This window comes from Acanthochromis polyacanthus, chromosome 12 (genome assembly GCF_021347895.1).
Source record: "Acanthochromis polyacanthus isolate Apoly-LR-REF ecotype Palm Island chromosome 12, KAUST_Apoly_ChrSc, whole genome shotgun sequence".
NCBI classification, from domain to species: domain Eukaryota; kingdom Metazoa; phylum Chordata; class Actinopteri; family Pomacentridae; genus Acanthochromis; species Acanthochromis polyacanthus.
This window is the reverse complement of record NC_067124.1, coordinates 30,331,048-30,619,405: the sequence shown is the minus strand read 5'-3', so window position 1 is coordinate 30,619,405 and position 288,358 is coordinate 30,331,048. Positions and strand designations below refer to the sequence as shown.

The following is a 288,358-nucleotide window of genomic DNA, read 5'->3' as shown; positions in this document are numbered from 1 at the left end:
GTCAACTGCGACTAACTTTAGAGTTAAATCTTCAGTGTTACTGTTGTTTTAAAAAAATATTTCAACTCATATTGTCTCCTCTCCTCTCGTCTCATGTTGTTTGTATCAGAAGCAAAAAATCCTCCACCACAGGACTCACAGCCTCCAGCCGACCAAGAACTTCAGATGGTTTATTCAGAGGTCACCGTCCTCAGCCGTGAGTTCTGTTTGTTCATTAATATAAGACGTTATGAAGCAAAGGATCTAAAACTATAGTAGCAAGTTACAGTGGAGGATGAAGCACTAAATCAGTAGAAGTTCTTAAACCAGACTGTAAGACTACTCAGTTACTAAAGGTCTTGCATTTAAGGTATAAGTTACTATTACTGCTGCATTTTCTTAAAGCTGCTGTCCGGAGTTTCCGTTTGTTTTCAATTTATGTATCATTTTTTAACAAAGCTTAAATGTGTTAGTCTAGTTCGATACTATAATATAAAGTTAGTATAACGCGATATGAAAATTTATTCCTGAGCTCCGCCTTCCTCTCATAGACCCCCATGTTATTCCAAAAAGCGCCGGTTGCTGCCGACCAATCAAGTTCGAGCTTCAGCTTTGTCATGCTGTCAATCAACGGTTACGCGCACAGCAAGCAAGCCCATGCAGAGGTGGGCGAGCTACGCACTACGCAACCGCGCGCACATTTGTTTTGCTTGTGGAGGAGAGAGCATCAGGGATCAGCAACTTCCAGAAAAGTTACCAATCCCACGGCTTGTCAGGCCAAGAGACTGCAGGACGTTTTTTGGCCGTGGTCGCGTCGCTCCCCGACCACGGCCTCCATAGCCCGCCTGCGGGCTTCGTTTAGATGCTGTGGTCGGGGTGCTCGCCTCGCTCCCCGACCATGGCCCTCCATAGCCCGCCTGACGGCTTCGTTTAGATGCCCGACCTCTGGAGGAAGATGTTGGGGCGTCTGGGACATACTCTTCGTCAGAGGAGTCATGCAATTCTGAACTCTAGATAGAAATAAATAAACAATCTAACACATATACACGCGTAAATGCACTAAGTTTGATAAACAACGTCATCGAGAGGGATACACGAGTGTAATCACATATTGAAACTTTACTCGTTCGTCCTAGCAGATTCATGTTATTTTGGTATTAGGACAAGTTAGACTCAATACAGCATTCTAACGTAATTCCTTTATTATTTACTAAATGTACTAAATGCAGAAGAGGGGAAAACAGCAAAACAGGCAAGATGCTGCAGCACTCCGGGCACTTCTCTCATGTACTGCGCGCGTGCACAAATAAAGGGACGAAATCAGAGGGACGGACCAACAGCGTTTTGGGAGACGCTGCGATTCAAACTCCGGACAGCAGCTTTAATGAAACTGGGTTTTTGGAGCTGCTTTTACATTAGATCAGATTTTACTTTACTGTCATTGCACAAGTGCTCAGACAATGAAATGTAGTCTAGCATCTGAGCAGAAATGCAAACATTTAGAGTAATTCACAGTAGAGGATGTTGTAATGCACCCTAGACGGAACATTTTGGAGTATATTTGTCATTCTTAAGGGGAAGTGGTGACTCAGAGGTTAAGGCTCTGTGCTGGTGATCAGAAGGTGTGAAAACTGCTTCATAGTAAACTGTGACATGTAAAAAGAAAGTGCAATGAAAGTAAAATCTTAAGCTCTTAATTCAGCATAGATATATAAGTAATGTATGTGCTATCTGCAGAAACTTAACTATGCTATAATTAAATTCAGATGTCTACACAGACTTTAACTAGTGATTATTTTTCATTTTATTTCTCTGTGAAGCGATTGATTGGTCAGTAAAAATTCAGAATACGGTTACCCAGACTTCCAAGAGTCACATTTACAACAGTCCAGACCTTAAAACAACTAAACAATAACTGAAATTCTAATCAGAAAGAAAAGAAAAAAAAGAAAGCTGAAAATATTAATTTTTTTAGGCATAAATCATCCATTGATTGAAAGTCATCTTGAATGGTCTTGTGCATAATTTTAAGTTGAATTAAAGACTTGCATTTTTTCTGATAAAGATTATATCAGTGAGGTAATTGAAGCTGTCAGATAATCGTAGTGCAGTTGAATATTTAACACCAAATGAAAAAAATAAATCATGTCAGCAGAGTAATGAGATGTGTGTTTGTTTCAGTTTCACGGGGGAATTTCGTGCAGAAAAGTGAGGAACCAGGTGAGTGTGAAGCTCAAACTGCAGTAACAGTAACAGGAAGCCACAAGATGGCGCACAAATCCTTCCCATAGACTGTGTATATAGACTGTATATATATATTTATATACAGTATCTATCTATCTATCTATCTATATATGTATATATATATATATATATATATATATATATATATATCTTTATATACAGTCTATGATCCTTACCCGTGTTCACATGCGCAGCAACAGGAAATGTGTCTGAGGGTCACTCGTATCACTTAATTATCCAATCAACAAGACGCCAACAACTGATGCAAACAAGTCTTCTGCTGAACAACACAAGCTAGTTTTATTAACCCATTTCTGTCTGTTCATATTATTGCAATCTGAAGGTTGATTTATGGAAATAAATCTTTTGGCTAAAACCGAAACATTAGCAGCCAAGATGATGATTATGCACATAATTTAGTAAAATAACATCTTCACTGTACCTGTTTCGTCTGACCAACACCCTAAACATTTTAATAAATTGAATTTAATGTTGTAAATGATGAAGAAAAGCAGCAAACATTCACATTTGAGGAGCTGGAATCAGAAAGTATTTAACATTTTCATTAACAGCTTAGTGGATAAACAAAAATATGACACAGTCCTTTAGCTGAGCAACACATTGGGTTCATTGTACTGATGTTTTTTGTGTTTAGTGTTCAAGAGAAATGAAGTGACTGAAAACAACCCCCTCATTTCAGAAAACTGCATGTGTAAATATCTCCAGGAAAAATATGAAATAGTTAAATTTTAACTATTATACTGCAAAATTAGAACTTTAGATTTTGGTACTTGAATTGTATTTTGAGTCTAGATATTTAGAAAGTGAGAAGGTGAGGACTTTAACCCAAAGAACACTAAACCTACCGTTCAAGCGTGGTGGTGGCAGTATTATGCTCTGGACCTGTTTTGGTACAAGCACAATTGCTTCTTTACACAAAGTAAATGGAATAACAAAGATGGAGGATCACCTCCACATTCTTCGGGAAAATATGAAATCATCAGTCAGAAGGTTGGGTCTTGGATGCAGTTGGGTGTTCCAATGAGACAATGACTCCAAACACACATCAGAAGTCGTAAAGAAAATGATTAAATCAGCCTAGGATTAGAGACTTGCCTTCCCAAAACTCTGACTTCTCCTTCAAGAACCTGATGATGAAGAAACAAAATTATGTCAGAAAACCAACAAATTTAGTTGAACTGTCTGTTAAGAAGGCTGCACAGTGCTGTGGCGGTTAGCACTTTCGCCTTGCAGCAAGAAGATTCCCGGTTCAAATCCTGGGGTGGGCCTGGGATCTTTCTGCATGGAGTTTGCATGTTCTCCCTGTGCATGCGTGGGTTTTCTCCGGGCACTCTGGCTTCCTCTCACAGTCCAAAAATATGCTGAGGTTAATTGGTTACTCTAAATTGCCCGTAGGTGTGAATGTGAGTGATTGTTTGTCTGTATATGTAGCCCTGTGACAGACTGGTGACCTGTCCAGGGTGTCCCCTGCCTTCGCCCGAGTCAGCTGGGATAGGCTCCAGCACCCCCCGCGACCCTAGTGAGGATAAAGCGGTGTATAGAGAATGGATGGATGGATGTCTGTCAAGAGGAGTAAAGACACAACCGAAGCTACCGACAGCTACCAGAAGCTACTAGTTGAGGTGAAAATGGCTAAAGGATGTTTACCCAAATAGTTGTGTGTATATTTTTGACTCAGCATATTTTGTCAAATTTCCAGTCAATCTATAATAAATCTATGAAAGAACCCAAAGGCATGATTATTTCATGTGTGACAAAGACCCATGAGTTTCAATAATTCCTTCACATAAAATTTATAGATCTAGGAGTCATTGCCAACTTCAGACTGCCATGATGCATACGGTCATTGATAATGTGTTTTAACAGCCAAACTGTTGTCATTTCAGGTGTTGTTTACTCTACAAACGTCTATCACTGATGCAGGTATGAAAACTGACAGCCCAAATAATACCCTTATGCATTAAAAAAGAAATCATGAAGATTATACCACATTTATGAGTGTTTTCTTTATTTTCAGAAACAACATGGCGTCCTCTGACAATTGAGCTGTTTTTCTCAGAAAACTGAAATCCTTCCCCGCCCATTGGAAGATGTTCTTTCAGAGTTGTGTGTCCACGTTTGACACTGCTGTGTGTTGTGTTAATAGTAAAATAAGCAGCAAAATTACACTTTTTGTGTCATAAAAGTTTTCATTTAAAGCAGTATTGAAGCAACACAATGTGCAAATACATGTAATACATATCTCGTCCAGCAGGGGGAGCTACTGGTTTGTTCCCAGTTTGTCCACCATGTGTGGCTAAAAGGGAGCCGAGCCGCGCTAGACAACCCACGGCGGCGAATTTAATTCTCTGCCAGGGTGGGTCTAGTTACCCTCCATAAGGCTCGAGGTTGGATGCTCCTAAAACTGGCCGGACGAATCACCATGAAGTGTAGAGTCAGAAGGCGGGCGGAACTAAGTGACCACAGAGGCGCGACGATTCTGACAGAAACAACCAGCGCACAATAAACAGTTATCTTTCGACTTGGCTTTGGACACAGCCCCTAAAGATTTGAAGCTAAAATTCAACTTGAAAGATAAACAAAGGACGGCACTGAAGTGTTTCATTGAGAAGAAAGACGTATTTGGACTTATGCCGACGGGATATGGCAAATCCTTAATATACCAGTTGGCTCCGCTGGTTGGGAAGCTAACGGGACTTAGCCACAATCCGGCGCTCTAGGAACTACGTCAGCCTATTCGTTGTGCTGATTGGTTGTACACCTACCCAATTGCTGCAGAGTGATTTCATAGACAACCTTTTAGTCCACCTCCCTCCCTGTCCAGCGTTCCTAGACCCTTGTGTCTTAATAGCTGGGTCTAGCGTGGCTAAGCTAGCAAAAAGGAGGAATTTGATCCATTAAAACAAGTGTGTTTATTACACGTAACTGCCGAAAGTGTGTCGTGCTACTTTTCTATTGCTTTGTGTTTGTTTGTGGCCATCTTGTGTCATTTTGCTGCTTATTTTGTTAGTTTAGCACCATTTTGTAGTGCTTTTCAATCATTTTTAGTCCATTCTTTAACTTCGTTTGTGTCTGTGTTTTCTTTTGGTCCTTTATAATCTGCATGATCACTTTATGTCTAGTTTGGGTCATTTTGTGTCACATTTAGTTCATTTTGCATCTCTTTCAGGTTATCTTGCATCTAATTTTGATCCTTTTGTGTCTCTTTTTAGTCATTTTAGCATTTTAGTTTGGGAATTTTGCATTTCATTTCGGTTTTCATATATTTGTGGTTATTTTGTGTCATTTTAGTTTGTATTCTAATTGTTTACCATCAATCTATATCTGTTTTGTCCATTTGTACCTCTTTTTGCTTGAATTGCATCACATTTTGGTAGTTCTGCATCTCTTTGTGGTCACTTTGTTCACTCTGTGTATATTTTGAGGTTTCTTTTGTATCTCGGTTGGATTGTTTTGCATCTATTTGTGTGAATAATTATCAGCTTGGTCATTTTTACATCATTTTGATAGTTCATTTTGCTCATATTTGATTGCTTTGTATTGCATTTTGGTCATTGTGGATCACTTTGAGGTCATTCTGTGCCTCATTTTGGTCATTTAGTGTTTCATTTGCATCTCATTTAGTTTGTTTTCCATATGTTTGCAGCTATTTTATGTAATTTTAGTTCTTATCGTAGTTGTTTAGATCATTCTGCATTTGTTTTTGGCTGATTATATCTAATTTTTGCCCATATTGCATCAAATTTAGGTAATTTTGCATCTGTTTGTTGAAACTTTTGACCATTTTATATCTCTTGATTTTTTTTTTTTTTTGCCATGTGATTACGGTATGTATCTTAGTTTGATCATTTCCATCACTTTGAAGTCATTTTGTGTTTAATGTTGATAATTTAACAACTCATTTTGGTGATTTGGTGTGTCTTTGTGGTCATTTTGTACTATTTTGCTTGTTATTTTAATAATTTAGTGTCATCTTCTGTCTTTTTGAGGTTGTTTTGCATTTCATTTTGAGAAGTTCCTTATTGAACTTGTTGTTTATTTGAAACTGTACCATAAAAGCTCATTTGACCCTCTGTGGTTTGGTGAGCGGCTGCAGCTGTGGTGCCAATGAGGCTTCACCTGTGGCCTGAAAATGTAATGAGGAAGTTTTAGAGTCTGCTGCAGGTTTCAGCTTCACTTCATGCTGTGTGGCTGTGTGGGGATGCATTTCCACTGGTGTGTGTTTAACCACAGGATGTGGTTCAAAGTGTGAAGAACATGTTGTTGCGTCTCCATGGTGACATACTAAAATGCTGAAGAAATAGCTCCTGTGTTGGACTGAAGGTGTTTCGACTGCTCGGAAGCATTTTTACACCTTTTGCTGCTGCAGCTTCAACAGCAGCTTCTCTCATGTTTGCTTCTTTGCTATCAGGGCATGTAACATAACCAGGAACCAACACAGAAATCATTTCTAAAACGATCCACAGTCCATTCATTGAATGCATCTGAACGTGGAGTTGCTCTACAGAAGTTGGTGCTTTTTGAAATTAGTGGACTAAATGCTCATTAAGGCTCCACACTGACATTAACCTCCAGCTGTGGATGTGTTGTCTCTGTGCAGTGGGCCACATTACACCAAAATCCTCTTTAGGGATGCTTTGTTTCAGTTTGCACCCTATTTCAGTTGTATTGCATCATTTTTTACCTCTTTTGGTTATTTCGGGTCTTTTGTTGGTTGTTTTGTGTCATTTTACATCTTATTTTTGAAATGATGCATCATTTTGTGTCTCATTTCAGTCAATTTCTGTTTTGTCTTTGCATCTCTATGGTAATGTTTTTACCTCATTTTAGTTGTTTCATTGTGGTTGCTTTGTATTTTTAAAAATCTTTTTCATTTTTGTAGTTTTGCATCATTCTGTGTGTTATTTTAATTAATTAGCATTCAGTTTTGGTTGTTTTGTGTCTTTAAGTTGTCATTTTGTGTAATTTTGCTTGTCATGTGGGTAATATATGTAACATTGCATTTACTGTGACCATTTTTTGTGCTGTTCTTGTCTTTTTTAAAAATTAATTTGGTTGTTTTGTGCCTCTGTAGTCATTTTGTGTCATTTTGTATCTTACTTTCAGAATTATGCATACTTTTGTGTCTCATTTCAGTCAATTTGCATATAATTCTACTGTTTTGAATGTCCTTGTGGTCAATTTTTATTATTTTTTTAAGAGTTTGACATCTTTTTGCTTCATATTGAGGTAATTTTACTTCTCTTTCTGGTAATTTTTTTGCCTAATTTTAGCAGTTTTGCAATTGCTAAAATGTGTTTTTGAGGTTGTTTCCTGTAATTTTGCATCATTTTGTATCTAATTTTAGTAAACTGGTGTTTAATGAAGGTATTTTTGCATCTCCTTGTTGTCATTTTTTGCTTGCCACATAGGTAATATTACACCTTCAGTGATAATTTTTTTGCTTCATTTCTGTAAATTAGTGTTTAATTTCAATACTTCTGAATATCCATGTGGTCATTTTGTGTTATTTTTTTCTGAATTTTGGTTGTTTTACGTGTCTTTGTGTTCATTTTGCAGCTGCTGGTGACGTTTGTGAGCAGGATTCAGGTGACGCAGCTTGTTATGTCTGTTAGGTGATCTGCACTTGAACGTATTTCTGTTTTCCTTCGTCCTGGATCTGCCGGCAGGTTTGGACGGCAGCTCTGCCCCGAGCTGTGCTGCTGTTTGAAGGTGTTTTGCGCCTGCAGCAGGCCTTTCCTCCTCTTGGTCTACAGTTTCTGACGCTGCAGTCTGAATTATTAATGAGTTTTGAGAGCGTTTTAGTCAAAAATTCAGGAGACTCATCCAGCTGCTCAGCACTGAGCCAACAGATCATTCTGCAAGATTTAATAAATGTACAACACGTATCAGCAGACTTGTTGGTTCCTCTTTTGGTCACATGTTCCTCCTCCACTGAAACTTTGAGTAAAAATCTCAAGGCACATTTCCAATAAAATGTTTACAAAAAATTGAAATAATTGTTTCCATATTGATTTTTTTTTCTGATCATGGTTTTTGTCCTCATTATTTTTTTTACATTTTAATTCTATTTTATTTTGTTTTACAATTTGATTTTCCATGTTTTTATCATGTTTTCTGTCTTGATTTTTCTTAAATTTCAAATTTATGTTTAGTTTTTAAAATTGGTTTAATTCATTTTTGTCTATTTTACATTCTGATTTTTTAAAAATATACTTTCTTTTGATTATCAATATAACATTTCTGCTTTTATCATGTTTCCTGTCTTGATTTTTTTTATTTTTACATGTACTTTATTTAGTTTTTTAAACTATTATTATACCACTTTAGTTTTCTGCCTTTTTATGACATATTTAGATCTTTAAAAAAAAAACAAGCTACTATCATTGACAATCTTTAATTTAGAAAGAAAATCAGCCAATGATCAAGTCTAATTATAGTCATTTTGTACTATTTTTGTCCTTTTGTGTCTCCTGGTTGTTTGTGTCATTCAAATGAAGCAGATGAAATAATGACTTTGATAGTGCTTATTTTTAGTCAGTGTATGTATGTGTGTGTGTGTGTGTGTGTGTGTGTGTGTGTGTGTGTGTGTGTGTGTGTGTGTGCGTGTGCTGGAACAGTCTGCAGTGTATCCAGTGTGTATTGATGTGTTGTCACTGAAGTACAATGTGTGTTGAGTCTGCTGCTGCTGCTGCAGTGTTTCCTGACACAGACCACACCTCCATCAGCACTTAGAGCTCAAACTGACTGTCTGCCTCCCACAAAGCTGCACACACGCCGCCTACCCTTCAAAATAAAAGCCCCACTTCATCTCTAAACAGAGAAGTTATTCAGTGCTCTACAGGAGAATGCAGAATTCAGCAGAGTAAAATGAAACTCCCAAAATGAAACTCATCAGGAAGAGTTGATTGAAGCGCACATACATTTTGCAGATTAATTAAAAGTAATAAAAAAGACAAAATAAGTTAAAATACAAGCATATAAGAGATAAAACATTCAATAAATCTAACAAAAGGTGAGTTAAAGTATATTCTATTGACTTAAAGTCATTGGGAAAAGATCTGTCTTCAGCTTATTTTTATATTATAGCCACAATTATGGCAAAGTTAATTAAGATTTAGAGACAATGAACAATAAAAGAACAGTTTTTGCCTGTTCCAAGATCTCAGTTAGATCTCAGTTAGATTTGATTTCATCCTAAGTAGACAAGTGTTCCTCTTATTGTGCTAATTGTATTATGTGTGATGTGTTCTCTGTTAGTGGATGGTATTTCACATGACTTTTAATCTGATTATGAATCTCAGTGAGGCCCAGTGAAAGATATTTTACTGACTCAGTAACATCAGCGTTTGACTTTCTGTCAGAACTCACAGAAAAAAAATTCTCCAGGTACATTTGTTTAGGATGTGCTCCATTAAAAAGTTCTGCCAATACGATCAGAGATGGAAATTAACTGCATTTAAGGGCTAAAGACCCCAAGCAGAATGCATTATATAGTGGACATCACTTTCTGTAGCATCTGAATCCTGTCACAGAGCTCAGATAAAAAATTCAAAACGACCACAAAGAGACACAAAATGACAGTGGAAGCACAAAACCATCAAAAAAATGCAAAATTGCAACCAAATGACCCACAGCCACCACAAAAGTTCCATGTATTGTAATTTTATGCCATGAAAAGCAACTATTCTGATAATAAATTTTAAGTTTCAGCCATTTTGAAAGAAAAAAACTACAAAAAAAAAACAACAACAAATATTTGCATATAGGGTATGTTGGTTTTCTTGATTATGCAATTAAATATCTGGGTTTTGGTTGAGCAAAACAAGAATATTTATGAGGTCAATTTCACCTCTATTGATTATTTGTCAACCAAACATTTTTTTCATTTAATTAGAATATTAAAGTATAATATAATGAATTTTAATACAATAAAATCTAAACAAAATCAATAAAATTACATGACTATAATAAAATATAATGAATTTTAATGCAAAGAATAATATAATATAATGCAATATAATGCAATATAATATAATATAATATAATATAATATAATATAATATAATATAATATAATATAATAATATAATATAATATGTGATCCGGGTACTTTACGGTGAACCGGGTCCCAGAAACAGTCGTGTTTCTCAGTGTAACTTGACAGTGAGGACGGAGACGGGCGGTACCTGCTGATACAGTCGATGCTGTTACCGTTTCCAGTCGGTGATTGACGTTTAACTAGTTCACACGTTCGTTTACCGGCCGTTTACCGTCAGCATGTCGCACACCGTCATCACCACAACGACCACGACGGTTCGGTCCGGTGGAAGCATCCTGAACACCGGCTACCTCGGCACCATCCCGGGAATGCTCAAAATAGGACAGACGGTGAGTCGGTCCCGCCCAGATTCTCGCGGGTTGAACGGGGAGTTTGACCCGGAATGACCGAGTCCGGCTCGGACTGAGCTGAGCGGACACACCGGGACTAGCTGCTGTTAGCGGAGCCGTTAGCTAATTTGTTAGCATAACAGGAGTTTAACGTGGAGTTTAGAGATGCTGCTGTTGATGGTTTATTTTAGTTTTCTGTCTTAATGTGAACCGGTCGATGGGAAATACCCGTCAGTGTGGATCAATACAGGTGAATATTAGTGATATTGATCAGTGTGATGGCCACACATGACGCCAATCAACTCTTAACAGACAACTATTGATTTTAGAACTAACGTCCATCAGTCTGCTGCCGCTGCCCAGTCTGGGCCTGGACGGACGGTCAGACAGCCGGGAGTCCGCGGGCCCCTGGAGCCCCATCCGGGCCCCTGGACAGAGCTAGAAACAGACCCCCACATTGAAAGAGACACTGAATGATTTGTAGTGTGGTGGAGGCTCCTTGTGGTTGGATTTGTCTCTGTTTTTTGTAGTTGTTTTGTGTTTCAATGTCTCTTTGTGGCGTATTTGCATCTCTTTGCGGTTTGTTTTTTTGTGTAATTTTGGGTCTCTTTGTGGTTGTTTTGTGCCTCATTTGTCTGTGTGGTTGATTTGTATTTCTTTGTGGTCACTTTGTGTCTTTGGTGCTTGTTATGGGTCTCTTTGGTGGTTGTTTTGTGTCTTTGTGGTTGTTTTGTCTCTTCAGTGGTTGTTTTGTGTCTATTTGTGGTTGTTTTGTGTCTCTTTGGTGGTTATTTTGTGTCTCTTTGTGGTTGTTTTGTGTCTCTGTGGTTGTTTTGTGTCTCTTTGTGGTTGTTTTGTGTCTCTTCGGTGGTTGTTTGTGTCTATTTTGTCTTTGTGGTTGTTTTGTGTCTCCTTGTGGTTGTTTTGTGTCTCTTCGGTGGTTGTTTTGTGTCTCTTCGGTGGTTGTTTGTGTCTATTTTGTCTTTGTGGTTGTTTTGTGTCTCTTTGGTGGTTGTTTTGTGTCTCCTTTGTCTTTGTGGTTGTTTTGTGTCTCTTTGTGGTTGTTTTGTGTCTCTTTGTGGTTGTTTTGTGTCTCTTCGTGGTTGTTTTGTGTCTCCTTTATGTTTGTGGTTGATTTGTCTTTCTTTGTGGTCATTTTGTATCTTTGTTGTTTGTTTTGTGTCTGTAGTTGTTTTGCGTCCCCATGTGGCTGTGTTGTGTGTGTTTATGGTTGTTTTGTGTCTCTTTAGTGGTTGTTTGGTGTATGTTTCTTGTATTTATGTTTCTTTTTGGTTGTTACGCATATTTGTGTAGTTGTTATCTGTAGTTGTTCTGTGTCTATTTTTCATCATTTTGTGTCTTCATGTAATCATTTTGCATGTCTCTGTCGTCATTTTGTGTGTCTTGTTTTCATTGGTGTGAGTCTCTATGGTTGTTTTCTATCTCCTTGTGGTTGTTTTATGTCTGTGATGGTTTTTGTGCCTGTTTTTGGTAACTCTGAGTATCTTCATAACTTCTCTTCTGATTTTTTTCATCTTCTGTGGGAATTTTTGTGTTTTTTAAGCTACGTATCATTTTGTGTTCCTATAAAGGAATGTTAAAGTGAAGAAATATTTAGACCAACTAATGCTTTGTTGGTTTGATTTGCACGACATAGCAAGATGTAGAATGTAAGCTGACTGACATGTTAAACTGCAGCCTCACATACAGCTTTATTAAGTTAATGGTTTTGTTGTGTTTTTGTTTTGTTGCAGCTCTCCTTGCTCATCGCCTTCCTGTGCGTCTACTGTGTTAATGGCTGGCCCAACTGGCACGCCTCCTGTTTCTTTGTGGTGGTGGCGCTCTGGTTCCTCCTCGCCTTCTCAATCTTCCTCCTCATGCACCTGTTCAGGCTGCAGGGCAAAATGCCATGCATCAACTGGCCTCTGACGGTGAGTCTAGAATAAAAGTCTCCATCAACTGGCCTCTGACTGTAAATCTAGAATAAAAACCTGCAACAACAGTCCTCTAATAGTGAGTCTCTATTAAAAACCCTCAAAAAAATGGCCTCTGATGGTGAGTCTAGAATAAAAAAATGCATCATCTAGCTCCTCAGAATACTAATCTCAGCTTAACCTCTCTGCATTAGAAGTTCAGCAGTGAAGACACGACAGATTCTAAGTGTGATTTAACCATAGACTGTATATAAAGATGGACGTAGCATCTGGCTCCAGAATTGAAGCCAACCCGGAAGTGTCAAAAACTTGCAATATCACGCCGTCCGCTAGGGTTGGCTCCAAAAAGCTTTTGCTCCATAGACCCCAATTCATTTTTGGAAAAAATAAAATTTGATAGACTGATGTTCTACAGCTCAGGATTTTTTTCCTGTTAGTTTTCATGGTCAAAATGAGAGATCAGGTGGCCGATCTTAAAATAAATCAATACTGAATTTTAAATAAATCGTTAAAGTTGGCGGAGCCAGGGGGCGTGGCTATACTTGATAGACAGCAACAGAAGCCTCTGCGGTAAAATGTGGGCGGGATAAGAGAGTCCTCAGCCAATCCTGCCCCCAGTTGCTCTCCGGTCCAGCCTGTTTGATGAAGCTTTTTACGTCACTGGCTCCAATAAATCCAAAACGGCGACCAGGAAGTAGCAAAATCTGGGCTTCATTTTCTCGGCGTTGAAACCAACGGGTGATGTCACGGTTAGTTTACGCCTGGATTTAACGGGAACTTGTGTTATGTTTACCCATAATGTAAATTTAACGGGTTTAGAAAGGGAAATCTGCAGGTGTCGGTTCAGTTTATATAAAAGCACCACTTCCTTATTTGTATTTTCACACCCACATGCTCAGGTTTCCTTTGAGTTTGCTGTCAGCTGTGGACTGAGTCGAGTTAGTCATTCAAGTGTGAAAGTTATGGTTTTAAAGGTTTCTAACTTGCACACTGTTTTCAAGGTTTTAGTCTGCTCAAGATACTATTTTCCAACAAATAAGTTGTGCTTTTCAAAATTGTACTTTTAAACAAATTAGTTATGCTTTTAAAGGTTTATTCCAACCAAAATATTGTACTCTATCTCACAAATTATGGTTTTAAAGGTTCATTCCACCCACTTTCTGTCCAAGTGCTTGTAGTTTTTAACCAGCAAAATACTACTTTCTATCTAGCAAGTTATTTTTTAAAGGCTAATTCCACCCAAAATTCTGGTTTCTAGCAACTGAGTTATGCTTGAAAGATTTATTTCACCCCAAATAGAAATACTTTAAGTTTTTCAGGTTTATTCCACCAAAATGTCACCTTCTAACTTGTAAGTTTTGGTTTTAAAGGTTGGATCAATCCAGAATTCTACTTTCTAACAACTGAGTTATGGTTTTAAAGATTTTATTCTACACAAATTCCTAATTTCTTTCCAAGCACGTGAAGTTTAGAAGGTTTATTCCATCAAAATAATACTTTTTAGCTAACAAATTATCGTTTTAAGTGTTTTTTCCATCCCAAATTCTACTTTCTAATAAACAAGGTTTGGTTCTAAAAGTTATGAAACTTTTAGTTCACCACAAAATCTGCTTTGTAACTCATTTTAAAGGTTCATTCCTCTAAAAATTCAAGCACTTGTAGTTTTAAAGGTTCTATCTGCTAAAATACAACTTTTGAACTAGCAAGTTATTTGTTTAAAGGCTAATTCATTCCAGATTATACTTTCTAACAAATGAGTTATGGTTCTGAAAGTTTATTCCACTCAAAACAGTTTTTTTTTTTTTTTTTTGTGGCCAGTGTCTGTGAACCAGAAAAGTTAGCTTGCCTTTGGAGTAAACAAATGGTCGCGATGCTATCTGGACCAACATGATGAAAAACAAAGGTTCAACAGCTGCGACTCTGAAACTACAGCTTCCTCTGCTGCAGACACGTGTTACCCAATCAGAATGAAGCTGTTTGAAATAAAGGAATGTCCAGAGGAGCTGGCAGCTCAACACAGAAACACTCCTGACGCTCTGTGAGAGGCTCATTAGAAATCTTCTGCCTCTCCGGCTGTCAGATAAATGCCTGTTGTTTCTTCTTTTTCAGGAGTTCTTCCATTACTCCGTGGGGTGCGTCCTCCTCTTCATTGCCTCCATCGTCGCCGCGGTGAACAACGGAAGAGCTTCAGCGCTGGTGGCCGGATCGGTACGTAAACCAGACGGACTCTGGGATAACCAGGGAGCTCTGAGGACTGTCAGGCTGCATGGTTATGGCCAAAATACGTACCCAAAAATGTGTCTGAAAAGAGTGAAATAACTTCAGACTGACACAAATTGTGGTATTTCATCTACATGGCATCTTTTATGGAGTTTTTTGTTGTGTTGTTGTTGCTGACTTTATTCCATTCATCAGTAAGCAGTTTGTGTAACATTAAATTTGTGTGAAAAGTTCTGTTTAAATATAGTCTGATTAATTAAGTAAGTGAATAAGTGTTGACCTGAAGGCTGTTCTGTGTGTGTCTGCAGGTGTTTGGCTTCATAGCGACATTCCTGATGGCTGTTAATCTGTGGACGTCCTACAGCATGGCTTGTGGCCGTCAGGCTGGTAGGTCCCTCCTGTGTCCGCTGCTTCGTGTCCTGTGTGTTAGAAAAAGGCAGTGCAAAGTCCTCATCTCCTTCTGGACACAACAAGCTGTACGTTCATGAAAATATCAGAAAATTAACCAGCAGAAGCGGCTTTAACACGGACTAGTCTGTCAATTTCAACAAGACGTTTAAGTAGCAGCACAGAATGCAGGAGTTCAGTGTCTGGGCTTCACTGTGTAGGTCAGCACATACGGAATGAAGAATGAAATGACATCATAGCTGCTGCGTACAGCTTTTGGTCCGACAGTAGAAACAGAAAGAATCTGCTAACGGCACAAGACTTTTTCTCTGTATCTGAAAATAGTTATTACATCACACCTAAACCGGGGTTCAGCCCACATAGACTTACGTAACAGTGAACAGCTGCAACTGTTACACATTTGTCAAACTTTTTCCATCACTTTATATAGAAAGATTCACACAAATGCATCGACTTTAGCTTCCAGAACAGATGCTCATGGCCAATGTGAAATCTCAGCACGTGTTTGCTGTTTTGCACCTCTCTTTTTATTGTTTTGTGTCTCTTTGTGGTTGTTTTGTTTCTCTTTACATCAATTTTGTAGAAGTAGTCCTTCTGTTTGTCTTTGTGGACAATTTTCATCTATCTGTTATTTTTTTTGCGCATCTTTGTACTTTGCTGTCATAATTTCGTGGCTGTCTGTATTGTACCCTTTTTTGTTTTATGTGTCAATTTTTGAGCATCTTTATGACTCTTGGCAATTGTTTTGACAAATTTTGTGCATCTTTGTGTTTGTATTGTCTCTGCATTGATTTTACATGTGTTTGTGTTCATTTTGTTTCAGTTTTAGTCTCTTTCTGGTCTTTTTTGTTATCAGGTTAAACACATGAAACAAGAAGAAAGAGGCAATGCAAGAGTCACAAAATGATGACCGAGACACAAATAACGCCAAAGATGCACAAAAAAGAACAGGAACAGCTGAAATTTGACTACAAAGACACAACTAGATGTAAAATGGATGAAAATAGACACAAAACAGCCACAAAGAGATGCAAGTCAAGACCAAAAGTGATGCAAAATCAAAGCAAATGAATGTAAAAGATCAACGGTTACTTTTTGTCTCTCTTAGCTTTGTTTCTGTTTCAGTGCTTTTTGAGTGTCTTTATTACTCTTGGTATTTTGTTTTGAGTCATTTTGCGTATCTTTGTCGCTCTGTTGCTTCTGTTTGCTTTGGTTTTGCATATGTTTGTTTTCATTTTGTGTCTGCTAGTCAGTTTTAATCTCTTTCTGGTCATTTTGTAGGCCTTTTGCATTTGTTTGTGATCACTTAGCTTCAGTTTCTTTCTTGGCTTGCATCTGTTTGTGGTTGTTTTGTGTTTCCTTGTGGTTATTGTGCATCTAGTAGTCCTTTTGTGTGACTTAGAAGTGGTTTTATCTGACTTTGCATTGAATCGGCATCAGCTTGTATTGTTTGTATTTGGTTCTGTTTCTTTGTGTGCTGTTTGTGCGTCTTTGTAGTTGTGTGTCTTGGTGTTGTTTTTGAATAATTTTATGTATCTTTGTGGTTGTGTTGTCTCTGTTTCAGAATCAGAAATACTGTTTTGATGTTTGCTTAAGTTCCAGTTGCTCCCAGTCATTGCTCTGGACGTTTGCTTTAGTTTGAATTAACTTGTGTCTCTTTTAGTCAGTTTTAATCTCTCTGGTCATTTTGTGTATTTTTGCATCTTCAGCATTTATTTGTGTTAGTTTTGCATCTCTTATTTCCCTGACTTGTGTCTGTGTTTGGTTGTTTTGTGTCTCTTTGTGGCCAGTGTGCATCTAGGGATATTTTTATGTGTCTAAGAGGTGACTTTATTGCATTTGATTCTGCGTCTCTGTGCTCTATTTAGGAGTTTTTCTGCTCTCTTTTAGTCTTTTTAGTTTTCTCTTTTTGTGTCTCTTTTCTCTTGTTTTGTCTATTTGACATGCTGTCAGTTTGAAACGGACTGTTTTTTGTCTCTCTGCGGTCCATTTCATACTCTTTCTGGTCTTTTTTGTTTCTTTGGTGCCATTTCCTGGCTCTTCGTATTTATTTTGAGTATTTTTGTGTGTCATTTTGCCTCTTTTTTAAATTATTTTGTGTCTCTTTGCGGCCATTGTGCATACAGTCGTCTTTTTATGTGTCTAAGATGTGGTTTAAACTCTCTTTGCATAGAGTCAGCATCAGCTTGTGTTCATTTTGCATCTCTTTGTGGTTGTTTATACCTCTTTGTGATCATTTTGCATCCAGCGTTTTGTGTCTCCTTTTGAGTGTTATTAGTCAGTTATGTCAGATACTTTGTGGGTGATTTCCGGTAGATGTTGATTAAATGAAACATTTTTCTTGGATGTTGTGAAAATGTGGCGGTGCTCACATCGTCTGCTCCTCCTGCTGCTGAAAAAGAATGAATCCTGGAACTTCTGCTGATCTTTTCAGTAACACCTGAGACTGATGAGAACATCTCAAGTACCGTGTGATGAATTTCCTTCTTTTTATGTCTCTGTTGAACTCTGATCTTTTATTAGCTGATAGCTTTTTAGCAGAACTCTCTGAATTCTTATCCACTCTCATCTGAAGCTCTCTTTGTGGTGATTTAAATATCCATCATTCTACCGCTACTGATATTTTAAAACATTGCTGCTTCTTTTATCTTCAGTCATTATGGATGAGGTCCCAACACGATGGGACCTTGTTATCACTGTGGGTGTAAAAATACTCTCCGATTTCATAAATATAGTTTATAACTGTGACTCAGCCGTTGTTAACTGTCACACTCCTCGTGCACTCACTGCTATGATAAACAAAGAACCTCGTTTTCTGCGCTCTATAAATAAACGAGCAAAATTCAGCTTTTATCCATCCAGAAGAAATCGGGAAATCTGGGATGTTTTACCCTTAAGTTCTTGTATCATAACTTCAGGGAGTCATTTAAGCTGCATCTCTACATCTGGTGGTGATGAAGCTAAACGCAGCCTCAGATCTGTAATCACTGGAGCACCTGTATTTGTGCTGAGCATCATGAATGAGACACTGTGGTCTGTTTGGAAAATAAAAATAGAATCAGTCATGCATGATAAGAGTTTCACAGTTCAACATTTTATTTTGCTTTTCATATTATTTCACAAGTCTGCTCTAATATTGCATAAACTCACATTTGTTGCAGATGTTTTTATTTCCTGCAAAATGCAGCAGGGACGTCATGGTACCAGGATTGTGGTAGTCTGCACTGACGCTGCTGAAATTCCTCGATTCTTGACATAACAAAAAAAAAAAAAATCTATCTGTGTTAGCCCAAACTGGCTAATGTTAGCCTTTGTGAATGTTGTGTGTGGAGAGCAGCTAGGACTCATGCAGCAGTTTTTCAGTCAGTCTATGTAAAGGATCTGCATTAACTGAATGCCACAGCAGACAGCTGATCCTCCTCACGTCCGTCCTGACACACAGTCTGTAACACAAAGCACATAAAGACCAGTAACATACATACAATTACATCAGGTATAAAAAATTCAAAGCTTAGTATGTGGATACTTTCAGGTAGAATTCTAGTACAGTTTTAAAAAATACATAATTGGGGGATGCTTACTGAGAGATTGACTTTCTAAGTTTCTATATTATTCCCAGTATTATGAGAACCAGCAGCAGCATAGCATCAATGTAATTATCAGTTTTTGTGACGTCTCTGTATGAAGTTCATGCACCAGCATCGTTTCCTAAATCCAAGGTGTTCAGACTGGGGCCTCGACAGGGAGTCAAAAGTTGAAGCTAAAAGCCAGGAATGTTGTCAGTAAATGGAACTTTATTTACTTAATGTTCATGCAAAACTGTGAGATTTTTCCAAGTTGAACTGGAAGACCATCTTGGGTTAGGGTTAGGAACCTTCGTGAATTAATGTGCATTAAAATGAAGCAAAACTTGAGCGATTTGCAGTGAAACAACACCTCAAAAACAAAAAGCTTATATGGATCCTAACTGTGGTTTGGCACTGACAAATTCACAACTTTCTAATCTGCATTTCTGCATGTGTGTCTCACAAAACACATAAAATCATACATTGACTTTTCCGTTTACGTGAAATATTGAGTATAAATTTAGCAAGTTGCTCTTATCAATCTAAATGTTCCTCTCTGCTGATCTGAAATTGTGTTCTAAGTGTTTATTTTATGAGTCAAATCTGTGAATAATGTCCTGCTGGGTCTACATAGTGGAATTTGAAAGACAGAATAAAAGCAGCATTATGTGTCTCATGTCCTGTATAACATAAAAACGGAAACGGTGCATCATCTGTTTTTTTCTGAGGAATGCTATCAATGCTAACAGTGCTAATCAGCAGTTAAAGTGGAACTGTGATGATTTTTTCCCCCTCTTTGAAGCACATGTGAGTCAGATGATATGAATTACCTCTGCTGGCCTGACAGTCTAACTTTCTCTCCACTCTCTCATCCCTATCTCCTGCAACGTCCTGCTCTCCTTCCTCTCCAGGTGCTTCAGTGTAGAAAAACATCCGTCATGAAGGAACCAGACGGCTGAGTCGGCAGTTTGCGGTGTCCATTTTTCTGCCTGGCAACCACCCTGATAATCAGCTCGATTGGATGATAGCTGCAGAGGTAACAGAAGCGCTGATCCAGGACCAGTTTTCAACAAGCTGAAACAAAACCATCCCTGATTATCATGGTGAAACGCTGAAGCAGTAGAGTAGTTAAAATATTACTTTTTATATTCCTCATTGAATCCTGTCAAACCTCTATAGTCATGTTTTCATGTTAAAGGTGCTCAGTGTCACATTTTACCCAAACACATCACGAGTGGATGACACTGCGGTGCAAACAATCAGTCACATGCTGTTGTTGTCTTATTAACATTTCCCATCATCGCTGCTGCTTCTCACCTTATAAGCTTTTTATCTGCCACCAGAAGCTTTTTAGAAAACTTTAAGCTGCTTTAGTTTTAAAATGACAGCGCCTTCCTGCTCATGTGTGCCATAAATCAAACCAGGCGAATTCCCTCTCGCAGGTCTGACAGCAGCCTCGTTGTCTCTTTGTTCTTCTCTTCAGTGGTTTACAGCTTAATTTGCTCAATTTGTTAACAAAAGTCTTATCCATTCCGACTTTTTTTATTCTCCTTTGAAAATTCCTCAAATTCAGCAAAAACAGTTTGGACCACGGATGTAATACAAACTCTTCTTTTTTTTAACCCTCTGAACTCTGAGCAGCTTCTGGGTGTATTTTTTATTTTATTTTATTTTATTTTATTTTAATGCAGTATCAAGTCCTGCATCTCTATTGAAACAGCACAGCCAAGACAAGAACTAGAGAGAGAGCTCAAAACTGTCTTCTGTGCAGTACGGTATAGTTAGAATGAAAAAAGTAAAATCAAACTAACAAAAAAAAAACGGAATCATGTTAAACATTTTTCTAAGTGTCCACAGCTAGAAAAAGTGGAGGCTCCATATATAATAGATATTTAACTATTTATATATTAATTGTTTCCTCTCTGCTCTGTGGAAACACAGCCTGCAGTTCAACCAAAAACACCATTTTTGTCTCTTGACTGTTGATCACATCTGAGTCAGTCATGGCTTCTCAGTTGTGCTGATGCTTGGAGATTTATGGTTTTACGGTTGAGTTTTGGTGAGTTTCTAAATGAGATGGGCAGAATAAAGAGATTTTAACCTCAGATTTAGTTATTTTTCCTGGTAAAATGTCAAACACAGTCTGAAGTTCAGCCAAATAGTTGCTGAATTTGCATTTTTAATTTATTTTTCGAGTGCAGACTCTGTTTTTTTGTTTTTGCAGCAAAGTTTATTTTTGTTGAATTTTAATTGAGACGTAAAGTTTCAAATTTAGCTTCATTTTAATTAAATTTCTCACCAAAATGTCACAGGTGATATCTTCATTCACTGTTAGCAGGTTTGAAATCTGGTAATTCTTTCAGTTTCGCAGTTTTGCCTGAAAAATTGTGTCATTTTAGTTATTTTTAAAAGAAAACATGCCTTTTAAACCTGCTGGCAGGTATTGGGGTTCAGAGGGTTTAATCTTTTTTTCAATGTCCAGCCATACGGCCCTGTTAGCTTCCAATGCTAACTCTAGCTAGCACACTAAAATGTCAATGAGCAGATATTCTGGTGTGTTAACAAACTTGAACAAGCTAATATTTGTCGGATTTAACAGAAAACAAACCTGCATGAAGCTAATGACGTTGTTAGCATGCTAAAACGTTACTCAGGGGCTAAAAAACAACAGCATGCTAAAAACAAATTAAGTGAAACAGTGAAAAACAAAATGTTAGCATGCTAACAATGCAAACCAACACAAAAACCAAGAATAAGTGCTGAATCTCTCTCCAGTTAAAAAACAAGTGTGGTGCTAAAGTGTATTTTTCTTATTGTCGGAAAACTCCATGTGTACTGTCAGTGGTCATTAAATGGCATTTAGTGTAGTTAGCAAAATGTGCGTCTTTCAAACTGAAAACCAAAAGTTATTCATGGATTTCTTTTTTTTGAAAAGTTACAGGATGCTTGAGCTTTCTGCCCCAGTGTATTCTATTTTTATTTCCCTGAATCTGTACGACGAAGGTGGACAAGACTGAAATAAATCTGAATTATTGCCTGAAACACTCACCAGTGCACCAAATATAGATTTAATATAGCCCCTAGAAAGCACATTTTCCTCCTGTTTCAGTAAAGGTCACTAAAAACAGCAATGAGCAGCTGTTAAAAGTTAAACTGCTTGTTTTTGAAGTGATTTTAAAAGTTAAAATCTCCAAGTTTGGAGCTGAAAGTCTTGAATTCATGAGAGACACATTGACGGGTTACATCTGGGAGTTTTTGACGATAAGAAAAATATAGAATAGCACAAACATTATCCTTCAAACAGTGATTTCACTGCTGTGTTAAAAAGACTGTGTCATTGTTTTATTATGTAAATGGTAAAGCTACCATTAAGTTTTGCTGAAGTGATTTTTTCCTTGTCTGGGTGTCTCAGTAACTCCCATGAAGCATCACATTAACTTCCACAGTTTAGAAAACAGCCTCACTGTCTGCTGGGAAATCAATTCGCTTTTCCCCTCAGCATTAAATCCTGCTTCACTACAAAATGCTGTTCAATTTTTCTAACAGACAGGACCAGTGCCGCTGTCTTTGGTGCTTTAAAGAAAAAAAAGACAAAACAAAAAAACAAACCGCGTGAATTTAAATTGAATTTTCTATCATTCATCCTGCACTCTAAAAGCACACTGGTTTTGAATGATGCCAAAAAAAAAAAAGAGAAAGAGACAAAGCAGTGTCCAAATTAAACCCAACAGGAGATCGGACAGAAAACAAATTACAGGTGTGGAAGTCTGTCTGCATGGATTAATAAAACATTTATAAACAAATTGATTGAAAACTGTATGTTGGAACTGATGAACACAAATAAAACACACATGCACAGATTTTTTCATGCAGATCTTTTGGAAAATATGCATCCCATTGTCAGAAACAAAACTGAAATATGTTAAAATAAAACCAGCATGTCTTTGTCATATCGACTAAATAAAGGCACATGATTACATAAAGTGAAAATACTCTAATATCCGCTTTGCTGCACTTTACAGAAAACAACAGTAGCTTACAGCATGTTTGTCATTATACAATTATCTTTGACTGTTAAAGCACAAAATACATTTAAGAACACGTCTCCCGGCCTGCACTGTATCCCTGCATGTCGTAGTGCTTGCATTTAGTGACTTTATTGATCTGTGCAGACTGGTTTCCTCATGTGGCCTGGTCAGTGTCAGCTGAGATGGATTCAAATGCATTTTTATTTCTACAAACATTTCTGACCCAAACATTCAGCTGTAGATGAAAGAAGAGAAAGAATTTTCTTGCTGCCAAGATGAGGTAATTTTTTTTGGTGTGTTTGACCTGAATTCCCTTTCTAGTGTTTGCCAACAGGAGTTAAGTGTTACCATACAGTTAAACTAGTGACAGTTTCAACAACAGAAACAACCATGCTAATGTATCAGAATCTAGCACCATTTATGATTTGATTTTGTTCTTTGTAATTTCACTTTAATGTTTCTTTGTTTTGAGGTTTAAATGTTTGACTTATTGAATTATTTCCCCTCTTCTTCGGAAAAATGTTTGCAGAACTAAAACTTACAGTAAAATCTGTCTCTGATTTCGTGGGAAATTTCCTGCCGTCTCTCTGTGATCTAAAACCTTTTGGTCAGAAGCGATGATCGGATTACTGCCTTACTGTCGATCAGATGCCAAAAAATCTTAGTGTGATGCTTCAGACTTTGCACTGAATGTGTCTTAATATTTACTGTGAAGGAGCACAGAGTGAAGGATTCACGTCTAATTGGTCACAAATTGAATGTTTCACGGTGGAAGCTGAAGTTTACTGGACGAATTCTAATTTAAATCGAGATTGTTGTCTTACTTCCTGGTGCATCTCTTGAAGCCCCGACACACTGTGTGACAACGGCGTCTCAACAGCTCACCTCTGTGAATGTTAGCTTCACAAACATGCAAACCAGAACCCAACAGGCAATTAGAAAATAACAGACTTGAGCTGAAAAATTAGAATTTACGTGAGTTTGTTTGAGCACAGGTGGAGTGAACGTGTTCATGGTGCCTCTGACGCCTCATTCAAGTGCTAAGCTTCATTTTCCATCCAGAATGCTTCCTTGTTATCTTCCAGGTCTGCAGCAGGACTGTGAGTTTAGTGCTAACAAAGAGAACAACAGTGTGGTTCTGTGGGAGGGCAGCAGCATCAATAGAACACACTGACGGTGCATTTTACTGGGAGAGAGCAGAGGCCTCACAGCAGCACGGTTCCATTCAGGGATTTTCTCTGGATGTTTCCAGCCACAGTTTACAGACTCACATTTAAGATTAAAATAGTCACTATAAATTGGATGTTGGACTTTTTGGGCAACAGGAAGCAGAATAGGTCTCAAATCTAAGAGAGGAAATGACAGAAATCTGTGAATGTTTCTGTAATTTCTCAGCGTTTGATGAACAAAAGTGTCTGTTATGTCGAGAAAATGAAACCCCAATGAACCAAACTGCAGTTTTTATTCTCATTTCTGATCTTTTTCCTTTGGAGCTGAATAAAAGCACCAAAAATGGGCATCAAAAATCCTCTGTGCACTGACACTAAAATGTCCTTCAGCTCTTTGCTATCTGCGCTTCTGCTGCAGTTTAAAGCGCTGAAGTTTAGACAGATTAGTCAGTGTTAGAAAGCTACAAAATTGCTTTCCGAGACCCTGAACAGAGACTGTTGGTGAGTTAAAACTATCCTGTGACAATGTGGCTGCACAAAACAAGACAGAACCCTGAAACCAAGTTACATCTGGTCCTAAATTTCCTCCACCAAGGCTTTTTACTGCTCAGTTGAGCTTTTTTCGGTGACTGTTCACAGTAACAGAAGTCAACGTGTCTGTGCTTCCTTATTTGACAGAAATCTCTGGATTAATCTGTTATTTTCTTCACACGTAATAACCAAAAACATCTATTAAGCTCGAGCAAATTAAACTCCAGTTAACCAATTCGGTCACTTGCAATTTTTATTCTCATTTCTTATCCTCTTGCTGCTGGTGGTTTTTCCTTGGAGTAGAAAAAAAACAGCAGAAATGAGCTTGAAAGATTCCTCTGTGCAGGAAAATAACTGTAATATGACAAACTAGCATGTCCTTCAGTTCTTTATCTGTGTTTCTGCCGCGGTTTGAAGATCAGGCAGATTAGTCAGTGTCAGGAAGCAACGGCAACATGACAGAATCACCTTGAAAGTTCAAAAAGCTTAAAACAATCCTGTGAAAATGCAGGTAAAAGAACTTAGTTTCCTCAAAAGTTCTTCGATCTCATATGATGTTCTGCAGATGCAGAGGAATCGGTTCGCCTCATTTGGACCTGAGTGGTTTCAGGTCTTGTCATTTAGGCACTAAGTGAACCCATAAAGACCCTCCTGGTTGTAGCAGCAGCACCGTTTCAAAACTCGGTCCTGAGTTTCTTCCACAAAGCGTTGAAGTTGCCGTTTTTGTCGACTTCAGACAGCCAAACATTCTCTCTCTGGATTGTCACTTTTTGCCTGAGACGTCCTAAAGTCGCACACTGTGTCGGGGTCTTTACACTTAGACACCGTTTTCACCACAACTATTAAAAAGCAGTTTTTTACAAAGTCAGACTTTGCTGCGTTTCTGTGACGGTCCAACATGTTCACAGTTGCTGTGTATTTGCTGCTTCACTTTGCTGTATTTGATTGTGCGTCTGGACCAGCTTTACATAGAACAGCTTTTATTTCTGTTTTTGATGCACTGATGAAACTTCCTAAATGCCATGCAGAGGTTTGGTTTTAGCCAACAGCTGAAGATCCAATCTGATGTTAATGAAGCACTTGTTGAATATGACTGGACAAAAAATTTAAATCTTTTAAGATTTATATTTGATTTAAGATTTTGTATTTCTATTGTTGAACTTTTAATATACCAAGTTTTCCATCAGTATCAGCCCGGTATCCAGTTTAAGAGTCTGATGTTTTTTATTGCTGCTTTCTTTATTTTTGGAGCTGTTTTTGTTTTTTTTTAATTGCTGCTTGGATGTCTGGTTTGGATCCAGAGTGAATCAGTCAGAGTTTGAGCCTCCAGAGATCCAAAAGTGAGACTGTTTCCTGTTTACAGTCCAAAATATCCCCAAAACACAAGCTGTGATCGACTCTGTGTCCAGACCAAACCAAACCAGGCTGTTTACACGATTTATTTTGCCGTGTTTGTATCTTCTGATGCCGAATGATGCTGTTCTCATCGACGCAAAGTGACCTGATGTAAGGCTGCGAGTCCACTGGCAGGTTTTCACTTTAAAGGCTGATCAGCTTTGATCCAGAACCGACTGCACATGTAGGCACACAGTTCAGTTTGCTGCTACTGGATTCTGTGAAATACTGAGTAGGAACTGTTTAAAGTAATGTCAGGAGAGTTTGAATGATCAAAAACACAATTTGTGGACAAGAAACCTACCAATATGAAATCAGAGATGACAGTATTATATTGACTATCTCATCAGGGTAACTCTAAAACATTTTTTTAACGGTTTCTGTGTAGTTTTCGATCAAATCAAGAAATCTCTCGGAGCACACAGCTTCACTGTTTGGACTCTAATCAGCAGCCAGGCATTAATTTTTAATGTTATGCTATGCAGCCTAGACAAGATCAGGTGATACGGTTATGAGGTCAAACTAAACGGAGCTTGAGGTGACATTTTTCTCGCCAACCGCTGACACCAAGGTTGAGAATAATGTAGAAACAGCGGACGGGGAGTCCAAAAGTGCCAAGAAAAGATCAGAAGATCAGGTGTCAGTAATAAATTACGTTAAAGTCAACAGAAATGTGTGGAAGCAGGAACAATTCTCCTTTTTTTTCCTTCTTTATACTCTACAGATAATGACCATTGTGGATGAATCAATCAGCAGTTTGGTCTCTAAATTACCAGAAAATGGTAAAAAAAAAAAAAAAAAAAAAGATCTAATTTTGCACAAATGTCTTGTTATTAGGTATTAATTTTACTGAAAATACTTTAACTGATAATTAAAACAGTTGATGACAAACTTAATAGCTGACAACTAATCAATTAATGGCTGCAGCTCGAAGCCTTTTAAAGATGTCACCATTGGCTTTAAGACACTGTAAATGGACATTTTGTCAATCTGGTGAGACAAAACAATAAAATAATCAGTAGATTAGTCACTGATGAATAGCATTGCCAGTTGCTGTTCTACAGAGCACAAAAATATAGATTTAATAGTAGTTTCTCCTGAATTCTTGCTAAAATTACAAACCACAATGAAAGTCCAACTGATGATCATCTTCACTGTTGATTTTCACATATTTTCTGGATTGTTCAGTCAAATTTGGTCTCTAAATGGTAACTCATGTCTATCATCTCCTCAAATGTCTTGTTTTGTCCAAACATATTCAATTTACTGTCATAGAGGAGGAAAAAACTAGAAATTATTCTCATTTAAGAAGCTGCAATGACATTATTTCAACTGTTTTTATTTTAAATTAACTCAAACTTTATCCGATTGTTTAAAGTAATGTAATAATGATTTAATAGTTGACAACTAATTGATTAATCATTACAGCTCTAGTCAGTACCGAGTAGAATATTAGGCTGGAGCTTCTTTTATGTAGTCACTTTCAAAATGAATGATCTGCAACTTAATCAGAACTTTAAAAAAAGACGAATATTTGCAGAACATTTTCTGTTGTTAACTGAATATTTGCAGGTTTTTTGAAGTTGTCACCCTCTACTCAGCAGGTTTTCTGCCATTTTATCGGCCATTTAATTGAAAACATCCAACTAGTGATTATTTTCAATGTCAATCTGTTGATTATTTGCTGTCTAAAATGTAAAAAAAACAACAATTGATGCTTTTTCTTGTCTTATAAAATTACTCAAAAATAGCTTTTTGAAATAGCTGGTGATTAATTTTCGGAGCTTGATTTTCAGTTCTGGATCAGAGCTGCTTACAGTGAACCCATGCAGAGGAAGAAGAGGCCCAGTGGACTCAGACACCCTGATAGTTTAGACGATTCTGTTTTTTCTCCAAAGTGCCTTAATGTTCTGTTTGTGTCGGTCGGTCACTCGGTTTCGGTGCAGAACAACGTGGAACCACCTTCAGCGAGAGGTCGGTCCCCGGTTGGTTCCAGCGAGATGAAGACATGAAGGGATTTTATTATATTTTAGACGAAAAGATGTCCGCAGTATTTTAAGTCATATCACCAAGAGCTCACATGACTTGTGTTGTTTTTCTACATTTTTTAAAGGTGTGTTTAAACTACAAGTTGTAATTTGTTGCATGTTGTGAATTAAAGGCTCATTGCACCATTTCTGTCTCATGCTAATTTCAGGTCTGCACAAAACACAAACGCTGGTGTCCAGGGATGCACAAAATCAGAAAAAAAACACAAGAACAGCACAAAAAGTGAACATTATTTTACAATTTACCTCCAAGTTCTTGCAGTGTTTTGAAGAAAATGTTTCAATCAAATGTTCAAAGAACGGTTTCAGAGTATTTTCTTTTCCAATAATGTTCATAAAAAGTAAATATAATTTTGCAGTGTCAATATTCAGAGCATGTTGTCAGGAACACAAATTGTTGTTCTACGATAACACAGGAGGAACGTTCTCAAACAAGACTTCAGAAAATGTTCTTCAGGTGTTATTGAGGCCTCAGATGATTTTAATGAGATGTTCTTGTAATGTTCTGAGAAATATTTTGAGAATATATATATGTCAGGGTAGAGACTGTGATTTGGTAGAGTTGGAGTTTCTCCCAGTAGAGATTGCGATTTGAGTCTCTACCAGTAGAAACTCCAATCCTACCAGTAGAGATGAAACTTTAAATCTGACCCCTGCTCTGACCCCTGACCCTAACCTTAAAAGTCTAACCTGAGCCCTGACAAATCTCTACTGGTAGGATTGGAGTTTCTACTAGTAGAGGTTGCGATCACAATGTCTACTGGTAGAGACTCCAATCGCAATCTCTACTGGTAGAAACTCCAACTCTACCAAATCGCAGTCTCTACCCTGACATATATATGTATTTAGAAAATGTTTTCCAGGTGATGGAATGAATGTTTGTTTTACAGAACGTTTTATGTTGTACATAATATGGTGCATTAAACGCAGAACATTTTACCTTTTTTTGCTGAGGACGCTCTATTTAAAGATTTTCCTTTTGAAAACGGAGAAAGAATGTTCTCAAAGCAACATTCAGAAAACATTTTCGAGATGTCAAGATAAAAGTTCTTTGGTGGTGTTGTTCAAGGAACAACTGTCAGAATCTGTACAACGTTCTCACAATGTTACATGAGAACAGCTGAAGAATGTGTTCAGTGCAGCTTTAAGTTTTGAGAACGTTAGGCCATAACATTATAAGAATGTCAGCACCAATCTGTTTTGGAACCTGTTTAGTTATCCTACCTTATAGAAGAAAATTCTAAGATCTGAAATAAAATGCCCCGTTGAAAACATTACGAGAACTGTGCAGAACTTTCCCATAATGTTTTTAGATGGAAAAATATTGCTGAGAACAAAGGAATTAGTTTCTCAATGCAACATTTAGAAAACGTTAAGACGTTTTTGAGGCCTAAGTTGACAGATCGTTCTTCATGCTACGTTCCTGTATATTAAGAAAAGTGGAACCGTTTTCCTATAATGTTCTGAGGATATTTTGGGGTGCTGTTGAAGAGGATGGTGTCAAATCTATGCAGCGTTCCCACAATGTGACATGAGAATAACGGAAGAACGTTCTTTTCACAATGTTTCCCAAAAACTTTTAGAACCTCTTTATGTTCTTATCTTAAAGAAGAACATTCTGGAAACTAAAATAAAACCTCTCATTGAAAACATGATGAGAACTTTGCACAACTTTCCCATAATATTCTTTGATTTTTTTTTTTTTTTTTAGCTGAGAACAAAGAAAGGATTTTCTCAATGCAACATTCAGACTGTTTTAACAATGTTATCACCAAAAGCTTTTATGTTATATGCTCTTTAAGCTCTTTAAGTTCCTTCTTTTAGGAAGAATGTTCTGGAAACTAAAAGAATATGCTGAAAATATTTGTAGAACGTTTATGGAACAAAAACATTTGGGTTAAAAACGACGTGCTCTCCTGTCCTAAGATCATTTTCTCTTCCCAATTATTGGTATTTTCTAATATTATGACTTTATTTACCTTTGCAGTCACAGCACTTGTTATAATTGTTCTACAATATCTTCTGTCCTGTTTAAATAATGTGATAAATACATGTTTGAAGCAATTTACAGAGCAGTTAATATACTGGTGGCAATAATCCATCACACGCTTTAATCTATCATACAGTAAATATTCAACTGAACCTTAAATAATTCAAAATCAAAACCCTACGTTGTAGACTGACATATAAATATGCAAAATATTTAAGTTTTTACACCAGTTTTTGAGGTCTTAAATGTGTCCTTCCTTGTGTTTCTGAAACGTGAAACCACACAGAGTCGGTCAGTAGAATAACATGATGCGTTTTTTGTGAGTGACCTGCTCTCCTTCGGTTGTTTGACCTTTTATTGCTGCTCAGCTGCAAGTGACATAATCAATACATTCAGTCTGAAACGAATGCAGCTTTCAACTTGAAAAACACATTTTAGACTCACCATTGACACACAACGATCTTGGTCACTTTCATGTAGAAATATAGAAAATTATTGTCATAATTTGAGACAGAATTCAGGAAATATGCTTTTCAGAGTTCACCAATCCCAAAAATCTAAAATATTTTGGCTGAATTTTGATAATTTCCACACTTAAAACCTTTGAAGCTATTTAAATGGTTCAGTCTCTCCAGAAGTGAAAGTCAGAATAGTTTCCAGCAGATCCAAATGATTGAAGTGGTCCAGTAGAGGACACACTTTAATTATCAGCCTTTTGGATGTAAAAATAATGAACAGTTATACCAGTAAGATCAGCTGTTTGTTTGTAGTTTCCACTGACAACCGCAGCGATACAGCGTCTCCTCTGCAGATCAAACTCAGATTTTTCTGAGAGTAAAAAGCTGAAAGTGTTCTCAGGTTTCTGCAGCTTGAATCTGCTTCTGTTTTCAGGATCAAATGTGAGGAAACGTCTCCACCTGCTGGATTTAAACAGTCGGCCTCATTCTACATCAACCAGCATTCAGTGACATCAGACGCTGCTGCAAAGCAACCGAGTACATTTACTCAGGTCCCATACTGGAGTGCAGTTTTGAGGTGCTTTACTTGAGTATTTCCATGTTGTGCTACCTTCTTCTTTCACTCCACCACATCTCAGAGGGAAATATTGTTCTTTCTGCTCCACTATGACTGCTTTTAAAGATGAAAATTAAGCACAATGGATAATTAAAGTGTCTAAAATACAAAACAATGATGTTTTGAAAAACATTTTAAGGTTTTTTTTTGCTTTTTCTGATACGTTTTTGATATTTTTTATGCTAACCACGCTAGCTACTGCTAGCGTTAGCTGATGAGCTCTCCTTTTCTTCTAAATCACTTCAGAAACAACAACAACAACAAAAAAAAACAACCGAAAAACTGTATGATTATGATCACATGTCAAATTACAGACTTTAAATCAATACTTTTAAAGTGGGAGGTCTGGGTATTGGGGGTTTAAATGTTGTTATTGTAGTTCATATTAGTGTTGCAGTGTATGCCTGGAGGCTTACCGAGGGTAACTAGACCCTTGCGTCGTCAGAGCTGGGTCTAGCGCGGCTAGGCTATATTTATTGTATAATACATTTGAAATATGTTATCAAGTAATGTGTTGTTAAGGGTGTTCAAAGCAAGGTCAGTGTAGGCGCGGTGTGTGTGTGTGTGTGTGTGTGTGTGTGTGTGTGTGTGTGTGTGTGTGTGTGTGTGTGTGTGTGTGTGTGTGTGTGTGTGTTGACTTTGGTGTCCATGGAAACGAGATCAAACGCGGAAGTGCTGCGTCCAGACCTGCTGCAGGTAAACAACACAAAAATCCACACGTCACTTTAGTTCATCTGACAGAAGCAGCTTCATTAAAAAATCTAAATAAATGAGGAGAAGCGTCGACTTCCCTGACTTTACTCAGCCGGTGAGTCCATTATCGGACACGGTCAATTTCAGCGCTTTAACGTCGAGTAACGGACTCATTAACGGACAGAAACAACTGATAACCGAGTAACGGGTGGTTCGTGTGACACTGATGTATGTTTGTTGAATGAACAACTAACTTTTTTTTTCTTTTTTTTTTAAAAAGACCGAACTCTCCAAGCTCCGAGTTGTCGGACAAATAGACTCGTTTACATTAAGGAACGTTTTTCAAAGTTCTACTCGCTTCAGTAGCTGCTCAAACTTCTGCATTACGTCTTGTTTTTACTAATGTAAGCTCAAGTATGGGACTTTTCCCGTGTTAGATTGTTACTAACTGATAAAAAATAGCAAGAGAAATCAGAGTTAACATTTCAAGTTTTTATGTGTAATAATTCCTGAGATAGTGCTGTTCAAACAGCCTCAAATTTCAATGCACGGAGAAAAAATTGCTGAAGGTGGGTTGAGGGACAATATAAGAAAATACATATACCACTGCCACCTCCTCACATATCCAACTTCATCAGTTCTTCTCCCATTGACACAGCAGAGAACCAAAAGGGGCCACAACTTAAACTTTTAGTCTAACTTTAAGTTTTAATTTTCCAGTGATTATGTATCAGTGTGTATCAGACCCATGTCAATATGAACAGATCATGAGACAAAAGGCAGGTCATGTAAACCCTCCAATAGAACACACCTAAATCAGCTGCTCTGAAGACATTTAGTGTCTCCTTGATCTTGTTTTGCCTCCTTGTTGTTTTTTTTGCTGTCAGCCTCTCTGAGTCCGCTGTCGTCTGACCACAGGTGTTTTTAGGTGAGTCCACAGGATGCCCAGGTTCCAGGAGGTGGAGGGAGGCCAGACTTCAACCCCTGGTGGTGGCAGTGGTGATCTGGTTGCTAAGCGATACATCATCCTGCAGAGTCTGGGCCGAGGGAGTTTTGGTTCAGTTTATCTGGTGCAGGATGTCAAAGCTACAGACGGAGAAGAGCTGTGAGTAGATTCAAATCAACGTGTTAACACAGCAAGTCTTAAACACCATGCAGTACTGAAAACGTTTTCTTCAGTATCTGCATTATTTGTACGTCTTGCGATGGCCGAAAACCCCCTGTTAACACAAACTGTTTTTAATGTGTCGATGGAAGTATTTGGCATCATCATACCAGCCTTTTCTGAGATCAGAGCAGCGTTGGGCTGTTGGTGTTCCTACACTGTTGTCATGTTGACTCCTGTTACATGTCTCTATCATGTCCATCTGTAATTTAGTATTTAGGACAGTTGGTTTGTGCAGGGTGGATCAATTTGCATGCTAATGCTGAACATCCATCCACCGCAGAGTGCAAGCTGTTACTGTCTCTACTTTCAGTCTGTTGCATTCGGTTTTAAGGGGAAGACGGGAGCTGTGGGACATTTACTGACGGTGCACTTGGGAGGAGTTGACTGTTTTGTGATCAAATCCACAGATAGAACATTTATAAAGCACTTGATTTAACTTGTATTGATTATTATTCCCATAAATAGGATCATGAAAAATAATAAGATGAAACATAGTTGTCGCTTTTGTTAATACTGATGACAAACATTATATATCTAACATAACTCTCTAAAATATTTTAAAGTAATATTCAAGTGTCAAGTCTAAACCTAAATGTACAAGTGTGTTTTCCAAAGCACTACTCTTTATTGAAAATGCTGTGCAAGAAGAAAGCACTTCCTCTAAATAGTGGCATCTGAATGAACAAAGAAATGGTATTCTGGAGGAAAATTCTGGCCACAGCATGCAGAAATATGTTTGGAGGAGGTCTTTAACCCCAAGAACATCAAACCTACCATCAAGCATGGTGGTGGCATTTTTTTGCTGTGGGCCTGTGTTGGTGCCAGTGGAACTAGTACTTTATACAAGTAAGTGGAAAAAAGAAGGAGGAGGATTAGGTTCACATTCTTCGAGTTAACTTAAAATCATTAACCAGAAGGTTGAGTCTCGGCCAAAGTTGGGTGTTCCAATAAGACAATGACCTTAAACACACATCAGTGTGGTAAAGAAATGGCTAAATCAGTCTAGAATTAAGGTTTTTTAATGACCACCCCAAAGTCCTGACTTCACAATTCTGTCAAGAGAAGTTGTCAAAGATACAACCAGAAGCTTGTAGACACCTAACAGTAGTGCCTACTTGAAGTAAAAAAAAAAAAAGGCTAAAGGACATTTAATGAAATATTTCAGTTCTTGTATGTATATTTTTGACCCAGCAGATTTTGTCACATTTCCAGAAGACCTACGATTAAATCTACGATAGAACCAAAATGCATCGTTGTTTATTGTGACAAAGATGCATGTATTCGAATCAGTCGATCATAGAAAATTTAGAGTTATCGGAGTCATTAGAAACTGGAGACTGCTGTGATATAAATGGTCTTTGCAAGTGTATGGAAACCTTGTTCACATCTGTATGAAGTTATCTTCCAGAGTTCAGCAGAGGAAACACAACACTATGAGCAGTGTGATGTGAAACTGAGTGATCTCAGGTTAAGCTCAAGTATCTCTTCTGATAGACATCAATGGTTCAAGTGGCTCAGGTTGAAGTCATGATCTCTGCTGCTCTCTGCTCACACGGATAGCCACTTTTCTCTGCATCTTCTAATGCAAAGTACAATAACAAAAATGCTGCTTTGACAGAATATCCTGTTACTCCATCAGCTGTATATCTAGCGGCTCCTCCTCTGGACTGCGGTGCATAATGGATGTAATTCAATCGATCTGCTGTACACTAAAATTTAGTGCTGTGATTTTGTAGTGCCTCTACAGTGGCTAAATATATAGAAGAGATACTGAACAGCATTTCAGAATGGCTGATTTACCATGTAGTGGGTGAGCTGGGCCTCTGTTTTCATCCAGTCTGAATTACAGAAGAATATAAACACAAATGTGATCTTTCTGCTTTCATAGGAGGCCGCTGGACTTCTTTTTGGAAAGATAGAAATATATCAATTTTAGATCAAAAAATAGACTGAATGTAGATGTTACGTAAAAGTGGCACATTGTTTAAAAACAGTGTAAAACAGAACAGTCTTATGCTGAGTTTCAACAGCTACAGTTGAGGTATATCTAGCTCCAATCAGTGGACAACACTATGTCAAATGCACATTTAATGTTTGGTTTGAAGTTGGTTCAGACCTGAGAACATGCACAATTTGTTGTCAGAAACAAGCAACTTGGACAGCTCTGATGCTGTAGAAGAGAGACAGTTCTGCTGACTGTCACTAGATGGCAGCATCGATCTGTAAATACCTGCTCTGTGTCCCAACCTGTCAGAGCTGATCACAGATCAATGAAGAAGAAGAAGAGGTCAGCATCGAGTTACTCCCTAAAACAAACAAACACTGAATGTAAACAGCAGCCTTATTGGTCAGAGATCAGACAGATCAGGGATTCACTGATCAGCTGTCTGCCTGCTTTAATAAAAATCAAATCATCCATTGAGACCCAGAGGGATTTAGTGATTATTATTAATGTTAATAATTTATAGATCTTATTTTTAGTTTTAATCTTGTAAATTGGAAAGCAAGAGAACCACAAAGAAACTCCTGCAGCTAGCACACATCAAAAGAGGATTCTTCCCTCAAATGTCGATGCCCTCCACTTCTTATTTAATGAATTCGTATTAGAAATACATGACTGAATGAACTGTAACTGTGTCTGTGACTGTGTGAAAGTCTTCAACATGTTGCTGGAGTAAAAGAACAGAGAGTTATTATGTATTAAATTATTGACGCCAGATTAACATGTAAGCAGAATTTTAATGTTGTCGGTGACTGAGGCAGAACTAATTCATCTGCTTTACTTAAAGAGTTGCATCATAATTCATGTGCTGATCATGTGTTTGCTCAGCTCCTTAGTCGCCAAAGTTATCAGATAGAGGAGAGTTTGAGTCTGAAATACTGAAGAGTAGAAATTTAAAGGAGCTTAAAATGGATAGGAAAATTGGACCAGTTGTTCCAAATCTCAGTGAGTTAACTAAACTCACTTTCTGAATAAAAAAGCTTCAAATGAGAAATTTCGACAGGGCTTTTGCCTCATTTTTCCTCACTGTGGACTCATTTAGCACCATAACAAAAGTCCTGTCCCTCTATGGAAACAGCACAATTGTGACTGGAAGGAGAGAGAATTCAGAGATGTCTTCTCTGCTGTAAGACACAGTTAGAATGGAACAAATCAGGGGGGAAAAGATGACTCAATTAGTTATTTGACCAAAATTTTAAAAATAGGAATCATCTCGTGACCGCCAGTAGAATAGGGGCTTTGTATACAATAGATATTTAGCTCTTTAAATGTTTACATAGACTTTGTGTACTCTGCAAGACTACTTTCTGTTGTTTTGTGTCTCATTTTTCTCATTTGTGTCTTGTTTAATCCATTTTGTGTGTCTCTGGGATTCTCAATCGTCGCCTTTTTGTGCCTCCTGTTGTTTTGTGTCTTCAGAACGTTTTTGTTCCTTAGTGGTAATTTTTTCTCGTCTTTGTCTCCCTTCTGGAGTTTTGCATTTTGAGCTTGTCCTTTAATGTCTCATTTTGTTTGTTTTATATGTCTCTTTGTGACAATTTTAAGATAAGAGGCCATCCTAACCTGCTGGTTGGTTCATAGGCTTAAATTTCTACATAATTAAGCTCATCTAACCATAGTCTGTGCGATACAAAATTTGAGACTCATCACAGTGCTCACTGAGCATGTGCAGAAAACTGGGTGCTTGGTTCTGTTGCTTCTCTTGTTTGTACTGTTTGCATTGTTTTGTTCTTGTTGTCAGGATCCAGTTTAGTGCTGTACATGTGTGGTGTGTGAGTTTACTGCATCTTCCGCTGCTGTGGACACTCCTTAGACCATGAATAGAGTCTTTGTGTTTGATGCTGCAATCAGATCTGTTCACATCTCTGTGAAAAGAGGCGAAGCACGTTATCGTAAGACTGTGAAATGAGCTGTGTGACTGAACTTTGACTCAGCGCTTTATAGCTGCAGAGAAACAATCCAGACAGATGAAGATGTTGTGTGGATCGTGTTGAAACATCAGAGCGTCCTCGTGGAGCAGTAAACCACCGAGTATGACAGTAGAAGCTACAGTCTGCTACTGTGCTGCTGAGTTCTTATCACATAGAAGCTTTCTGCACGATTTTATGAATCCATTGTGCAGATTTTTCTGTGTTAAATCGTTGGACAGTGCTGAGCTGTCTGTTGGTGACAGTGGATTATTCAAACATTTCATAATAATAGCGCAAAGTTTCTCTCGGCTCCCAAAACTCTGAAATCAGCAGCCCATGGATTTGTCCCACGAGTTGAAATGATGAGTTCTCATCAGTTGTTTCTGCATCCGAGTCATCTTCCTGAAAACTCCAACATGACTTCAACTTCTCTCATTTATTTTCATGCTGTAAACTCATCAGAGAAACTTGTGAGCCAGGCCTGAACGTGGGAGAGAAATGTGGGACTCTGTAACAGTCATTCATCGAACAGGATGCTACGTTCTGAGCTCTTCCACATCACTTTCACGTCAATCAGCTTGGAACTGATTCTTTCGTTCTGATATTAAAGATCTTCAGCTGAAAGTAATGTTTCATCCACATCACCTGATAATCTTCTATCAGCTTTCTATAAATGTCGGCTACTGCCTACACGTTCACAGTTTATCTCAGCTGCTTGTAGCTGATCTTGGTTGAGTTTAGTCATGTCAGATAACATCAGAAGCAAACATTACTGCATGGAAGGAGCTTCTTCTTACTAATAAACTAATTAATAAAGACATGAATGATGAAGAAATTAATGGTAAAGGTCATAAATCAGGATCTGCAGGGTGATATTCTGCCAAGTTTCATTTTATTCATTGACAAAAAAGCTAAATATTTTGCTATCACCTTGGTTCTTTCTGTTGTCTCTTAGTGTGGTTTTAATCGTGATAAAAAATGTCTCTGAATATTTTTTTGTCACTGATGAATTCCCCACTGAGGTTCCGAAGTGTGTTTTAAGCTCTGGGAAGAGTCTGGACCTGTGATAATGTGTGTCTACATACTTTTGGCGCTGCTGTATGATATTCCAGCTCGTGCGTCTCTTTCAGTTTCCTGCACTTTGACTCCTCGTCCTGCGGCTCAGTCTCAGGTGCACCCTCGTCTTCATCCTCCTCTCCGTCCTCCTGTTATCTCCTGGAAGTCTCTCTAATGAAGTCTTCAGCTGGAGCTACAATCCATCTTCTGCTTCCAGCTGCTGTCAGGCGTTTGTGGTTTTTTTAGAAAGAGGGATGAAGCTCATGGAGAGCGAGTGGGACGGAAGGTTTGGTGTTTTGGTGAACATTCAGGAGAGATTCTTGAAGAACAAATGAATTCTCTGTCGCATAGTAGTGAATTTCTCCTCATCAATAAAACCTTAAAACAGGTGGGTCGCTAAGAGATCGAAAAGCTGCCTGGGTTCTGTGAAGCCAAACTCCAGCTGCTCTTCATCACATCTCCCTGTTGTACAGCTGCATTGGTCAGTTTTTAAAGTGAATTTAGCCTCTTATGTTGTTAAATTTCACCATGGAAACAGCTTGTATCGTTGCACATGTAATGACAACATATAGACCACCAGTTTTAATGCTCTCCATCAGTGCACATCAATGTTTTATCAAAATATTTCAAAATAAAAAAACTGGAACCTTGTCTTGACAGATATGGCGTTCTGCTGGCCTCAAAACTTGGTGAAATTTGCTATAGAACGTATGTTTAGTAGGAAATATGGATACATCCTTCTATATGCACTTAAAGGAACTTTCTGGGTCAACGATGCCACCCTTGTTTAAACATTGTGCCCTTTTTTCCACTTTCAAGGGTCAGTAATTAGAAATACAGTCATTTTGATCTGATGTTAGAGGAGGTTAGAGGAACTGATATATATTAAATGTTATATTTTATAGCATGTCAGTTATTTATTGTGACGGAATAAAGTGATTTTAGTGAAATATCACGATTTAAAGCTTAGATTTGGTTCAGTAAAAAAGAAATAAACAGACGTCAGAAGGATGAAAATCTAACTTGTTTCTTCTTTTTTGACTTTTCTGGCTGTTGGTGTCATTTTTGGGATTTATTTTTCACAGATAATGAACATTTCAAACTTGCTGGCAGGTTTTGAGGCTCAGATGATTCATAAGTTTTTAACTACAGGGCCTGCTGTGATGAATTTATCACAATTAACAGTTTAGTTTTGGAGAATTTTAAATGACACATAGGGGTTCAGATGAAATGTCACTATTTTAGTCTGAGATTTGGTTATTTTTCTTGATAAAACTACATGCCACAGATATTTCAATGACCGTTGGAAAGATGGAAATCTGACAACTCATTTTATTTTTACAGCTGGTTGCTGATAAATGGTGTCATTTTGGAGATTTGGAGTTTTAGATTTAAAAAAGATAAAAAAAATTAAAACTGCTGGCAGTTTTTCTGCTTCGGAGGGTTGAACTTCTCAGGTACATTTTATGTTTAATGCAGAATAACTTCCCTAAAACAGTTTACTCATTTACAGTTACAGGCTGTAGTTCTCCTGAATACTTTCTGAATTGTTGTCAAATGCAAAAATGACTGTTCTGATATGAGTCAGGCTTGGTGAACCAGTTGTGCTGTGCAGCTCAGAATTAATTATTTTTTTAAAGTATCAGGTTTGTTTAAATGCCCGAGTGTTTTATTTTATTTTTTGCAGATGATGTAAATGAGAAGATTATAAACGTACAGTAGATTTGGTTGTTTTGCTGTTTTGTCATGATGGAACCACACATGACAAGTTCACTGACTGTTGGAAAGTTGAAGATTCTGTCTGTGGTTGCAGTTTCTTGTTGCTAGAAGGTGTCATTGCGGTGATGAAACATGTCGTTTATAGTGAGTTTTGGGGTTCAGATGTTTAATACAGACTGTAAAATTTAAAAACTGTCTCAACTGACTTTAATTTTCTCCCTTCACTCCTTTTCTTATCTTGTTCCAAGCTCCTCTATGGCTTTGTGTGTCCTGATTATCACAGAACACTTTGGTAAAAGGAACCAAGTTTCCATCCAGAACTTTTCCTACAAACTTTGCCACCAACTGAGCATGTGCAGCGCCAGTGTGTTGCTCAAGGGCACTTTGTCAGGATGAGCTGCAGACTCTGTGCAGTACCTCTGTGTTGTCAGAAAGCAGATGGTGAGTCGGTGTTTGGAGTCATCATCTCTGCCCTTTCACCATCTGACAGCCCTTCTCACCCCTCGTCCTCCCCCGTCTCTCCTGCCCTGATAAATTTAGACTCGGCGCCCTGATCGATGTGTCAGCGTTTCTTCATAAATCTCTGATGTCTCCGAGACAAACGTCGAACGGCGTCTCCTTTCTGTCGCTCGTCAGGTGTGAAGAAAAGAGCTGCAGCAGGTTACAGATGAGAAAGAAGGAGGTTTTAGAGGACAAAAAGAGCTTCATCCCCGGGCCTTCCATCTGGATGCGGTTTCCATGGCGACAGAAGTGCAGCGCCTGTTTGCCGTTATCCCGACTTTCACGGCTCAGTTTGTCTCAGTGAGACACTAAAAACCAGCAGACGAAGGCTTGTGGAGGTCTACTTCACTGAAAACACAAACTGTCCTTCTGAGAAACACTGAGAGGAGAATTTATCAATCAAACAGCAGACAGTCAGCAGCTCACAGTGGTTTTCAGCCACCAGAAAGTGTTTGTTTCATTCTAATCAGACTGAATGACTGTACGGGCTTAGTTCGTTTTGTCTGTGTATTCAGTTAGTCAGGCAACAAATTAGTTGTCTCAGACTTCAAGAATTTTTTTTTTTTTTTTTTAAATGGTGACACTTGGTTGCAAATGTGCCAGAAAAACCTTCCCAAAGCTGCAAAACCTGTGGAAAAATACCAGCAAATATTTTGTTCTTATGTAAATACATTTTAAGAAGTAATTTTATGGCCAACTCTTGTAAAATGATATTTTTTAACACATGTAGATACTTTTACTAGATAATATGTATCATTTAGCAAAACTGTAAAATGTCGAGTTAAAAACGTATTTACCATTTTTAACATTTTTAATAGACTTAATATTTCCTTTAAATAATACAGTAAGGATTCAGTAGTTTTACAGTTAAATTACTTTTTTTTAAATTAAGTCTTACAAATAATGACCAATATTTGTCAATTATTATAATAATGATGATTTTTAGCTGATTTAAATACAGAAAACTTCTACAGTTAAACACTGAAAATTTTCTGTAATTTTTTCCAAGTTTCGTATGATTGATGAATGACTCCAGCAGCAGAGGACAATTGTTTAAATATTGGTTCTTGAAAACAGAAACAAGTCCTAAACCTTCAAACAAGGGTGGTGCTGTTGCCTTAGAAAGTTCCTGTAAGTGTATATATGTGGATGTCTCCATATTTTCTACTTAAAATTCAGTCCTTGGTTGTCATTTTACCAACTTTGGCTTCCTCTGACATCAGAAGAATCTGATGTGTGGCAAGTTTGGCAGGACAAGGGTCCACTTTTTTGATATTTTGACAAAAAGGTAATGTGGACTCATTGGTCCACAACAATCGATGCTCATAGGGGTCCATACATTACTAGGTTACTAGCAGCTTCCATGTTGACTTAATGTTAATACACAAAAACTGGTGTTTTAAAAGGTTTCTGTTGTCATTTACATGTTTGTGGTGCTACATGAGTAAATAAAACAGATTTTCAAGGCCACAACGTTGATGAGATTCTTCTTCAGTGGTGCAAATTAAATACAATTCTAGTGAAAATGTGGTTCTGCGCAGTAAAAAAGTAAAGTCAAGCAAATCCTAGTAGGCTTAACAAATCAGCCAGACTCTTCATCATGTGACTGAAAATATAAAGAGTTGACTTATTTGTCATTTGTGAACATAAACTTTTTTTAAAAAGTTTTAAGTATCTGTATGGTAACATTCATTAAAGGCAAAATCTGCCTCATGTTGTTAAATTTCAGCATTAAGACAACATAGAAGCTGCTCGTAATTTAGTAATACATAGACCCCTAATGAGTCCACATTAACATTTTGTCAAAATAGCAAATAACTGACACAATAAGAAAAATGAGACACAAAACAATAGAAAGAGGACAGAAAATTAAAAAAAAACTAGACAGAATGACCACAAAGACATACAAAACTACGCTAATGATACCATTTCAACTGTGCAGCCGCAGCCAACATTTATTTTCACTGTATATTTATATTTAACTGTTATTTTCTTACTCTGGCTTCCTCCCACAGTCCAAAAATATGCTGAGGTTAACTGATTACTCTAAATTGTCCGTAGGTGTGAATGTGAGTGTGATTATTTGTCTGTATATGTAGCCCTGAGACAGACTGGTGACCTGTCCAGGGTGTCTCCTGCCTTCGCCTGAGTCAACTGGGATAGGCTCCAGCACCCCCGCGACCCTAGTGAGGATAAAGCGGTGTATAGAGGATGGATGGATGGATGTTATTTTTTTTAATATTCGATCGGTTGTTCGGAGTATAAAAAGCAGAACGTGTCGTATCCAGCAGCGTCCACATACTTCTAGCCGTGTTTTCCTGGACAAACTGAATCAATAAAAATGTTCTATCTCTGCCTGAGGTGATGCGTGTGAGTCTGTGTGGGTGAAGCGACTCCTCGGAGGCTTTCGGAGCAGCTGTGTGGCCTCGCTGATGAATGTTCCAGTCGACCTCCATCACTCCTGGAGTTTCTGACTGAACAAAGGAGCCGGCTGAGGCTCACAGCTCAAGTTCATTCAGGAAAGCTGTCATCAGCGGAGAGGAAGCGGTTAGTGTGACAGTTTCAATGTTAAGACAGCGATGAGTTCTACATGCCTCTGCTGTATCTACTTTCTGTCAACAGTTGGGTTTCTCTTTATTTTTGCTGTATTTTACTGTGCAGAATGTCTTTTTGTGTCTTTGTAGTCAGTTTGCATCTTTTTCAGGTCATTTTGTGGCTTTTTGTGTCCATATTGTGTCTTTCTAGTTGTTTAATGTCTTGTATTCATTCCTATTTGTATTGATTTGCATCTCTTTGTAGTCTTTTTAGTCTCCTTGTGACGGCTTTGTGTCACTTTGTGGTTGTTCTGGGTCTCTTTCTGGGGGTCTACATTTTTTAAAAATGTCATTTTGTGTCTTTTTTTCTATCATTTTGTGTCTCTGCAGTTTCATGTTTTGTAGGCTTGTATCTTCTTGGCCATTTTGTGTCCTTTTGTGGTCTTTTTGTGTCTTAATTAATGCCTTTGTGGTTGTTTTGTTTTCATTTATATTTGCTTTGTGTTTCTGTGGTTGCTTTTTGGTCACTGTGGTTGTTTTGCATCGCTTTGTGGTTGTTTTGTGTCTCTTCGTAGATATTTGGTGGTTGTTTTGTGTCTGTTTGCACACATCTTGTGTCTTTTTGTATTCATTTAGCATGTTTTTTAGTCATATTGTGTCTCTTTGTAATCTGTTTAGTCTCCTTGTGGCTGTTTTTGTGTCACTTTGTGGCTGATTTAGGTCTCTTTCTGGTGGTTTTGTGTGTTATTGAGGTTGTTTTGTGTATTTTTTCCGGTCATTCTGTGTATTTGCAGTTGTTTCATGTTTTGTGGGCTTGTATCTTCATGTCCGTTTTGTGTACTTTTGTGGTTGTTTTGTGTCTCTTCATACATGTTTTCTGACTCTTTGTGGATGTTTTGTGTCTGTTCGCAGACATCTTGTGCCTTTTTGTATTCACTTACCGTCTTTTTGTAGTCATTGTGTTTGTGGTCTTTTTCATCTCCTTGTGGCTGTTTTGTGTCACTTTATGGTTGATTTGGGTCTCTTTCTTGTGATTTTGTGTCTTTTTGTGGTCATTTTGTGTCTTTCTGGGGTCAGTTTGAGTCTGGTTATTTTGTGACTCTGTAGTCAATTTGTGTCCTTTAATAGTCAGTTTAAGTCTTTCTAAGGTATTTTTCAGTCTTTGTTGTCATTTTGTGTTTCTTTGTGGTTGTTTTTGTGTCCTTGTCGTTACTTTTTGTGTAGTGTTCCACCTGTTTAATGCTTTTTTTTAAATTTACATGTATCAGAAAACAGAAACAAAACAGTTCATACGTGAAGAAGTTTTCACTGTCATCTCTGAAATGGAAAATTCTATTTTTAATGCTAACTCAAGTTAATCAGGTAAAATTCTCTCTTACTAGTTTGATGTGCATAGAGGATTTAGTTACATTCAGCTCTTTAGTGCCTCTATATTTCAAGTACAGACATCTCTCTCTTTCATGCACTCGGACACCTACTGGCCGTCATCCCAGCACAAAAACACTTTCACAATAAGACTGACGTAGCAGCAAGCATCCTGTGCTCAGCCTGGACAGCAGATATCCACTAATCAGTGCTTCTTGTTTCCTGTGACACGAAGAAAGGTCAGGCTGAGGAAAAACACATTAATCATCCAAATCATCATTTCTTCTCTCAGCTGAGGTGGAAAAGTTATCGATGAAAGCAAAATGTCAGATTTCCATCATGATTTCTGGAGCTCTTGTCATTATCCGTTATTTTTCTGACTTCGTTGCATAATTTACCTGCGACTTTCCTAAATATCTTGCTGTCAGTTCATGAAGTGGGAGTTTTAAGATGGTTTTGATGTGCAACAGGTTAATAGTTTGATGTTGGTGTGGCTCGATCATGAAAGACTCTTATTTTTGTGTTTTTTTGTGTTGTGCAGCAAACATATTGGAATACATGTTCGTGTTTAAAGACAGCTGGTGGTTCAAACTGCGTAACATATAGACACGGAATGATAAGAAATGGATTGAAAAATTATCAAAAAGCAGACAGACGGAGATCACAGTACCACAAAGCTGCCCAAAGAGACATAAAATGACCAAAACGAAACACAAAATGATAGACATGAGACACTAAATATAAGAAAGCAGGCAAAACTGTCTCTCAGCATTTGTAGAGTTTGTAAAAGTGTAACTCTTAAAATATCTCTAGCATGTGAAGCCTCCATATGTTCCAGTGTTGGTAACATCTGTGGACGCTTGGAAAAATGTTGGACGTTGATTCTAGGTTTTTAAGTTTTTTTAAAAATAAATAACCAAAGAATTTCTACTTTCTGATCTGTATCATTCTGTGTCATAGGTCACATAAGACATTTCTGTGTTTTCTCTTCTCTTCATGGTTGTGCTGTTTACATAGAGGTGCAGGACTTTATAGTGCAGTAAAAATGAGCCCACAGTGAAAAAAATAGAAGCAAAGAAATGCCCATAAACTGCTCAGAGTTCAGAGTTAAATTAGTCCCTCCTTGTCACTGTGTTTCCCAGTGTTTACAGGAACTCTGATAATGTGAACTTGTTATAAACCGCATAATCGATTGCAGCTCTCAAACTTTCCTCTTCGCCCACCTGCACCCCGCTGACGTTTCAGACGCCATGTTGTGCAGATCTATTCACTTAGCATTTGGCGGCGCGCGAAGCAGCGGCTGTAGGCGCCACCAGCCGTCCTTCCATCATAGCCAATGTCGGACGCCTGCTACGAGGCAACACGGAGCTGTGGGATCTCCTGCTGGGCCGCCATTAACATCCAGAGAGGTAGCAAGCCTGGAGAACACAAACATGTTCGCCTCCATTGTCTCCTCCGTTAGCCTCTAACTGTGACGCTAAAGCTGTCACAGTGTGACGTTGGCTTGTTTCCTGCTGTCAAAGCAGCTGTGTTTATGTGATGGGTTTCATTCACTTTGCAGATGTTCACCTGAGCGACAGGTGGGAGACCAACAGACAGCTGCACACAAAGTTAGTTATCTCCCATGTAGACTTATAATAAGACAGCAGGTCCATGGACAGACATGAAGGGCCTCCAAACAGAGGAGCCCAAACTGACACCAGGGGCATCTTTTTGTGGCTGTGTTTGTTTTGTGTTTCTTTGTGGTTGTGTTATGTCTGTTTGCAATTTTTTTGTCTATTTGTGGTTCTTTTATGAATATTTGTGGTTGTTTTGTGTCTATTTGTGGTTGTTTTGTGTCGCTTTACTGTTGCTTTGTGTTTCGGTGGAATTATGCATTTCTTTGTGGCTGTTTTGTGTCTCTTTGTGGTTGTTTTGTGTCTATTTGTGGTTGTTTTGTGTCGCTTTACTGTTGCTTTGTGTTTTGGTGGAATTATGCATTTCTTTATGGCTGTTTTGTGTCTCTTTGTGGTTGTTTTGTGTCTGTATGTAGTCGTTTAGTTATGTGTCTGTTTGCCAGTGTTGCGCATCTCTTTGTGGTTGTATTGTGTCTGTTTGCAATTGTTGTGTGTCTCTGTGGATGTTCTGTGTCGTTGTCGATGTTTTGTGATGTTTTGTTTCTTTGTTGTTGTTTTGCTGTAGTTTTGTCTTTTTGTGTTTATTTTTGTTTCATGTTTGTTTTTGGTGTGGGGTTGTTTTGTGTCTCTTTGTAGTTCATTTTTATCTGTTTGCCAGTGTTGCGCATCTCTTTGTGGTTGTTTTGTTTCTGTCTATTTGTGGTTGTTTTGTTTCTGTGTGGTTGTTTTGTCTTTTTGTCTCATATTTGTTTTGTGTCTTTGTGGTTGTTTGTGTTTATTTTGTGCTTCTTTGCCATTATTTTGTGTTTAATTTAGTCTCTTTGTGCTTGTTTTGTGTTTGTTTGCAGAGGTTTTGTATCTTTTCCATATGGTTCGTTAAAATTGTCATTTGTGAAGTATGTTACATTGTCAGATTGGAGTGGAGTAAAATAAGTAGCTGTGGCATGTAAAGAAAAAACAATTACACATTTGTACTTCTACATTACCTCTCAGCAGTGTTCGTATTTCGCTGTCAGTCTTTCTGAGGTTGTCTGTTACTATCTTTCAGACTCTAGTCCTGGTTTGCAGTTCGGTGCTCGTGTCTTTCTGCTCTCAGCCGGCAGAAAGAAACTCTGAAACATCTCGGCACTAATCAGAGTGTCTCACTTCAAACAGCCTCTCACTGTAGTTGCATAGCAACGGAGAGTCGGCGCTGCCGGCTCGCTGAAGAAAAGCCTCTCAGTGCACATCATCGTGAGACTGAATGAACTGAATGAAATGCCTGCACGTTATGAAGCCAGGCTGTACATTTAATTTCCCAGCAGCTGTTTGGCTCCAACAGAGAATCACAGCAGGTAGTGATACTCTGAGCTGATGGCAGGTTCATGAACCAACTATTTCTCTCTTTTTGTGTGTCACTCAAAATGTCAAAACTCGTCCAAGTGAGACTGATGGGAAAATGACTGCGAGGATTCACATTAACTGCAACAAAATCTGTCAAAATCTAGTTTGAGGAACTGAACTGTTTGAGTTTTGTGTCATTATTGTGGTGTTTTTGTGTCTTAAGTAATTTACTGAAAGAAAACCTCAGATGTTGTTTTATTGTGAGAGAAAACTTGGAAATGATCACATCTGAGAAGCTCACACCAGAGAATGTTGGACTCCTATTTGCTCTTAGACGACTAACTGATTAATGATTGTTTTCTGGGAAATACTGACACTGAGTGCCGAAATCTTTAATGAGGTAAAAACTGACTATTTCCTCACTGCATGGATCGATCACTGATTAGGCCCCTGAGCAATAACCTCTGTGACATTTGTTGATATAAAATCACAACAAAGAGCTACAAACCAGCGAAAAAATATTCAAAATGACCACAAAACGCCATAAAATGACCAAAATGACACACACCACTACCCCAAAGAGACATAAAATGACTAAAAATAGAAACAAAATTATCGAAAAAAAGACTCAAATTGGTCATAAAGATACACAAATACAGAAATCTGCTACTAAGAGAAACAAAACGCCCACAGGGATGCACAGAATAATAACAGAAGCACAATATGACTCATAGGGGTCAGAAGATAACAGCAAAGAGACACAACACAATGAGATGCAAAACAACCACAGAGAGAGAGACAAAAGGACCATACAAACACAAAATAACTACAAAGAGACAAAAAACAATCACGAAGAGACATAAACCCTCACAAAGTGACACAAAACCAGTCAGAAAACAGCCACAAAGAGGTACAGACCAAACATGAGACGTAAAATGATCACAATAAGAGACAAAATGATCACAGAGACACAACATGACTTCGAAGAGACAGACATCAACCATTAAAAGACATAAACTCTCACAAAACCAGTCAGGAAACGGCCACAAAGAGATACACACCGACCACAATGAGACACAAAGTTATCGATAGATAGAATAACGCACAAAGAGACACAACAAGTCCACAAACAGATACAAAATGACAAAAGAGACACAAAGTAACCACAAAGACACACAAATTGCCACACAGACCAAATGATCACAGAAACACAAAATAACTAAGAAAAATCAGAAAACAACCACAAATGGACACAAAGGGACCCAAAACATGTACGAAAAGAAACAAAATCCCCACAGAGACTCAAAGCCACGATCACAGGCACAAACTGTCAATGGAGGAGCTCGAAAGCAACAACGAGACACAAAGCAACCACAAAGAAAGACAAATCGCCTGCAACCTCCACTGCTGCATCCAGTTTTGTGGTATCAGAGCTCAGATGTCTTTGATCTGATCCGTTTGGTGTTTTTTACCGACTTTATGAATCAAAGCTCAACATCAGTGGATGTAACGTGGGTGTGTGAGTGTGTTAACGAGGTCGACGAGGACCGACACTCATCCACAGCCTGAGTTTCATCCACAGCCTCCCAACATGAAGAGAAGCAGCACAAACGGGTCTGCAGCTGTGACAGACAGGATTTAGTGAAGACAAAGAGCCACGGCAGCCTGAACTAAAACGCTTTAGCTTGCCTAAGATGACATTTCAAAAACAATCCCGTCTTGTTGCGTTTCATTTTAGTCTGTTATGCCTTGTAAGTATTTTGTTTCAGGGAAGATTAAATAGACATGAGGTAAAAACCGCGACACAGAATGTAAATTAAGCCTGATGTCTGCATTAGTGAAGATCACAAAAGGAAAAAACCCATGAAAAAAATGAACAGACAGACAGAAAACATCAGTTATATTAAATTAAGCCTTTTATAGTCTATTACATGCGAATTACCTTTCAGTGTTCTTTTTGTGTTCCTTCTGTCATTTTGCGTGTCATTTTTTGTTCCCTGCCTCATTGTGGTCATTTAATATCTGTGTGGCACGGTTGTTCTGTAGTTTTGTGAACATGCTTACACAAAAATAACTTTGACGAATGATGCCCAAATTTATCCACATGATTAAATAGATTTCTTTCAGCATTATACAGTTCTGTTGCATGTTCTTAATTTACCTGTGTTGGATCAGCTTTGTTTATTGTAAAACTAGTTGGCCCAATTTGATTAAAAAAGGTCAGACCCTATTCTTGAAAGCACGTTGAAAAGATATTGCAGAATTGCGTAATGCTGAAGAAAGCTATTTAATTTTGTGGAAATACACTCCTTGATTTTTTTAATGTTCATTTAAATGCATATGCCAGCATGAGTTAATCTAATAAATGGTAATTTGTTGAATATCATGCAAAAACCACATGCTTTAATTGTCTCCATCCTGGAATTTATTAGAATAATACAATTTGTAAAACCAAAAAAACAGGCAGTCAATTTCTTATGTTATTTAACTCTAAATTCTAAATTAAACCAAGCGCAGGTTTTTAAACAATGATATCTGATAGCTTAAGGCTCATAATCCTTAAATGCACAGTTAGAATATGCAGAGGATGTGTGTGAAGCCACTGTTGAGATAAACTGAACCCAGTAAACCGGTTTTATTTCCAGCAGTTTGACTCCGCTGCTTGGAGCAAGGTGAAGCCAGGTGGTGACAGAGGCGGCGAGCTAATAAAGCAGATCTTCCATTTCACCTGCTGACCTGCTCACCGCTTTAACGGGAGCCGAAGAGTCGAGCAGCAGCTGATTGCCTCCCTCAGGGCGGACCTTTTATACCCACCCTGACGGCTTTATTACACCTGTTAGCTTCATGCTAACATTAGCTGTCAGTCTCTAGATGTGACGGTCACTGATTCATGTAAGACGAGCTCTGATTAAGATCATAAAATCAAACAAACAACTTATCGAAAAAAAAGAACAAACTAATGAATAAAAACATCAGTTACATCAAATTATACTGCATATTTTTCTATATTGTCACATACATATAACCTTTGTTTAGCCACAGCAGGTAGAAGTGGTCAGTTTGTGTCTCTTTGTACGTTTTATCCCTTGTGGTTGATTTGCACCTCTTTGTGTTGGTCTGGTGTCTCTTTGTGGTCATTTTCGGACTCTTCTGAGTTCTTCTTTGATTCTTTGCTGTTCTCTTTGACCTCTGACCTCCGTCTTCCCTGCAGGAAAGTGTTGAAGCAGATTCCTCTGGGCGACCTCCGACCCGACGAGACGGTCCGAGCCACTCAGGAGGCCCAGCTGCTGTCTCAGCTGCACCACCCGGCCATCCTCAGCTTCCACCACAGCTTCCTGGAGCGAGACGCCTTCTGCATCGTCACAGAGTACTGCCAGGTAACGGCAACTCATGGCTCCAGAATAACTTATTCACTAGCAGCACTGGTACGACTAAATTTCCGTTCCTTTGGTGCAGCTTCACCACAACTACTAATCTAAGTGGCATCCTGATGAATTGTTGACTTTGCAAAACCTGGTTTGGTGTTGATGTAAAGATCGTCAGCGATTCGAGAATTGAAATTGGTAAAATATTTTATTCTAAAAATACATAGATTTTTTTCACCCCTCTTTCTTTGATATACTGCAGATATTAAACTATTTGCATTTTTGCAGTCTCTAAGACAATTTTGTCTTTTTTGACAATTTTTGTTATTTTATTTCTTGTTTTTCTCATTTTGTGTCTTGTTTTGGTGATTTTGTGTCTCTTTGCGACAGTTTTGTCTTTTATGGTCACTCTGTATCTGTATTTGGTAGTTCTCTGTTCCATTTTTAATCACTTTCTGTCTGTATTTGGTAGTTCTCTGTTTCATTTTTAATCACTCTGTCTGTATTTGGTAGTTCTCTGTTTCATTTTTAATCACTTTCTGTCTGTATTTGGTAGTTCTCTGTTTCATTTTTAATCACTTTCTGTCTGTATTTGGTAGTTCTCTGTTTCATTTTTAATCACTCTGTATCTGTATTTGGTAGTTCTCTGTTTCATTTTTATCATTTTGTGTCTCTGTTTTGGCATGTTATGTGTCTTTGAGACAGCTTTGCCTCTTTGTGGTCATTTTGTCCCATCTTTGTCATTTTCTGCCTTGTATTTATTTTGTTGTTTTATGTCTCTTTGGGACAGTTTTGTCTGATGTATTTGTTTTGTCTCCAGACACTGTAGCTATTGAACTATGTACATTTTTAGAGCCTCTACAAAATTTGGATGATTTGTCTTGTTTATGTCATTTCATGGGACAGTTTGTCTCCTTTTGGTCGTTTTCTTTAGTCTATGTTTCCCTTCTGTCGTTTTGTGTGTTATTATTCAAATTTTTTGTCTGGTTTCTGTCATTTTGTGTCTCTTTGGGACAGTTTTGCTTCAACTTAAATGACATTTATATAACAACCCTCCACCCCTACCCCACGCCCAAAGGGATTTTAGAAATATAGAACTCTGCAACACAGGAATTAAGGAACTGAGGAAACGCTATTCTAAATTACACATGCAATGAGAAAACACGAGATGAGGTCAAATTGAATAAAAATAGACAAAATAAGATACATGAATAAATTTAAATTAGAAATAGGAGCCAAAGATTATAAAACAGAATAATAAATTATAAAAATGCAGTAATAAAATGTACACAATGTTCACGTGATTGTAGGAGACAAAAATTGTAATTGTTGTTGATAAAACTTTAACTTTTCAGCTCCAGCACTGCGTTCACCATCGTGATTGAGTGTATTGAGCTTTTTTTTCTGTTTAACTCAATCTGTGTCTGCATTTTTTATCATCAGGTGTGTCCAAGTCTTACCTCTGTGTCTCCACATTTAGTTTTTTCCAATAATCCATCTTTGGCAACAGTGAAATGGAAAAGACTGACTGAGCCAATAAGAAGAAAAAGTTGAAGTTTTCAACCACAACAATTAACTCACCAGCTACCAAAAATTAGCTAGGTTTCCAAATTAGCCCAATGATCATCACGTGCTCATACAAGTAGGACCATTTAAAGTTTTACAAATGTCAGGAGGGGCATCAGGTTCTGTTCTTTCAGCCTTTTTAGTACCACAGTGAGACCTGAGGGTTCCTGGTACCAAACCTAATCTATCAAACCAATGGCCTCTACAGACACAGAATGAAGACCTTTTTAGTTTCCCCTCTTGCTTTAAGCCTTCTTTCCATCGCACTCCGTGCTGCTCCAGTGTTTCTCTTTTCGGTCATTTTCTCATCAATAACATTTTATTAGTTTTCACGTGTTTTGTCGAATTGCTGTGCGTCCAATTCTCAGCTCGGCGCTTCGTCGTGATCAATTATTTATTGAATTTTTCATCCAACAAACAAACACACAAAGAAAGAGAATGCAAAGTAAAATCAGGAAAGACCAGGAGAAGAGCGAGGAAGAGCAGCAGCTCCAATATCCAATACAGACACATGATCAATGTGGCTCTAAACAGAGATTGCAGCTGCTCATTACCTTTCATTAACTCCACACAATGTTCCCAACAGCAGCATCTCACAGGAGTCTTAAAACACTGAACTGTTTAGAAGCTAACAACTCTCTGAACTCTGAGCAGTTTGTTTTGTTTTTTTCCTTCATTTTTTCTTATTGTATGCTTATTTTTCACTGCAATTTAAAGTCCTGCACTCACCTACAACAAAACTATTTAATGGTTATTTATGTTACAAGAAATGTGAAAAAATCTAGAGTCAACATGTCCAACATTTTCCACAGTGTCCACAGGTGTTACCAACACTGGAACGAATGGAGGCTCCACATGCTGTAGATATTTAACTATTTACATTTTGACAGCTTCTACAAACTCTGAGAGGCAGTTTGGTCTCTGATGTTGTGTCTTGTTTTAGTTGTTTACTCTTTCTTTGGGACAATTTTGTATCCTTTCTGTTGTTTTGTGTCTCATTTTATGTCTAATTTTGTTGTTTTTTTTGGAGCATTTTGTCACTTGGTGGTTTTTTTTTTCGTTTTTGTCTGTTTCATGTCGTTTTGTTTGTCATTTTTGTTGATTTCTGTCTCACTTATGTAGATTAATGTCTTGTCTGCACTGTACAACTGCACTGTAAAAAAAATTCTGTTTTTATAACAATTTAACTATTTAATGTTATTTGACACATTTTCTTATTTCATGATACGATGTGGTAAAATCACATAAAGTATTAATTTACATGTTCATTGTAAAAATTGAGTAAAACCACTTATTTACAGTGTTTGGCCATGCAAATACGTACTTCAGCTATATTAAAATCACCTAAAAACGTTGATATTTTACAAATATTTGCTGTTGTTTTCAATTTCTTTACGATTTTATACTCATAACATTCCACTAGGTTTTATGTCTGTTTTCTGGCACCATCACTATTAGATTTTCTTTTTCTTTTTTTTCTTTCAGTTTTTCAGTGCATTTTTTTTTTTTTTTGCAGTTTTTCAGTTTCAGATTTTCAGTTTGCTGCATGTGAGCTGGAGGAGAAAATGAAGCCGTAATGTGGAAGTACAGCTTCTCCGTCTTTGTGTTTTCATCGCTGCTGTCTCGATTACAGCAGGTACTATCTTCACACTCTGCTAATGAACCTCACTCTGCCTCCACTCGGGCTTTTCTCCACCTCCCACTCACCGTGTCCTCCTCGGCTCTTCGTCCACGTCACTCGGCGGTGGTCCTCCCTCATCGTTATCCCCCTTCCTCCCCCCTGCAGACCGCTCTGCCTCACCGAGACTCTGAAGCTCGAGCGTTGCCTGAAGCTCTAATTACCCACTCTTCTCTGCAGAACAGTTCAGAACTGCACTCATTTATTTGCTCCTAACTGGCTGGTTTTATTTCATTTTTTTATTTTGCTACAGGTACACAAATATAAACACATGAACGCAGCAGCAACAGCAAACAGCATTAAGTCTATTGTGGGGGATTTATTCTGATTCCAAACCCTGAGATATGAAGTCAGTGGCTCTCCAATCAAATAGCCTGCGCACTCCGAGACCCTCACAGCTATTGTTTCTTGGCAGACCATTACCCACAATTCCCTTCAGAGCTGCGGAGGACTCTGGGGTTTTGCTGCAGCCTAATAGACTGAACAAAAAAAAGTCAGTTCTACGAGTGTTCACAGGGAAATGCAGCAACGAGCATGAGCGAACTTTAATGTTAATATTTAAACCGACTTTCATGTGTAAAGCGGCTTTTGAAGGATTTTCCAAGAAGAACATCTCATTAACTTTGTTCAGCATCCCTGAATTGGTCAGCTCCTCTCACATTTCCACAGTCGTCGCCTGTTGTTCCACCAGTTGGAAAACCCAACCGAGCTAGCTGTAGATGCCACACATTACAGCTGGCTCGGTTGGGAAATTAAAGAGAAAAGCAGAACTGAAGTTGAAAGAGTGAAAATTTAAAAGGTTCGTAGATCTGGAGAAGAGGCAGCGGTGCTTAATGAAAGCACCTAATGTAGTGTAATGTAGGGAAGCCTGGAGTTAATACGTACTGTTTGTAATCAGGCTTTTAGCATCTTTAGCTCGTCCTCAGTAAACTTCTGTTGAATTTGGTTGTATTCTATTCTATTCTTCAGCACATTCTACAGGTTCTTGATGGAGTTTAATTTAGGACTTTGAGGGTACCTGTCTAATTCTTGCTTCATTTCATGACCATTTTTATGTGCGTTTTGAGTCATTGTTGTTGGAACACCAAACTATGTCCAGACTTATAATTTTAGGTTTTCCTGAAGATGTGGAGGTAATGCTCCTCCTTGAATGTTTAATTTACTTTGTGCAACGCACCAGTTCTCAAATCCCGTGGTGGATCTGGGATCTTTCTGCATGGAGTTTGCATGTTCTCCCTGTGCATGCGTGGGTTTTCTCTGGGTACTCCGGCTTCCTCCCACAGTCCAAAAATATGCTGAGGTTAATTGGTTACTCTAAATTGCCCGTAGGTGTGAATGTGAGTGATTGTTTGTCTGTATATGTAGCCCTGTGACAGACTGGTGACCTGTCCAGGGTGTCCCCTGCCTTCGCCCGAGTCAGCTGAGATAGGCTCCAGCACCCCCTGCGACTCTAGTGAGGATAAAGCGGTGTATAGAGGATGGATGGACCGAAAGCACCAGCTCCACTGGCACCAAAACAGCCCTCAAATATGATACTGCCACCACCATGCTTAATGGTAGGTTTGGTGTTCTTGGGGTGAAAGGCCTCACCTTTTCTCCTACAAACATACCGCCTCTCTACTCATGGTGATGTGAAGTACACTTGACTGTGGACACCAACAGCTGCGTTCCAGCAGCTTCTAATTCACTGCAGACCTGCTTTTTGGTGATTCTTGGTTGACTCTTGACCATTCAGACCAATTGTCTCTCAGCAGCAGGTGATAGTTTGTGTTTATTGTACTACCTGATCTCATAACTGTTACACATCTGCCAGGAATTTAGCAGACTTGTGGACAAGAAGTGCGGAAAACCAAATACAGAAAATTGTGTTGAATTACCAACATTTTTATAGGGATGGAGAGAACTGTAATATGTGTTGAGTTTAAGCCCTGAAACATGGTTTTGTGCTGAGAAAATTAAATAGAGAAGGTTAAACTCAGTGAAAGTGTCTAGAGCAGCAGCTGCTGCAGGAAGCCTAAATAAACCGGTTAATGTTATTCCTGAGCACCTTCAGGGTTGAGACTTTTCCTGTTTGTCTTTCAGGATCGAGATCTGGACTGTAAGCTGCAGGAGGTGAAGCGAGCTGGCCGGCGCCTTTCCGAGAACCAGGTCGTTGATTGGCTCATCCAGCTGCTCCTCGGCCTTCACTACATGCATGACAGGTGAGGATGCGGTCACCATGGCAACCTGCACTCCCTCCCTACATGCTGAAGTTTGTTGGCTTTTTGTCCTGAACATTGTCAATAATTGGCTTCACAGGTGACCTCACCGTTTGACTGTGGAAGGCAAAAGTCCTTCAAACTAATACAAATGTCTTTTTAATCAAGGCGGATCCTCCATCGAGATCTGAAGGCCAAAAACGTCTTCCTGAAACGAAACCTCATTAAAATCGGTGAGTTTCCTCCTCTACTGCTGTAAAAGCTTGTGGCGCTTTACAAATTCTCTCATGCTGCCTAAAAGCGCTCTTTCCTCTGACTAACAACAACAAAACCTCCTGAACCATAAATAGCGGCGTGCCTCCGGTTAATAATGAGTCCACATTAACACAGGAGGATTTACTCTGAGCCGATTCTGTTTGGAGTGTAAACTCAGCAGATTGTTGCTGCTGCTGCCGTCTGCACTTTTTGGACTTCAGCCAAAACTCTCTGGTGGCAGTTTTTAGTTTGCTCATCGCCAGCTGCACACACAGACCGAAGACCGACTCCACAGAGGGAAGAGATGCTGCAGATTAGAGGGGCAAAAACCCCAACTTTGTGACAAAATAGGACTGAACACTGTTGTGGAAAGGTTCATCTCACAAACATATGACCCTGGCATGCAGCAACTACAGATGAAGGTGATTTACTGATGCCACGTGGTCATTTGTCTGAAAGCTGAAGATCCACAACACACTAATGGATCCACAGAAGAGGCTCAGAAACAGAAATGGACGCTTATGGAACAGAGTCACCGTTGAAATGTTGTGGCGGAGTTTGCAAAACTACATCTGCAGCTGAAGGAGTTGTACAAGAAACGTTGTTGATGATGTCAGGTGATTTGTACAAAACACCTCCAAAAAGTTAGAGAGAGACAATGGAAAAATGGCCAGCAACAGACACAAAAAGACACATAACAATGACAAAGAGATGCAAAACAGCAACTAAGAGACTGCAAAACAGCCACAGAGACACAAAAAGAGATAAAGCAGTCGCAAAGAGACACAAAATCACACAGAGATACAAAACAAGTAAAAAGAGGCACAAAACAAGTAAAAAGAGGCACAAAACAACTGCAAAAAGGCACAACACAATGACAACAAGATACAAGGAGACACAAAACAAATACAGAGATACAAGCAAGTACAAAGAGACGCAAAACAACATCAAAAAGATACCAAGAGACGCAAAGCAACTACAATGAGATACAAAGCAACCAAGGAGACACAAAATCTACAGAGATGCAAAACAACCACAAAGAGATACAAAGCAACAACAAAAAGACACAAAGAAACACAAAACAACTACAAAGAGACACAAAACAGTTACAGAGAACCAAAGAGGCACAAAATAACAACAAGACACAAAGAGAAACAAAACAATCACCAAAAGATACAATGAGACACAAAAAAAACTACAGAGACACAAAACAATGGCAAAAAGACACAAAACAACTACAAAGACACAAAACAATGGCAAAAAGACACAAAACAACTACAGAAACACAAAACAATGGCAAAAAGACGCAAAACAACTACAGAAACACAAAACAATGGCAAAAAGACACAAAACAACTACAAAGACACAAAACAATGGCAACAAGACACAAAGAGACACAGAAATACTACAAAGACACACAAAATGACCACAAGGAGAAAAGTCAGATTTTGGCATGAAGATGAATAATATGGGGTTTTCTGTATTATTGTTACCTGTAGGATACTGTGTTACAAACAGTTTCCTCAGGATGTATTTGTGTTTTCACTTGACTGTATTTGTGACACCAGTTCATGCGTTACATGAGGATGAATCCTGACTGGATGTGAGTCTTCAATCATCAGTTGACGTTTCTCGTGTTTCCAGGTGATTTTGGCGTTTCCTGCCTGCTGATGGGGTCATGTGACCTGGCGACCACCTTCACTGGGACTCCGTTCTACATGAGTCCAGAGGTGCTGAACCACCAGGGCTACGACTCCAAGTCTGACGTCTGGTAACTGCTCTGCACACTTTCACTGTCTGTGGGGTTTATGCAGAAATATGTGCCGTTGAATTTTAACCTCTGCTTCAGTTATGAATCAGACTCACATCATTTACATTTATATTGTTTAACTTCCAGAAACTATGAAAAAAACTAAATGTTTAACATGAATAATTTTACTAAATCATTTAAATGAAATCACATAATTTGAGTTAGAATCACATAGTTTCAATATGTACTGTTTAACTTTAGAAACTAGAAGAAATTTTTAATTGACTTGAATCATTTTTATTAAAAAATTCTATTTGAATCGCAGCATTGAATTTGCATTGTTTAACTTAAGAAACTATAAAAAAATTTTTAACACGAATAATTGTAATTTTAATACTCAGTTTTAATAAAATAATTTGAATTTGTGCTGTTTTACTCGAGAAACAATAAGAAATTAAATAACTTAACTTAAATACTGTATTTTTTTTTAAATTTGAATTTGTATCACATAATTTAAACATGTACTGTTTAACTTCAGAAACCACAAGAAAATTGATTCCTTAACTTGAATAATTTTATATAAAGTTTCCTTTTCTAATCACATAATTTAAATTTGTATTGTTTTACTTGAGTAACTATAAAAAATTGAGAAGTTTAATATTTTAATTAAAAAATTTGCTTAAATGGAGCAATTAGAGTTAATATTGTTTAACTTGGAAAGCAATAAAAATATAATTATTTCCATTTAATAATTGTATTTTGGAAATAATTTCAATCACATAATTTCAATTTTAAATGTTTAACTTTAGAAAGCATAAGAAATCAATTGTTTAACTTGAAAAGTATTATAAAAAATGTACTTGATGCATAATTTAAATTTGTTTTAACCCAAATAATTGCAATGAAAATTTGAATTTGAGTCACATATTTTGAAATTGAATTTATGAGACTGAAATTGAATTGAATTCCTCTTAAACTGCATTTGATTCTTGCTGAGAGTCCAACTGTCCGTGGACTTTCACATTAAGTTTGAATTCAGTGTATTCACATTAGATGTTAACATAATTATTCAAGTTCAACAGATCAAGATCAGATAAAAATGTTTTAGATTCAGTTTATCATGGTTCATATTAATGTCCATCGTCGTGTTCAGACTCAAACCTGTCAGTGTGTCTCTCAGGACTTCCAGAACTTTTCACCACTTTGAGAGTTTTAAGATTTTAAGACGGACTGTCAGATCAGAGTCTTGCTTCAGGACACTTTAGCAGGTCGGCTGCTTTCCGTGGAGAAAGTTTGAGCCTCAGATGTTGTTCTAACGTTTTCTTTGTCATCTTGAAATGAGGTGAAGTGGACTGAGATGAAAAAGCCCAAACCTTAGTTAAAGTGAATTTCAAACTCAACCTGCTGTGAGCCTCTTGTAAAAACTTCATTGTTCTCGTCTGTGATTGGTTCGGAGCTGGAGGCTGTACAGGTGCATCATGGGAAGGATGGATGGACTCCTGCAGGTGGAAACAGGGTTTCATTTAGTTGTTGATGCTGCAGGAGGAAAACAAACATCGGATGTCTGTCGGCTGCAGTTTATCTTCTGTAATCAGTGGAGCAGTCTGAACGCTGCAGACCCTGATGTTTGCTTTCCTGAAGGTGAAGTCTGAGATTATTTACTGAGATGTGACGGTGTAGATGCAGATGTTTAACATGGAACACATCAATACTAGTATCTGGTTACTGATGGATACGAGATGAATCCTAATGACTGGTTACAACTCTGTCTTATAGCAGCAACGTTTTCATTTTCAGTAATATTCAACAGTGCAGACTGCAGAGTGTTGTGACTGCATGCATCAGAAAAACCAGATGAACAACGGCTCTCGTCATGCTCCAAAACAGTTCAGTTAATAAAACTTTATTCATACACAATCAAATGCAGTTTAAAGCAATTTCTGGATTTTTGTGTCTCTGTGTTTGTTTCGTATCTCTACGATTTTTCTTATGTCTTTGTGGGTTTTTTTGTTTCTGTGTGTGGTTATACTTTGTGTGTCTTTGTTGTTGTTTTCTTTCTTTTTGTTTCTATTTGCAGTTGTTTTGTGTGCTTTTGCAGCTGTTTTATGTTTCTTCGTGGTTGTTTTGTGTCTTTCTGTGTTCCTTGATTATGATTATTTTGTGTGTCTTTGCTGTTGTTTTGTGTCCTTTTGTGACTGTTTTGTGTTTCTTTGTGTTTTTTGTGTCTTTCTATGGTTGTTTTGTGCCTTTTTGTGTCTCTTTGTAGTTGTTATGTAACATTTTGGTTGCTTTGTGTCTTTATGTGTCTCTTATGATTGTTTTGTGTCTTTATTGTCCTGAAGGAAAGTCAATGCTGCTTCCAAACAGGACAAATCAAAGATTTTAAATTTGTATTTGATTATGTGTCTGTGTGTTCAATTTGTGTCGCTTTACAGTCTTTTTGTGCATATTTTGAGTCTTGGAATCGACTCCCAGTAACCGTGTAGTGAACGTGCAGTTAAAACAGTTAAACCTGCATCAGGTTGGACTAGTTGAAAGTTGTGAAAACGAGGGGGTGTTCACAGGTAGTCTATTCTCTCTTTGCCGCCACAATATTGGATTAATCCTGAAAGGATGTTGATGAGAGCAGATTCACCAGCCAGTGGATCTGAACACCTGCAGAATACAGAGTTAAAGGACACATTAATGTGACATATAGCTGCCTGAAATATACCAGCGTGATCTTTTTAATGTCAGACAGCATTATTGATGGAGACTGTGGAACAAACAGGTCAAACAGATCAATCAGTTTCAGAGATCTGATTAGCTGTTGGAAGAACCTCCTCCACTAATAAAGATCTACATTGTGTGACTTCAGACACCTCATTAGTCTATTCATCTTCACATTATTTTCTATCCACTAAAATATGAAACATGAGATGTATTCAGTTTAGTTGTTGCCATGAAAAGGAACATTTCAGTGGGTTTTCACTCCGAAGGCCTGAGGTGTGCCTTTCAGGGTTAAACAGAGAGAGGGTGTCTGGTTTCATCCTCCATGGCGCCCCTGCAGCCTAAAAGCGTCCCTGATGAAGGTAATTTATTGCAGAGATTGAGGCCACGGCTGCAGATGTTTGTTCCACTTTACGGTTGAATCTGGGCCACAGCCGAGGGAGTTCAACATGCAGAAACGCCTGCACGAGAATCCAGTGAGAACGACATGATCTCTGCTGTACATCTAAGGCAGGGCGGCCAACAAATCCCACACAGTCTCAGGGAAATCAGCTTCAGGCACAGAGTGAAGAATGACACAGTTATTCTCTGTATACTGTGAAAAATCCAGTAAAAATCACTTCACATGATCCTGCAGACGGTCGGCTTTCGGTGTCCAGTTGAACTCAGGTCACTTTGCTTTGCGTAGAAGCAGATCAGCTGTTTTTAGTTCATTTGTTGAACTTGATTAGTTTCATTAATACTATCATGTTAACAGCTTAAAATAATTCTGCGACACTGAAAAAAAATGTCTAAAAAACTTGTTAAAGTCTGAAGCAAGAGTTGCAGAAAAAATGCTTTAAAAAACTGTGCATTCAGAATCTGTAAGAATAGTGAAAAGTAAAGCAAATATCTGTAAAATAATTACATATTTAGCTCAGTAAAATAGTGTAATTTTATTCTCAAACAGTAGAGAATAATAGAATGAATTATTAGAAATATTTGTAAAAATATAGATTTTTGATGTGGACATTATTTTACAGTCAACATGTAAAATGATTCGTAATTTATATTAAATATATATGTATATATATAATTTATCACTATTACGGTATATTAAAAACAATTAATAATAATATAAATAAATAGGTTAATATTTCATATTATTTAAAATATTTTTGTGTGATTTTCATATTTATTATTTGACATTTAACAAAACGAGGTAAATCTGTAAAAACAGTGAATTGTTCATACATTTATTTAACAAGATATCTATTAGCTCGATATTTATCAATTTGTGTCTATGGATATTTAGAAAGCTATCAAGATATTTCTCCATCTATTGATCTGTCAAGATATTTATTGATCTATAAATTGATCAGTTTGTACTAAAGTGTGTGTTTCAAGGACTAATTATCGTCAAGATCCTTTTAGCCTGATAACAACAAATAAACATCATGTGAATAATCAGATTTTCTATCAAAATATTGGAGAAACTCCAGTAAAACACCAGCCCTAAACTACAGCTCAGTAAAATTATTGGTTTTAAACTGTAAAAGCACCACAAACCAAACAGACAAACACGTGTTAATGAAGATAAACGACAGGACTCAGATCAGATCAGAGTCTTCAGGAGGAGGGAATGAGGACGGCTGATCTGAGGTCTGATTAAACTCAGCTCTTCTTATTGCTGTAGCATCTGATTTACAACAACACATCATCATCATTTGTCATCTTATGTGGTGCAGATTAATTTCCTAGAGAACCTTTTGACTTATGAAATGTCTCCAGCAGATGTTGAGATGTTTATCTGCGACACCAACATTAGTTTAGAGACATAAATTATCAAGAAAGAGAATAAAACCAAAAGCTTTGTGTGTTTGTTTTCCATCCTGTCCTCCTATCTCCCTTGTCTTCATTCTGTTTAGTTAATTAAGCACCTTCTCTACTTCCTGTCGTCTCCTCTTTAATTACCGCCGTCTGTATGTTAACAACCCACTAAACATCCATCAGCTCTGCTGTCTGTCTGCAATTATCTACATGAACAAGCATCGGATTTATCACTCAATAACCACTAATTAACTCCATTCTTCAGTTTTGTTATTAATATGTTAACATGCGCCTCAGTTTTTTGCTAATGACCGCTCTACTTTAATTACTTCTACGAGCTGAGATGTCATGTGAGGTCAGGAGAGGAAAACATTCTTTTTTTTTTTAAATTTCTGCCTCCTACTGGCTGCAGCGTTCGATCTGGACTTAGAAGTGAGTCCAGGATACCTTCTCTTCCACTAAATGTAGTAAAACTTCAACATGAAGATGACATGACAGCAGCTTGTAGCTTGACACATTTATTACCAATATATAGACCTGTATGAACAGTGTTTTTTCGTGTTCTACCAATGACTAGTTTTGTCGAAATACCCAACAACTGGAACCGTGTCTTGCCATACTTGCCACACATCAAGTTCTAATTAGCTTGAATCACTCAATCATATGAAACTTGGCCAGAAATACTGAAAAATTGATCAAAATGTGCCCAAAATGATCCAAATCAATATGAGATTTGTCCAAAATTGACAATATTTTCCCAAAACATCTAAAAAATGGTGTCAATTCTCTCACGTCACCATTTTGTCATTTCAAAATAGCAAAAACTGGAAAATTGTCTTAACACACTGGCCACACATCAAACTATACTGATGTTAGAGGCCTTAAAAGTTGGTTCAATGTTGACCAACAACTGTAATTTCAGTTCGAAATTTTGGACACGTCTTTAAATCCACTTACAGGAACTTTCTGGGTCAACAATTCCCCCGCCGTTTGAAGATTTAGAAACAAAAAAAAACACAGCCAAATTGATTCAAAACATTGTTCAAAATTACTCTAAATAGTCCAAAATGAATCAAAATTTGTCCATAAAGGTCCAATAAGAGGGTCCAAAATTGACAAAAATTTGTCCAAAACCACTCGAGAATGGTGTAAATTGACTCACATTGCATTTTTGTCATTTTAAAATAGTAAAAACTGGAAAATTATCCTGCCAAGACTTGCCACACATTCAATTTTATTGATGTTACAGGACTTTAAAGTTGGTGAAATGTCAACAAAAGACTATTTTTATCAAGAATTATGGATACATCCACATATATATATATATATATATATATATATATATATATACACTTACAGGAACTTTCTGGGACCATAATGCCAACATATACAGATACTGAACCCTTCAAATGGCTTCTTAGGTTTTTTTGAAGATGAAAATCGTAAAATTCAAAGGTCTGAAAACACGATATTCTCAAAATTCTGCCAAAATATTTTTGCAGACGTTTGTTTTGGCTGTTTTTTGTCTTCATGAGCTGAAAAACTGCTGGTGTGTTTATAAGAGCAGTTTTTGAGGCTTGTCGTCTTCATGCCCTGGTTCTGCTTTAAAATGATCTGACAGCTCAGGTTCATCTTCATCTGCACAGCTGTCCGTCTTTAAAACACTTCAATATCAAAAAGAAAAAGATGCTATTGTGCACCAGACCTGACGTCTCGATGCTGCAGCTTTATGTGACATTAAGCTCTTACATGAGGCTTCATCAGAGTTTGTGTTTATTCATTGTTGCTCTATTTCGATCCACAACAACACAATTAAAATGCTGTTTAAGGAGTGATAACATCAGATAATCCTTTATTTATGCCACAAAATATGTTGTGCTACAGTTGCAAAAAATAGAAACGACAGACAAAAAATTAAAATACACAAGAATCAGTACATTTTGCCAATGATCCTTGAGTATTTATTTGTGTCTTTACATTGCTCTTTTGGTAGTTTTACTTACATAAAAGATCTTTATACTGGTTCCACCACTTTTAGCGCTTTGCTTCTAAAACACATGGAGAAAAATTGCAGGTTTTAAAACTTTTCAAAGAAATATGTTCCTTCGCTGAGTAATTTAATCATTTATCTCTGGTATTGAAGCTCCACACAGACTGTCTTCACTTTATTTCTTTATCTGAGAGGCGGTGAGAAGCAAAGCCTGTTTGCTCAACAACACAATAAAGCCTCACCTTGGTTCGGAGGAACACCTGGGCCGTGATGTTTTTCCTCCTGATCTCCATATGAAACTCCCACACAGCTCAAGTTTCAGCTTCAACAACTTCACGGCTCGAGTGAAGGAACCTTTGTCACTTTCTGCTGCTAATTACCTTCTCATCATTGCCGTCTCTGATCTGTTCTTCACTAATTACAACAGCTGACCTCCGACTGCTGTCAACGCCGTGTGTGTGGGCACCCCTGTGTTACTGGTGTTGTGAGGACTTAGATGTTTTTATGCAGTCACATGAGGGAATTCAAAGTCTCTGTATAATGTAAGTCAGCTACTTTACTTCTTGTTCTAAGTTAAGGATGCGTAAAGAGTCATTTATGTTGCACATGTCAAAGCAACAGCTGCAGTGTGTTTCATGTTATAAGCAATGGAGCAGAAATGACATTAAAATAAAGTCAATGAAGTCAGTTTTTAACTTACTTCACCGTGTGGAGCAAGTAATGACCAAATATTATTTTCTGAATTCTGTTCAGAACCAGATGTTTGACTGATCTTGGCTCTGCTGCAGCATTTTGAATCATGGCAGAAGAAAAACATTCCAAATGTGATTTACACTGAAAGATACCCTCAGGAAGCTCCTCATTTCCTTTATCACAGAACAAAGACACAAATAATCAGAACAAATACTATCAAATATAGTGTGTTTATTGCATCTCCATGTGTCATTCCAACTTTACACTCTTAAATAACTTAAATTTTGTTAAACATTTTTATTTCTAAAATAATGAAAATTTGTTATAAGGACTCAAAAAATAATGAAAAAAGGTCCCAAGTTTGTCTAAAATGACAAAACATGTTCAGAAGATTCAAACCTTGTTAAGATTGTGTAAAATGTCACAAAAATGCCCAAAATGACAAAAAAAAAACTAATATACCTCAAGCTCAAGTTTGGAGTTTTACACATTAAAGGACAGAAAGAACCCCCTTACAAAAAGGGACTGTTTCTGTGGGTTATGGTAACTTTTCAGTGTGTACCTCTGACAAAAAAACCTGTCCAAAACAGCAGACTCTGTCAAAAATGACTCAAAATCTGTCCAAAATGACTCAAAAAATGTCCAAAATGGCTACAGCTCAAACTTTACAGACCTTTTTCAGGCAGAAGGATAGCATCTATAGAACACACTGAAGAAAATTATCCATCCATCCATTCTCTATATAACGCTTTATCCTCACTAGGGTCACAGGGGGTGCTGGAGCCTATCCCAGCTGACTTGGGCAAAGGCAGGAGACACCCTGGACAGGTCACTGAAGAAAATTAGGAACTTTGATATGCAGTCATGTCACAGCTGGTCACATGACAACATTAGTATGCTGATTGTCATAGCAACACGTCATGCTTCCTGACTCGGGAACACCGTTACATCAGTCAGAGAAATATTTAGCATCAGCGCTGCAGTGAGAATATCTGACATGATGAAGAGTTCCAACAAACGCTGATACATCTCAGCTCTGAAAACTAAATTGGCTCAATGTCCATGTTTAGACTGTTTGTGTGAAACTGTGTCACACGTATGTCTGTCTGTTTCGCTAGAAAACTTGAAACCAGAAAGCATTTAAATGGATAATTCTATAATATAATTACAACTAGCAATAAGTCAAATACATATGACAATACTAAAGGTTGGGTGGCATAAAAACACAGCAATTCCTTTCCATGCGAAAGTTTGTGAAGACCTGTCTTTACATTGGAGAATGAAAGTCTAACGAGTCAATGATCTTTATCTTATCCTCGTTTTAATGGAGGACACTGTAAGACAGCCAGCTTTTCATGACCAGGGGAGTCTTTGAGATTAAACAAGTTGCTGTGGTTGTCCCGATCAACTGAAAAGTGCAGCATAAAATTGAACAAAGAATTAATTGTTAGCATTTAAAAGGGGAATAAAATGGGGCCCAGAACGGACCTTTGAGGAACTCCATAACTCATTTTCAGTTTGTTTGTTAACCCTCTGAACTCTGGATGTTTTTTTTTATTCTCCTGTCTCATTTTGTCACATTCAGTCACATTATACAGTTTCTGGCTAATGAATGGGGGTATTTTTGGCAATTATATTGAATATAGCATGCTTTCAAACTTGTGGGTCTTAGAGCTCTGAGGGTCCAGTAAGGTTGAAGAAGATTAAACTTTTTTTTAATCTTGAAGGAAGTTCTTGGGTTTTGTAAACACAAAACTCTCCTATACATGTTTGATGGTGAAGGAATTTGGTATCACTTTTATAACTACTTTCTCCCATATTAAAGTGATTTTAATGAATTATCATGATTTTAATTTCAAATTTGGTTAATTTTCCCTACTGAACTGTGTGTGTCACAGACAGTAAGTTCAAAAACAGAAAAATAGTGCGAAAGCCGCTGATTTTTGCTGCTGTTTCTGTGTTGTGTTGTGCTGCAGGGCTCTGGGCTGCCTCCTCTATGAGATGTGCTGTCTGACTCACGCCTTCCAGGGGCCCAACTTCATGTCTGTGTTGATGAGGATCGTGGAGGGAGAAACCCCGACGCTGCCCTCCACATACTCTGCAGACCTGAACTCTGTCATGCAGAGGTGAGGACGACGCTGGACCGACTTCACTCTGAAGCCACTGAGGGCCTGTGCTGCTGTAGTCAGACCACTCGCATTAATATGCAAATAGAAAGAATTTCTGCAGGGCTCTGTCCCAAAAAGTCATAAATTTTGACCGTGAAAAGAGCAGAAATATTGAAGTTGCAGACCTACATGTGGAAACAAAAAGCACCAGTGACATTAATAAAGAATGTAGATCTGAGAGAAAACACAAAATATCAGAAAACATCATGTTAGCATTCTGGTTTCTTGATTTACTTTTGAGCAACATGCAGATAGAATTAAAGAGCTGTGTTTGCAGTGCTGCAGCAGAGATTTTACTGAGCTTTTGTTTAAGTTTAAGATACTCAGAAACAATCTGTCAATCATTATTTAAATGAAAGTACAAAACTATTAGCATCAAAACAAAGCATCAAAAGTAAACATAATAATTGTGCAGCATAGCATATTTCAGAAAAATGAATATTATAGTAGTGGATTATAGTTATTGTATTCATCTCTTTTATGCTTTGGCTGTGAAGGTGAAGCTGATTTTAGCATTTACTGCTGATAATTTGTAAGTGTCTTAGTCAATAAAGTTTCATGTTAATTGAAAAATATTAATACATCATCATTTTTTTGTTGTTTGTATTTTGTAATTTTGAATATGCAAAGCAGCTGAAATGGTCAAATAAATGTAACTAGAATATTTCCGTCTGAACTGGAGAAGTGTAAAAGAAGCAGAAAACAGACCAACTTCAATCAAAATACTCCTGTAACCAAAAACATAATACTTGAACAAATGTACTCATTTACTTTACACCGCTGGTTTTGATGCCTTCTGTTGGTCTTTTTTGTGAATCAGGATGCTACAGAAACAACCTTCATGTAGACCGACAGCGGCTGAGATTCTGAGGAGCAGATTCATGGAAGAAAACATGCAGGTTGAACACACAAACACACAGAGTTTCCCACCACAGAACATGACAGAAGTTGTAAATATATCAGTTTTGCTATTATCTTAGTAAATTAGTTGATTTTTGTAAACATTTGGTTGGCAAAATTTGAGAAAATGGCAACTGTCCGAGCAGCACTTGAAACCATAAAATTTGAAATAGAAGTGATAAAAAACAAAAGCAGCCTAAAGACATTATTAAAAGTCTGCAAAGAATTTCTCAAGGATCAACATGAAGAGCAGAAATCTTAATATTCAGCAAACTAGACAAGCCCTCAGTAGAGGGCAGAACCACGCCATCTACTGGCGAGTTTCAGTAGATGGCATTAAATACTTGCATGTGACTCTGTATCAATTTTGATCATCCTACGTATCTCCCTTCCTACTTGATCTGCTAACCTGTAACTCCACACCTGAGCAGGGGACCTTAGACTGATCTTCAGTGCCAAGTTTGATTATCCTGACTTCAGCACTTGCAGAGATATCGGAACGGACATACACACATAGATACTTACCCAGCCAGCCAGATACCGAAGCGAATGCAGTAACCCTGCTGACGTACGTCAGGCGTGGTTAATAAGGGGCTCCAGACTGCAACCAAAATAGTAGCAAAAATGAGTGTATTGTTATAAATCTGAATCAGACTCAGAAAGGTAAATGGGTTTTCACATACAAGGATATAACTTTTACTACATAATAGTGATAGTAGTAGTTTTACAAGACAAATGAAAAGCAATGTTGCATAAGTGTCAAGTAAGCAGTAAGTGTAATCAATAGATTATAAGTCACAAAAAGTAAGAGAAATATTTCCAGTGTGCAGAAAAGCACTAATTAATCGCCTGAGAACGTGTAAGGTTATATAGTATGTTATGTGAGCAACCTGAAATGCACAACATAATAATAATCCTATTGGAAAGCTGGACATTAATGTAACACATGGAGACAGTGTCTATGATTGGGGAGACCCGTTTTGATTCCACTCTGCAGCCGCCATAGCATTGGAAAGTCGTAGTTTTTCTTTCACTGGCTCAGTTGAAACATAAATCTACCCATTTAGCTGCTACATGCTTCAGTAATAAAGCGTCTGTAGCTGATTATTATTATAAAACTAAATGAGAGCAGAGAGGCTGGTAGAGAGGAAGAGGTCTGACTCAGATACAGACGGAGAAGAAGTACAATATTAAATCACAGAGAGAGACGCAGTTCCAGGGTGGCAAAATTAAAAGAAAACTACTCTCAGTCACGATATTAGCTTCCCGCAATGAAATGAACATGATCGACTGCAGAGTTGACATTTAAAACTTTTGCAGGAAACTCTGCACACAGAAAACGGTAGGTAAAATGGTTTCAGTTTGGGTAAGTCTGAAATTAGAGCGACTTATCTCACTAAATTTATTTTTTTAAGGGGAAACCTTTAACCTGTAGTGTCTGTAGATAAGCAGATGTTCAGCCAGTGAGGAGGTTTAGCTTCAGTTTATTTCATATTCATCCTCTACTAGATGAATTCAGCTGAAGATTAAATTGAATATTGTGGCTCTGAAATCAGTAAATAAATGTGATGTGAGTATTGATCAGTGTAAATACGTGATTATCATTTTGGCCATAATTGTCAGTTGTACTCTGCCTTATTTTACATGCCTTAGTCAGTGTTAGACCTAATTAAAAGGGTTCCAAGCATTTCTCATCAACAGCAAAAAGTCATTTTTCAGCTATTTTTGAAGAAGTTTTTTACTCTCTATGCAGATTCACTCCCCTACAAAATCATTTGCAGTACGATTCCACAGTGACTCATTCTTTCCAAACTGAGTTATTCAAATCATCTGGTGAAAAAGTCCCGCATTTTTTCATATCTCAGAAAAAGAAAATATCACAATGTCAGATTTTTTCCAATATTTTGCAGCCGTACTCGAGATGCTTTTACGTAATTGGAAATTCATTTGTTGTGGTGCGGAAAAAGCAAAAGTTAGCATCATGAATAACGGCTCTGTCTTATAACGAGCTGTCAGAGTTTCTTGAACTTGAAGGCTAAAGGACTCATGTCCGCACAAAGCCGAAGTCTTGCTGTGAGGTTTCAGGTCAGAGTGACTGTTCGTCGGCGTAATGTCCTCTAAAGTGTCGAAAATATTGTGAGTGTCAGCAGAGGATTATTGTCGTACACTTTTCCATCCATCTAGCTGCAGGCTGGATGCTCCTATTGTGTGGATGCTACGGTACCTGGAGAGAGATAACACATTAGGGGGGTTTTATGGACTCGGTTGCCATGGTTTCCACTGAAATATCATTATGTTAATGCTATTCCATACTGCTCCACGACTCTGCGGGATATCACCGAGACGTGGTTTCAGCTGAGCTTCTTCTTCTGCTGTGTGGAATCATGTAGAAAACCAGGGAGCTCCTCACAGGTTCACCTCTGGGTGTCCACCTTTAATATCCTCTCATAATCCCATATCAGCTCCATTACAGTTCTGTTACCGGTAAAATTCAATCAGAACACAGCGAGAGATGAAACTCAACCCTGAACCTGCATATTGAGACTAATTCGTTCTCAGAGCTTTAAGGACAGACTAATGCAGCAGCTGAAGAGGAAATGTGACGACTTGCAGCACTGTGAGAAAAGTCAGAAAGAAACCAGGCAGGATTGTGTTGTATACAGAGGTGCGGTGCATTAAGTAAAGAAAAACATTCAGAGTTCTGCACTTCACTAATTACAAGACTAATTACAGGAATAAGTAGCAGCCTTGATGGATGTTATTGCACTTTTGTGTCTTAATTGGGCAGTAAAACTCGGTTAGATGGGTTGTTTGCAGCCATGAAAAGCAGGTGTGATTCAGTATACAGAAAAAGCAACTGCAGAATTTTCCAAACTGTAAATGAATACAGGCTAAAAACATAAAGCTTGAGTTGTGCCTAGAATATAACTTACTAAATCCACAGCAATGTTATTCTAAGTCTAAAACCAGCAAAAAACGGTTGTAAGTCAACTCCAAAACCAGTCTAAAACAAGGGTGAAATCAAATCCCAAACAAAGTCCAAAACCAGTCAATAATCAAGTCCAAAACCATCCAAACTCAGTATAAAGTGGAGTCCAAAGCCAGTGTAAAACCAGTCCAAAACTAGTTTAAAATCCAAGTCAATAACCAGGAGAGAGAAAGTCCAAAACCAGTGTAAAGCCACTCCAAAACCAGTCCAAAAATCAGGTCAATCTAAAATTAAGTCCAAAACCAAACCCAAAACCAGTCTGAAACCAATCTGAAACCACTCCAAAACCATTCCAAAACCAGTCTAGAGCCACTCTGAAACCAAGTCCAAAATCACTGTGAACCAAAATTGGTCAAAAATCAATTCTAAAACCAGTCTAAACATTTGTCCAAAACCAGTGTCAAACCAGTCTAAAATCTGTCCAAAACCAGTCTAGAACCAGTCCAAACCTTCTGCCGGATTCGAATCTGCTGTAAATGTCCACACTGTCTCTGTTTTTACAGAAGATGAAGGACAGGTTTGTCTTTGTGTCATCTGGAGGAGACAAAGATGCTGAACTCATCGCTAAGAACATGTAAGACTCTTTTACTCTTCGTTCTTTTTCTCTTTCGTTTCCTCGTTGTGCTACATCACCTCATGTTGTGTTTATTTTACCTCCAGCCATTAGTCTGCAGCCGCACTCCATCCTCGTCCCCTTTCCAGGTTACTAGAAGTTAGCTCTGTAAAATGTTGTAAAGGGGTCTAATTTAACCCAAGCCAGAATATTTTTTACAGAATTTTGTTTTCAGTTTGTTTTAGTACCTAAATTTGAATTAAACAGTGTAAAAAAAGAAGAGGGGAAAAAAATGAAATTTTGTGAAGAAAATGGTAAAATGTTCCTTTCAAGCTGAAAAAAAAATCCTCTGTGTCTGTCAGCATTGAATATTGATGCCAAAGTATACCTTGTGCCTTTTTCTGAGAGGCTAGCAACTTTTACAAAGCATTTTTGACATCCTGAGAATAAGAATCTGATGTTCTTGATAAAAAATTGACCGGACAGTAATGCTGCATCATATCTGTTACATGCCAGCTCTACTACAGTAAAGGGGTACAACATGAAACTAGTAGTTGTTGGTTTAGCAAAAGGGTGCTTATTGTATTTTATATTTAAAAAAATGACCAAACCAAGGAGGCAAAACTGTGAAGAAAAATACCCTGTGGTACTAAATGAATAAAAGAAATAAAATCCGACTTGATAAGTTCACTATTAAAGATAACAACAGTTAAAGTTCCTACCCAAAGTACCAAAGGCTGATTCATGTTTTCTTCATGTTCACAAATTCATAATGACATAAACTTCATCTGCTCGAGTCTGAAAGGGTCGATACAGAACCCAAAACCATTCGAAAACCGAGTCCAAAACCAAACCCAAAACCTGTCTAAAATCAGTCCAAAGTTAAGTCAAAAACCAATCTGAAACCACTCCAAAACCATCCCAAAACCAGTCAAAAATAAAGTCGAAAACCAATTATAAAAACCAGTCCTAACCAGTCTTAAACGCATCTTAAATCGTTCTTAGACAGTACGTGGACAGTCTCTGTCTCTGAGCAGAATTATTGCCTCCATACTGATTTGACTGGGGGCTGTACAGTGGGTAGTGGTTAGCACTTTCGCCTTGTAGCAAGAAGATCCCCGGTTCAAACCCCGGCCTGGGCCTGGGCCTGGAATCTTTCTGCATGGAGTTTGCATGTTCTCCGTGTGCATGCCTGGGTTTCCTCTGGGCACTCCGGCTTCCTCCCACAGTAAAAAACTAGACGAGCCCTCAGTAGAGGGCAGAACCACGCCCTCTACTGGCGAAAACCCTGTCCTATACAAATGATGCAATATGTATCAATTTTGATCATCGTACGTATCTCCCTTCCTACTTGATCTGCTGACCTGTAACTCCACAAATGAGCAGGGGACCTTAGACTGATCTTCAGTGCCAAGTTTGATTATCCTGACTTCAGCACTTGCAGAGATATCGGAACGGACATACACACATACATACTTACATACTTACCCAGCCAGATACCGCACCAAATGCAGTAACCCTGCTGACGTTCGTCAGGCGTGGTTAAATATGCTGAGGTTAATTGGTTACTCTAAATTGCCCGTAGGTGTGAATGTGAGTGTGATTGTTTGTCTGTATATGTCGCCCTGTGACAGACTGGTGACCTGTCCAGGGTGTCCCCTGCCTTCGCCCGAGTCAGCTGGGATAGACTCCAGCACCCCCCGCGACCCTAGTGAGGATAAAGCGGTGTATAGAGGATGGATGGATGGATGATTTGACTGGACTCTTTTTTTTAATACTTTCCACTTTTTTCTTCATCTCTTGCTCCCTCTAATCCACTTCACAGTCCTCTTCTTCCTCCTTTTTCCTCAATACCACCATTTCTCTCTTTTTTTAACTTCACTGTTCTCTTCTTATTCATCTTCCTCCCATCCTCCTCCTCCTTATACTTTGTTTTTTATTCATCCTTATTGATATGCGTTTCCTCCCCAGCTTAATCTTCTTCTCCTCCTTCCCCTCGCTCCTTGCCTCCCTGTCCTTCTTCTTCTTCTTCTTCTTCATGTTATATTATTCCTCCTCTTCATTATGCTTCTTTCCTCCCTCCTGTCAAACACACACTTCTTTAGCACACGTTCTTCTGGCTGCTGTAATTAGAGCAGCGAGCTGCGTTCAAGTGTTAACCAGCTCAGTGTGCTGACAGACAACACGCCGCTCACTGACACATAATCCATCCTCACATAGACACACAACACAGACACACAACACACAGACACATATTTGTTCTTCTGTTTTTGTCAGAATGAATTCCTGAGCTCCTCAACACCAACACTTCATGGAAGGATTTCGTGGAGTCAACGTTTTATTACCCATTAATTAATTTATCACTGCTGTTTGTTTTGTTTTAATTTAATTCAACCCTAATTACTCATTCCGGGGCCTCCTTGGATTATTTCATTTCCATTTAAGACATTTTTCAGTCATTTTGGACAAGTTTCAGGCAATTATTTTTTGTCTGTTTGGGGTCATTTTGGACCATTTTTGGGTTATGTTGGAAAATTTTTAAGCCATTTCATACAAATTTTGCATCATTTTGGATACTTTTATTGTCATTTTGGATAACTTTGGGTCATTTTGGACACATTTCCATTTCTTCTGGTCAAAGTTTAGTCATTTTAGACAATTTATGAGTCCTTTTGGTCATATCATGTCCACTCTGGAGTCCTTTAGTCATTCTGGAGTAATTTCTGTCAATTTGGACGTTTCTAAATCATTTTAGACATTTTAGAAGTCATTGTAGATTTTTTTTTTTTTTTTACCATTTCAGACACCATTTTGTCATTTTGGATAATGTTTGAGTTAAATTTTAGTAAATTTGTATAATGCTTTCTTTAGCTCCTGAACATCAACATCAACTCTGCATGCAGGAATTTAGTGGCGCCAATATTTTATTCTGTAATTATTTAATTACCACCACTGTGTTTGTTTTGTTTCAATTTAATTCAACTTAAAATTGTTCGCTTTGGAGCCATTTTAGACAGGTTTGGTAATTTTAGACAGATATTTTCTTGTCTTTTTTATTAAAAAAATATTTAGGACAAGTTCCAAGTAATTTTAGGCCATTTTCCAGTAAATTCAATTTCACTTCAATTCTAGGCGATTTACTACTGAATTCCAGTCTTTTGGAGACAATTTTGTTATTGTTGAATACTTTTGTATCATTTTGGAGACTTGTTTATTGTTTAAGACAATTTTGGAGTGTTTGTGACAATTTTGTGTCATTTTGGACAAGTTTTATGCACTTTTAGGCAAACTTTAAGCCATTTGGATACATTTTTTACATTTGGTGTGTGTGTGTGTGTGTGTGTGTGGTTGTGTGCAGGCAGACGAAGGTTCACCTGCAGACGCTGATTGATCGGTCAGAGTTGGAGAAGATGACACCCAGAGAGAGAATGAGGCTCCGTAAACTGCAGGCTGCTGACGAGAAGGCCAAGAGACTCAGGTAACACTCATATCCAGATGTTCTCCATCAGGAACTCCTGGACTAGAGCTGCACCGTGGTGGAAAACTGTCAAGTAATTTTAGACATTTTGCCATTTTCAGCAACGAAGTTTCAGTCATTTAGGACACTTTTCAATGCATTCTTGAAAGATTTTTGTCACTTTGGAGAACTTTTAAATCAGTTTGAACAAAATTTAAATCATTTCCAAAAACCTTTGAGTCATTTTAGATGCATATGTGTCATTTTTTTTACAAGTTTATGTAATTTTGTAAACTTTTCAAGTCATTTCAGATACATGTCATTTTAGGCACATTTTGGGTCATTTTGGAAAAACTTTGAGACATTTTTGATGATTCAAGTTATTCAGGAAAGTTTTTAGGTTGTTTTGGAAATATCTGTCATTTTGGACAAATTTCATCATTTGGAAAAAATTTGAATCATTTTCGACAATTTTGTGTCATTTTTGTTATTTTAGACAAATTCTTTGAACCAATTTGAATTTTTTTTTTAAATTTATTTACTCGCTATTCTCCATGAGGTGATCCAATATCACAGTTAGCTGCTGAGTTTCAAAAAGTCACACATGGAAACAAACCAGTAAATGAAAATGTCAGGGATCAGGTCAGGCCAAAAAAAATATTAATGTGAAAATCTGATTCATTCATTTCTTCTTGAGTTTTTTTGCCCTGATACACTGTTTAATTATAGTCTCCTTGGACTTCTACAATGAACCACACAGAAACTCAACAGCCTCATTAATGGGGAGCACAGCAGGTTTAAATAATCTAGAATGATCCTTTAATCCAGTACATTTGTGAGGACAACAAGCTGTAACTGAGTCGCCACTGTTCACCGTTCTTGTTGACTCTCCATCACGCCTGAGTACCGCAGCCTCAGAATGACATTATCCAGAGTAAATCAGACAGACTCAGGTTTCCGTCCCTCTGAGCCATCGTGTTAATCGAGTTTCATGGTGGCAAGCGGCTGTTAAATGCTCATTATTGTTGCTGTCTGGGCAATAAGGCGTGAATCTGCCGCCGACACGAGGACGTGGCGTGCAGATGGTGGACAGACGGAGATCATGTTAGAGGACGGAGATGACAGACGGACAGTTTGGCAGCTCACACTCTGTTTCTACTGGACTTTACGCTCGAAACGCGACCCGAACATGTGTTAATCAAACCGAATTCATCCTGAATTATAGATGGAGAGATACCATGGACGGATGATTGGGCTGAAAATGGGGAAAACTCCTTTGATCAAGTCAAGAAACAGCCAACTGCACAAGGCTAGATCTGTTGGATTGTGAATGTCTGTCCTTCTTTTGCCTGCCACAAAAACTAAACCAGTCTGGCAGTTAATCGCAGTTTTCAATTCTGAAAATATTCCAGTTTAAGCAACTATTTGAGCCAAAATGTGCTGTCAAAGGAAAAGTACACAACAAAAGTTTAATGTCACTTAAACGGATTGCACTTACATAGCGCTTTTCAGTCCTAGTGTTATTATTTGACTTACCCAATACACTTATTACTTTATATGAGCAAAATTCATGCCCCAAAGTAGAAACTCAAAGCAACTGAAGTGAATCCAGCTGTGATCACTGAAATTAAACTGAGTCCACCTGTGATTTCCTAACAGCCTGTAATGCATGAACATGTTTCTAAATGAGCTACAAAGAGCCGAACTTTCTCTGTTTTGGACCTATGACCCTTTATCTATCTGCATGCCGACGTCATGGCTCCACGTGGAAAAGAATTTCACAAGTAAACTGTTGACTTCACAAAGATGGAAAAGGATGCAGGAAGATCGGTAAGAATCTAAAAATCAGTGAAAGACAACTGCAGCATAAATCAGGAGATACAGAAGGAGCCCTGAGATCTCTAATCAGTGGTCATCCTCCTACATTGACTCCACAAACAGTGCTCTACTTTCACTATCAAGCTGTGAAAACCAGACAACAGCTGCTTCAGACTAGGCACAGAGGTTTTCTCAATAGAAATCAGAGTTTCTGTGAAGCTCTGAAGGACATTTAATTCCATCAACCGCTATGGACAGAAGACAAGAAGAAAACCTTGTTGCTGTTCAGAACAAAACATCTAGATGAAAGTTTGCTAAAGAACATGAAAACAATCCGGATGGATGCTGGGAGCGCATTCTTTAGTCAGATAAGATAAATGTATTGGGCTTCAGATGGTGTCCGGCATGTTTGGTGTGAACCTCACTGCCACAGTAAACGCATAGTCCTGATAGTGAAGCACAGAGGTGGGAGTGTGTTGACATGGGGCTTCATGAGTGCAAAAGATGCTGGGGAGATGACAGTAGTAGATGCAGCATGAATGTCTGGGCATATAGCAAAATAGCTTGAATTTATACCCTGCTGTTCAACTCAGAAATAATGCAATTACTATAAGCTGAGGCAATTTAAAATGGCTCAGATCCTCACACTGCCCAGTTTTCCTCTTTCACCCATCAAGAAGTAAATGTTACCCTTCTGCCACCAGATAATCAGTGTTATTTACCGCTTTACTAGATTTGATTGTATTCCTGTCAGTGAAAACCTGACAATGACAAGGATGAAAACATGTTCTTAGGAAACTGGCCGAGGAAAAATATGAGGAGATTCACACCTGCAGGAGAGAACTGAGGAGCCGCCATTTTGAAAAAGTCAGTCTGGACGTTCTGAATGTAAGAAGCTATTATGTGTTGTTTTTGGTTCATACCTTCAGACCACACACTGCTTCTCTGTTTAAACCTGTAACTTGGTGTCACTTTAAAACAAGCAACTTTTTACCTCAACCAATAGGGGGACAGAGAGGGCGGAGCCTGTCAGAGCTGGCCAATCAGCAGCCAGGATCACCAGAGTGCTGGCAGATTGCAGTCGATCCAGAAGCAGGATGAGTCAGAGGAAGAGCCTCCAGGTGAGAAAAATCTCCATATGAACCTGAAACATCACAGCTGTTTGTACTTTTTGTTTCTACATTATTCTGACTCACTTCATTCATTTCATTCTACACGTTTTTGTCCATAGCAGCAGGGACAAACCAAGAAAGTGACCATTTTTAGTTGACCACAAACACCAGCTGCTGTATTATTGAGCAGCAATAGGAGCCCAAGAGGTAAAGGTTCAACAGGGCCAAAGCCTCTTATATGTTGTGTTCATGTTTCATGTTAAAAACTTAGCAAAGGTACAACAGCAGAGATGTACAAAGCAACGACAAACAGAAAAGATCACAAAATAGCCAAAAACAGATTTACATATACAAAACAACCAAAGTTGTTAAATTACCACAAAGGAAATGCATAACAACCTCAAAGCTGGGAGCAAAACAACTACAAAAGACAGAAAACGACCACAAGGAGACACAAAACAACCAAGAAGAGACTCAAAATGACGAAAAAGTGATGCATAACAACCTCAAAGATGCACAAAACAACCAGAGGCACAAAAATAACTGCAAAAATGCATGAAACACCCACAAAATGACCACAGAGAGATGCAAAATGGGCACAAAGAGATAAAAAAAAACACACAAAACACACAAAATGACCACAAAGAGAAATAAAACAACCCCAAAATAACCAAAAAGAGATTTGCACAGATACAAATTAACCACATAAAAATACAAAATGACCACCAAAAGATTAAAACGGCTGCAAAAGCCGACAAAATTACCACAAATAAAGATTAAACAACCAAAAAATAATGAAGAAGATACAAAATAACCATGAAAAGGATTCAGAACCAGCACAAGGACATCCGAAAAACAGACAAAAACTCACAAAATGACCACAACGGGATACAAATTTCAAAGATGATGCTGTTGTTTTCATTCTGGGAGTGCTGCTCCTCTGTGCAGTCGAAGGCATTTTAACATCTGTAATTCATCCTTTGTCTGCAGGTAAAGGTCAGATACTTCACAGTTTATCTGGCTGCCAATTTTAATCCGGTCGTGTCGAGTTTTTTTTAGACAAATCTTCATCTTGAGCTACGAGTCTGTCAGTGATCTGAATCGATGTGACAAAAGTTCAATCCGCCACAGATGTTCAGTATTTGTCTTGCAGGTTGCTGCTCTGTTTGAATCCTGTTTTTAGTCCTGTATTTCTTCACAGTGTTATAGTGATGCTTTATTTGTTAGCTCCTGTTGCTAATGAGGCCAGACATGTAGACACAACTGTCGCAAAAGTGGAACATGTGGAGGTTCTCAGGCAGGTTCTGAACTGTCTTTTACTGAGGTGTATTGGTGGATTTGTGGAAAGTTTGGTTTGTGAATTTGAATTTCTGTCTTTGTCTCCATGATGCTGCTGTGAAGCTCCAAACCAGGTCGTGTCTGAGGCAGTGAAGCTGATAAAGATCACAAAGCTCCATTCCTGCCACCTTCCCACTGGACAGTTAAATTACAGTCTCTGTGTGTCGTTGAGCGTTTTTTTAATAACCTCAGAGAGCGTTTCATCAGTTTGCAGCCATGATTTGTCTTCAGTTTCATGTTCTGTCACTGAATAATGTTCCTCAAGTAAACCGAGCAGTCAGCTTGAACTAATGAAATTTACAGTTGGAGAGAAGCGAAAGCTCTCCGGAGGTTTCTGCGTTTCGTCGACTTAATCATGTGTTTATCTAGAAAATCCTGGAGGAGCTGAAGGTATTAAAAAGGCCATAAGTCATAAATCTCATTAAAACTAGTGTCCCCTCAAACATTTGGTTCAGATCAGACAAAATATGCGCCTTTGTTATCCGGCGTTAGTCTCCGGTTTCTGCTGGAGTTTTCGCTGTTTTATCATCACAATGAACAGAGGTCAGAGCTGAAGACGAACACGGCGAATTAAAATTAATTAGATTAAAAGTAGGTTTCTGTTTGGTACAATTCAGTTACTTTGAGTTTTGGGGATGTGATATGATAAGAGGTGTGAAGTTGAAAGTGTTTCTAAGTTAGTGTTTCTAAATACAAGACAGTTTTTCATACATCTGTGGCAAAATTGTAGTTTTTGTTTTATGACAAACTCTAATTGTTGAAGGTTTTTTTTTCTGAAAGTTAAGTTTTAATCAGATGAGAAACATATTTGAAAAAATCAAGAAATACATATAATATTCTGATATAAATGATAATATTTTCTGGTAAAGTTTACACTAGGTTGTAATTTATTTTATTTATTTAACCTTTATTTGTGCAGGTAAGGTGGTTGAGAGAGATTCTCATTTTCAATAAGGACCTGACCAATACTATGAGAAACATCTTTATGATGAAATGTAAAGTGTGACAAAAACACATAATTTTATTACATCTTTAGGACAAAATGATTTTTTTTGTAAAGAGGTCATTTTATATTGATAAAACCAAAAAATTCTTAGTATATGTCTACATTTACCAGAGAAAGAGGACCGTGTGATGTTTTATGATGCTTTTTCCTGTAGCTTTGATGATAAAGTAGATTTTTCTTCTGATCTGAATATTTGAAATTAAAGCAGCTTCATGTTTGAGCTCCAGCTGAGTCTCCTGACGATGACCAGCAGCTTCCAGCAAACAGAAACTCACATTTTAGCCTTCTGATGACTTAAGCCAGCTGTAAAAGTAAAAACCAACACTACATGTTTCACTGGGAATCACCTGGAACCTCAGAGACTCTTGAAGTTCTCTGGAGGACCTTTAGAGTCTCGGGACTTTTTTAGGAGGCGCTGATGTGAGATCTAACAGGACGGATTATTAACGGAATCCTTTGAAGTTTGTTCAATCCAAGTGAGATGTTAAATAAGTGAGAAACTCAGCAGGAGGAGCGTCGCGAGTCAGACGCTCCTGCAGGGAATTCACACTGAAAGGAAAACTGTAAACGGAGTGAAAACAGCTGATAGGTTTTCATGGGTGCAGATTTAATTTAGATTTTCTACCGTTTTCAGTGTCGAAGAGGCTCGAGGGCCTTTAACACAGAAATACAGATCCACGTCAGGAAAACAGTCAGAGTTAATCCAATGTTTTCATAGTTTTGAACTTCACAGCGTCAGAAAGGAGGTCGTTTCCCTGCAGCAATCAGAAGCAGCAGGTTTCTCATTTTCTATTCATTCTTGTTTCCCTGCGGAGTTTGATGCAATCAGCACTCAGAGTGAGTCTGCAGGTGAACAGGTGAGTTTCTGCTCAGGATGCAGCTGCAGGTTCGACTCAAACCACTGAGTTCTGCTGGGAAGGATTTTAGAGTCAGAGGAAAATACTAATGAGACATTTTAGCTCATTACTGAGTTCATAAAGGTCTGATTGCATCCAAGCGCTCAGGGACACATGACGAAACTCCAGCTCTCTGCTGCTGCTGGAATCCAAAGTAAAAAGGCAGTTAAGGGGAAGAATTAAAAATGAAAATGATCGTGTGAGAAATATGTCTTTAATTTTTTGTTTTTTTTGTTTTTCCTCAAACATTTGCATAATATGCTCCCCAAAGGCAAACTAGTTATACACATAATCTAGGAAATGTGCTAAATTCTAAGCTTTCTTATTTTTAAAAGTTCATGTCATTGGCATAACATCCTGATCTTTCAGAAACTGTTTGCACAAAACATTCCCATTTTATTGAAGTGTCTCTCCCAAAACAGTTTTTTAGACTGAAATATAAAATCGATGAAAAAGTCCCCTACTAAAATATTCATGACCCAAAAAATTCAGAAAATGTCCCTACTTGAACCTTCAGAACCCTAAAACCTGTCGACAGGTTTGAAAAGCATGAAGAAAGTCTCATTTTCAACCATAAATGTTCCCTTATTTCCTACTGGAGAATATTCTTGATCATTATTGACATTTTATTGATTAATTTTATTAATGCATTTCTGATATTGATTAGCACATTTGTTTAACTGTTTTTTGTCTATTTTTGAACATTCTGTTCATATTTTTTCAGACATTTTCTTAACAGTTTTAGGTATTTATTTTTTTGACAGTTGTGATATTTTATTTTCTGAAACTATAACATATATCCTTCTGAAATTTTTGGGCAGTTTTCTGACATTTTAGTCATGTGTTTCAGACATTTTCTTCATAATCTTGTAAGTATTTTTCTAACAATTTTATAATTTAAAAAAAATTCTGGCAAATTATTACCGTCTTCCTGATGTTAATGTCTGTTTTGGGGCAGTTTTCTGACATTTTGTGTCTTTTTCTTCATTTTTCAGATCTTTTTTTTTTTACAGTTTTTTTTTTTACACATTCCTGGTAAAGTTTAAGTCATTTTGCACGTCTGTGGTCATTTTGTGTGTCTTGTGTGGTTGCTTTTTTGTCTGTTTGTGGTCATATTTTGTGTTTTTTTGTGTTGGTTATTTGTGTTCACGTCTTGCCTCTTTGCAACCCATTAGTGATTCTTGGTTATCATTTTGCACCTCTCTGTCCTAATTATTGGTCATTTTTTTGGTTTGTTTGTTCTTAAATATTTGTAAGACATTTTCTAAACATTTTTAAAATGTTTTCTTCATAATTCAGTTTATTTTTCTGAAATTGTTGTTGTTTTGGTACTAAAGATATTTTTGAGAAATATTTTTCCATTTTAATTAAAATAAGCTTTCTAATACTTTTATTCACAGTTTATTGTTTGTTATACAAATTTCTAACATTTTATTCGAATTCTTGAGAAATGTTCTGTCTTTTCTACACATTGATCCTAATTTTTTAATAGTTTTTCTGACATTCTTCAGATTTTTGTTATTATTTTTAACTGACATTCAAATAACATCTTTTGGATATTAATATTATACTTTATTAATTGAGGTTCTTGCTGTTTAAAATTGTCCTACATTTCTCCCAACTCCATCAAAATATCTTTCTAAAAAGTCCACATTTTCCAGAAGGTGTCCTCACTTTTCACAAGTTTTGTCAATTAATGAACTTTTTGCTTTCTAAAAGTACATTTTTAATTTTAAAAGCTGCCCTGAATGTCCTTAATTATAATTTTGTCTACAAAGACATCTGGAATCCTGTCTGCTCGTGATTTCCTTAAAGTGCTTCATAATTTGCTGCATATTTATCAGCTCACTGTCCAACACAGACGTCAGATCTTTATGCCTGCAGTCTTTCATCAGGAGGCTTCACCTCCTTCAAACAGTCTGATTTTAGATCTTCAGACTCTCCAGATGTTTGCAGCTTTATTCTGCTCCTCAAACACTTTTTATTCTCCGGAAACTTGACTCGACCCGGACAGACAGAACCTCCTCAGAGACACAAACAGTCAACACAAACGCCAACAAACACCTGAGCCTCTGAGTGATGTCACATGGAGCTGGAGTTCAGCCAATCAGCTCTCAGAGATATTTATCACTGAGGAGTGAACGTTGAAACTCTCATAACTCTGATGGCTTCACAACGTGTGTGAAATCAACACAATTTATATGTTTTATATTCATTAGCTGTTGTAGCCGCACTGGGTCAAAAACACACAACCAAAACGTACACAAACCTGTTTCTATGTTGCAGTAATAGTCAGGAATAAAACCTGAAATTCTATGGTGAATAATTTTAGTTTGAACATGTTTATGCTGTTAACTCTGAGCAGTTTCTGGGTGTTTTTTGCTCATGTCTAATTTTTCCTCAGTGTGGGTTCGTTTTTACTACAATACAAAGTCTTGCACCTCTATGGAAACAACACAACCATGACTAGAAGAGACACAACTCAGAAATGTCTCCTGTGCAGAATGACACAGTTAAAATGACAGAAATCGGATTATTTATTTCACACATTTGGTGTGTATTTATGGTCAGTTTGTGTGTCTTAACAGTCATTTTTGGTCTCTTGTTTGTAATTTTGTGTCTCTTTGTGGTACTTTTATTTTGTATTTGGTAACCTTTATAGATATCTTTCAGACCTGGTGATGGGTTTCGGCCTTCACAGATTAAAATGGAATCAAACCTTGTTGCACTTTATTTGTTTTGCATCAGATTTGTCTTTACAGCAGATTCAGTCATATCGGTGTTCCTGAATCATTATCAGACTCTTATTACAAGTTATGTGACGATCACCATTGGTGTGTCTGTTTGTCCGTCTGGCCGTCTGTCTGTTTGCAACATTACTCAAAAATGGACCAGAGGATTTAGATGAAATTTTCAAGGAAGGTCAGAAATGACACAAGGACCAACTGACTAGATTTTGGCAGTGATGCAGCTTATAGTCTGGATCCACATATTTTTTAAAGATTTCATCCGTCGAAAATGATACAGGACTGAGCAGCCTTGGCGGAGTACTGAGCTCTCAGAGTGCTTTTCTTGTTTACTCTGTGATTTACTGTTTGAAAGAAACAGAAATGTCAGTTCTTGTTGCAGTTTTTCAGACATCAATGTGACTTGTTGTGTTTCTGAATTCAAGTGTCTTTGATCCGTTCAGCCTGAGGTCTGGCCTCACAGCTGTCAGTGACTGAATTAGTTTTTCAGGTGGAACTTTAAAGAAAGCAGCCTGGAGCGTAACAGCTTCACTTTTTATTTATAGAACCTTTTGTTTTTTTACGGGTTAATACAAAAAAGCTCTCCGACAGGAAACAAGTTAGTTTTGGAAGCAAGTTCAGCTGTTTGTTTTTTTTTGTTTCCTTTCAGATCTTTTTCTCATATATAGGAAATATAGTACAAAAAACTTAAGAGATGAGATCTGCACTTTTCTTCTTTTAGTAAATGTGGTGCATTTCTGTCCATTTAAAATATCGTTTTGTTATTTATTATGTATTACAATGAACAGTCATGTGTCTGTGATTCATTTCTGTCTCTTTGTGGCTGTTTTGTATCTGTGTGTAGCGTTATTTCATCTCTTTGAGGAGGTTTTGTGCATTTTTTGTGCTCTTTTTGTGTCTTTGCAGTCATTTTGTGTCTCTTTGCAGTTGTTTCTGGTAGAGTTCCATCTGTTTTTGGTGTTTTTTGTCTGATTTTCTTTGTAGTTTTTTGTTTGTTTTTGCTTTAGTGAATGCAGTGCACTTTTGTACATATAAAGTAGTAATTTTTAGATTACAGTTGTTAAATGCATGTCTCTTTATGGGCTCTTTTGTGTTCAATAGCAGTTGTATTCTGTCTGTTCTGGCCATTTTTTGCTGTCTCTTATCGGTAGCTTTGTGTCTGCAGCTGTAGAATATTTATGCCTCTTTATGGTGATGTTCTGTGTTTTTGCATTTGTTTTGGGCCTCCGTCAAGTAAATTTGCCTGTCTTTGTGGTGTTTTTTTTCGCTGATTTTTTTTGGTTGTGGTTATTTTCTTTAGCTTTAGTGAATGCAGTGCACTTCTGTATAATATATTTAAAGTAGCAATTTGTGTTTTGCAGTTGTTATGTATTTAAATGAAGCATTTTTGTCTTAGCGCTGAATGTGTGACTCTTTGTGTCCATTTTGCGTCTCTTTGCAGCTGTATTGTGTCTTTTTCTGGACATTGTTTTGTCCCTTTGTGGTTTTGTGTAATTTCCGTGGTAATTCTATCTCTTTGCAGTCATTTCACGTCTCTTGGCAATTGTTTCGTGCCTCTTTTTGGTAGATTTGAGTTTTTTTGTTTAGTTTTTTGTAGTTCTTCTGTGTTTTTGCATTCTTTTTTCATTTTTTCTTCGTGAATGCTAAAGTTTCCAATGAAAAGTTCAGTCAGGAGCCGATTAAACTTTTGATTAAAATGTGACTTTAATTTAAGAGATCTGTTTAAAGTGTTCCTCATGTTAGTGACATGTTGCTCAGCGTTGTGTTTCAGGCCAGTTCAGTTTTTTGGATCCCTTAAGTATATTTTTCCTCAGAGAGGCGGCAGATAAAGTTGAATTGAGGACATTGTCTGTCTGACTCATCTCAGCCTTTCATGTGTCTCTCAGTTCTGTCAGAGTTTAATTTTTATTTAAATTTCCTGTCACGTCTGATCCCGGAGCCCCGCCCTCTACCTGATCCCAGCCCTGTGATTGGCTGACGGGGGAGGAAGAGAGCGTGACGGACCTCAGAGACACCATGAATTAAACATGGCTCCTCTTTTAAACTCTCCGAGCTCATTAGCAGGAATAATTATCTGACTGAAGCAGATTAAATCCATCAAGACCAAAGATTCGGGGAGGCGATTTTTTACTTTAGTAGACTCATGTGACCCACCACTCTGTGGGTGTTTTTGTGGAAGTTCACATCACAGTCAGTATCTGAATAATAAGTTCACAGCAGACTATTAAAGGAATAACTCTTAGAAATCTAAGAAAATGCTGGATGATTATTGTCCAGTCATACTTCAGTTTATTTTATGTGAATTTTTGTAGTCGCTGTGTGTGTCTTTTTTGTGGTTTCATGTCTCTTCTTAATTGTCCGGTGTCTGTTTGCAGCTGTTCCATTTCCGTTTGTGCCTCTTAGTGGTGGTTATGTTTATTTGCAGCTGTTTCATAGCTGTAGTATCATTGTGTATCTTTGTGTCTTTCCAGTTCTTATGCATCTTTTTATCGAGATTTTGTGTGTCTTTATGGTTGTTTTGTGACTGATTGTGGTCATTTTGTATCTCATTGCAGAGATATTCAGCTCTTAAGCAGATTCCCTGGTTTCATTTTGTATTTTTGGATCTACATCATTTTATCAATATTCTTGGGACATTTGTTAGGTTTATTATTAATATTGGCAAAAGATTTTTTTGTTGATATATTAGTATTTATAGGGGAATTTTCAGTAATTAAATGCATTTTTAAAGAGATTTTTTGGGTATTTTATTAATATTTTATTGAATATCTCAGAGAGTTCATAAATATTCAACTTATGGTGTTAAAGTGTTATGTTAGTATTCATAGGATATTTTATCAGATATTTTACTACTTTTTTGGGGGGGTGTTTTTCAGACATTTTCCAAACATTTTCAGGGCATTTTTCGGGTGTTTCCCATTTTTCATTTTCCATGAAAAATGGGAAAAATGTTTCATTTTTACGTCTGTTTATTTTGTGTATTTGCAGTTATTTTGTGTTTCTTTGTGGCCGATCTACATTTGTCTCCATTGTTTCCTATCTTATTGTTACCTTGTGTGTGTGCAGGAATCCCAGAGGACCCTCAAGCTGCTGAAGTTTATTACAACCAGGATGGATTCGACTCGTGTTCGGAGGACGAGGAGTCGCCTGCAGAGACTCTTTACCTGTCCGACCCACAGGTGAGTGTTTTCACTTCTGAAGTCACACAATCCATGAACAACAGACACACACACAGAAACCATGCATGAGAGGTGATGTGAAGAGAAACACTCAGCTCTCTGTTATTATCCTGTCTTACAAAGGCCACTTTTTATTATGTGCAGCTCACTAATTAGGGCAGCAGAGTGTAATGTGTTTGTGTGTTTGTGTGTGTGTGTTAGCAGGGATTAACATGAAACACAGAGTGAGGGTTTTCGCAACTGTGGAGGAGCTGCTCTGCTGGTTTTCTTGTGTTTTAGCGTGTTTGGACTCACATTAACATAATGCTCGTTGAGCGGAGCCTCGTAAAACCTCTAATTAGAGCGTCAAACACACAACACAAAGACAGGCCTTCCCGACCTGCCGCTAACTAACGCACACACTATTAGCAGCTTATTTACTGCCCACCAAAACATTCAACCTATATTAATATATACAGTCAGCGTGTGTTTTTAAAACCAGAACTCTGAGAGCTGCTGTGGCTCAGCAGATAAAAATGAAGATGAGAGATGATCATGTGGTAGTTAAACAAGCTGAGGCGCAAATCAGCACCAAAGTTTTCTGTTATTTTGCACATCTGTTCTTATTTGTGTGTCTTCGTGTCTCATTAGCTTCTTTTGGTTTTATTTTGTGTCTTTGTGTTCATTTTGCAGCTCTTTACTCTGAGTTTTTTTTGGCTGTGTTGTACATATTCTAGTCTGTGGTCATTTTGTGTGTCTTGTGTGCTTGTTTTTTGTCTCTTTGTGGTAAATTTCTTGTGTTTTTTTGGTTGCTTTGTATGCATTTCTAGTAATCCTGATTTATTTTGTCTCTTTTGTAACCCATTAGTGGTTCTTGGTGATGATTTTGCGACACTCTATCCTCATGTTTTGTCATTTTTGTTGTTTGTTTTGTGTATTTCTGGTACATTTGAACTCATTTTGCCCATTTGTTCTCCTTTTGTGCGTCTTTGCGACCCATTAGGGTGTCTTGGTTTTGTTTTGTGTGTCTTTGTAAATATTTTGTGACACTTTATCATCACTGTTTTTGCTTTTTGGGTCATTATGTGTGTGTGATTTTAAAACAACATTGTGCATTTGTTGTCATTTTGTCTGTCTTTGTGGCCATGTTTTTGTTTGTTTGTGGTCATTTTGAACATGTAGTCCTTTTTGTGGTTGGTTTGTGTGTGTGTTTTGAATGAATTTTGCAAATCTGTTCCAATTCTGTGTGTCTTTGTGGTTGTTTTGGATCTCTTTGTAGTAATTCTTTGTCTATTGTCAGTCATTTCACATCTGTAGTCCTTAACTGTCTGTCTGTTGTAGTTTTGCATCTTTTTGTTGTGTTTTTTTGCCTTTCTTTAGTCATTTTGTTTGTTGTTTGTGTCTCTTTTTTTCTTTTTTGTTGTTGTTTGTGTCTCTAATGCTGTTGTGTGCCTATTTAAGGTCATCTTTTGTTATTTTTTGGTTGTTTTATTGGCACAAGAAAATCTAAAACACATTTAAAGCCAAATAGAAAACGCTATAATAAAATAAAACTGATAAGCGAAAGAATCCAAATTTCAGTGCAACTTATAAATTTAAACTTTAACTTTGTTTCTAGTGAAAAAAACTAAATAATCCCATTTCTAGTCTTTGTGCTAAGGACATCCAGGCAAAGAAAATTCCCTTTAAACCCATAACATGTGGACAACAAGAGGAGAAAAATGGCACCCATCTTCACTTTATCAATATCAGGATTTTATTGCAGTCCAGGATTGTGTTCAGCTTCAGCCAATCAGTGACAGAAACACACACACCTTCACACATTCAGCTAAATGACGAATCAGATCCCATTTCTGGGAAGACGGCGGCTCTGCATCCCGGGACGATTACGCCTAATTTATAACCGAAGGGACGAGTCCCATTGGCCTCCTACAAGAGGAGAGAGAGAGGCGGCGCTGTGAAGGCCAGCAGCCAATTTGTGGCGGAGCTTCAGAGAAAGTAGGAGCCTGAGAGAGATTAAACCTATTTGTCACCGCTGATAGTAATGACAGAAAACAGAGCAGAGAAGAAGAGAAGGGATGGAGCCCGATAATTAGTGGAGCTGAGAGGCCGAGGAGGAGATAAACCTGCTGCATCTCTGAGAGCGACTCGACGAGACGCTGGTCACATTTCAGCCTCTAAGATGAAGCCTGTAGCAAAACTGGGCTGTTTTAAATAAGAAGTTAAATTAACTGTTTATCCAACAAAATGAGCCAAACTGCTCCATGAATTACAGGCAGCCTAAAATTAAGACTGATATGAACCGCATAGTACAACCCTTCCTTGGTAAGAAGGTTTTTACTATAAACAGACTCATTTTCTGTCAATTTAGTGCTGATTAAAGTGACACAGGGTCAGTACTGGAACTGCAACCAAAGGAGCATCTGCTAAATGCTGACTTGAAGAGACTCAATACTTAGTGCTGGTTAACTGACATTACGTTGTAGAAACCTGTTTCCGCTTTGATTTGAAGGAGGCAGTTTATTGCAGTTTCTTGTGAAAAAGGCTAAATTATGTTGACCATGATTCAGTGTTGAACAGCAATAGAAGGAACCAAAGGAAATGAATGCTGTTTCTAGGTGCTGTATGTCACTAGTTTAGAAAATCTGTCTCAGTTAAATCCAGTTTGAGGATTTTTCAGTCATTAATCAATATTTTTTAGGATATTTTTCATGTATTTTCTGAATGTATATATATGTATCCCCCCCCCCAGATATTTTATTGATGTTTTTAGTTGTTTTTTCAGACATTTCATCCTTGAATATTTTTATTTTACAACAAGGTTCCTAACCATCTATAGAACATTGAGAAACAGTTTAGATGCAGAAATGTAATCTTTTGGGTCTGCAACATTTTACTGATATTCTTACTGGTATTTGTCAGGTGTTTTATTAACATTAAAGGGGGATTTTTGGGACATTTTATTAGAATTTACAGGGGATTTTGTAGCATTTTTTTCAGGACTTTTTAACTTTTGTTTTTATTTTTTTTGTTTGGAGATTTTAAAAATATTTTTTACAATAAGATTCGTGACCACCTACAGAATATTAGGGGACAGCTTGGATGGAGAAATGTCATTTAATTCCTAATGCATTGTAGAGATGTTCAGCTGTTCGTCAGATACATTGGGTAGATTTTGGATTTTTGAATTTGCATCATTTTATGAATATTTTTGGGACATTTATTTGGTATGTTGTTATTATATTCACTAGAGATTTTGTTTTGACATATAATTGTATTTATGAGTGATTTTGCAGTAATTTAATACATTTTAAAGGGATTGTTTTGATATTTTATTAATATTTTTATTGGATTTCTCAGAGGTTTTATATTAATATTCAATTACATTTTTATGATATTGTATTAATAGTCATATGAGATTTTTTTTTCAGACATTTCCAAACAATTTCAGGGAATTTTTCAGGTATTTCGCATTTTTAAAGTAAAGTTCTAAACAGAACATTAAGAAACTCTTTTGGTGCAGAGATGCAGTCTTTTTCTTAATAAATTGCAGCACTGTTCAGTTGTCAAACAGATGTAACTTTAATGTGTATTATCAAGAAAACTGTATCAGACAGGATTCTGAACCAACAGATTCTGTAAACTGAATGACTCCTATCAGACTGGGAACATTTTCTTAACATTAACATTTCTAAGGAATTTTTCACTAGTTTCATCAATATTTGTGAGACTGTTTTTTTTGTTTTTTCAAATATTGTATTTTCTTTTTTTGAGGATTTCCTGATATTTTATTAAATATTTTTGACATTTTATTATTATTATAGGGTATTTTTCAAACATTTTATTAGCAATTTTAGGACATTTTTCAGACGTCGTATTCGTATGTTTTGCTGATTTTTCAGACATTTTGTTAACTATTTTGAGACATTTTTCAGACATTTTATTATTATTTTAGGGTTTTTGTCAAACATTTATATTTTTACATATAGGCTCCTCACCAAATATGCAACATTAAGTGAAAGCACCAAAATCTCCTGAATATTTCTGCTGACACTTGAGCTGTTTCAGACGAAGCCTCTCTGGTTTCAGAGCTGTCAAACTATTCGCTCTCTGCAGTCTCTCCTCACCTCCTATCGTTCAGCTGTCCTCAGACGACCACAGCTGATGAACTCTCCATCATCCAGCTCATCTGAGAGAGACGAGGACAGAAAAGTCTCCATCACAGATGCTCCTGATGTTGCAGTGGACTGTTAGTGTCATGTGACAGATTCTGCTCAGCGTGTGAACAGAAATAAAAGCCATAAATGTCCCTGAGTGATGAACACAAACTCCTCTGTCAGTTATTACAGCCCACAGAGTTGACGGTAACAAAGAAGAAGAGCAGCAGCTCAGTTTATTGTTGTGGAAAATGAAAAATAATATTTATTATTGGTTCAGCAGCGGCAGAGTGAAAACCTCCATCCTCCACTTTGGGCTCCCTCTGGACTCTAACAAGCTGCTGCTGCTCAGACTGAATGAGTTTCTGCTCTGTGGAGGGTTTTACTCTCCGAAGCACACAAACTGAAGCCTGGATGTTTGATGGCAGAAGCCCAAAGATTAAAACAACTAATCAGATTCAGGTTTGACAGCAGCAGCTCATTAAACCGTTAAAGATGGAACTCTGCAGGTTCTGCTTGTTTTATAAACGCTATGAAAGAATTTTAAAGTGATTTTGCTCATTTAGTGTCTGTTTGTGGTCGTCTTTTCTTATTTTTGCTTCTTTTTATATGTTTCTATAGCCATTTCCTATATCTGTTCTAATTTTTTGTCCTTTTTGGGCTGTGTTTTGTGTGTCTTTGTGGTCATTTTATGTCTTCTTTGCGTGTTTTTGTAAATGTTTCTCTTAATTTTATGCACCTGTTCTAATTTTTTGTCTTTTTGGGGAGTGTTTTGTGAGTCTTTGTATTCATGTTGCATCCGTTTGTAGACAATATTGAATTATGTTCTTGTTTGCCGTGTCTCTTTGTGGTTTTTGTGTAATTTTCTAGTAATTTTGCACATCTGTTCTAATTGTCTTTTTTTGGAGGGGGGCTTTTTGTGTGTCTTTGTGAACATTTTACATCTGTTTACAGACCTTTGAAAATGTTTTTTGTGTGCAGTCACTTTTTATCTTTCTTGATTGTTTTTGTAAGTTTTTCTTGTAATTTTACACATCTGTTGTATTTTTTTATTCTGTTTTGAGTCATGTTTTGTGTGTCTTTGTGATCAATTTGCAACTGTTTGTAGATATACTGAATTATGTTTTAGTTTGTCGTGTGTCTTTGTGGTCGCTTTTTCTCTTTTGGTTGCTTTTGTGTGCATATTTACTCATTTTGCACATCTGTTGCAGTTTTTTTCTTTGCTTTTTGGGTTATTTTGTGTGTGTTTGTGATCATTTTGCATCTGTTTGAAAAGATTTAGTTTTTTTTTTGTTTGTATTGTGTCTCTCTGTGTCACTCTTTTACTGTCTGTTTTGCTTGAAAGCTCCAGAAACCACAAATTCTGAGAATAAATGCATTATAGTTGACGTTATAGACAGAAACTCGCTTTGTGTTGTTTCTTCAGGTCAGTGAGCTGGAGGCCATGATGAAGCACATGCAGGAAGTTCTAGAAGAGGATCTGAGCGGTGAGTCTGAAAACACACCACACATGCAGTTCTGTAGAAAACACAGCTTCATTTAGACCGACTAACACATCCCACAGCTGGAAACAGCTGCTCAGTGTTCAGCTCAGTGTCAAAGCTCTGCATTGAACTAAAATCACACATTTATCAGTTAATGCTGACACTCTGAACACAGCATCCTGCATGAGTTTCTGTAGAAACTACACAGGAGAATATTTACAGACATGCTTCATCCGTGTGCACTGACAGAAGAGCTGTCAAACCAAAAGAGAAATCTGTGTGCAGCTGCTGAACAATAACAGGATGTGGATTACACCGCTAAAGATAATAATTTTAATCATGAAGCACTTTTTAAGCCTCAGCACAAAGTATTTTCTATAAAGTTACACACTGAAACAAATGGAAATTGAACCAAAAAAGTAGTTTTATATGAATAAATACGTAAAATGCAGACAAAAAGGAAGATAAGCTCATATAAAGCAGGTCGAATTCAACTACAGAGGAGCTTAAGGAACTTTGTGGGACTTCCTTACCACCATAGAAAGGTCTCCATCAACCTTTGTACGTCTGGATTTCACCCCATTCTTCACTGTAAAACTGTTCAAACTCAGGTTTCCCAGAGATCCTGAGTGAACAGCCCATTACTCAATTGGATTGAGATGACTCAGCTTCTCCAGAACATTCACCTCATTGCTTGCTCTCTGGGATTTCTCTAGACGTTGCTGCATTCATTTTACCGTCTGCATTTACAAGCCTTCCAGGGCCTCAAAGTAAGTAAAATGTATTTATATAGCACCTTTCACAGATACGAAATCACAAAGTGCTTTATAACAATATTAAAAGAAGAATAAAAACCAAAACAATAATGATTAAGGTAATAAATTGTTTAAACAGGAGCAACAGCTAAAACACGGTGCATCAAGACAATAAATAAAATGAAGTAGTTACAAGTCAAACATAAAGCCTGTTTTCAGCAGCCTCATAAAAGCTTCACGGGAGTCGACCAATCTCAGCTGTAGAGGAAGAGCTTGAAAAGCACCAAAACTGTGGGATGCTCTTCTGCTCTGAGAAGCAGCTCCACACCATGATGCTGCCACCACCATGCTTCACAGTGAGAATGGAATTAAGGGAAAATTAAGAAATTATTGGAATTTTCTTCCTGAAGGTTTTGCAAATTTTCAGAAATCTGGGGAATCTTTTGCAGACTTTTTGGATTTTTTGCAGACAAGGAAACAATATTTTTGGGGCCCGTAAATGAGGACAACAGGAGGGTTAAGCTTAGCCAAATTTACTTGACCATGACTTTATGAAAGCAATAAAAGAGGAAAACTTACTGGGACTCTGGCTCCCAAGGACAGAAACATGTTGGTGTTCACTGAGGTCATTGTCTCAAAGTGAAGCCCAAACAAAATGTCCAGTCAAGCTCTAGAAATCGAATCGGTCCTCACAAAGACGGCTGTACAGGTACACACTCTCCATCGTCTACTTTATCATGATTCGTCCTTCTGTCCCCAGCTTTAAAACCCTCCTCCTCCTCCTCTTCCTCGGCCTTCAGTTCTCGCTGGCCTGGTTCAGTCAGTCTCTGCTCTGCTGTGAAACCTGTTCGTTTCGCTCCACTGACCTCAGAAAAAAACTCAAACCTCCACAGTTCACCTGGAGATCAAAACTCCGCTGTCACGCCAAACGCTCTGCAGTAAAACACCGACTTCAGCTGCAGCTGCTCTAAACTCTCTGTACAAAACCAGCAGAAATGTAAATAAAAGCTGCAACACCATGATGAAACAGCTCTACCAGAACCTAATTAAATAGACATTTGGGAAAATCCTCTTCTTCTGTTATTATCTGTCTGATCTTTCTGTCTCACTACTTCTTGGACATAATGAGCTGTGTAGACTCAGAATCTGCTGTAAAAACCAGCCTCTGAATCCCTTATCAGCTCCTATTAGGATACTAAACCAATGGACACTATCAACATTAATTAAAGAGTCAATATTCTGCTTTTTCTTTAGTCTTTTCCTTCACTGCGTTGTATCGCTGCTTTCTGTGCACGTTAAAGGTTTGCACTCTGTCACTCTGGACAAGCTTAAGATGTTTTGTACAGTTTTTGAGTCAGTGTGGACAGAATGTAAGTCATTTTTGTCAGATGTGATGACTACTAATTGAATATGACCCACAGAGACACAAACACATTAAATAGTCCATTGTTTTTGCTTTTCAGTGTGTTATATAGCTTTTTTTTGCGAAAGGGATGCAAACTTGAGTTTCAGTCATTCTGAACAATTTTTTTTGCAATTTTGAATGTAATTTGAGTCGTTTTGGACAAATATTGCACATTTTAGGACGTTTTATGGTGGAGATTGAGACTCCAAAGCTAGCATGGCCCATACAAATACAATAAACACAATAGTCAATTTAGTTGTGGTTCAGTTTGCTTATTGCTGTTTTTTTGTCACTTAAAAGGTCTGCAAACTTTAGATTTAGACAAATTGTTAGTCATTTTGGACAGATTTTTGTTTTACATAGACACTAAAAAGCCAGTACGACCTGATCTTGGACAAATACACATTAAATAGTTAATTTTTTATCTTTCAGTTTGTTATGTAGCAATTTTACAGAACTGCAAACTTGAGTCATTATATACATGTTTCAAGTAATTTTGTAAGTTATGGACAACTTTTGAGTATTTTTCAGTGAGTTTCCAGTCAGTTCAGGCAAATTTTGACAAGATAAAGACTGTCAGTCAGCTTGACTACATCCATCCATTCTCTATACACCACTTCATCCTCACTAGGGTCACTGGAGCCTATCCCAGCTGACACCCTGGACAGGTCGCCAGTCTGTCGCAGGGCTTCATATACAGACAAACAATCACACCTATGGTGCAATTTAGAGTTATCAATTAACCTCAGCATATTTTTGGACTGTGGGAGGAAGTCGGAGTGCCCGGAGAAAACCCACGCATGCACAGGGAGAACATGCAAACTCCATGCAGAAAGATCCCAGGCCCAAGCTGGGATTTGAACCGGGGATCTTCTTGCTGCAAGGCGAAAGTGCTAACCACTACCACTAGCTTGACTACAGAGACACAGTAAAATTTTGGACAATTACTGATTTTTTTGAGTCATTTTGGCCACACAAGCTAAAATGAAGCATTTCAGACTGAGGAGGAGCTGCTGTAATGTACACTATGAAGAGCATAATGTGATTTTAAACATTAAAGCAGCTAAATATGTCCTAGTAACCCCCAAAAATAATGTAATGAACCTGTAAATGTGCAGATTTTGGACTCTATAATCTGCAGCTGCGAGCTGAAAAGGCTCCAAACAGCAAGAATATGAACAACTGATTGTTGATTAATATCGACTGATGCCACAGCTGGAATATTCTGACTTTTACTAACTATTTGATCCAGTTAAAGCAGTTCCTGACAGTCAGCTCTGAGCGTTATGAGCTGCCGGTATCGATCTGATAGATAACAGTCACAGTAAGATGCTACAGAGTGACGTGTCTTCACTCAGACGGTCTTTGTCAGGGTTCAGTCACAGATTGCAGAGATCTCGTTAACCAGCAGGCTGACAGTTAACGATAATTAGCTGCAGCTGAGCTCATCTGTGGCTGCTGACGTCTTTCATTTTAACCGGAGACAGCAACAGAGAATGACGGCTGTAAGTGACAAGCTCCTAACGTTTAATCTCTGAAAAAACACAACCAGGAAAGATTAAAGATTCCATAAAAGATTCGTTAGAGTGTATGCTTACTTACATTAAGCTCAGTTTTATGTAAAATTGTGAGATGCTTCCATTTTTTTAGGGGCTATTGTATCGATAGTATCAGCTTCATTTCGACAGTCATTTTCTACAGTTTTTCAGTCTTTGAGGGGAAAATTTAAGTCATAACAGAAAAGTTTTTGTGAGATGTGATGAATATGACCCACAGACACAAACACATTAAATAGTCCATTGTTTTTGTGTTTCCGTGTGTTCAACAGCTGCATTTTTGCGCATGTACAATTTATGCAAACTTGAGTTTCAGTCATTCTGAACAAATTCTTTAGCAATTTTGAATGGAATTTGAGTCATTTTCGACAAATATTGCACATTTTGGACAGGATTTTGCTGGATAAAGCTAGCATGACCTCCTGTATGCAGATACAATAAACACATTAGTCAATTTAGTTGTGGTTCAGTTTGCTGTATTGCTGGGTTTTTTCATGTGAAAGATCTGCAAACTTCAGTTTTAGACAAATTTTAGGTCAATTTTCTGTTGAAATTATGTAGAACCAACAAACTAAAATGAGTTACAGGAATCAGCTTTTCCTCTGCATTCAAATATTTTTAGTTACTTGATGATTGGCAGCAGAAGCAAGTTATTTTAAGTTCACTCACTTAAATTAAGTTGTTCCAGCGAGTTTCTCCACATTATTGAAAAGGATTTTTTTGGTGACTTCATATACATAATCATTGACACAAGTTTAAAACAGCAGCAACAGATGTGCAAAGATTTTATCTGTCCTACATTACCAGAATATAAAAATAATCAGTGAAATAGCAGAAAACATTAACAGCAACATATACATATTGTAAACTTTATTTACTCACAAAATTCTACCATTGTAGGGAAAATAAGTTTAAAAAAAACCTAATAAATTATCAAGTTAAAGAAGCAGCTGAGTCTTAAATAGAATAAAGCAAAGTAGACAGGCGAATCCTAACTTGATAAATTCCGTAAAACAACTTTTTAAAGCTAATATCAGTGAATTACATCACTTAGACATCAAAATAAAACCAGAATTTCACTGGATGGACAGGAGCAGACAGACTAAAACATCATTAAATGTAAAACAGGAAGTTAAGACTGGAGCTGTGGTGAATCTGAAGACGCTTCCAGTGAATTAAATCAAAGAAAACAAATTATTCTGTCTGACTTGTTGCAGCTCTGTGAACAGAAAACAACTTATTTTAATGTATCATTTAGATGCAAATCAGAGGGAATCATTTCAAATCTTTGGAACCAGAATGTAAACTGCAGGTATTTGAATTCATGGTGTTCTTCTCCGTAAATGCATAAATCACAAACAAGGTCAAACATCAGGACAGTTTAAATTCCAGCAGCATCTAAAGATATTTTTTTTGAAACACAACAATACCGTGTGTGAAAATTAATGAATGAAAATGAGTGCATTTATTCATGAATGTGTGAAATATGTATGTACATATTTCTGCATGTTTGTGCGCTCGCTGTGGGGCTCATGCATGCTGCTGGTTGCCGTGGATACTGGTAAATTTAATGGAGAAGCCTCGGCTCTCGTGCTGTTTTAGGGTTTATTTTTTCACACGGCGAACAATCGGTTGTTTTCAGCCGGAGCTGCTCCACAGAGGAAAATTTCACACCTATGATCAGTTTTTAGGAGCTAAGATGTTTATAATTTTTAAAGGTTTCTAACCTTTTTGGCCTCTTGTGTAAAATTAGCGTCATCTCCTCGATGTCTTCCACTGCAGAGGTTCTCCACCTGCATCCCAGAAAAACACCTTTTTTCTATGCATGGAATTATCACCATTTTCAGAATTAAACCAAATCAATCCCATCAAATATCACAACTACACACGTGGACAAAATTGTTGGTACCCCTCAGTTAAAGAAGGAAAAACCCACAATTCTCACTGAAATCACTTGAAACTCACAAAAGTAACAGTAAATAAAAATTTATTGAAAATTAAATCATCAAAAACAGCCATTACTTTTGAATTGTTGATTAACATAATTATTTAAAAAAACAAACTAATGAAACAGGCCTGGACAAAAATGATGGTACCTCTATAAAAGATTGAAAACTATTTGACCAGAGTGACATGATTAACTCAGGTGTGTCATTTAATTGACATCACAGGTGTTTCCAAACTCATAATCAGTCAGTCTGCCTATTTAAAGGGAGACAAGTAGTCACCCTGCTGTTTGGTGAAAAGGTGTGTACCACACTGAACATGGACAACAGAAAGCGAAGGAGAGAATTGTGCCAGGACATCCGAAAAAAAAATTATAGACAAACATCTTAAAGGTAAAGGCTATAAGACCATCTCTAAACAGCTTGAAGTTCCTGTGACAACAGTGGCTCATATTATTCAGAAGTTCAAGACCCACGGGACAGTAGCCAACCTCCCTGGACGTGGCCGCAAGAGGAAAATTGATGACAAATTGAAGAGACGGATCGTTGGAATTGTATCCAAAGAGCCCAGAGCAACCTCCAAAGAAATTAAAGGTGAACTCCAAGGCCAAGGTACATCAGTGTCAGATCGCACCATTCGTCGTTGTTTGAGCCAAAGTGGACTTCATGGGAGACGACCAAGGAGGACACCACTGCTGAAAAAAACTCATAAAAAAGCCAGACTGGAATTTGCAAAAATGCATGTTGACAAGCCACAAAGCTTCTGGGAGAATGTCCTTTGGACAGATGAGACCAAACTGGAGCTTTTTGGTAAGGCACATCAACTCTATGTTCATAGACTCAAAAACCAAGCATACGAAGAAAAGAACACTGTCCCTACGGTGAAACATGGAGGAGGCTCAGTAATGTTTTGGGGCTGCTTTGCTGCATCTGGCACAGGGTGTCTTGAAAGTGTGCAAGGTACGATGAAATCTGAAGACTATCAAGGCATTCTGGAGAGAAATGTGCTGCCTAGTGTCAGAAAGCTTGGTCTCAGTCGCAGGTCATGGGTCTTCCAACAGGACAACGATCCAAAACACACAGCCAAAAACACCCAAGAATGGCTGAGAGAAAAGCGTTGGACTATTCTAAAGTGGCCTTCTATGAGCCCAGATCTGAATCCCATTGAACATATGTGGAAGGAGCTGAAACATGCCATTTGGAGAAGACACCCATCAAACCTGAGACAACTGGAGCTGTTTGCTCATGAGGAGTGGGCCAAAATACCTGTTGACAGCTGCAGAACGCTCATTGACAAATACAGAAATCGTTTAATTGCAGTGATTGCCTCAAAAGGTTGTGCAACAAAATATTAAGTTATGGGTACCATCATTTTTGTCCAGCCCTATTTCATTAGTTTGTTTTTTTAAATAATTATGTTAATCAACAATTCAAAAGTGATGGCTGATTTTGATTATTTAATTTTCAATAAATTTTTATTTATTGTTACTTTTGTGAGTTTCAAGTGATTTCAGTGAGAATTGTGGGTTTTTCCTTCTTTAACTGAGGGGTACCAACAATTTTGTCCACGTGTGTACATTTAGAAGCAGAGAAACTCACAGTTGTCTTCTGTGTAGTATGACCAGAGACTGTATTATACAGTGTATGAGTATGACACAATTAGAATGACAGAAATCATAACAAAAAGTTTTTTTTCCGTCATTTATTTTTTGAAAAAACACTGAAATCAACATCCAACACTTTTCCAAGTGTCTACAGATGTTACTACTGTGAAAAATCGACGCTCCACATACTTTTCCCTCTACTCTGCTCATCAGTTATTGAAAGATGTCTCACCATGCTGAATGTATCTTCCAACAGCTTGCCCCTCTGTATAGTGTGTATGGGCCTTTCAACATTCAGCAGACTGTGGCCATGTTTCTATAAAACTGTCAAATGAATTTAAACTTTTAAAATGTTCTTTGATATCACCCCTTAAAACATGGAAATGTAAGTTTGGCTTCTTTTCAGTAACTGATTTTGAAGCAAAGCTACACTGCGAGAAATTAATGTTTATTTAACAATTTTGAACTGTAATTTTTGAGCAAGTTACTGTTGTGTGTTAAATTACAAATAAAAAATATATTAATGTTGGTAACAAAAACAAGGCAAAACTGTAAATTATCTCCACATCTGTATTTTTGCAAATAGTAATTTGTTCTTTCATTATGTTTGACCAGAATATGACCCTGTTTCTTACTGTATTTAAATCAAAAGAAAAATATTTTACAAATATTTGACATTATTTGAAAGCAAGACTATGTGCCAGTGTACTAAGAATGGAGCAATAGAAAAATTAACTTTTTAATTTTCATTTTGCAGATTTTCTTTGTTTGGATACATTTTACGTAACATGTATCAAAATCACACACAAAATCTAAATTTACTAGAAAAAACATATTCAAAACTTTGCATAATGTTGTGTATTTAAATCTGTATTTTTACAAATCTGCTAAAAATGCAATTATTTATGGATAATAGCAGAGTTCTTCAGGTTTCTGGCACTCTTGCTGCCAGATTTATAATTTTTTTACAGGACTTTTTTACAGTGTAGCCTGTGTCGTGTCTTCAGCTATCGCTGTGTTAGCCGCAATAAACAGAATTTAACAAGCCAAAACAAATCTAGTTGTTTGCCAACTGCTAGAAAATCTGGAAGAAGTCAAAAACCACCTTGAGCAAGCTTTATAATGTTCCCATTTTTGTTTTCTGGTCTGACGCTCATAAAAATACGTGACTGAAACCCAACAATAACACTGATGTTGTTGAAACTGAAGATTGTCTGGTTTCCTCTGCCAAATCTGAAGGACAGAAGTGAAGCAAAACAAACCTGTATCTGTTTTGCTGTTGGTTGTTTCCTCTTGTTTTATTGATAAATGTTTCTTCAGGGTAAATTGTACAAACAGCCAAAGATATTTTGTAGTCGTGACGGTGGGTTGAATTTCTGAATTGTTCTCTTGAGGGACCAAACTAACAGACGCAGCATCAGCAGCCTTTAAATCCTCAAATATTTAGTTTCCAGTAAACTGACCGAAGACCTGAAGCGGCTCAGAGGCCGTTAACCTGATTTACTGTTCAGTCTTCAGCTGCTAAACTGCAGCTCAGAGTCACTTTTAGTGTTTGTAGATGGAGCCTGAAGACAAACAGCTGCAGGTTTGGTTTTATTCAGCTCATTAGATCCAGTCTGAAGGAGAACACTGAGCTTTACTGCTGCTGCTGAGAAACTCCATCTGAACTCATGTGGGCCCTTCTGCTCGACCGTCTCTGATCTGCCTAAAACCTCCTCTCCTCAATTGTGGATATTGAAAAAGATATCTTTGAAATTTTATCTTAATTTGTTGAATAATTTCCAAATTTCCTTTTCTTTCAAATCTGCCCGTTGACCTCCTTTCAGCAGGTTTTTTTTTAGCACATCTCAGGAACTATGAAAGATAAAAGCCTGAAAAGAAGCCCGCTGTGGTTTCTCATCATGTCATTGATTCAGAATCTGTAATATTGGACAAGTAGATCAAATAAACTGATTGTGGGTGAACTGTAATATGAAAAAAGCGGAGCCATCTTTGACAGTCCCATCTTTGAGCACATTAACAACAAAAAGCAGATAATGAAGTCAACTAGTGATTCTTTTCTGAACCACATGTAGCTATATTTTACAAAATACTTTTAATTGTGAAACACTTTGTCACAAAAATGAATTTTTGCTAAACTTTAACCAACTGAGCAAGTTTATAGCCTGTTTTATCCAAATGTTTCCTCCAATTTGCAATATGGGAAAAAGAAACTCGCTAAACGGCAATTTGAAAAAAAAGATTTTGTCTTGGAATGTACTTGCTATATCTCCCTCAAATTTTGCCTACATTTTTATTTTAAAAAAAAACAAAACATTTTGTGTGCTATAAAGATTTCAAGTGTGTCAGAAGTGTCAGTAAGAGAAAGAAATCCTGTGAAAGTAAGAGATGAACACAACTAGAAAGTCTGTTGTTGAGCAAAAGACTGCAGCAGAACAGACAACAAATGAAAACAGTTGAAGTGTCAACTGTTAAAGAAACCGAATGAGATATAAAAGGAACTGGCAGGTCAGTTGATAAGCTGAAGGTGTGGACGTTATGTTTAAAGCTGAAATGAGAGTGAGTGAGAAATTAAAGCAGCTGAAGTGTCGTTTGAAGAGCAGCAGGTGATAAAACAGTTGAAGTGTCAGTCGATGTGGGAACATAGCAGTGGAAGTGTCGGTTGCTATTTAAACAGTGCAAATGAAAATGTGAGATCATGATCATCTGCTTCCCTCCAGATGTTACGGAAGCAGCTGAAGTGTTGGTGAGAATGTTAAAGGTCACCAGACTTCAGGTCTAATGGTCCATGTGTGCTCGTTAAGATTTCCTCGTTAAGACTGACCTCGTTAATCCTTACATTAACGCTCACATCTGTCCTTTTTATGTCACGTTTCTCCATCGCAGAGCTCTGATTTTCAGCTTTTGTGTCTGTGTGAGTGTGAGGCAGAGATGGAAATGATGATGTGCGTTGAGATGGTGGCAGCAGCTGATATCCTGCCATTATAATCCCATCACATCACCTCCACACTGCTCTGCTTTTATTAATGGAGCCGGAGCTGCTCCTGCGGGGACCGAGGAGGCAACAAATCACAGAAAACACAGTTCAGAACTCCCCTAAGAATCACCAGGTTTTCCATTTTCTGTACGTCACTGGGAGAATCACTAATAGAGAAACTAATAAAAAGGTGAATTATGTTGCCACTTTAAATAAATTAAACTTTACTTAAACACATTTTCTCCTGGACTGGAGCTCCACTGCAGAACATCAGTCTCCTGGTCATTCTTACCTTCATTTCTGTTGTTTCTGTCTTTGAACCAGGAGACCCAGCAGAGCCAGAGGCCCCTCAGAGCCCACAGGGGCCCCTAATGATCAACAGGAGCCTGCTTCAGACCAAAATCCAGCTCCTGAGAGAGTGAGTCCTCACTTTAACCTTTTCATTGAATCGTCTGTTTTGGTTCTCTAATGCTTCTTGTTCTGCTGATTCATAACCGCAGAACTCAGAATTTTGCAATCTAGCCTTCCTTGAAAATCACTTTTCTTAACCAGGGAGGATATTTTGTCTGCCCCTTCTGGCAGTTAGAGTAATTACACAAATACAGTGGGCGGGGCTTATTCCACCATTGATCTCTTTCCTTTTCCAGGTTGTACTCCTTCCTCTCAAGTTTCATTTTAATCTCCAGCATCAGAAACCTTTCTTGGATGCTCACCAAGCTTTTCTTTCAAAATTTTCCACCTCGTTCCCGGCATCTGTAGGTACCGTAGCTCCAGTCTTTAACTCTGGAAAACAGATCATTACTGCATCAGCAGCAGCACGTTAGTTTAGAAATGTCGTCACAAACACCAGATTTAAACCGAATTCACTGTCAAATACAGAGAGACAGACATTAATCTACATGTAAAAGTACCGCACTCCAGATTTACTAATCAAATAAAGATTATTTGTTAAAAATGAATTAAAAACTGTGGAAGTTTCTCCTGTATGTTTACCCCACTACTGTAGTACATTATGAGTTTGAGGAGCGGAGAACGTTAAAACCAAATTACTTGAGCAAAAACTTAAATCTGTGCGATATCAATATTATCCAAGTAAAGAAGAATTTGTGCAATATTCAGTATTTTTCTGCATATAGAATAACCCTGTGCAATACTGTTATTTTCCACATGCAGAGGAATCAGTGCAGTATTTAGATTTGCTACAAATAGAAGAAACTGTACAATGCCAACAGTTCGAATGTTTATAGCATAAATGTTGAACAGCAGTTTTTTAGTCTGTCTCTATATTTTTCTTTAACCTGTCTTTCTGATCCAGTCTTATCAAAGAAGAGACGACTGGATAATTAGTCACATTTCATTACTTCTTCATTAAAAGCTCGTTTAAAAAGGACACGAAACTATAATGATCTGAACAATCAGTCATGTAGACACCTCAGCTGTTAGCCTGCAGTGTTCCATAAAAATAACCTGTATGTAACGTTATACGGTAAATTAAATAAAGCATGAGATTATCCGTTAATGCAGCTCGAGCGCCGCTGTTATTAAAGCAAGCAAAGGCGAACAGACACGGAGAGAACAAGCCGAGTAGAATAAAGTATTTACAGGTAAAAATTTGCTGTTTTTACATTAAAAAAAGTTTGCTAATTGATTAATAGTTTCAGCTCCAGATACAAAGAAACACTTTTTAGACACAAACTAATTTAAAGTTCTTCACAGAGGCAGAGAAACTTATTAAAAATGTTCAATGTTCTGTTGGATATGTTGATCTATGACACACTCTTCATGTTTTAGAATCGTATTTTGTTCAGTAAATAGTAATTAAAGCCGCCTGATATTAATAAATGTGGGGAGTTCAACTGTAACAAAGTGACATGAAAAGAAAACAGTGAAGTACCTCAGGTAGTAAATGTACTCAGTTACTCTCCAGCTCTGCAGTAAACTCTGGCTCTGCAGCGTTTTTCCTCTGCTGAGTCTATTTTCTTCGCCGCTTTGAGTTTTGGGCTCAGATTTAAGCTGCGTCTCTCTGAGAGCATCTGTGGAAGTTTGATTTCGAAAAATCCAATTATTCCCGACGAACGTTGCCGTGTGAATCCGAGTGTGATATGAAGGAGATTAAGTTTGTTTGTGAGAGGAAACGGAGATCTGGTAATAATGTCTGAACTCCACAAAACAACAAAACTATTTAAAGAAGAGCAACGGGAACACAAACACAGTGAAGATGTAGAAACTCTTCCTCGCTCTGCCCTCTCCTCTCATTAGATTTTACCGTCTGGACGATGAGGATGTGGAAAATTTGGAATAGTTTTTGACATGTTTCTGTCATTTTGGACACATTTTGAGTGATTTTTAATTTTTTTTCTTCTTATTTTGGACAGATTTTTAGTAAGTTTTTTTTTTTACATGTTTTTATTTTCAAACACATATTGGGTCATTTGTGCCACTTCTTTTTATTTTGGACAAATATTGAGTAGTTTTTGACATGTTTTGTGATTTTGGGCACATTCAGGCCAGTTACTGTCATTTTGGACACATTTTAAGTAATTTTCTAACTATTTTTGAATACTTTTAGACAACTTTGAGTAATTCTGGACAAGTTCTGAGTCAGTTTGGCCATCTTCAAGTTAGTTTGGGATGGTTTTGTTATTTTTGAACAATTTCAGTCATTTGGGACAAATTTTGAAGGATTTTGGACACATTTTTGTCATTTGGTTAAATTGTGAGTCATTTTTGAGTTTGTTTGGACAATTTTGATTAATTCTGAACAAGCTCGAAGTCATTTAGGACTGTTTTTAAGTCAGCTGTGAGTAGTTTTGGACATTATTTTGAATAAATTGAGTCATTTTCAAATATTGTCTGGTTGTCTAGTAGTTGTGTTGGACAGATTTTTGTCTCTTCTACATGGTAGTCTCAGAGGTGTCAGAGAGAACATTCAGAGTAATGATCTGTAGCAGATGGCAGGCCGGTGCTCCAACTGCACAGCGTGGTGAAGACACAAAGCTTTTTGGACTGGAATACAATCGTCACCCTTCTCACCAGATTTGTCTCCCTCCTTTTTCTTTCCAGAATAAAATTTAAGTTTAAGGATCTCAGTTTAGGAGATTCAGCTCCTCACAGATGAGCTGACATGTTTACAGAGCAGGATTTCCAGGGAGTGTTACAGGTGTTGCAGGAGTTCTGGGAGCAGAGTTTCATTGCACAACGAGACAGTTTGACATGTATGAAGGCAAAATTTAGCATTGTGCTCGATTTCAGCAAATTAATAACAGAATCTTCAGAAACTGGTTAATTTTACCATGACGCTACATCTGGTTGGTTCCTTAGTTTCTACGTAGAAACAGATGAAACTGAGTAAAGCTGGGATAAATCTTTAACCATTCCGACGTGATAAAATGAGCACATCGTACAGATGTCTTCTGACTTTTATTTTTGTCTTCAGTCAAAATTACAAACTAAAGGATATACAAACATTTCAGAAACAAAATTTCACAAAAAGTGTCTCTAATTAGACGATTCCAATATGCAGGCTAACAACATTGTATTAAACCATGCAGAACAGTTGTGTTTAGGCCGTATCATTTCCTCTCTACCAATGTTGGCGTTTCCCTCTGCAGCGGATTGAATGACCCACAATCCCACAGGTGACCCTTAACTAACTAGTGCTCCTGTGACTTGTTTCATTCCTCATCAAATAAACATTGAAAAACATTATGCTGCAAACCAAACATCAATTTTAAAGTGAAGTATAATCTTCACAAATCAAGGCCAGACTCTAAGATCTGACTGTGTTCAGATGTTAAAGCTCTTTGAAAAATCACCAGGAAGTCAGCATTTGTGGGCAGCAGGACTTATTGTCGACAGAAGTCCAGGAGGAGTTCTTAACAGTGATTAACACCCCAAGAAAAACCAGAGATACTGAGCTGTGCATCGTCTTTTATGCTGTGAGAGTTGGTGTACCTGTAGGGCGTATGACAGGAGTGAGATCATGATGTCAGGTTTTCATATTTCACCCCAGATCACTCCTTACTGAGGACGTTAGGTTATAATTAGTTCATGTTTTACAGACAACATGCCCAGACATGTTCAGACTTTGCCCTGTTATTTTGAGACAGATTTCATGCATATTATACCTTTATGTATTGTAATGTTTCTGAGCCACCTCTTTTAAAAGTTATATTAATTTAAGTTATTATGTTTTGAGCATGTATCTTCACACCAAAGTTACAGGTTATACTTTGTGATCTTCCAGCTGAACGTGTGTGTGTGTGTGTGTGTGTGTGTGTGTGTGTGTGTGTGTGTGTGTGTGTGTGTGTGTGTGTGTGTGTGTGTGTGTGTGTCCTCCACAGACACACACATTACCATCAAAACATCAGTCATTACTAGAATATTCACCATTATGGGTTTTTATACATAAGTTTTAACTCTGGTCTTCAGTCTAATAGCATTTGCCATGATTATATCATCTGTTACTTTTAGCAAATCACACCCAAAAAAAAATACACCACAAGAGTTGTATCTTTTCAAAGTTAGCTTTTTATTTAACATCTTATCATTTTGTGAATTTAATCAGTTATAATGATCATATTAATTTGAATACTCATGAAATGATGGCAGAAGATAACAACAAACTTAAAAGTATAAATCTCCGATATTACTGTCTTTTACACCATCTTTGGAGCGGTGGAGTAGTTAATGGCTTCATGCTTTCATCATCCAAGTTTTAAGGATACAAAACATTTCATCATATGGGACGTTTGAATCAGTTACAGTTTTTCCAACCTCACAAACACAAATATGCTCGCTTATATAAAGCCTTCTCTTCTTTTCTGTAGCCAAACTAACTGTCAGCTGTGTAATGAAGCAGTACAACCTTTAAAACAACCTCAGTGAGTGAGGAGCTGCTGCTGTTCAGGCCTCCTCTCCTCCCTACATGGCCTGAAGCCTGAACAACAGCAAACAGGCCAACTGGGAGCTCCAGGACGCTGCACGTTTAGTCATGTAAAGAGTCTCAGTTTGGATGTAAGCTGGAGGATACGACCGCTTCCTGCTGCTGCCGCTTCAGGGCCCGTTGGTGCTTTGTGTCGTGATTTAAAAGCTTCATAGTTTCAGAGTTCCTCCTTGTTTCTGCTCACGACACTTCACGATGTTTTATTCACTGTGGAGATATTTCACATGTTGCATCAGTGAGTTAATATTGATTTTATAATTCATCAGCTTCGTGTTTTGGGAGGAGAACAAAGAATATACTGCAGTTTTAGATGCACTGGAGAGCAGCGTGTCTTTGTTAATGTCTCCAATGTTTTAAATGCTTGAAAGATCTGGAACACAGTGAGAGAAGCACATCTGGCTGTGCACTGTAAAAGATTTACACTGCTGTTAAACCATTTACTGTTATTTTACAGATTTACCTCTACTTTGTTCAGTTACAAGAAAATAACTAGTAAAATTATTGACAAAAAATATGAATTTACATGGTAACCGTAAGCTACGTGGTTGTACAAATAGTTATTTATTCTTTTGTGATACTTAAACATAAAATTCTTTGGTAATGTAAACTGTATTTACTAACTATACTGTAGTACGTATTCACAGGAGCAACCCATAATTACAATCTACATAAAAAAATCTGTGTTTTTACAAATAATAATTTAATCTTTTACAAGGATTGATCAGAAAATTACAGTTTTTATTGTATTTAATTCAGCAAATGTTTGTTTTTATTTGGAATAAATGTGCATATAAAGAATAAAATACAGTTAAAGTTTTAAACTGTTAAAATAGAGATTAAATCTAGTGGAATCACAAGTATTAATTCACATTTTACTGTTAAAAAGAACAGGCTGAAACTTTAAATAATGTCCACATCAAACCTCTGTTTGTAGACATGGTAATTGATTCTTTTACTGTGTTTAACTGTAAAATCAAAATATTTCTTACTGTATTTAAATCAGCAAACATAGCATCGTTTTACAGATATTTGCTTTTTTTGGCTTTCATTCAAAATGACTTTAAACAATAATAATAATACAAATTAATTTAAAAAACTTGTGTGACGGTTTGATTTTCCCTGTTTTAAATTGCAGATATGTAGTAAAATCACAGAAAAAAATATTGATTTACATGTCGACTGTTAAAAAAACTGTATTATTTTCAGTAATTTTCTAATCTGTAGTTTGTTACTGTAAAATCACCACTTCACTGTGTTTAATTCCACTATTAATGATTTTGTTTTACTCATATTTGCCTTTATTTTCATTTTTATTCTATTTTTTTATTTTTCACAGTTTTTCGTCTTTATTTTTCCTCCATTTTTACATATTTTTTCAACACTCTTGCTGCTAGATTTGTATTACTTTTATTTTTTTATTTTACAGTTTGTTTTATTATTACCGTGTATTGTGGTGCAGCTGAACTGATCTCAGTTCATCATCGTCTCATTACTTTGTTATTCATCCCTTCCTGCTGTGGGTTAAACCTTGTTATTGCCACCGTTGGGTTTCTGCCTCCAGGGGGGGTCGTGTTAATCCACTGCGGACTGACCAGAGTCACTTTTGGCCTCCTCCCCAGCAGTAATAATTACACCTATGATGACCTCCAGTTTTCTGCTCTGAACTAGCTGCTCCTCTAATTAAACCCCGCCAGGAGTTGTGCTCTCCAATTTTAAAGTATTTTCTTCTCCTGCTGCTTTTTATCAGCTCAGTGTGAAATTCAGCTTTTTTGGGTGAAATCTGAATCCGGAGACGACAGACAGATGTTTGTGATGAACGACTAGAAACCCCAAAGGACAATTCTGAGTATTTTGGGACGTTTGGGGCAGGTTTCAGTGATTTTGGACCCATTTAGTTATTTGGGGCAAGGTTCAAGATGTTTGACACATTTTCTTTGTAATTTTGGACACATTATGAGTCATTTTTGACTATTTTTGAGCATGTTTGGCTAATTTTTAATAATTCTAAACTGCTAAAACCTTAAAAGAAAGCCCAGCTAAAGCTTTCTTGTCCTCAAAGTGTGATGTGAAAGTTCTGCAAAGTTTTTATGTTTGCAATTCGAATTTTAAATTTGTTTCCCTACAAAATGTTTTTTTCTTGAAAGTTGGATAACTAACAATGTTCTAATGATGTTTGATGGAAACATTATTAGACCAGCTAGCGTAGAACGTCTTCACAACATTGGCTAACATCACCTGCAAAGTCATTTAAAAGAAAACGTTTTAATCTAATATTCAAAGAAGATATTAAGGGTATTTATCATTTCAAATAATGTTCCTGTGAGATTAAACATAAACTAAGAGAGGAAGTTTTAATTGGAACATTCAAATGACGTTTGGAGGATGCTGACAGATTATAATTGACTAATCAGGTTATAGATAGTCTAAAATAAATCCTATGTCCATAATTACAAAACATTTCTAAAATCTGTCCAAAATGACATGTCAAAAATGGCTCAGAATATGTCCAAAATGCTTACAAACACCTAAAAATGTCCGATATGACTTAAAGCTGCACAAAACGAGGCAAAATATCTCCAAAATGACTGAATGATTTGTGCAAAATGTCAAAAATCCAATGTGATTTACTTAAAATAGGGCCAGAGATCATTGAAATATTGTACAAAATGACTCAAAGTTTGAGCAGAATGAAATAAAATTACTAAAATGTGCCCAAAATGGAATAAGCTTGTCAAAAATGTCCAGAGTAACTCAAACAAATAGCTGGACTAGTGAAAAGTGAGACCTCAGTGAGCTTGGCCCTAGAAGTGTGCACTGACAGTACATGTGGAAAGTATTTCTGATTCATCACTTTTAATTCATGTTATTTCACCAGTTAAGTGCATAACTGGTTTTTTAATATCATGAAAACTCTACATGATTTAATCCTGTTCATTTAGAAACCTTTCATGTCTGACTTTAAGTCTCTTTGGAGACATTTTTCTGTCCCTGCAGTCTTTGTCCGTCTCACTTCTTCAGGGTTGAAGAGTCCTTCAGAGCGATGAGGTAAATTCCTAATGAGTATGGTGAGGATTTTAATCTCCTCTCCCTCTGCGGGTTTAATCCTGAAGCTCTTTCTGTAACGACACAGAGACGTTTGGTCCTGAAGCTGCTGCTGCCCATCGGTTTGTTCAGGAAGAAACCTCAGACTCCATCACTGCAGCCTCATCAATCAATAAATCATCAGCTTCTCAGTCTGAGTCCTCCTCTGGGCTTCATCGCAAAGTTGAATTTTCAGTTTCTACGTGAAGTGAATAGAAACACTAGAAGACAGAGACCTCAGATCTGTGTGGAGCGAACAGAAGACATTTGCCCCGGCAGAAACACGGTTAAAAAGTAAAGAGGACGTTTTAGAAAGTCAGAATATATTTTTTTATATAAGTGATGTTTTTTTTAAACATAGAATCAGAACATTTTTGGAAGGTGAGGACATTTTAAGATGGTCAAGAACATTTTTATGATGTCAGGAGTTATTTATAAAGAGTTCTTTTTTTTCCTTTTTTTTAAAAAAAAGAAAATTAGGACATTTTGGAAAGTTCAGATTTTTTTAAGAAAAAGAAGAGATTTTTTTACAGTCTGGACATTTTTGTAAAAATAGATGTTTTAAAAAAAATAAGGACATTTTTAGCAAGTTAGGACATTTAAGAAAATAAAGATGCATGTTAAAATATTAAGCAAGATCTTTTTTTGGAAATTAAGTATTTATTTTCTTTTGTATGATTCTTTTTATTTAAAAAAATAATGAGCACCTTTTTGGGATTTTTTTTAATGAGGACCTTTTTTGATAAGCACACTTTGGAAAAATTTTAAAAATCTATTTTTTAATCTATAAGTAAAGACGTTTTCTTGGAGGGAGGACAGCTTTTTGTAAAGTATGAGTAGACTTCATGTTCAATTTTGGCTCATTTTATTTAGAATTAAGGAGATAATTGAAAGAGACGATCTTATAGAGAAGTGAGAACATTATTGTGAAGTGAGATGTTGTTTAATTAAGGTACGACTGAAGTAAAGACAGTTTTTGGAAGCGAAAAATAAACACAGTGACACTTCGGATATTCTGGGTAAAGTTGGTTACAAAAGACATTTTGAGTAATTAAGGAAACAGATTTGGGACATTTATTGAAATCAGGAACATGAGAATGAGCCTTTAAGTCCAGGTGGAGGTGGAGATGAGGACCGTTCACACCGAGCCGACGCTTCATCTCCTGCATCCACAAAGAGTCTGCAGCTGACCTGAGAGCTGCCGTCTGTCACAACACCTGTTCACCCGCTGACAGCAGCACAAACACAGCAAACACCTGTGACGGACCGAACCAACAACCTGTGACGGACCAAACCAAACAGCAGGGAGGGGGGGCGTCCAGACTGTCTGTCACAGCAGCTCCCTGAGGAGGAGGAGGAGAAGAGGAGGAGAAGGAGTATTTACATGGAGATTCATGGAATCGTCTTTTTTTAGATATCAACCATGTATATCAACACTTTATTACCAAAAAATTATTTTTTTTAAATAATCCTCTTTAGGAGAACATAGTCTGAAATAACTGAAAGTGTTTTTTAAGCTCTGAAACTTCATTTAACCTCTAAGTTTTGATGTAAATCAGTTTATTTTAAAAAAAAAAACCACACCACTTATAGATGTGATGGAAGTTTATCAAAACTTAAATCTACTGAACTCAGTGAAAAATAAGCAACTGGTGAGTCTCAGAAGGAACTGCAAACATAAAATATTTGAGGCAGATGTTTCTATGTATATTTATTCATAACATTTTGGAATTTTTGTATTAGTGCTTTCCAATTTTCTTGGAGAATATACTCTATATGCTGTACAATACTGTCTCATTCAGGTTATGATGGATGGGTAAGTAGATGTTTTACTGTAAAACATGGTAAAAAAAATAAAATGCAGTTTTAAAAATGCAGATTAATATATCAAATAATACTTTTTCTATATGCTGCAATTCTGTAAATCTGCAATTATCAAAATGTGGGAAATCTGCAAAATTACATTATTCATTTATTTATTACAGTTTTACTAGATTTTTTTTAAAATCTAAATGCAATATAATAAAGGGTTTTACTCTCATAGTGCTAATTAAAGTAAATGTGATTGTGTTATATTGTCAGTTTATTCAGCACCAACAACTTGTAGACACAATAGAATTAAAAACAACAGAAAACTATCAGAGATGTTACACTTTAAGAAAGCTGTAAATGTTCCTCTTAAATTTGAATACATTACAAACATTAGGCAAGAGGTGAAGCTTAGAAGAAAGCTAGGACATTTCTGAAAAGTTTGGAAATTGTAGAATTGTAGAAATTGCAAGCTTTTTTGGAGACAGGATGATATAGAGATGCAAGGAAAGTTTGTGTCACCAAGAGAGACACAGAAATAGATATTCAGCAAAGTTAGTGGACTCTATTCCTCTGTAGAGTCCGAATCTGTGAGCTTTCTTCCTCTTTTTCAGTAGAAATGTTTCTGCATGTAAACACAACACGCTGCTGGTTAGTTTTGGTGCTGAAACCTCACAGCAGATGGCAGCTCTCCATTGGGTTTCTCCCTCCAGGACACCGGTTCTTATGTGTCGTCCCTGCAGGTCCATCAGTCGACGTCTGGGCTCGGAGGTTTTCCAGAAGCTCTACGAGAACCTGAAGGAGGCCAGAGGGCAGCGAGGGGACGCCGATGGAGAGGACGAAGCTGTGAAGCTGCTGGACGAGCCTAATGGTGGATTCCAGGTGGACCAGCTGCTGTTTTATGAGGAGGAGCTGCAGAGACTGAAGAAGCAGAACACTTTCACAGAAGTTCAACATCAAATCGGGCATAAAAACACCTGAATCTGTGTCAGAAGACGGAGCAGGTTGGTCTGTTGAAGTCCAGTAACTTCCACATCCAGAACCGACTCCACAGTCCAGATATGAGTGAGGCTGATCAGTGGTAATGAGACCAAACCCTCCACTGCGTCTTTTTAAAGCCTGAACCCCACCGGGCTCTGCAGGGCCGCGGGCTTGTTTAAATTAACTCACACCTCTGATAGTTAATGGAAATATAACTCAGCAGCAGAACCAACAGCGTTAGGAAAATATGATCACAGCCCTGAGGGAGCTCATGATTCACTTTTCCTTTTTCCCCTGAATCCAGCGAAGACGAGGCTGAAATGAAAAGTTTTATTTTTACTCCGTCTGTGTGAGTCTGCCTGTGAAACGTGAAGCAGAAGCCGCCTGATGCGACTCCTGACGGCGAGCCGAAGCTTCCAGCTGTGTTGTTCTGTTCCTGCCACAGTTTGTTGTGCAGCGATCAGCCTTTTATCACAGCGCAGCTTCTTTGTTGCAGCTCCACACAAATCCTGTTACGTTATCAGGTGTAACATCGAGGTCGCACACACGATTTCTGCCGGCTTGATCTGCACACGGCGGATTTAGAAACGCACCGAAGCTCTGCTGCCTTCACCAATACCTGGATTCCATCAGTCTCAGCTCGGTGGGACGTTTACAGGCGTTTACTGACATGAAGCTGCATTAGTCAGACGTCAGACACACTCGGCTTACTGTCAACTCACAGCTGACAAAGTGGAGTTCAGCAAAACACATGTGACTGTTTTCTGCTTCTTTTCAGAAATAGTTGTATGTTTGAATGTTTAGAGCTCAAAACGTTGGTAAAATGGAATCTGCAGAACGTTGTATAGATTATACGATGGGTTCCCTCAATAACGTCCCCAAAACATCCTCAGAACATTAAAGGTAGAACGTTCCTTTTTTGTAAAAGTCTTATATAGAACTTTCTGTCATTGGAGAGCCAACATTTTTTGTTTGTAATTGTCATGGAAACATCTTGGAAAAGAATGTTCTATAATGTGTTTCCTCAACAAACCCCAGAAATGTCCTCAGAACATTGCAGGAAGAATATTACATCTCTGTTGTATCACATAGCAAGAATATTTTATACAAAGCATCTGAGGCCTTGATAACATTTGGAAAACTGTAGAACCTAATCTGTGTTCCTGAGAGAACATTATATTAGCTTTATAGGAACATCACTGGAAATTGAAATATTCTTAAGATGTTCTTTGAACATTTGATTGAAATGTTTTATTAAATAAATTACTTCAACTTTCAGGTAATGTTAGCTAATATGGTGGGAATGGTCCCTGCTTGAATTTCTTTGCTCTAAAATCATTCTGAGGAAGTTCTGCGCAGTTCAAGAAATGTTCTAGTCGGAAGTTTTCTTTTCCAGAAAGTTCTTCTTAAACACAGGATAAAGTTCTCTGAAGACTATGAAGATGGTTCTAAAACATCGGCCGAAATAAAAACACAATTTGAGAAAAAAACAAACAAAAAAAACAAATCCACAACCTAAAATACTGACTGGAAACAAGTAGTTTAACTTATTAACTCCTACGTGCTACACATCTGTACACTTCATATCTTTTCTTATCTTTTTGCATCAAACCTGATACTTTTCTAGCTCTTCAGAGACCACAAGAACACATTCACGGTTCCACATTATTACATTTTCAAGCAATCTTCTTTAGTATTCTTTTTGAACTTGGTTTATAGTTGGACTCATTATGACATCAGATGTCATAAGGCTTTTTAACCATCATGTCGTCCTGCGGGTCAAAATTGACCCGTTTTAAAGTTTGAAAATGTGGGGGAAAAAAATCTATTTTCACAGTGAAACTTCTGATGTCCACATTTTTAACATTTTTGGGAAATCTCTGAACATTTTGTGGTAGAAAAAAGAAATATTAAAAATGTTTCTTAAGAACATTCACAAAAAAATCAACCAAAATCCAGCAAAACTTGCTGGATTTTGGTTGATTTTTTTTGTGAATGTTCTTAAAGAAAATATTAGAAGTTTTACTGATGAACATGAAATCATTTTAGATTTTTTTTGGAAGATTTTTTTTACTCATTTTATGAATATATTTACAAGGATTTTCTTGTCATTTTTTTTTAACTTTGAAGGGAAACTTTTAAGAAATTATTGGAATTTTCTTCCTGAAGGTTTTGCAAATTTTCAGAAGTTTTGGGAATTTTTTTGCTGAACTTTCAGATTTTTTTCCGGACAAGGAAACAATATTTTTGGTGATCATAAATGAAGACAACAGGAGGGTTAAAATTCTCTTTTTACTTCATAATTTGTAGTTTTTCTTCTAAAGCATTTTATGTAATCAGGGATTAACTTGTTGTTTGCTTTGAACATTATTTGCACAGTTCTAAATGTAACTAAATCAATAAATGTCATCCTACTTGTCTTGTAAAACAACATATTAGTGACTCATTATATCCCACTTTATGTACTGTACTATCCTAATGTAATGTAGTGTTATTTGTGTTCATACAGTTTAATCCAGTCCTTCCAGTGTCAGTGAGTCTGAGCAACAGCTGGAAAACCTGCATTCAGATACAGTCTGGGAAGCACATATCGAGATCCAGACCTGGATTATAACGAAGCATCATGACTCCAACATCAGCCCGGCAGCTGTTTGGATGTTCTCAGAGAAGCAGCGTAAAAACATTTTAAACTGTGAATAAACACATGTTCTCCTTTTGTTCTCTGAATGCAGCGGTTTTAATTCCTGGTCGCCGCTCTGCTCATCTGCTCAGGGAGGATTTTCTCCTCTGAAAACTCAGAAACATCTGTTGTTCGGCTCACCCTTTCATCCAAGCGTCTCCCCGAGGATTTAAACCCCCAACCTCTGGCAGCTTCCCTCGGCCCGCCGAGCTCCACGGAGCCGTGACCGACGTCCCTGCAGACCAGCAGAACACAGCGAAGTTTCAATGCGAGCGCAGCAAAGTTCACATGAAATGCTGCTTCTCTGCGCCGAGCTGCGACACAAACCTGAGAGTTTCACTGTTTCTCAGAGAAAAATCAAGCAGAAGTAAACAGCAGTGATGTGAGAATAAAATACTGAAATAGCTCAACAGCTACTGGACTGCAGTTATTGTCAGGAGGTTAAGGAGGATTAAAGAGTTTGGGTCCTAAAATATATCCAGAATTTTAGTTATTTTAAGTTAAACTACAGTCTTTGGTTGACATTTCATCAGTAGAATTTAGTGTGGTCCAGTTTTCTGACATTTTGACTTGAAACCATTCAAAAATTACAAATAATTGCTCAAAATTACTTCAAAATGGTTTACAAATGTCAATGACATGGACTTATTGGCTCCTTAAAATTTAAAAAAAAATTAACAATATTCAAATCAGTAGTAGTACTGCTGCCCCTGAAAGTTCCTGTAACTGTATATATATGTGTATATATATATATATATATATATATGGATGTATCCATATTTTCTACTAAAAATATAGTCTTTGGCTGACATTTCTCCAACTTCTGATGCCACTAACATCAGTAGAATTTGATGTGGTCCAAGTATGGCAAGTCAGATATCCAGTTTTCTGATGTTTTGACTTGAAACCAGTCACAAATGACTAAGAATTGGCCAAAATTACTTAAAAATGGTTCAGAAGGGTTATAAAATGTCAATAATACATACATATGGACCCCTGAAAATGGAAAAACTGCACAATGTTCAAACCAGTCATTTCAGATTTAGTCTAAATTCCCTTAGACTGTGCAGTTGTTGAATGTGAATATTTGTGATTGTTTTCTGGTTTCTTTACTCTGACAGTAAACTGAATACCTTTGGACAAAACAAGACATATTTAGGAAACACTGATGCATGTTTTTACTATTTTGACTCTTTTATAGATGTTCTAAACTCTCGTTAGAGGAAATTCAGATGTCAAGAGATGAAAAACAGAAAATAAAGTTTTTTTTTCACGACTTCGTTAAAGAAAAGCGTGTTGTAGATAAACACACCCTGACAGACACACACTTAGTGAACAATACATAGTTCCGGTCTGTAATTAAACTGCAGCTCATATCAGAGCAGTGTCTGTCCGTCCCCTGGTGACTTAGAGTGTAATTAACTGTGTGTGTGTGTGTGTGTGTGTGTGTGTGTGTGTGTGTGTGTGTGTGTGTCTGTGTGTCTGTGTGTCTGTGTGTCTGTGTGTGTGTCTGTGTTTTGCTGTCTTGATTGTGGAGTAAAGACATGAAAACCGTCTGTGTGTAGAAATTACTTTTTTACAGCTTCCAGAAACTCTGTGAGACGGTTTTATCTCCTTTCTGTTTTGTGACTCCTTTTCCTCATTTTCTGTCTCTTTGGGACAGTTTTGTCCCATTGTGGTCATTCTGCATCTCTTTTTGGTTTATTTACATCTTTTTGTGGTAGTTTTGTGTCATTTTTTTGTGTTCCTTTTCCACTATGTTTTATCGTTTTGTGTCACCTTTTGGTTGTGGTGTTCTTTTATTTTTTTTGCATCTATTTTACAAAAAAAAAATTAAAAACTCGAAAAATAACATGTCCAATATTTTTTCCATGTGTCCTCAGGTTTTACCAGCTCTTGAAAAAAATGGAGGCTCCACATAGTTTAGATATCTAAAACTATTTCCATTTTAAAGCCTCTTCAAACTCTAATGGACAGTTTGATCTGCTTTCTCTGGTTCTGTCTCATTTTGGTCCTTTTGTCTTTTTTTTTCTCCTGTCTGTCATTTTATTTTCTTTTATTTTTTTTGTCAGTTTATGTCTAATTTTGGTTGTTTTATGTGTCTTTGGGAGACTTTTGTCTCTTTGGTCATCTTGTATTGTCTTTGTCTCATTTTTTCTGATTTTGTGTCTTTAATGATTTTAGTCATCTTGTGTGTCTGAAGTTCATATTTATCTCTGAGTGGTCAGTTCAGGTCTCTGTTGTTGTTTTTTGTCTTCTTACTGTTGTTTTGTGCCTCTTCATGGCAGCTTTGTTCGTTTGTGGTTACATTATTTCTCATCTTTGTTTTTTTTGGTCCCAAAATCTGAGCCTTCAAACACTCATTTAGAGAAGTGATGACTCAGAAAAAGGTCCAAAAAAGTGTCCAAAAATAGAAAAATGGCCAATTTTTCCAATTCTAGCTTTTTAATTTAGATATTCTTGTGGTTTCTTTCTTTCCTCTACGACAGCAAACTGAACACATTTCTACATTTGAACCACATCTGAGCCTTCAAACAGACATTTGAAGAGGTGAGGACAGTTCTTAAATGTGTCTTTGTTTTCCAAATGTGTCCTTGTCTGGACCGAACCTTCCTGGAATCTAATGTCTTTGGGCAGCAGTTTAACTTTATTAGAAAGAGAGAGAGGGTGAAGCTGAAGTCCTTCCATCCTGCAGATCTGCTGTTTGTTCATTAAAGCCTTCAGTCTGCAGCCTTTCAGCCTGTGAGAAGCTGAAAATTGATCTTCAGTTGCTCTGAAACTTTATTAGAAAACCGAGAGGAGGGAGAAATAAATTGCTTTTATAAAGAAGGTGTCAGAGGAGCGGCAGATACGATCATCAATATATCTGCATGTTGCACAGCTGAAATATCCATCTATCTATCCGTCCATCTGCCCGTCTGGGTTCATTTTCTTCACACTTCACTGGATCTTCCATCTTCAGCTGCACGAGTTTCTCAGCTTTAGAGGAACGAACAGAGCTGCTGCTAAAAAAAAAAGACTTCAAATTCATGCAATTAATGAAAATGAAGGCAAAAAGAACATGAAATATTGATCATGAAAATGCAAATTTAAAAATATTTCTTCCTGAAAAGATGAAAAGTCTCAGTTTGTCATAGTTTAAATCTATCAATTCTAACATGCAGCACTAAAAAAAATGCATTAAAGCTTTAGAGAATTTAAATTTGAATAATTTGTGTCTGATGCCACCAGAAAAGTTTGGTTTCCTGCCTATAAATTCTGATCTCTTCTTCTGTAAACAGTCCAAAAGTCTGAGACCAAGAATGAAAATATTTCAATGTTTGTTTTACATAGTTTTATTTATTGGTCTTTCTGTGTCAAGTCAGACTGAATTTTAGGAATTATTTTACTGCATCGTCTCAAATTCTTAAGTTCTATAAAATCTGGGCTGAATTTTGAGGATTTCAGATGTTTTCAGGCCGGAAAATGTTTCTATTGTCGTCCTCTAAAAACACTTGTCAAGCCGTTTTAAGAGTTCAGTATCTCCAGAAACAAAACTCATGGTTGTATCCATATTTCCTGCTAAAAATACAGTCTTTGGCCGACATTTTACCAACTTTTGAGGCCTCAAACATCACTAGAATTTAATGTGTTACAAGTTTGGCAAGACAAGGTTCCAGTTTTTTGATATTTTTAACAAAATGTTTATGTGGACGTATTTTCTTTCTGCAAATAAATGAGCTGTGAATCCACTGGAGAATGATGAGTGTGTTGTTTTCTGTTGTCTCTTTCAGTGCCACATTAATCTGCTGTTTCATTGTTTTGTTGTCATGATGCGTCTCACTGAACATTAGATTTGTTGTGGTACGTGTTGAGTTAAAATTCTCTTTTCTGTTGAAGGAACAGGCAGTTTCAACCAAACCGGAACCTTCAAACAGACATTTGAGGAGACTTTTTCAGATGTGTCGTCTCTGAACAGAACCTTCAGAAACTGTTTTTGTTTTTCAGGCTGCAGTTTGACTTCATTAGAAAGAAGGAGGACGAAAATAAACATCTTCAGTCTTCCAGTTTTGGTTTGTTTGTGCGTTAAAGCCTTTAGTCAGATCTAATTCATCCATTTCTCTCAGAGCAGAATCTGTAATATTTCTTCTTCAGTTTATTTTTTTTTAAATGTTTCTCTAAATTTGCATAAAACTATGACACATTTGGACGACAGTATGAAATATTTCTCACTTTTTTGTCATTTTTTACTGAATAAATTAGTGCTTTTAGTAGTTTTTTCTAGCAAAATGTTGGCTACAAGAGTCTTGTTGAGGCTGCAGTGTTGAGCTTCTCTTTGCTTCGTCAGGTTTCAGCTCAAACATGATATTGCTGTATATAATTTTTAATAGATTTTTGTTATTTTTTGTATTATTTATTTTTGTATTACTTATTTTACAAATCATAATGTTTTCACAAGGTTCAAAAGAACAGCTTTACTGTATTTAAATCTGCAAAAAATATAATTCTGTAACCAAAAATTGGTTCTTTTACACATTTTTGCTATTATTTAAAAGAAAAATCATATATACACTTAAAGAAAGAAATCTACTCTTTTTTAAATTTTTAACTGTAATTTTTAAAACAATAAACTGTTATTTTACAGACAATAAAACAAAAGTACAATAAAAATATAATAAAATTATAAAAACAAGACCAAATTAGATTAAAAGGTCAAAATATACAATAAAATAATTTAAAAATTAGAAAAAGTGTAAAAATACAACAATATGCACAATAATATACATATTAAAAGAAAATAGAATAATAAAATTAAATTTAGGACATGACAGTTTAATTAAATGAAATACATTTTTAAAAATAAATTAGACCGAATAAAAATACAATGAAATAAAACAAACGACATACACACGTGGACAAAATTGTTGGTACCCCTCAGTTAAAGAAGGAAAAACCCGCAATTCTCACTGAAATCACTTGAAACTCACAAAAGTAACAATAAATAAAAATTTATTGAAAATTAAATAATCAAAAACAGCCATTACTTTTGAATTGTTGATTAACATAATTATTTAAAAAAACAAACTAATGAAACAGGCCTGGACAAAAATGATGGTACCTCTATAAAAGATTGAAAACTATTTGACCAGAGTGACATGATTAACTCAGGTGTGTCATTTAATTGACATCACAGGTGTTTCCAAACTCATAATCAGTCAGTCTGCCTATTTAAAGGGAGACAAGTAGTCACCCTGCTGTTTGGTGAAAAGGTGTGTACCACACTGAACATGGACAACAGAAAGCGAAGGAGAGAATTGTCCCAGGACATCCGAAAAAAAATTATAGACAAACATCTTAAAGGTAAAGGCTATAAGACCATCTGTAAACAGCTTGAAGTTCCTGTGACAACAGTGGCTCATATTATTCAGAAGTTCAAGACCCACGGGACAGTAGCCAACCTCCCTGGACGTGGCCGCAAGAGGAAAATTGATGACAAATTGAAGAGACGGATCGTTGGAATTGTATCCAAAGAGCCCAGAGCAACCTCCAAAGAAATTAAAGGTGAACTCCAAGGCCAAGGTACATCAGTGTCAGATCGCACCATTCGTCGTTGTTTGAGCCAAAGTGGACTTCATGGGAGACGACCAAGGAGGACACCACTGCTGAAAAAAACTCATAAAAAAGTGAGACTGGAATTTGCAAAAATGCATGTTGACAAGCCACAAAGCTTCTGGGAGAATGTCCTTTGGACAGATGAGACCAAACTGGAGCTTTTTGGTAAGGCACATCAACTCTATGTTGATAGACTCAAAAACCAAGCATACGAAGAAAAGAACACTGTCCCTGCGGTGAAACATGGAGGAGGCTCAGTAATGTTTTGGGGCTGCTTTACTGCATCTGGCACAGGGTGTCTTGAAAGTGTGCAAGGTACGATGAAATCTGAAGACTATCAAGGCATTCTGGAGAGAAATGTGCTGCCTAGTGTCAGAAAGCTTGGTCTCAGTCGCAGGTCATGGGTCTTCCAACAGGACAACGATCCAAAACACACAGCCAAAAACACCCAAGAATGGCTGAGAGAAAAGCGTTGGACTATTCTAAAGTGGCCTTCTATGAGCCCAGATCTGAATCCCATTGAACATATGTGGAAGGAGCTGAAACATGCCATTTGGAGAAGACACCCATCAAACCTGAGACAACTGGAGCTGTTTGCTCATGAGGAGTGGGCCAAAATACCTGTTGACAGCTGCAGAACGCTCATTGACAAATACAGAAATCGTTTAATTGTAGTGATTGCCTCAAAAGGTTGTGCAACAAAATATTAAGTTATGGGTACCATCATTTTTGTCCAGCCCTATTTCATTAGTTTGTTTTTTTTAAATAATTATGTTAATCAACAATTCAAAAGTGATGGCTGATTTTGATTATTTAATTTTCAATAAATTTTTATTTATTGTTACTTTTGTGAGTTTCAAGTGATTTCAGTGAGAATTGTGGGTTTTTCCTTCTTTAACTGAGGGGTACCAACAATTTTGTCCACGTGTGTATATTAAAAGAAAATGCATAGAAATAATTGAAAGTAGAAAGGAATGTAAAAAAAAGACAAAAATAAAAGTATTATAAAAACTGGATAAAATTAGATTAAGCCTTCCAAAATGCAACAAAACATTTTTGAAAAAAGTTTTAAAAAATTAATAACTTCTAGAAATAAAATATAATACAGAATATAGTTTTTTTTGTTTTGTTTTTTTTTTTAGCTTTGAGTATTAAAGAAGACCCCGTTAAATATCTTTTTAAACAGATATTTTTGTGTCTGTATTTGCTGCTGCTCAGATAATCGTCTCTCCTGTTTGTTTTTTGCAGAGTAAAACTGAACCCGTCCCTCCTGTTGAAGTCAGTGAGTGTCAGAGCGATAAATCCTCCTCATTAGTGACTGAGCTGCTCTGCAGAGTTTGAAAGTGGAGAAAACTCTCAGCAGCAGTTTGTCTCATTAAACCGCCACTGAAGCTGCAAACTGACGGACGTTTGAGCCTCTCAGAGCAGCTTTCAGTCACACAGCTTCACATTTTGGCCAGTTTGTGGTTTTAATTGTGACAGACGCTGGGCGGATGGATACGCTGTCAGGAAGTAGTTCAGGTGTGCAGCAGCTTGTTCATCATTTAGCTTCAGAGTCCATGCGCCAGTTTGGTCACTACAACTCCCAGAATGCTTTGGGCTCAGAAGTAGGAAGAGAAAAGTGGCCCTTTAGCTCAAGAGAGACTCTGAAGGATCCTCAGGTCAGTTTCACTTTATGACACCAGATTAAAGCTGACAGCTGAACTGAATGTTGCTGAAAGTAGCAGCTGGAACCAATCAGGAGCTCAGATTCAGCTTTTTACCTCCTCCTGTCCTTGAGTGGGTCGTATAGTGGTTTTACAATGAATGTGAATGTCTGCTAATTAAGTTTCAGATACTTTGGCCAAGTTTGTAGTCATCTTAAGCTAATTTTTTGGTTGTTTGGACATTTTCTGAATGTTGTTGAGTAACTTTGAACAAGTTTAGAGTAATTTTGAGAACTTTTGTGCAATTTTGAGTCCTTTTTTAAACATTTCTAAGTCTTCTGACATGTTTTTGTCACAGTGCAAAGTCAGCAGGACTCATAGAAACACAAACACATTAAACAGGTTTTAATTGCAAACTTGACTTTCAAGTAATTTTGGATCAATTCTTTGTCATGTTGGACTTTTTATTTTTTTGATAAATTTTAAATGAAAATAAAGTTGTATTGGACACATTTGTCTCGTTGAAGATAAAAAAAAAAGTAAATTTTGACAAAGAAAATTTTTTTTGTTTTTTGTACCTTTAAACACCAAATTTGAACATTTTTCTTGACAAAATGAATTTTCCTGTATGAAGGACTGAAATTTCTTCACCGTCATTGCTTTGAGCATTTATTAGCAGTTTGACAATCTGGAATTTAGCAGATATTTACCCACTTTGGTGGATCAGATGGTTAGAAACCATCATAAAATAGAAGGATGACATCGGCAAAGTGTTTGTGCAGAACCAGGGAAGCTAATAAAGTAAATTTTGACAAAGAAAATTTGACAAAAAGCAGCGTTTTTGTAGCTTTATGCTTTATCCACATGTTCGTATCATAGGGGTTTTTTAAAGCATTTTGCTAAATTTAAAGCAATTATGGATTCTTTGCTAATGTAATTTTGATTAATTTCACCATTTTTAGGTCATTTCAAGTTCTTTTCTTTGTTATTTAGCACATTTTATGAATATTGTCAGACAAGTTTTGAACAATTTTGAACAAGTTTAGAGTCATTTTGGACAACTTTTGAGGAATTCTGTACAATTTTGAATAGTTTTTGTCGCAGGTACAGAGTGCAAATTTAGCATGACTCATGGAAACACAACAAACACAAACAGTTTATTTTTATTGCTGTTTTTCACTTTCCTTTCTTTCTGTGTGTTTTAAAGCTGTTTTTTTACGCATGTGAATACCTGCGAACTTGACTTTCAAGTAATTTTGGATCAATTCTTTGTCATGTTGGAGTTTCTGTTATTTGTTTGATGAATTTTAAACAAATATCAAATTGTTTTGGACACATGTTAGTCTTCATGGGTTTCTTTTAGCATTTTGTTAAATTTAAAGCAATCGTAGATTCTTTGCTGGGTGAATTTTGGAAATTTTGATTAATTTTACAGTTTTCAGGTCATTTTAAGCTCTTTTCTTTGTCATTTAGGACATTTTATGGATGTTGTCGGACAAGTTTCAAGCAATTTTGCTCAAGTTTAAAGTATTTTAGGATAGATATCTGTTGCTGATGTAGAGTGCAAAGTTAAAAAGACCCATAAACACTCAAACACATTAACAGTTTGCATTATTTTTCGGTTTCTTCTTTCTCTCAGTGTGTCATAAGGCTTTATATATGTTACACAATGGACAAATGAAGTAATTCTAGCCATTAGTTTTATGTCAGATTTTGGTCCTTTACTTAAACGTATTGGATTTTAAATAATAAAATATCATTTATGTGGTGAGTCCGTATAACGTAGCTGTTTAATATTCTACCACCGTTCAGGAAGCAGCAGGTGTCCACAAGGAGCTGAAGAATGTCCTGACTTTGTCAAACTGTCAGACTTCCAGTAGCTGAGTGTCGGGTGTCAGTGAGAGTTTGTTGATGCTAAAAGAGGAGCTGATCAGACGAGAGTTTCTCTTCATGTCCGTCCTCGTCTCGTCCTCCAAACTCTCAGAGCAGCGACAGTTTGTGAAAAATGATTTTTGTCCCGTATTAGGTTTCAGCACAAGGTCAGAGTTTGTCTCATCTTGATGAATATTTCATCAGTCAGAAATCAGTGAGGGCTGCAGGACGCTGCACACGTTGTCCTGCTAACTGTAAAACTTTGAGCAGCTCTCGGTGTCACGGTGGTTTAAATAAAGGTTAATGAGCTGCAGAGAGTCGCCTGCTTGCTGGCCTTTCACACACTCACAGCTTCATTTGAATTTCTGAATGTCGCTGGCCTTTAATTGCTGCCCGTTTAAACATGGCCTTTCTGCACAGTTTAAATACCAGCAGCAGCTTTTAGCAGCGCTGTCAGGTTTCCTCTGAGAAACTCCAAATCCAGAGTCCATACACCAGATTCAGGCCTTTATTGGTGATTATCTGCAGTAATTATCCAACCAGAGCTGCTCACTGACTGGAAACTGTAAGTATTAAAGAAGAACAAACACATTTGCCTCTGTCGCTTCCAGTTAAACCTGATTGTTTTTCTCTCATTAGTTTTTATTTTCTGTCTCCTCGTCAGATTACTGGATGTCACAGCGTCACTCTGAGCACAGCAGCTCCCTTCAAGGTAAATACTTCAGTAAACATTTGGTGCTTTTGTATGTTAAACCCAGGCGTAAACTAACCGTGACGTCACCCGTTGGTTTCAACGCCGAGAAAATGAAGCCCGGATTTTGCTACTTCCTGGTCGCCGTTTTGGATTTTTTGGAGCCAGTGATGTAAAAAGCGTCATCAAACAGACTGGACCGGAGAGCAACTAGGGGCAGGATTGGCTGAGGACTCTCTTATCCCGCCCACATTTTACCGCAGAGGCTTCTGTTGCTGTCTATCAAGTACAGCCACGCCCCCTGGCTCCGCCAACTTTAACGATTTATTTAAAATTCAGTATTGATTTATTTTAAGATCGGCCACCTGATCTCTCATTTTGACCATGAAAACTAACGGGAAAAAATCCTGAGCTGTAGAACATCAGTCTATCAAATTTTATTTTTTCCAAAAATGAATTGGGGTCTATGGAGAAAAAGCTTTTTGGAGCCAACCCTAGCGGACGGCGTGATATTGCAAGTTTTTGACACTTCCGGGTTGGCTTCAATTCTGGAGCCAGATGCTACGTCCATCTTTATATACAGTCTATGGTTAAACCATCTGAAACGCTTTATTCATTAGGATGTGAATATATCTTGTGTGAACCATCAATAACTTCTGTCTGATTCATCGAAAACTTGGGGGTTTTGGATAAATTTTAAATAATTTTCGACAAGTGTGATGTTGTGTTGGGAACATTTTAAGTCATCTTAGGTTCCTTTTGCCATTTCATTTGAGATTTATTTTTTTGTTGCTGATATTTTGGATAACTTTGATTAATTCTAAACAAATTTAAATTCATTGTAGAAAGTATTTATATCAATCGAGGATTTCTCATTTCTTCGCTGAGCCGAGGTCAATTCTGTTTTCAGGTCTTCCGGTTCAGTATTTTATGATTTTCTGATTCTCCTCTCCCTCAGGTTGTTTCCGTCTCGGTCACTTCATTCGTCACTGTGAGGTTCAGGATCTGCAGCCGCTTTAATCCGGCTGCTGTCGGCTGCAGACGCTTCATGAATTTCATCTCTCAGCTCATCTGCTCTCCACATATTGCTCTGCGGTTGCGTCATCGCGGCCACACAGTCGGACCGAAGCAATCTGCTCTCATGAAACTGTGCAGAGAGAAAAGCTGCCACTTTCAAAGCCTCTTCCATCACTGACAGAAAGCTCTGATGTTGCCTGGAGGTGAACACGTCCACCAATCACACGGCTTCGTCTCAGACCGGACAGAAACCTGCAGCTTCACGTGAAGCTTCCTGCAGACAGACAGACTGATGGACGGAGACAGAAAACTGGTCTGTCCTCAGGTCGCATCGTTATTCTGCACTTCAGTCCTGCTGCTGCGTTCAACAACGTTTCTGACAGTGAGAAATAATCCATAAAATGTCCAGAAAGTACAACAAAATATCCAACAGGTGTTCAGGAAAAGTTGGATAAAGGAGAAACTTCTCAGCCAAAAATAAATTAAAAAAAATGTTAGTACAATGTCTAAAAACTGCCCAAATGTCAAACTTATGTTTTAGCAATTATTAGTTGATATGGTAATGTAGGGACAGAAAGCTACAATGTTGGAAATTAAAATAAAATATTACCATGTAATCAGTAAGTTCCCATAAATCAGTAGTAAAATTATGGGAAAAAATAATAATAAAAAAAATCCCAAAGCAGATATTATAGAAATAAATTAGTTTGTAAAACTTTGAAACAATAAATGACCCAATTAATTCTTAAATGACCCATTCTCAGATGCATGTATGCTTTGAATAAAAGCATCATATATTAGCAGATGATTTTTTATGTCAGAAATATGCTGCTATTATAATATTAATATTCTATATTAAACATTGAATTAAATATTTAAAATATGAATAAAATGCTCGTACAAACAGTAATAGGATTATGAAGTCAGCATCTGAAAAATATAAAACGTTAAAAATAAATGTCCAAATGCTCCAACAATTTCAAATACTTTAAAAATGTCAGAACTGTATTTTCATAAAATGTCTAAGATTATGGGGAAAATGTTAGAATTACAAAGATGTCAGAAAGATGCTATAAAAATGTCAAAATGTTAATGAAATTAATTTTTTGTTCAAATTTTAACTAAAAGTAATTAACAAAATGTTTGTAGAATGCCTGAAGAATATCGCTACATTATTACAAAAGTTAGATATTTAACACCATAAATATTTAATTTCAAATATGGTAAAAAGTGTCAGAAAAATCTCACAGTCTAAGAACCGTCCAGAAAATGGCACAAAAAGTTAGAAAGCTGAAAATATCGACAAGAAATATCTGAAAATATGAGTAAAATATCAGATTTCCCAAAAAATGTAGAACAAATAGTTTTTGAAATGGCAGAAATGTTCAAAATGTGTCTGAAAAGTATTAATAAATAATCTGAAAAATAGTTCTGACAAAATTCTAAAGACAATATCTGAAAAATATACATTTAAATTAAATTAAGATATTATTGAAAGTATCAAATATTGCCTAATAAATATTAGAAAATGATGCCAGAAATATTCCTAAAATTCCTGGACGAGGACGTCTGCAGCTGGTTCGTGTGTTTTAAAGTGACAAAGTGAGGTCATTTTCAGAAAATTAGTTTATTCTGACCCAATATCGCTTCATTCCTGATCGACTGAAGCCTTCAGGAGGTTTAAATCCCTCGATGTTTCAGGAAAGATTAAAAACAGCCAAAGTGGACGATGTTTCGATCATAAGTTTGATGGTTCGACCGTCGTCCTAATTCCAGCCAGCAGACGACCCATTTACTGCTTTTTAATTTGCCTCAACACCAAAACCTCATTTATCGATCGCTGCGAGCGCTTTTCAAATCACTTGTTCCTGAAAGTTCCACATGTGGGAGTTAAAGCAGCAGCAGGTGAACTGAAGCAGACAGAAGAAGAAGAGCCGAGGTTCTCCTCCTCTCACTCATGCAGCTGCCTTACATTTCTGGCTTTGCTGCTGCTCCAGTTCTGCTCCAAGATGTTTGCTAAATTCTGTTTTTGGAGCAGCAGGTGCGTTTCTTCACCAGCAGTAGCAGGAAGCATTTTTTAATCCTCACGAGAGAATGTAAGGCAGAATTTATGGTTTTACTGGGGTCTTTTTGTGGAGATTTGGGTCTTTCTGAAATGATTTTGTCCTTCTGTGTGTCAGAACAAACAGCGGTTGATCTCCCTGAAGGCTTTCTGAGCATCAAAGGTCAGCAGAGTCTGAAATGACTCTGAAAGGTCAAACAGCAGCGACGCAAACAAACTGATCGGACATGACTTGCAATTTTGCGTGTTCTTTGTGATATTTCCTCTTTCTGTGGACATATTGAGTCTTTTGGTGGACATTTTGCATTTTGGTGTCATTTTATGTCTTTTCATCGCTGTTTTGTGTCTGGTTGTTTTGCACCTCCTTGTAGTCGTTTTGCCTGTTTTTGTGTTCTCTTTGTAGGCACTTCACATCTTTTTGTGGTCATTTTGTGTCTCTCTGTGGTAATTTTTCATCTCTGTGTGCTTATTTGGCATCTCTTTATGACCATTTTGCATCTCATTGTGGCCATGTAATGTCTTTGCAGTCATTTTGCATCTCTTTGTAATCGCATTGTGTCACTTATTAATCATTTTTTATCTCTTTGTGGTCACTGTGCATCTTTTTATGGTCAATTTGTGTCTATCTGTGATCATTTTGCAGTTATTTAGCCTCTTTGTGGCCATTTTATGACTCTTTGTAGTGTTTTTGTGTTTCTCTGTGGTCATTTTTATTTGTTACGATAATTCTCCTCTTTATGACTTTTTTTTTTACATCTTTTTGTGGTGATTTTAAGTTTTTGTAGTCATTTTCTGTCTCTTTGCAGTCATATTGTGTTGTTTTCTAGTCACTTTTTGTCTCTTTGGAGTCATTTTACACCTTCGTAGTCATCTCTTTGTGGTCATTTTGCCTCTTTTTGTGGTCATTTTGTGTCTCTTTGTGCTCATTTTGCCTCCTTTTGTGGCCATTTTGTGTCTATTTGTGATCATTTTGCATCTTTTTCTGGTTATTTAGCCTCTTTTGTGGCCATTTTGTGTTTCTATGTGGCCATTTTGTGACTCTTTGTAGTAATTTTGCCTTTTTGTGGTCATTTTTCTTTGTGATCATTTTTCTCTTCTTTATGACCATTTTTGCATCTTCTGGTGGTATTTTATGTCTTTATTGTCATTTTCTGTCTCTTTGCAGTCATACTGTGTCATTTTGTAGTCATTTTTTGTCTCATTGTACTTAGTTTGCATTGTTTTGTGGTCATGTTGTGTGTATTTGTAGCCAGTTCGCCTCTTCTCTGTGGTCATTTTGCATCTTTTTGCCTCCACATTGCATCTCTTTGTGGAGATTTTATGTCTTTGTAGTCGTTTTGACTCTCTTTGTCGTCATATTGTGTCACTTTATCGTCATTTTTTCTCTTTGTTGTCATTTTATACTCTTGTTGTAGTTTTTCTCACACCTCTTTATGGTCATGCTGTGTCTCCTTTTCTTTTTTCATCTCTTTGTATTCATATTGTATCTCTGTGGTCATTTTACACTTTATTTTTTGTGGTTTTTTGCATGTAATTGTCGTCTTTCTGTGTGTTTGAAGTCATTTTGTGTCCGCTCATGCAAAATTTGTCAGTTCTTATCATTGCTTTCCGCTGACTGTGAAACATCTACTCGCCTGCTGGCTTCAGGTTTTACATCAGAGCAAATATGAGCTCGTGTTTCTGGTTGATACAGACATAATATTTAACACTGATGAGATATTCCAGCTGCTGTGATGAAACCACCTCACTGCTGTCGGGAGAGAAATAAGTAAAAAATATCAAAGTAATAGACACATAATGAAGATTGAAGGTGTCTGTAGAGTCTAATGTTTGCACTTCTAACGGGGTGTAAATATTAAGAGAACTCTGGAGGCAGAACAAACACAGAGAGTTAAAAGAAGCTGGTAGTTTTTTTTGTAGCGTTTCTCTGCTGAATGACCGCAGCACATGAACAGAAAATGAGAGCTGACATGAGACTGATTGTGTATTCATGAGCGTGTCATAAATGATCGGTCAGAGCTGCAGGCTGCCTTCACTGCTCACAAACTGTCTGAAAGATCCAATTAAAGATTAGCCAGTAATGATGCTCCCCACTCACAGTCTGCTTTTCATTTCTGCTTACTTCTTCACTGTAGCTGCTGAACTTTTTCTTTAAATTGAAGCAGAAGCACTATAAGTAGAGTCTGCTGTTACTGTTGCACTGAAGGTCAGATCATAAGTGTTCACTCTGTGGTGTCGACTCGTCCTCATGTCCTGCAACTGTGAAAACGTGGAGTGAAAACCAGAGTGCAAACGTTTGTGGTCATTCTGTATATCTTTGTAGTTATTTGCATATTTTTGTGTTATTTTACATGTCTTTGTAGTAGGGCTGGGCGATATGGCCAAAAAATAAAAGCTTGAGGTTTTTTTTTTTTTTTAGTCATCCTGGACGATTACGATTTTAATCGATTTTTGTTGTTTCTTTGCGGTTTGTTTGCTATGGCTAGTACTAGCCATGCCGCACTCCCGTAGCTGCGAGCACTTTTCCCATTCTTTAGGATGCCTCTGCCGGAGGTGCTGAAAGAGGTTAGTTGTGCTGCTACTCTTCGTTTTCACAGTGCTTTTGCAAACCTTGCACATGACTGTAGTTTGCTCTGTGTCAGTCTTGTCAAAGCCGAACCACTTCCATATAATCGATGTAACATGAGGCCCTTTTCTCGACCAACTCTTCGTCTGCTGTTCTGTCCGCCATGACGGGGGTGTGAGTGTTTTGGCGGAAGGAGATGAGAGGCGGAAGCAAACGCCAGTGCACAAATCGTGAAAGGCAGAAGAAGAATCTGTATTGTTATATATTAAAGCTCGCCTCGATTTTACGATTTGGCAAATTTTCAAATCGTCAGGTTTTAAAAAAGTGGATTAATCGAATTAATTCGATTTATCACCCAGCCCTACTTTGTAGTCATTTTTTGGGATTTTTTTTGCCATTTGTGTGTCTCTTTTTGGTCATTTTATATGTCTTCGCAGTCATTCTGTTTCTCTTTGTGGTCTTTTTGTGTGTCTTTGCGGCCATTTCATGCCTCTTTGTTATCATTTTGTGTCTCTGTACATCTCTGTGTGGTGCCTCACTGGTTTTTGCTCTCATTGTCGTCCTTTTGTGTGTCTGAAGAAATTTTGTGCCAGTTCTGTCTCTTTTACTCTGGTTGTGTTTTCTTCCTATGTGGTCTTTTTGTGAGTCACTGAGGTAACTTTGCATCTCGTTGTCGGTCTGTATCTTCTGGTTGCTTTCTGTCTCATAGTGGCCCTTTTGTACATTTGTAGTATCTATTAGTGTCTGTGGCCTGTTTCCATCTCCTTCTGCTCACTTATGGTAATTTCATAAATTTTTAAAGTCCTTTTTAGCTATTTTGCATTTATTTTGTGTGGGTTTGTGCCTCTTCCTGTTTGGTTTTTAGTCTGTGGGCTTTTGCATCTTGTAGAATGTCTTTGAAGCCATTCTGCATCATTTCTGTCTTTATGAACTGTTTCAATCTCCTTTTTGTGGTCATTTTGTGAGTCCTGGAGGTTGTTTCCAGTCTTTTTGTGTGTCTTTTTGTAGGTTTGAGTCTCTTTTGCAACTCATTGTTGTTCGTTTTTGTGTCCTTGCATCAGTTATGCCTTTCTGTGGCTCTTTAAGGTCGTTTTGCATCTTTTCGTAGTTGTTTTGTTTCTCTTTGTTTTCATTGTAAATAGTTTTTACAGTAATGTGGCATCTTTCTAGTCATGTTACATCTCTTTCTGGTCTATTTGCATATCCATTTTCTCATGTTATGTGTATTTGTGGTTGTTTTGGCCACTTTCACATGAAACTTTTGGCGTTTCCATCCTGGCAGATCTTATTTATGGCATTAATGTTAGCAGAACTTTCTTGGAAACCTGCAGTAGAGCCAATCTTCACCCCTTCAGGAAAGAATATTCAGTTCATTTTAAGCTGAGAAAACACGAGCCCTCAAGCGTTTTGGCATGTTGTTATAATTAGTGCTGGATTATTAAGACAAGTGATGAGTTTGTTTCAACCAGGGAGCTGCAGAAATGAGTAAAAAATGAAGGTCCTCCCGCATGGACAGATGCCACAGGGGAAATATGAGGAATGTGTTTGGATGAGAGTGAACTGACCCTTTAAGAAATGAGTTTGGGTTATTATAGCGCTGTCATGTGTCCAGTGTTATCTGCATAATGTCCTCCTGCTGAGGTAAACATCACCACAGAGGACTTTTCAAACCACAGCGGTGAAACAATGACTGCTGCAGAGAAAAAGGTCCATCTGCTGCATTGTTGAGCGTGGAGCCGCTCATTACCGAGTCCATTATGTGTCTGCTGGGTGGCTCCTAAACGAGCGGTTTGGGAGTGAATAAAGGCTCGACTCGACTCGACGTTTATCTGCAGGAGGCAGCAGCGAGGACGACGCTCTGAGCTGAAGACAAAAACACCAGAACACCAGGAAACGGAGAAGGATGTGCTGCATTTCAGCTTCAGTTTTTATTCTGATAAAACCGTGTTTATCAGTGGAACTGAACTTCTCTAACCCCACATCTGTACGTGTCACTGCCCTTAACTTTGACATTCAACATTTGCACACAGACTTTCATAAAAATGTCAGATACAAGTAAACAAAGTTGAAGTCAAGTTTGTGGTCACTTCATGTCTCTGTGTGGTGACTTTGGGTCTTTTTGAGGCCAATTTCAATCTTTTTATGACCATTTTGCATCTTTTCGTGATCATTTTATGTCTCAGTAGCCATTTTGCATCTTCATGTTTCTTTGTGGCTGTTTTGTTCCTCTTTGTAGGAGTTTTGTCCTTTTGAGGTCAGTTTGTGTCGCTTTGAGAGTGTTTTGTGTTTCTTTGTTGTTGTTTTGTTTTTGTTTGCATTATTTTGTGTCACTTTGTAGGAGTTTTATGTCTCTGTGGTCATTTTGTGTCTCTTTGTAGCAGATTTGCATCTGTGTGTGATAATTTTGTGTTCATTTTGATGTGTTTTATGTCTGTCGTTTTGTTTCTTTTTGTGGTTGTTCTACATCTTTCATTTTGAGTCTCTTATGGAATTTTTGCGTTTCTTTTTTGGAGTTGTATGTCTCATTTCGTCTCTTTGTAGAAGTTTTACATCTCTGTGGCTCAATTAGAATCTCTTTGTGGTCAGTTTGTCTCTTTGTGGTCATTTTGAGGTTGTTTTGTGTCTCTTTGTAGAAGTTTTACGTCTCTTTGTGGCTCAATTAGAATCTCTTTGTGGTCATTTTGAGGTTGTTTTGTGTCTCTTTGTAGGAGTTTTACGTCTCTTTGTGATCATTTTGTGGCTGTTTTGGTGTGTTTTTTGTCGTCATTTTGTGTTAATCTGTGGTTGATTTGGATCTCTTCATGCGTGTTTTGTGTCTCTTTGGGGATGTTTTGAGTCTCTGTAGTCATATTTTTAGAGCTTACTGGAGCTCCATTTTAGCTTTATGTTAACATCACACTGAATGTTCCAGCACATCATTCACTGTGAGGATACAGGTGACTCATTCTTAGTTAAAACCGGGGATTATTTGACATCTGTGGGTTTCACATCACTCAGATATTTCACCGTGCTGAATGTATCTTTAAACAATTTGCTGACAGCTTTCTCTGCCGTACGCCGTTTTTGAGACACGCTGCATTTACTTTATTTCTCAAGTATGCTTCGTTTTCCTCAAATCAATACGGAATTTCCACAAATCAATACGGATTCATGGAAATTACAAAGTGAACAGACTCACCCCTGCATCCTGTCCACACTCTCCAGCTGTGGAACCAACAGAGCCAGTGGCTGTCTCAGCCGCTACACAATCTGGACGCCGCTATCCAGATCGCTTGCGAGTTCCACCAAAAAGACTGAAACTTTAAAGAGCAAGGAAGCTGTACCCTTTTTGGGTTGTAGGTCAGGTGTTCCGATTATCCCTGATTGAATGGGTTCTGAATAGTTAATTATTAGTTAACCAGTGGAAGCTAACTGTTCTGTTTAGGAGTAGTTGAAATGGGAAAAAGAACGAGACAACACAGTTATTATTTGCAAAAATAATATTTGTTCTTTCTAAGTTATGCCAAGTGAATATTTTGCTTACAGTACAGAAAGTGTAGTATGTTGAGTTTTGGGGGTTAAAGTTTAAAGGGGAGGAGTGTAGTGTGTTGAGAATATACTGTTAGAGTACTCTGCCCCTTGTGGTCATGTTAGGCTACTGCCTGCTCTGTCACCTGAGTTTTTTACGTGTTGTTGATGTCTGAGGAAAGTCAGTCTGCCCGCTGAGTCCGGTGTCCGTCTGACTTCTTAAATCCACGTCAATATATTACAGTTTGGATTCCCAAAGAGAGAATTAAGAGGCTGTTCCAGTTGAAAGATCCCTCCCCGAAACAGCCTAATTCCAGTCTTCACTGAGGCAGCAGCAGTGTTCAGGTGTAGAGGAAATCCCTGAGGCTGCTCTGCTCACTCTTGTTATCAGGACGAAGCACCTGCAGCTCGAACAAAGCCGAGAGAAGAGCAAGACTTCAAGTAATCTGCCCTCAGAAACACCTGGTCAATAATAAAATGGAGCTTACACCCTCTGTCTCTGCAGCACCACAAACCGCCGACACATCCGAGAGATTACAGCCGCCGGCAGCAATGATCATACCACCCGACGGCCAGGAGACCTCCAGAGCTGAGAGGAGGAGCCGGAAAATCACTTTCCTAAAGTCCAACTTCAGTCCACTCAGGTGGAGAAAGAGTCCCTGTTGATGCAGAATCCACTGGATCTTAGTGTAATTACTCAAAAACGAGGACTTGCAAACCTTTAATCAATACTACCATGGGTTGGGAGATAATTTCCAATAAATATACATGGTGCTGATTTAAAACCGTCTGAAATACATCAGCTGTAGTAAGATGTTTCACCATGTTAAATGTATCTTCCATCAGCGTGCTCCTATTTATACCATTTTTACATCACTGAATTGGTGTGGACGTAAAGATTCGATTCACATTAGACAAATTTCACCTCCATTTGGACTCATTTTGAGTCATTTCAAACCATTTTAAACTTATCATTGACAATTTTTTTCTCGATGTTTTGGACATTTTTTTTGCCATTTTGGAATAATTTCTGACAAGTTTTCTTTTTCAGCCCATTCTTCACAGCCCTGCTGTGTGGAAACTCTGCCTGCAGTTCACCTGAAAACAAACATATTGGACAAATTTTAACTTATCAACTTGGTGTAACTTTGAGCCATTTGGAACAATCTTGAACTCATTTTTGACAATTTTGACCATATTTGTGTCATTATAGATAGTTTTTGAAAACTTTTAGACACATTCACTATGCTAATTGTATCTTCCAACAACTTGCTGATAACCTGCTCCTCTGTTCACGGTTTGTCAGCCATGCCACATTTATTTTTCTGAGTCAGTCATGAAGAATCAGGGAAGGAGGGAAGTTGTTTTTTTCCTGTTTTCACAGATTCTGATTACTGCAAACTATTTATTTTTGGAGAAATTTTTAAATGACACATGTAGAATAACGTGATATTGACAAAATATAATAATCTTGGCCTCAGATTTGGTTCATTGTTTTTGATGGAACTGTGCATGGGGCGCGATACATTCATGGACTGTTGGAAAACTGGAAGTCTGACAACTAATTTCTGTTTTTACAGTTTCTAGGCTGACAAGTGTCATGTTTGTTATTTATTTAAAAAGAAAACATTCCTTTTACGCTGACATATCAGCTAGTTTTGGTGTTCATTTGTTTCACGCTAATTTGGCAAACTGAATATCCACTGTAGAGAAACAAGGACAAAACGGTGTGTATCGAGGCAAACATGTGGACAGCCTGCAGCTTGAAAAAAAAAAAAAAACAACTGACTTTTAAATGACTCATTTATGAGGTCTGGCAGAAAGAAAACACAGAAATTAGCTGCCAGATATCCAACGTTCTGAGCTAATGACCAACATATTCACCTGCTGGTTGTTGACGAGGATGCACACCCCTCTGTTTTCTAAAGTATCTCAGACTAATTTGGCATTACAGTGCTGATCAGGTGGAGCTACAGCAGAGAGTGGACGGTGAGCTCAGCAGGTTTAATCTCCGTTGCCGCTATTGATCGATCAGTGCAGCAGACAGAGGCTGAGATCTGAGAGATAACCTGAGGGAGAGTGCAGCTAAATGGATTACTGAGTGAGCAGAGGTGGTGCTGTGTTATCAGTGTGTGTCTGTATGAAGCTCAGAGTGCAGTCGGGAGTAAAAGTTTTGAATTTTATGGAGAAAAATCTGCAGAGAAAAAGTTAAAGAGGAGCTTAATCTCTCCCGTGCAGGGTCGAGGTGGAGTGAAGTCGACCTCCAAAGCTCTGTCTTAAAGGATCTATGTGGTTTATTGTAACACGCTGTATTTCCAATTAATGTCTCTCCATGGATCCTGCTAACTTTGCACTTTCCACCTCTGCTGTGGAGACAAAACAATGCCTAAAAAGCTCCCTGCAGCTTTGCAAAAGCAGATTTTTGCATAAAATCATCAGAATCTACTGAAACCCTTGTGTTTTTCATTCATACTTTTATTTTTATTATTCCATCAGTGACAGTGGGTCTGTGGACGAAACAGTAAGTGGTGCAAAGGTGACATTTTAAGAGGAGATAATGAGGCCTGAAAATATAGCGCAGAAAAAAAAATTCTCATGTTAATTCAACTTTGCTTAAAAAATAGCACATTTTAAAGAAAAAGAGTTGGACCAAAGTGCTGAACAAACATAAACAGCAACCTATTAGTCACATTAACTAAAAACAAATCTGACTTAAAGTCAGTATAGTAAATGGAAAAATAGAAGAGCACAATCAAATATGAAGTCAGGCGGTCCAGCTGTACTTGGATGGAGAGAGACCTAAAGCTCAGAAATGAGACAAAAAGACAAAAAAGGGGACAAAATGACACAGATGACACAAAATGACAAAAACTACTGGCACAATATGTCAGAAAGGAGACAAACCTGTCACAAACTAAATATCACTGACAAAACATAAAATGAAAAACTGGACACAAAACAACACAAGATGTGAAATTACAAGATTTGACAAAAAACAACAACAACGAGACAAGATGGCAGAGACAAAAACAACACGAGCAAGATTTTAAAAAAGAACAAAAAATGACTCAAATGTGATGCTAAATGACTAAAAAACACAAGCAAGATACGAAAAAGACACTAAATGACACACATTACACAAAAAGAGAAAAGGGGAAGATAAAACAAGATACGTTTAGCTCTCGTATCAGAAGTACAGGTAGGAAAATGGAAGTTTAGTTCTGCTACGTCAAAGATTTCAGGAATAAAATAACTGAGTCTTTATGCCTCCAACTTTATTTTACAATAATGAAATAATGAAATGATCACAAATAATAAAAATATAAATAGCAGAGAAAACCTGAGAGAAAAATTTCCCGAAAAGTCGAAGGAAAAGCAGCTTTTTCTCCTTTATTTAGAGATGTTAACTTAACATCTCTAAATAAAACAAAAATGTATCAACAAAGTTTTCTGTTAGAGTTTGTGTTCATCTAAGTTTAACTCCAAGATTTTAAATACTTTCATTTACTGCAAATGAATACCTACTCCAGATGTCCCACTAATAATCATTATCAGCCTTAAAAACCCACAGAACACCCCTCTATACTCGACCACACTTGGTACAGTCCGGTTCCCCCTTCTATAAATCTGCTTGGAATCTTCCACTTCCTGTTTGTCAAAGTGGCCTTCTACCTGGACAGGTTTTGTTGGAGCTCATGCAGCAAACATTTTGGGTAACTGGACTTTAATATGGATGGATGACACTGAATTAGAGTCTGTTTTAATGAGACTGAGTTCAGATGTGTTGCTCTGTCATTAAATAGGAAATTATTTCTCAGAATTCACAGAGAAATGTCTGAAATGTTTGCCAGGTTAGTGTCCCACATGTTCTTTGGCTCAGCTAAAGCTAACTCTCTCCAACTTCTGGATCTCTTGAGCTGCTTGTTGTTCAAATATCTTGCTAGAGGTGCTGAAGCTCAGAAAGTCTGAGATGTTTGTTCAAAATAAGTTCATTCTCAAGTCTGATCTGAACTGTCCTCTTTTGTTTGAACTTTACCCAAAACTTAGGAGTTAATGACAGAGCAGCACATCCAGACTCAGTCTCATTTATGTAGAGAATAAACTTCAGTGTCATTTATTGATGTTAAAGTGCAGTTTTTCAAATGTTTGTTGCACATGCTCCTGATCAAACCAGTCCAGGTGGAAGACGATGTGAAGAGAAGCTCCAAAGGATAAACATCACACATTTACGTTGGAAATAAATGTTCTTTAATTTGACATTGTCATGTAAAAGTTGGATTTCCCTTTAATGATGTTTAAATTTTTGTTGAGTGTTTTGTTGATGTTGGTTTCTAAATGTTTTTTGACACTTGGTCCCAAAGATTAAAACCTTTTATGGCTCACAAGCTGCAACAATTCACACATTATCAACTATCTTTCTGAATAAACTAAGTTAAAAAGTGAAAAACTGCCTGATTTCTGCATCATGAATGTAAATCTTTTTGGTTTTTATGACACTAAACTGAATATATTTGGGTTTTACATTTTATAAACCAAAACAAGAAATAAATTACTGGAAAAAACAATCTGCAGATTAATGGACAAAAATGTGTTTTCCAACATATATGACTGAATTCCTCCAACATTACAAGATACATGCAGTTTTAATTCAATCTTATTTATATAACGCCAATTACAGGTCAAACTGTCTCAAGACGCTTTATTTTTATATTTTATGGCATATTTAAAATATGATAAAGTAAGAAATTTAAACCTCTTTACTAATCCAATTTATTGTTTGATTTATTAGAGACTAATCGGCAATTAAAATAACTTTCTCCACTAAAACTAATAGACATGAGATATAATAGAAGGAACAGATTTAAATACTGCAGTCCCAAGACGATAACAATGAAGTTTCTCAACCAAAAAATAATCTGCTGGTGGATTCCATTAAATTCCTAATAAATGATAATAAAATGTGATACTAAAGGTTTGTGGTGCTAAAAATCTGAAAGTAAAGATATCAAGTTGAACATCTGGATGGAGGTTGATAAAAGTTTAACCGAGTATTCCATCCAAAATCCTCAAAGAGATCTGAGGGGCTGGTTAAAAAGAATATTCCACCTAAAACCTGAAATTAGACCCGAAAGAGTGGTTTAGAAAAAATCCTTCAATGTAGACCAAAAAAGTTAGTATGGAGGAATATTCCACCTGAAATGTAGATCTGGGAAGTTGGTTTGGAAGAATATACCATCCTAAACATCCTTAAATGTAGACCTAAAAACGGTTTGGAAGAAAATTCCACCTAAAGTCCTCCAATGTAGACCTAAAAGATGAGTTTAATGGTATATTCCACTTAAAATTCACTACTGTAGACTATAGAGGTTGGTCTGATGGTATATTCCACCCAACAGTCTTGAACATAAACTTAAAAAGTTGGTTCAAAGGAATATTCCACCTAAAAACCTTCAGTGTAGACCAAAAAATGTTGGTGTAAAGGAGTATTCCACATTAAATGTAGACCTAAAGGATGGTTTGGAGTAATATTCTACTCTAAAATCTTTCAATGTAGACCTAAAAGGTTTATCTGATGTTATATTCCACCCAACATCCTGGAACATTTACCTAAAAGGTTGGTTTAATGGTATATTCTCAGAAGAGCCCTTGAACATTGGGCTTAATGCTATAGTCCACCCAAAATACTTGTACATATAGCAAGAAGTCAGTGTAAAGGAAATGTAGACCGAGAAGGATTGTTTAAAGAAACATTTAAACTATTATTTTCATTGTTTAATAATCTGCTATCAGTCAGAACCCTGACAAACTTCCTTCTCCTCCATGTTCTTTACTCTTTTATTCTAACTTATATTATCATGTATTTCTTTCTCAGCTCCCTGCTGACTTCAACTTCTCCTTCCAGTTCCAATTTTCTAAATATATATATCCCCCTCAATTTCCCACCCTACATTATCTTTTGTCATCTCTATTCTCACGGCTTTCAGTGCTGCTACTGTACGAGTGTTACAGCTGATTTAATTATTCAAGCATTTCTTTGAATTAATGATAATGTCGGTGCATCTGGAAGAAGGAATCCATCACAGAGAGGAATCCCGCAGCCAGTTTTTCCTCTCAGCAGCAGCGTTTAGTTAGAAATGATAATGAGTTCCCTGTGAAGAGCAGCGAGCCGTCACTCAGCTCGACTCCCTCAGATCCTCTTCCAGCATCAGCAGCTGCCAGCAAACACAGCGACAATGCTCATCTCATAGTAACTGAAAACATTTCTCTCATCTCCCCAGAGCATAAACCTATCTTTAAAGCTCAAATTTACCGCAAGTTTCTTTAAAATTAGAATATTTTGCCACACTTTTCCTCCATCTGACATATAAAAAGTGATTACCAACCTTTTTTTCAACATCAAGTGAGACCAGAAGTCACAGTTCTTTTAGATTCAGTGCATTTTTAAGACTTTCTGGAACTTTCTTGCGTTGTTTTTATACAGTAAAACAGTTTGTGTGAGGATTTATTAAAAGAAACTAAATATTTTATTCATTTATCGATTGTTTTTATTCATTGCAGATGTCAGTTCATGACATCAGTCAACTATTTTAGCTATTTGTATTAGCTATGTGTATTTTCTTAATTATTTTTAACTGTTTGTTGCAACATGTGTCATTATTTTTGATCAATTTCTTCAGCTATCTCTACAGACATCTCTGTTTTCTCATGTATTTTCAATTGCTAATGAGGAAACCAAGAGCAGTCGTACTCATGCTCATTTCTTAATGCAATTATCTCAGTAAGTCTCCAGTAAAGTTCTCTATTAACTCTCTTTTATCACTATGTTCTAGCTGTCAAAGCACCTTGTGAATGTTCTTCTGAAAGTTGCTATACAAGAAAAGTTATTATGGTAGGGTTGGTAGTATTCTGTTAGGTTAAGATGGAAAACATGGGTAGTTATGACAGAAAGTTAATTCATGAACGTGTCTCATTTTCTTGATAGAAAGGCTTCTTCTCTTAATGTTAAAATGTTATTTTGCCATCCCAAGATACAAAGCTCATATTCTGTGCTAATGGACTAATTTATTTCACAGCTATTAATGTTTTCTATGGTAAAAGCTTTCTTATATGTAAAAAAAACCAACAAAAACTTGTGACATGAGTTAGCTCTTTATCCTGAGACAACAGTGGTGGTGTTGTGTTAAAAAGTTATTTTGAGATAACAACTGGTTATTTCTTGTAGAATTATCAGCTAACATGCGTAGAAGGCATTTTGACATCTGTAACAACTGAAAACTTTTCTCATTTCAAGGAGTCTGTCTTTTCTTGTTTTGTTGGAGATAACATTCCGATTTTGTTGGATTTTAACGTCACAGACGAGTGAACTTCAGTGATCCTGAATCTTAATGTTGAAGTGAACCAGACAATCATGTTCAAGTTCTCTGATATCTTGTGATCTTGAGATGATACAAGTTGTGATGAATAATCTTGTCATCTTTCTCTCAAGGAATGGAGATAAAATGACCTGTTATCACAAGAAAATTAGGTCTGCTATCTCGAGATAATACCTCAAAGTAACAGCATGTCCACTCCTGGCTTCTGTAATTACCGGCTGACTAAATATGTGGATGAATGTTTTTAAATCCAACTGTAGTTTCTTTTTCTTTCAGGTTGGTTATGCTGCTGCCCAGGGTTTCCATGTGTCTTCTGGATGAAGAGCTCCTGGATTGGAATCATTGTAGGGACAGAAAAAGATATGGGTCAACTATGAGGTTAACTACATGGCCAAAAGTAAGTGGACAGTTATCCCACCCGACGCTGTGTCATTCTGATTCATGAATCAGAAGGTCTCATTCATCAATCTACCTTTTTAACAGCCTCGTCTTGTATATTTCCACCAGATGTTGAACCTGCTGAGGATTTAAACAGCAGGTGCTGCAGCAGATGTTCCGACTTCAGCTCCTTTTAATGTAAGTGAAGCTTTAGGTAAAGTAAAACAGGCTGTGCCACATAAAAGGAAGCAGGGATCAGTTGTGGCATAATATTTGCACCCAGTTACCAGCAGGTCTAACTACTGTGTAGATAAGTGAACTGACAAACCTGTATAATATGTAATGCAGAGCAATATGGGGCATGTCTAAACTGAAGAATGTTGCTTAATGAAGCATATGAAAAGCTTTAAAATTTTTATCCAAAACAACATCATTACCACACAACATTACGCTAAATCTCCAGTGTGGATTTTATGTGTCCCACAATGCAATGCCAGAACATTTTGTGTTATTGTAGGCTGAGGCATAACTAAGTTGTTTTGTCATATTAATTACATTTTACTTTTAAGGCTAACTAGGCTGTTGCTTGATTGAAATGACACAGGAGACATGATATTATTTTTGACATTTGGGTCATGTTTTCCATGAAAATTTGCACTTTTATTTATGCGCTAGCATAACTGCTCAAGGGTTTTCTAATCATCAAATAGCCTTTCAACACCATAAGCTAACACAATGTAGCATTAGAACACAGGAGTGATGGTTGCTGGAAATGTTCCTCTTTACCCCTATGGAGATATTCCATTAAAATCAGTTATTTACAGCTAGAATAGTCATTTACCACATTAACAATGTCTAGACTGTATTTATGATTAATTTAATGCTATCTTCATTCTTCAAAACGTCATAGTTTAGTAAGTTGTCCAAAATATGACAAAAACGTCATAGTTTATTATGTGTTAACTATGACGTTTTAGTGAACTGAGCAGCCTTGACGGAGTACTGCACTCTGAGTGCTTTTCTAGTTTTAATTGTGACTATACCCAAATTATTTACACATTAAGGATTAAAACCCTACAAAGATTATGTAAAATACTACTTTCCTGACCTATAATACATGAGGTGGAAGCCAACAGTGTTTAATATGATGGAGAATAACCCAACTAAGACAACAACAAAGTTATGAGTTATAGTATGTAATTTTTCTTCCAAACAGATCTTAAAATCTTCTTAGAATCAGGTTTTCCTACATTTAGGTCAATGCAATGCCTGACTAAAGTTCTTAACCAGGCTGAAACTGAGACCGCTTGAGGCAAATTCTAATAAAAGGTTCAGCTACCATCATTAGACATAATGGACAGAAAACTTAACATAGAGAAAAAACACGCTTGTCCACATGATGTTGGATAAACTGAATCTCACACAGCAGGTAGGTGTTTCTTTCATTAGAATATGTGGAAACACTGAACACTGGTTTGAAAAATAGAGTTTTCTTCAGTCAAAAACCTTCCAATTAAAGCTTCTCACACCTTAAAGCTAAACTAATGCCGTTAGTTTTGGGTGAAGCTCCTTCTGTTTATAGCACAAAGCAGCTTCCTATTGGCTGCTCCTCGTTAACCTCCTCATTAGCACGGCACTCGTCAGCTGAGGTAATTAAAGACCTGCTGAACCTGCTTTAATTAAACACTCTTGATGGAGACCTCTGTGGGTCAGAGTGTTTCTGGGATTTTGGAGAAACAGCAGCTGAAGGTCTTGACATTAATCAACAAAAGGAAGTTTCTGCTGAGTCACGCCAACTTGGATAAACAGCTAACTTCAGTGTGGAAAGTTTCACTTGGAGGAAAATTTGAGCTGAAGTTTATCGTCTTTACAGATGGAAGCAATGAGATTTTCCTAGTTATGTTTGCAGAAGAGGTTCCTCAGGGCTGAGTGTTTGGACTTTTAGTGTTTGTATTTTGACTAGGAAGAATTCAACTCCAGATATTTGTAATAAATCTGCAGTCTAACTATTAAATGTTAAAATGACTTGTCATAAGAATATATAGAATTGAGAAGCAGTGTTATGTTTTAATCCGACCTGTCCAGGTTTGATTCAGTCAACATTAAAAACTGAAATGTTGTTTTATAGTGTGACAATCACAACAGCATTTATTCTGTCATACTCAAAATATTTGATAAAGAAATGTCATTCAAACAACCAAAAATTAATTCCTATTCCCTAATAATTGCAAAAGATATTCTCACAGTTAGGATAAAAAGATGTAACAGAGGCGAGAAAAAAGTGAAAGTTACAGTTAAATAAACTCGGTTCTGGAAACCCTCCAAAAAATCCTCCACACACTGAATAAAAGATGATCCATTAATAAACCAGACATGGACTTCAACAGATGTAAAACTGAGCTGATAATCTTAAAGTGTTTTATCCAGAGCTAGATATTTCTTGTGTGAACCTCTGAGTGGAACTGTTACTAGAGTCGTCCTGATGTTATTGAACCTGTAGTCAGACCAAAGTCGTCTTTGATCATCCCCACGTTGCTTCACCTTCTTTATTCTCATGACAACAGTTTCATGTCGAGTCGACGACGTCTTGCTGCGCCTTTTTGTCCTTCTGACAGAGCAAATGGCCTCCTTTCGTTCGTCTCCTCCTCCTCTTGAACAGTCACGCCTCTGAACCATCAGCCGAGGCTTTAATTACTGCTGCTGTGGAACCACACAGAGGACGTTGGGACAGCTGGGAGATCCCCCTTCATTTACTGCTTTACTCTCTCAGGACTGGAGAGCAAACAGCTCAACACTAGATACACACAAAGTCTCTGCACTGGAATGGAAACATTAATGAAAATTTAAAGACTGAGATTGGACTCAACAAAAGTGTACATAATGGACTGACCTGTGATGCTATGGTGTTTACCTGAGCACCACCTGACTGGCTCACTATAAAGACACAGGCAGAAGTCCAGATTGAAGGAATAACAACGATAACTACAGAAGATGTAGATGTGAGCCTAATGTAGTTGTTTTGCATCTACAAATGTAAAAATTTTTTTACAGTTTGGGATTTTTTTTTATATAGTTAACATGTAAATTAACACTTTTCTATAATTTTACTGGATATGACCAATAATTAAACAATACAGAAAAAGTTTACAAAAAGATTTACAGTTTTATTGTTGGTTTAATATAAGTATTTTTTTTCAAATAAAGGCAAATCTTTGCTGATTTAAATACAGTTAAAAGAGCTGATGATTACTGTGCAAAGGAGGAAAAAAGCACCATCTTAATTATCTGAAACTATTAATTATATTAGTAATTACAGAAAGTGTGAAAAAATGCCAATTATTTGTCCATTTTAGTATCTTAAAAGAAGTGATTTACTGCTGTACCTCACTCTAAACCGGTGTTTCTCAGTGTGGGCTGCGCTCACCTGTGAGGGCACAGATGCATGACAGAAGGGGCCCGAATGACTGGGAGGAAAAAGTCCATCTACATGGAACTAATTAGCTGAACTGTTGTCTTAACGTCGACCTGTTCGTGGCACACAACAATACCAAACTGCGTTGGCCATACTTGCATCTGTACTTGCCAAGTATGCAAGTACGGACTCCCGAGAACATGAGAAAGCGTCGTTAATGTGCGATTGGAACACCAGCGTACTTGATGATGTCACCACCTCGGCTCATCTTCTATGCTTACTTTTACTTGGGGTGTCACACGTACAGCCCGCGGGCCAAAATCGACCAGCGGGATGCCTTTAAAAAGTGTAAGAATTACAGAGAAGACATTAACTGTAAAATTGTAAAACTGTAAATTTGAAATACTTTCTGGACCCTGACAAGTTGTTTTGATCATGAAATAAAATACTACATTATTCAGTTTCACAATAACTGTGAATAAATGTTCTGTGCCTTTGGTCTGACAGAAAAAGTTTGAGAACCACTGCTCTAACCTCAACATTTAGGCATTTGTCAAATGTATTTTCAGAAAACACATTTGACATGTCACACTCAGCTCAGGACAAGTTTTTGTAAAATTATTTGCATTTTATAGACCAAAAGGACAATAAATTCAACATACAGAAAGGAACGCTGGCTCCTTGCAGTTTGCAACTTAAACGTGTCTGTTTTTTTGTAACACAGGAGTAACTAAGTAAACTGAGTCATTTCAAAATTCTGCCATGTTTACCCATTCACAACAATCAATCATGAGACACTCTGAGGTTATTGATAAAACTTTTATTATTATAAGTCAGTTTGTCATTGTTTTGCACACAATACTGCATGTTAACACAACAATAAGTCGTGTGACTCAACACCTGTCCTCTGTTTATGCTTTTTTTCTCCAACAGGACAAACAATAATCCTTATAGTACCAAACACTAAACTCAAGGGTGTAGCAGCTCCACTATTTACACACGTGGACAAAATTGTTGGTACCCCTCAGTTAAAGAAGGAAAAACCCACAATTCTCACTGAAATCACTTGAAACTCACAAAAGTAACAATAAATAAAAATTTATTGAAAATTAAATAATCAAAAACAGCCATTACTTTTGAATTGTTGATTAACATAATTATTTAAAAAAACAAACTAATGAAACAGGCCTGGACAAAAATGATGGTACCTCTATAAAAGATTGAAAACTATTTGACCAGAGTGACATGATTAACTCAGGTGTGTCATTTAATTGACATCACAGGTGTTTCCAAACTCATAATCAGTCAGTCTGCCTATTTAAAGGGAGACAAGTAGTCACCCTGCTGTTTGGTGAAAAGGTGTGTACCACACTGAACATGGACAACAGAAAGCGAAGGAGAGAATTGTCCCAGGACATCCGAAAAAAAATTATAGACAAACATCTTAAAGGTAAAGGCTATAAGACCATCTCTAAACAGCTTGAAGTTCCTGTGACAACAGTGGCTCATATTATTCAGAAGTTCAAGACCCACGGGACAGTAGCCAACCTCCCTGGACGTGGCCGCAAGAGGAAAATTGATGACAAATTGAAGAGACGGATCGTTGGAATTGTATCCAAAGAGCCCAGAGCAACCTCCAAAGAAATTAAAGGTGAACTCCAAGGCCAAGGTACATCAGTGTCAGATCGCACCATTCGTCGTTGTTTGAGCCAAAGTGGACTTCATGGGAGACGACCAAGGAGGACACCACTGCTGAAAAAAACTCATAAAAAGCGAGACTGGAATTTGCAAAAATGCATGTTGACAGGCTTGTCAACAAAGCTTCTGGGAGAATGTCCTTTAGACAGATGAGACCAAACTGGAGCTTTTTGGTAAGGCACATCAACTCTATGTTCATAGACTCAAAAACCAAGCATACGAAGAAAAGAACACTGTCCCTACGGTGAAACATGGAGGAGGCTCAGTAATGTTTTGGGGCTGCTTTGCTGCATCTGGCACAGGGTGTCTTGAAAGTGTGCAAGGTACGATGAAATCTGAAGACTATCAAGGCATTCTGGAGAGAAATGTGCTGCCTAGTGTCAGAAAGCTTGGTCTCAGTCGCAGGTCATGGGTCTTCCAACAGGACAACGATCCAAAACACACAGCCAAAAACACCCAAGAATGGCTGAGAGAAAAGCGTTGGACTATTCTAAAGTGGCCTTCTATGAGCCCAGATCTGAATCCCATTGAACATATGTGGAAGGAGCTGAAACATGCCATTTGGAGAAGACACCCATCAAACCTGAGACAACTGGAGCTGTTTGCTCATGAGGAGTGGGCCAAAATACCTGTTGACAGCTGCAGAACGCTCATTGACAAATACAGAAATGGTTTAATTGCAGTGATTGCCTCAAAAGGTTGTGCAACAAAATATTAAGTTATGGGTACCATCATTTTTGTCCAGCCCTATTTCATTAGTTTGTTTTTTTTAAATAATTATGTTAATCAACAATTCAAAAGTGATGGCTGATTTTGATTATTTAATTTTCAATAAATTTTTATTTCTTGTTACTTTTGTGAGTTTCAAGTGATTTCAGTGAGAATTGTGGGTTTTTCCTTCTTTAACTGAGGGGTACCAACAATTTTGTCCCCGTGTGTAATGTATAAACAAGGATCACATGATTAATGAGGAAACATTCAAACTTTGTTTAGACTACAAAGTAATGAAATTAACTCTAAGTGCATATTTACATCATGTGAAAGTGAAAATTTATGCTGGAATCAGACTTTTGAAGAGTCTGTGTGTCAAGTTCAAATGCTGATGCTAAACCCTGACTGATCACTTTCACCACCCAGTATTCCAGTATGTGTCCATATGGGACAATTCAGGGCCAACGCTAGAAATTGTAGTTCATATTTCACATAACCATACTGTAGCTGTCAGGTAATATCTACTGTCTCACAATGAAAGAGTCAAAATGTGAGGGATGTCATCCACCAAAGGGCCTGGCTCTGCAAGGTCGTCTGCCACTGCACCGATGTGGTTAAAAGAAAAACTGATGGATGGATGGATAGATGGAACAAAAAGTCGACTGGTGGGGCAGTGCAGCATCAGCCGGAATGTAAACATTGCACCAACGCTTCACAGTGAAGACTGAGGTCAGCCTGAAGGCAAAGCTCTGTTTTTTCTGCTCATCTACCTCACTACTTCACCTACTTAAAAATGAGCTGAAAGGAGTTTCCTTTGCAGAGTGTCAGGGTGAAGAGTTCAAACGTCCAAACCATGCTCGGACTAGCAGCTACTCCTTAATGTTAAAGCAAGAGAGTTAAGGTGGTTCAGGCATCAGGGTGCCTTCCTGTGAAGATTTTTTTAGACATAGGATCCTCCAGGAGGAGCGAGATGGTATGGCTCATGAGAAGGGTGTCTGGATGATCTGGTTTAGCCTGGTCACTGACATCTGGATCCAGACAAGTCGTGGAAAACTGGACAGATTGTGCAGTTCAAATACTGAGAAGAAATGGACAGAATGAGGATGTCTTGTGTAAGTCTCCCTGTGCAAGTATTGAGGCTATGTGTAGGTGGAGAGGGGAAATTTTCTAAAAGCTCAGAACTGAAAAGCTGTGAGGTGTTTGCTAACATGGACACCAAAGAAGTGTTTACCTAGTTGTTAATGTAATTTTACTTGTGTAGAGTTTAAGTAGTAACATCCATGCCAGTGCCAAACAACGATGTATTAGCAACCAATGATGGATGTTACTACTTGCGCACCAAGCTTGTGGAGGACACAGGACTACCTTGGTGCCACCAGAACCAAGACCCAGTAAAATGAATAGAGCTACCTGTATATCTGTAGAAGTTTAGGACATGTACAGTGTCAAGAAAAAGGCACATAGAAGGATCTCATAGGAGAACAGTGGTACAGACATCTGATAAAAAATTCTTTTTGGACACCCCCTGTAGAGGTTTTCTGGGTGCACCCAACTAGGATTAGACCCTTGGTCAAAAGCCAGAATTGCCTCCTGAGAGAGCAGAAGGATTTACCTTTTGAGGTCTCTGGAGTACCTTGTTTAACCAGATGTCATTGGGACTACAATCAACTTAAGTAGATTATTTGTCCTAACTCAAGACTGAAGCTACATGTAGAAGTTTAGAAAGTTTACATCTACAAGAAACAGATGTGCAGAAGAATCTTCAGTGCTGTCTTCTCACCGGAGCTATTTGAGGGTGTTTGCGCCTCTGAAATGCCTCTTTGAAGCATCTATTTGGAGGGTTCCTGGGTATGTTCAACTGGGACTGGACCCCAAGGCAAACCCAGAATTTTCTTGAAGAATCCCTTCTGACCTAGAAATGCCTCCTGGGAGAGCTGGAGAATGTAACTATGGAGGTCTGGACAAACCTGTTGAGCTTGCTGTCACAAGGACCATTTAAACGCATGGAGGTTGGTCATGACTTAAGCCTCAAGCAGTCCGTCAAAGTTTAAGTATTTTGCGTCATTACATCATTGTGTAGAAGGCTCTCCAGTGCTGTTCCCTCCTTGGAGCCAGTTGAGGTAGTTGAAGCATCTGAAATTCATCTTGGACTCATCCACTTGGAGGCTACTAAGTACGTCCAAATGGAATTGAACCCCAAGGCAAACCCAGAATTTTCTTGAGGAATTTCCTCTGACCTAGGAATGCCTCCTAGGAGAGCTGGAAAATTTAACTGTGGATTACTTTATCACCTTGTTTTGCTTGTTGTCACAAGGACCAGAATCCAGTTGCGTAGATAACATCTGACTCGGTTTTAAAGGTCGAGCAATTTGTGGAAGTTCAAGAAGTTGATACCAACCAGAATGACGTCCAGAAGGCAAAAAGTGATTCAGGCATCTGACTGAAATTCCTTTTGGATGCCTCTCTGTTGAAGTTCTCTGGGTATGTCCAATTCTTGGAAGTGCTGAAAGATGTATGGAGGACTCTGGACTACCTCATTTAATGGGGTGCTGCCAGATCCAGAACTCATTTAAGTGGATGAAGTTTGGTCCTGATTCAAGACTCAAGCAATCTGTAGAGTTTTACACTGAAGAGAAGGAGATGTTTAGGAGGAGCACTGCTGCTGGTCCCTTGTAGAAGTCAATTATGGTGGATTGGACAACTGACTGAAATGCCCCCAAGACACCTCCATTTCGAGGCTTTTTCAGAGCAACTCCTGCCAAGGGGAAGACTCTCTGATCCAGAATTTGCTTGAGAACACTTCAAGGTTGCTAGAGAAGAGGTAGAGGATGAGGCAAGGGAAAAGGAAATCTGGACTACCTTGTTGAATCTGCTGCCACTACTATCCTCACTTGAAAAATGACTTGCTTGTGCTTAGAAATGACTGTGCATAAAGAAACAAGTGATGCCAAAAAAGTAATGCGACTATACCTAAAAAAGGTTTAGTCAGATCCAGAATGAAATCAATATTTCTAAAAGAAAGTTGTGCAAAGCCATATAGACAGATGGACAGGTGTTGTGGCACAAAGCGACCAAAATCTATCACCGTAATCTAGAAATCTCTCCAAATATACTCATTTTGTGCTTTTAAATCTACTCACACATTTTCGTTTACACGTGAACATGCTTCCGAGTAGAACAGCCCCGTCGCAGGGCACATTGTAAACGTCATTATTACTCATATTATTCACTACCAGGAGACAGAAACTACAAGGACCGCCAAGTCCTGCATGGAGATTTGCATGCAAAACAACAGTTCATGCATCTGCCTCGCTTTTAGAAAAAAAACAGTAAAGGATGCAGACGTCTGTGAAGGCAGCTTAGCTTGTTCACCTGGCAGAGATCCAAAATGCTTTACAACAAACATACGAAATTTAGCAAAATCTCGATAAACTCTTATAAAAACAAACTGCGGGAGAGGAGGAGAGGGGTTCATACATTCCTTCATCGACTGTTTCCCCGCCCGTCATGCTGTCTGCAGGGAAGCAGCGTTTGGATTGGTCAGTGTTGTGTTTGTGTGCTTTTCACGTAAAAACACTCCTGAACGCTACAATCTGCTCAGACTTTGTCGGCCCTGCATGCACAGCGGATGCAAAAGGTGCTACAGTTGGCATTTTACAGCATGAAACTAAAGATGAGATGAAACAATACTTTCAGGCTGTATTTCCACCAGAGGATCCAGAGTTTTAAGTAAGCTTCATAAGATTGTGTTTATCCCACATAAAGTCCTTGCAGTACTGTCTGAGAGTGCAGGAGAGTTCGGGGTGGTTTGCTAAGCTGAATACTGATGATTTGTTGAGGCTTTAGCACTTTATAGCAGCACTTTTAAAAACATGCAACTGCCAACAAGTTCATATCATTTTGGGCAGCAACAGGGAACAGCAGAAGAAATCTTATGTTTTGGCAGGAACTGCAGGAAACTTTCACTGTTATTCCTCATCATGACAAGTCAATTTATGTGGTTTACGTGGAGCTCAAAGATGGTGTTTTTTTCAAAATTCAAGTCATCCATAATCAAAGTCTATTTGATCGTACTCTTCCAATATTTCTGACATGAGAAATAACTGTGAAAATTTCAAGCTTTTATCTTCAGTAGTTCCTGAGCTATTGTTGTTTAAACAGATTTACATTTCAATGTGCGAAAAAAAAATTTGCTAAAAGTATGTCAACGGGCAATTTAAAAAATGGGTTATCTCATCAAGTATTTGATATATCAAGCTATAATTTAACAAATATCTTTATAAATATCCAGGATCATATGCTTGAGCAGAAATAGTTCTAAAAATCGGACCATTTGAAATTGTATTGCCATATTTTAAACACTACCACAAAGCTCATGCTTCATAGCAAACACCCCAGATAAAACATGCTGTTTAAGGTTACCAATAGCCAGAATTAGAACTTGGATGTTGATGTGAACAATAATTACAAGCTACAATGTATACTAAGTCCCACATGTCTTGAATGCAGCTGCAAGACAACAACCACAAAATCAAGTCTTTCTACTCTTTACCTGCTTGGTTAAAACTATTTTCTGCTGCAAGGGCCTCCAAACTAGAGTTTCTGCAGCTTCACATGCTCACTTTTTTAAAGATAATGGCAGGAGATGAAACATGTTTCTTACAATTATGTCAGCTTTTATTCATCTGACTAGTGAAATCTCTCTCCGTGTAAAGAGGAGTCTAGATTCGAGGTCTTCACAGCTCCAAAATTTTGGTCCCAAAACAAAAGCCTACCTGAATCTGACATGCATATATTCATTTCCATAGACCTGATCGAAGAGGGTCGACTGGTGCGGACCCAAACAGGCCCGAGGTTAATTAGACTGGATCCAATATGCAGTCAGCCTGAACACCAGCAACAGTGTGATGTGCCATCAGTTCATTTGAGCAATCAACAAGCAGTTGTTTATTTGCCTAAGAGACAAATTTATATAGAAAATGTAAAGTCTAGTCTTCTGCATTAAAAGCAAAAGCCAGTATGCAGAAAAGCTCCGGTTGATGTTTGTCAGAACAGAGGAACAAACAGTTGATCTGTGAGCACTTTAATTTTAAACTTAAAGTTAATATCTCTATTTGTCTTAGAGATATGTCGTGAAAATGACATCTGTTTAGACCAAGTAGAATGCTGACCCTGCTGGTTCTTGGTGCCCTAGAACTGTGTGGTTCTGTGAAGACCTCCACTGTGGTTCCTGACAGGTTTCTGGTAGTCCTGGTTTGCTCCCTTTAGGCATTAAGGTCTAATGTGACTCACCGTTAATGATAAAATACCACATGCAGTACCTTTAACATCCGCTTTCACAAAGAACAAAAGACAGTAAACATGTTTGTCAGTCCAGGAGAGGTGGTGCTGCTCAGGGGCCAAACGGCCTGGAAGACTGGTACTCGCTGGGCACTTTGGGCTTGATGCCCTTGCTGTTGTAGTAGTCAACCACCTGGTTGGGCACTTCTGCTAGGACACTCTTAGCCAGAGCAGCCGGAGAGGCCTGAGGAGGAGAAACAGAGGAAACGTCAGTCATGCGGTACTTTTGTAAATCTAAATTTTTGGGTTCACCCTAATAATTCTAAGGACCTGCTCCCACCACTGTAGAACTATGATATACTCTACTTTCTAAAATAGATTTCAGACAGTGTTCTGCAGGAGCTTTACAACAAAGTTCCTGACCACCACCAGAATATTATGGAACAGCTTGGATGTAGACACAAAGTTTCTTTTCTTGTAAAGCTATTCAGTGGTCAGATATGCACACCACCAGTCAAAAGTTTGGACACACCTTCTCATTTAATGTTTCTTCTTTATGTTCATGACTGTTCATATGATAGATTCTCACTGAAGGCATCACAACTATGAATGAACACATATGGAATTATGTAGTAAACAAAAAAGTGTGAAATAAGTCAAAATATGTTTAAATGCTTTGAAATAGCCACCCTTTGCTTTGATTGCTGCTTTGCACACTCTTGGCATTCTCTCTGTGAGGTAGTAACCTTAAATGGTTTTCACTTCACAGGTGTGCTGTGTCAAGGTCAATTTGTGGAATTTCTTGCCTTCTTAATGAGACTTGACTTTGACTTATTTCACAGCTTTCTGTTTACTAAATAATTCCGTGTGTGTTCATTCATAGTTTTGATACCTTCAGTGAGAATCTACAATGTAAATAGTTGTGAAAATAAAGAAAAAACATTAAATTAGAAGATGTGTCCAAACTTTTAACTGATAGTTTACACTGGATTAATTATAATAACTTTAATGGACTTGAACTGTGTATTTTCATGAAAATAGTATCAGATTGGGACTCATCAACAGACACTAAGTAACTTGAGAATATTTTATGATATATTTTTTGAACATTTTTCAAGTTTTTTTCTAAATATTTCTAGGAGATTTTTCAGTCATTAATCATACAAGATTTTTCAGGTATTTTTTATATTTCTAGAGAATTTTTAAGGTAATTTTAATAGAGGATTTTTCATTCATAAAAATCTGTATGTTAAGGACATTTTTCAGACAATTTATTAATATTCATATGGGATTTTCAAGTCAATAGATCAATATTTTTAAGACTTTTTCCAGACATTTTAATAATTTTGAACATTTTTCATTCATTGCATTGATATTCTAAGGGACATTCTGTTGTTAATTTGTAGGTATTTAAATATTATTTATAGGTAACTTTTTCACACATTTGTTAACAAGGTTCCTGACTACCTACACAGTATTTAGAAACGGCTTGGGTGCAGAAACTCGGGTTGATTTTAATAACTTTGTACTTAAAATGTTTATCATCAAGGAAAATGGTATCGAATTGGGATTCTGCATCAGCAAATATTTAAAAAAAATACTTTATCTGAGCACCAGCAGGTGGATGTGATGCGTCCTCCACTGAATCTCAGAAATTAGCTTTTCCCTCACTGCTTGTCGTCATGAGTGGCAAGGAAGAATCTTATCTTTTAAATTAAGTTCAGGAGGCGTCACCAGTGGAGTGTGCCTCTGTCAGAGCAATCAGTGTATATTGTGTGGTGTTGATGTGATAAAAAATAGCTACTGTTTGTTCAGGGTATTTCTGATTTTCACTGATCTGTTCATCAGTTTAGCGTTGCTTCGCTGTTTAGCATAAACTCTAACAATGTTGTCTTTGTACACGCCATGTGGTCAATGCAGGTGTTTAAATTTAGCAGGGTATCTAGTGTTTTGCACCAGCTGAGATGCCTGCATTTATTTGATTTTTTATTTATAATAAGGAAGAAAACTATTCAACTCAGAAGCACTCAGAAAAAAAGTAAGTGTTATTTAACCAAAGAGAAAAAAATCTAATCGTTTACTTTGAAATCTGAGATAATTTTAAACATCCACTCAGTTTGTTCAGTTTAGAACTGCAACAGATAACCGATTAGTTCCCAACTACTGTGATCATCAAATCAGTTTTAGTTATTTAGGAAAAACTGGCTAAAATCTGTGATTGCAGCTTCTTACGTGTGAATATTTTTTCTGGTTTCTTTCCATTTCCATTACAGTAAACTGAATCTCACTGGACAAAAGACGACATTTTAGGATGACATTTTGGACTTGAGGAAACACTATTTGACACTTTTTTCATTATTTCTCACGTTTTACAGCCAAACAAGCAACTACTAACTGAGAAAATATTCAACAATAAAAATAATCATTAGTTGCAGCCCTATTCCAAACGGCATCAGCAGCATTTAACCCCAGTTTGGATTTTTTTCTGTGGGTGCAGTTCACTTATTATTCAGAAAAAGTCTCCTGAAGCACTGCTTAACTGTAACTTTAATATATATATGGTACAACATCATCACTCCTACGAAGCCCTGTAAAGGTCCTGACAAGACTTTACTGATTTTTATTCCCTCGCATAAAGTTTTCCATTCCTTGTGATCCGTGTGAAAAGTTGGTGTTATGGTTCACTTTGTCTTAACACTATGCCAGTGTTGGAAACACTCTGCAGATACAGAAGTGAGACATGATGTGACATTTAATGCTTAATACACATTTTAAATGCTGATCTCGTACAGAATCCAACTGCCAGTTGCTGCAAACAACACCTTAGTTTTTAAAGGTTAAAGACTACATGCACGAGCAGCTTCTGTGCAGTGATAGTTTTTCCTAAACCCCTGAATAAACATACACAACTGACTGAAAAGCGCCATGAGTCCAACAGCTGGACATTCACTGCACCACAGACTGAACAGTGACCGTACATCCAACCACAGCAGTTAGAGCAGCTGGATTGTATCAGAGATCAACCTTTTCAACATGAATGCATCAGTGTCGCATCATCTCCTTTCAGCATCTGCCGTGTTTCCCTAAACTGGCAGAGTGTTAGAAGTGGAATAAAATATCATGTGCTATTACGACAGCATGCAGTGTCATGAGGACATGCAAGAAACAAAACTAATTGTGAGGGAACTTGAAGCTATCACTAGGTTAAAAAGTGAAGTGATGCAAAAACACTGTGAGGTGACTTAAAAGTAAAAAGAATCATGGGGGAACATAAAAGTAATGAAATAGGACGCAAATATTTTGTGACATTGCGCAAAATGTAATGCAAGGGAACGCTAAAGCATCAAAAGGGGATGTAAACATAAGGTTACGAAGCCCAAAAATATCACGAGATGTTGCAAAAATTGAAAAATTATAATGTGGAAAGTCAAAAGTATTGCAATGGGACACAGATAAGTCCTTAGTGCCACCTGTTGGGGGCTTTGTTCACTCAGTATTTGACTGATTCCAACTTTTTGTCCCTTTCACTCCTTTAGACATAAAAATATTTTAAAAGTAAGATTTGACTAATATCTTTATTCATATCCATATTTTAAGCTATAAAAATTGATGATTTGAGATGAAATGATCTTTTCCTGATTGAATTTTAAGATGAAAGCGTTGCTCACAAAGCAGCAGTGGTCTTTAGTCAGTCAGAGCTGCTTTTCTCTGCCTCGTTCTGCTGCTGTCAAATGAAAATTGCCTCTTTTAGGGCCAAACAGAAACTCTCATTCATCACACAGATTAAAGCTCGGAGCAAACTACAGCCAGTGTCTGTAAAATGAGTTCAAATTGGGCAGATAAATGTGCGCTGTACTGTACCAACAGTAACCTTCAGACTTGTTACGAGCTGAAATTCATTTGAGAGAAATAATAAGTTTCCCACTTAAGATCCTCTGGCAGATTGCCACCCGGTCTTCCCTCTCATAGGCTGAAACTCATTTCTTCAATAATTTCGCAGCCTCTCATCTCATCCTCCCTCCAACACGCTGTGATCATGAATTTAAAACACTTTCCACTCGTGTCCTCTCGGCTTATTGCTTCACCATCATACAGTTATTTTAGGGTCACACGCAGTTATATTTAAACAGTGCACAGAGACATTTTTCAAATTAACACACCATCTGGCGCCCGTACATGGAGGTTTGCAGACGCTGAGCAACAGAAGCTGTGAACAACTAAATGTGTTTGTAATAATAATTCACGCATCTCTGCTCCAATAACAACAACACATTGAAACACGAATAACACCCATCCAGATAGAAAATGAAAACATAATGAGAAGTGAGGTTAATGGAAGGTTTGTGAGCCGCAGTGAAGAGTGGAGTTCTATAAACGGGCAAAAACAAACTGTTAAATTAAGATTACAAAGAGTAAACTGAGCAGTTAGTGCAGCCTGGCAAACACCACGTTTGGATTTTAAATTGTCTTTGTACCACAGTTATAAAAACACAACTGTAGCTCCATTATTGCTTTTTACCGTCTGATTTATTTCCACTAGTAAGTGCTTTCTCCCAACCGAGATTTTGCCAGGTTGGAAATTAAAAATGCATTCCCAGTTCCTACAAAAATGCCCTCAAAAGTGGACTGTCTTTGTAATGTTTTCCTATTTTACCTTTTTACCAAACCACAGCTGTAGTTCTGTTATTGATTGATTTTGTTTTATCATTAAGAATCCCTCACCCCCAAAATGCTGTTTTATTGGACTGGAAAGCAAACATGCCAACCAGTACATGCAGTTTTTCCTAGTTTCCACAAAAATGGATCGTCTTCCTCATGTTTGACCACTGCTGTTCATTATACTTGTGTTTCTGGAGCTCACTGTTTCAGTAAATTATTGGTCTGTTTTGCTTTGCTGACAACATTTAGTTCAGACGTGATTGATCCGCCTGATATGTCTGTAATTTGTTGTGACTTTCTACTGACAGTGAACCTTTGATTTCCTGGTTAAGGTGGCTACTGTAAGTGGGTGGTTTATATCAGGCAGCAGGACAACAGTTAATTCTTAAAGTTGAATCAAGAAACTATGCAGTGTGAGAATCTGAGGGACAAAAGTGATGGTAAACAACTGGATCAGAGCATCTCCAGGAGTGGGTGAATGTTCCTGGTGGTTACCATAAGCATCCAAGGAAGAGCAACAGGTAAACTGGGGACAAAGTCGTGGACAACAGGACGCACTGATGGTTCAGAGTGTCCATGATTAGCCCTTTCTACCACTGATTGCTCCTACAGTGTCAGAACTGGACCATGAGGTAGTGAAGAAGGTCTCCATTGTTTTCCATCATGTGGATGCCTGAATGTACCGTTTACTTGTGTAGAGATAGTAGAAGAAGTCAATCCAGTAGAGGCAGTGTGATGCTCTGGACAATGTTCTGCATTCATGCTGATGTTACTGTGACTCCTAAAGATTGCAGCAGACCACATACAGTCTTCATGACCGCAGTACGATTCTCCCAGAACAGAATAACTTTATCTGTGAAAAGCAATGCTCCTGAGATTCCCAAACAGGTAGCAGCATCCTGCTGAAGGAGATGGTCAGGCAACACTGCTGCCATGAAGGATGGACGTGGCCTGCAGCAGTGTTTAGGTATCTAAGTAACAGGACTCAAGGTTCCCGAGCAGAACATCGTCCAGACACCACTGCCTCTGCTGGGAACTCATCCCCACTGCATCAGCCGTCCACATGATGGAAAAGAAGATTCAGCAGACCAGGGCATCTTCATCACAGCTCCATTGTCCAGCATTGTCTGATGTTCCGTTTGTTTTTGTCCTTGTCTATGTTGATCTGCTCTTTATGCCTTTTTAATTGCCCCTTGGGGATAAATAAAGTGTTTGAATTGAATTGATGCTGTAGAGCTTTCGGTGGTAGAAAGGGGTCAACATGGACACACTGACTCATCAGTGAGTCTTGGGCATCCGTAATTCTGTCACCTGTTCACCCGTTGTTCCTCCTCTGACACATTTAGTAACCACACCAGAAACACGCAACTTATGCTATTTTAGTGATACTCTGATCCAGCTGTCTACCATCAAATTTTGATCCACATGAGAGTATTGACTGTTTTTAGCAAAGCAAAACAGCCTCAGAAACATTATATACCAAATGGCTGTGGTTTAGGGAAGCAGAAATGGTCAATGATAATGACAGTGCATTTTTCTGAACATGTTTGTAGAAACCGGGAATAAATGTTTGATTTATGTCTGTACTTGATGCCAACTGTTTGCATTCCATTTCAAACAACAACTTAATCAGACATCTCACAGATTGTACAAAGTGTCTCCCCAGCAGCATCCTCCGCCTCCCTACGATGCTGCTGGTCTTATCTTATTTAAACAGACTAAGCTGGTCTACTCTGTGTATGAAAAGCACAGAAACACACTCACTGGCCTCTTGTTTAGAAATCTAATGAAATGACATTTCTGCATTAATTCTTCTTACTATTGAAGTCACAGAGGCTTGGTGGCGATGAGGTGCCATGAGGAACTCTTCATGCAGAAAGTTAAACACAAAGAAGAAGGTGTTTCTATCTGTAAAACTGGATGTTTCATTACTTTCTCATTAGACATGCCCTTCTCTTATCTCCCGACCGATCAACTCACATGTTTGAAGTTGCGGAAAGGGACGAACTGGACGATATCCCGAAGGACGGGCTCTCCTTTAGGCGACCGCAGAATCCCATCGTCACCATCCAGCATCTGCATGTCGCTGAAGTCAGCGTTCCCAACCCCGACGATGATGACCGACATGGGGAGGTGAGAGGCCTGGACAATGGCCTCCCTTGTGTCGGCCATGTCAGTGATGACACCGTCCGTCAGGATCAGCAGGATGAAGTATTGCTGGAAGAGATAAAGTAGTGGGATACTGTCAGACTAGCTTCTGTCATGGTTTCTTGTGAATTAAACTTTATACCTGACTGTGAATGTCATCTATTTAATGCTCTTGGAAGTTCATAATGATAGTCCTGCTGCTCCTAAATGTCCACTGACAGAGACTCAGCTCATGGCCTGTGTTAGCATTAAACCTTCTAGCTTAGCATCAGCATGGACTTCAGCTAGGTAGGTAAACTGAACAGCTGGTAAACACCTTTTTACAACTTGATGCTGCAGAATTCCTCAACATAACAGCAACAGGGGGGTGCGGTTGTTTGATGCAAACACAACTTTAACTGCATCTCTTTGAACAGTAAGAGGCTACAGCTAATCTGACAGTCACGTCTGTTAACTTCTGCCGAAAATATTTAACTGATTAACAGGTAATTATTAACATCACTGGGGGTTGTGGCAAAGCAGGACATTGAGCTTTCATTTTGGGAATGTCGTGTCTTTACTTGATGTTTTCAGAGAGTTTATTTAATATGGGTAAGTTATCATCCACAGACTACCATAAAACGGGGCTATAAGGCACAGCGGGGTAATAAGGGACACTTTTCCGGAAAATGTTTTAAATGTAATTCTGCGGTTTTTACCTAGATTTCTTTAAGAATTCATGGATAATTGATAAAAAAAAACAACACAAAACCGCATCCTGCTCAACATAAAAACCGCAGAATTACATTTAAAACATTTTCCGGAAAAGTGTCCCTTATTACCCCGCTGTCCCTTATAGCCCCGTTTTACGGTACAGTAGACTCTGTAATAGATGAAATTACCCAGCAACCATCAGCTGCTACTAGATGATGTTGTAATGGAAACCTTGTTTGATACAAAGCAGTCATTTTCTGTATACTGGTAGCTCTGAGTACAAAATAAACACACTTTATAATTCATTTCTGTATAAAAGGGTTGCACACACCTGATGTAGCAAATCTATATAGAGGACTGACCTAATTTTATGTTTGCTGAGTTTCATTGATTAGAACAGAAGTATAGTGTTGCAACATCTGTCCGCACATGTAACATGAAAACCTTCCCAGCATCCGATAACTTTGTGAAACTGACAGTTGACATTCACACCTTCCTCAACACTCTGTAGTGCTTCTTCTTTTATATTCTCGACAGAACTGCCACTTTTCATGTCCACAGCATGAATGTCAGTGAAGAACTATGAATAAATCCTGCTCACCATGGCCTCTTTGGTGTGGACCTCCTGCGAGGCCGAGTTGGCGACCTTCTGGATGATGGGGGCGATATTGGTGGGGCCATAGAGCTGCAGCTTGGGTAGGCAGGCCTGGTAGGCCTCGACCACACCCTGGATACCTGATTGGAGCAGCAGACCTTAAATAACTGATAGCAAGGAAGTCACAAGCATGCAAAGGTTCAGGGATATTTGAAATGTAGTTAAACAGGAGGATCCTGTCACCCCAAGAAATAAATTTGTTTTTTTGTTTATTCCCTTCTGTCTATTTTGTAAAGCGTCTTTGAGTGACCAAAAAAAGCGCTATATAAATTCGATGTATTACTATTATTATTATTATTATTAAATAAATTGTTTGATATTAAAACTGAAAATAAACTGTTGTTTTCATGTGAAGCAAAGTCTGTATCTTTCATATGCAGCCCTGAAAACCTACAAGTATATGAAAGTTTCAGAGTTTAAGTGCTGCTCTATGTAAAGGAACTTAAAAGCTCTATTTTAGTTTTCATCCTGAATATAAACAAATGAAATGTTTTAAATGTACTTAAACATGCATTTAATATTCTGTATTTTAAGTCAATGAATAATCTTTGTGTAAACACTAAATGGTAACTAAAATAGTATCTTTTTCCATTAAAGCCTGTAACTACAGTTCTGCAATGTTTCACAAGTTATCCAAATGAGTTTTTGCAGGATCACACGACGGAAAGACGATGGTCAGGTTCAGTGTCCTCTGTCTGGGTGTGTTGAAGCGTCCCAGCATGCCCGGCGGCAGCACTGATGTGATTCAATGGCTGAAGGTTGCTCAGAACACAATCTCCTTAACACTCAGACTTAATTAAAAGTGCTGCTGCTGAAGTGTCCCTCTTAGCCGATCACTGACCTTTAGCAGCTGACAAGGCGAGAAACCTTCCTCTAAACAGTCTCTTTCACCAACAATAAACAGAAAAACAAGAAAAGTTGGCGAAAAAATACACCAGCTGTTCCAAAGTTAACTGCTCATACTTCGATATCCTTCCTACATTTATATTCCTAGAAAACACGTCAATTTGAATTGAGGCTTCTTTTTTGTGCTAAGCTGGGCTAAACTACATCCTTCCCAGAATATCAGACAATGGCAGACTTTGATTTTTGTTCAAGATTTAAAATAGGTCTTAACTAAGAGTGAGAGAAACCGATATCCCTATGAAACCTCAGAACCAGGAGAACATTTTCATCTCACAAAAAGCGGGGAAAAAAAGAGAAAAAAGCTTGCACTTCAAATTAATTTGGTTTATTCAATTAGCCTCGAAATGTAATAAGATTAATCGACTAAACAGCTTTGCTTCTACATCCCACTGGTTCATTCTTTGCTACAAGTCCAATTAACATAGTATCATGGCTGGACTCCAACTGTGATTTTTTTTTCTATTTTGCAGTAAATGTTCACAATGAGGCCCCACATTAGTTTGGAAAGCACAAATTTATCATCTGAAATGTAACTTCTGTATGTAAATTTAACTCTAGACTAGAACTAAAAGAGTCCTCGAGGTGAATAAAGAGCCCTGAAGGTCATCAAAGCTCAACCCTCATCAATGCGATCAATACAGAGGCAGTGATCAGGCAGGAGGCAGGAACACAGACCCACAGGTCTTCCTCTCTTTCCACTGGGATTTCATTTAAAGTGCTTTTATTGATTTTGATTGTTGCAGGGTTTTTTTTTTTTTAATTTATACTCTCATATTGCTCTGAAAATGTGATTCAGCTGAATGAAATTAAGAAATATTCCAAACAGCTTCTCGTTCTCTGTCCAGGCTCTTTGACTTAATGAATTATTAAAGGGTTAAAGAATATTTGCCCAGAGGCTACGAATATTCAAACAGGCCAACAGGCATTTATAAATGAAACCCCAAAACTGGAACTCTGAGGTTTCATTACTGATATCATTTATATAAATGTTTGAAATATTAATATCTGAATTTAAATGCTGAAAATTTCTGAAAATCTGGACAGACATGAAAGGACAGTTTCTGTGTTCACTTGGTTGACAAAAAAGATGCAGAATGACTGAGAAACAACGCAAAAATAACGCAACAAAGCAAAAAGAAACGTAAGCGACAACTATGAAGAGAAACACAAAACACACAGGAACATAATAAAACATAAAGACGTGCAAACAAGACATGAAGAACAACCAGAGAACCATAAAACAATGACGTGGAGACACAAAGCAAATGCAACAGTCAGAATATGTGCAAAACAACCAGAGAGGAAAAACTCACAAAAAAATCAAAAATAGATGTACCCTAACTACAAGGCCCAAACCAGTCAAAACAGATGAAAAACAACACAAAGTGATAACCATATCAAGATAAGAGATTACAATAATGACACAGAAAACCAACAAAAAGAAAACTGAAATTACCTAAAGTAAATGCAAAACATTAAAAAAGATGGAAAACAACTAGAGAGAAAAACAATAAACACAGACACAAAACAACCACAAAAACTAAAGAAAAGTCACAAAACAATCACGTGTGTATGTAAAACAATCAAAAACATGCAAAACAACTACAGAGACACAAACAATAAGCAAAAATGATTCAAAACAGCCAAGAAGAAACACAAAACTACAAAAATGTGAAAAAGAAAAACAGATGCAAAACAAAAAAACAGAAAAAGAAACACAAAAAAGACAAAGCAGAAAACAAAAAGTGATTCAAAGACAAAACAACTACAAAAATACACAGAAAACAAAACAGCAAAACTATTTAGAAGAGATGTAAACAAAAACAAAACGCAATGAGACCACAAAAAAGATGCAACACGAAAAGCACGTCAACCATTAAGAGAAGTATAGCGTTCTTGCTAGCTGTTGTGTCTCTTTCAGTTCAACATCTTGATCCAGTTTTAGAGCATTCAGGGCCTTTTTACACACCTGTCCATTGACTCAACATCTGTCACTGTGCCTCGGTGTGAAAATGTGCTCTATGAATAAATAAAGTTACATGGCGGTTGCATTACGTTACGTCATAACATGCTTCTGAATGAATGAAGAACCAGAAGAGGAGGTTGGGGTGGATGGTGGGTGCACAAGCCGCAACACTGATTTTTTTCTCTCTATTTTTTTTTTAAATTTAGGCAAACCACTAGCTTTCCTGGCAGAAAACAATTTATAACCCCAAAAACAAAAAGATATTGAACTACCAGATTAGATATCCGCTTCATTTTTTCAATGAAAATCAGCAACATTTTCTCATTATGTTAATAATGTAATCCAGTAACAGATTAGCTGTATGTTACTGTAATTTCTGAGTTACACACAGCTTGCACGACTGCTTCTGAGTTCAAAATGTGTATTTTTGAAGCTGTTTGCTTAATGATCAGAGAACTCTGACTAACAGTTCTATTAGAAACTGGTGAAAAACACTGCAGAGGGACATTTTAAGCCTTTAAAAAATGTTGCTTGTCAAATTATTTATACTTTTGTCTGGTATCTATGTGTCTTATGATCAACACCTCCTCACAGCACATCAAACATTCTCACTTAACATGGCGGGAAATCTCATATATAAACTACAGGACACAAAGCATGCAGCGTCCTCCTTCAGTTAGGCTGGTGTCACTTCTGTGTCACAGGAGGCTTTGGATCGATGGAGCTCCTTTGACCAGCATCCTCGTCATGAAACTAATTCTCACATCAAAGATTTTCCTCTGTGCTCTGACTTCTGAGGCCCGCTTTCAAATATTTGAGTCATTTTCTTCCTCATTTTTCTTTCAAAGAAGGCAGAAAATCAAAGCACCTACCTGCACACTCGGGGTTCTCTTCGTTAAAATTCACCGCAAAGTCGTGGGAGACCTGGGGGGGAGAGGCACGAGAAGTCCGTTTGATCTCTGCATCAAAAAACAGAAGAATCTGCAACAATGAAATCAGTGAGTCTCTCCTCCATCCATCTTCATCCTCTCTCATTTTTTCCCTGACATCTACTCTGACTGACTGACTCCCCCTCCCCCAGGATAGGTGAGTCCAGTCTCCCCCAGAGGTGAGGCAACGCTGAGAGCTGTTGTACAGTTACTGTCAATCATTCAACAATCCACAGAGAATTTTTTTCCCCCACAGTACAGTATCAGTCCAGCGATTTTCTGTATTTCTCAGCAGCCAGTGTGTGATCTTGTGCTTTTACACTTTGCAGCCATTGTAACCAAAAAACATGTTCTTACTCGCCTTCCACTCAATTTACTGTTCTGAAGCTGGAATATGTTCCCTTCAATAAACCATGAGTACATGCATCAATGGCAATCATTTTATCCAGATAATAAACGCTAATTTAACACACACACACGCATCTTTATGTGTACATATAGTATGTAGAGTGCGTATAAATCGTATTTATCCACCTTCGAAATTTTCCTTTTTTGTTGTTTTTTCACATTGAGTCTTTTAATTTGGCTTTTTTGACAAAAATTTCCCAAATAAGACTCTTTCATGTCAAATGTCATGGTATCTTTGGTAATTTCTGGATGATAACTGGGCATTTTTATTTTTTCATGATCAAATACAACTGTATGTTCTGATATTGTTATTATTTGAGCTTTATGTTGGCTTGCTCAGTTGAATAAAGGGTCCGTTAGAAGGAAATTCCCATCAGAGCTGCAACGATTGAACTCTTGTCATCTGTTTTGCTAATTGATTAATCAGTCTAAATTATACGATTGAGACTTCTTAAACGTGAATATTTTCTCGTTTATTTCCCCCTTTCTGACTCTGACAGTAAACAAAATGCTTTTGGACAAAAACAAGACATTTGAGGAAACACAGATCCACATCTTTCACTGTTTTCTGAAGTCATCGACTCGTCCATAACACAATCAACAATGATTGATAATGAAAATGATCATGAGTCGCTGCCTTGTTGGATGTTAGAAGGGTTTTGTTATTGCAATTTTCTCCTTCAGCCCCATCTTTCCAGGCATTCGTTATTAATATTTGATTTGTAAGACTTCAAGCTAAACATCTTTAATAACTTTACGTTTTGTACCTTTGCATGCTATAAGCTTCTGATCACATCAAAGTGAATTTATGGGACCAAAATGGTGTTTTGTTGCTGATAAATTCTGCTTTTTGCTGTAAGGTTTCAAGAACCTTTTCTAAATGTCACTTTAATTTTAACCCATCACACACTGAGGCAGCATTTGCAGGCGGCAGACTGAATGGAGGTAATCAGAAAGTTAGACCACCAGCTATGGGAAAGGAAAGAGGTTGAATGGAACATATAGCACCCTGGGGCTACAAACATGAGGAGGCAGCAGGTAATCACCAGCTACTGACCCTCCCCAGGCCTCCCCTGCTAGATGGCGAGCCAAGCGGGTAAATTACCTTGAAGTCAGGAGGGATCCGAGCACCGAAGCCGAACGCTGGGAACATTTTGTCACTGTAAGGGAAAAGACAGAGCACTTAGTGATTGGCGTTAACGAGCTCATTCAGTCCACCGCTGCTGCGACGGAAAATGAAGAAATGGGCTCTGATTGGAGCGACGACGACGGCTACTCGCTTTAAGGATGTGGAGGAACACAAGAACTGGAAGGAAGAGTGTTGGGGATTTAGGCATTTTAAAGATGGAACATGCCAGCCTGAATGAGGAACAGCTGCTGGTTTATTGCCTTTTTTCAGAAATTAGAAATCAGAAATCTTTATGGCCATTGTGCTAATTTAGTACAACGACATTTGCATGTGCAACACGTTAAAGGACACTGTTGCATACACTCACACTACACACACTTGTACTTGTTCTATAAAAAAAAAATAATAGAAAGAGAATAAGTTAAAAGTAGAGAGTTACATGGTCAGGTGGATAAAGTTCTCACCTTTTGCCGAGCTTAGTTCATGTGACTGAAAGTGTTTTTGATCACAGTCTACAGTTTCCAGTGTAACTCCTACACTACCAGTCAAGAGTTTATACACACATTCTCATTCAACGCTTTTTATTGAATTATTTTCATACATTGTAGATTAATACTGAAGACATCAAAACTATAAAAGACATGAAATTACATTGTAAACAAGAAAGTATTAATCTTCAGTATTACTCTAAAACGTAAAAAAAAAAAAAAATGCAAATATATAAAAAGCACTGAATGAGAAGGTGTGTCCAAACCTTTGACTGGTTGAGTGTGACTTGGAATTTCCTATGATGGAATCACTGAAACACACGTATCTGAAAACAATCATGTCTTTTGAGTCTTTCATGAATTTATTATAGGTCTTCTGGAAATATGACAGAATTTACTGAGTCAGAAATCTACATAAACACAGCAATGCTATTACTTGCTTCAAGGTCCTTTGGCCATTTTCACCTCAACTAGGCACTTTAGCCGTCCACAAGCTTCTGACCACTCCTTTAGACAGAACTGATGCAGTTCAGCTAAATTTGTTGGCTTTCTGACACAGACTTGTTTCTTCAGCACAGCCCACAGGTTCCTGAAGGAGTTTAAGTCAGGAGTTTGGGATGGACATGTAAAACCTTAATTCTAGTCTAATTTAGCCATTTCTTGACAACTTCTGCTGTGTGTTTGGGGTCACTGTATTGGTGTAACATCCAAGACTCAACCTCCAGCGTGATGATTGTAGGTTTTCCTGAAGAATGTGTAGGCTTCTTATTATTCCATTTACTTTGTGTAAAGCACAAGTTCCATTTACACCAAAACAGCCCCAGAGCATGATGATACCACCACCATGCTTGGAGGTAGGTTTGGTATTCTTTTGGATAAAGGCCTTACATTCTCTCTACAAATGCATTTCTTGTTATTGTGACCAAATTTTGACCCAAATGTCCAGACCTGACCACAGATTCTCCAGAATGCCTTTTCTTTGTCCAAGTGATCAGCACCAGACCTCTGCCAAGCTTTAAGATGCAGCTTCAGGAGGAAGTGTTTCATTCTGACATGTCAGCTTCTCACTGTGGACACTGACACCTGTGTTCCAGCAGCTTCTAATTCACCGCAGACCTGCTTTTTAGTGAGTCTTGGTTGACTCTTGACCATCCTGGCTAATTTTCTCTCAGCAGCGGGTCAGTGTGACTTTCCTGATATGTTCAATTCGATTATTGGCATTTTGAGATCTGTGCTCAGCCCCGTGTCATTTTTTAGGACATGCTAGCTATAAAGAAGTAAAGCTGTAAATAATTTTCTACATCTGCATCAAATCTGAGTGATTCTGTAATATTTCAGAACTGTGATAAATGAACATTAAGTCTGTCAGTGTGTGTTGAGATGAAGATCTCACTCCAGAGTCACATTTAAAACATGTCAACATTGAAAAAAATCCCATTTCAACGTCTGTGCAGCCTTCAGGTGGAGAGAGCTTCTCTGAGCACTTTCTGCTTTCAAACATTTAAATCTTTAGTGGAGCTGAAGAAAGCAGCCGGCTGCTCTTAGATCTCAGACCTTCACACTGAACATATTTTAACTTCAAGGTTTCTCTGCCCTCACACAGAATAAATTACAACCTTTACAAAATGTAATATCATAAAAGCCTGCGTGGGACAGAAAGTGAAGCCTGAAGGATTTAAAGTGTCTCAGCCATTAGAAGGAAATATTCAAACGGGCAGCTTCTACAATCAAGAACAAGATATCAAAAGAGAGAACAAGTGGGCTGTAATCGAGGACAGAGAAAACTACATAAAACATCCATCCTCTACTGCAAAGAAGGACATATCAGTGTAAAACCAGCTGCTGTTTCTTTAACCTGCACTGTCCCTTTAAGGAATGGAGCCATGTGATTGGCTGCTACCTGTCGTAGTCCTGGCAGATCTCTCCCACCGCCACCAGCGCCTTCAGGTACTCGTTGGGCTGGTAGGGGTGGATGTAGTGCAGAGAGCAGCTGTTACGAGGATCTCCGTTGGACGCCGTGAAGTCGATGGCTACCTGCAGAGACGACAGCCAATCAGAGATGAGAACCAATCACAGAGCAGCACCTGCACATTGAGCTTCAGTCATTCAGACTGATTTAAATGGACAACCTGAGCTGAAGTGACTCCAGAAGTCCCACACTGACAGAAAAAGATTCTGCCGATTCGGTTAATTATTTTTCTACAGATTATTTTTGTACTGATTGTTTGGATCAAAAATTTGAAAAGCCGTGATGGCTCTGAGCTTATCTTTATTTCACTTTGTATCTTCTGATTTCACAGCTGCAGCAGCTCACTTGTCTGCTGATCAGTAAAACATTTAGAGTCACAAGATTTGAATCATTAATGAATCAACGACACCACTAATGGAGAAATAGATTACCAAATAACAACAAAGACACAAAACAATGGCTAATGTTTGCAAAGACACAAAATTATTCCAAATTAACAGGATAAAAATGATGAAAAAGAGATAAAACATCCATGAAGAGACACACTAAAGAACCACAAAGTAACATAAAATGTCCACAGAGACACAATATGTCCACACAGTGACACAAAATGATCACAAGGAGACACAAAACAATTCTAAAGAGATACAAAACATCCACAAAAAGACACAAAACTTTACAAAGTCATACAAAACAACACTAAAAGTTCACAAAGAAATACAGAAGTCCACAGAGAGACACAAAATTACCACAGAGACACAAAACATCTACAAAGTTACACACAAGACCGCCTAGAAACAGAAAAACGACCCTTTGGTGACAGAAAAGTCCACAAAGAGACCCAAAATGATCACTGAGAGCACACTAAAGAACCACAAAATAACACAAAGTGACACAAAATGATTACAAAGAGACCCAAAACATACACAAATAGACACCAAACATCCACAGAGTAGCACAAAGTCCACAAAGAGACACAAAAGTCCACAAAGGAACACAAAACAACCCTTGGGTGACAGAAACATCCAAAAAGAGTCACAAAATTTTAACAAAGAGGCACACAGAGATCACAGAAACACGCAAAACATCCACAAAGTGACACAAAACATCCACAAAAAGACACAAAATGTCCAAAAAAAAGACACAGTATCCACAAAGAGATGGCTGTTTTGTGTTGGACTGATTCTGGAGGAGACGAGCTGAGTGTTGTCAGTTTGCCAACTGAGCTGTTTGTGTTTTCAGCCAACTGTCATCAGAATGTGTCGATCACGCGTTGTGTATTCACAACAGGAGGCTGTGAATGTGTAACGCAGCATCATGAAACGCGTGTTTGTTGTCAGATACTTGAAGAAAAATGCTCAAGAGTGAGAAACATCTTGGCGAATAAACCCAGCTGCAGGTAAACGCACTCGAGTCCTCAGCAGCTCATCTTGGAAACACCTCTGACAGGAGGAACTCTTCATCTTCTTCTCTTTTTACTGACTGATGCTGAAGTGATGAAACATTTAAGCGTTCAGAGAGAGCGATGCAACTCTTTGTGTACATGAGTACATGTGTTTACAGCAGCAGAATGCAGTCAGATGCCATGTTCTAGTCTCTGAACACATTTAAAGTCACTTATCCTCTGATTCATGCACACAAGAAGTGAACAAGCAACAAAAGCACACAATGTCGTCTTTTGGATGCCGTCTTTTACTTTAGTTGCATATATTGAATAAATGGCACCACCAGCAGTTAAGTGAACATCTCTGAGATCGTGGGTTTGTGGCTTAAAGCTGTTTAGCTAAAAGGTAACAGATTGTAAAACCTTCATCTTTGGTCTTTTCAGGCTGATTAATAATCATTCCAGCTGACCTCATACAGTGGGTACAGAAAGTATTCAGACCTCTTGAAACTTTTCACTCTCTGTGTCATTGCAGCCATTTTCCAAAATCAAAAAAGTTCATTTTATTTCTCATTGATGTACACTCAGAACCCCATCTTGACAGAAAAAAACAGAAATGCAGAATTTTTTTGCAAATTTATTTAAAAAGAAAGAGTGAAATATCACATGGTCATAAGTATTCAGACCCTTTGCAGTGACATTCATATTTAACTCACATGCTGTCCATTTCTTCTGATCCTCCTCGAGATGGTTCTGCTTCTTTATTGGAGTCCAGCTGTGTTTAATTAAACTGATTGGACTTGATTAGGAAAGGCACACACCTGTCTATATAAGACCTTACAGCTCACAGTGCATGTCAGAGCAAATGAGAATCATGAGGTGGAAGGAACTGCCCAAGGAGCTCAGAGACAGAATTGTGGCAAGGCACAGATCTGGCCAAGGTTACAAAAGAATTTCGCAGCACTCAAGGTTCCTCAGAGCACAGTGGCCTCCATAATCCTCAAATGGAAGAAGTCTGGGACGACCACAACTCTTCCTAGACCTGGCCGTCCAGCCAAACTGAGCAATGGTGGGAGAAGAGCCTTGGTGAGAGAGGTAAAGAAGAACCCAAAGATCACTGTGGCTGAGCTCCAGAGATGCAGTCAGGAGATAGGAGAAAGTTCCACAAAGTCAACTATCACTGCAGCCCTCCACCAGTCGGGGCTTTATGGCAGAGTGGCCCGACGGAAGCCTCTCCTCAGTGCAAGACACATGAATAAATTTTCAAAAATTTCTACATTTCTGTTTTTTTTTTTTCCCTGTCACGATGGAGTGCTGAGTGTACATTAATGAGAAATAAAATGAACTTTTTTGATTTTGGCAAATGGCTGCAATGACAGAGAGTGAAAAATTTCAAGGTGTCTGAATACTTTCTGTACCCACTGTAGAACTTCAGCTACTGTTCTCTGTGTTTCTGTGTTGGATTTATCAAACAGGAGAAAATTCTATGGCGAGTCTTCAGTAATATTAACTTAAACTTTTATTATGTCAATATTTAGATGATAAAAGGCAGCAAAATGGTAAAGTAAAAAAAATAACTGTTAGGAGATTTCTACGTAGAAAATATCTGTCAGAAATTGATTGATATTTGAATGGAGTTTGGTGGAGATTCACATTGACTGAAAAGAAAAAAGTTTGCCTACGTCCAAACTGATGTTCAATTTGCAGACATTTAAGGGGAAATGCTGACCAGGCATCAGTAACTATACTACAGTATTTATTATTCTAAATGTTTATGACTTCTGTCTGATTTTGGGCGTTTATGTCTGACGGAATCTCTGGTAAACTTTCTATTTCATTGTAAAACCAGATAGATTTTTTGACTTTGCTACTTCAAAAAAGACAAAAATGAACACAGAGATAAGAAAACAAAGTGGTAAAAAATGACAACAGAGAGATGCAATAAGACCACAAAGAAACAAACAAAAAAGACAACAAAACGAAGCAAAATAACAATGATTGTAACTATGAAGAGACGCAAAACAATGACAGCCACATACAGCCACAAAACGTACACAAAGAGACACAAAACAATGACATGAAAAAACAACAAAAATGCAACAAAGAGATGCAAAATGAGCCAAAGTGACTACATAGCATCATGAAAGAATGTAAAACTCCCACAACAAGACACAAAAAAGACCACAGAGACGAAAAACACGCAATGTAAAACTCTCACACAGGGATGCAAACTGATTCAAAACAGCTGCAAAGTGACCCAAAATTAATTGAAATGACCACAAAGTGAAGCAGTGATGACAAAAAGTACAAAACATGCCAAGAAAAGATGCCCAAATACTCAACAATGCCATTTAAAATGACCACAGACAGACGCAAAATAACAACAAAAAGATGCAAAATGATTCAAAACAACTGGGAAGAGACACAGAAAAAACACTACTAAGACAAGTTTATGTAAAATGAGCGCAAAAAGTAAAACTGGCCACAATAAGACTCAAAATAATCCTAGAGAACAACTTAAGATGTAAACCCACTGGGCATGGAAACACAATGACGACAAAGACGGCAAGAAAACTGAGTTATTTGTTGTTTGCAGTCGTGTGGATTTATAATAGCAAAGTATGTGTGCAAATCTGACTTTTTTATGTTCAGAGAGATTTTGTAAATTTTTTTGGACAGTTGAATTTAGGTGAAATAAAAGTTAAATTTAACACGTTTGAAAATCTTCAACATCAAGGTTTCACACTCCGCTGCTGCCTCGCGAGCCGCTGTCTCACGCTGTCGCACTGGTTTAACTGGTCACATCCCAGTGAGAGTCCCGTGACGAGCTAACTGGGACACGGAGGCTGCTGAACGTGTCACCCTGGTTACTGTTTCCATGGCGATGTCAGAGATACCCGAAGATACACAAAGCAGGATGTTGCCTCTCCTCCCAGACGGCAAAACGAAGCAGGACGATGACACAAGTGTGACCCATGTGTGTGTGTGTGTGTGTGTGTGTGTGTGTGTGTGTGTGTGTGTGTTTGACTATGTTTATGAGGACCACTTACAGTTTCAGCCCATTTGAACGAGTCCTCACTTTGGGACAGACCTTTAAATAGCTGTTTGAGGTTCAGGTTAGAGCAAAGGTTGGGATTGTGTCACTGTGTGTGTCTGTATGTGTGTATTCATGTGGTGCACTCACAGTAAACTGGATCTGACAGCCTCCCATGATGTAATCCAGGAACGAGTGCATCTTGATGATCTGAAGACAGAAATCAGCCACGAATATAAATATTTAAGGTTTGCAACATCAAACCGAGTGTCACGGTCAATAAAACTTCATCACTGTTTGTCAGCTGCTGATTCGAACAGCTGATTAGCAGGACAGCTTTGCCTTTACAGCCTTTATAGATGCTTGATAGACATGTTTTTGTGTTTACGCATCATCGTTTCACTTGATAATATTTAACAGTACTGAAAATTTAAGGTGTTTGGTTTGTTGAATTTACTTTGTAAAAAAACTAAACAATATAAACAGTTTGCTGGTTTGAATGTATAAAATACTAAAATATCAGTGTGTGTAAAATTGACTGATATTTGAATGGAGTTTGGTGAGTTAATGTTAAGTGGTTTGATTTATGACCAGATGGAACTACTGTTAAATATGCAGATATCTGACTGGAGTTTGGTCCTTTGAATAGGTAACAACAGACATCAGTAATCACATGCAAGTGTTTATGACTTCTGTCTGACTGATTTATGATGCCTTCGTCAGATCAATTATCTTGCAAACTCTAACTTTCATTCCAAGACCAGAGTGTTGCATTTCAAAACAGCACACAACAGAATCAGAAAAAGATGCAAAATGACTCAAAACCATCTCAAAGATGGAAAGCAACCACAGGGAGACACAAATCAACCACAAAGAGACACAAAAATATCACAAAGAGATACAAAACAGCCACAAAGAGACACAAAACAATTGCAAAGAGATACAAAACAGCCACAAAGAGATACAAAACAATCGCAAAGAGATAGAAAACATCCACAAAGAGACATATCAACCACAAAGAAGTGACACAAAACTGCTCCAAACAAATACAAAACAGCTACAGAGACACAAAACAACCACACAGTGACACAAAATTGCTCAAAACAACCTCAAAGAAACATAGAACATCCACAAACATGTAATACAACCACAGAAAGACATAATAGAACCACAAGAAGACAAAAAACAACCACAGAGAAATATAAAACAACTTAAAACAACCATACAGAGACACAAAACAAATACAATGTGATGCTGAATGATGAAAAACTACCACAAAGAGATACAAAAGTACAAAGTGATGTAAAACCACCACAGAATTTGGAAATGACAGCTGGATTTACTGAGGAGACTCCACCTATACACTGAGCCTTTTCTACTGGATTCCCCATAAACAAGAATGACATTGTAATCGCGGTGTCCATATACAGAAAATATTAAAAAAGGCAAACTAAACTAAAATGTTTTTAGTCTTTGTGACTAAAGCTAAATGAAATGACTGATATTTGACCACCACTCTTAGTGCCATGTTGTTTGCCTGTGTGTGGAGGACCATGGACTCGCTGCTGTAGCAGAGGATGGACGACCCTTTGACCTGTCGCTCGATAAACCTGCTCTCGTTCTGTCTTGTCACCACTAACGAACCTCCTGCTCTAAAAACATTTGGCTTCCTTCCTGCTTGCACTCAAACTGCTCATCCATCAAGCATAAATTAGCTGCGCGCTCCACTGAGGCTCTGTAATTTGTTTCCGTGTTGTGCTGCAGCTCATTCTGCGCTTCCGAGCGGCTGTTAAATCATTCCGAAGCAGGAACCCTTCATGTGTCGAGTGCCATCAGGCTAAATGTTATCCCGCTTTCATTCGGCGGTGGGATTCCCCTGACTCCCCTCGCTCGCCGTCTGAGCGCCGTTCTGCACCGCGTGGTGGGAAATGTCAGGTTAGTCGGGCTGCTCAGCGCTGCATAATTGGAGCTGCTAACAGTCTGTCAGCCAGACAACAACATCAGCCTCGGAGAAACCAAGACGAGCAGCAGAAAACTGCTCCTCAAACCCTGAACTGAAATAAGAGAGGAAAACATTAGTCACCTTGCACTGGTTCAGAATAACAATCCCAGAATTCTTGTAGTTCTTCTTCTTTACTTTGTATTTGGGGTTTATACACGGCCACTGCACCTGCAACACACAAACAGAGTTATAATCAGCTCATCTGCCCTAAACTGGGAACGTTGTTTTGTTTTTTTTCTGCTCTCAATCCAGTCCGAGTTACCATTTTCCCAGATGATGCATACTTCAAGTTCTGCAGATTAGCTGTAGTAACTTTTACTGTTTAATAGTGCAGCGACCCAAAGAAGCATTCATTTACATGTTGGCAAGCTGTCAAAGGGGCACCATGACAGAGTCTTCTGTGAAGCTTAATGACCTGTGTCTCTAAATAGTGGGATCACAAAATAGAGAATATGCCCATATTAAAATAACATTTTTTCTTTTTTAACTTATATTTGGAGAACCACTTTCAAACTCCAGAACTATCTTCTACTTGGATTAGATCACAAACACTTGTGGGGTTTTTCTTGGTACAGCTTGTCATACCTGCTAAATCATCACAAAAGTAGCATTATCTTTTCTCTGTGACCAAGTGTTTCACATCAAAAAGCATTTTATGGTATTGTTACGCATCATTGCCAAGGATTTTAAAGAAAATCACTATTTTTTTTCCTCAGTGTTGGCAACACTGTGGATACTTGGAAGAATGTTGGAAATATTGGTCCCAGGTTTTTTTATTTTTTGCAAAACAAATAATCAAAGAATTTAAAGTTTTAATCAAGTTTTTTATTCTGATTCCTGATTCTCATATTGCACAAAATATATTTTTAAGTTCTCCTGTGCTGTTTTCAGATATGCAGGACTTTATATTGCAGTAAAAAAGAAGCCTAAAGCGAAAAAAATGAGACAGGATATGCTCAGAATTCAGAGAATTTAATGCTGTTGATATTTGATATGATGTATTTGCTATTAAGTTTTGAACTCATGGTGCTAAAAAGTCCCCATTATCTTAAAACCTAAAAGGTCTGCTGAGGTGAAATTTGGCAGACAGCTGCATTAGGATAGAGTGCTTCACATCCTCAAATATTGTACCAATAGCGCCAACATGTGGCCACTTACAAAGCCCTGATCCTGCATTCAGCTTCTGCAGCATTGAAAGCAGATTGCAGCGATCGCACTCATAACTCAGTAACATTTTGTTTTTATGTTTTCAGTCATTTTAATTACATTTTAACTTGTATGATCTGTTTTTTATTTGTTGAAACTTTAAATCAAAGCATCTGGAGCTTGCAGACTCAGACGGAGCAGCTAACCGCCAACCAGCTGCTGCTTCCAGGTGAACGTGCTAATTATTCATCCTCGGGTGAGTGAGTGTGTGTTGGTTTACATTACGTTACAAATTACTATCAGAGCTGATAATCTGTCTGAGCCCGAAGAGGCGAACAAGAACCTGCAGCCTGCTCAGGTGACTTCAGATAAAAGCCTCCAGCGTCCTCGTTAGCGAGACACTAATATGGCTGTAAACACATCATGTAAACACTATCAGTGAGGCATCGTCCTCACTTTAAGGTCATAATCAGAGAGGCAGCAAAACAGCATTTAGTCAACAGAGTTAATTCAAGAACAGCATAGTGAAGGGTGATGCTGAAGTAGATAAACAGACAACTAACTTTAGGATCCACACCACCTGAAAACACATTACTGAGATCAACATCAGCAGCTCCAGACTCCAGTTTTATTGGAAGTTTTTGTTTTATGAAACCTACTGGGAATTTGAGGTTGACTTTTAAGGCAAAATGCCAACAGTCTTGTTTTAACCAGGTATGAAATACAGGCCAGCTTCCCACAGTGTCACTCGAATTCTACTAAAGCATTCAAACTGACCAAAACCACACTCAAAATGATTTTAATAAGACACAAACTGACCCTAAACAACCACAACAGCATGAAAATGACCCTTATAAGATGGAAAAGGACCCATAATATGGTGCTAAATTCCTGAAATGACAAATAAAAACGGCAGGCTGAATATAAAAAGAGCACAGAGTGCTGGTGATGCTGAAGTAAACATAACTTACTTTAGGATCTGCACAGTCTGAAAACACATTACAGCCCCAGATGCTTTTGTTCCAAAGGTTACTGAAAATCTGGGTTTTATGAAACCTACTGTTCGGAATTTAAGGGTGACTTTTGAGGGAAATGTCAACAGTCTGGTTATAATTTACTATGAAGGACAGGGAACCTTTGTCCCACAGCGGGACTCGCTCTTGCTGCAGTATCGCAAAATCAGATTAAAAACAGCTATAAAGTGATGAAAATGCACAAAGTAAGACAAACTCACACCCAAACTGACCAAAGTAATGCACAAGATGACCAAAATAATATTAAAAACAACCACAAGGTGATTAAAATGAACCAAATGAAATACACAATTACCAAACTGAGATGCAAAATGACCAAAATTGAACTAAAAATTACCAACATAAGAAGTAAAATAACACCAAACAACCAGAGGGCGATGAAAATTACCAAAGTAAGATGCAACGTGACTAAAAGGACACTCAAAAGAAATAAAATGAAAAAAAACTAGAGTGCAAACAACAGGACAATGAAAATAACAAAATTAAGATGGAAAATAACAATAGACAGTCTGGATATATAAAATAAGACACAAAATGAGCCCAGATGCCCCAACGTGTTTCATTGCACATCATTCGCACACAAGCTGATGAAAATTACCAAAACATGACAAAAAAACCCAAAACCACACTCACAAGGTGATGACAGTGACTACAATAAGGCACACAAAGACCAAAAGGACACTCAAAATGATCAGTTACAAGCACAAAATGACCACAATTATACTAAATAAAACAACCACAAGGGGACAAAAAAATGACTAAAACCAAAAAGACACAAAATCACTCCAAAGAGTAAAACATCGGTGTTATACCATTTAATGGCCAATATCACACATTATTCCCGTACATATGGGTCAGCAGGGACCTCCTCCACCTTCTGCTGTGGTTTGCAGCACCTCATTAACATTCTGCTGTAGGAAACAAATACTTTGGTCCCAAAGAGACACAAAATGACCCAAAAAAACCCTGGAGCATCTGCAGGTTGTTAAATATGCTGCTGCAGAGCTTCTTACAGATCCTCTCATATTAAACCTTTGTTGTTTGTCTTCGCAGCGGCTCCTCATTAAATTCAGGTTTCAATTTAAAGTCGTGACTCTGAGTGCTCCTGCCTTCCTCAGGAGGACTCGTGTCCTTGGATCAGGGATCAGGCTGTTTTCCACACGGCTTTTAAAGTTAGAACCTCCAAACGTTTAAACCCTCTCCCTTTAAGCTGAAGATCTGTGTCCTTTTTTGAAAAAGATGCTTCTTTCAGACTCACATTTTATCCGTGTCTTTGCTTTCTGAGGGAGTTTTCAATTGTCAGAATAGTCTTCGGTTTATGCGAAGTACCAACACGGTCTCACGGGGATTCGTGAAACTGCTACGTAAATTTTTGTTTCTTTTTCGTGCGCACCAACACGATTTCGTCATGTTTTTCGTGCCGCTCACCACGAAATGTTTTTCGTGTTGCTCACAACGAAACCCGCTGTGGTAATCACAGCTGAAAGTGGTTTATACCAGCGGATTCATGACGATCTAAGCTGTCCATCGGCGTATACTGCTTGTGTGATCGCGTTTGCGGCCGCCGGCCACCGGACATTCTTGAAATTCCTATGCAAATTGGTAAGTGTACCACCGGCTTATGGTTAGGTTATGGTTAGGTTATGGTTAGGGTTATGGTTAGGGTTATGTTTAGGGACGATGTCATGCAAAATATAGCGTTGGATTCGCCATGGTTTTACATTAAAAATATAATACACACATTCGTTTGAAATACGTTCTGGGTGGCACGAAAAGTCCGCCGTTTAAAATACATTGGTGCGCATTTCGTGGTGAGCGGCACGAAAAACATGACGAAATCGTGTTGGTGCACACGAAACCGAAACAAAAATTTACGTAACAGTTTCACGAATCCTCGTGAGATCGGGCTGGAAGTACTGTGTGACTATTCTTGAATTTGTTTATTTGTGTTCACAAACTGACAAAATGATGGGTAGAAATTCATAAATTTTCATTCGCCACAATTAGCATTGAACTTTGTAGGACTTCCTTGGAAATTTTCTGCCTGATGAGTTGCTGATGGTGGAAATATGTTTTTAAAACTGAGTTTAAATGATGGACGGGGTTCAGGATTTCTTGGTTTTCTTTTCTTATAATTAGAACCAAACTGCAAAAATATCCTCTACTCTAGAATTAAACAGCAGCTCAAGTGTGTAAGAAATGGGGGGAAAAAAATCTGTAAAATACAGCAACAAAAAGCAACATGATCATCACCAAAGGAAGATGGAAAAATGACCAGAACGACACTTAAAATGTTCAAAACTGAATGCAAAATGACCAGAAAAATGTTCATGTTCATCACAAGGCAATAAAAGTGAACAAAACAACTGAAAATATGCTCTTCTGCCCTTTAGACCTCTTCAATGTTCCAATAAGTCTTGCATATCTAAATTTATTTCCACAACACTGTATCAGTGTTGTAGAATGGTCTGCTGCACATCAGTATTGTTTGGTGATGGGGAAACAAAACTCTGCCTCTAAAGAGACACAACCTGAGCAAAACAACACTCAAAGTGATCAAAACAAGGTGCAAAATGACCAAAATTATATTAAAAACAATCACAAAGTGACAAAAAAGTGATCAAAATAAGACACTGAATGACCAAAGGGTACTCAAAATGGCGAAAAGAATCCTTAAAATGGTCAAAACAAAACGCAAAATGACCACAATGATATTTAAAAACAAACACAAAGGGATGCAAATGACCAAATGAGACACAAAATGACCAAAAAGACACTTTCCCACCTTCTAGACGTCTTCCACTTTCTAGTAAATCTAGCATATCTACATCTATATCTGTATCAGTTCTGCAGAATGGTCTGCTGCGCCTCATTATAATTCTGCAGTTGGGGAAAAAATACTGGATCGTTTGAATTTCTAAGCCCGGGATCCTGCTAAAAAATGATGACGGATGAACTGTTTTGGTGGAACATTTTCACAAAGGGAGGTGAGAGCTGTCATTAAAATGGATAATCCACTAAAACAACCGAGCAGAAGCTTAAACAAGAAGCGTAATTAGTTTTGGGAGACATTTTCTGGCAGCAGACAGAGACAGTAATGTGTTTACATGTTCATCAGTTTTCCTGCGGTCCTTCAGAGCTGATCAGTGAATTTAGTTCATGTTTTTAATCTGATCACATCAGACTCACATAACGACTCGCTGCACTCCAGTTTGCTTTAAAGCCTTCAAGTGAAAGTATTGGAAAAGTAGCAGGGCGAAAAACACTTAAACGACAATTAAACTCAATGGCAATTCATTTGTTCACTTATTTTTGTCATCAATGAACCATTGCAACACTTTGTCAGTTTCATTATTTCCCCAGAAATTGATCCCTGACCCCGAAATGAAGTGATTATTATTTGACAGAAAATCATTTTTGATTCATTTTTATGCCAAAAGTTCACTGCTAAGAGGTTCTACAATGTGAATATTTCTGTGGCTGTAACCCCCTAATCTTTGAGTTTATTAATGATAGTGAGATGAAACAAGCGTATCACTTCATCAACCTGAGTTTCATGAAATAATGATGGACAGTTCCTCTGTTTACTGACATCTGAAGCATCAACCTGTTATAGCAAAATAAAAATTGTCCAAACACTTGACAGCACTTCTGTCATTAAATTTTGCTTTATTTTCATCTCTATTTTTGTGGGGTCATAACTTTAGCTCTAAATTAGTTCAGTCAATCTCTATAATTAAAAATGCTGTGTTAGCTTCAATATTTATCTTAGCTGGGTTCAAATCAGCAATGTATAATACTGTGGGGTTTTAGCTATAATGATACATCAGTTGTTATCCCACATAATTAATAGTGCTATGGGGTCTCAGCATGATAGTGATAGTATAGTGTGAAAGTACTATTTAAGATAATTTCTGTAGAGTTTTAATCAATTTCCATATGTAAATTATTCAGGTAAAATCACAACCAGAGGCTACTAACTTTAGTATTTTTATTTAATAGGTTACTTTCATGACATCAAGCACATTTAAAACAATATGACGTATGAATAACAGTGACCTGACGAACCAAATTATGTTAAGTTTGAAAATGTGGGGGAAAAAAATAAAAAAAATCACAGTTAAACCTGTGATGTCCACATTTTCAACATTTTTGGGAAATCTTTGAACATTTTTTCAACCAAAATCCGCAATTTTCACTGGATTTTGGTTGATTTTTTTGTTTTGCATGTTCTTAAAGAAAATAGTTTTACTGATATATATATGTAATCATTTTAAATATTTTTAGCATTCTTTTGAAAATTTTTATTCATTTTTTTGAAAACATTTACAAGAATCTTCTTGCCACATTTGGGGATTTTTTTTTTAAATAAAACTTTTAAGGGAAATTTTTAAGGAATTATTGGAATTTTCAAATTTGGGGATTTTTTTTTTGCTGAATTCTTGGATTTTTTTTCAGACAAGGAAACAATATTTTTCAGTGCCCGTAAATGAGGACAACAGGAGAGTTAATAAATGTTAATAAAATGCTAAAGAAGGGTTCAAAAACTATAGGTTCTGGTCCCAACAGGTCTCAGTCAGATGTTTTCCTTTGTGAGTCAGAGTGCAGCTTTATATTTAGAGTGAATGAGGTCTGGTGGACAGCAGCAGTAACCACCGACCCCCCAGAGCAAAAACAGCATCTTTCAGGTTCACAAACAAGTCCGCCGAGGATTCACCCCGACTCCATCACTCGTGTCCGTGGAGACCAGGTGACATGAGGCAGCTCAGAGTCTATTTGTGTCGGGTGAGATGGATGGAGGACGGAGGGGGATGAACTGAGGGCTCTCTGGAGGCCTCGGCTTGTGGGGATTTCTGATTTCTGTGCCGCCGGTCAAGAAGAAGCTGTCAGCCGGGGGAGGCGGCCAATAAATAAAAGCTGAAGAAGAGAGAGGAGGCTTCCCAGAGGAGATCCACTCACTGCTGTTTCTGTGAGGGTTGAAGAGGAATCTCCCTCCTGCTGCAGTCAGATCACAGTCACATCTCATTCAATTGACACACCTGGATAGAACTCTGGGGCTGAGAGGTGATTATTTTCTTGGTAGGTTTGGAATTTGGTCAATAAAGCAACAGTAGTCATATGTAGGACAACATTCATTCATGCATAATGAGCTACAACGGAGTGAATTACATCCCGATGTTACAGGTTCTCATCCAAGCAACACAAAGGTGTAAGAATGTCCTGCTAAGAAACATGTTGCTGCAAATTATTGGCTACCCAAAATTAAGCTTTGCAGAACGTCTTGGTTGGGTTTTTAGAATTTCATGTTCTAAGGCCTGGAAAATCTATTTTAAAGGGCGCAATATCTATAGAAATATGACTTCCCACAGCAAGTAAAAAAGGAAAGAAAGCTAAAATATTGGGGATGGTGTTATGGCTACAGAAAGCATCTAAATATACACTATATTGCCAAAAGTATTCACTCACCTGCCTTGACTCGCATATGAACGTAAGTGACATCCCATTCCTCATCCATAGGGTTCAATATGACTTCGGTCCACCCTTTGCAGCTAAAACAGCTTCAACTCTTCTTGGAAGGCAGTCCACAAGGTTTAGGAGTGCGTTTATGGGAATTTTTGACCATTCTTCCAGAAGTGCATTTGTCAGGTCAGAAGGCCTGGCTCTCAGTCTCTGCTCTAATTCATCCCAAAGGTGTTCTATGGGGTTGAGGTCAGGACTCTGTGCAGGCCAGTCAAGTTCATCCACACCAGACTCTGTCATCCATGTCTTTATGGACCTTGCTTTGTGCACTGGTGCACAGTCATATTGGAAGAGGAAGGGGCCAGCTCCAAACTCTTCCCACAAAGTTGGGAGCAGGAATTGTCCAAAATGTCTTGGTATGCTGAAGCATTCAGAGTTCCTTTCACTGGAACTAAGGGGCCACGCCCAGCTCTTGAAAAACAACCCCACACCATAATCCCCCCTCCACCAAACTTTACACTTGGCACAATGCAGCAACAAGTATCGTTCTCCTGGTAACCGCCAAACCCAGACTGGTCCATCAGATTGCCAGATGGAGAAGCGTGATTGGTCACTCCAGAGAACACGTCTCCACTGCTCTAGAGTCCAGTGGCGGCGTGCTTTACACCACTGCATCCCACGCTTTGCATTGCACTTGGTGATGTATGGCTTGGATGCAGCTGCTCGGCCATGGAAACCCATTCCATGAGGCTCTCTGCACACTGTTGTTGAGCTAATCTGAAGGCCACGTGAAGTCTGAAGGTCTGTAGCGATTGATTCTGCAGAAAGTTGGCCATCTCTTGGCACTACGCGCCTCAGCATCTGCTGACCCCGCTCCGTCAGTTTACGTGGCCGACCACTTTGTAGCTGAGTTGCTGTCGTTCCCACACACTTCCACTTTCTTCTAATACAGCTGACAGTTGACTGTGGAATATTTAGGAGCGAGGAAATGTCACGACTGGATTTGTTGCACAGGTGGCATCCTATCACAGTTCCATGCTGGAATTCACTGAGCTCCTGGGAGCGACCCATTCTTTCACAAATGTTTGTAAAAGCAGTCTGCATGCCCAGGTGCTAGATTTTATACACCTGTGGCCATGGAAGTGATTGGAACACCGGATTCTTATTATTTGGATGGGTGAGTGAGTGCTTTTGGCAAAATAGTGTATGAGTGTGTGAGATGGCTCGAACAGCATCACAGTAATTTAGTATCAATTTGTGGTGATGTTGCATAACTTTATGGTCATTTAATGTCTAGTTGAGGTGGTTTTGCCTCCTATTTTGATCTTTTGTGTGTATATATGATGGTTGTGCAGCTCCTTTAATATGTCCATTTGTGGACATTTTGTGTCTATTGAGGTACTGTTGGGTCACACCTTGGTCATTTTGTGTTGGTTTGGCATCTCTTTGTGGTCATTTTGTACGTCTGTGTTTATTTTGTGTCTTTTTGCAGTCTTTTAGTGTATTTGTGGTGGTTTTGAAACTATTTTCGGTCATTTTATGTCTGATTCGGGTGGTTTTGCATCTCGTTTTGTCATTATATATCTACCTGAGCTCATTTTTAGTTTGTTGTTGGTTAATTTGTCTCTCTGTGGTGGTTTTGCATCTCATTTTGCTCATTTTGTCTCTCTTCGTGATGGTTTTGCATTGGCCGAGTCTCATATTTAATGGTGTTTATTAAATCTGATAAAACTAGAGCTGTGGTGGATGGATGAACGAAGACTGAGGTGTGATTGTGTGAGACGGTCAAATAGCATCGTTGCACTGAAGATGTCCTCGTCTGCGATAATGAGACAGCTCAGGAATCCTCTGTTTGTTTGTGAGCTTTCACCATCTTAACGGACAGACAGAGAGCCCTTTAATTAGCTCGTCTCTGCAGTAGCTTTTCTTCTGGACGGCGGTCTTCATTAGCTCTCGGTAATCATGCCACGCTGGCTGTCAGAACACACTCAGATCCAGGGGAACGTTTTTAAAGGGGTAGTCACGCTGCTAATTGGCACTTTCATGGAAACCTGGAGCTACAGGTCCTGATGGCGATCAGGTGGTTTGTGATTCGACCTGCCGAGTTCACAGTTTGCGGTTTGTAGCTGCTTTAGCGTCGCAGCTCGAGGGAAGGTCAAACCGAGTCCCTCTGGGCTGAAAAGCTCAAAGTCACGAAGCGTCCAAATTAACACCTTCTGTTCATCTGCTTTGGAAATTGCTGTCAATTTATGAATCATTTATAAACACGCATATATATTTATAAACACGTTTTCTTCTTTAAAACTTGACTTTTTACCAAGATTTTCCTCCGTTGATCCTTTTGATTGGTGCACATTTTCAAATCAGAGCTATACGTCATTGAGCTGGACAGAAATGACAGTGATTATTTCTTATTATTTATAGGGAACCGCCTCAAGGTTGTTTCTTGCTCTTCTCAGTTTTTCAGTCATAGTTTGTTTTTGGTCGCTACCAACTTCTGAGGAAAATGACAGCATTAGCAATTCAGTGCCAAATTTGATAGAACTTCTTTCGAAAACCCCTGAGAAGCTGGAGCTAGACACCAGCTAAACTTTTGGAAAGTAAAGGAAAGTGAGATGGAAAATTTAATTACTACAAAACACAAGGCAAAGGGACAAAACGGGGACACAAAATCACCACAAAGAGACACAAATCAACCAGAAAGAGACACAAAAGACATAAAATAAGCACAAAGTTACAAAAATCAAATGCAAAAGGGAACAAAACAATCATCATGACCAGAAAGACATGGAAAGCAACCCTAAAGAGAAGCAAATTACTAACAGACCCTAGCCCAGAGATACAAAATGACCACAATAAAACATAAAACATCGACAAAGACACAGGAAGTGACCACAAAACTACCAAAAAGACATGAAACAATTACGAGACAGAATTGTCTACAAAGTGGCACAAAACTACCACAAAGACATTTTAAAAATGACAAAATGATCACAAAGACACAAACTGTCCAAAGAGCACCACAAAGCTACCACAAGACATAAAACAAGCACTAAAGGACAAAAATCCAACAAAAAGGGACAAAAAAGAGCAAAAAATGACCACCAAGAGACATAAAATGAGCACAAAAGCTACAAAAATCAAGTGAGAAGTGACACAAGTTGGCCCCAAAGAGACACAAAAACAAACCAAAACATCATGGATTAACACGATCGTTTATTTTTGAGTGGTATTTGTTCATTTTTCTGTTTTTTGTTTCAGTTATTGCTACACCTTTTCAGTCATTGTGGCTGTTTGTGGTGGTTATGCATGTCTTTGTGGTCATTTTGTGCCACTGTGTTCAATTTGTGATCCCCTCATGTCTATTTGAAGTAGTTTTGCGACTTTTTTTGTCACTTTTTTCCTAAATTGAGGAAACTTTGCAAGACATTGGCTGAAAAATCCAGAAGCTGTAAAAACATGAAAGTCCGTTAAAATTCAGATAAACTGCTTTCCTGCCACACTTTTATGGTTATGTGGTGTCTATTTGCATTTGTTTTGGGCAGTTAGTGTTTCTAGTCACTTTTTAGTGATGTTATCTCTCTTTGTGGTGGTTTTGTGTCTCCTTTTGGTCATTTTGTGGTCTCTTTCAGTCATTTGTTTTTGTGTCGATTTGTGTTGGTTTTGCACCGCTTTTTTATTTTATTTTCTGTAATAATTATGATGAAAGCTTTCAAGAAATTAGCTGGAAAACATAGAAACTATAAAACCATAACAGTCTGTTAAAGTTTTTCTGACACACGTCTATTTGCGGTGATTTTGTGTCTCTTTTTGATCATTTATGGTCTGTCTGTGGTCATTTTTAGTCACTTGTTGGTAGTGTTGTCTGTTTGTGGTCATTTTTCATCCCTTGTTGGTGATTTTATCTTTTTGGTCATTTTGAGGTCTCTTTTAGTCACTTGTTGGTAATTTTGTGTCTACTTATGCAGGTTTTTGCACCTATTTTGTTATGTTCTTGAAAAAAACAATGAAAGGTTGCAAAAAATTAGTTGGAAAACATAGAAACTCTAAAAACATAAGTCTGTTAAAATCCAGATAAAGAAACAGTTTTCCTGCCACACAGAGCTTTAAGATGCAGCGGCATCTGTTCAGAAAGTGATGAATTCAAACACGACAGTGCAGACTTTAAAACCAGCAGCTACAACAGCGTCTTGCAGGGCTGTGATGTTACCTCCTGCAGCGTCTCTGTGTGGCGTCCTGCTAAGGCTCTCTCTTTGTAACAGTGAGTCACAGCGAGCGAGTCGTCGTGTCGCTGCGTCTTACTCTCAGCCGGCCTTTAAATTGATCAGGCAGCTGAAGGAGAGACTGCGAACAGATACCTTCACTCCCACAGCAGCTTCAGCAGCAGCAGATTAAATATTAACTGGATCCACTGCAGCTGATCACACAGCAGGAACACTGATGTAGAAGTCAGATTTCTCAATCTGCAATCAGACGTGACCACGAGCGGGGAGCTACAGAGAGCCACGAGAGCAATCAGTGAAGTTACAGGAAGCAGAAGAGACTGTGGCTGCAGAATTTATTCACACTGGTAAAGGTCTTCAAGCTGAAGGAAAGGAGTGTTCGCTTATTGGTTTGGTGATATTAATCTACTTTTCTGGATTCTATTAGCTTGAAATTACATTTTGCCCTCTTCAACTGGTATTTGACGTTCAGCTAAGAGGGTCTACTTCTTTATATTGTGCATTTGACACTCATTTTGTATAATCAGCCTCTGCAAGTTCAGATGAAGATTATTTTTGTCCAACTTTGATGCAGTTTCATTGTGGACATTTTTTTTAGGCATATTGGAAAATTTCATGATTGATTTTGGACAAACTTTGTAGTTCTGAACAACTTTCTAAACATTTTGGATCAATTTTAGGTCATTTTTAGGTCATTTTGGAAAGGACGTTGGACTAGACTGTTATTTTGGACAAATATGCAGTCATTTTAAACCACTTTTGAGTTTTGTTTTTTTTTAGTTTTGACAGGTATTTTTTATTTTCAATTCCTTTTTGAGTCATTTTAGATATTTCATAATGGACAAAGTTTCATTTATTTTGCACCAATTTTAGGCCACCATGAACCCTTTTTGACATTTTAACAACTTTAATATTTTTTTTTTACAATTTGAACCAGTCCCTTTGGACAATTTCAGTCATTGAGGTCACATTTTGAGTAATTTGAAACGATTTTTTTGTAATAAGTTTTTGTCGTTTTGGGAAATATTTGTCTAAAATCAATCCATTTAGCCAAAATGACTCACAAACTCCAAAATGGCTTAAAAAATGTGATTCTGGACAAAATTCTAGTTATTTTTGAACAATTTGTGCCATTTAGGACACATTTTGAGTCTTTCTGAACAGTTTTTGAGCCATTTTTGACACATTTGTGTCATTTCTGACAACATTTTTCTTCAAAATAACTCCGTTTGTCTGAAAGGACAACATGTAAACAGAAACCGAACCCAGTTGATTGAAATGTTTAAGTGCAGAGCCTTTAAAATCAGTCAATAACTTTCAGTTCCAGATTGAAAAGCAGCTCACCTGCCGTCCATCGATGGCTCCTCTCATCTCCTTGAACGTGGCCTCAAACTCACCGATGTAGTCGTGTTTGCCGTTGGAATCCCAGTCCCAGACGGTGCACTTGGTGGACAAAAAAACAGAAACACTGGTCACATGTGAGAAATAAGAGGTGTAGTTTCAGTCTCTTTAGCACAGATGTGATGCTCTGATGCTCATATTTCTGTTTCATCTTATGCTTCTGTGTTTCATATGCTGAACCACACAAACCAGGAAGTGTCCGCTCTTTCAATAATTAGGTTTTCCTTGAAACAAATGTGGACAAACAACAGAGTTGGTTTTAGTTTGTCAGCTGGGACAGAACATGGTCATAAGTTTGTGGACGGGATGTTCACCATACTGAAGGAAAGCTATCATCTTCTGTCTTAGCCTATTTATCAGGAAGATAAAAACATTATCCTGTACAGAAACACAGTCCAACTTAAAGGAGAATCCCTGTCTTATCAGCTTCCTGTACTTCCCGCTAACACGTCTAACTTTGCTATCTGCTGTCCGGCTTTGTGAAAACTGAGGCGTTAAATGTGAAGGTGGGTCAGTCTGGGGAACTTTCCAAAGTCACAAAAACTGACTAAATAATTGTTGAAAAAGAGTGAAAATTTGAAAGATATAACTTTCAAGTTGTCTAGAACAATAATAATAACAATAATAAATGTCTACAGTGGCTCAGAAATAGCTGGAGACAATTCAAACATGGACAAATAGTCATTTTGGGCCATTTGTGGGAAACTTTGGACAGATTACAACTCATTTTGGATCATTTGTTTGAAGTTGTTTTTGACAATTTCAAATAATTTGGGGAAATTTTGAAAAAAAACTGTCAAGATTTGAGGCCATTTTTGAACAATTTTATGTAATTTTTAAACGCTTTTTAGAGTTACTTTGTTCAAGTTGTGAGTTGTTTTGGATAAACAGTGATTTTAGTCAGATTTTGAGTCATTGACAACTATTTTTGGACAAATTTCAAGTCATTTTGGACAAGTTCTAAGTTGTTTTGACTATTTTTGAGTCATCTATGGTAATTTTAAAACCATTTTGGACAGGTTTTGAGTCAGTTTGGACAACTGTCCATCAAACTCTAACTCCTCTCTCAGTGTCTGCTCCAGGAGGATGATCTCTGTGTTTCCTGAAACAGGAAACTGAAAATGTGATGGATGTGGCAGCAACTGAAACAGACGTTCACATGACTAGTGCGGGTTACATCATCAGTATTGTTGGATATGAAATAAAAAAGAAGATACGTGAAGCAGCTCGTCCTCCCAGTGGATCCAGTGGAACCAGTGCACGGCTGTGACTGGCAGCACTGGGAAGCAGCATAAATGAGATGTGGATGCAGGACAGTTTGACAGAGTTCATGAAAAATAGATCGGAGGAGGTGAAGGAGAGTCTGCAGGAGGAAATCCACCTTCTCATGAATTTACAAACACTGTCAGTTCTCGTCTGCTGGCTTCACATTCATTCACTGAACAACGGAGCCTTTTACTGCCGCTTTTATACCTCTGTGAGGACCAACAGTCACAGATTCACCGTTTTATCGTTGTACAGTTACACACACATATACATTTAATTTTAGCCATTTAGAAAAGCAAGTTACAGTGATTTAATGAATCTAAAGTGCAGACAGTCAATTCTAATATGAGGGTAGCTTCAGGAATTACAGATCTTTAACATACAGCACTCTTGTTTGCTCCAGTAGTTCCAGAAGAAATTCTACAAAGAACTCAAAGGCTCATTTTGTGGTTTGTTGTGGCCATTTTCAGTGTCTCTTTGATGTAGTAGTAGTTTTTTTTAAATTATTTAGTACATTTTCTGTCTATCTGGGGCCATTTTACTACTTTTTTTGCATATTATGAGTGTGACTTTTTGCACATTGTGTCTTATTTGGTGCATTTTGCATTTTATGTTACACACGTGGACAAAATTGTTGGTACCCCTCAGTTAAAGAAGGAAAAACCCACAATTCTCACTGAAATCACTTGAAACTCACAAAAGTAACAATAAATAAAAATTTATTGAAAATTAAATAATCAAAAACAGCCATTACTTTTGAATTGTTGATTAACATAATTATTTAAAAAAACAAACTAATGAAACAGGCCTGGACAAAAATGATGGTACCTCTATAAAAGATTGAAAACTATTTGACCAGAGTGACATGATTAACTCAGGTGTGTCATTTAATTGACATCACAGGTGTTTCCAAACTCATAATCAGTCAGTCTGCCTATTTAAAGGGAGACAAGTAGTCACCCTGCTGTTTGGTGAAAAGGTGTGTACCACACTGAACATGGACAACAGAAAGCGAAGGAGAGAATTGTCCCAGGACATCCGAAAAAAAATGATAGACAAACATCTTAAAGGTAAAGGCTATAAGACCATCTCTAAACAGCTTGAAGTTCCTGTGACAACAGTGGCTCATATTATTCAGAAGTACAAGACCCACGGGACAGTAGCCAACCTCCCTGGACGTGGCCGCAAGAGGAAAATTGATGACAAATTGAAGAGACGTATCGTTGGAATTGTATCCAAAGAGCCCAGAGCAACCTCCAAAGAAATTAAAGGTGAACTCCAAGGCCAAGGTACATCAGTGTCAGATCGCACCATTCGTCGTTGTTTGAGCCAAAGTGGACTTCATGGGAGACGACCAAGGAGGACACCACTGCTGAAAAAAACTCATTAAAAAGCCAGACTGGAATTTGCAAAAATGCATGTTGACAAGCCACAAAGCTTCTGGGAGAATGTCCTTTGGACAGATGAGACCAAACTGGAGCTTTTTTAATTTTATGTCTGATTATGGTATCTTTGTGTTTTCGTTTTAATATTTTTGGACATTTTCATTGCGTTTTGGTTGTTTTTAATAAAAAGTTTGGGCGTTTTATTTCTTGTTTTAGACACTTGATTCGACTTCACCCTTTCCTCAGACGTACTCCACTCTCTGATTGTACCTTTGTGGTCAAAGATTCACACAGCAGCAGGATAACGAACCCAAACACCTCGAAGCTTTAACCCGAACACCGAAGAGGAGCGACTGTCATGGACTTTGCTCCACAGACGCCTGAGGTGAACCCCATTCAACATTTATGGAGGTAAACATGAGACCTTCCCCATTTATTAGCAACACATTTGTGCATGTTTACTGCCGGAAGCCAGCGGGAGTCAAGAGGGAAAGCAAATTCCATCAGATTCAGCGGATGTGGATAAACATGAGCCAAGTTGGAATTGTGTGCATTCTTCTCTGCTCATTAAAGTGAACATCAAGGCAGGCACAGCTCCGTAAACCTCTTCCTCACACGATTTAAAAGACCTGTCTGACATGAAAGCATCACAGCAGCCTTCATTCATCCACCTAAGCGGAGACACAATGAAAGCCTTAATGAGCTGTCACCCTTAGCTTCATTCACTCGGCTGAATAGCAGCTCAGAGGATTCATCTCCGATAACCTGCTGCAAAAATCTAATCTGTGAATATCAGAGAGCAGCGACAAGTCAAAAGATTTAACATCACAAGACCGGCCGAGAGCCAAAGTTACCACGTGCATTCATTATTCTTCTTCGATCATTTTCATCACATTACAGCTATTTTTGTCTTTATTTTGGTCATCTGTGGTGTATTTTTCCAATAATTTGCCAACTTGTTTTGGTCATTTTCATCAGCTTGTGGTTGTTTTAACTATTTTCCTCTTTTTGCATCTTGTTTTGAACACTCTGGACCAGATTCTGTTGAAAAATCAGTAGAACTGATTCTTTATGAGTCACTAAGCTGTGACCAACAGTGAAGTGGCAAGAATTCAGCGAGTCCTCAGGTCAACAAGAGAAATTAAAACAGACTGGATCAATAAAACAAATGCAACATGGCTCAAAAACTGTATTCTGAGAAGCAAGTAGAGGGACGATACATTCAGCATGGTGAAACATTTTTCTGCAGAGAAGAGTGAAGAAGTTTGTAGAGGCTGGAAAAATGGAAAATGAATAAGTGCAGTCTGAAGTTTCTATTGTTCTCTCTCCTTCTAGTCGTGCTTGTGATGTTTCCATAATGGTGTAGGACTTCATATTGCCCTGAAAAATTAGCTTACAGTGAGTAAAAATGAGACCGGAGAAAAGAAACGACCACAAACTGCTCAGAGTTCAGAGGGTTAATATAATTACTGCCTATGGTTCTCATATTATGTATCATGAAATTAGTGACAAAATGACTCAAAACTGGTCTAGGATGGAATAAAAACACCCCAACAAACTTCAAATTTGTCCAAAATGTTCAAAACTGATAAAAATTTGTCTGTGATGACTCGAAAACTGTCTAGAAAGACACAAAAATGTCTTAAAATGTGTCTTAATTGAGTTAAAGTTTGTGCAAGGTGACTAAAACAGGTCTAAAATTTCATAAAATGTGTTCACGATGACCTAAAACAGGTCCAGAATGACTTAAAATGTCCAAATAACTTAAAATTTGTCCAAAAGGTCAAAAATTATAGAATATTTTGGACAATGACTTGAAAACTTTCTAGAAGGACACAAATATGTCCAAAACTTCTTAAGATTTGTCCTAAAATTTGTGCAAGCTGAATGATAACATGTCTAAAATTACTCAAAATGTGTACATGACTTAAACCTGTCCAGAATGACACAAACCTGTTCAAAAGACTTCAAATGGTCTAAAATGTCAAAATTGTACTAAAAAAAAGTAGTACAATGACTTGAAAACCTGTCTAGAGTGACAAAATTATTTACAATGGCCAAAATGGCTCAAAATTCATCAAGAATAACTACAAAATGTCCAAAGAGATTTGTATCTGATGACTACAAACTTGTCCAAGAGGACTCAAAAGTATCCAGTTACTTAAAATTTGTCCAGAAAGACTTTAAAAAATGCTAAAATCTATAAAAGAAAAATTGTGCACAATTGAAATAGACCTATCTAGAATGACACAAAAAAGTTCAAATGACTTTAAACCTAAAACACATCTAAAATTACTTAAAATGTGTACACAATGACAACCTGTCCAGAATGACACAAAAATGTTCAAATGACTTAAAATTTGTCCAAAATTGATTAAAATTGTGTGTATGATGACTCAAAAACTGCCTAGAAGGACACAAAAATGTCCAAAATTACCTAAAATGTGTCCTAATTGACTTACAATTTGTGCAAGGTGACTAAAACATTTCTAAAATGACTTAAAATTTGTACACAATGACTTAAAAAATTGTCCAGAATGACACTAGAAATGTACAAAATGACTTAAAATTTGTTCATGAGGACTTGAAACTTGTCTAGAATGATTTAACGTCTCGAAACTGCTCAGAGTTCAGTGTCAATATGATGCAATCATTACTGGTAATGTTCTCATATCACTGATCACCTATCATTAACAGTAGTCACATTACGTGTTTGTTAGCCACGTGGCAGGAAGTCAGCTAGATTAGCAAGCTGTTGTGGCTGGCTAGCGTTTGCACATGACGGGTTAACTTTCCAGCTACAGTAGCTCACCAGGCTAGCTGCACAGCAAACTGTTGCATCAGCGAGCTTTCAGCAGCTGATCAATGAGCTTCATCACTGACTGATCAGCTCCACAGAAACATGAATATCAGAGCAGCGCTTTAATTTGTAAGTTCTCCTCCTCCATGATGGATGAGTGCAGATGTGAAGTGTTAATGCAGTGTTCACAAACAGCAAATATTCACCCCCAAGCAGAACAATATGTGCACGGGCCTGACTTATTCTGCTCAATACACCAATCACAGTTACTAATCACATTTATTTGTCTCCTCTCTGGAAACCATTATGGGATATCCAGCAGCTATGAAGTCTGCTTCTGTCTAACTGGATTCTAATTTAATGCATTGCATCACAATTCATTACTGAGTACTGTGCTTTCAGTCAGTTCGACTTCAGCCTGAAGTGCAAAGTTTCTACAGACAGACACTTAGCAACACGGACCAGGATCAATAACATGGATATTAAGACACAAAACTATAAAGATATCTGGATATTCACACACAAAAGGGTCAAAAATCTGGACAATAATACACAAAAATATCAATAACCTGGTTATTAACACACAAAACTATACAAATTCCTGGATTTTAACACATAAAAGGGTCAAAAATCTGGATAATAAGTATCAGTAACCTGGTTATTAACATTATAACAATCAACAACCTGGACATTTATGCACAAAACTATCAATAACTTGGATAATATTGCACAAAAGTATCAAAAATCTAAATATTGATGTACAGAGGGATCAATGATCTGGATATTAACCCACAATATGTTCCACATAAGTATCCAAAACCTCGATATCGATGCACAAAAGTGTAATTAGCCTGGATGTTAACACGCAGAACTATAAAAGTACCTGGATATTAACAAACAAAAGGGTCAAAAATCTGGATAATAATGCACAAAAGTATCAGTAACCTGGTTATTAACATTAAAACAATCAACAACCTGGACATTTATGCACAAAACTAAAAATAATCTGGATAATATTGCACAAAAATATCAAAAATCTAAATATTTATGTACAGAGGGATCGATGACCTGGATATTAAACACACAAAAGTTAACTCATTAACCCAAATATTAATGCACAGAATTATCAATAAATTGAATATTCACACACAAAAGTAACAATAATTGTGATACTAACACACTACACTATCAATACGCTGGAAAACATTGTACAAAAGTGCCAATAACCTGGATATGAAGACACAAAAACTATAAATGATCTCAATACTGATGCACAAAAATAGAAAAATAGATCTGGATATTGATGCATAATATTGTTAATAACCCTGATATTAACACACAAAACTATCAATAACCTGGATAATGCTGCACAAAAGAATCAAAAGAGAGATATTGATGCACAAAAGTGTAACAAGCCAAAACTGTAGAAACTAAACTCCTGCGTCTATGAAATTCATGAGTTTCATAAACAAACTGCAACATTTGTTTTTTAAACGTTCAGTTCAACCTGATCTGCCTGTGAAGAAACCTCCGTCATTATCCCCACAGTGATTCCTGTGACAGCTGAATTAATTACTGCTCTGTGATTAACACTTGGACACACAGGAGACACTTAAAAACACTTTCACATGTAATCCTGTAATGAAGCAACTCCTGTGTGATGAAAGCAGCTGAAGAGGAGCCGTGAGAGGGGATGTAACCTGTTTTACTGACTTTGTGTATCTTTGTCGAGTCTTTGTGGCATCCAGCCAACCTGAAGCTGAACTCATTTATCAGAATTATGTAACCACAACAGTTTACTTTTCTTAGATTGTGCTTTATGATATTGTATTTTCTTGGTATTTCTTTCATTTACACGACAAAACTATAAAACGTTGTTTGTGTTTCTGGGACAGTCATTCGCTTTGGAGCGGACTTTGGAGAGTCTGCAGAAGTTTCATACACAAAAAACTGGCCCATATTACAAAGAAATGTCTAAGATAGCTTAAGATTAGGGTTAAAAAAAAATGTTCAAAAAGACGCAAAATGATTTCTAATCTGTACACAATGAGTCAAAGAATGTCCAAAATGACTTACAATGTGTGCAAAATTACTTTAAATCTGTTACTGATGAATCAAACTCTTTCCAGAATGACTACAAAGTGTTCAACAATATTTAAGGTTTGTGCATGACAAAAAAAAAAAAAAACCTACAGAATGACACAAAAATTTGGTCCAAAATATTCCAAATTAATTCAAATTTGTATACATTGACTTGAAAATTGTATGGAATGATTGAAAAATGTCCAAAATTATTTACAATTTGTCAAAAATGACAGAAAAATATGAAAAATGACTTAAGATATGTTAAAGATGAACAAATGAAATTGCAAAATTATTTAAAGTTTGTGCACAATGACTCAAAACTTGGCCAGAATGACTCAAAAGTCCAGAGTTACTTACAATTTGTCCAAAATGCTTGAAAGAATGTCAAAAATAACTAAAACAAAAGTCCAAAATGATTAAAGAGTATGCCAAAAGTCTAAAACTGCTTAAATTTTGGGCTCAAAACCTGCCTAAAATGACACAGAAATGTACAGAATTACTTCAAATTTGTCCACAAAAACAAAATTTAAAAAATTACTTAAAATTACTCAAATTTAAAAATATCTTGTTTTAAATATCAAAACTGACTCAAAACCTCTATAGTATCACATAAAAATTTCCAAAATTTTCTTTACATTTTTCTAGAACTACTCAAAATTTCTGTACCATGACTTAAAAAAAAAAACATAAAATGTCCAAATGTAATTAAAGTTTATGCATGACGACAAAAAAACTACAGAATTATAGAAAAAAAAATGTTCAAAATATTCTAAATGAATTCAAGTTAATGTTCTGTTGTAAAGGATGTCTAAAACTGCTTAAACTCTGATTTTGAAACCTGCCTAAAACGACACAAAAATGTAGAGAATTACTTCAAATTTTTCCAAAAAAATAAAAATAATTTTAAAAAATTACTTCAAAATTACTTCAAATTAAATACATCAGACTGGAAACCTCTCAAGAATGACATAAAAATGTACAAAACGACTTTTGTCATTTAGTTAGTTAAGATTTGACTATGACGACTCCAAAATGATTTAATAATAGTCAAAAATGACAGAAGAATTTGTAAAATGTTGAAGTCGTGACTCATAAATTTCCAAAATGACTTAGACTTTTTGCATAATGACTTGAAACCCGTCAGAAATGATTCCAAATGTCCCGTTCTGAGCAGTAAAGTGTTCTGAGTGATGCTGTAGTTGGTCGTGGCTGTAACATCTCATGGTGAACAAACAGAGAAGCAGAACATCTACACCTGATCTCACACACTGCAGTCAGCAGAGATACAATCTTCCTCTGAAACCCTCAAACATCGTCTCTGTGCTGCTGACGGGGGGGGCTCAACCTCTGGCCTCTGCACTGATTGAGGGCCGCCCGGGAGGAAGCAGCAGATGAGGAACCAAATGAAAAACAACTCGACACCCGGTGAAGCAGTCAGAAGGTGTAGTGAGCACAAGTGATGATGAAAATGACGAAGAAGATGATGAAGACATTCCTGCTGCCGTGTAAAGTCAATAAAAACTTGTGTGTAACAAAGTTTGACCTGCAGCAGCCAATCAGACGTCCTCATTTAGACTGGAGCCGCAACATCCATTGACTGACATCGGAGACACTGTGTGGGTGTGTGTGGTTGTGTGCGTGTGTGTATTACTCATGTTGTGAGGACATACATCTGTTCACAAGGTCACATTGTGAGGACGCAGCAGGTCTGTGAATACAGTGGAAGGTGAAGATGATGCGAGCAAACATGGCTGTGTTTGCTAGCGTATAATAATTCCAAAAGGACTCAGAGGAACTTCTGAGTCCATTTGGAATTATTTTCAAGGGATTATATACTTTTGGACCATTTTGTTTTTCATTTAGACAAGTTTGAGTCAAATTAGACTCAATTAAATTAAGTTTTGAGTCATTTTGGACCATTTTTGAATCAACTCGTCATATTTGTGTCATTTTGGGCAAATTTTTAGAAGTTCTTGTCAGGTTTTTATCATTTTGGACAAGTATCAGGTGGTTTTAGACTAGATTTGACCCTGTTGACAATGTTTTTGTCAAATTGTACAAATTTAAAGTGATTTGGTACAAATTCAGGCTAAGTTTGGACAAAATTTTATTATGGATATTTGGTCAAAGTTTAAGTGTTTTTTCCCACAATTTAAGGCTATTTTAGACAGATGTGGGGTCATTTTGTAAGTTGTTGTCATTCTGAAACAATTTTGAGTTTACTTGGACATATTTCTGTAATTCTGGACACATCTCAGCTTTTTCTGGACACACTTTAGACGTGTTTTTGCCATTTTCAACCAAAGTGATTTCAGGCATGTCTGTCAACTTAGATATATTTTCAGTGAAATCTGTCATGTTTTTAGAATTTTTGACACATTCTAAGTCATTGAAAAATAAGTTTAAACAAAATTGGGCAAAATAAAAGCAATTTTGGATGATAAGGAGTCAATTTGGTAATTTCTGTATCATTTTGGTAACCTTTTAAAATCATGTTTGAGTCATTCTGGAGAGGTTTTTGTAATTTTTGAGAAATTTTTGTGATTTTTGACCATTTCGAGTAATTTTAAAAACTTGTTTTGGTTCTTTGGATGTATTTTTGTAATTAAGGACAACTTCCAAGTGACTTCGGACAAGTTGGGACACTTTCATCATGTAGGACGTATTTCTTGTTTTGAGTCAGGTTGAACATGTTTGTGCCATTTTTAACCATTTCCACTCATTTTAGACCAACTCTGAGCCAAACTGAAGACATTTAAAGTGATTTTGGAATATTTTTGAGTCAGCTTGGACAAATTTATGGCATTTTTGGACACATTTTAAACCTAAAGATATTTTGTAAAGTGCTTGAGTTATTTTGAACACATTTATGTTACTTTGGACAACTGAGTCAGGTAATCAATTGCAAAACCAATTATTTAAAAGAATCAAGTAGCTTTCAGAATAATTGTGTCATGATGAGATATTCATGTGTTTAAAACAAAATGGAAAAGTGCTTCTTTGCAGATATGTTATGAAAAAAAGAAAAGTTGTTTCTTCAAAAAGACCGTAAACACTAGTCCACTGCTGGATGTGTAAATTAGCGCTACACTCTGGGTAAAGCGTGTTTGTGTTTGTACCTGCAGCTTGCGTTCGTGGTCTCCACTGCAGAGCGAGTTGAGAGAAACTTTGAAGGTTTTCCACACAGGGTTGAGATTATTCATAACAGTCTGAGAGATATGAAGACAGAGAAGCAGGTCAGACATGAAAAAACAGATACATGCACAGTTATAATACAGTACTGTTACAGTTCTGACTTCAGTTTCCTGGTAAAACTGCTCTAAGTTTGCAGAGAAATGCTGGTTAAAATGATCATTCTGGTTTATTTCATCCAGCTGGATTTCTCATTCATGTGCCTGTTCATGCTAACTTTACTATAGACATTCGTCTAACAGCAATTTGCTCCAAAATAATGGAAATCTCTCCAAAAATTTACACTAAACTTGCTCCAAATGTCTCAAACTTGTATAAATGTTTGGTGTATTTGTACATGTCAGGTTGGACACATTTTGAGTTCGTACGGACAAATTTCAGCTGCTTTTTGATTAAATGTGGGTCATTCTGGACACATGCTTATGACATTTTGGACAAACTTCAAGTGTTGCTAGATCATTTTCAGTAGTTTTGTACAAATTTATTGTAATATTAGACAAGCTCTGGTAATTTTGGACACCATTCAAGTAACTTTGGACTCTTTCCAAGAGAATGTGGACAATTTTGGGTCATTTTTGGTATATTTTTATTCAATTTTACCATTTTTGAGTTATTTTGGCCAAATTTAGAGTTGACTTTGGTGTATTTGTCATTTTGGACAATTACTAAGAGAAATTGAACATGTGTACATAATTTTGGACATTTTTTGAATTAATTTGGCCAAACTTGAAGTGATTGTGCACGGTTTCTGAAGTAGTTTGTGTAACATTCCATGTATTTGTACCTCAGTTCTGTAGACGAGTTGCAGCGTGGCATCGTCATTCAGCCTGTAGATCTCCAGGAACGGATCTGATTTACTGAAGAAGTCCTAAAAACAAAACACACATTTGTACAGAGGGTTAAAAAGCATTCCTGTATGACAGAAAGCAGCAATTAAATGCCTTATTATCAGGTTGCAACAGAATCACATGTGAATGCAGTCGTGAAAAAGAATTTTCTCCCTGAACGCATGCTGAAAACAAGTTTAACTGACATTTTCTATCTATTTAAGTTGTGTACTCAACGTCCTCCATTACAAAAAATCTTTGGATTTATCTGCTGGTTTGCTTTCATGTGCAACTTTCTGACACTCAGCATCTAAATGTGATGATTAATCAGTCATGCAGCTGCAGGGCATTAAGGTTTGATGGTTGTTTAAAATGAATTAAAGAATTGTCCAAAATGACCAAAAACTTGTCCAAAATTGCTTAAACCTCTTCAAGATGAGTGACTGTGTATCCAAAAATACAGTTACTCTAAACTTGCTAATAATTACAAGTGTGTCTAAGGGAATTGAAAACTTTGAAGAAATTTCTGAAAATTTGTGCAAAATGACTCCAAACTTGTGCAAAAATCTGTCCAAGATGATTTGAAACCTGTCAAAATGATTCAAAAAATTTGCCAGAATAGCATAAAATAGTCTAAAATTACTTAGTTATCCAAAATTATTTTAAAAATTGCCCAAAATTGCATAAACTCCAAAGTAACAAAAAATTATCAGAAAAAACAAACTTGTCTAAAAATGATTGAAAACATGTCCAAATTAATATAAATTTGTTCAAAACTATTTAAAAATTGTCCAAAATGACAAATGCTTGTCAAACATGATTTGAAAATGTTCAAATTGACTTGAACCATGCAACAAATTACTCTAAACTTGCTCATAAATGTCCTTCAATGACACAAATCTGGTCAAAATGATTGGAACCCTGTCCAAGTCAACTGAAAATTTGTCATAAATTGAGTCAAGATTTGTGCAAAGTCATTTCAAAACAATTTAGAAAATATTGGTAGTTAATTTGTAGGGACACATACTTGTTCAATTATAAGATGCTGATTGTGTCTTCACCGTAAATGTCAGACATACAAAACCCTAGCTGTTTAATATTTATCATGGTTTAGAAAAAAACAAAGAACATTTAACTATACACAAAGGTGAGGTGTGCATCATCACTTTCACATAAAATCTGGTGTAAATGGTTAAAATGATTTCTGGTTAGAAAGGAACAAAACTAAACTTCACTTTTTTTGTTTGTTGCATTTTAGTCTCATATTAGTGCAGCAACAGATCACCACAGTTGAGGCAAAAGAATAAAAAATGACACGCAAATCATTACAAAAGATGCAAAATGAACCCAATCAGATACACAATCACTACAAAGAGGCAGGAACCATCATCTTTGTGGTTTGATCTGATTAGAGACCAGCCGCCTCATCATCCACAGTCTGATAGTGATGAATTACAAATGGATTCAAAAGAGCAACAACTAAGATTTACTACAGAAATATGCATGACACAGCTGGATGAAGGGAGTTTTACTTTACAGGTTTCATTTTGTTACCTTATCGTCCAGTTTCCGGGCGCTGAAGGAGAGCTCGATGTAGTCGTCATTCCCTGTCAGCTCCTCTGCTGTGATCTGAAAGCACATATTTTTCTTTGATAAGACCATGCACAGGGTACTTACACAGCACTTCCTGTTTGATGGGGAGACATCCAAAATGGCCACCAGTTGTCACATGGATGTGATTAGGGTCGGACTTTGATAACACTTGTAAAATTTGAAGCAACTTGGACCACATACAGGCTAGTTAGACAGCACTTCCTGTTTCGTGGCGAGGCATTCAAAATGGCCGCCAGGTGGCACTATTACTGTCAGTGTATATCGGCCTATGTATGTGACTATGAACGGACTCTGATGACACTTGCAAAATTTGAGACAAATTGGAGCATGTCCAGGCTAGTTAGACAGCACTTCCTGTTTTGTAGTGAGACATTCAAAATGGCCGCCAGGTGGCACTATGACTCGGAGTGTATATCGACCTATGGATGTGATTGGAGCCAGACTCTGATCACACATATAAAGTTTTGAGTTTATAGCTTTTGAAAATGTCCAAAAATGACAACTTTGTCGAAAATATGAATACATTCAAAATGGCCGCGTTCCGTTGGTCGCCATGGCCACACCGTCAGACTGTTCCGGACCATTTTGATAAGTTTTGATCACCCATGACTGGTGTGCATCCGGACCAAATTTCAGCTCTGTAGGGGTTACACTGTTTGAGTTAATAATTTTTGAAAATGTGCAAAAATGACAAAATATGAATCATATGTCAAAATGGCCGCATTCCGTGGGTCGCCATTTCCACGCCCTCAGACTTTTGTGGAGCATTTTGATAACTTTTGATCACCCATGACAGGAGTACATCCAGGCCAAATTTCAGCTCTCTCGAGGTTATGCTGTTTGAGTTTATAGATTGTGAAAAGTGTCCAAAAATGACACAAAACTGTCCCAAATATGATTCATAATTCAAAATGGCCGACTGCCTGTTGGATTATGGGTAATGGTCCAAGAGGCTTTTTTGTGTGTCTTGACGTGTTAGATATGCATACCGAATTTCGTGGCTCTAAGTGAAAGGCTGTCCTGGGGCTGAATTTTCTTAATTTTCTAGGGGGCGCTGTTGAGCCATTTTGGCACACACGTGTGCCATTCCCCCAAAATATCCAATTTTTCACAGGTCCTGATGTGTGTGGCGATTTTGATGCGTTTTCATATATGTTAAGGGCGACAAAAAGGCCGATTTCCCAGACGATGAAATTTTTTTTAAAAACCCTAGGGTTTCAATAGGGTCTTCGCACCGTTCCGTGCTCGGACCCCAATTATAATTAAAAAGATTAATTATTAAAAGAATATTAAATCAACGGTCACTGAGCCATTGGGCTCCTCTGTCTCTCATGTATTGCATGTGTTCTGGTCTTAAAAATATCTAAAAAAAATATCTATTTTAAGGCCTCATCTGGCCTTAAAATATCTAAAATACAAGCATATTATTGCTTGTAATATATATATACACATATACGTGTGTGTGTAATAAAATGAATGAAGGCTGCTACTGCGTGGATTTTCTGTACATGGTTTATACAAGTATATGTAAACTTTTGTTCACAACTTGTCAAAAAAGAGATTTAAATTTTAAAAAACTTCTTGGGTTATAATATTTCAACAGAATGGAACAACAATTTTTAAACTAGATTTATGCAATGTTCACATTTCCATTCAGATTAAAGCAAAATCAAGCAAATGTATATTTAATGAATAATATAAAATTTGCATATTATTTCTGTTATTCATTATTTAAAAATAAGTTTTTAAACATGCCACTTTCAGTGTCTCCTATGAAGCTGCACACTGAGGTTATATTTCAGTGTTGGCTAATAATGATCTTGTATCAAATATTACTAATTCTTTGTGTTTGATTGTTTTGTTGTTTTTGGTACTGATGAACACTGAACATTACTTACAGGTTATAAAACATGTTTTTGACTCATCACAGAAACATTAAGGAGCATTTTTATGTCTGTATTTGTGTTCTGGTGTTTCTGCAGTTAGCTGATCATTGTTTGGAGAGTTTTACTGGCTGCAGGTTTTTATCTCTGTTGGTTTGGCACTTTAGTGGAACAGCGTTTGGACAGTGGACTGAGACTGAACTGAATTTGCCTACATGATAAACAAACAGGGCGTTTAAATTAAAAAGCATCAGTGGTGTTTAACTATAAATCAAACTGTTGCTGCAGCTGGACTCCTGTCAACTCGTCACATCAGCTATAAATCCAGCTTTAAACAAGAAAAGAGCCTGAGAACATAATCCTGCAAACACCAATTAACTAACCAAACACATTCTGCAACAGATAAACAGGTTTTCTCAGAGACACAATCATGCAACAACAACCAAAAAACTGTAATTAACTGATGGCGACTGACATGATGAGTAATCCTTTTCTGGGCTTCAACTGGTGAAACATTCACAGACCTGCAATCAGTCAGTAACCTTGAGAAACAGATCATCTGATCAGATTCATCATGTTGACATGTTAATATTTTCCCGCGAAGCAGCGACACGCTCACGTGATGCAGCGATGAAAACAGACTTAGCAGAGATGAATATAAAACTGATGAGACATGAAGAGATGCCGGTTTCCCCTTCACACATGCAGGTAAACTACATGTAGTCGATTTGTGTTCACGTCACGTTTTTCACACGTACGTTCACTCAGGGTCAGTTTAATGTTCATCAGAAACAACGTGAGCGAAGAAAACACGACAAGAAGTCATCGACCGCAGAGAGAGACCTGAAGGATGAGGAAAGGGTGGGAAAATATAAGCATAAACAATCATAAGAGATGGAAGAAAAGGGGAGGAAAGAAAAAAAAGAGAGAAGGTAAAAGAGATGGAAGAAACAGAGGATGAAGAAACAATAGGAGGAAAGAGGATAGAAGAGAAAAAGAAGAGAAAGATGGAAGGAAGGTAAAGGGAAAGAAAGAATGAAAGTAAGATAAAATGATGGATGGAAAAGAAACAAAAGACAAAAGCAATACAGGAAAGAGGAAGAAGAAATGAGGGAAGGCTGCAAAGGAGGAATAGAAAATGTGACACAGTAAGACAAAGAAAGAAAAAGAGTTTTGCTTTCAACCAAAAATTTCCAACAAATTACAAAAAAACAATCGCCAAACTGTACATGAAGTGGTGAAACATACATCCAAAAGCATCCAGTTGAGGTGAAATTTGCCAGACATTTAACCAAATATACTTTTGCTGTTTATATTTTGACCCAGCAGATTTTGTCAAATCTCAAAAAAAAAAAAAAACTGTGCTAAATCTATGACCCAAAATATGTACATTTCACATTTGGAAATTCAAGTCATAAGATTCCAAAATTCTAATAAAATCCTGGTATTGATGTACATGGTCTTTAAAAGGGTTTGTAAACTCTTAATCACAACTTTTTAGATACACACATGGTGAAAGGCATTTATTTTTAAACTGCTGACAGCAATTTTTGATTTATGGAGTCATAAAATGATTGATTTTGAAAGATTTCCCAACATTCATAACAAATCACAACAGCCAATCACCAAACATTAAGAATGTTATGCAGAAATCAGTCTATCCTGGTAAGCAGCTTTTACAGAAACGTGACTGAAGTGCACAATCAGACTTGAAGTCAACACATTAATTGCTGTCAGATTAATGGAATGGAGTGCATGTCGTAAAGGAGCTCCATGGTTTGGCTATTGTTCATTAGAGACCTGTTTCGTTGCCATTTCGTTCTTTGTCCACCCTCGAGGTAAAACCTGACACCATAACCCTGTGAGTACTCTTACAGATATTCTAAATGCTGTAAATAAATATCAGTACTCCATGGTTTGTATTCAGTGTCTGCTGGGAACCTGCAGGAGAAGATAGGTCAGGTTTATGTGATGTCCCATGGACAGGCTTAAAAGGCAGGATGGGTAGAAAAAAGAAGGGAAGGCCAGAGGAGAGCAATCCTGTCAGAGAAAATCCCCGTGAATGGTTTCATGTGTGAATAGAGAGGTGAAGAAGATTTTCCAGCTGTGACTCTGTGAGGAATAAATATGAGCAGCAGAGGACAGAAAAATCAAACTGAAACCCTGAGAGGATCAGAGACGAAAGAGCTGTGAAAAGCCCTGATAGAGGTCTGAAAACAGCACAGAAAAAAAGATTATGTTCAAGAACAGAAACGAGACGAATCCCTGCAGTCTGTCAGCTGCCTTGAGAAGTTTTCCACGACCAGTTTCCATCTGGTGAGCCCAGAAGATCTAACAGACTGAAAAACCTTCAACTGCAGACAGGAAAGAGGAGCCAAACAAAAACCAGGCTTCAATAACCAACTACCAGATGACAAGGAGCAACAACCAGACCATAACAACCAGGCTGCAACAACCAACAATCAGGCTGCAATAACCAGGTTACATCAACCATAAGTCAAGTTGCAACAACCTGAATACATCAACCATAAACGAGGCTGTAATAACCAGGCTGAACTAACCAACTACCAGATGGCAACAAGCAACAACTAAGCTGCAACAACCAACTACTAGGTGACAACATGCAACAACCAGACCATAACAACCAACAATCAAGCTGTAACAAGCAACAACTAAGATGCAACAGCCAAAAACCAGGCTGCAACAAGCAACAACAAAGCTACAACAACCAGGTTATGTCAACCATAAACCAGGGTGCAATAACCAACAACCAGGCTAAAATAAGGCTGCAACAACCAACAATTAGTACGCAACAACCAGGTCACAACAGCTAACAACCAGGCTGCAACCAGTAACAACTTGTGTAAGAACGAACACAATATCTTTACTATTGGAACATTCAGAAATGACAAAAATCTCTCTTCATGTATTTGGTTTTAATATTCTGAAAATGTTACAGAAACATGGTTTTAATATAAGGATTAAATAAAATAACTGGACAATGAACTGTAATGAAATGTGGCTGAGATATCAATGCTCCTCTGAGGATGAAGTGCAATCATTTTATAGATCCTAAACGTAATTAGAGAATGCTAACATGCTAACACGCTAACCCAAATGTGCAGCAGCAGCAACTGAAGTCCAGAAACTAAAGTCTGGAAGGAAACCCTTACCGTGATGATGGCCTTTCCCACGGTGCCTCCTGGTCTGAGCAGAGCTTTGGACAGTTTCCTCTGGGAGATGATCTGCACACAAACACACAATCCAGGTTAGCGCACACATCAAACACACACTAATGTCTCTGCACACACATTATTTCTGTTTTGCAGGACACAGACTCAAACATTTCAGTTGAGCCACTTCATCTCCTCAGCGCCCAACAACAGAGAGGAGACCTCTTGTACTGGAGAACATTTGAAACCGACCATGATGATTAAGGAAAGTAAAAGGGAAGGAAACATATTTCTGAAAACAAATGACACACGTATTTAATTTCCAAAATGCATAGAGTTCAAGGAGCTTTTAGAAAGTTAGAACAGTTTTTGAAAAGCTTAAACATTTCAGTTAAAAAAAAAATAAAAAAAAAAAAAATATATATATATATATATATACATACACACACATACCTACAAAGATTAAGGAGAATGTTGACATTTTCGAGAAACTTTCTTTTTTGCTTCTGTACATTTTTAGAGTTTTAACCTGAAAGAGAATGTTTTTAAAATATACATTTTGACAGTGAGGATAATATTTGGACAAAAAAAATAGAAGACTTTGTTTAAAGTGTTTTCTTTTTTGCTTTGTTTTGTTTTTACAGCGTGAAAACACTTAAATGTGAGGACACGTTTAGAAGTGACGACACTTTTACAAAGTGGAGACATTTTTAAGACGTGACTTCTTTGTGAAGTCGAGATATTTTCAAAAGTGAATACACATTTTAGTAAGTGCAGATATTTTTAGAAAGTGGGGACATTTAAAGGCTATTCATTTTTTTTGTAAATGAATAACATTTTAGGAAATTGAAACTTTTTGGATTAAGGAAAAAGTCAATTTTTAGTTTCAATATTTAGCATGATAGAAGGTATTTTCATTAAATTAGATCATTTTGGACAGTATAGACTTTCTAAAATTCATTTCAATTTTGCAAAAATGGGACATTCTGGAGAAATTGAGACGTTTTTTTAGAAAATGAAGACAGTTACTTGTCCAGGTGGAAAACTATGAAGTTCAAAAACTGTAAAAACTTGTGAATTGCAAAATAATGACACTTTAATCTGTTTTAGATACAGTAAAAGTGTTTGAGGATTCAGATTTTGTTCTCAGTTGGTTTTTAACATCTCTAGACTTCAGGAGCTGCTCATTCCGCTTTCTTAAATCCTGTTCCCTGTCTCTCGTGTTGTAAATTCTGGTCCTGAACGTTGTTTTGTGTTGAGCTGCAGGATAAAAAAACCGTCTGGCTTCCTGCTCCAATGAAGCAGATCAAACCTGCTCAATCAGCAGGATAAAGAAGAAGCTGTTTTACTTCATTATGGAGCTGAACTCTGCAGGCCCGATTGCCAACATCCTCCTCTTCCAGGCCTGTTTGCAGGAATGAACGTCTCCGTCGGCCATCTGGCTGCTGGAGGAGCTGGCAGCTGAGCCGAGCGACGCCGCTGCCAGAAACAAAGGCGAGGAAGATGACGATGAGGAGGAGGAGGCTTTTCCGGGCTCTTCACCGCCCACCGGGAGGATTGTTTCATCACACTGTTGGCTCGTGTTCTCCATCAGTTCCACCTGTTAGTCTTCCAGCTTTGTTTTAGCGGCTGCAGGAGATCCACAGCAGACGCTTCCTGATGAGAAATTTCTACTGAAGTCGGAGCAGCAGATGGAGAATCCGTCCAACAGAAAACTGCAGGTTTCTGTTTCCTCCTCACAGGCTGTGAAACTCGCCAAACAACAAACTATGTTCTGTTCTGCAAAATCTTCTCTGGTTTTCATCTCTGGATCTGAAATTCAGTAATTCGATAAATCAGTAGCCAAAAGCCAACAATTTCACACCAATATACATCTTGCACCAGAGAGAAGCAGTGATGACAACACAACACAACGTCTTTGGTCATGAAAGCAGATAGGTAAGACGTGTCAATATGGACAGTTTTAACTCATTTTATAACATTTTTAATTTGTTTCGTTGGACAAGTTTCAAGACGTTTTGATAAAATTTTGTCATTATGGACAATTATTTTGCCATTTTAGAAGAACCTTCACCACTTTGTTACATTTTCAATAATTTTGAAAAGTTTTAAGACATTTCGAGCAAACTGAGCAATTTTGTACAAATTTTTCTGGGGTTGTTGTCATGTTGGACATTTTTTTGTAATTTTCACATCATTTTTTGGAATATGAATTCCAAGTAATTTTTAACAAATTTGAGAAAAGTTAGACTTATGTTGAACAAAGTGTGGGTGATCCAGGACATTTTGGACCATTTTTGTTATTTTAAACAAATTTTGCATAATTTTTGACAGAATTTGATTATTTTGGACATGAACTTTCAAGTTGTGCTGAACAATCTTTTTATTCACTTTGCTAAAATTTTCATTTCTTTTTCATACTGGGACAACTTTTTACTTTAGACTAAATTACAGTAATTTTATTTTTTCATTTCAAGCAAGTTTTTTTTCATACAAAATTGTCAGGTCAACTTTTAGGTATTTTGGACAAATGACTCATTTCTGCACACATTTTAGGGATTTCACACAAATTTTCATTCACTTGGCATAAAAATTTTTAAAAATATTTTGCATACATTTTTAGTCGGAGGGAAATTTGAATGTCATCTCGGGCAAATGTGAATCATTTTGCTCAGGTTTTACATTTAAGTAGAGTGTTTTTTTGACATGGCATGCATTTTTTTTTCTTTTGCTTTTTGTGTTATTCAGAAGGTTAAGCAGCAACTCCAGGAAGCTTTCAGGAGTTTTCCAGACAGTGCAAAAACCTGAGACCTGCACTACGAAGCAGATTCAACATGGCCACCATATGATTTTGTTGTCTGAATTCATAAAGCCAAACTGCAGCAGCACAAAGAGTTCTAAATATGGCTATTAGTGTGTCCACACCACACAAGAAAACCTCCCTTTCCAATCCTGCTGGGCTTCAGAGCATTAAACTATAGAAAAATATGAAATGCAAACCTAAAATTGTGTAATTTTCTGGTCTCTCATTCGTCCAAACTATTTACTGCCCCACTGAGATGAAGCCCTGCTGCCGATTTTCTCTTAAACCTGTTTGTCCTTGTCCTAGAACTCAGTATTCATGAATATTAAATCAGCGTATTAATCGTCTCATTTAAAGTTTTCTGTGTGCTCATTATGCTTTTCCCTACAATACGTTCTTATTGTCTTGGGTTTATTTTCAAAGAGATGTTCTTTGTAGTCATTTATTTGCATTTTCACCAAACTGAAGAAGAAAAAAAGTCTGATTTAAGACTCAGACTGTCAGTTTTTAGTTTGAGAAAGTCAGTTCTTAAATCATCTTTGTTATAAATAATGTCAGAGTGAGTATCAGCCACTTATTTTACAGCTTCAGTGACAAAAACACAGAAAAGACTGATTGTTCTCCCATTGTTTGTCTGTGCAGCTGTAATGGAGCCTCTGATGGTCTGAAAAACACAAAACACGACAGCAATTAGCTTATCGGATCGAACGCAGAGGCAAAAAGTAAAGTTTTCTGATGCTTTGCTGAAGTTTTGGTCAATTAGAAGAAGCTTGAGAAGATTTTCAGGGTCAGAAAACAACTGTTCAAACTTCCTGATGCTTACCTGTAAAACACAAACACAGACACACACGGCTGTGTTTCCATGACTTCTGATTACACAACAGTGATGCATGTTCATTTCCAAGAGATTTACTCTGACTTTTAAACATCATCTTAACTTTAATGGTTTACGTTATGTTGATTTGCATTTTGCCCTCTTAAATGAGTGAATAATCCGATCCATGTCCCCACAACAGTGGTAACAACCTCCCTCACACACACTCTGACAGATTCCAGTCTTCAGTTTAGTGACACTGCAGCTCATTTACTCTTGAACTTGTTTACTGGATTCCCTGTCTCAAGTATCTGTCGGCTCCGGAAAATTATTTTCACAGCATGAGGAACTAAAAACGGCTGCTGTAGAGGACAGCAAAATAAAACCTTCTCTTAATTAAAAGGCAGATAAACTATTTGGGAGTTGCAGCTGATCTGAAACAAGTTATTCTTCTTCTTGTATTAAAATGTTTATATATTCACCTCCGTCAAGTCAGTATTTAGTAGATGGTTTCAGTTACAGCATTGAGGTTTCAATCAGCCTCGAACATCTGGACACTGCAGTTTTACCCCATTCTTAAAAAAACAACAACAACTGATCAAGCTCTGTCGGGTTACAGGGATGGTATGTAAATAAGCCCTTTTCACGTCCATCCAAACTCTCAGTTGGTTTGAGGACTGGACTCTGACTCGGCCACTCCAGAACATTGATGTCGTCTTTAACCCTTTAGAGCCCGGCGCTATGTTTTGCATATTGATTTTTGATTGGCTGTAGATTTGAAACCAGATAAGATAGATCAATAATTCTTTTTGCATATAAAATCTGGGGAGTCAGACTATCATTTCACACATTTACCAGGTCTCAGAGCGTTTTTTTCGTTGCAGTGATGGGTTTGTAAAAATACACAATAAAGCGCACACGGCGAAAACCTATATAAACAGAGACCGTGGGTTTTTGCAGGGCTTCCCAGTTGAAATAAACATGATCACGGTGTGGCCACAACCTGTCACATGATTCTTATGTGTCCATACCCGAGAGGCTCCCGTCTCTAACAACAGGAAGTTACGTGCTTGCCGGGAATTGTAGTTTTTCTGCCAAAGCCTGCACAGATGCGCACTCTCTCCCTTGGTTTCACCCCTACTTTATTTTACAAAAACACTCAGACACACAGCCCAAACACACCAGACATCCATCAAACACACCTTTGACCCACTATCACACAGTTTTGGAGCTACAAAAACCTGGTCGCGCCAAATTATTTTACATCTGGCACGAAGTTCTCCAGCAAATTAAAGCGTTGGATGAAGAGTCCAGCCACTCGTCTGGCCTCGATTCTGTCACCAGCGCGGATGCAGCCCACAGACATACACAGAGTCTGGGCTCAAATGTGAGATGTTCAAACATATATGATGCATTAATATAGCAGCAATGGTGCTCTAACAATCCAAAGAAGGTCTTGAGAGCAAGCTTTTTTATCCAAAGAGGGTTTTTTTGCAAGTTGTTAGAAGACACATTCAGCATAGAAACATCTTTCTACAGTCGGTGTGCAGAGTCGTATGAAAAAATGCAGTTCGTTCATTTGAATTCATGTTGGCTACTGGATATGTGAGCAGTTTCTCATATGTTCAGCTGTTGTCCTGGTTAGTAAGAGATTGTCAGTAAGGCTTCAATGTAGGAGACTTGAGATTAAACTGTAATAGAGGGCGTCTCTTGAGACCTTCAGTCTGACAGATGTGGACGTTTGAATTTGACTCACCTGACCCAGTGTGCACTCCACCGATCCCAGGAAGGTGGCCTCCTTCAGGCCATTGTGGCTGCTGTTGATGTCGTACAGCTCGAAGCGCAGGCGCTGCACCTCCTCGAAGTAGAAGTCCAGGGTGAAGACCTTGGAGTAGGTGGGATTCACACAGCTCCGGATCACCTCGGTCCGGTCCACCTGCAGGACACAAAGGCAGTCGCAATCTCAAATAAATGGAGTGGAGTACAGAGCTTTTCCATTTACAGTCCCATCAGGGTTACAGGCTTTAACGGGGGATACATTTGCACCAGTAAAAGCAAAAACAGAAAGAGTTCACTTATCCATCTCATGAAAATACTGGATCTAAACTTTAGGGCTGCAGCTAATGATTTTTTGGTCGATTATTTTCTGGTTTGATCAGTTAGTTGTTCGGAAAATGTGGATCAGTGTTTCTTCAAATGTCTTGTTTTGTCCAAAGATATACAGTTTAAAATCACAGACAAAAGAAATGAAAAAACATTTCAGAAGCTGTAATCACAGAATTCAGACTGCTTTCTCCTAAAAATACTCTCAAATTGATTATTAAAATAGAATAGTTGGCAATTAATTCAATAATCGTAGCAGTTTAACCGAATACACAATGCCAAAAACCCACTACTGGCTTTGAAAGACGGTTGTTTTGCCAGAAATTGTAAAAACACGTACATGCACCGTTGGATTTTGAACTTTCTGACGATCATTGATGTGCTACTACATCAACAAAATCAAAGTTTAAAACAATTTTTTTAATATTTCATTAAAATTACTTTATTCTTTTTGTCTCATTTTAAAAACATTCCAAAATTAAATTGTTTTGCGCTAATACAATTTAGTAAAAGACATAAAAATTCCGCATTTCTTGACTGACTCAGTGGTGAAAAACAGTGAAAAATTTTGAGTTTTTAGTTGAACTGCAGGCAGTGTTTCCACAGAGCAGAGAGGAGACAACAAGAGACGGAGAGGAAAATAAAACATACTGGATTAATAAAATAAATGCAGCATGGCTTCAAAAACAGTAAACGGAGGGAAAAGTTGTTGGAAGATACATTCAGCATGGTGAAACATCTTTCTACAGTTGATAATAGAGGCGAAAGGTTTGCAGAGGCTGCAAAAATGGAAATAGCTAAATATCCATAATATGTGGAGACAACATTTTCTCCAAATGGTGGACATGTTTATGCTAGGATTTGTATATTTTTGTAGAATAATCGAGGAACTAACTTTATCAGAAGACATTTCTTAGTTCTAGTCACGATTGTGCTGCTTCCATAGAGGTGCAGGACTTCATACTGCTGTGAAAAATGAGCCCGCAGTGAGGAAAAATATGACACGAGGAAAAAGGAAAAAAGCCCAGAAACTGCTTGGAGTTCATAGAACTAATTAGTTTCCACCCTGGAAATTAAAGTCCTCTCTGTTGTTGCATCCTAATTGTGCATTCAGTTACAACAGAATTAAAAGGGAGCTGGAAGGCAACACTTACAAAACAACAGCTTAGGAACTTCTAATTTCGCATATTTGCAGCTTCAATTTTATTTATTTTTTCATAATTCTGAGAGCTGCAATTAAACTGACAAGGCTTTAGCTTTAGTTACTGAGCAGCCTGTTTCACATGTAAACAAACAGTAAACTGCAGCATCCACACACTCTTAGACACAAAATATGGATATATATTTAGACATGATATCAACCAAAAATGTGTATTTATTCTTCATATTCAGGAGATGGACCCGACAGACTGGTGAAGACCTAAATTAGCGGCGAGCTGCTGAGAAGCTGCATGCAGTTGCAGTGTTTTGTCCAACGGCGGCTCTTCGTCATTGTGTTTGCAGACAGATGGTGTTCAGGCTGGAGCCCCTCAACACGCTCTAATTAAAGACGCTTTAATTGGCCGCTTTAAATTCGTCTGAATCAGCTGTAAAGACGTCCAACATGGAGGAGTGTGAGAGGAAACCTCCTGCTGGATCAGTTTTAAAAAGTTTGTGTTTGGGAGCTACACTGACTCAGAGGAGACAGAAAGCTCCTGCAGGTCCACCACCAGTCTGATCTGACAACAAAGACAAGGTCCTGATGATGCATAAACTGTCGTCAGCCACACTTTTCTGTCGCCCTGGTGTCACCGCAACACCAAATACGTTTGTTTTTATAGTTTGCTCTAAAAGAAATGAGTGAATTTTAACACAGAAGAGATGCCAGCTGAGAACCCACGCAACACAACACACTTGTTTTGTTTTTAGTCACTGGTATGTACCAGTCAGAGCTGGATAAGTTAAATAGGAGAACACATGGGACACCATATGTTCCACACAACTCTCACTATAAAACATTTTTCTCCAGTTTGGACGAATACAACCTGGTTCCACCTCAAAAAAAGAAGGGGACATAAAGAATACATTCAAAATGTATTCAATAATGATCAGTGAGACAATTATACTTTTTAAAAATTTTAACAGTAAAATAAAGTACTTCTGCAGCCACACAATGGAAAAGAATAAATTATAATTTTTAGATTTTTTGACAGTAAAAAAAATCTGTTATTTTGTTAGTGTATGCATACTGTGTGTGTGTGTGTGTGTGTGTGTGTGTGTGTGTGTGTGTGTGTGTGTGTGTGTGTGTGTGTGTGTGTGTGTGTGTGTGTGTGTGTGTGTGTAATTTTACACAACTTAATTACATACACACACACAAAATGTTAAAATAATACACTGCTAAAAAATGATAGTACTGATGTTTTTACTGTATAATGCAATTTTTATATATTTTATAATGGCAAATGTACAAAAAAAAGAAAAAACGTTTTGTCTGATTTTAATACAGTAAAAAAAGACAGTAAAACTTCACAGTAAAAAAAAATCAGATTTTTCATGGGGTCATTATTTACAGTTTGGGCCTGTTCTTATTACAGTTAAAAATGTTTATTTTTCTTTTTATCTTTAACAAAAACAGGGAAAAATCTGAAAAATAACAGATTTTTTTTAAACTATTTTCTTGTCCTTGACATATCTAAGTTTTTCTTTTAAATGACAGCAAAAATATGTAAAATATTTTTCTGTTGATTTAAATGTATTCAGACAGTATAATTTTACAGTCAAAAGTTGGAAAAGAATGAATTACTATTTGCGAACATGCAAAATGTTGATGTGGATGATATTTACAGATTTAGCTCCTTTTTTCCTGTGATTTGAGTAGTTATTGCTGCTAATTTAACAAAATTGGTAAAATCTATAACAGTTTTTTTAACCATATTTCAATCTATTATGCATGTTTTTTGGCACAACAGCAAATATATATGAATATAAATTATATGTAATATAATTGAAATGGAGTAAAAAATAATAATTTATGGTCAATATTAAAGAAAGTAAAACTATTTATAGAAATATTGAACTGATACTGTGGGTGTCATTTACAGTTTTGACCTGCTCATATATATTTTTTCATCATGTTGATTATTGGCTCAGAAATTAGTTGAAAATTTGCATCCTGAGTTCCTCGGTTTTAAAAGACATGCAGGTTTGATGATGCAGTTGTGAATTATAATTACACTGATGAATCTGCACTGATTTTTCTCCACGCTGCTTAAAGGTTTCATCTGAGGGGTGTAATTTTATAAAACCATGCAATCAATCACTATTCATAAGACTGTCATTGAAGCTACAGATCTCCAGCAAACACAGCACTGCAGGTTATCATGTCTCTTGTACCGTTTTGTTTTTTTCCCTTTAATCTAATAGCTGATCGACAGAGACTTCATCTGCTTCATCGTTCAAACAGACATCTCAAACATTTAATGGTTGCAGCTCCTCAGATGAGGGAATGTTTTGCTTCTTCTTGTCTCACATTGGAGTTAATTGACTATTTTGAGATTTTTGTTCCTCTTTTCCAACACTAAACAACTGATTAAGGATGAAAATAATCATTAGCTGCAGCTCTAATAAATACACAACCTGCTTCTGAAGCAGGAGATGGAGACTGATCAAGGACTGAATAGATAAAGATGATTAAAAATGTAACTAACATGAATATATCATGCCAGACGTGAGGAGAATTTGTACCGTGATATTGCTGCCTACAGCAGAGCAGAAAAAGAATGTCTGACTTAATTCTTTCTACTCTTTTTATTAACTGTTTTGTTTGTTTCGTTTTAGTCGTTTCCCTACTTCCGATCCACTGATGGTAAGCAATAGCTTTAATCTCTACTGCACTGAGACCTGACTTTTGTTGTGCTGATTTTAACAGATTTACGGCGGTGCAATTCGAAATGCAAACACTGATTAGACTATTTGGAGGATTAAGATTTTGACTTTATAATAAGGGCATTTTGGAGAGTAAATATTAGCATTCATGCAGCTATGTTCCTTGTTCCTGATTAATCTAATGTTTAGCCTGTAGTGTGAGATTCAACAGGCAGTAACAGTAACAGCAGCGATAACAGGAACAGCAGTAACAGGGGAGATAAAGATCTCTCGTCTCCTGAGGATCTTTAAAGTTTCACCTGATAAACACGGCAGGTCAGACTCGGCTCATCTGTTGTGGGCAGATAAAGCTGCAGCTCTCTGAAGACCCCGCCTCGAGTTTTTAACAAGTCTGAAGAGAGGAGAGGATATTCCTGCTGTTGCTGCTTCACATCCACCAACAGTAAAGGCAGAAAACAGCTCATTTAACTGCTCCTACAAGCCTCATAGGCCTGTTTGACAGACCTGCAGGTTACAGGTTGGCTGGAGTATAAGACGTAGAACAGGAGCCACTTTATTCCATTTCTACGTGCTGTTTAAATTTATGTCGTTATAGCTGTGGCACACTGCACAGAAGACATTTCTGGGTTATCTCTTCATCTAGTCATGGTTGTACTGATCAAAATGTGACACAAAAATGGTCCAAATGTGACACAAAATGGAATAATATCCAAACCAGCCTCCACAAAATCTCATTCCTCAACATCTAAACAAACATTCTCCATCAACCAAGCAAGTTTAAACCTAAAGGCAGATTCTTCGGAAACAGTTTTTGTGCCTAAACCAAACCAGAAACAGATTTAAATGCAAAATAAAATGTGATTTGTATCTAAAGTCTCAGCTTGTGTCACATCTTTTGGCTTCTTGTTTTCAGTCAGAAAGTCTTGGTCATGTTGCGTTTCTTCGCTTCGTCTCCATCATTCATGCTGGTTTTGTTTCATTTTATGGCCACTTTGTCTCCAACCTTTTGTGACACGTTACTGTTTTGCAACTCTGCAGTCTTTTTGTGTCTCCTTGCAGTTTGTTTTTTTGTCTGTACGGGTGTTTAGGGTTTCTGTGGTCAGTTGGAATCCATTTCTGATTTTGTTGTGTCTAATTGTCTCTTTTAAATTGTTTTGTGTATCATTGCAGCCTTATCTCTTTGCAGTGGTTTTGTGTTACTTTACAGTTGTTAAGTGTCTCTTTATGGTCACTTTGTGTCCATTTCTGGTTGTGTTGTGTCTCTTTGCTGACATTTTGTGTCTATGCAGTCTATTGTGGCTCTTTGTAATCACCGAGTATCTGTCCAGACATTTTGTGTATCTTTGCAGTCTTTCTTGTCTTGTTTCAATCTTTTGGTATCTCTGCAGTCTTTGTGTCTCTTCATTGTGTTTCTGTGTCTCTTTGCTGCCTTTCTGTGTCTTTTTACAGATACTTTGCATCTCTTTGCAGTGTTTTTGCGTCTCTTTGTAGTCATTTTGAGTGTCCATAGATATTTTGTTTCTCTCCGTAGGCTTTTTTTTTGTGTCTTTGCAATCTTTTAGCATCTCATTGCAGTATTTGTGTGTCTTTGCTGACTTTGTGTCCATTTGTGTCTGTTGTGATTTTGTGACTCTTTACCACAGACATTTTGTGTCTCTTTACGGCCTTTTTTGTGTCTTTTGATCTCTTGCAGTCATTTAAGCATTTTTGTGTCTTTCTGTAGTCCTTTTGTGTCTCTTCATAGTAATTGTTTGTCACTTTGTAGTCATTTGTTTGCAGTCATTTTGAGTCTTTACAGTCATTTGGTGTGTCTTGGCAGTCTTCTTTGTCTCTAGAGTCAGTTTGTGTCTCTTTGCAGTCATTTTGTGTCTCGTTGCAGTACGTTTACGGCACTTTCTGAGTCTCTTTGTTGTCATTTGTGTCCGTTTACCGTCTTCCGTGTCTCTTTGTAGTATTTTTGCATCTCTTTGAAGTCTTCTTGTGTCTTTTTATAGTATTTTTGGATTTGTTTGCCGTCTTCTGCGTTTCTTTTTTTCGAATCTCTTTGAAGTCTTTTTGAGTCACTTTACAGACTTTTACATCTCCTTTCTCAGCTTGTGTCGCCTCTTTTGGTTTCCTTTTTTCAGTCAACAGACCAGGGAAACAGAAACTACAGACAGAACATGAGCTGTGATTTTAGATGGAAATCACATTTCTCCTCACCGCGACACTAATGAGTTCTTCAGTCTCCGACAGTGTGAGACACAAGAAACAACTTCTTCTTCCAGATCTGTTCGAATCCATTTGTCAGCCTGAGACAAAGGCAGCACTCAACAACAACAAAAAAATCCTTCAGCTGGTGGTGTGATCGCAGCAGAAAGATCAGAGTGGAGGCGCTGTCAGCTCTCTAACCTCCCACATCACGCTGAAGTAAAGACACAAAGTGAAGATTTTACACATGAAAGTGGGACGAGGGGAACAATGAAAGCAGGAGGAGGAGTCGGTGTGGACACGAAGACACATTTCATCCGGCTAAAAATATAAAGTGGGGCAACAGAAAACAGGTCTGACCGATTCACACCACACACACTCGATACACAAACTGCTGCTTCACCATACAGTTTATGTCTTCAGAAAACACTTTAAATCATCAGAAATCAGGCCCTCGAGGATTCCTCCGACTTCTAGATCTAAAACTTGAGTAACAACGATTAAAATTTAAGCTCAGCAGCCTCTTGGGGGAACTGCGAGGACATGAAGGACAGATCTGACAGCTTCACTTCAGCTTTCAGTTTTTAACAGCAAATTTTAAAAAATAATTTACTGTTATTTTACAGATATTACATGTTTTATAAATTACAGATAATATCTAGTGAAATCACAGAAAAAAACAAATTTGCATGTTTAACTGTAATAAAAAAAATCGGTAAATAAAAAATAAAATAAATCACCCAATAAATAAACACAGGCAAAACCATTTTAAAAACCTGCTTTATACAAACAGTAATTTGTTATTTTATTGTGTCTGACTGTGACATTACAATGTATTAACTGTATTTAAATTAGCAAAATATATTATTTTACAGATATTTTTTGCATTATTTGAAAGAAAAATTATGTATATTTAGAACTGAAACAGGTGAATTTTTTAAACTATAGTTTCATTTTACATTATTTTACAGATTGTAACTGTTTTGTTAAATTATATAATTAAAAGACAAAATGGAAAAAAATCTATATAAAGGTTTGAAAATGGTCAATGATTTTAGTCTATAATTTACAGATTTTCCCTTTTCTGTTAAGTTACTGATAATATCTAGTACAATCACAGAAAAAAGTATTAATTTACACACCGAGTGTGAAAGAAAAAAATCTCCATTTTCCCCAGTTTTATTGTCTTAAATTGGCTAACAATAGAATTACTTTACAATTCTTTACTGGTATTTGTTTAATGTTATAACATTCACTTTTTAACATTTTTTTTCCAGCATCATTGCTGCTGGATTTTCAGCATTTTCTTTTTTGTTATTGTTGTTGTTTGCGATTTGTTTTACAGATAATTATAACACTGTACAAAGGAAAAACACCCCAAACTAAAGGTGACAAAATAATTAGAAATGACACTGATGTGGTGTGTGTGTCTGTGTGGTTGTTTCGTGTCTTTTTCTCAACATTCACCTTCATTTTGTGTCTTTGTGGTTAGTTTGCATTCATTCTGGTTGGTTGGTCTCTTGTTTCAGTGTTTTTGTTGTTTTGCAGTTGTGGACACCGCTGTCAAGCAAGTTTTCTTAAAAATACCGCCGTGAATGAATGCTGTGATCTGGATTCTCCCACAGATCTCAGGTTTACTTTGTTTATGTCGATGAGAATCTTACTTTTGACGGGCAGCTGTTAAAAAGACACCAGAGTTGTTCCAGCAGCGACAAATCACCGACTTCTGTAAACGTCAGAAACGCAGACTGAAAGCGAAGTCGACAGCCGAGACAGTGTGAGATGATGAAAATGAAGATTTGGCTGACAGAAGAGTCAGAATGTGGCTTGTAGAAACCAGAGGCAGGAAAGGAGGATGCCCACAGCGCCGAGGATCATCCCGACTCGATCAAACATTCATGAACGCAGCCACAGAGCCGACGACATCCGGAATAAAACTAGCATTACGCTTTGATGACTTCCTGGCAGCGCTGAGTTCAGGACAGGCGGGAAGCACAACTTTCACCCAGATTATCATCCCCGCCGAGCCCCACACAGAGAACATCCAACCGTCACATCCAATCACAGACAGAAGAGCATCAAAAGCACAAAAACTCAACAATAACACAAACTAAAAGCTATTCCTGCTCGTTTTATCTCCTTGTGGTCATTTTATGTCTCTGTAGAACAGTTTTACATCTCATTGTGGTCCTGTTGCGTCTCTCTGCACATATTTTGCAACTTTAAGCATCTGTTTCTGCTTGTTTTATCTCACTTTATGATCATTTTCTGTCTTTTTGTGGTCTTCGTTTGTCCCCCTTTGGAGCCGTTTGTCAGCAATGATTTGTTGCGTCATTTTTAGATAATTTTGTGTCTCTTTGTGGTTATTTTTTGTCTCTTTGCAGCAAATTTACATCTCATTGTCTGATTATGTCTCTGCGGATGTTCTGTCCATTTGCATCCATTTCTGATCATTTATCTCTAATAATTTAGTGTCTTTGCGGTCATTGTGCGCCCCTTTATGTCTCATCATTGTCTTGATGTGTCTCTCTGCACATATTTTGTGTTGGTTGCAACTTATTGGATCTAGTTCTGGTTGTTTTATCCCAGTTTGGAGCATCTACAATCGTCATGTTACTTTCTGATCACTTTGATTCTCTTTGCGGTCGTTGTGTTCCCCTTTGTAGCCGTTTTAATTCTCATGATCCAGTTGTGTCTCCTTGCAGATGTTTTGTGTTCTGTTTGCATCCATTTCTGCTCATTTGTCTCTTTTTGCAATAATTTTGTCTTTATAGGGTTATTTTGTGTCCTTTTGTAGCTGCTTTATAACTTCACATGGTCCTATTGTGTCTCTCTGCAAGTATTTTTGTGTCAGTCGTCTCTTTTTGCATTCGTTTCTGCTTGTTTTGCCTTTCTTTGTGTCCTATTTATATCTCTTTACATCACTTTGCATGTAGCCTGTAGACTTTGTGGCCATTTTGTGTCCCTCTTTGCAGACAGTTTGCTGTGGTTCCGTGTTTGCATCGATATCTGGATGTCTTCTCAGAGTTGTTTAATGCAATTTTCTCTTTATGGTACATTTTCAACCCTTGTTGAAGGTTTTAATGAATTTTTACAGGTATATCCATAGTTTTTAATGTCTATTTTGTAACTCGTTTGCATTTATTTGTTTTGTCTCTTTTGAATTGTTTAAAGTTGTTGTGCATCTCCTTTTAATGATGTATTTATATCCATTTCATGTTGATTTCATTGTGATTTTGATTTCTTTATTGTGATTTTTGGTTCTCTACAATTTTACACCTTTCTAGTCGTTTTTGCAATTCTACATATTTTTGCATCTTTTTACTGTTTCGTGTCATTTTACAATCATATTGCATCTCCATAATCAGTTTTGCGTCTCTTTCTTGTAATTTTTTAAAGTCTTCACATTCATTCTGTCTTTCTATATACATTTGTGTGTCTGCAGTAATTTTTGTATCATTAAATTGTAATTTGTGTGTCTTTTTTCAGTGTTTTTGCATGTTGTTAATGTAATTTTAGCATCTCTTCACAGTTCTTCATCACTTTACCATCATATTGCATCTCTATACACTCATGTTGCATCTCTATTTTGGGTGTGTTTACAGTCATTCTGCAGCTCTGTTCAGTAGTTTTGCAGCCATGCTCTATGTAAATGTTCCCACTGACCTGATTAAATAAGTAGGAGCACCGGCAGAGATTCACTTAAAGATACAAGAGTGGACAGGATTTAAATTCCAGGAGGAGCTGCCACCTTCCTGATTTCAGCTGTAATTATTACTGCAGAGGAGGTGAGAAATGACCCACATAGACTGCAGACTGGACTAAAAAATACCAGACCAGGTCATATTAAAACCATCTCACCTCCCTATTCGGGAAAAATATTGAATGAGGCTTTACTCTCCTCCAAGCAGCTGCAAACAGGCCTGATAAGAGACTGAACCAAAACCAACAGCAGAACCAAACGCTGGGAGCTGAAAGTTCACAAGTTCACAGAAGTTTGAGTTTAACGTTGCCCCGAACAAATGGAGGATTTCCCTGCAGCACCACTTGTTTCCTGATGAACAGAAGAACACCCTTAGCACCTGAGCTGCTAATGAGGAGCAGCGTCCTCCTTACCTAATCGAGCAGGAATCGGTTTGCTGTGATGAGCGGACACAGTAACAGCTACCGTTTACTCAACAGACGGGAGACGTTTAACTGCAAGAAAACAAAAACCATTATCTCATTTAAAAAGGAAGATGGTAATGCACAATAACAGAGCTGATCTGGTCGGAGGAAGAAAGCAGGTCAAGAGGGGAGTTTTATCCAGTATTACAGCAACAAAGACGAAAACTATGACAAAATCTGACACTGCAGGGCGATTTATACAAATACAGCTGAATTATTCCACCTGAAATCATCAGGTTCTTCTGCTAAACCATCTCTCATTGCCTTTGTCATGAACTTTGAATATTTAAAAAGCTGTCTGTGAAAATTTACATCAATATATATCAAGTACTTTAGGAGATTTTCATGTTTTTAAACTGCCCATTGACCGGCTTCATTGGTTTTCATGACTTTTCTGAAGAACTGATCATAACGTGATGCACCCAACGGTTTTGTTTACATTTTCGGTAGAGTTCCAACTTATGGCAAAAAACAACTTGCATCACACTGTAGGAACCAAACTCTGACATAAGTCGAGGACCTCCTGTATCTGCAATATTGGACAGGCAGATGAAATAATTTCTCATTACAGATGAGCTGAAACATGAAAAAAAACTGAAGGCATCGTGAAAACTTTCATCACATTAACCCTCGTGTTGTCCTGTGGGTCCAAATTGACTCGTTTTAAAGTTTGAAAATATGAAAAAATAAATAAAATTCTCAGCAAAGCTTCTGATGACAACATTTTCAACATTATTGGGAAATCTTTCAACATTTTTTGGTGGAAAAAAAATGTTAAAAATGTTTAAGAACATTCACATAAAAATCAACCAAAATCCAGCGAAATACGCTGGATTTTGGTTGATTTTTATGTGAATGTTCTTGAAGTTTTACTGATATATATGTGATCACTTTAGATATTTTAGGATTTTTTTTTTTTTGAAGATTTCTAGTCATTTTTTCAAAATATTTACAAAAATTTTCTTGTCAAATTTGGGGGATTTGTTTAAACAATTTTTAAGAGAAACTTTTAAGGAATTATTGGAATTTTCTTCCTGAAGATTTTGCAAATTTTCAGAAATTTGGGGAATTTTTTTTTGCTGAGTTTTTGGATTTTTTTCCAGACAAGAAAACAATATTTTTTTGGTGCCTGTAAATGAGAACAGCAGGAGGGTTAACATAATATCGAGAGTACGAGGTTAGAGTAACGTGATTTTAATCTATGGCTCCATTTAGATGCAGGTTGACTAACAAAGTTTTACTTTAAGGAGTCGTGGGAGGCTACAAAGACGCTTTTAGGAAAAGTGGAGCCTCAAATTGCAGCAATTACAGAAAACCGAGCAGCAGCTGGAGCTCTTCAACCATCAAGCGTATGACCTGTGCAGTCAGAAGTGTGTAAAACTTCTCATTTTCTCCTTATAAAAGATGCTCTTTTCCTCTGTTTACTCTCTCACCGTGTTTGCCTCCTACGAACCTCAGCTTGCCTAAAAAACAGAAACCTGTAGAGAATTATGTCACTTTTCTCCTTCATCATCTGTTGCGTCAATAATGACTCGAACAGCTTCCAACAATTCGGCTGCAGATGGCACAAGATGAAAAATCGAGCCGCCGCAGAGGGAGAAGCTAGCGTTTTCACTCTTGTTAGCGCTGTCAGTGAAGTAAACAGCCTTTCTCCAAGCAGATAAACAAAAACAGCACCTGAAAATACACCTGAGACTCACAAACGCGCTCTGACAAAACTCCCCACCACAGACGAAGAATTAATTCAGAGGTTTTAGAATCCGTAAACACTGAAACCACAGACTCTGTAGTGCAAATTCTATCTGCGTTTCGAGAAAAATCTGCACATCAATGGTTGCACATCAATTTCAGGAAACAAACAGTTCCTGAAAACAACAAAAGCACAAGACAAACAATGAAACTCAAGTTCGCAACAACCTGCTTTACATTGGAGGACGGTCTGAGTTTTACAGTTTACCGGAGGATGAAAGGGGCAAAAGATTAAACTATCGCTTGTTAAAAATCCTCTGTCTTGTTTATTTAACACTGTTAATGTGTGACAGAAAAAATGGGCAGCACTGCAATCTAATGCTCACTGTATGATTTTACTTGTTTTAACAAGAAGTGCCATCAGGGAATTCGTAAATGGACATAATTATGATAATTTTTATTATCATTTTGGCATCAGGCACCTGCTTTCAGGCTCTGCTTTATGCCGCCCAAACTTATCTTACGCCAAAAAACATGTAAGCCCCAAAGCCCCTAATTTATGGAAAAGCTGTCATATATGTTAAAACAAAGTCTGAACATGAGGCGTTTTCTTTATATCAGCACCAATACTGGTCCTTAAACATCTCAGGATGCATAAAAGACACAGTTTGTAGGTCTTCAGATGCCAAATGCAACAGAAGTTATTAATGACTAATCCTGGTTTTAAACAGGGGCTGACGTTTAGTTTCTTGCTTCCACCTCTTTAGTAGTATTTCTTCTCAGGTTTTTCCACTGAGCAGGATCTATAAGCATCTCCAAAGACAGAGTGTTGAGTGCAGTTGTGCAAGTGGGAACATTAAAGCATCGATAACCTCATTAGATTCTTCGAAATTATCCGAAACGGAGCTTGGAGAACAGATTCTGTGTAGACCTACATATCTTTACATCACTTTAGTCTGCCGCTTCCAGCCGTTTAGGTGTATTTCCTCGGAGTTTGTTGAACACCTCTAACATCAAGCAGCAGCAGGATTTTTATGATGGGAAAGCTGCATTCCTGTCAGCATTTCACTCACATTTAAGACTACAAATAACGGCCAAAAACAGAATTTAGAGAAACCTGAACACAAGTTAGTAAAGAAAACCAACACAAAAGAAAGAAGGAGCTCAATCTCCACAACTAAGCTGCATTCTCTGAAGGAAACGTGATGTTTTTGGAGAAAATAAACATAATTTGTGATGGGATTGGAAAGGCGATTGGTTTGATAAACAGTTCAAGTTAGGAGGCAGAACGGGCGGTTAGTGACACGAAAGGAAACCGGACTTCAACCCAGAAGACTAGAGTTTCTGTTTTGGCTTTCACTCATTTTCAGGTTCGGTTTAGGAATAAAAACGATGCGATTTCATTCAGGAAAATATTGCTCCCGTTTATGGCGAGTCACCAAAATTACCTGGTTAGATTAAGAATATGTTACGGTTTGGGTTAAAATACGGTCCTCTCACTACGTATTTGAAGTCTCCACCATTTTTGAGGTTACCGTGGTGACAAGTCCATCCAATATGTGAATGATTGGCTGAAAAGGAGCAATACTTAAGCAGTGAAATTAATACCAAAGATACATTAATTAGAAACATTTATGAATGTTTTCCAGCAGAAAATGTCTTTCCCTTTGAACACAACTGCATTTAGTCATAATAAAAGGTAATTTTGTAGTTACTCAGTTCTGTTTGGAGTGTTTGTTTTGTTGTGAATTCTGAAAATAAAAACTAGAAATGCTGAACACTGCATAAATTAATAGATCTCACTTATTTACATGTAGTTGATTTTAATCAAATCTTGCATGACTTTTGAGGGTCCTCAGCTGATTTGTTAAAAATCTGACTCATAGTAACAGATGAGATGCAAATTAGAGAACAAATTAGACACAAAAAGAAGGGGGAAAAAAAAGTAGTTAATCGGTGTCATGTTGGTTGATTTTCTTTGATTTCTCTCTGTGGTGCTTCAGTTTGTTTCATGGTTTCACTCAGCAGCTTGGTGTCCTCTCAGCACTGTTCAGTCCATTAAAGAATCACCGTTCACTGAGGCTGAAAAATCCTAGCTACATGCTGCGACCTGAACACAGCGCAGAGGCCAACACACAAGTCAGAATTAACCGTCGCTCATCAGCAGTTTAACCTGACGGTCTTTACTCCTGCAGGTACAGACGGTCGAGCAGCAGGACGGATGATTTCTGCTGCAGGTGAAAAGCACTCTCATCCATTAAATCAGCAGCAGCGACATTAACGCGACGGGAATCTGATAATGCACCACAGACTGCATCAACGCAGACGCTAATGTCCATTTATCACCAGGAACGACTGAGAGTCTGCAGCACAAACCACCGCAAACAGCAGGGCAGGAAAAACGTCAGTTTGGTGGAAGAAATCAGCTCTGTTAACTCTTCATTTATCTCATTATGGCCTTTTGTGCAGCTGCTCAGTTCAGTTTCTTTGTGTTCTGACTGGTCAGGCTACACAACATTTTACTCATTCTTCTGTTTCTTTACTCGAAAAGTCACTTCTCAAACACGTTTGTGCATTCCACAGCCTGAGCAATCTAGAGTTCATGTCATTTTTGAGCCTGAAATGCTAAATTTGAGTTTTTCTTATAGAATTTGTTGTAAATGTCTTAAATGGAAATAACATTTCTGTTATGAGAAGAATGCACATTATGAGAAAGTGAACAAAAACAAAGAAATGGAAATGTTATAATTAATAAGCTGATTTAATATTTGTGTGGGCTTTATTTATATTCCAGGACAAGGTCAAACAGATCTTCGTCCCAAAGGAGAAATAGTTTAGGCAGATGCAAAACCTGTAAAAAACAGTTGGTGGACTGAGCTTAATCAGTTTATCGCAGGAAATTTTCCCCTAAATGTAACCATAATTTGCTAAATGAACAACACACTGTACTCAAGGAGACTCGAAACTAGCAAATGAGACCAAAAACTCATGAGGAAAACGTTTGCTGAAGCAACAGATCAAGTTAGAAGTTGGAGCATTTTCCATTTATGCAGTCAGATCTCTACACAACTAGAAGTGTCGCCTCCTGCTGGCTTTTAGAGAGAATGCAGCTTTAAAGCTTCACGTTTCAGATCTGGAGGCAATGTTATTATAGAGACAGGTTATTGTTTAACAGCACAAAGCAAGGAGGGAAAAACTGTAAAAATCCTCGAAAACAAATAGATGAAGTTAGCTGCTGAGTTTTTCCTTTACGAGCAGGTGGAGCCCAAAGAAGCATGAGTGTTCATCTCAACTTTACCACACTAACTTATAAAATATCGACATAATTGTGCTTTCAAATTGGTTTGACCCCACCAAATGGTAAAAAAAGAAAGAAAGACTGAATGTAGGTAAGTGCATTATTATGAAAATGATATACTGGAAAATAAAAAAATAAAAAAAGAAACGGTCTCGTAGCAAAAACCAAAATGCTGTAGGTCATAAACCGCTGGTGAGAAAAGGAGAATCAAGATAAATCTAAAATAATGTAAGTAGTCAGTAAAATATGATCAAAATGAGCTACACAGACTCAAACAAAATGAAAAACCAGAAATACAGTGATATCAGTTCATAAATCCAAAACTAAAAAACAGAGACCAGAGAAAGGGGAGGAAGTCGGCATGGTTGCCATGACAACGTACCTCCATCCACTGGCCGTGAGACTGCATCTTAAGGATGAAGCAGGGGTCGGGTTTGGACAGAGCGTCTCGGTCTGAGATCCCCTTACAGGTGAGTCGGAGCTCCACTTTGGTGAGGCAGGGGCTGCTGAACAAACCCAGAGAGTTCGCCGCGGACTCGTAGATGTCGCTCATGGTGGAGGCGGGACAGGAAGTCTGAACAGGAGACAAAGAGCCAAAGGATGGATCAGAGAGCGTCTGAGAAAATCTGATTAACTGGAGGTCCAGAGGAGTCACAGTTTGGATGAAACCTGAATGAACGCATTCACATTTTTATTCACATTACCAACACAGACATGGATTTATTAATGAACGAGTTAGACAGAGAGGGACAGTTAACATCCGACTGAAAATTTCTAACTGGGAAGTCAATTAAAATGATGAAAAAGATTCAAAATAGCCAAAGACAATCACAAAGATGTGGGAGACACAAAACAACTAGAAAAATGTGTTAAACAACCACCTGAAAAAGACACAAAATTACCACAGGAGCACAAAAAACCTCAAAGGCATTAAAAAAAACACTACAGAGAGGCGCAAAAAGAGATGCTAACCACTAGAAAAAAAGTACCGAATGTTCACCATGAATACAAAACGACTGAAAAGAGAAAGAAAAGAACTGGTGCAAAACAGCGACAAATAGCTGTAAAATCACGATCAAATGCACAAAATAACCATCAGCAGTATACAAAATGATTACAAAGAAACACAAAAGATGCAAAATGACCACAGTGAAAGATAAATCCATCATACAATGATTAAAATGCCCTCAAAGATGCAAAACTACTCAAGAGAGACATGCAACAACTCTAAAAAATATGCAACAACATAACACTGGGTAGTAAAACCATCATAAACTAAGTACAAAGAGACACAAAATGCCCACAAAGGTGCAAAACAGTAACAGAGATATAAAATGCCCAAAAAACAGGATCCAAACTGACTAAAAGATACAAAACTAGAAAAAATACACAAAATGACCACAATGAGACAACATAATGACAAAATGACTAAAAATATGCAGAAAACAACTTTAAAAAGATGCAAAATAGCCACACAAAAGCCATAAAATGACTGTAGAGAGACAAAAAAAATGGCCTCAGAGGCAGAAAACTTTATTAATAACTTTCAGGGACATTTATCAGCATCAGAGTGATAGTTTTATAACTGATTTACATATTTTAATTAGATGGAAATGCTCTCCGTCAGGATTAGAATGGCAGCAGCCGACACTTAGAACAAGTCCTCTGAACTAATGTAATTAGAATAACATTTTATCTCATTGCACGTTTTTAATTGCATTGGATGATACAACTGAGATTCTGCTGGAACAATGAGATTAAACTGTGTGGGAAAAATGACCACATCATGTTCATAATGATGCTCATCTGATTAACTCACGTGTCTGGACTTAACACGACTCTCAGTGTCACACTGCTCTCATTAAATTATCTCAGCTAATGTGGTTTATCTGATGGGACTGTTTCATCATAGAACGGTTTTATTTCTAACTGCAAAATGTCCCCACTTTAAAGTATTTTTATGTATTATCCAAATAATGCACCAGCACATGAACAGGATTTATACAAATTGGTCGAGAATTCTAAGTGGCCACCAACTGGATAGAAGTAAAAGGAGACAAAACAACCACAGTGAGACATAACACCATCACAAAATGACTAGAAATAGACCCAAAATGTCCACAGAATCAAAAAAAAAAAAAAAAACTACAAAGAAGTCTAAAACTCTACAGAGGCAGAAAATGTAACACCAAGGAAAGAAAACAAATAAGAGATACAAAGCAGCTATGAAAAGAAGATAGATGACCTTAAAGAGTCTAAAAAACAATCTCAAAATAACTAAGAAACACAAAATGGGTACCAAGGATACAAAATCATTAAAAAAAAGACAAAGCAATTATAAACAGATGCTCACTACTACAATAAGACAACACTAACATAAAACAACTAAGAATAGACAAAGTGGTATTTTAAAAAACAGACATAAAACTTTTCTAAACTGTCTAAAACGTCCCTGAAAATGAATGAAATTGTTATGAGGATGCAAATTTTCAAATCTAATCTGGATTTTCTAAAAATGTCTTCACTTCAGCTGGCTAAAATGACTAAAAAAAAAAGAAAAAAATTCAAAACCTTAAAACCGTCACCTTTCAAAACATAACTTCCTTTGGCAAATGAAAAGTCTGTCCTTTCCAAAAACGTCCTTACATTTTGAAAAAAAGTGTAAGGATGTGTTTTTTTTTTTACTTTCTAAAAATCCCCTCAGTTTCCAAAAACATAAAAACCACAGAAGAAAATTAAAATAAAATCCTGTTGTACATAAAAAATAAACTTCACTTCCCAAACATATCCCAATTTTTCCCAAACCTGTCCAAAACTTCCAACTGAATGATCAAAATGCCTTCCATGTCCAAACTCTTCCAGGCTTTAGTTAACTTTGAGTCACACTCCAAAAAATGGCAAATTTTAAAAAATAAATAAAAAAAAATTATAATTCACTTCCTAAATTGGCCAAACTTTTCAAAACCATTTCAAAAAATAAAAATAAAAAAATGCTCATTGTCCAAACCTTCTGACTTTTGAAAAGTGTTTCCAGGATAGAAGGGCCTAATTTTCTAGGAAATGTGCCCAAATTTTAAAAATTATCCTCACATTAAAAAAAAAATACTTTTTTGTAGAATCAACAGAAGCTGAAGCTCGCTTGGAGGACTGTTTTTCAGAGCTATATGCAGATCTGATGTTTTACACTTGTTTTTTACAGATGTAAACTTTTTATTAAACAGTGCAAATTACAATTTGCCAAATTATTTTGGAAAATAAGGATCTGATCTGATGTTCTGACAGATTTGTGTGCAAATGACTGGTGACACTAATGAGAAGTGCCCTGTTTGACTCAGTATCTACAATATTTCTATGATGCTTGGGGGTAAAAACTGAAACCTGTCCCTGGATTCTTTGAAGAACCTTTTGGTTCCTCAAGGAACTACTTGGGCTCCTCCAATGTGGTGATGGGAAGCAGAAGTTTCTTCAGTTCTAAGATTGTTGGGGGGGGGGGGGGGGGGGGGGGGGGATTCTGCAGTTTTCAATAATTTTTTTAAAGAAAAGTTTCCCAACAAAGTCAAATATTGCCTTCATTTTCCAAATAGAGTTCCTCGGTCAGATGAGGTTTATGCGAGCGTCAACTAAACTTTTAATTAAAGCAAGTTGGGGTTTAAATCGTATTTAAGAGTAAACGTATAAATGTGACAGTTCCTAACAGAAAACGAAGAGAGAAAATGAGCGCCTTTGAGGCAGAAAACTCACAGATTATATCTAAACTAGAGTTTCTAATGAGCTCTCGGACAGGAAGTGGTTTCTGCAGCGATCGTATCTCCACTGACCGACCAGCAGCCTCCTGATCAACACAACCCGGCTGTGGTGTCTGTTTCAGAAAGCATCCAGGAAAAATATCAGACATCCTCGTCTTCCTCAGCAGCAGCAGCTCTGGTTACATGTAAGGAGGAAGGAAAAGTGGCGGAGGCTGTTTCAGAAACAACAGATCTGTGGTTTCACTGCTTCCTGTCATCCATCATTAGATTTATTACACTTTAATCAAATAAACCAGATTTCACCTTCAGTCATAAATATGACTCAGTGGTTGAGAATTCAGCTCAAGTAAACTCCATTGACCTATACTGTAAAAGATTAACAGTTTTAAACTGTATTTTTTAAACAGTTTATTTTATTCATTTTCAATGTATTTATTTTGTTATTGTGCAGATTTTCCCTGTTGTGTTGAAATACAGATAAGTGGTAAAATCACAGAAAAAATGATTAATTTACATGTTATCTGTTAAAAAAAAAGGTTCATCAAAGAAAGTAAGCAACGTCCACCAAAATCTAAGAAATCTAAACCAAAGTCCACAACCGTGCTGAAACTTGTCCAAAACTGGGGCAAAAGCGGTCTAAAACCAGTCCAAAGTAGATCAAAATCCAACTGAATTGAAGTCTAAAGTGAGAACAAAACCTAAAACAAGCCCATAGTAGTGCAAAACCAAGTCCAAAGCCAACATAAAACCAGAAAATAATCTGTCCAAGTATAGTGTAAATTCAAGAGTTAAACCTAGTTAAAGCACCCTCACTCCAAAACCTGTCCAAACTCAGCTAGCAACAAAGTCCAAATCAAGCCCGAACCGAGTCCAGAACCAGCCAAAAATCTGTCTGAACCCAGATCCAAAACCAGTCTCCATTCAGTCCTGTCCTCTGCTCCATGGAGTCGGTCTGGATCACATGAGGAGACATGTTCCACTAAAACACACTGAACCCACAGAGGAACTGTGGAAAGTTACAGAACCATCTTCCTCCTAAGAACCCGATAAACTGAACTGGAGCCGCGTTAAAGGCTCAGACGCCTGCGATCCATTTGACTACAGGGTTCTGCAATTTATCACATCAGAATCACTGATCGTTCTACAACAGCAACAGTTAGGGATTAGTGGCATCTGTTGGGAGAGATAAACGTTTTGGAAAACCTGCCAGCATAATTTTCTCAGCTGAGGAGTCAAAGCAACACATGTTCACTGGAAAAAAGATCAGTAATTCTCAAACTCCTGCAGAAACGTTCACAGCTTCTCTGTTCATGTGAAAGTTTTGTTGAACACGGCTTCAACCAGAACAGTCCGACTTCAACACACACCAGAACAGAGCAGCTTCTCTGAGACCAACAGACTAATAATAATAAATTAAAGCAACAAAAGAAAGTACTTCTGAGTGGATGGAGTACACTCTGAGTTTTTCATTCACCTAAATAACCAGGCTACTGCTCTGATCACGTGATTCAAACACCATGTAAAGGAAGGATTGGTTCCGTTTCTGTAAACTTAATCTTCACACCTTTTATTATAGAGCAAAGACTCAGAAGCCGACAGAAAAATAAAGGCACATATAAGACAGTAAGCTGGAGCATCCCGCGGTTTTATCTGGTAAAATGTTAGTTTGACATTTTAAGATTGCATTATTGATATTAGCATATCATCAAAATAACAACTCAGACTGAAAAACTTACAGCTAAAATATTCCATTAAATACAATAAAATATGAAAATTTACCACAAAAAAAATAATCAAAGAAAAGTGCAAATAATTACGCAAAATGGCTACAAAACAATAAATAACTACAAAAAAGATACAAAATAACTCTGGAAGTATGAAATATAACCACAAAAGATGCAAAATAATTTGGCCACAAAAAAAGCCAAAATGTGTAATATAACAATGCAGACAAAATCAGTAAAATAGTTTTTTTTTTTAAAAACAACTTATTTTTCAATCATTTAATGTATTTTTCTTTTTTAAATGGCTAATTTTATAAAGTAATGATAGTTTAAGATTATTTAAATGCAGTAAAATGTGTATTTTACTCAGACATAAAACATGAAGTAGCCTTTATAAAACAGATTTTTGACATGGGCATTATTTAAAGTTCTGACCTGTTTGGGTTTTTTTTTTTATTTAAGTGTAAATTAAATCGTGGTTTTTTTTCCATGATTTCAGCAGATATCTATAAATTTCACAGAAGAGACAAAAATCTGTAAAATAACAGCAAATTGTTTTTAAAACATATTTAGTGACAGACTACAGATCTGTGCCGAGACGAGCTATAACCACAAACAGACAATAAAGTTTCCTTTTCTAATGCTTTGATGAGATACAGCCAATATGCAACACACTTCAATAAATGCATACAATGTTTGTGGCATAAATAAAAATAGAACCTAATGTGCATGCTGCAAAATCCCTGTCAAATGTCAGATTGGACACCTAAAAATAAGCCAGTTCATCAAGCAGTCTGACTGTTATTATAGTACTTAAATCTGGAAATAAGATCAAAAAGATGGTTTTCAAACAACCTAATTAATGCAAAAGATGCTTATAGAGGAACATGCTGCTTTTATCCACTTAAAAATAACTCAAATAAAGAAAAAGTTGCCTCTCAAGACCACACCAGTGACATTTTTCTTGGATTAAGTCGAAGGATTTTCTCCAGAGGGCACCAGATAATAAACTGAAAACAAGCACATACAGACTTTTATAGCTGAATGTCAGATTACTGCACAGCTTTTGCAGCTCTTTATTAACTCCGGTCTCACCATGTTTCACACGGAGTGACTTTGTTTTGAGGCTTCAGTCTGCAGAAATCGTGGGGCGGCATGGCTCAGTGGGTAGAGTGGCCGTCTTGTAACCGGAAGGTTGCCGGTTCGATCCTCGATGCTCATGTTGAGGTGTCCCTGAGCAAGACACCTAACCCCTAATTGCTCCTGGTGGGGTCGTGGTTAGCGCCTTGCATGGCAGCTTCCGCCATCAGTGTGTGAATGTGATGCATCATGTAAAGCGCTTTGGATAAAAGCGCTATATAAATATAACCATTTACCAAATCAAGTGGAAATTTGGGTGAGTTTACTGATCATCAGTTTGAAACAGTAAAGTAAAAAAAAAAGTCAGGTATCAGAGACATCATTTGACTTTCTGAACCACAACATCCACTCATTAAAAACATCAGATACAGATACTGTATAAACTAAGAAAATTCAGTTTGCTTTTCAGTTTTCAGACGGTCCTGAAGTTCTCATCTAATCCTATGGGGTTTAGTCGGGTAAATTCACAAACTTTAAACTAAAAACTGTCATTTCATCAAAATTACATTATTCTACATTTGAAAAATTCCCCAAAATAAATTATTTTTCTTCTGTAAAAAACTAAAAATTCAGTGTTCCTCAATGTAACCGAGAAGCCTTTAGAGGTTGTGCTGTAAACAACGGTTACATGGCTCAAACTTGGAATGTTTTCAGGTGAACTGCAGGCAGTGTTTGTGGAGAGAAGACGAATATGGACACCATTTAAAAATAGAAATGGTTAAATATCTATTTTATCCAAAAAAATAGTAATTCTACCGTTTTTTTGTTTCATTTTAACTGTGTTTAACTGCACAGAAGACATTTTAGAGGTGCAAGACTTTATATTTCAGTGAAAAATGAGCCCACAGTGAGGAAAAATGAACCCACAGTCAGGAAAAATTTGCCCATGAACAGGGGAAAAATGAACCCACAATGAGGGGGAAAAAAATTCCACAATGAGGAAAAATTAGCTCACAAAATGGAACAATGAAACCACAGTGAGGAACAAATGTCCACATTAAGGAAAAATGAGCCACAATGGTGAAAAATGTGCAGAATAAAAGGAAAAATTAACCCAGAGTGAAAAAATGAACCTGCAGTGAGGGGGAAAAAAAGAGCCTACAGTGAGGTCCACATTAAGGGAAAATGAGCCCACAGACGACAAAAAGGAAAAATTAACCCAGAGTGTGAAAAAATGAACCCACAGCGAGAAAAAAATTTGGATATAAAAGGGAAAAATAGACTCAGTGAGGAACAATAAGCCCACACTGAGGAAAAACAACAACACTTTGACGAAAAATTTGTAGACAAATGATAAAATGAGTCCACAGTGAGGAACAATGAACCCACAGGGAGGAAAAATTAACCTATAAAAAGGAAAATTAACTCAGTGAAGAAAAATTAATCCACAGCGAGGAACGATAAGCCCACAGTGAAGAAAAAAAGACCCTACATTGACAAAACGTTTGCCAACAAAAGAAAAAGTGAACCCACAGTGAGGAACTATGAACCCACAAAAGGAAAAGTGAGCTTCCAGTCAGGAATAATAAACTTACAGTGAGAAACAAAGGCGCCACATTGAGGGGGAGAAAAAAAAAAAAAGAGGTCATGGCAAGAAAAAAACTCAGTGAGGGAAAAATGAGCCCACAGTGAGAGAAAAATAGAAACCGCTCAGAGGGTTGAATGAATATTTACTGAAGCAGATCCATCATGAATTCACATGAAGTTTTTATTCCTCTTTTTAGCAAACTTAATTTAACTATTCTAATCTAACTGTTTTCACTTCCTTAATAGTGTAGCAGCTCACAGTTTCTTATTTTTCCAGCTTTTTAGGAAATCATGGGCAAAGTTTGCAGGTAAACCCAGAACCTGCACGGTAAAGTGCGATACTCTGGATGTGTCTTCACACCAGGAGACGATGAGATGTCTGAAGGTTCTCCTCAGGCCTCTGTGAGCTGCAGGCAGGAAATCATTTTTGCAGTAAATGGCAGCGTGAGCTCAGCAGGTGGACGTTTCATGGAGCTTCTGCTGCAGCTTGGGCTGCTCAGTCAGGCGGTGGATGAATCCTCCCACCAGCTGAGGCTCGCCGCGCTCCGACATCCAACGGCAGATTAAAGAGCCGCTCATGAAAATCACATCACACAGATCCCAGTACAGCTGCAGCACTACAACAGAGTAAATAATTCATGTCATTCAGAGGCGCTCCGCCCGCTGTCAGCGGAGCTTTCTGGGTAACGTCGCTGCTTCGAGCTCGACGGCGGAACAAACAAAATGTTTGTGGAGAGCAATGAAAACTATCAGAGCTGAGAGGAGGAGGAAGAAGAAGAGGGCAGAGACTCGACTCCGTTAGTGTTTGATGCATCTACAGAGGAGAGAGTTTCTGCAGCAAACACTACAACAAAAAGACATTTAACACAGTCAGAATATCTAACTTCAGGAGGAATAAACCACCAAAGTTAGTCAGTTATGAGACAGTTTTAAGATATTCCATCTGTTTTCACTGATTTTCACTCCTTCATAATCAGAAAACAACTGATATCCAATAATTTTTCTAGAAACTCTCTTCATAACCTCCTGAAAACCAGCTGAAACTGCGCTGTACTGTTAGACGGGACAACAAAGTTTGGTACAAATTTAAATGAAAATGGAAGTTTTGATTCATTATCTATAAATTCACCAGAGAGACACCTCATCATTTCACACACCGTTGATATTAAATGTCAGCTGTCGATTTAAACCAAACAACTGTTGTGTGAACCTACAGGTAGCAGGCAGGTGTGTCACATCAATGACGACAAAATACAGTAAGCTAACCACAAAAGAATACAAAATGGCCACAAACGTACCATAAAATCTGAAAACTAACAACAATAAACATGCAAAGTGGCCACATAAAGTTGCATACTGACAAGAAATTATACAAAATAGAGCCAAAGTCACAAAAAGATAGAAATTGGCCAATGACGTAAAAAGGTCAGAAAACTACGCAAAACGACCACAAATTTCTGCAAACGGCCAAAAAAATTTATGGAAACTGACCACAATGATAATGGTTGAGAAACAATGTAAAAAGGAGAACGGTGTAAAAATGAGATTGCAAAGATGCAAACTGATCACAAAAAGAGGCAAAACAGGATCAAAAAGCTACAAACCACTGCAAAAAGATGAAGACACTCCAGAAACTATGCAAAAAGGCAAGAAAAAGATGTAAAATGGGAAAGAAAACTTGCTAACCAGGCACAAAAGAGACAAAATGGCAACAAAAACTTACAAATTGACCACATGAACAGGAAAAAATGGCAGCAAAAAGCCACAAGCAGCTACAAAAAGAAAAGGACAGAAAAAGGCGTAAAAATGGGATTGAAAATATGCAAACTCAACACAAAAAGAGTCAAAACGGCACCAAAAAAAACAAACAGCTTCAAAACACTGAAAACTGGCAACAAACCACGTAAAAAGGCAAAAAAAACATGGGGACAAAGTGATGCAAAATTACACACAAACTGGCCAAAAAAATACACAAAATGGGAACAAAAAGCTGCAAACTGACCACAAAAAGAAGCTAAGCCTCCACAAATAGATGAAGAATGTGACATTAAAAAAAAGATGCAGAACGGCGACTACAGAAATTATCAGTTAAAAAATAAATGCTGTAATGTGAAGGCAGAGAGTGAATTAAAACTTAGAGATGTGATCTACAGTTTAACTTGAAGAGGTGAAGATGAAGGAGAGGAGAAACACAGATCTATGGTTGGCAGTGAAATGCATCTTGGGAGTTGTAGTTTGCTGGTTTTTTCTATGAAAGTTGTTTTTCTTCTGTAGTAACGTTAAAAAAAAAAGACTTCAAATGTCTCCACACACCTCGCTGCTCTGTACTACAGCACCCATGAGCCTCAACAGCCGTTGCCATGGAGACAACTCCATCCTGGAGCCGTGAAATCCGAGTTCGTGTACGTTTCAGATTCAGACAGCATCGTATGATCAACTGGTTGATCAAAGCCTCCTTGGTCAGATTAGACAGTGATTCTGTCTTTATCGCCTGCTGTAGGAATAAACTGAATCTGTCAGCTGCTGCTGGAATACCAATAGTCAAACCTTAAAACATCATGTCTTAAAATACTGAGAAAAGATACAGACAAGTCATGACGTCCAGATTTGTAAGCTAGAATTTAACTTTTCTAAACCCTTAAGTGAGCTCTGATGCTCCGTGTGGCGTTCAAAGACACTGACCGATCAGACTGCACATATTTACATCTGAGCTTTTAATCGCTGTTCTTCATCACAGAGCTGTAAATCAGCTCACCTTCAAAGATTCTGTTCCAAAACACAAACCTGCAAGGAGAACCCGAGGGATGATGAATATTTCCATCACTCACATTCATTCACACGTTAACTTATGTGAATCAAAACCAATAACTGAAGTTGATTTGAACATCTTTGGTGCTTCTTGTAATTAACATGAAAACATCATTAGGCAGCTTTAAGTTTTAACTGAACAAGCCTGAAAGACAAAGACCGATTGGTCAGAGCCTTGGTTTCAAACAACTCATAACCATCCTCCTGCAAAACGGCTTCAGAAAAATACAAACTGGCTACAAAAGATACAAAATTATCAGTTAAAAAAAAGCCAAATTGGAAAATGAGAAGTAAACTGGCGACAAAGGATTGAACAATGGCCACAAAGAGGCACAAAATGGCCATATAAGATGCAAAATTGCCACATAAGAGGCTAAATGGCAGCAAAAACACACAAAACAACTACTAAAATAGAGAAAATTACCACAAAAATATGCAAAATGACCACAAAAGATAGAACTACACAGGATGCATAATGACCACAAAATGGCGTGGAATGACCACAGACTGATGAAAAATGGCAACAAGGAGACAAACTGCCACAAAAGGATGCAAAATAAGCACAGAAGTTTAAAAATATCCACAAAAGATGCAAAATGACCACAGAATGATGCAAAATAACCACACTAAGATGTAAAATAATCACACTAAGATTCAAAATGGCAACAGAAAGTTTAAAAATATCAACAAAAGGATGCAAAATGTCCACAGAATGCTGCAAAGTGGCGACAGAGACAAACTGCCACAAAAGATGCAAAATGACCCAAGATGATGTGAAAATACCACAAAAGGATGCAAAACACCCGTAATAAGATATAAAATAACCACAGAATGATGCAAAATAACCACACTAAGATTAAAAATAAAGTTTACAAATGTCCACAAAATGACCACAGAATGCTGTAAAATGGCAACAAGGAGACACAAACTGCCACACAAAGATCCAAAATGACCCAAGAAGACATGCCCACACTAAGATACAAAATAACCACAGAATGACGCAAAAAAGGCAACAAGGAGACACAAACTGCCACAAAAAGAAGATGCACACACAAAAGATGGGACACAAACTACAACGAAAAGAAACAAAACAACCTCAAAACACCATAAATACACAAAAATTCCAAGACAATATTCAAATCCAACCTGGTGTTGTACAAAGTAAATTTGTAGACCATTATTTTGTTGTAACGACACTCTTAGATGCACAACTCCCTGTGAAAATATTAGACACCAATACCTCAAGGGAAATCACCACTTCACCCCTTTACTGAACACAACAAACACACACATCTCTGCTGCAACAAGAGGAAAATTAAATAACATAAAACCCTGTCAGTCCAATAAATATGATTAAAGCACTAGTCTCTAATGAGTGAGACGGTGATAAAAACCTTCGTTCTTCCAGTCAAACGTGATCACAGATGAACACAAAACACCAGAAACAACACACACAAGTTGTTCAGTTACAGATTAATGACGAAAAGCAGCACTAAGTATTTATAAAACTATGAGCTGGAGCCTATACAACCTTCTAAAAAAAAAAAAAAAGAAAGAAAAAGCAGAAAAATATTACCAGAGACACACAGAGTCACAGCAGAGGTCCCTGCAGGAGCATTCAATCAATACATGGAGTCTTTCTCAGCCTGCCTGCCTTTAATTAAACCACAAACACCGCAGAATACAGCTGCAGGCTTCCGCACACATCCATCCAGTCACAAAATTGAGAAAACCTTTGAAAGAAAAAGAAAACTGACCACAAAAAGACATACCATGGCCACATCAAGATGCAAAGTGACCACAGAAATATGTAAAATGGCCACAAAAAGACATAAAAAAGACAGCAGAAACATAAAAATATGCGAAATTACCATGAAAGAGGGAAACGGCTGCAACAAACAATCATCACAATATGCAAAATGTGCATAAAAATCTAGACATACCACAAAACTACTAAAGACAGATGCAAGATGACCACAAAACAGCAACAAAGCCACAAAACCATTGCATAAGTGTCCATAAATGTATGCAAAATGATCACAAAACCATGCTAAATACTTACAAGATGCAAAATAGGAACAAAATGACCACATAAAGATTTAAAGTTGCCACAGAAATATGCAAAATTACCACAGAAGAAGAAAATGACTATAAAAACAGCCTTCAAAGTTGTTCTGTATAGAAATGTGAAACAGCTGTAAAATTATATGAAATAACCAAATCAAAATGTAAATCACCCAAGAAGATGTAAAATGATCACACACACAAAAAAAACACTAAACAAAATTTAAAATGACCACAAAATGGTGTAACAAAGCCAGAAAAACAATGAAAAATCACTGCAAAACGACCAAAAAGGTGTAGGATTAACAAAACTCTATGCTAAATGGAATCAGTAGATGCAAAATGGAAATAAAAAGATGCTAATGATCACAAAAGGATGCAAAATAACTAAAATATATGCAAATTTAACACAAAGGTATGCAAAATGAAAATAAAAGGATGCAAAATCAGTCAAATAAATATTTAAAATAGCCACAAAGGAAATAAATTGACTACAAAAAATACAAAACAACTACCAAAAAATATGCAAAATCACCACATATAGATACAAATTGATGAGAACTGACCACACAAAGATTTTAAATTGTCACAAAAATATAGACTTACAATAAGAGGAAAAAATGGCTACAAAACAAACAAAACCACCAAATAAAGCTGCAAACTTACCCAAGACAACATAAAATGATCACAAAAAGAGACAAAAAGCAACTAAACAAAGACGCAAAATGACCAGAGAACATTGTAACATTGCCTCAAAATAATGCAAAACCACCACAAAAATCATACAACTGACCACACAATGATGCAAAATGAGTGAAAAGGTGCAAAATGACTTCAAAATTGTGCAAAATGCAAACAAAAACATGCAAATGGTTGCAAACCGACTATAGAAAGGTGTAAAATTACCACAAAACTGACTTTAAATAGCCATAAAACAATGCAAGTTGACAAAAAACACAAACTGACCACAAAAAGATGCCAAAAATCTAATTCCACTGCTCACACTCGCCCTGCAAAATTCTAAAATCACAAAAAAATCTTAGTAAATATCAAATTCTGCTTCATTTGCAGGACATTTAAAACAGCTGATTGATACAAAACTGAGCACAGTTTGTTAAAAACAAAAAGCAGCAGAAAACAATCCTTTATACAATAATAGCAGCTGTCTGATGAGAAAAATGCAACATAGTCCATATAATGCAGGAAGCTGCATCATCATTTCACCCTGTGACACAATTGAAGTGGATTATTGGAGCAGAGCAGCGTGGAGAAGCTCTCAGGTCGCTTAAATAATGTATGTAAATAAAGAGGTGAGCAGCAGACAAGAGGGAAATATGATTTAAGGGAACAAAATGTTAAGAAATTAAGAGTTTCTGTGTTTGTTTGTTTTTTACCTGCTCAGATGTGCATGAAGAAGAATAAGAAGCTCCAGAGCGAGAAAAGCATCCGAAAGTTTGCAGCTCAGACGAACTGAACTGAGATCAGCTCCACAGCTTCATCATCCTCCTCCTCCTCCTGCTGTGGCTGCCGGAGAGCCTTTACAGCCTCCAGCCGCCTCACACGGCTTTATAGCGGGGGAAGCCTCGCGCGCACACACACCGCGGAGAGAACCGGAGCTGAGAGCGGCCTGCAGCGACACCTGCAGGCCGAGCACAGGCAGCTCAGGCCGGACTGTCGGTGCAAAGAGAGGCATGTGGAGGAATAAAGAGCTCCAAAAAAAAAAAAAAAACCCAAAACAGTCAGTCAGTTCTGGTTTAAACGAATTTGAAAACACTCTGAACAGTTTGATGAAATATTTTTAGCTCCAAACTGACATTTAACTGAGTGTAGGAAAATCATCACACAGAGGGGAATCTTGTCACACACACATAAAACGAGAGACACAACCACAAAGAGGCAAAATTATGAAATATTGAAAAAACAGTTAAGACAGACACACAACAGCAACGATAGAAAGTACCAATAAGACACAAAATGAGCAAAATTACCACAAAGAAATGCAGAAGAACCAGAACGATGCAAAACAACCACAAAAAGGCAGACACAAAAAACAACAAGACTACAAACAGGCACAAAGTAATCAGAAAGCAACGCAAAAGCCACCAAACAACTAGACACACAACATAAACACAGATAAACAAAACAGCCACAAGAAGATGCAAAACACAAAAAGACACAAGCTCAAGATACAGACAACACACACTGAATCAAATTACCATAAAAAGATGAACAAGAACCCCAGGAGACACCAACCAACCACAGATACAAAAATCAACCACTCAAAACTACAAAACTGACACAAGAGGAGTCCAAATGACCACAGAGTCACAGCCGAACCACATAAAGATACAAAACAAGCACAAAGAGACACAAACAACAATAAAGTGTCAAGCAACCACTGGCTAAAACCAATCAACCACAAAAAGGATACAAAATGATCACAAAGAGACCAAACAACACAGAGAAGCAATATTACCACAAAAAGACACAAAACGGCCAAGAATACATACAACTACCACAAAGAGACACAAAACAACCACAGGCGTTAAATGTGTCAGATTCCCACAAAGACAAGCACCACAACCACAAAATGACGCAAAACAACAATACCAAGATTTAAAATAATAATGTCAAATTAAACAACAATAATTTCCCATAAGCAAACACAAAGAGACCAAACAACAACTCAGAAATGCAACAGCAAAAAGACACCAAACAACCACAAACACAAAAAAACAGCCTCACAAAAGGTGCAAAATTATGAATTATTGAAAAAAATGACAACAGACTCAAGACAACAATACCAAGATGGAAACAACCACAAACAGACTGAAAAGAACCACAAATTGACACAAAACAACCACAAACACATGGCAGGTGTGACAACAACACGCTAATTTACTGGACACATGAGACTGAACCTCACTCGGGTGTGTTTCAGCTGCAGTTTGTTAGTTTTATACATCAGCAGGTGTTGCTGAGCTGCTGAGGTAAAACCTGAAGCTTCATGAAACTTCGTCCTGCGTCTCCAGGTAGCTGAAACACCTGTAATTAATCCTGTTACTTCCTGACGTGTTCTCTGTGGTCCCTGTAGTTCTTTACATCTTCACCTGAGTTCCCAAACGGACACAGCTGCTCAGCATGTAACTCACCTGCTGGACTGTACCAACTCAGAACAGGCGAAGGGGTGGAATACAGCAGTCATGTATCACTTATCCCAATTTAAGTCTAAATTGGGATTCATTAAATAAATTATTAATTCAAAGTTTTGGAGTCAATCAGTTTGGTGAGTGTTTTAAATGATTAATTTTGTAAAGAAGGATGAGCATTTTGAGTCTATGGTCACGTTATCTCTTATTTTGTTGTATTTTGTTTGTATTTTTAAATGGTCAAAATTTGTGTCTCAGTTTGTTCATTTTGTCATAAGTTTGTGTCTCTGGTCTTTCTGTTGTTGCTCTTATTAGTCATTTTGTGTATTTTTGTGTACATCTTTGTGATCATGTTTTGTCGCATATCAGTAATTTCATGTTTGTGGTCATTTTGTATCTCTTTGTGGTCATTTTATGTCTCCTTTTATGCCTCTTTATGGTCATTTTGTTCCTCTGCAGTTGTTAAATATCTCATTTTAGTCATTTTTGTGCCTTTGTTGTCATTTTGTATGTATTTGTAATACTTTTTGTACAGCTGTTTGTTGTTTTGTTATACTATGTTGTTTTTGTTTTTGGAAGTGCCAACAAAGTTTCATTGCAGAAATGCATTGACAATAAATATCCTTGAATCCTTGAATTCTGTGACCCTTTGTGATCGTTTTTTGTCTCTTTTTAATTGTCGTTTTGTCTCTTTGTGGTGTTTTTGTGGTCACTTTATTTAACAAAATCTCTATATATCAAATAAAATGAAAATGAGGGAATGAGGGTTTCAGCGTGACTGTATATTAAACTACGAGTTAAACATCTAATAAATCACAAATAATTCAAATTTCTTTATTTTCTTGTCAGTCTGGAATGATTTAAAAAATAAAAGCCCTCGGTGAAAGTGTAGAAACTCTTGTTGTGAGTCACTTTTAATATTGTGGGTGTGAGCAGAAGTTCAGTGTGTTTGTTTCTCGCTTGACGAGAAGAAAAAAAAAGTCGCTAAATGCGGAAGTTTGTCTGAAACGGCGCAGAAACAAAAGCGACGAGCTGCGACTGAACCTCACACCAGGAAACTTTATTTTTCTGCGAACTGGAAGAAAACTGACCGGTGAGTTTATCAATTTAAAACTGTCCTTTTCAGGCCTTTAACTCTGAGCTGACTTCGTGTTTTAACGGCTAAGTTGGGCGGATTTTCAGCCACCATTAAAACTTTCTCTGCCTCTTATGCCGTGGGGATCCACACACGCCAGACTCTGTTTAAAATCGTCTCAATTTACCTGTTGACGTTTTGTCTTTTGGAAACCGAAACTTTAACTGTGATAAACGCGTCTTAGAAACTCATGATAGTACTAAACATAATCAGATATTCGCTTCGGCATCATTCACAATTCTCTGACGTGGTTTATTTGAATACAACGTCTTGTAATTTCCGTGGTATTCCCCTTAAACTTCGCAATCGAAATACACGGAAACTGGCACGGTAGCCTCAAAAATGTGACAGTTGACAAAAATAAGCTGCAGAGTGGTTGGTGAGACACGTGCCGAATTTACTTTAACAGCAATCTGTTTAAGATCAAGCCTTAACCCCTCTTCTTATTTGTGTATGTTGTTGTCTACAGGCGGGGAATTGCTAAATATGAACTTTTTTGAATGAAGTTCGGTGTTGTCATTTTGCTTAAAATGACAAAAGGACGTCTGTCTGGTAGAAAATGACCAACTATTACGCAGTAAGATTTGCGTAAGAAGGGTTGCACTGCTCACCTGCACGGTACACACCTTTTGTGCTTGCTTTCACTTTTATTATCAATGAATCTTAGCAATTACGCGCTGGATTTATTTTCCAGCAACAGCCCATTTTTATTTGTATTTACATTTACTGAAGCTGCTGTGATCAGTCAGGTAACAGAAGAGGAATTTGTTTAACTATTCACATGATTGAAATGTATATTTTTAAGGTAAAATAGTAAATACTTGCTGCTTCCCTTCCGGACAAGGTACGTTTTATCCGTTTGATTCCCGGCTATAAAACACACAAGCAGAAACAAAAAATCAAGCCGTTTTTTTCGTTTTTTCGTTTTGAGCAAAAAACAAAAATACAGGAAACGGTTCGTTTTTTCGTTTTTTCGTTTTGAACAAAAAAACAAACAAAACAGGAAACGGTTCGTTTTTTCGTTTTTTCGTTTTCACCCCCAAAATGAAAATACGACTCAATATTCCGTTTCATTGGTGGGCGGGGCTTCGGAGCCCACCAGTGCACAATAAAGCTCCTGCCCATCACAATAAAGCTCTTGCGCTGGCGTTCATAGACAGACTGACTTTCATTGTATTGCCTGCCCCCACTGCACTTCCCCTAACTCTAAATCAAAGCAAGTCGTGTACACAGTAATGACAGTCATAACCAGTGGTGTAGTCTAGTTTTTTCTAGTGGGTATACTCCAACCTCATAAACCAAAGCCAGGTCAGGTTCTCATATGTCCACGCACGCGCGCACACACACACACACACACCAACCCACACACACACACACACACACGCAGCAGTAGCAGCTCCTTTATTTCAAACTACCAATTAGATACTTATAGACATTATAGCGTCAGCAGCTCCTCTTCCTGCCATCAGGTAGACCTGATGTTTCCTCTTCATCAGGTAGAGCTGATGTTTCCTCTTCATCAGGCTCCCTTTCCTAAATGTTAACCTTAGCTCCAGCTGTAGTGTTCCCTAAAGTGGAAGTATTCACAGGACAAGCAACAGGCTTATTAAAACACTGAAATAGTTTCATTTAGCGTTGCTTTCTTTTTCTTATTTTTTCTCCACTGACTGATGTTGGGTCATTAGAAGTTCTAGACTCATGTCCCTCTTCTTCTAAGCCAGGGGTATTCAGCTAAAATTCAGAGAGGTCCAGTCAGCAAAGGTCCAGAACATCATAATGTCTAACTTGAGTTACTGTGATATATGCTGATGTAACCTGGTAGTTTTATTAGAGTCTGCCTGTAATCAAAAACTGACCGTCAAATAAATTCAGTACGGTTCAAAAACATTTTGACATTTATTAATAAATAACTTATATATAACTGTATATCTTAAAATAAAGTGTAGAACTTAAAAAAGCATGACTGAACAACCTGAATCAACTTCTATACATCTTTAACAATAATTAAATCTCATAAATGTAAACATTTGAACACTTTTACATTTTTGTCTGTCTCATATCACTCCCCTAATACACACGTGGACAAAATTGTTGGTACCCCTCAGTTAAAGAAGGAAAAACCCACAATTCTCACTGAAATCACTTGAAACTCACAAAAGTAACAATAAATAAAAAATTTTGAAAATTAAATAATCAAAATCAGCCATCACTTTTGAATTGTGGATTAACATAATTATTTAAAAAAAACAAACTAATGAAATAGGGCTCGACAAAAATGATGGTACCCATAACTTAATATTTTGCTGCACAACCTTTTGAGGCAATCACTGCAATTAAACGATTTCTGTATTTGTCAATGAGCGTTCTGCAGCTGTCAACAGGTATTTTGGCCCACTCCTCATGAGCAAACAGCTCCAGTTGTCTCAGGTTTGATGGGTGTCTTCTCCAAATGGCATGTTTCAGCTCCTTCCACATATGTTCAATGGGATTCAAATCTGGGCTCATAGAAGGCCACTTTAGAATAGTCCAACGCTTTTCTCTCAGCCATTCTTGGGTGTTTTTGGCTGTGTGTTTTGGATCGTTGTCCTGTTGGAAGACCCATGACCTGCGACTGAGACCAAGCTTTCTGACACTAGGCAGCACATTTCTCTCCAGAATGCCTTGATAGTCTTCAGATTTCATCGTACCTTGCACACTTTCAAGACACCCTGTGCCAGATGCAGCAAAGCAGCCCCAAAACATTACTGAGCCTCCTCCATGTTTCACCGTAGGGACAGTGTTCTTTTCTTCGTATGCTTGGTTTTTGAGTCTATGAACATAGAGTTGATGTGCCTTACCAAAAAGCTCCAGTTTGGTCTCATCTGTCCAAAGGACATTCTCCCAGAAGCTTTGTGGCTTGTCAACATGCATTTTTGCAAATTCCAGTCTCGCTTTTTATGAGTTTTTTTCAGCAGTGGTGTCCTCCTTGGTCGTCTCCCATGAAGTCCACTTTGGCTCAAACAACGACGAATGGTGCGATCTGACACTGATGTACCTTGGCCTTGGAGTTCACCTTTAATTTCTTTGGAGGTTGCTCTGGGCTCTTTGGATACAATTTCGAACGATCCGTCTCTTCAATTTGTCATCAATTTTCCTCTTGCGGCCACGTCCAGGGAGGTTGGCTACTGTCCCGTGGGTCTTGAACTTCTGAATAATATGAGCCACTGTTGTCACAGGAACTTCAAGCTGTTTAGAGATGGTCTTATAGCCTTTACCTTTAAGATGTTTGTCTATAATTTTTTTTCGGATGTCCTGGGACAATTCTCTCCTTCGCTTTCTGTTGTCCATGTTCAGTGTGGTACACACCTTTTCACCAAACAGCAGGGTGACTACTTGTCTCCCTTTAAATAGGCAGACTGACTGATTATGAATTTGGAAACACCTGTGATGTCAATTAAATGACACACCTGAGTTAATCATGTCACTCTGGTCAAATAGTTTTCAATCTTTTATAGAGGTACCATCATTTTTGTCCAGGCCTGTTTCATTACTTTGTTTTTTTAAATAATTATGTTAATCAACAATTCAAAAGTAATGGCTGTTTTTGATTATTTAATTTTCAATAAATTTTTATTTATTGTTACTTTTGTGAGTTTCAAGTGATTTCAGTGAGAATTGTGGGTTTTTCCTTCTTTAACTGAGGGGTACCAACAATTTTGTCCACGTGTGTATCTCTGCAGCTTAATGGGAGAACTGAGCTGCTGCTTGTTTGAGCCGTTCTCAAAACATATTTTGATTATGTTCATAGTTGAGAAAGCTGCCTTACAGCTGTTTGCTGAGCCAAACATGGTCAGCATGTGACCACAGTCTGTCCTCTAGAGATGTATAAGGCACAAAAGATACGACTCTCAGAGCCGATGCTTTGTAGTGAATCTGAAGAGCCGACTCCTAACGTATTTAATGGAGTATGGAGTTTAACACTGTCCTAGCAGAAAACATGTTACTGGATCCTAGATTAAAGAAGCTTGCCTTCAGTGACAACAGAGCTGTTGATGAGACACTTCAGAGAATATGAGCAGCAGTCTGACACCTCCATTAGAGGACCAAGTGGAGGAGGAACCTCAAACTTCTGCTGTGTGGAGGCTCTTTGATGGAAGAGCTACAGGAGATGATTCAGGAGAAATCCTACAGCTGATGTGGTAATGGAGGATCATATCTAGAGGAACCCCTCATCCAACCAGCAGACGACCCACTGAGCTGGAGCAGGACAAGGCCTCAGTCTGCCCCACCTGGTGAAGGTGATGGAGGAGAGACAACTTCTTCCATCTGAGAGAATCTTCTCAAAAACACAGCAGATATTCACTGAAAGAAGAAATGTATCAGCCCATCCAAGCTCAGCCATCTGATTTTTTTAAATGTCAGCCTGCTCTGAGGACATTTATACTGTTTGAATACTGAGTCTGGTTCTGGTTCTGTTCTGGTTCTGTGGGTTCATGTGCAGAGTTTTGTTCATTTATTTTTTGTGCAAAAACAGTTTGGTTGAAATAATAAACAAAAGCAAGAATACCTGTTTTTGTAACAGAGCAAATGTACAAAATGAGTCAATTATAAGGCTTCTCATAAAAACACTGAATGAAAAAGAGTTTGTCAAAACACAAATGATTCATTTTTGCCAGGTTAGGCAAAAACATGAGGCTACAAAGAATAATAAATTAGGAGCCATTTGGGAGCTGAAAGAACCGGCTTTTCTTTGGAAGCAGTGCCAAAAGCTCTCTGAAAAGAGCTGAACTTCCATCACTATTGTCCTCTCTGTCCCTCATCTCTCAGCTGCTTTTTGAAGGCAGAGCTGCGATGCGATTCAGCGATTCAGTGAATATCTGCTGTGTTTCTGAGAAGATTCTCTCAGATGGAAGAAGTTGTCTCTCCTCCATCACCTTCACCAGGTGGGGCAGACTGAGGCCTTGTCCTGCTCCAGCTCAGTGGGTCGTCTGCTGGTTGGATGAGGGCTTCCTCAAGATATGATCCTCCATTACCACATCAGCTGTAGGATTTCTCCTTGCAGCATCTCCTGTAGCTCTTCCATCAAAGAGCCTCCACACAGCAGAAGTTTGAGGTTCCTCCTCCACTTGGTCCTCTAATGGTGGAGGTGTCAGACTGCTGCTCTTATTCTCTGAAGTTTCTCATCAACAGCTCTGTTGTCACTGAAGGCAAGCTTCTTTAATCTAGGATCCAGTAACATGTTTTCTGCTAGGACAGTGTTAAACTCCATACTCCATTAAATACGTTAGGAGTCGGCTCTTCAGATTTACTACAAAGCATCGGCTCTGAGAGTCGTATCTTTTGTGCCTTATACATCTCTAGAGGACAGACTGTGGTCACATGCTGACCATGTTTGGCTCAGCAAACAGCTGTAAGGCAGCTTTCTCAACTATGAACATAATCAAAATATGTTTTGAGAACGGCTCAAACAAGCAGCAGCTCAGTTCTCCCATTAAGCAGCAGAGATATTAGGGGAGTGATATGAGACAGACAAAAATGTAAAAGTGTTCAAATGTTTACATTTATGAGATTTATGTATTGTTAAAGATGTATAGAAGTTGATTCAGGTTGTTCAGTCATGCTTTTTTAAGTTCTGCACTTTATTCTAAGATATACAGTTACATATAAGTTATTTATTAATAAATGTCTAAATGTTTTTGAACCGTACTGAATTTATTTGACGGTCAGTTTTTGATTACAGGCAGACTCTAATAAAACTACCAGGTTACATCAGCATATATCACAGTAACTCAAGTTAGACATTATGATGTTCTGGACCTTTGCTGACTGGACCTCTGAATTTTAGCTGAATACCCCTGGCTTAGAAGAAGAGGGACATGAGTCTAGAACTTCTAATGACCCAACATCAGTCAGTGGAGAAAAAATAAGAATAAGAAAGCAAAGCTAAATGAAACTATTTCAGTGTTTTAATAAGCCTGTTGCTTGTCCTGTGAATACTGCCGCTTTAGGGAACACTACAGCTGGAGCTAAGGTTAACATTTAGGAAAGGGAGCCTGATGAAGAGGAAACATCAGCTCTACCTGATGAAGAGGAAACATCAGGTCTACCTGATGGCAGGAGGAGGAGCTGCTGACGCTATAATGTCTATAAGTATCTAATTGGTAGTTTGAAATAAAGGAGCTGCTGGTGTGTGTGTGTGTGTGTGTGTGTGTGTGTGTGTGTGTGTGTGTGTGTGTGTGTGTGCGGACATGTGAGTGCACGCGCACATATATGAGAACCTGACCTGGCTTTGGTTTATGAGGTTGGAGTATAACCAGTAGAAAAAACTAGACTACACCACTGGTTATGACTGTCATTACTGTGTACACGACTTGCTTTGATTTAGAGTTAGGGGAAGTGCAGTGGGGGCAGGCAATACAATGAAAGTCAGTCTGTCTATGAATGCCAGCGCAAGAGCTTTATTGTGATGGGCAGGAGCTTTATTGTGCACTGGCAGGCTCCGAAGCCCCGCCCACCAATGAAACGAAATATGGAGTCATATTTTCATTTTGGGGGTGAAAACGAAAAAACGAAAAAACGAACCGTTTCCTGTTTTTTTGTTTTTTGTTCAAAACGAAAAAACGAAAAAACGAACCGTTTCCTGCTTTTTTTGTTTTTTGCTCAAAACGAAAAAATGAAAAAACGGCTTGATTTTTTGTTTCTGCTTGTGTCTTTTATAGCCGGGAATCAAACGGATAAAACGTACCTTGTCCTTTGCAGTACTTTTTGCTTCAGTTCTGTTTTGAGCCTCGTAGGATGCTGCTGAAGTATCATACTCATAAGGTATTTGTCACATTTTTGTTGCAATGAGCACAAACGTCTCAAAATGACAAGAAATCTCATAACTGGGTAAAGTTGATCCCAAATTATGATGTAGATGCAGGTTGTATATTAACCTCTTTGCACTAAGTCTAACTGGCAAAAGGAGATGAGAAAAAGAGCTTTACTGTAGATCAATTTGGAGAATATCTAAAGTTGTATACAGGCCACTCTTGGATGTCTCACATCAAATTTGTAACTCTCCTCCTATTGTCTAAAAATCGAGTAAATTTTCCTCTACAACATCTTTACCAAGAGACTGCAGGTTTGAGCTATTGGATATCAGAAATTCAGTATTAAAAACACAGATATTAAACTTTAGGGGTGTGGTTTGTTGTCAGTATAAAATATCAATAAAAGTAATCCAAAAGGCTGATAATCGATCAATGGACGTGACGTGAGGATGCTCTCCTGTTTTATTTTATCTGTATTTTATTGATATTTTTCGGGAATTTGTCAAGGGTTTTATCAATAGTTTTAGAACATTTTATTTTAAATAATATTTTCAGGACATTTTTAAGTGGTTTTAATGATACTTTTAGGTAATTTTTCTTGTATTTTAATAATATTTAAATGGAATTTTTGCACAATTTTTTTTCCATATTTTTGGGTTTTTTGGCAGTTTATCATCAATTTTAAGACATGTTTAGATATTTTATTCATAGTTTTAGGGGAGTTTTAAAATAATTTTATAAATATTTTTAGGATATTTTTCAGATATTTTATCAATAATTTAAGCAACTTTTTAAGGTATTAATCTAATATTTTTTAGGACATGTTTGAGTCATTTCATTAATATTTATAAGGCATTTTTCAGACATTTTATGAATAATTTTTAGAAGATATTTTAGGCATTTTATTAAAAAATTTAGAGGATTTTTCAATCATTGTAGCCGTATTTTTATATTTGATACCAATGTTTTTTGTTTTTTTTTGTTAATAATTTTAGTGAATGTTTTTGTTCTATTTATATATTTAGTTGATTTTGCAGGCTAATATTTTACAAGGTTCCTGACTACCTACAGAAAAATAAATAACCATTTGGATCCAGAAATGCATTTTTTTTCCCTTAATATATTACAGAAATATTCAGTTGTCAAGTAGATAAGTAGATATATGGGACTAATTTTACTAACTTTCCATGCTTTTATTGTGTGTAATGTGTTTGCCGTCCTACGTCCTTCATCATAGACTCTTCTTATCCGTCATTCTGAGTTTATCTGGTTCCATCTGTCCAAAGAATCTTATTCCAGAACTCTGAAGGCTCCTTTTCTCTCTGTACCTGAGTGTCAGCCCTGGTTTACATCTTGGGATAAACTCTGCGTTTATGAAGGCGTCTCTTGATTGTACAGTTTGAGAATCACACGCCTGCTTCTTTGAGGGTGTTCTTGACCAAACTCGGTGTCGTGATGGAAGGAACTCTGCCATCATCCACTTAAGTTGTCTTCTGTGGTTCTTCGAGTTCTTGTGGTGAACTCTCCAGTGCATTCCTTCTTTTCAACAAGTTGTTGATTTGGCCTCTCTAAAAGCTTTTGCACCTCTCTGATAGATCTGTTTTTCCAGAACGGCTACCAAATATAAGTTTAACACCTGGAATCATCTCTTGAACATCCATCTCCTTACTTTGGTCTGAAATAGGGCGGGAACAGGCCACATCTGGACAAGAAAGGTCATAAAAATAGAAAGACCATGTAGAAAATAGTTGCTAAATTGAATACAATAACTTAATTCCCGTAATTTCAAGTTGAAAGTTTCCTCTTTAGTCACATCTAGGTTGCTTAATTTCAGATCCACTGTTGGTGTACAGAGGTGAAATTACAACAACTGTGTCACAGTCCAAATACTGATGACCCTGGCTGCGTGTTCATTATATTGAAGCCGTTTTTGTTCAGATAAAATAAGTATAAAGCATGAATTATTATTATAATTATCAGTATTGTTATTATTATAATAAACATACAGCTGTACAGTATCCTCCACTGTTTATTACAGGGAAACTCAAGACAAATCATGACACATGATTCAAATACAGTTTTCTGTATTAAAACTATTCAACTTGGCCCAGTTTGTGCAGATTTTAAAAATTCTACACGTGGCAAACACTCGAGGGTTCCTCTATGGAAGGCACTTGACAGAGCCTGGCTTCCTTTTTTAGTCATTTGATCAGGGGAATTTGTAGTATTTTTATTTGATATTTAAAGAGGATTCTCCAGGTATTTCATTAATTAATATAGAGGAGTTTCCTGGTATTTGATCAGTATTTATAGGGTCTTTTCCAGGTATTTACCAATAATTTTAGAACATTTCTCAACTATTTTATTGTTAACGTTTAGAGCAAATGTCAGATTTGTGAAAGCTTGCTCAACAAAACCTGTAAACCCAATCAGAAGTAATGAGAATGAAGCTCAGATATTGATACGTTATATTCTCTGTGATAAATACCAACAGAACAAGAATTTTTCTTATCTGCGTTCTGTTAGTCGCAGTACCAACAGTGTAAAACAGACCCGGAGCATCAGTTACCATGGTGATCTAGCTGTGCAGCATCAGTTACCATGGTAACCTAGCTGCTCTTATTGTACATGTTTAACCATTGGAGTGTAAGAATCATAAAACAGGCTTTTTGTTGCAATTTTAGAGACAAAATTGATTCACTGACTCAAACTTTATTTATTTGTATAGTACTTTTCATGTAAGAACAACACAAAGTGCTTCACAAGCAATTAAAAACAAAGAAGACAATAAATAAATAAATGCAATTAGAAATAGGAATAAAAAAAATAAAAGCCCAACTCTCCTACCTTCCCTACATATAGACAGCCATTCACATGCATACACCCACGCAAGCACACACACACATACACAGACTCACACACCCACACGTCCACGCCCAAAAGGTATCAACATGACCTCATCATGACATGGCAAGGCACTGAGGCTAGAAGAAAGGAAGGAAGACACTAACTTGAAGAGGGGGGCAGCCACACTGAGAGGGTCGCAGACCGCTGAAGGTGGGGGTTTTGGGGGTGGGGGGGCATTGGGGAGGGGGTATGGGGACCAAGGGTTAACAACCCCATGGACAGGAACAGCTCCCCGTGTGGGAGCCCCCTACCCAGAATAAACACTGGAGAATTAAAACACACTGACGGCATGAGAACATAATATATAATGAAATGAATCGGTAGTCGCAGCTCTGTGTTGCTGGAGGTTTGTCCTCAAATAGTGATATTTTCTGTGTTGGACTTTGACAGCTCGACTGTTTCCATATCACTGACTAATAAATCTGGTATTTTTCTTATTGATGTCTTGTACAGGCACTGGGGTTGTTTGAGAGACAGCAGATGTTTTAGAAATGCTATTTCCTTGAATATGTTTTTAACATTCAGAAGTTATTTCGTGTTCTGTTTGTTGTTTATTGCAATTCTGTTATCCTATTTTCTGTTTTTTACCTCTTTGAATGTCACTTTTTATTGCTAGTTTTTCTGTCCTTATCGTTGTTTGATCCCAAGCAAACAGTTCCACTGATAACCAGCCTGTGTTGTTCTTTCCGTTCTCCCTGATGTTCTTGTGTTCTGTGTCTCTCAGCTCCATCATGGCCATGGACGAGGTTTACTCCGCCACGACGGCCCCCAACCCCAAATCCTCCTGGTTCGTGGTTCCTACGGAGCACCTGGATAAAACCCGCTTCATCCTAAAAATCTTTCAAGTGGTGAGTTCAAGGATGCTGAAACTTCTTTCAGTCCGCGATCGCTTCTGTATCCTCCCTGTAAGATGTCAAAATGTTCCTACTGAAGATGCTAATCTTTTAACAAACACAGATTGATGAAGAAACATGTGGAGCAGTGGTGTGTTTTTTTTTAAAAATTGTTTTTGCACACCAGTAGTTCAGAGGAATCGCGTACACCATTGCGTGTGTGTGACCTGTGTTTGACTGGGCCTTCCTCATGCAGCAGCTCTGTAGGAAGCTGCACATTGGGAAGTGAAAGTGTTGCAGAGCCGCCTGTTCGGCTGGCGTTAGCAGATCTCCGAGCTGCTGACCCTCCGCTGTCGCAACAGTTAACCGAGCAGAGCGGAGGCCGGTCTAGGCCTGCATCCGGCCTCCGGGACTCTGCTCGCTGCTCTCATTAGTGGCTATTGGACAAAAAGAGGATGTGCAGAAGGGAGGGAGGCTCAGTGTGAAACGTCCCTGCAGGAGCCGGAACGTATTAATAACTCTGTGAATGAGCAGCAGAACGAGAAAAACTCAGATTAATCATCAGTCTGTTGTTGGTGTTTGCTGTCTGAATTTGCAGAAATTAGGGATCGAATGATATGGTTTCTTCCAGGGCCGATATCAATTTATGGAAATCAAGGTAGACCGAAAACAGATATCATTCAATGTTACACATTAACATTTATTGAAGTAACCTAGTTTTGAATGGCAGGTTAATATATGATAGCATGTGATAGCAGGAAGGCTGTCAATCAAAACTAGGTTACTTTAAAAATAATAATTGCTACAACTGAAGGTGTACATTAACATAGGATGCATCAGGATACTCCCCTCTGTTTACTGATCAATTGATTGACTGAGATTGATCAGTTTGTCTTCTGCAGTTCCATCTGCTGTTCTTCTCTGTTTTGTTATCTTCCTTTTTTCTACTACTTTTATTGCCCACTAAGGTCCAAGTCTTGGAGCATAATCAGTTATTGTTTCCAGACTCTGTTTGGAAACAATACTGGTGGCCGTAACAGTCACAAAGGTGGCAGAAAAATATGATTGTTTCCAAAACTGGGAAAACACAGCAAATATCTGAAATGGTTCTATTTTAACTAATTGAAATACAGTAAAACAGTGTACATATACGGTCACACATTGTGTATATGTACCTTTTTTTTAACAGAACAGGGAAAGTCTGTAAAATAACATTTTTTAGGTGGTGCAAATCAGTTTTAAATAGTATAATTTTATGTTTCAATTCACAGATTTGGTGAATTTACTAGTTATCAAACAAGCAAAATCTGTAAAATAACAGTTGAATTTTAACAATTTTTCAGTGCTTGATATACATAATTTTTCTTTCAAATTACAGCAAATTCCTAGCCTAGCCGTGCTAGACAACCCACGGCAACAAATTTAATTCTCTGCCAGGGTGGGTCTAGTTACCCTCCATAAGGCTCGAGGCTGGATTCTCCTAAAACTGGCCGGACCAATCACCATGAAGTGTAGAGTCAGAAGGCGGGCGTAACTAAGTGACGACAGAGGCGCGACGATTCTGACAGAAACAACCAGAAACAACTAGCCTAGCCGCGCTAGACAACCCACGGCGACGAATTTAATTCTCTGCCAGGGTCGACAACAAAAACGACAACAGTCGTTGAGCTCCATTAGCACCGACTCTGAATAATCTTTCTGTTAACATGTCTGTAATATACTTGAGCTTCACCCATTGACTGTATAAATAAGGCTTCACCGAACTACCGCATCCTCTGATTTCCGGCGCTCTAGGAGCCTATTCGTTGCGCTGATTGGTTGTATACCTACCCAATTGCTGCAGAGTGATTTGATAGACAACCTTTTAGCCCGCCTCCCTCCCTGTCGAGAGTTCCTAGACCCTTGTGCCGTCAGAAACATGGGTGTAGCGTGGCTAGGCTAGCAAATTCCTGTATGCTAACAGTAATTTCTGCCGATGTAAATCAACATAAAATAGTATAAAAAATTTAAATGTAAACAAAAAAACAAAGTCGTTCCCATTTGTTAAAGTACAGGCTTTTGAACCAGACGTCATTTACAGTTTATAGCCTGTTCTTTCATGGTAAACCTTTTTATCTCATTTCACAAAACATGGGGGATCTACCAAAAATAGTAAATTGTTATTTTCTAGTCAGTTTCATGTTGAATTAATTGATTAAAAAAAACAGATAATCGGAAGAAAAAGCAGAATTTAGGCCTGATAATCAGTCAATCCCTGGCAGAAATCATTTGAAATGTGACGTGAAACTCTGTCCAGATTAGGGATGGGAATTTCGACTAATTTCCGAACCGACTAGTCGCCAATAAAATCAGCGACTAGTCGGTTCGGAAATTAGTATTGAACTTGCAATTTAACCCTTTAAGCGCCAAAGTCGCAATATTGCCACAAGCAACATTGCTGAACATAACAAGCCATAGCTTCAAATATACTGCCTCATGTGCCTCATGTACTGTACACCAGGAGATGGCGGACATCTGGAACTTCAATCTGAGCATCAGTTGTGGGCATGTTTTCATGCAAAGTTTTGGAGTTTACAGAGTTTGAAAACCGAGGAGACCAGAATCGCCGTCGGAGCGTATCAGAGCGCAAGACGGCACATTTTAGAGTGAGAAAACTCACCGTACCGAGAGGTCTGGTCAACACTGACAAAGTACTTTGTCAAGTAATGGCTTACTCATATTCTGAAGAGGAATATTCACCCTCTGATGAAGATGTTCAGTCGTCCACTGAGACAGAAAGTGCCGCTGCGTCTGTGCGCCATGACAGTCCACGAGCAGCACATAGTGGAGCCGATGCTTTGCTTCGGGGTGGCAGGAAGGGACGTGGTGGGTGTAGCTGGAGTGGTCAAAACACCGCTAATGATGAGGGGGATAGCGGGGGTTGAAAAAAGAGACAAGCATATGCTAGTGGCAGGATCAACCAGGTAGCCCAGACGGGACGAGTGTGCGGCGCACGGCCGAGCGAAGAGCTGCATGGCGGCGCCCGGTCGGGACCGGGGGGCGCGAAGCGTGGCTGTGCGGGGGAGGCACACTAGCGTTTAACCGACTAGTAAAATACTAACCGTTTAATAAATGAGTCGACAATTAACCGATTAAACGACTAGTCCGCACATCCCTAGTCCAGATGTTTAAAAGGTGTAAATGAAACAGCCTGTACAAGACATAAAGAATCTGCTATATTTATCTGAACAGTGTGGGCTTTGGTACAGCTACACCTGCTGTTTGTTTGCATCTTTTCTTTGTTGATTTGTAAACGGGGCTTGTGTTGAGTGCTGAGTCTGAGCAGCTTCATGCATCAACCTGTGGTTAGATTTCAGGTGAATGTAGGCGAAGCTCCTGCAGATGCTGACGTGTAAAGATCATTTTGAATCAATCCAGGTCACATCTGCTGCCTGGAGCTGCTTTTCAGCGCTACACAAATCAAATATTAATTTTGGGGGATTTTCCACTTGACACCGCATGCAAATCAAATCCTGTAAATTGTATTTCCAGTGTAGTTTCAGTGCAGAGCTCTAACCAGAAGGGAACAAAAAACAATGATTTTTACAGGCAGACAAAAATCTTCAGTTTTTGAGGACTTCCAAAATAAAGGCATTTCTTTAACACTTTATTGATAATTTTAGGACAATTTTCAGGTGTTTTATTTGTATTTTCATGGGATGTTTTTGTCATTTAATTAATTTATTTAGAACATTTTAAGGTATTTTATTGATGCACTTTGAGGAATTTTTCAGGTTTTGTGGGGGGTTTTAGAAATATGGTGATATGTTTTTCTGATGTTTTATTAACATTTGAGGACATTTTTGTTGTATTTTATGAATGTTTTTAGGAAATTTTTCATACCTTTATTATGGTTTTATTACATTTTTCTTAATGCATGGCAAAGTTATTCAGGCATTAGACACATACACTGGGTTGATTTTAATACTTTTAAGGCACTCAAAGTGTGTATTATTACTTCGCCAAGGAACGCGGTGGAACTATGTGATGATTGGTGTACGTTTGTCCGTCTGTTAGTCTGTCTGTGCGTAACATTACTCAAACGGACGAACGGATTTGGATGAAATTTTCAGGGAAGGTCAGAAATGACACAAGGACCTACTGATTAGATTTTGGCAGTGATGCTACTTATACTCTGGATCCACGGATTTGTTCAAGATTTCTGGCGTCACTGTAACTATGACAACAAGTGAACACTGTCAGCTGCCTGCTGACGATGACATGATTGCAGTGCTACTACAAATCTACCGCTGTGGACTTATCGGGACTTATCTGTCGGAAACTATACGACGACTCAGCAGCCTTGGCAAATTACTGCACACTGAATGCTTTTGTCTTAAAAGTTATCAGATTGAGACTCGGTGTTGGTAGATATTCTGTAGTAAATGACTGGGATCAGTGTGAGAGCAACATCTCTTGTTTTGGACATAAACTTCAAAGCCTCATAGCTTTGTTATCTTTATAACCTCCAGGTTTTATGGCATTTTTACAACAAACTGGAGGCGGTTTTCTTTCTGACAGTGCATTCATGCATATAATTCTGAAACTGCAGCTATTTTAATTTGGGTTTGTCATTTTGGTGGCATTAGTGCACGAGGTTAAACAACTGACCGTCATCTGTAAACATGCTTTCTGTCTGCAATGGCTCCGATGTTCATGTTGTTTTGAGAAGTGGTAGAAAAAGTAGTTTTTTTTTTGGTTCCTCACCAGTCAAATTCCTGAAATGTGAGCCGACTTCTGCTTTGAATAGAGTTAAACAACAAAATGAAGTAGTTTCTCACAGTTCAGCAGCAAGTGTGTGAAACCAAACTGCACATTCAAGTTCCCCACAACACAACCGAGTCGCAGGCATTTACAGTTTAAAGGCAAATTTATTCATAAAGCATGTGTATCTACTTGTGTATATCTATTTATATACACCATGACTGTATATCCATGCAATATATGGCAGTCCACATTCTTTTCATGTGAACATCATGGCTTCTGTAGGTATGAGATCTTTTTCCGTACATAATTACTTTTGTTCTTCTAGTACCGACACGTGAAGTCGACCTCTAAGCAGCCAGGTGATAATGAGCAGCAGGAGGATGTTAAATTAGCTAGAGAGCTATTTTACACATGGCTCCTCATTCTCTGGATTCTTCTGAAGATAAATGACTTTAAGAAGGAGAATAATCATGAGGTGCAGCTGCAAACTGTGGCGTATTTTCGGCCCTGATGAGAATTCCACCCACATGTTTGATGCTTAGCCTTAAATCATTTTTACTCTCTCCATTGGTTTGAAAGGCAGGATATCTTTAAAATGAAATTAGATTTTGTGAAAACCACTTTATTTTATATGTCTGATTTGCAAATTTGAAAGTAATTGAATTCTAATCTATAATAAAAAAATAACAAAATGTGCTGTGCTCCTTTGTGCCCTCTGCGGTTTCTAGGTGATTTTAAATCCAGATTATTTTTTTTATTTTTTTAGTTTTATCTGTTCACATGAAGGGACTGATTCAGAAATTCTGGTTTACCATCATGTAAGTCAAAGAAAAGCAAGGAAATATTGGCTTTTTTTCTTCGAAAACTATAGAAATGTTTATGTAGATGTCAAATGAATTAAGTTTCTGTCCATGGACTGATGGATTATTTGGCTGTTCGTTGCCGATCACTGGTTTGAGAAAAAGCACCAACAGAAATCTTTAAAATGAGGCTGTAGTAATGTGATATAGTGTGTATTTCCTGTATGAAACACAAGGACAGCTGCGGGCTGTGCTGCGTTTCATTAGAAGTGACTGTTGTGGTCGAACCGCTCTGACTGCTCAGCCATGTGGGCGACGGTTGCTTCCCAAAACAAGCAGCATGAGGGCGTGTCCGAACCAGAAGAGAGACGAATGTCACTCTGACACGATAAACAGGAATACTTTACTTTGTAAATAGGAGAATTTTGAAGTACAAGAAACGTTTCTTGTTGTAACAAGAACATTTCTTGCTCCTCTATAATTGTTCCTCACTGTGGCCTCATTTTCACTGCAGTATAAAATCATGCACCTCTATGGGAACATTACAACTATGGTCCGGAAACTCAGAATACTACAAATTCTAAACAGGAAAAAAATTGAATGAATTTGCCTCAGTTATTTCTTTGACAAAAACATCAGAAAACCTGATCTCAAAGTGTCCACAGGTGTTACCAGTACTGGAAATGAGCTATTTGCATGTTGAATTTGTTTCCATACTTGTCTCCTCTCTGCTCTGTGGAAACACATCCTGCACTTCAGCCAAATATTCTCTAAATTTTCGTCATGTGACTGTTGGTCACAGCTGCGTCACTAATGGCTGCATGTTTGCGCTGAGGAGCACAGAATTCTTTGTTTTTCACAGATTGTGCTTTCAGAAAACTCTTTATTTTTGGCATTTTTTAAAAGTGAGTTGTCTAGAATAAAGTGATTTTGATGGAATGTCACAATTTTAAGCTCAGATTAGAGAATGGCACACGATTAATTCACTGATCGTCAAAAAGTTTGATATGTGACAACTCTTTTGTTTTTACAGTTTCTGGCTAACAAATGGAGTCATTTTATTTTAAAAATAGATAACCGGTTATTCAAACCCACTGCCAGGAATTTAGGGCATGCAAATGCTCCACTAAATCACTTCCTTCATCACTATTTGGCAGAGGCACCATCCCTGCATTCTGGGCTGAGCTTCACCTAAAATGATGTAATCGGATTGAAGAAATATTTTTTAAAAAGCCAGGAAGTTTTCCTCCTGCAGCAGAATGATAATGAGGTGCAGTCAGAGCATTCTGGAGCTCTATGGGTAAAGTGAAGCTGGTTTCAAGGTGTAAACGTGTAAAACGGACTGTTAAAAACATAAACATTTTGCATGTTTTTCAGCAACATTCTGCACCCCTAAAGCTGCCTGAATGCTGCGCAACCACAACCCACACTCCTCCTTTAAATTATACTGAATGTGACAGGTCATATACCATAAACCCCAAAACTCTGAGCCTAAAAAGCTCAGTAGCTACTGAGCCGTTTGATGCACTATTGATATAAACATACACATGTTGGAGTTTTAAGGCCTAAGGATGTGTTGGACGATGTTTTCTGTCTTTCTGCTGCACACTTGGTGGTTCAACCCGACTAAGTTCCCATTACACCAGCGGGTTTTATTGTAGGAATATTCTGTGCTAAAGTGAGTTTGGCCAGCCGGGTTATAAAAGGCTTTGTGTTTTCTTCAAACACAGACAAACCTAGAACCACAGAGCTAAAATCAGGCGCCTGACGTCAGCAAAGTACAGGCTGAGCGAGAGCCTCCACCAGCCGCCACCAAACCACTTTTACTGAACTCAGACGAGCTGCTGCAGGACATTTTTATGGTCCGAAAACTGTGGAAACAAATGTTGAGTCTAAGCAGCTAATGCAGCATGCAAGACAAGAGCAGACATATTTATAGGATCCGTTCAGAGGAAAAACACTCACTTGATTGTGGAGACGGCAGTACGTCTTTTCTGTTCCTGTCATGTTGTTTTCTGATGTTAACAACAGATTTATCATGAATCAGATGTTTTAAAGGGGAAAATATTTATTTTTAAATGCCACTTAATTCTGGAAACAGAAATGAATATAATAATAAAACATCTGGAGGGTTTTTAAGAGTCAATAAATAGTGTGACAAACCCTCTGGACCTCAAAACCAGCCAGCTTTGTTTAACAACCAGACATCTATATTTTTTTAAAAATCGCCAAAATGACACCGTTTATCAACCAGAAAATGGTAAAAACAGAAGGACTTATCAGACTATCTGTTGATCCTTGAACATCTAAGCTCTATCCTGTTATTCTTGGGCAACAGCACCCACTCTGGCCAGTAGCTGTTCAGCCTGCTGCCATCAGGGAAGTGACTCGGATCCTTAAAATGCAGGACAAACAGGCTGAGAAACAGTTTTTACCCATGGTCCATCAGGCTTCTGAACTCAAAAATAACGCACAGTGTCACTTGTAATAAAGCTGCTCATGTGCAATCTCCTACCCATTTTTATTCTATTTTATTGATTGTCATTTGACCTCATTACCTCCTCATGGTACTGTATATATCTTGCCTCTTTTACATTTGTTGGAATTCTTACCATAGTTTTGTTTTATATGTACATTCAATTTTTTTATTTGTCGTTCATTTTGCTTGTTTCAATGCAGATTCTGTAAAGAAAAATCAAAAAATTCCTAGCTCTTCTGCACAACTGTGAAGCCATTAGCAACTCACTTGCTACCAACAGTCTCACATCAGAGTTTTTTGGTAAACTGCGTGTCAAAAGAAATGTAAATAATGAAGTATCTATAGCATGTAAAACCTCCATTCATTTCCAGTGATGGTAACAACTGTGGACACTTGCAAAGATGTTGGACATGTTGATTCCAGGATTTTTACATTTGTATAAAACAAATGATTAAAGAACTTTTTTTTTTGTTTGTTTGTTTTGTCATTACTCCACCAAGGAATGCGTCAGAATTTTGTGACAGTCGGCGTTGGTCTGTCTGTCTGTTAGCAACATTACTTAAAAACGGATTTGGATGAAATCTTCAGGGAAGGTCATAAATGACACAAAGACCAATTGATTAGATTTTGGCAGTGATGCAACTTATAGTATGAATCCAGGGATTTGTTAAAGATTTCTGTATCACTGTAAGATAGTGGCATGGCGTCACTGTAACCATGACAACAAGTGAACGCTACGTCAGCTGCCTGCTGACGATCACATGATTGCGATCCTACTACAAATCCACCGCTGCGGACTTATTAGAAACGATACAAGGAATAACCAGGCGTGAACTAACCGTGACGTCACCCGTTGGTTTCAACGCCGAGAAAATGAAGCCCGGATTTTGCTACTTCCTGGTCGCCATTTTGGATTTTTTGGAGCCAGTGACGTAAAAAGCGTCATCAAACAGGCTGGACCGGAGAGCAACTAGGGGCAGGATTAGCTGGAGACTCTCTTATTACGCCTGCATTTTAACACAGAGGCTTCTGTTGCTGTCTATCAAGTATAGCCACGCCCCCTGGCTCCGCCAACTTTAACGATTTATTTAAAATTCAGTATTGATTTATTTTAAGATCGGCCACCTGATCTCTCATTTTGACCGTGAAAACTAACGGGAAAAAAATCCTGAGCTGTAGAAAATCAGTCTATCAAATTTTATTTTTCCAAAAATGAATTGGGGTCTGTGGAGAAAAAGCTTTTTGGAGCCAACCCTAGCGGACGGCGTGATGCTGCTTTTCTACCAAAAAAAAATGTTGCATTTCTGACAATGCCATTGGGGGGGGAATGAACAGTGTTGTTGGAGTACTGCGCTCTCTGAGTGTCTGACTGTAATGCAACATAGTTTTCTCCTTGTAGTCATAGTTGTTCTGTTTCCATAGAGGTGCAGGACTTTATGTTGCAGTGAAAAATGAGCCCAATGTGAGGAAGAATGTGACAGGAGTGAAAAACGAAAGAGAAACTTCTTAGAGGTTTAACTTGGTGAACCTACAGAAACTGCCATGTTATTGTTGGTTTTGCCCTCCCAGTAAAATAACTGTATATTAAATGAACTAACCTGGTGTTTGGTTCTCCCTCAGCTGCTGTCCTCCGTGGCCTTCTTCCTGGAGGAGGCCGTCAGCCGCTGCTATAACTGCACACCGCTCTACTTCTTTGAGTTCGTCAGCTGCACGGCCTTCCTCTTCACCCTGCTGCTCCTCATCCTCCTCTCCACCCCACTGCACCAGAAGGCCACCATCACCTGCTGGCCCACTGTGGTAAGAATATTACCAGCTATACCTGCACCTTTTCTCCCAAACCTCACCTGTTGTCTTCTGTCTGAATCTGAGCCTCTCAAAGAAACAGCTGCATGTGGTGGGGGTCAGAATGATTGGAGGTTAGCTTAGCTTAGGGTAAAAAAAAAACAACAAACAAAACAAATAAACTGGGGATAGTTCACCTAGGTTTGTCTAAAAGTAACAAAGATTTTCCTCAAATCTCAGCACATACATGGTTTATGTATTTTTAGGTTCACACTGTCCAAAATCAACTTAGAAATCCAGTAAAGCACTCCTTATAATTCAGAACTTGCCTAAGAAGTTTAGATTTTCTTCAATATCACATTAATCCAGGGATAATGCTCTGTACTTTCTTGACTATAGAAGCTGCTAATAGATAATTCAGTGCTGATTTCACAACAGTTTCAGTCAGTATATATTTTTAAACAGACCGTAAAGCTCCCACAAGTTATTACCTGTAGCTGTGGTGAGCTGAAAGATATATATATATATATATATTGATAGATAGATAGATAGATATAGCTGTTTTTATGCACAATAACTTTAGTACATTTAATGAATCCATGCAAGGTTTATCTTTATACTATGTATATGTTTAGAGCTACAGGTACTTGAAATATATAGGGGCAGGTCCATGTTTTACACTTCTTAATTCCAGTTTGCTTTTACTCAGAAATTGCCCAAAACAATTGAAAATTTGTCCAAAAATATCTTAAAACATCTTCAAAATGACTAAAAACTTGTGTAAAATGATGTGTTCAAATTGACTCAAAGCTAGTTCAAAAACCGCCATAAAATAACTAAAAACTTCTTCAAATAACTCTGAATCTGTCCAAAAGGATTTAAAACTTGTCCAGAATTTGTTGAAAATCATTGAAAACCAGAAAAAAGGAATCATATCTAGAAGATAATCCTGGTATCAAATCGAGGTAAAACTCTAACTTTTAATTTGCTAGAACTTTTTCTGACCAATCGTCCATCATAAATGCCGATGTGACTCTTGAAAGTTTATTTAAAATGCACTTTTTGAAGTTTTTACTGGGGAGTTATCAAAAACAGAGAACACATCCAGGGTACCAATGCTTGTTGTTATGACTGCCATAGACATTAAACTGCTGCAGTTTTGCTGTTCAAACTATGATCTATCCCAAAGTATTGATGCTCAAAGTTGGTTGTTGGAAAAAAGTAACTACACACAGATTCAGTCTTTACACTGTGACACCTGCAGTGGATGGAAATCTGATTTAGTTGCAGATAACAGAGTTTTAACAAATTTCATGTTTCTGCCTGTGTTACCTGCAAATTTGACAAAGATGTTGCTGTTGTGAATCGGTGTAGAGCATGGGACTGAGCACACAGCCCTGAGGGGATGGGGATGACTTACTTAGAAAAGTCAGGGATGAATGAAAGGATGAGATTTTAAGAAGTTGGGAAGTTTGGACTCACATCTATGTACTTCAAGGGCCTGTAACTGAAAATAATCATAGTCTTAAGGTAAAACGTGGCTTCATTAAATATACTAAGGTTATTATAGATTAAAACATTTTAAAAAATCAGCTGATTCTGAGGAGGTCAAGCCAAAAAAAAAATTTCAGATTTAGTTGATTTCGCATGGAATGACCCAGAATATTTATTTATAAATGAGTAACTTCTCACAGTAATAAAAGACACACAAGTACACGTTTACATTCATCCTTTATTCAGTAATGGTACTTTGAATCTCCTAGCACCTGAATTTGTGGGTTTGAAGCTTTGAAAACTTGATCATTTCTGTGAACAGCAGCTGGATGTGGACAGTCAGCAGGGATCGCAGTCGCTGCAGATCTGGAGGAGGTCTGGTGGCTCTTCGTAATTTCTTTCAATCTTGTCTGAGCTTCACCAGCTTCTTGGATTTTCTTTTTTCTGCTCCGAACTGCAGACACAAAGATTTCACACACTATCCACCAGTAACCTGATTCAGAGATGATAAAACTCCATGTGCAGCTTCTAATTCTGATGATCCCGAAGTTGTATGAAAACACACTTTAGGAGTTTGATTTTACACATTGTAATAAATGTTTCCTAGAATGATGGGTGTGTTTCAGCTCTGATCTAATTTTCTCCTACTATCTCCTAAGTTTGTCCTCACTGAGTCAGTAAAACATGTTTTTTTATCTCCATTTCAGCCTCCATCAACATGAAAATTGAGCTTTTGCAAAACTAGTTAAATTCCAGCTTTTTGTTTTTTCAGAAGAAAAAGCTAAACTTCTGCTTTGTGCTGTTTAGTGAAAACGTTTGGTGGTTATCACGTAGAGTTAGAGATGAGATTCAATCATTGTTTTGTCCTTGTTTGTTATATTCTAGATTAATTGTTTAGTTTTTTGGTCTCTGAAATGTCAGAAAATGGTAAAAAAAAAAAAATGTGCATCATTGTTTCCTTAAATGGCGTGTTTTGTCCAAAGATATTCAGTTTCCTGTCACAGAGAAGGAAACAAACCAGAAAATACTCACATTTAAGAAGCTGCAGTAACAGAATTTAGATTGTTTTTAGTTAAAAAAAAAAAAAAAAAACAACTCCAACAACTGCAGCTGTGTGAATTATTGATCACTGAGCTGAAAAGTCACATTACAGAGATGCATTATAATTTATCATTCATTTATATACAATACTCTTCAAACTTTTCCCCAGGACATGATTTAGGTGCATTTTCCATGCCTTTTTGTGCCAAATATTTCATTTTAAGAAGATTTTTTGTGTCAGCTGCCACACACATTTGTAATTTTGGAATATTTTGTGAAAATTCTGAAGAAGACGGTGAAAAGCTTAAGAAAAAGATAAACATTTTCAGTTCAGTCGGAGAAAAAAGGATCAAAATTATGAGACAATGTCATTTAAAAAAAAAAAAAGCTAAACTAAAGATTTATGGGGAAAAAAATATGTAGTTTTTACTTTTATCTTCGGAATATCTCTACATGTATTATTTTAACAGCACTTTTTAACTTAAACCCTCGAGAAACGTGAGGTTCATCGTTTCAAGCTGCGGTGTTTGCTGTGCAGAACATTTAAGCTTGTGGCAAAACCTTAAAGGTTGTTTTCAGAATGCAATCCAGATAATTAAATGAGGATTTTCATGTCAGTCCTCGGCTACTCATCTTCATCGTTGTCCTGTTTTTTCTGCAGGACTTCTGTTACACCGGTGTGATCGCTCTGCTGTTGTTCATCTCCTCCATCGTGTTTGCGTCGAACAACGGCCACTCGAGTCTGGAGACGAGTGCTGTGGTGAGAAAGCATCTCTACACTCACACTGCTGTCCTTCCCTACTCCCTTCTTTCCACCTTTAATTTCCTTTTCTACCTCCTCTTTTTCTTTTATTCCTTGCACAATCCTTGCTTTCTCTGTTCATTTCCTACTTGGCTGGTGGGTGTACAATCACTGTTATCACCTGTGGAAGTTTCCTCTGAGCTGATTGGCTCCTCCTTTCCTCCATCAGGTATTCGGTTTCCTGGCGATGTTGGCGTTTATCGCTGATTTCGCCCTATTTTGGAAGAACCAAGGGCATCCCTTCAGTAACGGCGGGAAGGCGCCGACCACTCCTGGTGGTGCCGTGCAGGTGGAGGCTCCAGCAGAGAAAGAGAAACTGACCACAGAGGCCAACGGAGCAGATTAAATCCATCTTTTGGCTGCATTCAGAGGTCACCGGTTGTTTTACACACTCTTCCTTTAACATGGCGTCGGAGGCCAGAGCTGCAGAGCCAACGTCCTTTTTAAAGTCTTTTAAATCCTGCGTTAAGTCAATGATTCCGACCGCTGAGAGCTCTGAAACAATCAGTCTGAAAGTAACCAATCATTCCCAGTTCAGAGCATCCAGCTGTGAGTTTGTCAAGTAAGAATACTCAGACAGAAACAAACTCCTGTTTTTTTTATGGAGGTAAACCACAGAGACACTAAAACTGTCAAACCACTAAATGTTCTGCTGTAATGTTTATTTTTAGCATTTAATTGATGCAGTGAATCAGAGAAATACGTGGAGTCGATGTGCGTCGCTTTGCTTTATCGTCATTGTCATAAAAATAACGAACCCACTCTGTCTGAATTCACAAACTGTCAGAGAACTCACATAATGGACTTTTAGAAATTGTCAAACTGGGGTTTTGTTGACGTCAGGACCCTTCATGTGGTCCCAAGATAAACCTGAGCCATCACAAATTTTAGAAAACACAAGAGAAATAGCTTTAGCCCAAAAAATTCAGTTTATTAAATATTTTTCCATGTTTTTCTATTGAATTATTGCACATTTTCGTCTCCTTGCATCGCAAAAATTCTGAGAAGTGGGGATGATGTTTAATTTTCCTGCTGTGTCCCTGAACGCCTCACGACAGCTCAGATTTATATCCTGACACACTGTAAAACAAATGTGTAATTTTACAGAATTTTTCTCTTTTTAACGTATTTTTTTAGACAGAAAAAATAGATAAAAAAGCAATAAAACTGGGAAAGAATAAGGTCTCTGAAATATACAAGATTTCTATGTGAAGTAACGTAAAAACTGAGACGGTATGATCTAAAATTAACTGTAGTTGATTTTTTTAAAATTCTGATCATGATTGTTAACAGTGGTTTTACATTTTTTCAAAGGTAAATCTAATTTTAAAGACGGTTGTACTATTTTCAACTTAAAATTCTGTCAAATACATATATTTTTTAATGGAAAAACCTGATGTGTTCTGAAAAAACTGTAAATTCTTGCAAGCTGAATTACTAGTTTTCCAGAAATATTTTTACATTTTTTTCTATTTACTGATTTGTTACCAAACATAAGACGGATTATTTGTATTCTAACATTATTCAATTATTTTTATGGGTGATTTCATTGTTTTTATGCATGTAAATATCCTTCATTAACCATCAAAAAGGCTCAAAAACATACTCATTATGTCAAAAAAGACTAGAAACTGTATCAACTATGGAAAATACAGTTTTTTTTCATTATTTTACAGTAGTTTTGAGCTGCTGAAATATATATACCATATGCTTTTTTTTTTACAGTGTAACTTTTAAATGTGTGCTGAAACATTCAACACCGAAAATTTGTCTTAATTACAGTTTTTTGCAGATGTTCCTACTGTATCTGACACAAAAACAGTTTTACAGGCAGAGGCTGTACATACTGCTCCAAGTTGGAAGCAATGACTTAATAGATGTAACCATGCTTTCATTTGAATACTGGCAGGGACACATTACATTTCTTGCATTTTGGTAAAATGTTACGCTCCAATTAGTTCCTTTTCTGCGTGGATTTGTTGGAAATATCTTTCTTTATGTAGAAGAAAACACAAAATCCAAGCACCTGGGGCCTCATTTATAAAACATTGCGTAGGATCCATACTAAAAGTTTGCGTACGCCGAAAATCTGAAATGGACGTATGCCCCTCTCCCCTGATTTATAAAACTGTGCGTAAGCACAGCTGCATGCAATTTCTTGATAAATCACACACCAGCTGGAAGATTGCGCAGGTGGATCCACCTCACATTCTGCCCACAACACACCCACATTTTTACCATGAATGTCAATGCAAAGTAACTCATGAATGTATCTGTATATAAATAAGCTGCTGATCCACGGCATTTTACGCAGCACCGGGGGCTGAGCGTGGTTGTGGTGTGACGCATGTGGGCCTGTGTGCCTGCGTGCCTGTACAGGGCTGATTAATGGTTGGATGCTCATCCCATTCGGCCGCATATGGATAAATAAACAAAATTATTTACTTTTTTTTTGCCTTTTTACTGTGATAGTTGCAGTGAAGAGTGACGGGAAATGGGGGGAAGACATGCATAAAAGGGCCGCGGGCAGGAATCAAACCCGGGCCGCTGCATCAGAGACCAGTCTCTGCAAATGGATCACCTGCCTAACCCGATGAGCTATATGGGCGCCGAGTGATAAGTAAACAAAATTATTTAATAAAGATCGCCGCACCGGCCCCAGATACCGGCCCTTCGGTCAAACGACCGAATGAAATAACGTTCAATCCGCTCCTGTTAATATATGAACATAGTTCTGCAAATACAGTCGTCGGCCGAATGACGCACTATATGAACATCTACAACAATGAGGGTTTATGATTATCCGGCTCTACAAGTCTAATATGTGATAACAATAAAGGTTTGAGATCTTCACTTCACCCTCCGGCACTGCCGTTCCCTCTGTCTCCAAAATATGCGTAAGCAAGCATCAAAGTTGGCATACCGGTGCGCACATTCTCACGCCAAGTTTGTTTTTAGAAATCACAACCTTTGCGTAGAAAGTGCCGTACGCCACTTTCTAGCCCTGTTTTGTGCGTACGCAAGCTTTATAAATGAGGCCCCATATGACAAATTCTGAATATCATGGAGTATAAATGGATCTGATTGTGTCTTTTGCGATATACTCAGTGGTTGTTTGAGCTCATAATTCATATTTTGAGAGTAAAACAAGAGTCAGAAAGAAAAAAGGAGCTTTGTATATGAGTAAATGTAATAGAAGTTTTTGCAAATCCCTTAAAAAATTTTGCAAAGTTTTCTTGATTTTTCATGTTTTTAATGGAAGGACCAGTGCGTGTTTTAAATAGTCCCACGGCTGTCGAAATAATGTCTGTTTGTTCATGTTGTTGTTGAAGTTTTTTTTTGCTGATGATTTCTTGCTCCAGTGGGTGTAATGATTCAAAATGTCCAGCAAATAGCACTACTTAACTGACTCTCCTGCTTACTGGGCTATAGTGTGTATCTAAAAGATGGACAAGGCCTTCAGGTCTGAAAAGTGAAGTCTTCAACTGCATTCTGTCCAAGGGCCAGCAGGAGGCGATGTATCTGGGTGTCTGCTTGTATCGAAGTCTGAGATAATACGCTGACTTGTCGCTTCATTTTTTACATCAGTGAACAGTTAATGGTCTCCTTTGCTAGTCTGAAGTCTCTGTGAGTTATAGCCACATGTAGACATGTTGACACTGCACATGCACAATCATAATAGAGAACTTGCCCTCTACTAGGACTCCAAAACATTTTTCAAAAGTTTAAAAACTCAGACCTAGACAGCACCTTCCTACTCAGACACCACATGCTGAATGATAGAAAATATACAGCAGTAAATATACATAGGTGCACGTCACTCTGAGCACAACAAGCTTGTTTTTTATGCATAAAATGAACATTTTTCTCAAATTTTGGTGTTTCTCTGACTTTAACTGCTACATAAGTATGAGAAAACACTTCTAGAAAATCTTTTGGATTTGTTTTTTTTAAACATTTTGATAATTGCCAATTAATTTACTATTCAGAAGTCTGTAGGGCTCACAACGAAATCAAAAATGATCATGAATTTGGAGTGACTGGAGCTGAAATTCCCCTAATCATGCAGAACTTCCTGTCTTAATACAATTTAAACTTTTGAGTTTTATAAAAATTCACTTTCTGTACAGTTGTCACAAACAGGAAAATTAGCTTTAGAGACCAAAACCGTGTTTTGTAGCAGGCTATAAACATGTTTATTTTTGCTGCAAATTTTTAACCTGGAGGTCTGTTGGGACTTGCTCATTGTGGGAGTCTCAAGTGGACATTAGAGGAATTGCAGTTTTTGAATTGGAGCTTCATTTTTCAGTCCTGGAAGCTGCTGCTCAGTGAAAACTGTCATTGAATCTCTTCATATTTGCACCAGATTATCACCAGTTTAATCTGGATCAGAGCAGTTTGAGTTACTGAAACATCTTTTTGTTTAGTCTTTCTTTCAGCACACACACACTGCCATTATTTTTTGCCAAAAGCACCTTGTTCACCTGGTTTTAGTCAATTCTAACGGCATCCTGTGATTTTTTTTTAACACTTTTCCACTTCCTATTTCATATTTGCAAATGCTGAAATGCGCCTTTTTAAAATAGTTTTATAAATGTGTGATTGTTAAGAAAAACATCTGCAGTTTAGTGTCTGTTTTCACTTTTAATTTTCATCTGTTTTTTACTTTTAACACTCTAATTGGTCACGTCTTTATAATCTGATGACGGCTCGATGCTTTTTTTTGTCAAATTTGAATCTATCTGAAGGTGAATGATCATGTGTAGAAACAGCTATTTGGACTTTAAATGTTGTCTGTCGGCGTTTTTCTGATATTGGTCTGAAGACTGAAGATCAGAATTCGTGCTCGTAATAACTCAAGAACGTTTTGCCCAAGCATGTTGATTTTATGAGAAAAACATCTGAGTGTGTTGAGGTCAGTTTCTTCCTTCGGTCTTTAAGTTCAGACTGTCCCGACTGGATTTACTTTTGTCCACATTTACTGGGTGAAAAGTTTTGCAGTCATTTGGTGTCTCTGCGATCATTTTGTGACAGTATATATTTGTTTTCTGTCTCTTTGTAGTCATTTTATGTCTATTTGTTGTTGGTTTATGTCTTTTTTGCCCATTTTGTGTCTCTGTCATTTTGTGTCCATAGTTCTTTTGCCTCTCTTTATTAATTTTGTCTATTTGTGTCTCTCTATAGCCATTTTGTGTCGATTTGTAGTCGTTTTGTGTCTTTCGTCTCTTTGCAATCATTTTGTGATTCTTTATAGTCATTTTGTGACCGTGTATAGTCGTTTCCTGTCTCTTGTAGTCATTTTACATCTCTTGGCGGTCATTTTATGTCTCTGTACTGTCATTTTATGTCTCTTGGCAGTCATTTTGTGTCTAAAGTTTTTTTGTGTGCTTGTAGGCATTTCATCTGGTTTTTTTTTAACCACTTCGTGTCTAGAGTATTTAAATTAATTGTCCAGTCTATTGAATTGCTAACAGTCACCTTAAGCCAGGAGCCTCTGGGCCTCCAGTCCTCATACCAAGGTAAAACATTCTTTTTTTTCTTTTTCTTTTGTACTTTAGAGATAAAATCATCGTGTTTGAGTGAAATGTTCCATTGCTGTTGTGGTTGTAGCTACCAGACAAACAGTCGAGGAGTTAAAACTTGGATCTGCCTCTAAACATCCTTCAGTCACACGTCCAATTCATGCTCAGATTTTAGTTGTATGCCCAGAAAATGAAGCGGACTGCAAGTTAAAGACCAAGAAAATTCCTGTTTTTCTCTTTCTTTGTGTCATTTTCCAAATGTTTAAAGATGTAGTAGTATATATTTTTTTTCCTGTGCAGAGTGGTCACGTTTCATCTTTTTCTCTGTGATTTTAGGAAAAGGGAAAAATAAATCAAAAATTTCTTCACAGATGATTAAATCAATGAGATTCTGAAATATCGGGTTCTGATTCTGACTCTTGAATGAAACCGAAAACACTTGAAATCAGCTGTAAAACACGAAAGGACAGATTAAAACCACGCAAATATTTTTAGAGTTGAATGAGGTTTCAGTTGGTTTTCTTTTGCCTCCGTTTAGATGAATTAAAGTGGAACTGGCTTAATGACAATCATGAAAAATAATCCCACAATATATATTAGATAATTGAGATGGAATATTTTCATATTTACATCAGCCAGACAGTCCAGGAATAGTTTATTTATGTCCACACATTCATATTTAGGACCAGGTGAAGTGTGTAACCTGTTTTTATAATATAAATGTATAAATCTTACATATACTGTTATGCCTGAATTAGTCGTCGATTTATGTGAAACTAAACATTGTGTGAAAGTTCAGTGGAGATCACAAACTGCTGCAATCACTGTTATTCTGTCATGCAATAAACTGATTTTCTGTAAATAAATGTGGGGTTTGTTGTCCTTTGTGAGCCACAAAGATCTGATTATCAACAGTGAAAGCCTGAAACAAATAAGATGCTGATGTTTTATTAGTAAAATTCAATGTTTTTCTTCTGATGATGCTGAAAGTTTATAAAATGAACTTAACATGTTGTAATCCAGGGCTGCACAGTGGCCTAGTGGGTAGCACTGTCACCTTGCAGCAAGAAGATCCCCGGTTCAAATCCCAGGGTGGGCCTGGGATCTTTCTGCATGGAGTTTGCATGTTCTCCCTGTGCATGCGTGGGTTTTCTCCAGGCACTCCGGCTTCCTCCCACAGTCCAAAAATATGCTGAGGTTAATTGATAACTCTAAATATCCCGTAGGTGTGAATGTGAGTGTGATTGTTTGTCCATATATATAGCCCTGTGACAGACTGGTGACCTGTCCATGGTGTCCCCTGCCTTCACCCGAGTCAGCTGGGATAGACTCCAGCACCCCCCGCGACCCTAGTGAGGATAACGCGGTGTATAGAGGATGGATGGATGGATGTAATCCAGACAAAACCATGTTCAGTTCAACACATTTGCAGCTTAATTTAGTAGTATCAGACAGTGACCAGAAAAGAGGCTTTAGAGTAATAATTAGGACTGCAACTAACAGTTGTAACTTATTTTCTTAAGTCAATTAGTTTTCTGGTCTCTAAAATGTCACAAAACAGTGAAAAATATGGCTCAGTGCTTCCAAGAAGAAATCCAAGATGACAAATGCCTTGTTTCTATGATGGAATTATTAACATGCAAAAAAACCATAAATTTTGGGTTTTTTACGTTGATTTATTATAGGTCTTTAGGAAATATGACAAACTCTGAATGTCTGTGGGAGTTATATTTCTGGAGATACTGAGCCCTTAAAATTGCTTCACAGGTGTTTTTGAAAATGAAAATGCTAAATTTCTCAGAATCTATGTGAAATATTTTACATAACTTATTTTTGGGTCCCAAAAACCAAATAGCTAAACTCCAAGTAGAATCTACGATGGCAGAAGAACACTGCTGTCTGAGCTGACTCTTCTAATTGTCTCTGCAAAAACAATTTCCTGATCTTTTCTGCAGAAGGCAGCAGAGACAGATACAAAAGAGCTGCAGGAACATTTTAGGAAGTTGGACATTGAGTTAAAAATCATGAAGAACCTGTCAGACTGAAATAAATCAAAGCAGCTCCTGAAAACCTGAACAGTAAGATGAGAACAGTTCTGCTCATGATGGATTTCTAATCTGTTTTAAATGTAGAAGTCCTTTATAAATCCTCTCAGTGTGGCTGAGTCTCTGTATGTTGAAGCACTATAAAATAAATCAGTTGTGTCCTTTGACCGGCTCTCTGGAGTGTCCACTCTGACGTCCGGGTCCCTTCCCTCTGCTGCCGCCTCTCTTCCTCCGGTGCCCCGGTCTCTGTCCGCTGAACCCTCCGCCCTCCTCCCTGCTGGAGCTCTGAGCCCACAGGGCGTCGTAGCGGCCCGGCGCCTGGTATCCCGGCTGGCTGCCGTCCAGCGGCTCTCTGGAGAGCAGGATCCAGATGCTGGGTAGGTTCCTGCTGACAGTGAGGCTGTCGAGGCCGGCGTCGGGCTCCAGCGGCTCCCACGTCTCGTCCACGGTGCCGTACAGCAGCTTGGTGAGCTGGTGGAGCCCCTTCAGCCGCCGCTTCACGATCTCTGCGCAGGTGATGGCCTTGGAGACGCTCTTCCCATAAGCGGTGAAGACGAGGTGTTTGCAGAGCGGACGACCTGCCGCCTCCTGCCGCTCCTCCTCACCACCTCCCTCCTCCTCCTCGGCTGCTCTCGGTTTGGCCTCCATGCGGCTCAGAGCAAAGCGCAGCAGGTTGCGGATCTTGCTGCCGTCTTTGACGCGGATCTCCGGCGTGTCGGCGGGGAGGCCGGAGAACGGACAGACGGACGGCCGCTCCACGGTCCGAGCTTTACTGTAGTTCTCCATCTGCAGACAGAAGACGGACAGATGTTACTGATGTGCAGTGAAAGTCATGTTCCTCTTAAGAAATCACTTCACTAAAAGATTTTCTGCGTTTACTGCAGTTACAGCGACTGTTTCTGAGATTTAAACTGTAAATATTTTTCAATAAACCAGTCAGCTGATTTACAGACAGAAAGCAGATATGCACAGAAGGTATGAGAGTGTGTAAAAGTAACTGGATATCAAAATATGCTCTTTTAAAATGATATTTCCATTTTCTCACATGTGAAGATTTAAAGCTTGTCTTCATCACATGATAGTGAACCGAATTTATTGTGGGTTTGGACAGGTTTTTTTTTAAGGTAAAACAAGACTTTTAACACCACACTTAGATGTGCCAAAAATAAAAACAGGAGCTTTTTAACCTTTTTCTCACTCTTTATACACAAACTTCAGAATGAAAACAATCTTCAGATTATGAATGTGTGATTCAAGTTGAGTTTTCTTCCATATTTTTCAAACGTAGCAATTACAGAATCAAGCAAGCAATCACTAGGTGGAGCCAAATCATAAGATTAGAAATAATCTAACTGTGCATGTCGATCCTGAATCAGACCATTAGACAGAAATGGCCTTCACAAGTAAAGAGTAAATTAACTGGAGAGAAACAAACAAAAATACACTACATATGGTAATTACATTAAGTAGAATCAGATTATATGTAATAAACCAGGAAATTCTGGGGCCCCTGACAATGTGAGGCGCCTAAGAAGTTACTCAACCTCCCCATGTCAAGCCAATGATCCAGTCTTCGAGAAAGGAACCACATAACACGTGGTTCAGCCAAACTTAACCAGACATCGTGTAAACCAAACTCCATACAAAAACTGGAAAGTACTAAAAATGTTCCCTACTCATTCCAAAACTATCAAGCGAGACGAACCTTAATATTTCAAGTTAATGTTCAATGTCCTCTAATATAATCGGCATATAAATGATTTAATTCCCGTTAGTGTAACATCTAAATATCACCTTAACCAACCACGGTGATGGGGCTGGGGTGAACTAACGTTATCCCATAAACTAGTGAACCGAATGTCCAATTCTAACTAAAACTAACAGTACATGGTCTACATCGTGTGCGCCGAATTAAAGACGCTATTATAGGAATTCTGCCAAGTGTCACGCCATTTTCTGTCACTTATGTATATTGCTTCGTGATAAAGAAAACCTTAAAACCGAAGGTATTTTCATTAAGTTCGACTGGATATATTTTCAGAATGTTTTTGGAGTTTGGAGGTTCAGGCAAACGCTAGACTTACATCAGTGGATAAAATAAGCTTTAACCAACGTTGTCACATAAGTCAACAAACAGACTTTAAGAAGTTTGGCTAATGCAATGCAATAAAAAAAAATTGCATTTCTCGCTGTGGTAGCAAATGCGGCTAACATGCACGCTAACCGTTTGTAGCTTAAGGCAAAAACACTTGAATCTTAATAAATAATATTATTATGATGTTATAGTTTCGACTAAAGTACAAAGAAATGCACATTTATAGTCTCACCGCTGTGTATATTTCCGGCTACGGAGCACTCCACGTTTACTACAGGTGCATTTTTTTTAGCTGCCGCATAACGGTAGAAACTGACGTAAACTGTCGTGCTTTTCTGTAGTTCTTTCTGTAGCAATCGTCAAGTCAGCCAGCGAACTTCAGATGTACAGCCGAGTTAGCTAAATTCTGTACGACCGAGTGACTTACCGGAAACACGAAGACATACAAATACTGTATTAGAATTCCTGTTTGTGTTTAGGTGAGTTTAAAATGAGGATTTCTGTCTGAATACACTCTTAAAATATTTTTAACGGTTACCACAAGTTCCTTTCCGCAGCCATTTTCGTGAGTTTCCCCTCCAGCCCACAGGTGGCAGCAGTGAGTGAAGCTGTTCCCGCTCAGAGAAAATGGCTGCGTTTGGGGGGAAAAAAAACCTCGGACAAAACAGACAAAGGTGAGATGCTTTACTTTATTCGAAATTCGTTCAAACAGCAAGTTTAATTTGCTGAAAGAAAAAAAAAGTCTAAAGGTAACTTGTAACTGTGTCCTGTATAGGTGCAGGAATCTTTCATTCACACCTTTCATGTTTTAGCTGTTGAGCTAAATAACTACCAACATACAAGCTGCACGAAAACATGAAACTGTTGAAAATGGTGACAGATAGTTTACAGATCTGATAGTGAACATAGACTGGCCGTGGACTTCAATTTTGACAAGTTTTGAACAATTTTTGGCTTTGTTTTTTGACTAACTTTGAACTTAATTTCAAATTGGAGTTTGGTTATATAGGAGTGTTTCAGATGACGTCACACTTCTGGGCTATTAGCTGGTCCGCCATATTGGGTGGCGAGTGTTGAAATTGTTGTGGTCAGGAGTCAGGATGCAAGATAAGTATTGAGCAAGATAAATATAGTTTGCAGTGTGACTGGGGACAAGAATGGTTCATGCCTGTTGTGTCCACGGCTGCCACAACAGGGCAGAAGGCCCAGTTAAACGGAGCCGAGGGTGAACAGACAAGGAAACTCAGCCGGCTGAGGCACCACACACTTGGCCAAATTGTCATTTTCACTTTTACTTTGTATTCTATTCAATTCGTCTTCCATAAATACACTTTATTGTGGTAAAATAAACATTTAGTGCATGAATTGCTTTGAAAACACAATTGAAATCTCGCAAACAGCCAAAAGTCTTACTGAGTTGTATGCCAAATAAAAGATAGCAAATGTATAACTTAGACAATTGTGGAAATTAGGTGTTTTAACCGTTATTATTTGCTTTGACCAAAAGATCTTTTCAAAATAGCTGCTTCTCAAAGCGAGGCTTCGCGTTGCCCGAACAGGACACCGTACTGGGAGGTTAGCTCACATTAGCGTGATCCTAGCCAGACTCCACTGTTTATTCCAGTTAATTTAATTTAGATAGACCAATGATACCCTAATTAATAGAAAAAAATCATTAGGTTCATTGTTGGTTAAATCGGTAAACTGAATTAATGCTGTTTTCGGACGAATTCTACACCAAACTGTCTTCAAAATCTCTGCAAAAAAATCTGTGTCTGAAGTGCTACTTCCTCATATTATGAGCGCAAACAGCTGAAACTTACTCAAATTACTTCACTTCAGGCAGGCCGTTGTGGGTGCTTGTCCAGTCCTTCTGTGTAACTTGATAAGGATCGATTCCATCAATTAACTCCAACTTCCTCTGATATTGGTCTTTTGAAGTGCTATCAAGTGTGTCAATATACTTTTTCAGCTTAGTGGCAGCCATAGCCAACAAATATTAGGCTAAAAGAGAAACTCCAGTCACAGACTCAACAAAGTTTGCCACCCAAAATGGCGCTGAGCTACTTACTGCCCCAGATGTGTGACGTCAGTGAAACACTCCTATACTGTTTTTTTCAGTTTATTTTTAGACTGGTTTTGGACTGGTTGTAAATGGATAATGGACTTTGTTATAGACTGGTTTTGGACTTTATTTTTTTCTTTGTTCTTCTTTTTACTGCTTTGGGGGTTGATTTTAGACTGTTTTTGGGGTGACTTTGGACCTGGTTCTTTATTGTCATTATACACCGTATAACAGAATTGGAGAGCTTCTCCTTTTCAGTGCAAATGAATCTTAAAGATAGTGCAAACAGTCTACTTACAAATATACAGTATAAATAAAAGGGTGAAGCTAAATAGAAGAGTGTATGAGGCAGTGGTGCATGTTGCACATTTCACATTATATTGTTGGCTGGGTGTGAGACATGAGACATGTGAGATGAAGTGTAGCTGTTGCTGAGCCTTCTTTATGACAGTCATGATGTCTGTCCAGGAGAGGTCATCAGAGATCTGGACTCCCAGGAACCTGAATGTGTGGGCTCTCACCACACACTTGCTATTGATGTAGAAGGGAAGCGGATCATTTCTGTTCCTCCTGAAGTCCATGATGATCTCCTTTTGCTCCTTTTGAGGTGTTTATTGTCAGGTCGTTTTCTGAACACCAGGTTGTGAGTTTCTGGACCTCCTGTCTGTAGGCTGTCTCGTCTCCCTCTGAGATCAGACCGACCACTGTGGCGTAGTCAGCGAATTTGACGATGATGTTGTTTCTGTGGGCCGGTCTGCAGTCATAGGTGTAGAGGCAGTACAGGAGGGGGCTCAGCACACAGCCCTGTGGTGTACCGGTGCTCAGTGTGTGGGTGGAGGAAAGGTGGGGACCAAGTCTCACAGACTGGGGTCTGTTGGTTAAAAAGTCCTTAATCCAGGTGCATGTGAGAGCGGGGAGGCCCAGGGTGTCCAGTTTGTCTGTCTGTTTGGTTTTTTTTTTATTGTTGTTGACACTATTGTGAGTTTGAGTTTAGACTGGTTTTAAAATGGTGCTGAACTCAGTTTTGACTTGGTTGTAGACTGTATTTTGATTGGTGTTGGACTAGTTTTGGACTCAGTTTTAGACAGGTTTTGGACTTGGCTTTTGGCCAGGTTTAGACTGGTTCTTAAATTAGTCAGGACTGGTTTTGGACTGGTTTGAAGCTGTTAGACTTCAAACTACTTGCTGCAGGCATAGGCGTTTCTAGCCCATTTTTGGGAGTGCTTCAGCACCCCCAAATTGAATCCCAGCACCCCTAAAATTAAAAAAAAAAATTATTTTTATTTTTTGTATCGCATGTCCTTTTTTTTTAACAAACCAGAAAAGTGTAAAAAACCATACAGTACTTGGTTGATACGTAATGTTTTAACAACAAAAATACAGCACCCCCCTCCCCCCATCTTGCCTCAAAATGGTTTGATCCTGCACAACTTTCCCAACTCGGGCTCTGAGCCTCTACCTGCAGAGCTAAGCAGTGTTGCCAACTTAGCGACTTTCTCGCTAAATCTAGCGACTTTTCAAAGCTCGTAGCGACTTTTTTGGTCAAAAGCGACTAGCGACAAATCTAGCGACTTTTTCTGCCGTCTTGGAGACTCTGATAGGAAAACTCGGCTCATTCTGCAGTTACTGTTTTCAACAAGCAGCAGGTGCTGCTGTGAGCTTCTCCCCCTCCCAGAGCACAGGCTGTCAGTCCAGTAACCCCGCATCAGTCCCAGTGAGGGGAGGGGGAGACTATATCTGTTTTATATCTGTTATCAGATATAAAACACATTGTTTGGTTATTTGCCTTTAGACTGACAGTACAAAGAGAGAGAGAGGACGTTATTTATTTGTATTCTTATTGGTATTTTTTCATATTTATATAATTTTTCCTCGAGCTGAATACAATCTATTTGTGTATGATTGTCAGTCCAAAGAGGGAGAGACGAAAAAGGGGAAAGAGAAGAGAGAGTGCAAAGTCAGGAAGAACCAGGTAAGAAAACAACCATAGAATAGTGGCAAGCAAAACACCAACTGTTAAGATGACAAAGAAAAACATTCATTCACAATATAATTTTACATATATGTCATGGAGGTTATGTGTTCTCCCCACAGTAAATGCTTTCCAGAGGCACACTTAACAGATATCAGTGGACTTCATTCTAAACAGAACATCATTACATTTTCCTAATTATCTATTTCTTTTTCTATTTGTTTAATTTCACTATAAAAGGAAGAGAACAAGGAGAGACTCTGGGAGATGAGAGCGTGCAGACCAGGGAAAGAAATGCTGTGCATCACATTTCAAATAAAAGTCAAAAAATAAGTCCTAGGTCCATTTTTTTTTTGTTTTTTTGTTTTTTTTTTTGTTTTTTGGTGCTTGGTATAGGGGGCTGGTTTACTCCAGAAACATACATGCTGTTTATGTATATGTTGAGGAGCTGCTGTATCTAAATGAGTCGTCTTTTCCCAGAAATTAGGACTACAATATGTTTCTTTTAAGATTCCAGTGCATTCCTCCTTTGCGGTGATTCAGCATTTAAATAAACTTTATCAGATTGGATGGTTTAGTCACAGACCTTTTCAAAAAGTGTTATGCTCTTCTTTCACAAATGTGGGAGTGAAACTGCATTAAAACGTACAAAACAATGAAGAAATTTATCTTGCCTGGCTGGGCACCTCTGGGTGCTCAGCACCCCTAAACCTCTGATCCTAGAATCGCCCCTGGCTGCAGGACCACTGGTTGTTCTGGTTCCGTCTGACTCTGGCTGGATGTTTGGTCTTCAGTGGCAGCTGGTGAAAAATATTCTAGGTGGGGCTGTGCCATATCAAGTCAGCTTCAGTAACCATCCCAATACAACTGAACAGAAACGGCAGGATATCAGTTCTCTGTGAAATAATAATTATTAAATGCCAATATTAATAACTTGAGGCATTTTTGCACAAAACATGCACAACATATTGCGGAACCACAATTTTGGCAATACATTATATATACAGCTGAGCACATGAAACAGTGCATTAGTGTTGAATTGACGACTCAAGTATTTGTTAAGTGTTAAATATATTAAGAAATGAATACTAGAACAGAAAAATACTGTACAGTAATTTATGATAAAGCTAAATGTTACTAACTGATCAGAACTGCAACAATTAAGTGATTTTTCAATTAGCAGACAAAGAAAAATACAATCTGCAACAATTTTGATGATTTCAACATTTCAGTGAACAAGCCAGAAAATGATGAGCAGATGACATAAGCAAACACATACTATTTAGACAAAATGTCCAAAAATTACTAAGTGCAATACATTGCTGGATGATGTGTTGTGCTAAGGTCAACTTTATACAAAGAAAAATCTGGTCAAGGGAATAAATGTGTGTGTGTATACAGACAGTACTCTTCTGTTGAAGATTACTTTGCATGAATATGAAACAGGCCTGGACAAAAATGATGGTACCCTTAACTTAATATTTTGTTGCACAACCTTTTAAACCAGTCACTGCAGTCTGGGGATTTCTGTAACTCTCAGGGAGACTTCTGCACGTGTCGACTCCTGGTGAGCAAACTGCTCCAACTGTCTCAGATGTGAAGGCTGTCCTTCTCCAGACTGCATGTTTCAGCTGCTTCCACAGATGTTCAGTAGAATTCAGATCAGGGCTCATTGGAGGCCACCTCAGAACAGTTCCAGTGTTTCCCCTGGGTTGAAATGGCTGTGAGGTGGTGAGTTGCGCTGGAGGTGCGAAGCAACTAGGGGGGTCCGGGGGCATGCCCCTGGAAAAATTTTGAAAATCAAGATGCAAAATGGGGCATTCTGGCACAATTTGGAGCATATTTTGTTGTATTTGTAGCCATTTCCAAAAACTAAATTAAATAAAATTTTCATGTTTCTTTTCTAAAAAAATCAGTGATAGGGAGAAAATATGACAAATATAAACCCACTTGTCCTTGCGATCAAAACATGTCAACTAGTCCAGTCTATTATATTCTGGTCAGATTTCCACAAGCCATTCCAAAATGCCACATCAGTTCTTATTACAAATTTGAAAAAGATGACAAAGGACTTGAATCTGGAATCAAGTGGTGACTTTTACTTTTTTTCTAAAAACAACTACATGTTAGGTACCAAATTCCCACTTCATTTTTATTTATAATAAAAAGGTTATGTCATGACCTTCATTTTACTTAAAAATGTGAAAGAAAACATCCACTCTGGGTTAACAACTGGTTTTCTGAAGGAGTTAGTTCTGTTTTCAAAACTGTTACCTTTTTGTACACAGAACTAGAATTTGAACACAGAATTTGTTTTGCCATTGAATGATATAATTTCGGGCACTCTATAAATCATTTTATCAAAAGAAACAAGGAACTTTATATTCCGTTGAAATCATTTGTCTCGTTCGGTATAACGGGTTTTGTCGTGCCTAAATGTTTTAACGGGAGCCATTTTTGCAGTCACTGTCAATTCGTATCGCCACGGACAACAAAACAGTAAGCAAGCTCAGTAAAGGAAGTGAGATCGATGCCTACACTGCGTTGCTCACTTTATTTTGATGACATGCTATAGTTTTGATACTTAATTTGACATATGTCTGTGATACACACCTGCTTTTAGCCCCGAAAAACGAAACGATGGAGCGCTGCCGCTTCTTGTCCACCATGCTCATTGTTCGCCAATCGGAATGACCGACATTTGAAACACGAACTCGCGGTCGCGGGATGTCATACGAGAACTGAGTGTTACCGACCAACGGGGATGTGCTTTGCTGTCTTCACCCACGGCGAGAAAAGGCTGCCATTCTGACTTGTTGATTTCAGCGGCGAATATACCGGACTTATGTGTCAATGCTTTCTAATATTTAGCATTCCTTTTTTTTTTTTTTTTTTTTTTTTTTTTTTGGTGCGGACCAGTAAGGCGGCAATGTCGGCAAAATTGTAATGAGGCGGTGGCCTATACCAGCGAGGCGGCCCGCCTCGTCGGTCATATAGGAGGGGAAACACTGAGTTCAGTGTGTAACTGTGTCACTCTTCATCTCTTCATCTCGCTGCGTCACGATGTTAGCCTTGCCTAGCATCGTTAGCTTAACGGTGTTCTCCATATGTGCCCTCCTACTCTCGTGTTTCTTTATTTTCTCGGACAAATGTTTCATATCTCTTACTCCTGAAACAGTCCATGCCGTGTCTGTCCCAGCCGTTTTATAGAGCAAACACGGGAAGCAATATAGACGGCTTGCAGTGTTTACTAACACAAGCGTCAACATCGGTATGCGCGCGCAGACCCGGTACAGAAAGACAATGGCACAGCCCAAACTTATTGTTAAGAAATCATACCTTGACGAGCTGTCACCTGCCGATCGTACCTGTAACTTAAACAAGTTGACACTTAGTACAGGTACGCAACTACCGGCCCCGTACTCATTGCCGCAACAAGAGTGGTTATGGGATATGAGGCAATGGCCTCATATTCAGTGGCTGGACATCTATTTATATTTAATCAACTCGCCAAGGGTTTACACGAAAGAGAATTTAAAGGCATACAAATTCCTTGATGCTGTTAATTTCGTGCTTTGCGGTCACGTACAAGAACTCACATACCATCCAGTATCAGAAACGTGGTGTGAGTGTACAAATTGTCAATTTTGTTCTTAGCTTTTTTGCTGTTGGCACTCACGCCTGTGAGGAAATACTGAAGGCACGAAATCAGGACTGTCTGAATCGTCAGATGCACGACCTGTTAAAATTGTATTTATTATAATTATTAAAGTCCCGTAAAACAAAATAACAAGGCTAAGTCAACAAATATATTCACTGCGGTAATGACAAAACACCCTATTATCGCTCACATGCACGATAATGATATAAAGCACTATCCACGAGACCTTTTCTCTACATATCTAATTTTTATGTTGGGTGATGTAACATTTCCATGATTTTAAAGGATTTTACAAATATAAATCAAAATTGAATGACCGTTTACCTGAAATGAAATGTGCACTGCAAAGCCGCATTCTTTATTTGTGCCTCCGACCAATTATACCGGTTGATCGCACGTAGCCACTCACATCTGTACATCTGCAGACGTTTGCGTTTCTTAGGAGAACGTGGTGAAGTTTCGGGGTTAGACATTTTTAAATGCCCCGGTGCAGTGCGCAGCAGTCTGTAACTAGCAACTTGTGACAGGACCGTGCAGGCAGGCAAACAAAGACGCAGACGCTGGCTTCTGAGGTCTATCCGCTGTATGTCACGTCGGGTCCTCACTACATAGGTTCTACTAAGATGAAATTGGCTGTCCTTAATATTTCCTGTGTTTTATTTTATTCATTATACAGTTTTGATGACTGTGTGACAGACGTTTATGATACATTTATGAAAATACGGAACAAATTGCGTCCCGTATTGAGTCAATACGGGACGCAACAATTAATTGTCAAATAAAGGACGATTCCATATTTTACGGGACGGGTGGCAACCCTACCTCCAGGTATTGAATAAAATTTTAAATGAGTGTTGTCTGTACTGCGTTTCTGACAGCCGACAGCACAACAAGAAGGCATATTTAGTGTAATATGTGTAAATAAAAACACCTAGGCCAGATAAACAGGCTTTGTTTTGCACCGGGTCTGCGCGCGCAGCTGCCTAATTAAGTATGCATACGTCATGTGAAAGGGGTCT

General features: G+C 37.7%; 5 protein-coding genes and 1 long non-coding RNA gene across 6 annotated transcripts; 4 read left to right on the top strand and 2 right to left on the bottom strand.

Annotated features, from left to right (window-relative positions):
• The first annotated feature begins 2,160 nt into the window (after positions 1-2,160).
• Positions 2,161-4,619, top strand: LOC127536465 (uncharacterized). Its single transcript, XR_007945458.1, has 3 exons — positions 2,161-2,199; positions 4,131-4,167; positions 4,262-4,619. It is a non-coding gene; the product is annotated as an uncharacterized LOC127536465 (long non-coding RNA).
• A 5,767-nt stretch (positions 4,620-10,386) lies between these two features.
• On the top strand, positions 10,387-22,487 carry cmtm7 (CKLF-like MARVEL transmembrane domain containing 7). The gene is made up of 5 exons (XM_022194201.2): positions 10,387-10,634; positions 12,389-12,565; positions 14,678-14,776; positions 15,097-15,175; positions 19,674-22,487. The coding sequence occupies exons 1-5, from the start codon at positions 10,524-10,526 to the stop codon at positions 19,685-19,687; spliced, it is 480 nt and encodes a 159-aa protein (XP_022049893.1). The 5' UTR covers positions 10,387-10,523; the 3' UTR covers positions 19,688-22,487.
• A 9,145-nt stretch (positions 22,488-31,632) lies between these two features.
• nek11 (NIMA-related kinase 11) lies at positions 31,633-115,017 on the top strand. Its single transcript, XM_051956918.1, has 16 exons — positions 31,633-31,693; positions 32,609-32,795; positions 50,096-50,261; positions 55,576-55,694; positions 55,860-55,924; positions 57,591-57,717; positions 66,874-67,023; positions 67,886-67,964; positions 71,458-71,528; positions 74,866-74,985; positions 77,577-77,670; positions 77,789-77,903; positions 86,948-87,060; positions 92,623-92,683; positions 103,248-103,341; positions 113,502-115,017. Exons 2-16 carry the CDS (start codon positions 32,632-32,634, stop codon positions 113,737-113,739), a joined length of 1,776 nt encoding a protein of 591 aa, XP_051812878.1. The 5' UTR covers positions 31,633-31,693; positions 32,609-32,631; the 3' UTR covers positions 113,740-115,017.
• A 32,998-nt stretch (positions 115,018-148,015) lies between these two features.
• On the bottom strand, positions 148,016-243,570 carry cpne4a (copine IVa). Its single transcript, XM_051956919.1, has 16 exons — positions 243,415-243,570; positions 229,394-229,585; positions 213,457-213,636; positions 208,084-208,155; positions 202,968-203,042; positions 201,371-201,454; positions 200,514-200,603; positions 189,802-189,900; positions 176,676-176,762; positions 174,743-174,802; positions 170,106-170,239; positions 167,694-167,748; positions 166,124-166,175; positions 162,326-162,459; positions 160,864-161,100; positions 148,016-154,468 (listed from the first exon to the last, which is right to left on the bottom strand). Exons 2-16 carry the CDS (start codon positions 229,562-229,564, stop codon positions 154,337-154,339), a joined length of 1,662 nt encoding a protein of 553 aa, XP_051812879.1. The 5' UTR covers positions 229,565-229,585; positions 243,415-243,570; the 3' UTR covers positions 148,016-154,336.
• Positions 243,571-246,139: 2,569 nt separating this feature from the next.
• On the top strand, positions 246,140-276,367 carry cmtm6 (CKLF-like MARVEL transmembrane domain containing 6). Its single transcript, XM_022220310.2, has 5 exons — positions 246,140-246,262; positions 256,727-256,850; positions 266,481-266,657; positions 269,839-269,937; positions 270,149-276,367. The coding sequence occupies exons 2-5, from the start codon at positions 256,734-256,736 to the stop codon at positions 270,323-270,325; spliced, it is 570 nt and encodes a 189-aa protein (XP_022076002.1). The 5' UTR covers positions 246,140-246,262; positions 256,727-256,733; the 3' UTR covers positions 270,326-276,367.
• Positions 276,368-276,433: 66 nt separating this feature from the next.
• rpp25l (ribonuclease P/MRP 25 subunit-like) lies at positions 276,434-279,956 on the bottom strand. Its single transcript, XM_051956923.1, has 2 exons — positions 279,874-279,956; positions 276,434-278,332 (listed from the first exon to the last, which is right to left on the bottom strand). The coding sequence occupies exon 2, from the start codon at positions 278,330-278,332 to the stop codon at positions 277,697-277,699; it is 636 nt and encodes a 211-aa protein (XP_051812883.1). The 5' UTR covers positions 279,874-279,956; the 3' UTR covers positions 276,434-277,696.
• Positions 279,957-288,358: the final 8,402 nt, after the last annotated feature.

What these genes read in the sequence shown, in the direction of transcription:
- cmtm6 (XM_022220310.2), top strand. Translation starts at nt 256,734, where the DNA reads ATGGCCATGGACGAGGTTTACTCCGCCACGACGGCCCCCAACCCCAAA. An exon ending in TCCTAAAAATCTTTCAAGTG is followed by an intron (nt 256,851 to 266,480) that starts GTGAGTTCAAGG and finishes GTTCTCCCTCAG; the next exon opens with CTGCTGTCCTCCGTGGCCTT. An exon ending in GTCTGGAGACGAGTGCTGTG is followed by an intron (nt 269,938 to 270,148) that starts GTGAGAAAGCAT and finishes TTCCTCCATCAG; the next exon opens with GTATTCGGTTTCCTGGCGAT.
- cmtm7 (XM_022194201.2), top strand. Translation starts at nt 10,524, where the DNA reads ATGTCGCACACCGTCATCACCACAACGACCACGACGGTTCGGTCCGGT. An exon ending in TGCTCAAAATAGGACAGACG is followed by an intron (nt 10,635 to 12,388) that starts GTGAGTCGGTCC and finishes GTTTTGTTGCAG; the next exon opens with CTCTCCTTGCTCATCGCCTT. An exon ending in CAGCGCTGGTGGCCGGATCG is followed by an intron (nt 14,777 to 15,096) that starts GTACGTAAACCA and finishes GTGTGTCTGCAG; the next exon opens with GTGTTTGGCTTCATAGCGAC.
- rpp25l (XM_051956923.1), bottom strand. Translation starts at nt 278,332, where the DNA reads ATGGAGAACTACAGTAAAGCTCGGACCGTGGAGCGGCCGTCCGTCTGT.
- nek11 (XM_051956918.1), top strand. Translation starts at nt 32,632, where the DNA reads ATGCCCAGGTTCCAGGAGGTGGAGGGAGGCCAGACTTCAACCCCTGGT. An exon ending in GTCAGAGGAAGAGCCTCCAG is followed by an intron (nt 77,904 to 86,947) that starts GTGAGAAAAATC and finishes GTGTGTGTGCAG; the next exon opens with GAATCCCAGAGGACCCTCAA. An exon ending in TTTACCTGTCCGACCCACAG is followed by an intron (nt 87,061 to 92,622) that starts GTGAGTGTTTTC and finishes TTGTTTCTTCAG; the next exon opens with GTCAGTGAGCTGGAGGCCAT.
- cpne4a (XM_051956919.1), bottom strand. Translation starts at nt 229,564, where the DNA reads ATGAGCGACATCTACGAGTCCGCGGCGAACTCTCTGGGTTTGTTCAGC. An exon ending in GAGCCATCGATGGACGGCAG is followed by an intron (nt 176,763 to 189,801) that starts GTGAGCTGCTTT and finishes TGTGTGTTGCAG; the next exon opens with GTGCAGTGGCCGTGTATAAA. An exon ending in GGATCCCTCCTGACTTCAAG is followed by an intron (nt 166,176 to 167,693) that starts GTAATTTACCCG and finishes TCTCCCCCCCAG; the next exon opens with GTCTCCCACGACTTTGCGGT.